We start from the raw sequence: 209,967 nt of genomic DNA, 5'->3' as shown, positions 1-209,967 counted from the left end.
ACCACTTTGAGATTCCTTAGGGTAGTGATAAAGTGGGATATCAAATCCAAACTCTTCTTTTCTTCTTCCATCGTAAACCTTTTGCAAAATATAGCTTCCCTCCCTTTTCCCTTATTTTTACACACACAGTTCTGTTTGATGTTATATTCCAAATTTATAATCCAATTTCTTCCATCCTCACTTGTACAAATATAATTTGAACTAGCATTCAGTGGAGGGTTGCCAAATCCTAATTGTAGAGAAGGAAACTTTAAATAAAGAAATCGTAGGCTCCCCTCCCCCCATCTTTTGCACCGAATGAAGTCTTATCTCAAATTCAAACCTTAAAGTCTGCACTTGGTTTGTTCTGCAGTTTGTGAACTCATCTCTTCTAGCATGCACCTGTAAGGTAAAGTAAAGGTAAAGGGACCCCTGACCCTTAGGTCCAGTCGTGACCGACTCTGGGGTTGCAGCGCTCATCTCGCTTTATTGGCCGAGGGAGCCGGCGTACAGCTTCCGAGTCATGTGGTCAGCATGACTAAGCCGCTTCTGCCGAACCAGAGCAGCGCACGGAAACGCCATTTACCTTCCTGCTGGAGTGGTACCTATTTATCTACTTGCACTTCAACGTGCTTTTGAACTGCTAGGTTGGCAGGAGCAGGGACCGAGCAATGGGAGCTCACCCCGTCGCGGGGATTCGAACCGCCAACCTTCTGATCGGCAAGTCCTAGGCTCTGTGGTTTAACCCACAGCGCCACCCGCGTCCCTACATGCACCTGTACTTTAGTCCAATTAAGCTCTCATTAGCAGGAGTAGCTCTGCTTCTTAATGGCAGCGTTGGAGTGTTTTTGCCAGGCAAAGGGCTTTTGCACTCAGCTCCTCCTTGCCCCCCGCATTCCATACCGGAGTGAGTGCCAGGTACCAAGACAAAATTCAAGTGAAGCCAGTTCCCACTGTCCCTGGGGGGGGGGGGAGGGATTTACAAGGATGGCTTACCCTCAATCATACTTGTTTTTCCTTTGCCTACGATCTCCCGCTGTCATGGGGGCTGCCTCCATTAAGGCAGCTCTGAACCAGAAGCCCCACTAAACATGAGTCTTGTCCCTTTTGGAATGTGGTCACTCTTAACTAGATGGGATATTCATTCAGCTACACCTTGCTTCAAAGTGTGACAATAGGGAGCATGAGAGGGAATTTTAGCAGATGCAGCTTTTCCTCAGCCCTGCATGATGTGCTGCTCTTGCCTCAGTTCTGTCTTCTACACTACTAAATCGGCAAGAGCCCTATTGCTTCCTAACGCCAGAGCTCGCTTCCTGCATTTTTACATAGAAGGTAAAAATCCCTGCCTGCTTCTTACATTCCTGCAGTCCTGGACGGGAAACATACTGGGCAAACCTTTCCCTTCTCTAGAAAGACAACATGGCAAAACCTGGCTCCTTGAAGGAGGCTGGGGTATGTCAGGCCCAGGGGCCACCTGCCCTCCTCTGAGCCTTACTCTCTGGCCCTTGGCACCTTCTGCAGGCCACATACTCTCAGCTCCCACTCCACGTCCTCTTGGGCTGCTTTTGCCTGACTAGACTTTGATGAGCGTAGATACACGAGAAGGGGGCTCTGCGTGTGGCCTTTTGTGCAAAGAAAAGCCACGTCCTTTTTTTTAAATAATTTTTTAAATTGATTTTCCAAACACATAATAAAAGACATACACATTACAAAACAAAAACATACGCAACATTAAACATATACCGACTTCCCCATACCTCCCTTTCGCTGCATCCTTATTCCGAAGTTCTTTAGCAACCCTTTAATCAGTTTATCTACTGTTTCCCTTTCACTAAATTTCTTTAAACTTAATAATTACCGCTGTATTTCTCTACTTCTTACCCCTTGTGCCGCCCGTGCCTTTTCCCCCTTGGAGCGTGGCTCATGGAAGGTTGTCCACAAGGGAGCGGGGCTCTTGGGCTGAAAAATGTTCCCCAAGATGCAAGGACGGAGAAGAGGCTCTTTTGCCCATGCAGTTCCCTTGACTCGCAGCAGATGGCAGGCACACCCCACCTCAGAGTCACTTCGCCTCTTGGCATCCCATGCGAACTTGGTGGGTGTTTTGAGGTTGCTGCCAGGATTATGCAACCACCAATGACGAATCCCTCCTGCCTCCTGGCTGAATCACACCTCCCCACACACATCAAGGCAGCCTCTCAGAGCCCTCCTCCTCATCCAAGTGCACAGCTGATCTCGGTGGCCCTTTGGTGCTGTGTGAGCGGGGATTGGGGGTTCTTGCCCCTGGAGATTCTGCTGCTGCAACCCAGAGAGAACTGAGAGGGATTATGTAGCACAGGAAGGAGGAGCAAGAGGAGGAAGACTTAGCGGGAGCCATCCAGGCCTCTTGCCATGGCTCCTTCCCTCCTCACCAGTGCTGCCAGCAGGACAGGGCTTGCAGTTTGGGGAGGGGGGAGATTTCCAGGGATCGAATGAGCAGCAGGGCTCCCAAACACACAGCAGGTCTAGCTCACCACACATAAGAAAACAAGGAGAGTCCTTCTGGATCAGGCCCATGGCCAATCTCCTAGCATCCTGTTCTCACAGGGTGCCAATGAGAAAGCCACAAACAGGACCCTGGCCACCTGCAATTCCTGGCCACTGGTATCTGTAGCTGCACCACTGTTCCTCTCCCTCTGCAGCGTTTTCATGGCGGGGGGGAGCTGGTGCCATGAGCAAATCTGGGGGCAGGGTTGGCAGTTAAGCAGAATGGGGGCAGGGACAAAACAGGTGGGCCTGCTCTGGTGCCTGTAGCAGCAGCATGATGCGCAACAATGAGCATGTGAAGCCTTTCCCTGCCCACAGCATGAAGGGTGAAGCATCACCATCACCTGCCACTAGCAGGCATGGCCAAACTTGGCCCTCCAGCTGTTTTGGGACTACAACTCCCATCACCCCTAGTTAACAGGACCAGTGGTCAGGGAGGATGGGAATTGTAGTTCCAAAACAGCTGGAGGGCCAAGTTTGGAGGGACGCCTGTGCCTTTAACAGTCCTGGGTCTTCCCCATGCGCAGAGTGCTTTTCTCCCTTGCATGAAAAGCTGCCTCTGCTGTGGTTTCCTTTTCTATGCCAACGTAGCCCTGTCCTCCTTTGAACCTGGCCACCCCACCTGTTCACACCTTCAGATAAAGTGGCCATTAAAGGAAAGGAGGGGGGGAGAGTTATAAAGCGGGCAACACTGCCTGTGCTGAAGTCCCTGTTATCATAAGTCTGTGGCACAGGCCCTATGCATTCTGACACATGAAAACCTTCCTTCCGACTCTCCAAAGCACGTGCCTGGTAAAGTAGCCAATGGTAAAAATGTAAAAATGGTCAAGTTTTTAAGGTGTCACATTGCGATGGTTGACTTTAGTCAGATATATTTTTCTCCTCCTTTGTGTGATTTCTGAAATGTTGAAGGTTCAAATTACGCACCTTTGTAAACAATGAAGTGTGTGTGTGTGTGTGTGTGTGTGTGTGTGTGTGTGTGTGTGTAGGAGTCTACCCTGCCTTATAAATATGAAACCCTGTCCAGCAGAATTATCCTATGAGCCTGTTTCATGTTGCCCCACCCTGTTTTTTGCCAGAGCTGAGAATGGCTTTCTTTCTTAGGAAGGGCAAGCGCTTCAGCGGAAGCTGCACTTCCCCTTCTCTCAAAGAAGGAAGCCAGATCTGGCTCCAAGATCAGGCTGGCAGGAAGGCCTGTTGGTCTGGGGCAAAAGCCATCATGAAAACAGAAACAGCATTTTTAGCGCAAGCGGTGGCATGTTTTGAGGATGATAATAGGTGGCACCAGAGGTGGGGGCATGGGGATATGCGCTCCCCGAGAGAGGAGCCTACCCTCCATTTCTGAACTTTTGTCATTCACACATGCTGTTATTTTTCTTTTTCGCCCACCTAGAAATATACTTTGCCTCCGCATAATTTTTTTAATGGTGCTGCCACTGAGAAGGATCCTTACTATGCTATGGTTTAGTACAGAGTTTTCTAAACTCTGTGCCGGCTGCAGTGTGTAGATGTGTCGCATGAACACTCCCTGCTCTCCTCTCAGGGCTGGAAAGGGGTTAGTTTAACCTCTGGTTGCTAGTAAAACTAAATTGCTGTGTTGCAAAATGATGCAAGTCTAAAAAGTGTGTCACCAACATGGTAAGCTTTGGTTTACTCTCTGCATGCCTTTCCTTTCAAGGGTTGAGGACAGGGCAGCAGTGTTGCGTAAGCTCACGGTGCCTGTGGCAGGCTTGTGGGGTGGGGCATGGAGGGTGAAGAAGCCCACCGGGGCACCCCAGCCCACATCGCCGACCCCACTGGAGCGACCCCACCCCAGAGCCAAGCAGGGCTGCGCTGTGCCACCTGCCCACCCTTGCAGGGGGGAGTCTGGCCAGATGATGTGGCACTTGGTGGGTGCCAACCAGGCATCTCCATGCTGGCTCCCCCAGCGTGGCCCAGCCCAGTGCTCCTCTACATGAGCAAAATCAAAGCTTTTGTGATAAGGAAAGTGACCTCAGCCACACTGTGCATTTAGCACATTCTTATACCCATTGAATAATCATAGTTTCTTCCAAAGAATCCTGGAGAATTGTAGTTTGTTGGAGTGTTGTTAGGAGACACCTCACAGAGCTACAGTTCCTAGTAACCTAAAAAAACTACAGTTTCCAGGATTCTTTGGGAGAAACAGTGACTGTTAAAGTGGTTGTAAGAGTGCTTGAAATGTATGGTCTGCATGTGACCAATGCAAAACCTCCGAGTGTCCCTATTTTCCAGGGACATCCCTGATTTAGAGAAGCTGTCCTGGTTTCTGATTTCATCCCGAGATGTCCTGCTTTTCCTTAGGATGTCTCAATTTTCATTGGAGAAATGTTGGAAGGTATGGAGTTACCCGACCCACGAGCAGTCTGAAGGTAATCCTGTATAGGGAAGTTTTTTAATATTTAATGTTTTGTTATGTTTTCATATATGTTTCATATATGTTGGAAGCTGCCCAGTCAGATGTGTGGGGTATAAATAGTAAAATTATCTTTATGGAATGGGATGTCCCTTTTTTCATTGGGGAAATGTTGGCGGGTATGCCAGTGATGTGAAAATGCATAGAAAAGTGTGGGATAGCACTTGCTTGATGATGTTGTATAACCTCCCCACAAACCAATCAGAATAAGTGCCTAAGAAACAACTGACGTCACTTAATGTCCCCACAAACTTCATGCAAACCATTCAGGATGAATGAGCTGCCCTGGTTTCAGTTTCTCTCTGAGTCATGAGACACATTGGGTGACCTTAGACCAGAGACAATAAAAGACACCATGCTGCCGCCCGGACTCCCACCCAACCTACTTCACAAGGTTGTTGTGAGGATAAAAAGTGCAGAGGCATCTTATTCCACCCTCTGTTCCTTGGAGGAAGAGGTTGGGATATGATTTGGTCCTTGGTTCGACCGTGGGCTCTCTAGTCCACAAAATCTTTTGCCACAATATGTTCTTTCATCGTTCTGGTGCCACAGATTATCTCTTGTCATTTTCCCACCCACAAAGCATTTAGCGTCCTGTCTTGTGGCGTTTTTTGTGTGTGGACACAATAAGGACTGTAAAGCACATAGCACAACACAATGAGGACAAGAATGACTGTTCAGGCGACAGCAATCTCCTCTGCATAGGAAGTTGCCCTTCCTGTCCTCTGACAGGAAGAAAACTGGGTGAAAATAATCCCTCGGAAACAGCTTGCAGGAAATGGCTGCAAACAGGGGAAGGGTGGTGGTGGGAACGGAAGCTCACAACCAGAGAACCAAAACTGCGCCTGTGGAAGAGAGACCAAGACACACCGGGGCAGCTATTCTCCCTATAGGACTGTGACATATCCCCCCTCCCGTCCCTTTAACACAATGACAGAACTGTTTCCTGGCATGGAGAAAGCATTTTTATTTAGCAATAACCTCTTGCTCCACCACAAGGTGTGGAGAACCTTTGCCTGTCCCTCTGATGCTGCTGAACTATAACTCCCATCACTCCCGGCCATTGCTGGGGCTGATGGGAGATGTAGTTCAGCAACCTCTGGCAAACCAATGGTTCCCCAGACCAGCCATACAAGAAGCGCAAAGTCACACATGTGGTTTTCTCCACACAACCCTTCATCCCTACAACAACTCTTTCAGGTAGATTAGGCCGAGAAAGAGAGAGAATGGCTGGCAAGAGAGAATGTCATATCTGAGTGGGAGCTTGAACCCAGCTCTCCAAGGAATAACATTATAACCCTTCCACCTCCATTCTCTTCTAAGGTAAACAAGGCTGAGAAAGAAATGAGTCGCTCCTCAAGACCAAACCAGGATGCAATCCATGTCCACTTACCTACTCTGACTTTTAAATGGAGTATTTTCCCTTTCTTGAATGCCTGCCTTTGGACAGCTTTTGAAGGCCCAGCCTATTGGGTGGTGTGGGGAGGATGAAAGCTGGATTAAAGTGGTAGAAAGAGTTTGTCACACGTGTATATATTTCTGTCTTCTCGTGTTGCAACCATTAATTTTTGTCCTCAGGTGCCTCCGTCCTTCAGGTCCAGAAACGATAGCAGGTCTGGGCCTCCCCACGGCTCAATCTGGCATTCGGATGATACCTGCCTGAGGGTGGGCCTGGTTGTGACGTCTAATTGGCAGGTTTCTCCCACACACTTTTCTTTTTAAAAATGGAATAAATTTGTCCCTCTAAAATCTGGTGCGACTGTCAGCAGTGTGACATTCCCAGGAACCCTCTTATGTTGTGGATGCCAGTGACACAGGCCACGCATGTATTGCAGTGTGCCACGCTGCCCCCTGGGGAAGTGAAAGTGTGTTTGTATGCACACACACACCACACACACCACACACACAGACAACTGGTGGAAGGGAAAGTCCAATATGGGCATCCCCCAGGATTACAGCTAGTTTCCCTCCCACTCCACCCTCTTCTCAGAACAGAAAAGAGGCTGGTTACCAGGCAACTGAATAGAAGAGTTTTTAAAAAACACAACGAAATGAAAAGACACAAAACAGACACAGATGGGAAGAGTGCAGAGAGCGCCAAGGGAGGAATCTTGTACTAAAGCTGAACCAGCCACCATGCTGAAAAAGGGAACCACAAATTATATTTGAAGCATGAAACAGGAACATGCAGCCCAGTACAAAAGGTCACGGATTTGCGGGTCAGCTGAAAAAAAGAAGTACCATTAGATGTGTGGAGATCTCCATCTGAGTTCTTTGCTGCCCATCATCAACACGGGCACCGCTGCCCTTTCTCTCATTCTAGCAAGGTGGCAGAAACTTCCTGGAGCAGCCAGGACCATCTTGGATGTGACCGAAAGAGGCTGCCATGTGAGGAAGCAAATGTTGAGGATGCCACTGAGACACTAGCATTTTCCTTCCAGGCTGTGGAGTGCAGCTAGGCTTGTCAGGTTGTTTTGGCCTGAAATTCACCCAGTTATAGAACTAGTTTACAGAAAACTACGTATCTGCTTATGAGCAGCGATTCCTGCCCCACAGAGCAACATCCAACTCTCCCCCTTTCGCTTGCTAGTCGTTTTCTTTTACATTTCTGAATTCTGAACCTATTTTTCATTCAGCTGCACTGCACTGCACTAAAATATTGACCAATGTCATCCTGTAATGGTTGGGTTATAGCTGGAGTTGTGGCAGTATCTAGGCGAGCCTGGTAAAACATGGCCAGGGATGACGGAAGGATTTTAGTCCAGAAACAGAAACAGAAGGAAGAGGACAGTGAGATGAGGAACAGGCACACATAAAAGGTTAGAATGAAATGTGGTTTAAATGCTTTGAGGGGTAAGTGACCTTAGGAGGACATTGTCCTAAAAGGCAGAATATAAGTATATAGGTATATTTGCAAGGCAATCATAAATAGCAATAGCAACTGTCTTTGGAACTGTGCATGTGCGGCCCCCAAATACATTGCGGGACATAAAAGGAAATGTGCGTGATGCAACACTTGGATGCTGTAAGTGGTTGTGGGTGGCACTGTGGTCCAAACCACTGAGCCTCTTGGGCTTGCCGTTCAGAAGGTTGGCAGTTCAAATCCGTACAATGGAGTGAGCTCCTGTTGCTCTGTCCCAGCTCCTGCCTACCTAGCAGCTCAAATGCACGCTAGTGTTTAAACAGATAAATAGGTATCACTATGGTGGGAAGGTAAACAGCGTTTCCGTGCGCTCTGGTTTCTGTCATGGTGTTCCGTTGCGCCAGAAGCGGTTTAGTCATGCTGGCCACATGACCCGGAAAGCTGTCTGTGGACAAATGCCAGCTCCCTTGGCCTAAAAGGGAGATGAGCGCTGCAACCCCATAGTCACCTTTGACTGGACTTAACCATCCAGGGGTCTTTTACCTGCTGTAAGTGGCCTAAAATATGAAACTCCTGGATTTGCCAGGTCTGGTTTAAATACTGTCAGGCTGGCCTACCAACCCTTCCTTCACTGGTCAATAGCATAGCCAAAGGGATGGGAACCTCCCAAACATTGCCGGACTATTACTCCCATCATCCATGGCCAGTGACCACACTGGCTGGGGCTGACAGGAGTTGGTTCCCCACCTCTGCCATAGCCCATCATCACAAACTGTTAACACCAGGCAATTTTGGTTACAATTAGTTTTGAAATACAGTGGTGCCTCGCAAGACGAAATTAATCCGTTCTGCGAGTCTCTTCATCTTGCAGTTTTTTTGTCTTGCGAAGCGCGGCTATTAGTGGCTTAGCGGCTATTAGCGGCTTTAAGAAAAAGGAAACAAACTCGCAAGACGAAACGTCTTGCGAAGCAAGCCCATAGGGAAATTCGTCTTGCGGAACGACTAAAAAAACGGAAAACTCTTTCGTCTTGCGCGCTTTTCGTCTTGCGAGGCATTCGTCTTGCGAGGTACCACTGTAGTTGCCACTCTAGGCTTCAGGTCTCTGTTAGTGCTTCCCAGAACTCAGTTCTGTCCACTCGCAGAGCAATTTGGTTCCTATCATTGTATTTGGCAAGTGCTGCAGATCTGAAGATCTTTCTTTGCTTATGATCTGCTTTCACTTACACACATCCTCTGGAAGAAAGAGTAGCTGTTAATCAAAGACCCTCTGCTCCTCTTATAGCCAGTAATTAACCACAACCATCCTGGGATGCAGGGGGGGGGGGCAGGAAAAGAGAAGTGTGTTGTACAGGGAAAACATGTTGCCTACATCCACAGCTCAGTGCCAGGCATCTCCAGCCCTGGAAATCCAGTCACGGTCAGTTCAGACCAGGAATGGGCAACCCTTTTCTCCTATGTAGGGGCAGATTGACTCAGGAGTAAATTGTGGGGACAGAACAGAAGCAGTGAGCAGAGACAGAGTTGAAGATGGGTGAAGTGAGAGACAATGTCCTGAATTAATCATCTAGAATAAAGACCCTCATGCTTCAGTCTTCCTCAGATTAGAATGCCAATCCTGTGCAGGTCTTCTCAGAAGGAAAACCTACTGGGTTTGATGGGGTTACTCTCACCTAAGTAGCGGGAGGGTTTTGTTGTTGGTGATGTAGTACAGCTGTTCTGCAAAGCAAGTGAAAGTAACTCCCAATTTTAGTGCCACACACTGAGAACAGGTGCCTACCTAATTATTCTCAGATAGCTGGCAGGTGGACACATTTTTCCAAGGCATAAAAGTGGGAGTTGGGGCGGAATCATGCAAAATACTGTACCAATTTTCCGGAACCTACACAAGAGGGAAGAAACTATTTTAAAAGCCTGGAAAATCGAGGAATTCAAGGAAACCTGGCAGCTAAGGAGGTGGAGGCTAAGGGGCTGCAGGTGTAGAGAATTCTGAGCGAGTGGTCTGACTCTGTGTAAGACAGCTCCTAAAATCACCTCATCTCAGGCTTCTTCTGCCTTCCTGGGAATATCTCTCCTCCCCTGAGCTGCAGTCAAAACCACAAATCTCTCCATTCCGCCTCCCAGCCCATCCAACCCTCCCATCCTAATCCATTTAACACAGATTACTCTGAAAGAGAAGCTGTTTGCTGACATTCTTTTTTTCTTACATTGGTTCCCCAGATGTTGTTGGACTACTAGGACCCCATCAGCCCCGAGCGCTGGCTAAGTAGCCTGGAGATGATGGGAGCTGCAGTCCATTGAAATTCCGGGACCCAAGACTGGCTCTGTGGTTCCTGCCACCACCCACCAGCTTTTGTTCTGACTTCTGATCAGCCACAGTGAAGGCCACTGGTGGAGAACAGCGCAGCTGGTTAGAGCATGGGGCGGATAATGCCAAGGTTGCAGGATTTCTCCCCATAAGGGACATCTGCACAGTCCTGCATTGCAGCGGGTTGGACGAAGGATCCTCAGGGTCTCCTCCAACTGATTCTGATTCTCTGTATCTAAGAAATGACAATATAAATGGTAAATTCTGCAGAGACCCACCTCTTTTGGTTCTCCCCACATACTTAGTGTCAGGGGAAGGTTAAACAGCAAGTTGTCTTCTACTCAAAACATGAATGAGTGAGGTTTTTATTTATTTCTGAGTATGTCTATACAGCCACATTTTAAATTATAAAGATGGCGTACACTATAAAACACCATTCTGTTTTTTATTTAAAAATCCAGATGATCTCAGTGATCACAGTCATTAGGGTTATGGCAGATGTGGGGAACCTTTTGCCCTCCAGATGTTGCTGAACTACAGCTCCCAACAGTCCCAGCAAGCTTGGCCAATAGCCAAGAAAGATGGGAGTTGTAGTTCAGCAAACAACTCCAGGGCCAGAGGTTCGTCACAGCTGGGTTAGTGGCTTTCTTTGGATTGGTCTTGCGCATGTGAAGTGGTTCACCATCAGCTGCTTTTCATCAGCATCAACACCAAACAAATCCACACTCCTTCGTATTGTTTAAAGGCCTGTTTTTATTGAAGTGACTGTGTTGCCCATGGCAATGACAGTCCTTGCCTGTCTCTCCAGTTGGCTCCGGAGCCATATACATTCATTTGAAAAACAAAGAGACCAGGATGCCAATCATTATTATTATTAATTATTATTATTCTTAAAAAATGACCATCCTAAGGCAGTTCTCTTAGCTGCCATGAAGAAAAGAGGAAAAGAGAAAATGACGGACCTGCATTTTTCACATACAGGTACACAGGACTGAAGTCTACAGCCAAATAAAATTAAAGGTTGTGTCCAGGCAGTCCAAATTCCCCCCTACCCAAAGCTGAAATCTGCAACCCACATGAATGGTACTAGATGAGCAAATTTGCGTAATTGCTTGTATTTTGCACAACCTAAGCTGCAGTCCTCTACACCAGTGTTTCCCAACCTTGGGCCTCCAGATGTTTTTGGCCTACAACTCCCATCATCCCTAGCTAGCAAGACCAGTGGTCAGGGATGATGGGAATTGTAGTTCAAAAACAGCTGGAGGCCCAAGGTTGGGAAACACTGCTCTACACCTTTACCTAGGAATAAGTCTCATTGGACATCATAGGACTTAATTCTATGCAGACACATGTAAGATTGCACTGTTACTCTGCAAATTTTTGCTTACAACTCTGCATCCTTTATCTTGCTTTTGCTAATCATAAGGAGGTCCACTATGCAGGACCCTGAAGCCCACCCGCTTTGACCCCTGGAGCCCCTCATTCTGCAGCTGCTCCAGATTATTTCAGCAAGCTTTGCCTGCAAGCACTTTTAAGCTTATCTTCATAGCCAAAAGGGCTTAAAAAGTTGCTTTTAAAAAGATCAAGAAAGAAAGGTGGGATCAGGAGAGAGCCAATCCTGCAAAAATACCAACTTATGGAATTGCAGCAGATCCACAGCCCAGCAGATCCACAGTGAAGAAACCTAGGGAACTTATCATTAAGCAGGGGGCACCAGAATGCCCTGGACATAGTTTAGAACATACAGGCACAATCTGTTATCTGACTACACTCACTTACAGGCAATGGTTAAGTTAATTCATTTTTTAAAGGAAGTGCTGAGTGCATGCCTACTTAGTACAAGTCACATCCTTTTACCCAAGAACTGTAGCCTATTGCAGGGGAGCAGTCTGTGGCCAGCAGTCTGCCCATTTACCTACTTCTTCTTTGATTGTTTTTCTGCCCATGCTCAGAGGTGCTCTCTTCTTTGTTACTACTTAACTTGTGCCTGGACGGAGCACCTGACACTGAAAGCAAGTTTCAGCCCTACGTTCTGGCCACAAATTAAGCCCTGCATGCAGGCTAAGCAGACGCTGTCTAGTACTCACATACACAGCTCTGGCTGCTTACAAGCAGGCATTAAGGCATACACACATTCAAACTTTGTACAAACACAGACATGAAATTCTGAGCTGCTCCACTTTCTCCACCTCTGTGCAGGAACTGATCACCATGCCCCCTACTATCTAGGTCTTCCAGCTGGCTCCCTGATGCAAATCTGCTCCAAAGCTTCGACCCCACACATTTTCCTTCTGCTTTTCCGAAATAGCTGGATTAATTCCAGAGTGGCTGGCCAGCCTGCTTTTGGGATGGGACGTTGTGGGGCAGATGATGGTTGAGGTATGATGAATGATACAGGCTTCTGAATCTGCATCCAAAGCTCGTAGGTTCTTGACCCAGAGATTCCTTAACTGTCCCAGTTCCAGAACTGCAGTTCTTGCATCAGGCATGATAGGATTAATTCCTAAAACCGGAGGCCAAAGGCTTAAAAGGGTGTAGATTCTTTTGTTTGGTGTCTTGTACCATTCCTGGCAGGGGCTCCTTAAGGCAATTCTAGAGTCTCAGACTATACATGCCCTGACACCATTTTGGATTCTGTGGTTCATGGTTCTAGAACCAAGAACAAGATAGATAGTTGGGGAACCTTTCACCTTTGAGATATAGGTTTCTAATCTGGATTATCCCTTTATTCATTACAGAACTGCCACAGGAGACTTGTTTCTCTCTTTCATACCCCCCCCCATTTCCCCCCTTAAACTGAATGATGTAGCTCTAGAACCAGAAGTCCTGGGGAGAGAGGATTCTCATGGGAGCCGAAGGTCTCCAACCTAACCAGTTTCTAGATTATGGCTGTAGAATGGGAAACGTCCTATATAAGATGGGCATTTTAGCAACCAGCAGGTTCCAGCCCTGAAAACGGCCCATTCCAAATCTTTTAAACTCTAACAGGGTGGTCTGGACCACACGGTCTGTGTGTCCAGAGGAAACACTCAACATTTGTCCAGGGATCTTGAGGGAATGGAGAGGCAGGTGGAAGGGTTGTGGGGGCAGGGAGGGTCTTTGGTTATGGATCTGGCCCCATCAGCTGAGCTGCATGTTTGGGAAGGTGTGCAGCATCCACAGCAACCAAGGCAGCTGTAAGAGGTGCCTTCCTCTCTGGCGTGAGGTATTCAGTTGGTCCCCAAAGGGACTCTGCCACCAGGGCAGGCAGGTAACACTGAAGAGGAGGAGGAGGCCAACGACGATGACAAGAAGAGAGGCCACCGCCCTGTTTTGGCCCTACGTGGGATCCAGCTCAAAGACGCTGTCGTCAGTTGGTGAGGTGAAGAAGCAGCTCTGGCCAGAGGGGGGGCGTCGGCTGGCCCTGTTGAGCCCCAGCGACTTCTCAAAGTCCAGCAGCTGTCCCATGAAGTTGAAGTTGGGCGAGATGTTGGACTTCTTCCGCTTCACCAGATCGTAGGCGTCATTGAGGGACAGGTTGAGCTTCTGCATGAGGTAGGCTACAGTGACGGTCACTGAGCGGCTGATCCCCGCCAAGCAGTGCACCAGAATGCCACAGTTCCGGGACAGGGCCTCATCTGGGACAGAGAGGGAACGAGAAAGGGAAAAGGGAAAGAACAGGTCGGGCAAGTGAATACGGCTACACTGGAAGAAAAAAAAGCAGAGACATCACCTTGCCAACAAAGGTCCGTATAGTTAAAGCTATGGTTTTACCAGTAGTGATGTGTGGAAGTGAGAGCTGGACCATACAGAAGGCTGATCACTGAAGAATGGATGCTTTTGAATTATGGTGCTGGAGGAGACTCTTGTGAGTCCCATTGACTGCAAGAAGATCAAACCTATCCATTCTTAAGAAATCAGCCCTGAGTGCTCACTGGAAGGACAGATCGTGAAGCTGAGGCTCCAATACTTTGGCCACCTCATGAGAAGAGAAGACTCCCTGGGAAAGACCCTGATGTTGGGAAAGATGGAGGGCACAAGGAGAAGGGGATGACAGACGACGAGATGGCTGGACAGTGTTCTCAAAGCTACCAGCCTGAGTTTGACCAAGCTGTGGGAGGCAGTGGAAGACAGGAGTGCCTGGCGTGCTCTGGTCCATGGGGTCACGAAGAGTTGGACATGACTAAACAACAACAAAACTGGGGCTGTAAGGGCTGGGGCAGAGAAAAATTGTGGGGATGAGGGAAGGGTGGCAGGACAAGGGAGGCAGGTGGGGAAGAACCCAAGGGTGTGTGTGTGTGTGAGAGAGAGAGAGAGAGAGTGAACGTTCAGGTAAAGAGCAGCACTGAGGATATCCTGCAACTTCACTAGTGAAGAACTCAGGTTCCTAAGGATCCTATAGTAACTATATATATATATATATATATATATATATATATATATATATATATATATGCAGGTTTTGGTGTCCTCGGGTGTCTTCCCGTGTAAAAGTTGGGGTGTCTAGGCGACGTTTCGACGAGGTCTCACTCGTCATCTTCAGGCTGGTGCTTTCGGCTTCTTGTTACTGGAACAGAGCAGGATCTCAGTGTTTGAGTTCCTATAAATACTGTTGAGGGGGTGTGGTGTATAGCCTCCAATGTTCTGGGCAGAGAGGAAGTTCCCAGGCTAGTGTGCCTTTTCTTCTTTTGTTCCTTAATTACTTGAGGGATATCTTGAGTGATTTCTTGAGTGATATCCTGAGTACCACTTAGGTGGGTCATTAGGTGTGGATTAGTTGCTAAAGTCTTTGTGTCTTGACCTCTTGAACTTTGTGAAACGTCGCCTAGACACCCCAACTTTTACACGGGAAGACACCCGAGGACACCAAAACCTGCATTCCTGTACCCGTGAAAATCTACGAAAGCATATATATATATATATATATATATATATATATATATATATATATGCAGGTTTTGGTGTCCTCGGGTGTCTTCCCGTGTAAAAGTTGGGGTGTCTAGGCGACGTTTCGACGAGGTCTCACTCGTCATCTTCAGGCTGGTGCTTTCGGCTTCTTGTTACTGGAACAGAGCAGGATCTCAGTGTTTGAGTTCCTATAAATACTGTTGAGGGGGTGTGGTGTATAGCCTCCAATGTTCTGGGCAGAGAGGAAGTTCCCAGGCTAGTGTGCCTTTTCTTCTTTTGTTCCTTAATTACTTGAGGGATATCTTGAGTGATTTCTTGAGTGATATCCTGAGTACCACTTAGGTGGGTCATTAGGTGTGGATTAGTTGCTAAAGTCTTTGTGTGAAAGCAAATATATATATATATATATATATATATATATATATCAACTTTCGTAGATTTTCACGGGTACAGGAATGCAGGTTTTGGTGTCCTCGGGTGTCTTCCCGTGTAAAAGTTGGGGTGTCTAGGCGACGTTTCGACGAGGTCTCACTCGTCATCTTCAGGCTGGTGCTTTCGGCTTCTTGTTACTGGAACAGAGCTCTGTTCCAGTAACAAGAAGCCGAAAGCACCAGCCTGAAGATGACGAGTGAGACCTCGTCGAAACGTCGCCTAGACACCCCAACTTTTACACGGGAAGACACCCGAGGACACCAAAACCTGCATATATATATCAAGTTTCTAGTCCTCAGGGCTGACTGTATATAGACATTGACTGCTGAGATTTCACTAGCCAGCGTGGGGCTGAGTAAAGCTCCCAGTGATTCAATAGGACTTAAGTGCCCCACATACTGCCATGTTCCTCCAACTATATGAAGCAATTAAGAAAGATGTAGATATGCTTGGTCACATAAATTACACATGTCACCGAACTGCTTTGCTCCCCCCCCCAATAAAAGTGATCTTGCTTTGACTTTTCACACAGACAGGCTTGCCTAAGGGCCACCGCAGCAGAGCAACGGCCCTTTACATCCTGCTAGGGAGAAGCCAGATGGAGACAACTTTGATAACAGGTCCTTGGTGGGCGTCATCTCTCCTAAACTGTCCCAGAGACTATTCTTCCATCACAATAATATTTTTTTTAAATGGAAGATTTGATGCTGAATTTTCCAAAGGAAAAGTCTGAGAATTCTATGTCCATGATTGCGTGCACTGCAACAGCATATTTCAAACTGTGCCAAAGAAACACAAATCTAGGTTTAGAAAAGAGTGTGCAAATTGTTCTCTTCTGGCTCCAGTTCCAGAAAGGCTTGCAAAGAATTTGGAAGTTTGGGGGCAAAAGGAAGTGGGCAGCAAAAGAGAGAATGAAACAATGAGGAAAAGGGCATTTGAGCTGACATTAGAGGATCAGGGCAGAAAGCTCAAAAAATAGTTGTGGCCCATGATAAGGGACAAAGGTAGGGAGTTTGGGGGAGGGGCAGGCACCCCCTTCCTAACCACTGGAAGGGAGGGGAAGTGGAATGGAGTTGCTGGAATCCTGAACAGCAGCACTCAACACTGCAACATTTTGTTGAAGGCTCCGCTTGCAAGAAGCACTTTGTGAAAATTTGAGTGGCCAAGCAAAGTGATTAGAATGAGGAATGCAAGTAAGTCAGTTTATGAGAATGCATTAACTCTGTTGAACAGAGAGAGAAGCGAAAATGCCTCTCTTTGAAGATGCAGTCTACATGCCACCAGTTCTGGAAATGTTTGGTTTAAAACTGTTAACTTTTAAAATAAGAATTCTCTGTTTTATCAGAGGCATCTGAACAAAATATATTAAAATGATTAATCTGGCAAATTCATCAATGAACCATTGCAGGCCTAGTTGGTGCCAAGGCATCATATTCTACAGATGATGCAGGAACAGAACCAATCTGAGGATGCACACACCACAGACCTCACTGTGTGCACACACTGAAGCTGCTTAATGAGAAAGAAAAGGGGGAGACTGGCCAACAGCAAAGAATCAGTTTGGGAGTGTATGCTCTCAGGAGGTAAAGGACTCCTACTCTCCAGCAGTACGAAATTCAAAACAGATCAGTATGGGGCTGCTTGAAAACTGTGCCTGCTGAGTGTCATGAGAACAAACCAGAATGGAATGGCACACCATCGTGTTGCCTTCTCCCCGGGATGCTGAATTACTGTACCTCACCACTAAAGATGTAGATCAACTGGGAGCCCCACAAGTTCTAAGGACTTTGCCTAGTAAGCTGCCTGAGGACCCATGGGCCTTATTCCTGTACAGCAGGTATAGGGAACTTTTGGCTCTGCAGATGTCACTGAACTACAACTCCCCTCAGTTCCAGCAAGCATGGCCAACGGCCAGGGATGATGGGAACTGTAGTGCAGCAACATCTTGTGGGTGGGGGTGGAGGGCAAAGGTTCATCCACAGCTGATGCACAGGAAGCTCTGGCCCCACTGACTTTGGGCGAGGCCTTTGGATCACCCAAGCCAGGGATGAATACTGGAAGCCTCCTGCCCTTCCTTGGTCCTACCTGACCTTAATTCAACCACCAGCAACTCACTATGGGGACCCTGGCTTGGAAAACCACCCACTTTCAAGTGTATCTACCTGCCCACTGGCCCCGAAAACTAGATGCACTAGTGCAGGCATCCCCAAACTCAGCCCTCCAGAGGTTTTGGGACTACAATTCCCATCATCCCTGACCGCTGGTCCTGTTAGCTAGGGATGATGGGAGTTGTAGTCCCAAAACCTCTGGAGGGCTTAGTTTGGGGATGCCTTCACTAGTGGGACAATCTCTGGGGTGTTGGTTCCAGCTCCTTACTCACTTGCAAGCCCCAGGGTACTGAAAGTTCCCAAGTGGTATGTTACAAAAAACTGTGGTAGACACAGTGTTTCTAGGTTCTCCGTCCCCCTTATGAATCAATCGTGAATCACAGAATTGCAGAGTTGGAAGGGACCCCGAAGGTTCATCAAGTCTGTCCCCCCCCCCCGCCCAACATGAAGACCCAAAGGTGAGTGACGGGGCCCAACTAGTAGTCAGTCAGCTGTGAGCTGCAGTGAGAGCCAGTCGCCTCTCAATGGACTCAGATGACTGTCTCAGGGACACAAGCCATATTCCCCCAAATGCTTTGCAGGGGTCGTGTGAATGGGTCCTCTGATGGCCAGCAGACAACAGCCACAGGAAAATGCAACCGGGAGGCCAAGGGTGGGGTTTTCTGCCTTTCTTTCCCTTCACTCACCAATGAACTCAATGGCCTCAGGGAAGAACTGAGAGAGGTTCTGGCTCCAGTGGTCCGAGATCGGGATCTGCTTGTAATGGAAGTCGCCGTTCTTCTCAAAGAGGTTGGGCAGGTTGGGGGTGACGTTGAGGATGTAGCGGATGCCCAGCTTGGCCAGGGTGTCCATGTTGGCAGAGTCACGGGCGCTGCCCAGGTAGAGGTTGGGTAGAATCTGCACGGGGAAGGAGGGGGGGCTCGCCCCTTCCGACTCCATCCCGCTGCTGAGGGGCCCCGACTCTGCATCGGAGCAGTCGGAGCTGAGGCTCAGGCCGCCCAGTCCCACCACAGGAGCTGCCGGGGGCACAGGTGAGCTACTGGCACTGGCTGTGTCCAGGTTGGTCTCACAGAGGTGCGGCCATTCAGCCTGAAATTTATGGAAGCCTCCTGCAAGGAAGGACAAAGCCAAGAGACGACTCAGCAGCAGCAGCAGCACAGCCACAGTTGTTACATGCAGAATTTAAGCACTGACACTGGAGGTTCCCCTGTCATATTGGGGACACCCTTTCCTATAATAATTATTAACAATAACATTTTTTATTTGTACCCTGTCCTGAGTTGCACCAGCCACTCTGGGCAGCTTCCAACAGAATATTAAAAACATAAGACATTAAACATTAAAAAAAATCAGTTCAGATGTCTCCTAAAGGTTATATAATTACTCATCTCCTTAAAATCTAATGGGAGGGCATTCCACAGGGTGGGCGCCATTACCAAGAAGGCCCTCTGCCTGATTCCCTGTAACCTCACTTCTTACAGCAAGGGAACTGCCAGAAGGCCCTCGGTGCTGGACAATGGGGGTGGAGATGCTCCTTCGGGTATACAGGACCGAGGCCGTTTAGGGCTTTAAAGGTCAGCACCAACACCTGGAATTGTGCTCAGAAACATACTGGGAGCCAGTGTAGGTCTTTCAGGACCGGTGTTATATGGTCCGGGCAGCCACTCCGAGTCGCCAGTCTATCTGCTGCATTCTGGATTAGTTGTTTCCGGGTCACCTTCAAAGGTAGCCCCATGTAGAGTGCGTTGCAGTAGTCCAAGTGGGAGATAACTAGAGCATGCACCACTCTGGTGAGACAGTCTGCATGCAGGCAGGGTCTCAGCCAATGTACCAGGTGGAACTGATAGACAGCTGCCCTGGACACAGAATTAACCTGGGCCTCTATGGGCAGCTGTGAGTGCTGCACATCTGGTCCTTTAGGGGCACAGTTACTCCATTCAGGACCAAGGAGTCCCCCACACCTGCCCCCCAGAAGCAGCACTTTTGCTCTACCCATATCCATGACTTTCTGTACTTGGCAGTACAGTTAAGAGGCAGTCAGGAGCTCCAAGTCCTGAATCCTTTCTATTGGAGCCCAGACCTCTTGCCCCCACTTTAACACGCCCCCCCATTTCCTTACAGAGGCTGCTGCAAAGTGTTGTGCCGGGAGATTGTTTGTTTACAGACTGTTGCCTTGGTAATATTACCTTTTGATTGCAGAAATCTACAGGGCATGTTTATCATAGATTACATAACAAAACGCTTTAACTGCTACCATTCCAGGCTTTTTACATTTTTTAAAAGAGCACAGAATCATAGAACTGCAGTGTTAAAGGGACCTTGAGGATCATCTAGCGCCAACCCCTTGCAATGCAGGAATGTGCAGCTGTCCTGAAACCTGCAATCCTGGCAGTCTTCAGTGTTGTGGGAGCCGGGGCAAGGAGAATTACGGAGACCTGGTGAAAAAGGGCTGTGCTCCTGCACTTTTAATAGTTGTGCACAAGAGAGAATTTCAGAGCAGCTTGCACTGTGTGGGGGGAAAACCTGTGTTTTCATCTTCCACTTAATCACTGTTTCCAAAGGACAAAGTGAGCAGCGAACTACATGTTAAATGCTGCTGGGTGTAGCTTTGCCTCAATATATTTTTAAGACCATCTCACATGAAAAGGTAGCTGCAGAGAGAGGTGCAATCTTGAGTGGAAGATCTGTGGGTGGGAAGGAGAAGCTTTGCCTACGTTGCTTTTGCGCTGAAAATCACTCACAACTACATTTCTCTCCATGGAGGGAAAAACACAGGTTCAAGAATATTTTCCCTGATGTGGAGAAAAACAGATGAAGGGGTGATTTTGAAGAGACAACCACCGCTGCTGGTGGAAAGCTTAAGCAGTCCCTCTACCCAACTCTGTTGAAAGGCTACAGTTCAAAAATAAATAAATAAAGAGTATCAGAGTTACACAGAACTGTGCACTGTGTGCAGTTTGGTCTTGAACGTTCAATAGGTGGACCTGGATTAAGGGTAGCCAACCTGGCGCCCTCAAAATGTTGTCGAACTACAACTCGCATCATCCCTGACCATGCTGACAGGGACTGATAGGCGTTGTAGTCCATAATCTGGAGGGTGCCCCGTGGTCTAGCTAAGGGGTAGCCAAGAGCTGAATCACAGCAAAGCTTCATGCACAAAGTGGGAGCTTCATATACCCTGCTGTAGGAACTAAAGTGGCATTCTCATAGTTTGGACTGCACTGGTGGCACACTTGCCAAAAGGCTTGCTGAGATTTAGAGTCGCAAACTGATTGGGGGGGGATGGGATTGGCAAGCTCTTTTGCATTTAGCAGCAGCATGTTTTGCAGAAATCTGCAAGTGAAGCTTTTCACAGCATGGCAGAGAATCACCATTTGCTAAGGGTCTGCAAATCAAACTTTTGTTAAAAGCACAGCTACAATGGCCAGTTGAAAAGCTGGCAGCCTTATTCACTACTGTTCTTCTATTCTGGCTCCCGGCCCGGTTGCTCTGATGGGTCAGGCCTAGGGTGACACTTAACAGGCTTGGGCAGCGGCCAGGGAAGTTTCCCAGGGCAGGCCTGGGCTGCGTTGCCATCCAACCCCCCCCCCACCCTGGCAGAGTCCCTCTTGTACATTTAAGAGCTGGGTGATAAAGAAGACCTTGAAAGCATGCAGATGTAGCCAAGGGGAAACACTTCACTTTCTGAGTTTCTGTACTTTAGGACTTCCTTTTTTAAAAGTCACAATAACAAACAAACACAGTACCTCATCAGTTTAAAAGGCCTGGGAGATGCTTTTGCCGGGCGCCTAAAGATATGTAATGAAGGCACCGGGCGAACCTCCCTAGGAAGAGACTTAACATCTCAGGCAGGTGTCAGGAACCAGTGGTACCTTCCAGATGTTCCTGGACTCCAGCTCCCACCATCCCTCAAGCCTTGGCCATGTTGGCTGGAGCCAATGGGAGTTGGAGTCCACAAGAGGGACCCAGGTTCCTCCATCTCTGATACAGGATAATATTCCTGGCTAGGAATATGGGATGTGTAACAAGACCAAGGCTGTGTCCACACCCCAATTTACTGTGTCCTCACTGCACTTCCAGGGCTGGGTTTGTAATCCATGTTCCCACAGTGTTATCCAAAATACATACGTATCCTGCACTTTGTCATCAGATGCTACCGTTTGAGGCGTTGTTTCTCAAACTAGTTTCACACTTGATTGGAGGCCTTAAGCCATTCTGAAATTCATCTCTAGCCAATGTGTTGCAGGGTGAAATCATCCGCTGCCTTGTCCCCCAACCCCCACCCACGAGTGTTCCCTGTGTGTTGCACAAACAAAAACAAACTGAACTCTATGGTGCTAATATGGACACACCCTTATGCCAAGTCAAACCCCCTGATGGCCAAGTTCTGCCTCGGCTGTCAGAGGCAGCAATTCTCCTGAGTTCCAGTTGCTGGAAACCTGCTCTGCCCTGTTGCCACAGCTGAAAAACTGCTGATTAGAACAGCTGGGGGGACGGGACATGGCAGTACAGGGATGGGTGCAATAGGTGCAAGCAATAGTGGTTATCTGCTCTCCTGATTCAGCAGCAAATTTAAAAACAGAGGAAATCTCTGGCTTGAAATCTGGCAACAATATTCCTGAATCTGCCTGGAGAATGGATTGGTTAGGAGAAGGGCCACAGCTCACAGGTAGAGCAACTGCTTTGCATGCAGAATGCCCCAGTTTCAATCCTCAGCATCTTTGGGAAGGGTTGGGAGAGGGCGCTGCCTCAAACCCTGATGAGAAGCTGCCAGTCAGTGCAGACAACACCAAGGTGGACCAATGGCCTGACTCAATATAAGGGAGCTTCCACATCTTTTAGGCAAGGGCCACAGCTCAAAGGTAGAACATCTGCTTTGCATGCAGAAGGTCCCAGGTCCAGTCACCAGTATTTTCAAGTAGGGCTGGGAATACCCGCCCCCCAAAACCCCAGAGAACCTTTGCCAGTCAGTGTGGCTTGTTCTGAGACTGATGAGATCGACTCAACATAGGAAAGCCCCCTAGGAAAGAGGTAAGTTTCCATATGTCGGGTGGCCCTGCCCCATGTCAAAGTTACCTCCCACCTTCACAAATCCTCAACACACCCACCTTGCAGGTAGTAGGCGGGGCAACCTTCCTCCCGCAGCTTCTGCAGAAGCGTCACCAGCACTGAGCCTTCGTCCTCCTCCTGGCTCCCTGATGGGGGCAGCTGGAGCGTTCCCTCGTCATATAGGAGCACCGTGCTATCCCTGAGGGCCTGGGGAGGCCCCGGCAGCAAGGACCCGACTGAAAGATTCCCCTTCCGGAGACGACGAAGCAGCAGCCCCGGGAGGGCCACGCTCAGGGCCCGCTCCACGTGGGACGAGTCGTACAGCTCCCGGCTGCGGCAGTCCAGGATGTGGAGGCACGGAGACGGGGAGGCCAGCTCAGCCCGCAGCCACGACGTGGACTTTCCCAGGTCTTCCATGTGGCTACAAGCCACGGTCTGGAAGATGAGAATCTTCACGGTCAAGACTGCCCAAGCCAACCCTGCCAAAATCTCTGAGCACCGCCTGGATTCTCCCCACTCGCAATGAAGCTTGCCACTTCCAGGACCTGAAAAAGGGAGTCTGCAGGGAAAGGTTTTGTCCAATTGGCAGATTGTTCCAAACTCAGGATCCAAAGTCCCAGGTGCCTTTGCCTGAAGGAATCGCTACATCATGTTGCCAGCACAGGTCTCACCCCATCCATCGCAATCCAAACAGCCTGGGCTAGCAAAGCAAGAGGAGGGTACAATGAGGGGTGCCTCCATGCGTGGAAATCATCCTTCAGTCTCTTTTTTCAGAGAGGGGAGAAGGGAAAGGAATGGTATGGTACCCAGCCTCTCAAGAGGTGAAAGTAGAAAAGGAGAGATGGGTCCCAGGGCTTTGTGACAGCCTGGAGAAGAGGCTACAGAGGATTCTCGCATAGGGGGGAGGGGAAAGTAGCTTCTTGGACACTCCGCTCAGGATCCTGACCTGCCTTACCGCTGTGGTTTCCCTAGTGCTGCCACGCAAGGGGAGATCTTCCAAATCAGGGTCAGCTGCAGCCAACCAAAATTAGGATCGCAAGTTGTGCCAGATTAGCCTCCCCTGTCTCTGCGTGTGAATCCAGCTAATATTGTTCCTCTGCCGTTGCTGCCCTGAGAGTTACCGGTAGATCTCTGCCAGTTGAGGAGAGCCACAACTTGTGTCCCAGCCTGAAGAAAAATCCCTTGATCCTCCTGCCAGCTGAAGTCTATCCAATGTCGCTGGAGAGGATGTGCTGAAGCAGAGGCCAGGGAGGCATGGGTCTGTGGTAAGCAGGCATCCAGGTAAGCCAGTGGGGGGGGGGGAGGTAGAAAATGAAGCAGGGAGAGAGGGAGGGAGAGAGAGAGATGCACGCTCTGGGTACCAAGAACAGCACCTCAGGCTTCCAGAGAAGAAGGGGATGCTAGCACAGATCCTGGAGGAACCTGCAGTGGGAAAGCAAAATGGGAGAGTGAGGCTGGGGAGTGCGGGAGAGGGAGCACACAGGCAGCAGGCTAAGGGAAACACGGGAAGTGCGTGTTCCCTTCCTGGCACCTTGCTGTCCCCTCCATCCTGGCCAGATGCTGACGAGAGACTTCCTGGCAACCAGAGGGAAGACAGCAGTAACTGCCAAGAGTCGGATGACAACATAGGCTGTGTACACACTGCAGGCACCCGGGGCTTTCATTCCTTAATTTCAAACCAGCCACATTTTGCACACCCAGGAAGCTTTTTGCTCTGAATCCCAGATGTGTGTGGGGTGACTAAAGGTACTCGGCGTGGGTGCAGGAGGGGAAGAGGCACTCCGCACGAGCTCAGAAGCGCCCTCTGCTAAGGACCATAGCTCCAGTGGTATGTGCCTGAGCAAAGGTCCCAGGTTCAACTCTTGGCTCGTCCACCTAATGGGGCTGGGAAAGGGCTCCGTCTGAGACACAGGACAGTTACTGCCAGTGCTGAGACAAAGGGACCCAGGCTGACCCAGGACAGCAGCTTCTTGCGTTCCTTATACTTTAGGGTTTCAAAAGGAGGAAGTTGACAATTTCCTTATTCATGTTTTCCAAAACTATTGTGCAAATCTCTATGTCCAGTTACAGATTATGAATCAGTGGCACATATAATTAATTTATTGTGGTTTAATCAATCCGGAATAATCACCACCCTTGGCTCCATAATGCTCAGTCGTATTTAGGGTTGTCAACACCTAACCCCACCCCTAAAAAACCCTGCCCCATAACCTGGCCTGCTCTTTTCCTTTTAAGAGGCGATTGATCTGCAGAAAAGCAGCAGAAAAAAAGCTTTTTGTGGCCTGGAAATAAACATCACAGGCTAATGCCCGCAGATCAAGTGCTTCTGCTAAACATGCAGGTGCAAGAGCTGGTTGAAAAGTTGGCCAACCTAGAGCTGAGAAAGATTAAAGCCTCCATTCAGCAAACAGAAAAGCACACATCTATTCTGAAATGCTTATATAATGAACGCAAGCAGGAGAAATTAATCAGCATTTTACAAGTTCCTAGTATTATTATTATTATTATTATTAGCAGCAGTAGTAGTAGTGGCATTTATTAAATTTATATACAGCCAGCAGTGTTTTAGGCACATCCGATATGTGCGTGACCATGCTGAACTTGGAAGTAACCTGAAAATGTCAGAAAAAAGGGAGGGATGGGGCCAGAACGGGGTGTTTGCAGGCTTTTTCAATGGTGTTTCAAATATACAATATTTCACTTAAACGTGCGGTGCCTTGGAATGTACCACCCATGTAAATTGGGAGTTGCCTATACTGCCCTTCATCTAAAAATCACAGGGAGGCTTACAGCATAAAAATACAAAATGAGAACACAAAAATACATAACACAAACAAACAAATCAATAACCCCTCTCCCACAAGCCCACTGAAAAGGCCACAGATCGTTTAAACAGTCAAAGGCTGGTTGTAGAGGAACATTTTCACCTGGCACCTAAAGACATATAATGAAGGCTCCAGGCAAGCTCTCCTGGGAAGAACATTTCCCAAGTGGGGAGCCACTGCAGAAAAGGCCCCTTCTCGTGTAGCCATCCTGAGGACCTCTCCTGGAGGAGGCACACAAAGAACCTCAGATAGTGTTAACAGACAACTCTTCCTCTTCTAAGATCTTGGATAAGTTTGGTGGGGCTTTCCTTTGAGTTAGGATGCATAGGTTTAGATCCCCCCAGGGCTTTTTTCTGCAGGTCTATTGTGCAACATGACATTCAGGCAATACTAGAGCACTTGTTGTGGATTTATAGTGGACCGTTTACACATCATTCTGCTTTATGAGCTGTTCTGTGATGGTTTCCCCATGTTGCCACATTACTGCCATCTGGATGGGCACCACTGCGCTATAGTCAACCCAAGCGGGACAAGACTCTTGTTCCAACAGGCTTTTGGGAATTGACTGCTTTTAATGAAAAGACTGGTGCTGTGCTTTTTATTGTAATTATTTGTATGTTTTAAACAAATTTTATATATGTACAGTCATACTTTGGGTTACAGACGCTTCAGGTTGCGTTTTTTTGGGTTGCGGGCCATTGAAACCCAGAAGTACCGCAATGGGTTACTTCTGGGTTTCGGTGGTTGCGCATGCGCAGACGTGCTAAACCATACTTTGCGCATGCACAAAAGCGCCGAATTGCAACCCGCGCATGCGCAGACGCGGGTTGCGAACATGCAACCCGAGCATCCACTGTATAGTTTTAATTCCATTAATGTTTAACTGGATTTAAAAGATTGTGGTCCCCGCCCCCCACGTTTTTAATGACTTGTTTTTATCTGTAAACTGCCTCGAGTCCCGTCAGGGAGGAAGATGGGGTATAAATAAATAAATAAAATAATAAAAAGCAACTGAAACATTTTATTCTGTAAAAACTTAGAGCGCTCCAGCCCCATGCTACATTATGGGGAATGTATCAACTGGAAAGAAAGCAGGATGCCCACCTCAAATCTTTAGCAAGCACAAACAGTATGGAAAGCAGGGTCCCATATAACCACCCCAATAGTCTCACAAGCACAAATCATCACAAAATCCCCTCCAAAAGGGTGTCTGGATGGGCGCCCAATGTGGAGAGCATGCTGAGCTTGCTGGAGCCATGTCAACAGTGGCTGGTGAGGTGGTACAAGTGGCTCTCCAACACCGCAGGTTGTTGCTGCTTTCAGAGAGGGTTGAGGTGCAGGGAGTATGGTGTGGCTTGCAGTGGCAAGAACACTGGATCAGCTGCACTGCCATGCGCCATCCCGCCTAGTTCCCTGTGCCTCTCTACCCTCCTTCCCAGTAACTCAGGAGAGCAAGGGAGTCCCACCCGCACCAGCCACAACTCAGACTAGTTACAGTTTATAATTTATTTGGAACATTTCATTCGGTAAGAATTTTGCAGGCTTCGTCTTCACAACACTGCTGCGAAGTAGGACACCGCAGAAACAGACAAAGTTCACATGCAGTTTGCCTATGGCAAGAGGTGACACAAGTCAAGGTTGCCTTAGATCAGGTGTGGGGAAACCTTGGGCCCTCCAAACATAACCAAACTACAACTCCCATCTACCCCAGCAAGCATGACTAATGGCCAGGGATGATGGGAGTTGTAGTTCAGCAACCTCTGGAGGGCAACAGGTTCCCCACACCTGCTTTAGATACAGTGAACTTTGGGAAGCATAAAAGGTAATGGAGTGGATGACTGGAGTTCTCCTGTGCAAGTCCTGGGCGGGGTGGGGAGATTGCGCCAGGTCAAGTACTGGGAGGGTAGTAGTGGTGATGGTGCCATTTGGCTGTTCTGCCTCAGGCCTGTCTTGGGCCTGCTCCATCTATCCCTTTCATCAGTGCTCTTCAATGCTGGGTTCTCAGATGTTGCTGAACTATAACTCCCACCAACTATAGCTCCCTGTGCTAAGGCAACCTCTTTCCTGCTGCAGCTGAAGCCAACCAAGACTAAACTTTTCATCAAAAAGTCTACTGTTTGAGTCTTGCCTCTGCCTCGATCCACTTCACAGACAAGCCTCCACTCTCTTGATCTCACGCTAGCAATGAAGATTTTAATAACGACCTTTCTTAAAGAGTGGAGGCAAGGATTGCAAGGTGTGTACAGAAAGGGCATTCTGAAGACCGCTAATATCCATCCCTAGGAGTGTCCAGTGGAATAACACCCTCCTCCTCAAAATAAAATAAAAATAATGATATTCTGCTTTGCCTAGTAGCCCTTCTCTTAACCTCTAATGTGCACGGGAAGGCTGCCCATGGTTCCTTAGTGATGGCACTTTACACATGCTCAAAAGCACCATTTACCTTGTACCGCTATGCAAGTTTACTCGGGGCCTGTAGCTAAAGCAAAAGTACTTTGCGCGTGCCCAGAAGCCCCGACTTCTCTTGAATCCGCCTCCCATCATCTCTGGGCTGGAGTCAACCTGCCCGCCCTCCTGAGTTCAACGAACGGGATCGGAGCTTCAGGCTGGTGTCTTTAGGATTTGGACTTCCCACGAACTTTGCGCACAGAAAAGCAGAGGTCCCGGGGCTGAGCCCTGGCCGCGTCAACGCTGCGTAAAAGCGGAGCCCAAGGCGCGCGTTCCTCTTACCCTGCGGCGCTCGCCGCGCTTGGCGGACGCCTCGCGGAGCGCGGCCATCCCGCCGGCGTCGGCGCCCAGGACGGGCCGCGGTTTTGGGAGCGAGCCCGACGCCGAGGCGCCCTCAGCGCGTCTCCTTCGGCCTCGGGAGAAGAGCGAAGCGGGCGGGGAGGACTCCTGCGCCAAGGCGGCTCTCGAGGCCAAGCGCTCCGCCGCCGCCAGCTCGGCTGCTTCGCTGGGCTTCGGCTCAGTCGCCTGACGCGGCTCCTGCGCTTCCGTCGCCGCCAGAAAGGCGACTCGCCGCTGCGGCAGCGGGAGGAGCGACGGAGTCCTCGGCCGCCTCCATCTGCAGGGCGGCGGGGCGCGCGCCCAGGGAGCGATGCTGCGCGCAAGTTCCGCGCGGGGCGGAGAGAGACCCTGGGGAGCCACTTCTTGGGGAAGATGCCCGAGGGAAACAGGTCGGCGGGAGGGGAAGCGCGGCCGGGCGAGGCACCGTCTCCAGCGCCGCGCGGCCGGCAGCCTCTCTCTCCGCCTCTCTCTGCCCGCTCGGCCAGGCGCGTCCCCACCCCGGCTCCACGTGGTGGCTGTGTACAGCCCGGGGCCCCGCCCCGCCGCCGCGCCATTGGCCGGAGGCGCCGCCCCGGGAAGGCGGAGCCGCTCATCAAGGCGGCCGGGCACGCGCGCGCACTTGCGCGTCCATCCAGCCGGACAAGGACGGGGTCAGGGGGGCGCCTTGGGCCGGGGCTCTGCTCCCTCGGCATTGCATGGCAGCCTGGCGTCACTGGGGTTTTAATACCCTTGGTCCCCTCCCTGTGCCAGAAAGGCGGCTGTGTGGGCTTTTGGCTGCGTCGGCATCATACTGTTACGGATATGAGGTAACAGAGCCTATTAGTGAATAGTAAGGAAAAGGTAAAGGGACCCCTGACCATTAGTTCCAATCGCAAACAACTCTGGGGTTGCGGCGCTCATCTCGCTTTACTGGCCGAGGGAGCCGGCGTACAGCTTCCTGGTCATGTGGCCAGCAGGACTAAGCCACTTCTGGCGAAGCAGAGCAGCACACGGAAACGGTGTTTACCTTCCTGCCGGAGTGGTACCTATTTATCTACTTGCACTTTGACGTGCTTTCGAACTGCTAGGTGGGCAGGAGCAGGGATCGAGCAACGGGAGCTCACCCCGTCGTGGGGATTCGAAACGCCGACCTTCTGATCGGCAAGCCCTAGGCTCTGTGGTTTAACCCACAACGCCACCCACGTCCTGCCTATTAGTGAATAGTAGAAGGTAATAGGGGACGCGGGTAGCGCTGTGGGTTAAAGCCTCAGCGCCTAGGGCTTGCCAATCGAAAGGTCAGCGGTTCGAATCCCCGCGGCGGGGTGCGCTCCCGCTGCTCGGTCCCAGCGCCTGCCAACCTAGCAGTTCGAAAGCACCCTCGGGTGCAAGTAGATAAATAGGGACCGCTTATAAGTGGGAAGGTAAACGGCGTTCCGTGTGCAGCTCTGGCTCACCAGAGCAGCGATGTCACACTGGCCACGTGACCCGGAAGTGTCTTCGGACAGCGCTGGCCCCTGGCCTCTTGAGTGAGATGGGCGCACAACCCCAGAGTCTGGCAAGACTGGCCCGTACGGGCAGGGGTACCTTTACCTTTACCTAGAAGGTAATAAATGGTAGGGTTTTGATTATCTGAGATATGAAGGGAAAATACCAGCTGCAGAGGGATTCCTTGGCTAGCCTAAGGAAGACGACCTGGCAAGGTACAGGGCCATTGAGGGCCTTTGGCAGTGCAGGAGAACTGTCCCCTGCCCTGAGATGTGAACAGAGACAGGGAATTCGGAAGGTTGCCAGGATAACGGGGTGAGTTGTCACAGGAAGAGTTGGGGGGCCTTTGGCCTTGGAGTAACTGATAACAAAGGGCAGAACCATCTTGGCAGGCTGGCTGAAGGCAGGCTGGGAGAGATGCCGTGGGCTCCAGTGCTGCACTGCTGTGGGGAACAAGCCCCTCTTGAGGTGACCATACTGGACTTCCTCTAACCGTAATTCTAAAAGGATGACAGTCTCTGCTGTGTCTTATTCTCACTGGAGCATAGACTGTGGGTGAGCACCTGGAACCCCCTGGAAACTTGACACAGCTTGGCAGAGATTGGGGGTGGCGTCCAGCTTTTGTAACAATGCATTTAAAACACAGCCCCCACCCCACCCCCAAATCCCGGGAACTGTAGCTTACCCAACTCTGAGCTACATTTTCCAGCACCTGTAACAAACTACAGTTCCCAGGATTCTTGTGGGGAGGGAGGGAGAGGTCCTTTAACTGTGGCGTATATGCTTTAACAGCCATAGTTCTGTGGCTGTGGCAGATTAGGATATTCTGTGAGATTCTGTATAATGGGGGTGGCAGCTTTGGCAAGAAGGGGTTTCCTTACAAACAGGAATGGGGAACTTGTGGCCTTCCGGGTGCTGCTGTGCTCTGACTCCCAGCATCCCTGACCTATGACTGTGCTGGCCAGGGCTGATAGGAGTTGGAGTCCAACAGCATCTGGAAGACTGCAAGTACCCCATGTCTGGTGTAAAAGCATGCACAAGTGCTTTATACAACTGTGTCATATTTCGGTGGAGACTGCAAAGGAGAATTCTCTCCAGGATAGTGCTCGTCTTTATTTAAAACATATTTGTACACCGCCTTTCATCAAAATTGAGTTCAAGATGCTATACAATATTTTTGTAAAAGTAGAAAATTATCATGTAGTAAACTGACAATAAAGAAACATTTGTCTGAGAGAGCTGTTTCAGTTTCTTGGGACAGGTATAATGTTATGTAATGCAGGTTATGGCATTGAAATAGAAAACAATTCAGTTGACATAGTCCTAATCCCTGCAGGAAAAACTCAAAAGTTTCATTGGCCATGACAGGTGCAGAGAGACATCACTCTGCACCTTGGTGAAAATTTATATAGCTTGCCTTGAAAGTTAGAATGAAAAACCAGTTTTCAATTTTAGGTCAGAGACAACAAGGATGATTTGTGGACTAGGGCCGCCTTTAAAGCAAAACAAAACAAAGTAAAAAGCACAAGAGGTGTGATAAGTGATGACCATGGATGAAATCTGTCTGCGCTAAGAATCTGAGGAACCCACTAGCAACAGAATCTGAGGAACCCACTAGCAACAGAAGCCCCCCCTCCTTGACTGCTGCCATGACTACCTTTCCACTGTGGTATTACAGATGGGGGTGAGCGGGCATTGGTAGGTGACTCAAGCAAGTGCGGCAGGTGCCACAAGGGTATCAGAGTCAGCCAGGATCCAGAGCTTCCTAATCTCCTCTTGAAGGGAGCTGCTGGAGCTGGAGGAAGAAAGTGGCAGTATTCTGCCCCCGTTCTCAAACCAGTCCCTGCAGAGTTATCCACCTCACCTCCCAGCCACCTTCCCAGCCATTTCAAAATAGCTAACCCATAAATAGTTCTAGTTTTTTACCTTAGCAGAAGCCAGATGCTGGCCTTGCTTGCATGGCCTATTATCTGTTTGTTTGCTTGTTTGTTTGTTTGTCACTTTATTTTGTGAGGTTTTTTTAAAGTCTCAAAGCAACTTAAGAAGATAAAATAGAAAACAGATAAAATCAGTTAGGAGCAATTTTTAAAAAAGTGTACAATACAGTGGTATCTCGGGTTACATAAGCTTCAGGTTACAGACTCTGCTAACCCAGAAATAGTACCTCGGGTTAAGAACTTTGCTTCAGGATGAAAACAGAAATCGTGCTATGGTGGCGCAGCAGCAGCAGGAGGCCCCATTAGCTAAAGTGGTGCTTCAGGTTAAGAACAGTTTCAGGTTAAGAACAGACCTCCAGAAAGAATTAAGTACTTAACCCGAGGTACCACTGTACAAAATTTCTAGAATACTCGGCAGATGAAGATGACAGACTACATGGGACTTGCAGAGATGACGGGCAGAATCCGAGACCAGGAGAAAGAGACAGTGGAAGAAGATTGGAAGAAATTTAAGGACTATCTTAACAATTATTATAAGATTAAAGAATGCTAGATTGACATGGATTTAAAAATATTGGTTTTCAGAGACATTAGAGTAAGAAAAGGAATGGAATTAATAAGAAACTTTTGGGAAATAAGGGAATGGAGTTGCTGATGGGATAATGAAACTAGAATACAAAACGGTGAGGTATGAGGAAGTCGGGGAAATAAGGTTGAGAAAATAAGTTTTGAGGGACTTCCGGGATAGCGCGATCCGGTAATGGCGGATTCCCTCCGAGCTCCGGAGGGAATCGGCCCCGCTGAGGACGGGTCTTGCCGTGCCGGCGACACGGGGACCCTTAAAAACCGCAGGCGCTGAAGCCTGCGGACCTGGTGACTCGGTGGGCACCTTAAACGCCCTCCCCGACCCGCGAAGAGCCTTTTTAAAGGCTGCGGAGTGGACTGGGGTGCGGCGCGGTGCTGAGAGTCCATCGCTACCTCGGCGGAGCGAAGCCGCGAGCCATGGCCGGAGAGCGCTGTCTTCCTTCCTGAAATTCGGACTGAAATAAAGAACCCGTGAGTAGAATGGAAATTTGATATCAAAATTTTACCTTGGATTGGAGTACGACCGGGGGATGTGCTAAAAGGAAGTCCACACTCCCCCCCCCCCACAAAAAGATTTAAGCAAGGAAAAGAGCACTGAGGTGGAAAGACTTTTGTGCTTAGAAAAACAACTTGCACGAATTGGATTAAAAAGCTATTGCGCTGGAGAGGAGAGAGGAACTTTATAAGTTTTTTGTGTAATTCCCCCCCCCCCCCCATTCTGGACCCGGGAGGGTCCTGTGTGTGAGCCCGAGGAAAAGGAGAAAGAAAGTTTGACAGCTGTCAAAAGAGCTGTCAAACGGGCAACTAAAGGCTGGAATTGAGAGACTTAGAAAATTTCTTTTGGATTAAAGGGGACATATTGTATCTGAACTGATTGGAAACAAAGTATTTGTGAATAACAAAATAACGAACTGTTGGAAAGGAATGATTGGGCTGGTAATCCCCCTAGAGGGAACAAAAGATTCTGCAATGGCTGCAGAAGGAAAATTACTGGCAGAGATTGAAAGGATGTTTTTTCTCGTGGGAATTCTACAAGAAAAGACTGCAGATATGAGTAAACAACTTGTGACCTTGAATCAGAAACTGTGTAACTCTGCTGATGACAATAAGCTGGAAAATAACCCGGCAGCCGGAACAGAAGAGATAGTTTTGGAAATAGGGGGAAAGGAAGAAGAAGAAGGAGAGGACGTTCAGATGGAAAGTACCAACCAAAAGCCTGCAGCTTCAGAAAATAAAGGACTTGATGAACAGGACCAGTGTACCGTAAATTTGCAAAAGGAGAGAAGGACAAAGGAAGAAGCCCCTGGAATATCTGAAATACTGGAATATAAAAGAATAAACAAGCATGATTGGGACTTCTTCCTCAAGTTTGAGTATGGGAGACTGGCAGACCCTTGGCAGCAATTGCTATGGACTGACTCGGTGGAAGGAAAGAACAAGTATGACTGGGACCTTTTCTTTGAGTTTGAACATGGGAGATTGGCAGATCCTTGGCAGCAACTGCTATTGACTTTGGTGGAAGGAAAAAAGATGGAGTTTGGGATACAACTCCTTCGAGAATTGAAGGCCAACAAGCAACAAAATAGACGGAGAGGGACTAACTGGGGCTTGAGGGCCTCGGATGTGAGAAACCCGGGCTGAAACTGATTTACAGAATAGAAATGTGGAAAGGGACAGAAACTGGGCCAGGGGGGGAGGGGGAGAGTAGAATAGTAAGAATTTTTGAGTTATGATTTTTTAATTTGGAAATGTTTTGTTTAAAATGGGAGGATTCGTGTGAGAGAAGAAAGTTCGACTTCAGAGAAAGGAATTAATGCGTAAAAATTTATAAGTAAAATTCGAGTTTAACAAGAGATGTTAAATATTAAGAACAGAGGATAACAATATAATAGAGAGAAGAGGAAATAACTTGCTGAATTAATTATTAAAATTGGAATGTGGGAAGGAGAGATGTGGGGAAGTCAAGGAAAGAGGGTAACGAAAATTATATATGCATTGTTTTTGTGTTTGGTGTTTGTGTGTGTCTGTTTATAAAAATTTGAAAACTTAATAAAAATTAATAAAAAAAAAAGAGAAAATAAGTTTTGAAATTATACTTGTTGTTTTTTGTTTGTGTTTGTTTTTATTGTAGTTGTTTTGTATTTGTATGTTCTTAATGGAAAATTTAATAAATATTACTTTAAAAAAACAAACAAAATTTCTAGAATACTCATCCAACAGCACAGTAGGAAGGACAGGGCCTAACCCAGCTCCCTAAAATGTGATCAGCACAGCAGAGTCCAGCTTCAATACATTTAAAGCACTTGCCTTCCGCCAGAGAATCCTGGGAACTGTAATTGACCTCTCACAGAACAACAATTCCCAGCCCCCTTAACAAGCTGCAGTTCCCAGGATTCTTTGGGGAAAGTCATGCACTTTAAATGCATGGTGTGCACACAGATTTCATCAGAGACTCTGACTCAGAATCAATTCTGTCTCTGGATTGGCCCTCTTGCGGATCTGTCCCATTTCTGCACTGTGACTCTTCTGGGACTTGCTCCTTCAAGTCTGGCTCTTTACAGCCTTGCACTGACCAAGGTGATGGGCATATTACCCTTGCTTGGTGGCCCATGGAACTATTGTGACATGGATGCAATAAGCAGATTTTAAAGAACAATGCTAGATGGACGTGCTTTGCATTTTTCTATCCCATCTTTCCTAGTGTTCCTATTGCCCTTACTGTGCAGGTGAAAACACATGCCTACAGCCCTGTTTCAGTCATGGAGAACTGGCTAAACACAGACCTAGGTAGAAGCTCTGTCAGTGATTCACAGTGAAGAAAGAATCTAGGCAAAGTAAATTTCCAAGAATAGTTTTATGAAACACACACACACACACACACACACACACACACACACACGTGTCTGTGTTCTCCCTCCTCCTCCAGTTCTAATCTCCTTAGCAACCTATCCATTTTCATCTTGTGGCGGGGGGGGCATGGGGGGAGCTAAAACAAAAATGGATTTTCCAGTTTCTATGCTATGAGTGGGTGATTTTCTCTATTAATAATGATCCGTAAGTCTTGGTACGTGGTAAGGTTTTTCTGTTCTTACATTAGCCAAGAGGGCTCATGGACACCACTTGATTTAACCCAAGCATTCCTAAAGCTTGCTTAAAAGCAAATGGCAGAGAAGGTTGATGGGGGAGGGGTGGGGAAGCCAGCAGGGACCCTGCTTTGAGTGCAACACCCTTTGAAAAACTGGTTGTTGGCCACTGTCCAAGAGAGGAACCTGGTGCTGTGAGGTGCAGAGAGGGTGGCTGCCCCCAAATCCATACCTGAGTAGGCACCAGCCTCAGAAACAGAAATCAGAGATTCCATACCTGGATTTTGGAATATTCACCAAAAAGCAGTAAGCAGAAGGTACTTCTCTGCCCCTGCCATATATAGTAGAGCTTTTAGTCCATTTAACAACTTTGCATCACTTTGCCTCCCTCCCTGTTCTTGATTACAATTCTTACTGCATTATAGAAAGCCTTATAGAAGTTGTTACCAGCACTTTGACAACCCAAGAGCCATGAATATGCCACCCACCATTCAAAACTGGTGGGCACTGCAGTGTGGTGAAGTTCCACTGGGTGGTTGTTTCTTCATTTGATATTGAGTCAGAGGCGCCATCTTCTTAACAGGGTTGAGGGGCCCCATGCACGATGCAAGGAGCCAGGGGGCAGAAACTCTCTTGGGCCTTGGAGTTGGTGCTCCTGTGCTGGTGCCTCTCCTCACCTGCTCACCCTTACTGGCGCCCAGTTGCCTTTCAGCAGCCTTTTGTGGGCGAGTGCAGAGTTCTGGCTGGCTGGCCACCTGGCAGCAGCAGCAGCCAAAAAAAGGCCACGGGGGATCCAGAGCTTCCCAGCCAGCCCCGCCTTGGATGCTCCTTGGAAGGTAGAGCTGCAGGTATGCAGCCCCACCAAGCCCCCACTGCACCTCACTCACCTCCCCGTTCAAATGGGCTCTGCTCCAGTCCTCCCCATCTGTGCTCCCAATTCTTGGCCCCAGGCTTGTGGAGCTCCCAGGAAAAGTGCCCTTGCAGTGCTGCAAGGAGTCTGGGGGCAGAACTGAATGCCCTTTGACTATTGGGGGGGGAGTCCTCCGCCCCCTCAAAAATACTGGGAAGGGGCAGAAACTGCCTTGTCTCTTAGGAGCTGGCACACCTGTATCAGGTGGTGCTCCTTAACCCTGCTGTAATGAACACTCTGGTTAGGGGAATGGCAAGAAAGCAGTCCCTAAAATGAAGGTAGCAAATAGGGGTGCTGGGCAGAGGTAGCCTTAGTCCATATTGTTCCATAGCTAAGCAACTGGTGGGTTTGTATCCATTGCCAAACTCTGCACAGATTACATAAAGGAAATCACTATATATTTCACGCATATGCACTTTCTAAATAATTAATCTTGCTTCCAAAAAGAGTGATGGAAAGCTTGTGGAGTCTGGGTGAAACTGATCAACAACAGCAGAAAATAATCACGGTCGTGGGAGAAAAATAATATTGTTTTTTAGGATACATTTTCAAGCTGCTCCTGGAAATCCTGAGGGCTAGGAAGTTAAGGACTCTGCTGATACAAAGGCTGGCACCAACCCAATCATAATTTCAGCAGGTTTGAAGGAGTCCCCTGCCCTAGCGATTGCCTCCCCTCGTTATGATTAAAACTGTAGAAAGGGTGCAAAGGCAAGCAGTTGTGTTGTATGGCAAATGCTTCCATCTGATTATTCCTGAAGCAAAGAGTGAAGGGCTGTTGGGAACTTTCCCTTAGGAAGTTTGTTCATTCCCAAAGGGCATTGTAGCATCAACCTCTCTTGACTCCCCTTGATGGCAATTCTCCCTCCTCAAATTACTCATTGTCTGCCTACACATCATCCCAACTGTCTCTTCCCTCGCACACAAGGAGCATTCCCATAGCCACACATACAATGCAGACTAAGCCTGCAGTCCTCACATACACTTACCTGGCAGCCAGCCCTGTGGAACTGAAGGCGAGTACACCCTCGCAGCCATACACACACTGCCATTTTCATTTTCATCCCACTAGTACATTTACCCCACAGATGTAAACAGCTGCAGCACTTGCCCTGTGGAGGGACAGACACACACAAAAAGGAATGCTGATTGCTCCCTCCCACGCACGCACACTTCAAAACACAACTGCAAGCGTGAACACAAACATCCTCTTTTCTCTCTCATGCAAATAAAGGCGTCCATTCATCCCACTTGTGAAGCCCAATCATACCACTCATGGACTGGAGAGCCGTTTCTTTGGCCAATATGTGGAATGAATCTAGGCCCTCCCACTGTCTCTGCATGAGCTGGATTGGCTAGCACACTCTGGCCTGAGACTGATTCTACTTCCCCTCTCATCAAGGCAGGGCTATGGGATTCCTCGTACAGGATTTGTTTTAATTTCTAAAATTTATGAGTGGCTTCTTTGCCAGGCACTTCAGGTGACGTGGGGCTGTTTAAAACCAAAACCCAGAGCGGATTTGCACACATTGCTAAGCCAAGCCATGATTTTCTTGTAGGTTGACATCATTATCATCCTTTGGTGCCAGCCAGGTTAAACTGTTTTCCTAGGCTTTTGGCAGATTATGACAAGGTGGTTGATGACCTATTGCAGTGGTTTTCAACCAGTGTGCCGTGGCACCCTGGGGTGCCTTGAATGATGGTCAGGGGTGCCGTGGGAAACACTGGCCTCTGTCCCTCTTTCCTTCCCTCCCTCCTCTGATGCCCTCTCATGTCTCTGCCTCCCCAAGGCTTGCATAGCTGTTCATTGCAGCAGCCCTGGCTACAAGCTTTGCAGGCAAATGGTGTGTCTGGGGCTGGCCAGGGGGAGCTTCCCAGGCCCCTGTGGGGCAGTGTGAGGAGGCATCTCTCTATAGGGTGGGGGGGCAACTCAGAGAGCAGGGGCGGCAGCAGTGGCTGCCCAGAGGACTCCCAAGGAGAGGGAAGAGAAGAGGCTGAGGGAACCCTCCACAAGGGAGAGTGTTCGAAAAGGGGTGAGGGGCTGCTATCTCTGCAGGCAAGGGGTGACATAACTGGGCTCCTGAGCCCCACAGGGGTGCTGCAGAAAGTGTGTAGTTGGCCAAGGGAGCCATGGACTCAAAAAGGTTCAATGTGCCTATTGAATGAAATGTCCTTGCTTTTTCTGCAGGGTTTGTTTACGGGTTATTGGAATGGTTTTGTTATTTTATATGGTGTACTTTTTTGGTCTGTCACCTTTCTGTAAGTGACTTAGAGACCTTTATTGGGGGGGGGGAAATAAGTCAAAATAATGGAAATGGTGATGTGTGCTCATTTCCCCCCACTAGTGGGACAAGCATCAGCTAAGTAGAGGACTGAATGCAATTGAGATTAGGAGAATAGCAGAGGGGAAAGGGTTAAGCACCCTTACTTCACTCTGCACCAGCCTAGATCCTCACTCAGTATTCACTTTAAGTGTAAATAAATCCCTACTGCTTGGATGCAGTACTAAGCCTTAACCATGGTAGCATCTGCAGCTTAAGGGCTCCCACTTGGTCCCTTTCTTCCTCCAGTAAGGAATCAACCATGCAGGAGTTGGCTTAGTGCTCTGCCCAAACTACTGATCATGGTTTGTTTTGCTTCGAGAGAAACAAGCTGATACGGAAGGGGGGGGGCATGTCTTCTTCACCTTCTTCTTCGCTACAATATATCAATTTATTTCCAATTGTCAATGTCAAAAGGGACTAAAATCTATAAAATTCATAGAAAATCAACGTGCCAGTTTGCTCTGATCAGCCTTTCCTCCAGGCAATGTCAGGTGCCAGACTATGCATATTTGAGACCATTGTTTTCTCATCCCCAGGAAGTGTTTATCTGTGCATATCTCCAGCTCTGCATATTCCCCCCTCCCTCCTCCTTATGTTAATCCGGTGTAGCTCTGCATATTCCCCCCCTCCCTCCTCCTTATGTTAATCCGGTGTAGCTCTGCATATTCCCCCCTCCCTCCTCCATATGTTAATCTGTGTAACCCAACCTCCCTTTAATATATTCATGATGTAATCTGTGTAACCAAACCTCTCTTTAATGTATTCATGACGTGTTTTGCACTGTATTCTGGGACATGGAGGGAGTTTCAAAAACTCATGTCACCCCTTTCTCACTGTTCAATCTCGCCTTGAACCTGTTGCGCAATAAACTTGGATCTTCTGCAGTTTGCTCCTGTCTCCGGCTGAGCTCATTTTCCTCCACTGGGACCCACGGACTAAAGTCCGATGAGCTGGGTGGCAGAGCAGCCTCGCACCCAGATTTTTGCCGTAACAGTTGGCTGCCCAATGTGGGGCATGCGGTTCTCCCGCGTTGCTGACCGGGGGCCCCGAAATCTTCAGCCGGCACCAGGCCATTTTGCCTGGGAAGATCCTTTGGACCCCCGGCCATCTTCCGGGCGGTAATCGAAAGCCCCAGGAGTTCAGCCGGGGAGCAAAGAGGGATCCAGCCGGCTTACTCATCAATCCCGGGATCATCATGGAAAACACGTGAGTATAAGAAAAAGGAAAAAACCCAGTGCACTGGTGGGAAAGGGGTGGAAATCTCCTGGCAACTGAATTCTCTGCCCTCCTCTCTATCGCTCCTTCTCGCCTGTCTCTTGGTCCAATTGGTGAGAGAGACCGTGGACTGCTGCTCGACCCAAAAGGGGGGTTCTGAGCTCTATCTCTTTCTCCTCTCAAACCTCTCCAGCCAGCCGCACCAATTGGGAGTCCGAACGTAAGACGGAGAGACCCGACTTGAAAAACAGCCGACTCTCCGCAATGGACGTCCCAGTTGAAAGCAAGGGGTTGGAGTTCTTCTTCCGAACTTCCCGAGCGTCCTTTCTAGGGGGCAGGAAGGGGTCTGGCTTTCTATCCAATCCCAGCCGCACTGGTCGGTGCCACGTAACACGTGTATCGTGCGTGAGCCCGCTTCCAAAAGCAAGGGGGATTTTCGGTTCGAAACTCTATCCAGGGATCACCCGATCTGGCACCGCACAGCGCGGGCGTTCAGTAGGGCCCCTTTTCCTGAGATTGACGATAGGTAGGAGGTTGCCAGGAGGGATAGCCCATGAGGAATTGGGCGGGATCGGCAGAGTGGAAAAGGACCCCAGGTTATTGAGTAAGGAAATAGGAAGGAAATACCGGATAGCTAGAGCTCTTTAAAAACCCTCTAAGGAAGTTGCCAAGCGACTAAAGACCCCTCTTTACTATAAATCCCGTATTAAGTATATCAATCTCCTAGATATACCAATCCTTACCGCCCTTTCTCTTCCCTCTTTCTGTCTAGACACGCGTAAAACATAAAATGGGTACCCAGGCTTCCAAACGCGAGCGGGCTCACTCTGGGAAGAAGGCTTCTAGAAAGCCATCTCAGTCCCAGAAGGACCTTGACTCTCCTCTCCAATTTGTCATCACGTATTGGAAGACGATTCCTGGCCACAAATTATTATCGAAGCAAAATTAGAGAACCTCTGTTCTGAAATCTGGCCCGCCAACACCGCCTCCGCCAAGCCCGAATTGCGTTGGCCAGCTGGTTAACTGGTGGTGTTTGAAGAGGCAAGGAGGCTCTTAAAACCATGTGGGACCTTCCTACTAATTTCACTTAATGAAGCTAAAGAAGCTAAAGGAAGCAGCCCAACTCCTTGCAATAACCAACTAAAGGATGAGAGTATATATGTTTACATGTTGTCTGTTATGTGTGTTGTGTGTTAATACATATTTGAGAATATGTGCGTTTACATGTTGTCTGTTATGTGTGTTGTCTGTTCCTTCTGTCTCTGACAGACTGCCTTTCTTAAGCGCGCATAGTTTAAACTGCAAGCTTGCTTCAAAATTGTAAATTTAAGGAAGCTATACTGGACCTTATCAGTCCTAAATAAGACAAAATGAGAATGAAGGGTGCAAATGTTTACCCCACCTCTTGCTTTGCCGCAACTTGTATTCCTTTTAAATCAAAACTATGGCTGTTTTAACTATGCTTTATAAGAGATCCTCTCCCTCTTAGGAAAAATGTTCACTTCAATCTTCCTTTAAAGATAATTTCTCTAGGAACTGGAAGGAAGCAAACTCACTCAAACTATCTCAAGATCTGCTAAAACTGTTCTGTGTAAAGTTGCCTACTTTTCTTTTCCTCTTCCTTAGTACATGATAGGAGCATAGATGTTTCCTTTCCCAGTTGAAAATCTGTACTTAAATGTATATGCCCTTTTGGTAGTGGAAATCTTGCTTTGAAATCTTGCTATGAACACTGTATTTAGGGTTGGACTAGATGACCCAAGGTCCCTTTTAGCTCTCCCAATTTGTGGCTGTGTGGAGGGCCATGTTGAAATTCAGCCCAACTTTACTCTTTGTTGTTGGGTTTTTTTTGGTGTTTTTTTTTTTAAAAAAGGTGAGAGGTAAAATCCGTGATCTTTTGAAGCAGAACTGGTGATATCAGGCATTTGAGTGATTACAGTGCTTATCATTTTGCCTATTACTTACAAAAATCAGACTTAAGAGTCTACACAAAGTTTAAGCACATACAAATTCATATAATCAAGTAGAATCGGCCTTGACATATAATTGAGTAGCCTTAACCATCCTGTAAATAAAGGGCAGGAAAATTTTGTCTGCAAATGGTAAGGCTGAAATGACTGAGAATGTTAAAAAATCTTATGAATTCTGACTCTCTGGCCATTTTTTTTCCCATATATAAGGGCGTGGCATTGTTCCGCGAATGGCCAGAGGGATATTAGCCCTTTCCTGTACATAAAGGAAGCAGTCGCTTTGCTTGGGCTGAAATTGCTAGCTTTTGTTGGTGAATACTTCAATTGCTGAGTTTCCCTTTTTGTTTTAAATCTAACCCTCTTTTAAAATCTACTCCTTACCCTTCCCTTATTCAAATTCTAATTTTGCCAAAAGATGCAACATTTCAATAGTATAAAAGATTTGCTGAGACATGAACTCCACACATGCACAGAGACTAGATCAGCAAAAAAAAAAAAGGATAGGAAAAGAAAAGAGAGAGAGAGGGGGGGGAAGGAGGGGGAACTGTGGGGGGGAGAGGAGGTTTATGTAAAACTTGGAACCATTGAGAGAAATCACCCTTAATGTGCCTCAAGTTTGAAATCTTAACATGCCAAATTCTTTTCACAGGTAAATATCAAAGCATTCCACCCCTCAATGGGATTTAAATCACAGACTTTGTTTGTGTGCATTTTAGGAACAGCATTTCCTGACAGATTTCTCACATGAAATAATTTTCCCTTTTAACAGGATATGCGAACCCCAATAACCAAGTGTTTGTCCCTTTTTCCTCCCACAACAACTTTCTTTCTGTGAAATCCCTGCTGTATTAGTTTATTTCCCTCTATCTCTTTGTGGCTTTGACACTTTAGGTTACAAATAATCTGTTTTCATTTATTTAATCAGTTTTTCCATGATGTCTAGGAAATTAATCAAAGCACAACCAAACATTGTTTGTGGAATGGTATTTGTTTACCTTTTTGCCTGAGTATTATTATTTTTGGTTCCTCATAGGTCATTTTGTGTGTGCGTGTGGGTCTGTGTGTGTTACTTTGGGGACATGTTCATCACATGTTGAAAGTCAGTTTCATGAAGTTCTTTTCTCAGATAGCACATGGTGAATTTTCCCCATTGTTTTCCCATTTTTTCAGTCCAGTAGTAATCTGTGTGGTTTTGATAATATCTTTGTATTTAATAATAATTCTTTTCTAAATCTGATGTCTTTGTGTCAAGTCTGTTTTCATCTGACTGATAATCTAATTTTTTGCTTTTTAATTTTTTTTTTGTATTTTTTACAGTTCTCTTTCTATACATGTGGAGTAATTTTTATTTAATAATATAAAAAAACAACAACAAAACCTAAATGAAGGAAAGCAAACAAACTTAGCAGATAAAAACAGTAATTATATGAAAATGTGATAATAATATTAAAATAAGTAAAATGCTTAACGTGCTAAGATAACTCAAGGAGATTTACTTGGGGAGGGGGCTTTTGATCCTTCCTTTTGTCTTTTAAGTCCCCCCAAAACCCTGCCCCCTTACAGGATATCACTTCTACAGATGTGCAATGATGAAAAAAGCAGCAACAACCCCTCAACTCAGTTCTTCGCCATCACAAGACCTGCAACAACAGTTTTCAAAATGCCCACAGCTATCTCTTTCAAACTATATAGACTGACGGAGGAGTGGGGCTGACAAAGAGGGGAAGAGTTGAATTGCAAGGACATTTTTTGACTTTTATATTCAACTGATATTTAATTAGTTTGTTGTGTATTATGTGTTATTATGTAGGAATGTTGAAATGTGTTTGACAGTGTTATTTCCACAAAGGGAGGAATTTTTGTGTGTGTGTGTGTGTAATTGTCTTATGTTTAATGTATACTGTCTTATTCCTTATACCCCAATGGAGGATTTTCATACATTTTATGCTTTCTAATGGATCAGGCTATTGTGTAGTTCAATGTTTAGATAACCACATTTCGCTGTCCCACCTGGCACACGGCCAACCTTCCCTACCCATTTTAAAATGTGTTAAAGCTCACTTTACCAAGGAGAAGCTTCAGGAAGGTGTATATGCCTTGATTTAGCAGGAATGATCCCTTACAGAGTTAAATTGACTTATTTGGACAAGTGCCCCTTTTAAGAATGGTTTTCTTTTAACAGATTAGTTTGAAGAGTTGAGAACCATGGGGAAAGATAAATTCAAATTGGACTCAGTTTGAATTGGGCAAGTGTATCCAGGCTGCAATTAGCTTTTGGTCCTTAAAGTGCAAGTGCGCAACTTCCCATGACTGCATGACCAATAATAAAACCCCCATAGGAAGCCAAGGCAAGGATATTTCCCTCAGGACGTGTCCAAACCTGTGGCAGCTGTGGTGAGTGCCAGGCAACATGGTTAATATGAAAGCCCTAAGTGGATTCACCAGGGATTGCCACTACTGTGAGACCACAGAAAAGCTACCTTGACACCTGAGAACACAAAAATGGCGGGAGACAAAGCAAACTGCATTTTTTTTTTCAGTCAGTAGTGGACCTTCCTGCTAAATGTAAAGCATACACCACTATTGAACAAAATACAACAGGTGTCCTTTTACTCACACGGCACCACTACCCTACCTTCACCGAGATTTAGGGTGCGGAGAAAGGATTTGCAAGTTCTTACAGAACTTTAATGCAAATCTATCTCCGAATGGGGGACTGATACGGAAGGGGGGGGGCATGTCTTCTTCACCTTCTTCTTCGCTACAATATATCAATTTATTTCCAATTGTCAATGTCAAAAGGGACTAAAATCTATAAAATTCATAGAAAATCAACGTGCCAGTTTGCTCTGATCAGCCTTTCCTCCAGGCAATGTCAGGTGCCAGACTATGCATATTTGAGACCATTGTTTTCTCATCCCCAGGAAGTGTTTATCTGTGCATATCTCCAGCTCTGCATATTCCCCCCTCCCTCCTCCTTATGTTAATCCGGTGTAGCTCTGCATATTCCCCCCTCCCTCCTCCTTATGTTAATCCGGTGTAGCTCTGCATATTCCCCCCTCCCTCCTCCATATGTTAATCTGTGTAACCCAACCTCCCTTTAATATATTCATGATGTAATCTGTGTAACCAAACCTCTCTTTAATGTATTCATGACGTGTTTTGCACTGTATTCTGGGACATGGAGGGAGTTTCAAAAACTCATGTCACCCCTTTCTCACTGTTCAATCTCGCCTTGAACCTGTTGCGCAATAAACTTGGATCTTCTGCAGTTTGCTCCTGTCTCCGGCTGAGCTCATTTTCCTCCACTGGGACCCACGGACTAAAGTCCGATGAGCTGGGTGGCAGAGCAGCCTCGCACCCAGATTTTTGCCGTAACAAAGCCATAAGCTTTGTTCAGGTGAAACATTAAAACCAGATATACATCTCATCCAGGATGTAAATTAAGGATAGGAGGCATATTATTGATGCCTTGTGTGGCAAAGCAGGGCCTCTCACACATTCCATTATTTCAGATAATTGGTTTTAGATTTGTTTCTGTTTGTGTTCACACCAGGAGTGCTGACCAGGTGTGTGCTCAATCTCTCTCTCTCTCTCTCTCTCTCTCTCTCTCTCTCTCTCTCTCTCTCTCTCTCTCTCTCTGTGTGTGTGTGTGTGTCTGTGTATGTGCCTTACAGGCAGCACAATCCTAAACATGTCTACTCAGAGTAAGTCCCATTGAATTAAAGCCTAATATTATGAAATGTAATAAAAAAATTCCTTCCAGTAGCACCTTAGAGGCCAACTAAGTTTGTTATTGGTATTAACTTTCGTGTGGTGTGCATGCACACAAAAGCTCATACCAATAACAAACTTAGTTGGTCTCTAAGGTGCTACTGGAAGGATTTTGTTTGTTTGTTTGTTTCAACTACGGCAGACCAACACAGCTACCTAACAGTAAGTAGAATTATGAAATATATGCTTTTAAAAATGTGTATATCACAAAATTCGTACAAATATGTGTATATTACGTGGAAATGTGCACCAAAATTCTGAGGAATTCTCATGAGGACTTTTTTTCAAAAGAACTCACAAACTGGTGTGAAAATGACCTGTGAACCAAACTTTAGATTGGAGAAATAGGAAACCAAGAGAAACTGAAATGGACTTATTTGCTGAGCTCACAGTGCTCACAGCAATACAGGAACAACCTACAGAACAAGAGAATAACCCGCATAACATCTTTATTAATGCCCTGTTTCCTTTTCTCTTTTACTTCCAAGATGCAGCAATAACTTATGAAATGCAGTGTGAAGGCCAAGGACTTGAGACAGTTTTAAAAGGGAATTATACAGATTCATGGAAGAAAAGGCTGTCAATGGCTCGTCATCACGATGGCTATGAATTTCAGCCAGAATGAGAGGCAGCATCTCTAAACACCAGTCGCTAAGGAACCACAGAAGGAGAAGAAGGGCGCTGCCCCCATGTCCTGCCTGCAGACGTCCGTTAGACATCTGGCTGACCACTCAAGGAAAGTGGATGCTGGACAAGGTAGGAAGTTGATCTGATCCAGCAGAGTTCTTATTACGTCTGCAACTCAACACAAACACCTTGCTGAATTGTCAGTGAGCCAGCCATGACTCCCCTGTTCCTCGCAGCTTTTACTTAGCTGAAATGCTGCTGGTCTCTTTGAGTGTATCTCTCAGATGGCACCATCTCTTTTGAAAGGGAGAGACATGCCAGGAGCACATCATCAGTCAGGCTCACACACAAAGGAGCAGAGAGACGGCAAGAATCATCCTGACAAACAAAGGGCTAGTTTCACAGGCCAGCGATCAGCCTTTAAAAGCCTCCCTCCCCTCCCCACTTTAATGGAAGAAGTAGTGAGTATAAACAGATGATCTCATCCCTTGGCTGGTTCATTCTGTTTCTCCATTACCCACTCAAGAGATGCCAGTGTGTGATTCCCGTACTCTCGGCAAAGCTGAGCCAGAGCAGAAAACAAAGCACAATTTATGATATGTGTCAGAGAAGTCGCATGTCCTTTATTAAATCTTTCTCTTTCTTTCTTTCTTTCTTTCTTTCTTTCTTTCTTTCTTTCGATCAGAAACAGTTGCCTAATGCTTCCCAGACTCTCATATAAAAAGCACCTTTATTTTCTTCCTCAATTAAAATTGGAGTAGCACTTCCCTCTTACTGGGAAGGATTACTTTTAACAGGTGAAAGACAGGCAGGCATTATGGAACAGGATGCGGAAACTGGTGGTTGTTTCTTTAAACAAACCTCAGCTGCGTTCTGATGAAGCACCTATATTCGGGACACAAATGTTTAACCCAGCCTTTGCCAGACAGGTGCCCTCCAGCCAGATGTTTTGGACTACAGTTCCCATCAGCCCCAGGCTGATGAAGGCTGGGATAGCCATTTCTTCTACTGCACTTTGCAATGCATGTCTAGCACTGGTCTGGTTCTCCCTGCACATGCACAGAGGGAGGGGTGGACTAAGGCTCTGTCCACACAACAGCCTGTTTAAGGGACCCTGATTGCATAGGCTCCTGAAGATGCTTAGAGAGTCAGGGCAGCATCCTTCTGGCCTGAAGATACTTTGCTTCTTCTGTCCATGGCCTCTTGCCTGATGTGTTCACTGCACTCTTGGGCTGAAGAAGTCTGGGAGGCCCTGAATTCCTAGGGCCCGAAGGAAGGTGCCTGTGAAGGTCCTGGCTCTGATTTTATGGGCCATGGTCCTGTGGGAGCCAGTTTAGTCTGCACCAGCCTGCCAGCATCATGTTCCCTGAGTCCCTGATCAGCGCCATCAGGACCAGAGCCAGGAACCTGGTCCCCCTCCTCAGCTTGTGGCACCATGGCTTCCGACTTGGAATCTTGGTTGCTGCTGGACCATGAGGCCATGCACAAAGAACTGGGATGGGCAGAGGGCAGCTCTCTTCAAGTCTGGATTAATGATACAGGACCATAAGGAAGGAGAACAGGAGCGGCTCATCAACAGTTAGTGTGGATAGCTGACTCAGCAGGCTGACAGGTCACTTGGTCACAAACTTCCTTACTTGAGTTGTACCAATTTCGAAAATGGCACCTAGGCATATAAATTAGCATAGGTTAATAAATATGTGTTGCCCTTCAAAGAGTGTGTGTGTGTGTGTGTGTGTGTGTGCATGCCTGCTGCATTTCCTTTTCTTTTTTGGATGATGCAGAAGTGGCCATCCCAAGATCGAAAATGTTGCGGGAAAGGGGACAATTTGACAACTCTTCGTGGGCTTGGATAGTTCAGTGGGGCTGGAGGAACAGATAATTCTATCCATTGATTTTTAAATAAGGTTTAGCTCCCATCATAGAATAGCAATGACATCATCTTAAATTCAGTGTTGCATGAGTCATTCAAGAGACTATACCAAGGTGAAGAAAAGAAAGATAACATGACATAATACGGTCTGTGGAGAAACAATTGGTTTGTTGTATAGGCCTCTTCATGGGGGAGTGTTCAATCATGGGGCCTTATCTATAGCTTTTGCTTAAGGCTGGATACAGCTGATATAGATAGATATAGATATAAATACAGATATAGATGATAGAGCTATAGCTATAGATATATGGATTCAACCTGCTGTGTGTTTTTCAGTCTCAGCATCCCTCGATACAACCTGAAAACATACATCCAGGAGAATCTTATCCAATTCAGGGCATTCCCAGGCTGTCTCTGTTTTTAGGTGGGTTTCAATCACATGCCAGCAAATTCAGGTTGCACAGTTATGATTAATTTCAAACTCTTGCCCAATAACCCCTCTCCCAAAGTGGGCTTTTTGCAATCTGGGAAGTGACAGAATAAGTGTAGGATAACATTTGCTTGATGTGGCATTGTCTAACCTCCCTGCAAACAAATCAGAATGAATGTTCATCTGGAAGTGACAAAGCTGTTTCTCAGAGGGTGCTTCAGACTGCTGCTATTTTCAGGTGGGATTCAGTCACATAGTCATAGTATGACTTTGCTTACATTGCATTCTGTAATTTCTAAAGGGCAAGCGGATGGTGCAGCAGAATTACAGGAGCGGTGTCCTTAAGCACATAGCCACAGGCCCACACCCAGCCATGCTGCTCCTGCTTGTCAGGATGCAATGATTTTAGCTTTGTATACTTGATTTTATAGTTTATACACTTAGCTGGAGTGCAGCCATCTTGGCTCTTGAGAGAACCTGTATGAATGTGGAGGTGGAACTGTCCATCTTATTTAAGATGATGGTGCTGATGGTGCCATCGTTGTGGCTGGTGCTCTTTCCCGCTGGCACTACAAGCTGTGCTCTCCTTGCACAGCCCAAGTCTCTTCCCGGCCCCCTCCCAGCTGTCTGCCTTCGTTGCCTCCTTTCTCAGCCCTCTTTCTGCTGGAGCCGGTGACCGCTGAAAGAGATTTGACACTGAGTGAGGCTGCTATAAATAGAAAAAGGAGAAAAATCAATAACTAAGAGGCCAGACATAATGCAATTGTAAACCACACTGTATCCCATCCCATAGTGCTTGCTCCCCCCCCCCCTTGTGTCTTGGCTACCTTGCTTATATTCCTCCCCCTCTGCTCCCAATTGACATTTTAACCAAGATGGTGCTCTTCTTGAATACAGCGTATTTTCAGTGACAGGAAATGTACTTAAGAACAGCTCAACGTAATCCCCCCCTTTAATTCTATATGCACAACAGTTTCTAATTTCATATTTGGAAAAGTTCTCTTTCTGTTCTCATTCTCACATAGCATGTCCCCAAATAACCTCCAAAAATAGGATAGGCAGGGATTTTCATTTAAAAGTCTCAGTACTTCTGAATCACAGATTATTAAATTTATTTTTCCTGGCAAGGGAAAGTCAATTCATAGTTTGAAAGCCTTTGAGGCTGGAAAAATTACATGTCATAATGGCTGTGTAGACTCCTGTCCAGTTTTCAAAGTGCTGAGATGTCCTGGCCTTGCAGTCCATTCACCCGGTCTGGTTTCCTTGGGAAAGAGGTCACTGTACCAGAAGCGGTTTGAGAATTGTGCGACCAGTTTGGCCACACTGGGGGCTGTGCTGCAGGGGGCGCCACTACAGCTCTGCACAGTGGAGCATGAGAGGCAAAGTCTGTCACTGGCTGAACAATTACTGACATTCTGTGGTATATGGTTTGTGTTTGCATACATTCACATACAGGTTGAGCAGATCTCCAAGCCATGCAAAAAAGAAAAGAAAAGGTCAAGCACATGTGAATCAGCATCCTATTGCAGAGCCAACTGCATTATTCAGTGGTTCTGTTGTGAAATAAAGATAGTACAGTCTCTAAAAGGCTGCACTTATACCCATTTACCCACTCTGAGGTAAGCCACATTGAACTCAGATGTGCCTAAGATGGTCCTGTAGACCTCTGGTCAACAACAAAATTTCCTGAAGGGTCATTTAGAAGGAGGGGGGCCACAGGCCAATACATCTGTCCTCTTCAGTGGCCTGTCAGAAAAGCTCCATTGCAAAGGAAGCCAATTTCTTCACACCTCCTTATCTTTTAAGAGCTAGGAACATCTCTCAGATTCAGCACCTCCAATAGTTGACCTCTATTCTAAACCATTTGGACTTGTATATTTGGATGGGCAGCTATCTGCAAGGTCCACCCAAGACATTGTGCTACCTGAGGTGAAAGACAAGGTGATATCTCCTCCCCATTCCAGACTGTGTTGGTGGTTGAATCTTGCTTCAACACTGGTGACTAGGCTGATGTCCTCCCTAGCACACAAGGGCAGCAGGCTAGCTTAAAAGTCACAGGGTAGACTGTGGCCCTCCACGCCTCTCTGTTTGGCCCTTGGAAGTGTCCCCAGGCCACACGTCCCACTTCCTGTGCTTCACAGCCCAAATATGTTGGTCTGACCAGAATGTATCCTTGCTTATTTGGATAAAGAAATGGATAGGAGCATGTGAGGGCGGCTGTGTACACATTCCTGCTTACTCTGCGTCCAGCACGCTCCCACTGCTGCCTTGTGAGGCCGCAGACACACAACGTTAGCCGCAATACACGTCTGTTTTGCAGTTCCCACCAAACCAGGTCCAATCTGATTTGAAACAGTAAGTCAAATGGACACCTACTTCCCCTCTCTACCCACTGGTGCAGTCAGACTGTGGGAAACTTGGAAATATATGCAACTATAAATGCTGCCCAAGGTGCTTTTCTCACTGTGCCTAATGGTAGGGATGGCCCTGCCTGGGTCAGGCAAGGAGAGCTCATCCATGGCCACCTGGACTGTTGTTTGACCCTGTTAAATTTGGACAAATGATCCTGAGAGGAGTACGTGGTGGTCTGAAAACATCTCTGCTTCCTTGCCTTCTCTTCCCCATGACCTGCAATGTCTTCTCTCTCCCTCCCCCCCCCCAAACCCAATTTGCAGTTAGCATTCTGCCCGCTTCCCTGATGATCAGCGGTGACTTCAAGGAGATGTGATACCTGAGACTTTTAAAAGGCTCGCTACTTGACATACTCCTAATGGGTCTGATTGATTCTTAGGCTGTTCCCTGCCCACCCCACCCCCATGAAGGCTGCTGGAAATCAGCATAGATCCTAGCTAAACAGTAGCAAATAATAAGTTGTTCTCTCCATGTTCCCCCAGCCCAGGGAAAAAAAGTTTCTAGTCACAAACTGATGGCTCACATGTGAATGGAAACCACGGTAACGGGAAGTGGGGGGAGACTGTTTTAGCTTACCTCCCTATGGTGGGAGTGGTTGTTGTGTGTGCACATACACACATAGCGCTGTGGTTCTTCAGACAGTGCATTATTTTGTGGCAAATGTAGCACATCAGAGAAAATGGCTTGGTAGCTTTAGCTGCAACGGCCAGATGGAATGAAGGTTGGGAATCATGAATGCAGAGTCTCACCAGGCTTAATACGTCTAGAATGGCTGCTGCCTACATCTCCTCTTACTGCTTCAGCTCTAGATGCCTTTTTGCATTTATAGACAGCTTCCGCAACAACATGGATGCGACCTTCTAGAGAACAAACACTAACAAGCTTTGGGATGCTACAATGCCAAACAGCTCCATGCACCTCAAAAGCTTGCTTTCTTTGATCAACCCAACATGGCTGACCATCCAAGGAGCTGTGACGCCACATGTGAGAGGGGCTGGATCCATGTGAAATATGGCAGGCGAGGGGATGCCTCACCAGCCTCTGTCCACAGGCCCCTTTTGTTCATTAGATTGCAAGCCCACCAACCTCGGCTTTACATGGGTTTCTCCCTCTGAATCTGCTCCACACTTGAACTGGGATAATTCGTCTTGCTTGCCTCAGAAAGACGCACATGCAGCAAACACTCTGGCTTCCATGGGATTGAAATGGAACCTGCAGTACGAAGGTGAGAGTCCCATCCATTGCTGCTGCCTTTCTTCCCTTTGGCCTTGGCTGCTACAGCAGTGTGGACCTCAGAAGGCTCTCCGTGAGGAAATGTGGCCTTTGGGCTGAAAAAGTTTCCTCACACTTGATATAAAGACGCAGTTCTGATACCGGCTGCTTTCTTCAGTAGCACACGGCTCAATGTCCCTGCAGGAAAGGTGATATACAAACGTAATAAGAAAACCTTAGGACTAGAAACCAGCCTTACAAGGTTCTTTCCTCGGGGCTCTTTGCAAAGCTCTGCAGAGAGGTGGTGAACATCTGGCCCACAGGCCAGTTTTGACCCTCTAGGCCTCCCCATTTCACCTGTAAGGTTGTTTCCCCTGCAGGCCCCGCCCTTGATGTCAAAGTGATGTCAGGCAAGGGGCTGGATCAGCTGCACCCCGTGGAAAACAGGATTGACCTTCCTGCGCATCAGCTGAGGGGCAGGGAGTTCAGTCTTTCTTTGTTCAGGTGCATGAGCAAGTTCCCTGTGGGAACTCAGATGATGTCAGATGACTGAGAGGTGGGATGGTTCTGTCTATCTGTCAAAGTTGGCTCACAGGGTAGGGGTTGATGAAGATCTGGCCCACTGGGCCAAAAAGGTTCCTCTTCAGTCAGCCATGCTCTTTTGGGGGGGGGGGGAATAAAAGTTAAAGGACTCCTGACAGTTAAGTCCAGTTGTGAATGACTCTGGGGTTGCGATGATCATCTCGCTTTACTGGCCAAGGGAGCCGACGTTTGTCCCCAGACAGTTTTTCCGGGTCATGTGGCCAGCATGACTAAGCCACTTCTGGTGAACCAGAGCAGCGCATGGAAACACCAATCATCTTTCCTCCAGAGCAGTATGTATTTATCTACTTGCACTTTGACGTGCTTTCGAACTGCTAGGTTGGCAGGAGCTGGGACCAGTGGCGTAGCGTGGGGGGTGCAGGGGGGGCCGGCCGCACCGGGCGCAACATCTGGGGGTTAGGGGGCGCAAATCCACGGGTTAGGGGGCGCAAATCCACGGGTTAGGGGGCGCAAATTACTTGCCTTGCCCCGGGTGCTGACAACCCACGCTACGCCACTGGCTGGGACAGAGCAACGGGAGCTCACCCTGTCGCGGGGATTCGAACCACCGACCTTCTGATCGGCAAGCCCTATGCCTAGTGGTTTAGACCACAGTGCCACCTGCATCCCTTTGGGGAAATACTACATTCCATTTCCCCCACAGCAGTCATTCAACGTTCTGTGACCACTAAGAATGCTCAGTCTTTGTTTTTTGGATTATTTTCTAAATATTTTGTTTCTATTTCCAGGAACTGTGGGTTTTGCATGGATGGTGCCCCTTTGACTATATGAGCATTGGCACTGAAATGATGAATTTGTGTGCGCGCTCTCTCTCTCTCTCTCTCTCTCTCTCTCTCTCTCTCTCTCTCTCATAACATTATTGATACGCTAAAAGCCCACCCCCCACCATCAGAGGGAAGGGGGTTGCCTTCTTCAGTAGCATGTGGCTCTGTTCCCCTCAATGAGTCATACAGATAATCTAGTAAAACAAATTCCTTGATCTGGTAATACATCTCTGTCGTAGAGTTAAAAGCCGAACCCCAGCTTTCTATTTTCAGCCTGTATTTAATTTAGAATAGTTTTGTTGCCACTTTATAATCCTGAGGGTCTCTCAAACTGCAAAAAAAATCTCAATAAAAATCACATCCAGGTCTAGTATGAGGGACATTAATGCCAGAGTGTCTCTGTGGTGCCAGGATTAGTCAGCAAGCATTTCCTGCCTTGGTCTTCCTTTTGGCTGCCATGTGGCTTCTGCCTAGTAGGTAGCAAAGCCTCCTTCTAGGCATAGGACGGGTGCTGGACAGCTGGACCTTGCTCAGCTCATGATGGAGGTGCATCTTCCCATTCCGGCAGTTGCCAGGCAACAGCTCCCTCTGAGGCAAGAGGGTAGGGCTGAGCATCTGGAACAATGTGGGAACCTCTGTTCAAAGGCAGCACTTAGGAAATTCATTGCCACATATGCCATGGCAACTCCCATTGCCACAACCTCAAGGAAAGTCCAAAATCCAGGGAGCTGTGTTGATCCAGGAGACATGAATTTACATCCCTGATCATCCATGAGGCCCAACTGTGGCTCTGTGCATAATTTCCTGGCAGTGAACTGCACTGAACTCAGTAGTGCTTACTTCTGACTGCATAGGTTCAACTTGCAAAGCACACTGAACTTTAAGGCAAGAACTAGGAACACCTTCAGCCAACTGATATACAACATGTAGCTTAGAAAAGCAAACAACTCTGCAAAGTGGTGTTATCATTTTAAATTGCGGGCATGAAGTAGGAACCCCAACAAAAGAAAGCCGTCTCCAGCCTCACCTTGTTTATTCCCCATCCTTCTCCGACTTCCTTTATGTAATTTACAAGAAACTTGAAATCTTCTTTACCACCTCATTCCATTGTCAAAGCAATGAAGGTTCATCAGCTACCCCCTGGTAAACAGATTTGGCAGATCGGATCTTGTTTCAAAAGCATGCAAAACTTGTTTGACCAGGGACTTGTTGTTGTTGGCATCCGCCTGTCTTAAGAGACAATGGAGTACTACACTTTGGCGTGTCTCTCTGTGTGTGAAGTAATACCACTGGAGAATCACAGCACCTGCTGTGGCTGCAGAGACCAGTAACTTGTAACTGCTACCTCCTGCATTGTTTTTGCTGTGATAGCAGCACTAAAGGAACCTCCCTGTGGTGCACGCTTGGGCAGAGTGTATGGGGGTCCTGGGCAGCCCAGACAACAAGACCCCCTCTCTCGGCCTCACTGATGTGGTCCAAAGGAAAGCAGAGCAATACATTTGGCACCAGCTTGGCTGCAAGAGTTTCCGGAAGGAGGCATACAAGAGACTACTGTGGAACAAAAGGCGTATGTGAGTAGCACACCACATGAGTGCAGTTCTCTCAAGTTTTAAAAAACTATTGTCTGTCACTGGCCTAGAATTAAATATATTTCTGCTAAAATGCAAAAGTAGCTCCCACTATGTTTATCCTGATTTCTCAGCACTCAGCAAAACCCTCACGATGCATCTCTCTGAAGGGTCAATTCATTCTGTTGCTTGTGGCAGCAGTCTCATGCCCAGAGTTTTCCCTGTGTTAAGTGCTCGTGCTGCTCTTTCTCACTGAATTCAGACGGAGCTCAGCCTGGGAGATGGCCGGCTTGCAAGCAACGCCTCCCTCTGCTCTTCTGACCCAGGTAGTAGCTGGAGATGATGTGTATGAAACATTTCTGTCAAGGTTGTAGCGTTCTGCACACCAGCAGTGCAAGCTGCCGAGTATCAATTACTGATGGGAGTACAACAGTATGGAACTGGGCAGGTGCCAACTCATGGCTCCTTCGCACCACACTGCAGCTTGGCATGATGTGGCTTCTGGCAAGGGTGCTAAAGAGAAGTTTTAATCCGCTCCCCGCCCCCCCCATGTTAATGAGATTCAAGCAGGATGTTCAAATGGGAGAGGGGAGGTAAAGGGGATTTAAAAGAAGTTCAGGTGCCCCACCCTTGACTCACCACCATTTCCCCTCTTCTAAAAGCAACCAAAGAAGCCGTCACAAAAGGCAAGGGGGACGGATCCTCTCTGCCCCCCCCCAATATATCAACACTGGTTTTCAGCTACTGCAAGTCTTAGATACTTAGAACACATAATCTAAGACACAAAGCACAGGTTTTAATATTTTAATATAGTGGAAGATTTCCACATTCTTTATTGGAATACCTCAGGTGAATATAAACTGTTAACCATCAGGGCTGTGTGATATTGAGGAAAACACAGGAAAACCTGAGAATATGTTAGCCTTGTTAGAATTCACCTTTAAGGAAGCTTCATTTACTATAAACTAAGCTAAGCTACTTTCTGCTCCTTGTGGTTTCAAAATTCTGTTCTGAGGTTCTAAACAACTTCAGCCTCTGAATGTTGTTGTTGTACTGCTGCTACTACTACTACTACTACTATACAGTACTGCCCTTCAACCACAGATCACAGGACAGTTCACAACATAAAAATACACAAGAATACATCACAAAGCAAAACGAAGAATAACAAGCCAATAAACCCTTTCCTTAATTTACACCATCATAATAACTTACGTACATTTCCCCCCCTAAATGACCTACAGATATTGAAAGATAATATGTAGGATTTGTGGCTGAGTTGGATTTTGAAACCAGGTTTCACAAGGCCAAGGCCACAGCATTATTTGCTGTGGCACACAGTATTCAAGCTCTGATGTTCCAGAAAATGTAGGTCATGTTTTGTTTGTGGCTTTTATCTTGCTATCTGAATGTGTTCCTTGCACTTCTGTTACCTTTAAATCTTGTTCACTGGGTTTTTTCTTCTGGTGTACCTCAGTGCCCAGTGTGCTCTTCCAATTTACTCTATGTATCTGGTGAAAGTTAGGTTAGGCTTAGTAAATTTGTATTTATATGTTAATAATTTGCACTTTGTGAAATCGACTCTTGACTATGGATTTGAAAGTGCACGTCACAATAAACTGCTTGATTTTTCAGATGCCGCAGGACTTTTTCACTGTGACAGAGACTTGAACCTTGGAGGCATGTTCCTCAACAGCCTTCTAACGAAAAGGATATCCTCCCAAATGTTGTTTCAGACCCCCAGTCACTGCAGTACAAATGCAGACATTGAAAATGTGCAACCAGCCATGAGTTGAGCAGTCTGCATGAATCCAGGACATTTCCTTTTTTCCAGGCTTCATTGGAGAACTCCATTGGAGGCTGGGTGGGGTTGGGGCTGGTGAGGCAGTCGTGGGCTCTCCCATCCATTTTTTTTCACCGGCTTCTATCATTTGTCTCAACTCCCAGCCCCCACCCTACCAACCTGCTTGGCGAAGAAGTGTGTGAATGGCAGCACCAGATAGAAGAGAGACAGGAAAAGCCCCATTCTCAGCTTTAAAGGGTTGCAAACTGACAACTGTGCTGAAACTGACCAGAGCCTTCCAATAGGGTAAACGCCATGTGTTTTCCTGTAGAAACACCATTGTGCACAACTGGATGCCCTCGTCTGCCCCAGCTGCAACAAAATAGGCCTCTCCTGCATTGGTCTCAACAGCCACAGCAGGAGCTGTAACTTTTCAACAGGTTGACTTTGCCCCCCAATGGCACACTCTTCCTGAGACAGACAGATGCCATCAAGAAAACCAAGATCAGCTGGCTCTGATGTATATTATGGTATAGAAAAAATAGGGGGTTTGGCTTTTGCTGCCCAACTTCCCAAGGGACTGAGTCCCCCTAAGTCCGTGATCAGTCAGAGATGAATGGACGGAGGCCAAGATCTATAGAAAGCAAGGCAGATCTTTATTTTTCTGTTGCAACAAACTTCCCTCCCCTCCTTGCAAGGAGGTGGGAGAGACCCAGAACAATGGTGCGCAAGCCCCTATAGACTTTTGAAATTGCCCACCCTGTAACCCAAGACCACCCCCAAAACATCATACCTACGTCACAGAAAGAGGCGGTCTCCAGCAGAAATAGGAGTGTGTTGCTTCTCTCCTGTCTGCCAGGATACCAGATAATGCCTTACCTGATTGATTGCATTTTCTGGGTAGTCTGGCCATTCTTTTGAGATGGTAAATACTTTAGTTACTGAACCTCTTACACATATTGATAGTTTGCTCAGCTTAACAGATACTTGCCAGACTGTTTTTGCAGGGAGGTGTAAGCCCCTACAGTCCAAAAACAATTGGAAAGCTTTACCCATTTCCTTCCTCCTTGCAGAGAAATACTTGAGGTCAATTTGGGAGAGTCAAAATGGCTTCAGGATTGCTCTCCTGTACTATTTCAGAGATGTGGTTTATATATGTTTGCCTTGTACATTTATGAACATTGATTCTGTATTTGAGACCTTAAACCTTAGAATTCTTATAACAATTGTCATCAATGTGCATGGTACTTTACAGTCTAATATTTACTTAGCTGTGATTCCTGCATTGCAGGGGTTGGACTTGATGACACTTTGTGTCCCTTCCAAGTGCAGAGTTCTATGAATCATAGAATTGTCGAGTTGGAAAGAACCATGAGGGTCATCTAGTCCTACCCCCTGCAGTGTAGGAATATTTTGTCCAATGTGGGGCTCAAACCTCAAACCCTGACATTAAGAGTCTCATACTCTACCAACTGGGCTGTGATTTGTATTATAAGATAAACAGGAAAGCAAGAGGGCGACTTCTTCTTTTCCCTATTTTTTATATATGTTGTGGTGTTGGTTATATATTTTTGGTAATGCACTACAGTGGTGCCTCACAAGACGAAATTAATTCGTTCCGCAAGTTCTTTCGTCTTGCGAGTTTTTCGTCTTGCGAAGCACGGTTTCCCATACGAATGCATTGAAAATCAATCAATGCGTTCCTATGGAAACCGCCTTCAGACCAGGTCCGGGGACAGTCTGTCCCCCGACCTCTTCTGAAGGCTGGGGGGGGGCGGACAAGGGCTTTTCTTCCCACCCCCAGCATTTTAAAAAAACCCTGGGACAGCAGAGGACTTCTTCGCTGTCCCGAGGTTTTTTAAAATGCTGGTGGGCAACAGCGCTGCCGCCCGCCAGCATTTTAAGATCGCACAGGACAGCCTCCACTGTCCCGGGGTTTTTTGAAATGCTGGCGGGCGGCAGCGAAGGCTTCGCTGCCGCCCGCCAGCATTTTAAAAAACCCCGGGACATTCTCCGCTGTCCCGGGGCGATTTAAAAGCCCCCGGGAAGGCAGGCAGGGGGGACAAAGACTTTTGCCCCCCGCCAGCCTTCAGAAGAGGTCCTGGACCTCTTCTGAAGGCTGGCAGGGGGCAAGGGTCTTTGCTCCCCCCTGCCTGCCTTCAAAAGCCGTCCGGGGGCTTTTAAATCGCCCAGGGACAGTTCCGGGGCGATTTAAAAGCCCCCGGGAAGGCAGGCAGGGGGGACAAAGACTTTTGCCCCCCACCCGCCTTCGGAAGAGGTCCTGGACCTCTTCTGAAGGCTGGCGGGGGGCAAAAGTCTTTGCTTCCCCCCGCCTGCCTTCAAAAGCCGTCGGGGAGAGCGGAGAATTGCAGCGCGTTTTTCCGCTCTCCCGGGAAGGCAGGCAGGGGGGAGCTTTTAAAATGCTGGCGGACCGCTTTTAAAAATCCCGGACCGCTTTTAAAATGCTGGCGGTGGGGAGCAAAGCCTTTCGGCCCCCGTCGGCCTTCCTGGACCTCTTCTGAAGTCCGGAGGGGGGGGGGAAAGGCTTTGCTCCCCACCGCCAGCATTTAAAAGAGGTCCCGCAAGAGGTCTTGCGAAGCAAGCCCATAGGGAAATTCGTCTAGCGAAGCGACGCAAAAACCGAAAAACCCTTTCGTCTTGCGGGTTTTTCGTCTTGCGAGGCATTCGTCTTGTGGGGCACCACTGTATACTGTTTTTTCTTATGCTGTCTTTTTTGTTTTTCTTTTTCTTCTTTGTGTTTTGTTTGGTCCATAAGTATTATAATTGTGGAAAATGTAATAATTTTTGGGGGGGGGAAAGGAAAACAAGAGGACGTGACTGGAGGCAGAGCAAACATGTTGCTTCAGTTGCATTGCTTAGGCTTAGGTCTAGTGTTCGCTGCTGCTTAGCTATTTACTCAGAAGTAAATCCCACTGTGCCCAATGGGAGGCTTCCTCCTTAGCGATGGGTAACTCCGGACTGCAGCCTCATCCATCCGCCAGGCCATTTGATTCCAGATTAATTTTCAACCGGCACCCTCTCGTGGGGAATCGTTGTAAAACACACGCCACGGCTCTTTTCAGGTACAGGTAACTCGCATCTTACACTTGCACGACCACAGGTTTATGCGGGTGGCGGGGAAATAAAGAAAGAAAGGGCGAGTTGGCTCTGCCCCGTTCCCGGAGCCCTCGCGAGTCCTTCCCGGAACCTGGAAGCTCCAAAAGCTCTTTCCGCGGTGTTTGTGTTTTCCTGCTGCTCACGGAACAACCTGCCCGGGCCAGAGCTTCAGGCCTCCGCTTCCCTTGCTTCCCCGAGCCCCGGAGGCGAGGCGGAGGGCGAGGTCGTGTTCCCCCGCGGAGCCCAGTCGGTGCGGCGCTGCGCCGAAGAAGCGCGCCCGGGGCAGCATCCGGCGAGGGCACCGCTGCGCCTGGAAGGGGCTCCGGCGCGTGGGAAGCCTCGGCGGGAAAGCAGTCTCCGCCCAGGCGAGGAAGGGAAGGCCGGCCGGGGGGCGGAGAGCAGGAAGAGCGCGCCGCGCCCGAGAGGACGTTTCCTGGCGCGCGCCTCCGGCCCGGCTCCGCTTGGGGGCGACGGGGCCAGGGAGCTGCGCGCCGGCTCGGCTGCCTTTGGTCCGCGCGGAGGCGCCACGCAGCGGCTGGAGCGCGCGGCCGGGCCGGGCTCCTCCTCCCCCCCCCGCGCGGCGGCGCCTGCTCCGCGGCCTCCCGCGCCGCCAGCTGCGCGCCTCGGCTCCCGCCAGTAGCAGGTCGGCGGAGGCGAGCGAGTGCCCGGGGTGGGTCGGGGCCCGGAGGGGGGCGAGGGCGAGGGGGGGCTCCTGCGCTCTCCTTTCCTTTGTGCAGATAGAAACCGGGGAGGCTCCGGGCCCGGCCGAGCCCCGGGCGGGGGGGTGGGCTCTGCAGGGCCGGCGCCATCCTTAGGGCAGCCGGGCAGCCGCCCAGGGCGCAGACCTCTCGAGGGGCGCAGTCTTATGCAGAAAGACCGTCGTTGTATCTTACAAAGTTCTGATCACATTTTACGTTTGTATTTTATATTTTGAAGGATGTTATAATTTGTACAAGACATGTTATTTTTTGACAAATCAAGGTGAGCAACCAAAAAAATTGGGTGGACATACTTCGCCTTCCTAGCGTGCAAAATAGATTGGCACCAGCTGGGCTGAACTTTGCAGACTCTGGGTGCTGCTGTGTAGGCCGCAGCACTGCAATGCCAGAGGGACTTTGCTTCCATGGTTCAGGGGCTGGGCATGGTGTGCCTTTCTTGCGCTCATCTTTCCTTCCACTCCACTTCCTTCACTGACTGGAGAACCCATTTTTGGAGATACCTTAAGAAGTGTTGCTGGATGCAACTCCCCTGATCTATTACTGTTGCTCAAATCGGCTGGGGCTTTGGGGTGTCCCAGCAGTACCACAGGTTCCTCCATCCCTGCCTTTAAACAGTCCTGGCATTAATGAATTGTGGGTTTCCCATTGGGGCATCTTGGTCAGTCAAGGTGAGAACAGGATGCTGGGTTGGAAAGGCCATTGACATGATCCGGCAGAGCTCTTCTTCCGTTCTGATTCACGGTTGTTGATTCTGAGTGTGTATACTTCCTCTAGAGTAGAAAAGATAGCTGGAGGAGGAGAGTGGCTGCCAATATATATATCCACATATATGTGTGCTTATATATGTGCATATATGCACATGCTCCCTCCCTTGCCTTCCAGAGCCATATTCTCTCGCAGGAGCTCCCCCACTTACATAGAAAGACACATCACCTGCCCCCCCCCCACGAAGATGTATCATCAGGATGGGGAGGGAGGGCAGGTTTAACGCCCTCCCCCTCCAAATCCCACGCACACTGCTCTTAGCTTTTCTTAACTCATTTTTATTGGATGGGGAAGTGAAGGCTTAAGACTCCCCCACCCCAGCAATCCTGAGGAACATCACCCATGAATCCCGCCTCTGCCGAACTGTGGGTGAGGTTTTCCCTGCTCTGACGTTGGAGGAGGAGGAGGAGGAGTGTGGCCTTGGCAGAGGTGCCATGGGCCTGATCCAGCCTGTAGCCTAGTGGTTCTTCCTCACTGGCCTATACAGATACTTTCACAATGTCCTGCTGGGAACTCCTCTGACTTGTTTGCAGTGGGAGGAATATCAGTGTCGCACTCTTCCAGTTCGGCTTGCATGGCAGATTCATCTTCCCTCCTCCTCCCTTGTGCTGTTCTGGGGGTTCTCCAACACCCCCTCCCACCCACACCGCTGATTCAGTGGAAGGAGGCCAGAGCTGCATCCCTTCTCTTAGTGTGTGCATATAAAGTGTTGCCTTACCATATGTTAGGAACAAGCACGATCTTGTAATGCGGCATCAAAGGAGTGCATTTTCTGGATGCCGTTTCCATTTAATCCTGTCCTCCTTGCACTACAACTTGCTATGAGCATGGGCGCTAGTATTAGGTGCTCCTCTTGACAGGAGTTATAAATAGTGCCCCCCCCAGCTGTTTTAGATAATGTTTTGCTTTTAGACGGAGATGGACTTCCCTCCATAAAAAGGTAAAGGTAAAGGACCCCTGACAGTTAAGTCCAGTCGCAAATGACTCTGAGGTTGCGGTGCTCATCTTTATTGGCCAAGGGAGCTGACATTTGTCTGCAGACAGTTTTTCCAGGTCATGTGGCCAGCATGACTAAGCCGCTTCTGGCGAAACTAGAGCAGCGCATGGAAACGCCGTTTACCTTCCCGCCGGAGCAGTACCTCTTTATCTACTTGCACTTTGACGCGCTTTTGAACTGCTAGGTTGGTAGAAGCTGGGACCGAACAACAGGAGCTCACCCTGTTGCAGGGATTTGAACCGCCAACCTTCCAACTGGCAAGCCCTAGGCTCTGTGATTTACACCACAGCGCCACCTGCGTCTCTTCCCTCCATATCTGTCCTTAATTCAGTGCAGCCTGAGCATGCAACTCTTGCTAGACTGCCATGGCCTTAGGGAGCGGGGCAGGTGGTAGCAGCTGACTGTCAGTCAAAGGAATGGGACTCAAAGAGCAGCATCCTACTGGGAGCAAGGGGCTTTGCCTAGGACGTTTCCCAGGGGCGTTTCCTAAGGCGGTTTTGGGTTCTTTTTGTTTCTGCAGACTCTTTGGAACACACCAACCTTCATGGATTCTGCTGGGTTGTCAGAGGCCGGTCAGGTATCTGCCGATGCCAGGAGACACTTCAAAGTCTGCAGGTTCATCATGGAGGCAGGTGAGAGGGGTGCTGGGCTCTGCATTTTGGAGCAGCTGAGGAACGCTTGGTTAGTAGTGCCCCAATCCCTGTGAGAAAGGAGGGTTATGTTGGAAGGGGAAAGGTGATTTGAGGAGACACAGGACCAGGTGTGGCAATCTTTGTGGCTTGGAGGGTAGAGGGTCCTGCCTGGTTGGGTTGGAGGCAAGCCTAGAGCTGTGAAATGGAGGAGTTGGCGGGCGGCATTGTAAGTCAACGAGAAACAGGAAACAATTCAAGCAGTATGCTCTTTTAAAATTAATGCTGTTTTCAGTTAACTGTAATAAATTGTTAAGCTCAATGACATTTTGTTTTTTAAAATAAATTGCATAGTGTCGCTACTTTTCCACTCACAGGAATACTGAAAGGTGGTGGAGGCAGGCTGGGGTAAAAACATTGTCTGAATAATTTGTCTTATATCTCCAAAAGGAAAAGGCTGGTTGCTTTATTTTAGAACGGAAGCTAAAACGTCAAGGAAAATCAAGAAATATTGTTTAGGAGGAAATCTGCCCTGATTGAGGGAAGGGGGAGCCCGTAGGCATATTGAGGGTGGAAGCGACATTTAGGTGCCTACAGGCAGAAAATCTGAAAGCCCCTTCCTCCCAATGGTTAAAATGGGATGTAATCCACTGGAAAAAAAATCTGAGTCTGCATCACTGAAAGGAATTGGATCTGCGCATGGTTTTGCACAGCTCCCATTCATTTTAGAGAGGTTTGCGCAGGAGAACTTCCCAGTGGATTTTCCCTCACCGCAACCTTGTTAGTTTGCCCTCTCCCTCTTCTGCCCTCTGCTTTGTGGCCAAGCCACCTGTGAGTCAAGGGGCCCTGCACTTTGCTTCCCCCCACAGTCCCTGATCCTCGCCTTGCTGATTCTCTTTTCCATTGACAGGTGTGAAACTGGGCTTGCGCTCTGTCCCTATTGCCACAGCATGCACCATTTACCACCGGTTCTTTATGGAGGTGCCTCTGGAACCTTATGATCCCTACTTGGTAGCTATGGCTGCCCTTTACCTAGCGGGGAAGGTAGAAGAGCAGCACCTGCGGACAAGGGACATCATCAATGTCAGCCACAGGTAATGGGGACCGAGTGTGAGTGCTGGACTTAGTTGTATTAGGAGTATCTACATGGATGCAGAATAAGGCATCTCTCACCCCCAACAGCCATTCCTTAGCCATTGGGCTTTTTGGAGGGAGTCCCTTCCTAATTTACTTTTTTTGTACTTCTGCAGACCTTGGGGTTTCCCCAAGCCTGCTGATTCCTCCTTCTTGTGCATGAATAGTGGTGTTGTACCTACATAAGGAGGCATACTTGGAGAACTGAGTTTGCTCTTAGGATATATGGTATGAGGGATTATACAGTTGTGCCCCTTCTCACTCATCTTGCCATTGTACCCTCCGCTTTCCACAGTGGGTGGGTGTGCTTGCAAGAGCAAGGAATAACAAAACCATCCCTCTTTTAATTTGGTTAAAGACATACACATCCCCACTTGCTTTTCTGAACTGCTTAAATCCAGTTATCCTCTTGACTGGCTTATGTCAAAGTTTATTCACAAGTGGCAGTGCAGACATTTGCCCCGTATAGTAAAATTTGTAGGTCAACCCCAATGTGAACAGCCCATGTGGCATAAACAAAAAAGGACCCCTTGCTGCAACCATCAGCCAGACTAAAGAGAAAACTGACTTAAAAAGTGAAATAAATGCTTTATCAATTAGGCTTTCTTCTTGTTGATTAAAAGTGTCCCCCCACCAATTAATCAACTAACAGCTGTAGTTGATAAATCTACTATTTATGGGGAACAAAGGCTGTAGCCCCATTCAGAATTCTAGGCAAGGGATTTGGCTTTCCACAAGATTTCCATAGAAGATTGTTCAGGCTTAGAAGGAACGCCTCCCTCTGTAAGACATTTGCATGCAGCTTTCTTTGGGTGTTCAGAGAAAGAGAAAAATCAGTTTAATTTGTCACCTGCAAGAAGGAACCCCATAAACCCCCAGAATTTTTCCTCTTCCCCACAGGTACTTGCACCCACGAAGTGACCCCCTGGAACTGGACATGCATTTCTGGGAGCTGAGAGACAGCATTGTCCAGTGTGAGCTCCTCATGCTGCGGGTGCTGTGTTTCCGTGTCTCCTTCCAGCACCCCCATAAGGTGCGGGCTGCTCAGTGTGGTGGCTCAGGGTGCAAACGGGGTGCATGACTTGCTTGGGAGGCAAAGGGCTACACCTTCACGACTCTCCTCCCACCTGGAGGAACTGTTCCTTGCACCCCAAGCCTCTGGGTTCTGCTTCCACCTTCCAGATGGGAACAGACTGCAGAGGGTTAGACTAGGAGGAACAGATCAGAAGTCACAGTTCTGGCCAGAGAAGGGAAGCCAGACATAGTAGCGGGGAGGAAAGATGGTACCCAGCGACACTCGTTCCCCAAGTGGTGGGAGAATGAACCCAGGCTGGCTGGGAGCCAGCACTCCTGACTTTGGAGCCCTTCTCCATGGTTGAGAGCAGGTGCAGTAGGATTGCACCCTGGGGCAGCAGGATGTAGGAATGCAAAAGCCAGTGTGGTGGCATGAATAAAGTACTGGGCTTGCAGGAGAGACCTGAGTTCAAATCCCTCACAAGTCATGAAGCTCACTGGGCAAATAGCTTGCCAGTTTCATCTGTTTTCCAGGGTTATTGTGAGAATAAAAGCAACACCTATTTTGCTTTGAAGAGTTGTGTAGAGATTTTTCCACTACCAAGTGGCCAGGTGGTCTTCAGTGGGGCTGGGGAAGCTGTGGCTTCCACCGTTCTCAATCATTAGTTGGGCTCAGGTTGTGCCTGAGGGCCACAGTGTCCCTGGTGTTCAGGAGTCATCCAGGTTTTTTTCCTAAACCATGGGGACCTCCATGCTGGAGAGCCACACACACGTGAGGACAAAGTGGGGAAAAGTTGTGAGATTGTGTTGTTAGCTCCAAGGGACTGAATCATGGGACCAGATGCCAGTGGGGCTGAAGCAAGGGACATGGCCTTCGAAGAGCATCTGCCATGGCTTTGCCACAAGCTCTGATCCCTTTTTGAAAGGAAGGGCTTTTGTGAGAGATGCTGCTCACAAGCGGAGCCCCTGGGTTTTCAGCCAGCGCTGACACTTGCTGTTCTCTTTCTGCAGTACCTTCTCCACTACTTGTTGTCCCTGAAGCACTGGATGAACCGGCACAGCTGGGATCGGACCCCAGTGGCTGTGGCAGCCTGGGCCTTGCTGCGGGACAGCTACCACGGGCCTCTGTGCCTGCAACACCCCCCTCAGCATATTGCTGCATCCATCCTTTACCTGGCCCTGCAGTGTTACGGGGTGGAGGTGCCTGCTGATGCTGAAGCGGAGAGGCCTTGGTGGCAGGTAAGGGCGCGGGAGTGAGAGGTGGGCAGGCCACTGGCGGGGCAAGCAGTCGGGTATCCCCTTTCAGCCCAACCTGGACCTGGACTCTTGTCTTGGAGCTGGCCCACGCAGCAGCCTTCTTCCTTCTTAATGGTCTGTTTTTATGCTGAATCAGAAGTACAGACAGTGCCACCCGTCGGCTGCTGCGCCTCTGCAGTCACATGAACTCCATGCTCCACACCAGCCACTTCCCTGCCTGTTATACAGTCATACCTTGTGTTGCGTTCCGCTCTTGTTGTGGACTTTCAGCTTACGAACATGGCAAACCCCCGGCAGTGTTTACTTCCGGGTTCGCCGCATGCACAGAAGTGATCTGCTAGCTTTGCACACATGCAGAAGCGCTTGATCGTGCCGCACACATGTGCAGAAGAGGCACTCTAGTTGCAGACTTTTCAGGGTGCGAATGGCACCCCGAAATGGATTACGTTTGCAGCTAGAGGTACCACTGTACAGGGATGTGCTAGGCCTGGGAACCAGCACAGGGGGAGGTTGCAGGCCTTCCCCTTCTGCTCATGAGACCCCCCTTCAATCCTCGGTATGCCCTTAAGGGACAACTTAGGATTCAGAGGCCAAATGATACAGGATGCAGGTGATCTGCAGGTGATCTGCAGTCCTCCCAGTTTTTTATGGGAAAAAGAAAAAAGGCAGATGCAGCCCCAGGGTCATTGCATTGGATCAGGACGGGGGCATTAGAGAGCTGCCGCCGCTGCTGCTGCTGCTTTGTTTAAAAACCCTTTCTAGGACCCTTGTACCTACGGGACCGCCTCTCCCGGTATGCCCCACGGAGGACCTTAAGGTCCATATATAGCAACACCCTAGAGGTCCTGGGCCCTAAGGAAGTTGGATTAGCTTCAACCAGAGCCAGGGCCTTTTCAACACTGGCTCCAGCCTGTTGGAACGCTCTGTCTCATGAGACCAGGGCCCTGCAGGATCTGATTTCTTTCCGCAGGGCCTGTAAGACAGAGTTGTTCCACCTGGCCTTTGTCTTAGAATCAGTTTGATTCCACCCCCCCTTTCTTTTTCCTTTCTCCTCCTGTGAAGAGGCTGCATCCTAATGTTTTAATGTTGTATTTTAATCTTTTTGTATTTTAATCAATTTGTTTTTATTATTCGTTGTTAGCCGTCCTGAGCCCGGTCTTGGCTGTGGAGGGCGGGGTATAAATAAAAAATTATTATTATTAGTTCCCATACTTTGTGTGCTTGGTTCAAAGGCGGGGTGGTGGTGGTGGCAGAGGAGGAAAGTCTCCCGCATGAAGCAGTGGAGAGTTTCAAGGCACTGGGGAGGCAAAGAGGTTGGAGACAGGGAACTCCAGCGAGTTCTTGGCTTCGCCAGCTTCAATGCTAATAAGGAAGTGGGAGCAGCTAGGTCTTGGAAGAGGGAGACAGGGGCGCCCACTTGGGTGCTGCCAAAACCAAAGCTGCCACCGCTTCTGCTGCCACTGGAGCAAACTGGGAGGGCAAAGCAGCCTGCCAGGAGCGGCGGCTTTGGACCTGGCAGGTCGGCCTCTCCAGGAGGCCCATCGTATTTTGACAGTGGAGCGGTCTCGCTCGCTTGGGAGGTGGTGACCGCTAATTCCTTGCAGGTTTTTAAGCAGAGGTTAGATGGCCATCTGTCATGGATGCTTCAGCTGAGATTCCTGCATTCCAGGGCATTGGACTGGATGATCCTTGGGGTCCCTTCCAACTCTACAATTCTATTCTGGTTTTCTCTCCTTCTAGGTGTTCAGCGAAGATCTCTCCAAGAATGTCATTGACCAGATTGTTTTGGGCTTGATCCAGATCTATACTCTGGATACAGAAATTTCTTAAGTACATGGGGCCGTAAGGAGAAGGCTTCAGCGCCCCAAGTTGACTGGTCACTTTAAGTGGGGTTGAGGTGATAGTGTTGCCCCCTGAAAACACACCAAATTTGTATCCTGTTTGTTTTGAGCGACCCAGTTGAACAGAACGGGCTGGATTGGTGTTTGTGCCTGGATAGACTCTGTTCTGTGGTGTCCCCGAATCCCTCTCCAGCCTGGAATTAGTCTGAAGCCTTTGATCCTCTACTCTCAACTTGGTGCCAGCTCAGAGTCCATGGGGAAAGAAGAACATGGAGAAGGAACCTGTTGCCTCCCTACTACAGGTGAAACATGTTGCCAGGATATTTCCCCCACCTGTTTCTGGAATGGATCCCCAAAGCTTCAACGTACCAGTCATAGATCTTGGATGAAGTACCATGACTCCATGACATCTGACAAAGACTCCACTGCTGTGAATGCCTTAATTCCAGAGTAAGAAAAATTCATGGATGAACTAGGGCTGCCAATTAATATAAAAAAATGGCACCACTCATTTCAAGCCTCATCATACCCCCTGCAGTTCTTTCCTCCCAGTGTTAAAAACTCAGACATATAAACTAGGAGCCAAAAAGCACCTTGAATCCAGGTTGCGGTTGCCCCAACGGTATGCCTCTTCACCCGAGTTCCATCTGTCAAGCTGAAATTTTGGCACTGATCGAACAGTCAGAAGTTCAATCCTTGAGTTCTTCCCTTTGCTCTTTCAAAACTCTAGAACTCGAGTTTTGTCCAGTTACACGGCAGTATCTTCAGGACATGCCAAAGTCTGTATGCTGATAGCACAAAATAATTAACGTGAGATTTATTGCCATGGAATGTGATGGCCTTTAAAAAGGATTAGGCAAATTTATAAAGCCTTGGTCTGTCACTGCTATTAGCCTTGGTAGCTACTGGATGCCTTACAGGGAGTAATTCATAAATAAAATTAATAATAATAAGTAACGTGTCCAAAGACAGTATACCTTTTGAGTGCCATTTCATTCTTGCACCTTTGCCTGTTCCACTTGGGGTGGGGGTCAGTTCTCCATGCTTCATAATGGCCAGATAGCAATTGTTAGCCGGTCCTAATGTGGCAGAGAAAGCTCAGGGAGGCTGCCTGCCTTTGACAACGAGACCAATGTGGGCCAACTTTCAAGGGCATGTTGCAAGTCAGGTCGAAATGATGAGCCGCTGCTGCTGCCATGTGCACTACAGTCACCCCACCCCCATTTGTGGTTTGGGGTGGTTTTGCCCCCATCCTTCTGTGAACAGCAGTACAGTACAGCAGGCAACAGTACAGCAGAGGCAGATGCCAGTAGAGCCCTTTCTAGGGCATAGCTCTTGCGCCACAGCCCCCTGCTGGCTGTGCCACTGAGGGCTGCCAGCTCACCACTTGCTAACCAGATCTATTCCAGATTGACCTCTCATTGCTGTACATTTGCAGCTCAGCTCCTGCATGTCTGCCATATTTCTACTTTAGTATATTTCTACTTTAGTATATTTCTACTTTAGTGACACACATCCTGAACTTGTAGGAATGACTCTTCAGTGGCCCATGGAAGCAAAAATGGCATTTTTTCATCTCTAGGGTGAATGCCCTTTATACTTCGTATTAGAAGTCAGAATGGAAAACCAGTTGCTTCTAGTCCCCCCCCCCCCACCTGTGGTGTGTCTTCCAAACCTGGCAGTACCCTTAGCCCGCATACTCTAAGAGACCATCTACAGAGAGTATTGTCAGGCATCAAGTGGAGAGGCTGCTGGAAGTGGAGTTGTAACAAAGGAAGCATCTGCTACTGGTTAGAACAAGTTGGACTAGTCACACGGGGTTGCAGAGAGATGTGCTCCAGCTCTTCGTTCTAGCAAGCCAGCCCCCCCTCTCCCCACCACTGTCAGTCGGCATCTTGTGTCCCACACTGCATACTTAGTTTTCATTGTTTTGGGACCCCCTTCTGCTTTTAGGGTTTTTTTCTACAGTTTTTGGGACAATGGATAGAGCTTACTATTAGTGTATACTCCTTAGGATGGAGGAGAGTGGGGAAAAAGGTTTACCAAACTTACGCAAACTGTAGGTCCCTTATGGATGGTCCCCAGTGTGGTCCACTTGACACTGATGATGGTAGCATCCAAAGAAAGGAAATAAACTCTACTATTTATTACAGCCCATTGCATTTTGAGAAAAAGTCCTTTATCAAAGGCACTGTAAATGTCCAAATAACAAGAAGGATAACTGGTACAAAATGCAATAGCTTATCATAAATGCATGTTAAAAATTATCCAATACCCAAGTTCGGTGGTTTATATATTACTTGTACATTTACAATGCTCTTGATATTTTTTTTTCCAAAACAAATTGGGCTTACAAACAATATTTTGTAGCACTTGTAGTTTATTTCTCCCCCATTTTTGCTTGAAAGTGTTGCTATCCTGGGACTATGGCTGGTTTTCTGCTTTCGCTTTGGGTAGCAGCCTGGTCTTGTTTTAATAATCAAGTCATTAAAGCAGTTTAGCTTTAAAGATCTAGGGGTCTTTTAGCCTGGTGGCTTTGTGATTTTTGGATAGCCTCTTCCATTTGGACAAATGTACAAGCGCTTTTTTTTTTTTTACTTATTATTATTATTTATTATTATTTTTAAAAAACCTCTCACCCTCTCCCCCTTTTTACTATGATTTAGGGAAAAAAAATACCCCCAATGAAACGCAATCCCCCCTCCCTTAGAAGGAATGCCCTTACCCTCCCGCCCTTGTGAAATAGCAGAAACTCACTGATAAACACCTGGCAAATTTGTACAGCAGCAAAGTGATCTCTTTTTTCTTCGGATGGTGTGTGTGTGTGCATATATAAGCCCAGACGGGGACGAAAGCTTTCCTTTGGTGGCCCATTCCGTTTACTTGAAAATTAAACACTTAAGATTTCCATTTTTATTTTTTTCCCCTTTAAACACTCAGATGAGGAAAAAGAAACTTTTTTTTGTTTTCATTGTTTTTCTTGGAAAGAAAAGATGACGACAAAAAGATTTACAGATGGGTTTGGCATTTGCCCTTCCGTGGAAGGGATGGCTTTTCTGACAGTGCTGCAGCTGGTATTTTCAAGCAGGTTTGCCCTGGGAAAACGCAGAGTATGTTCCACAGTTTCTAAATATTACAGACTTTTAGCTACGTGTTTTTTATACGCGGAGAAAGCTGGGGCTGCGAGGGGTTGAGGGCCACTCATCTTTGCAGCAAAAGACAAAACAGTCTGGTCAGGGACAGCACCCATGAATCCTGACTCCTTCCCCATCTCCCCCTGGCTGCTGTAGGTACAGCTCCTTTGTCACCGTGCGTGACAGAACTATGAATGCTTCTTTGGTGGCCTCTATGTAGCCCCATATTGCGGAACTGTATCAGTGCAGACCACGGCACCAGATACTTGTAAGAAACCCTCAGCATCATCAAAAGGGTGCTGGCCCTTCATTTAAGTTCAGTGGTTGCACTCTGCCCAGATCCGTGCTTGCTGCCATGGAGAGCCAGTGGCAGTTTGGAGCTTTTCGCAGGTTCGTTCTGGCAGGAATGTTGTATAACTGAGGTTAAGATAAGCTGGTTTGGTTTGAAAGAAGATGAACGCAAGCTTAACCTGGTGGAAGCCAGTATTCTCTCTGGGCGATAAAGACGTTTTTCTGACCTTATGACACCATGTGCTGCTGTGCCGTGAACCTCAACTTTTCTTTCTCTGCCCTCGCCTGCTAGACCAAAGGTTCTCTAAGCCAATGCAGTGCATCCATCCAATAGCGCGTCAAACAAGGGAAATCACACCCAGCCATGGAAGCTACTTGGTGGCCTCTGATACGGCATGAGATTCTTGATCTCAGGATCCTGGGTTTGATCCCACCTTGGGCAAAAGACTGCTGCAATTTTGGACTAGATGGTCCCTTTCAACCCTAGGATTCTATGAACTCATTCTCTAACTCTCTGTCCTGACAGGATTGTTGCAGGACTAACATAGAATAATGCGCTGTAGGCTACCCTGAACCGAGAGGAAGAGTGGGATATAAACGAGCAAAGGAAACATTACCTCCTCACCGCCACCTCACAGCACTTGTCTGTGCATAGGATCAAGGTAGCATGTGAGCCAGGAATACACACTGCTCAGCAGCAGGAATCTCTGCCACCTTCAAATGGTTGCCCTGTGATTTTGGCCTATGAGGCAGAAATGTGTACAAATGGTACGCATTCTCTACTGCTCACTAGTATGAGGCACAGCCCACCAGGCCATTCACCCAAACGGGCTGAACAGTAATGCATGGGAGCTGCAAGAAAAGGCAGCAGTGCTCTCTTTTCTCTGTGCGGCAGACCAGCTTCCCAGTGAGTTGGGCCTCATGGACCTGTCTCCCACCTTGTCACTCCTAAGGGCAACCCAGTCCTTGCTGCCGTGGTACCTTTGGGATCTTCTCTGATTGTGGGGATTGCAGAGGCTGAATTTGTGGGTTCATGGCTCCCATGGTAGACAACTGTGTGAAGGAAAAAATAGTGAAGTAGAATGGATATGCATGAAGTCTCCTTAAGGAAAAGTGGAATTCTCTTAATAACCTTGTTTCTCCCAGCCCAGCATTTGCAGGTACTGTCATCGGGTCTGGAGATATGCAGTCCTTGAAACCAGTGTAAAAGGAAAAGCATTGTAACATGACTAATCTCTGGAATAAAACTGGATGTAAATCAGCATTATTAAGTAAAAATGAGTGGAAGCCAGAACTACTTGTTGAGAAGTCATTAATTGCTGGCCACTAAGCCTGCATGCATTCAAATGTCTTTCCGCAACCATGAGGGCTAGAAACCTATTCCTTCATTTTGGGCACAAAATATAAGATTATCAGAAATACAACTTCTTTGCCAGTCTGATCAATGCTTTGAATGAGAAATTTCAAATATCAAGAAAGTTGTTGCTTTCTTTCTTGGTAGATTAAAAAAAAGTAGTTCAATCTTTATCTTTCCCCCTCTTCTAAACAGTCTCTTTTGCTCAGATATTTATTGGAAGCTGATCAAAATTACCAGCTTTAGGAAGCATTTGGATTGAGAGTACTTCCAGGGAGGGGGCTTGGGGGGCAGGGCACCATTTCAGGGAGGTCTGCTTTGGGTCAGGTTCTGGATAACTGCCTGAAAAGGCCCAAATTTGTGCCAGTGCAACTAGACCCTTAATTTCCGCCACTCTGCATCTGTGCAGGACCCAGCCCACCAGGGCTTCTGTTGCTGTACTCAGCAACTGCCTCACAGTCAATTCCCACTCCCAAGAGGAAATAATCAGTGTTCTTTCCCTGGCAAACCCTGATATAAAATACAAGCTACAGCAAGCAATGATCTTTTTTTTTAAAAAAAACAAAACAAAAACAGATTTGCCCCAGGCTGAAATTCCCTTGGGGGAGAGGGGAAAGGAGAAAAGAGGGTTTGATAACAGGCATGCGTTATGGTCAGAAGGTCCGTTAATACATCTGTTGGTTGGTATCATATATATATATTTAGGATAATAGATGTCTAGATTATTCCTCTTTTTTCCTTTTTCCTTTTTTTTTGTTCTTTTTCCGGTGCAAATATAGTTCCTTTTTTAAACTTTTTTTTGGGGGGGAGGGGAAACCTGAAAAGAGGTCCCAGAAATAAATCAAAGCAACCCCCAAACGGGGGATTATCGTGGGTTCGGTGAGTGTGTTTTGTGTCCAAAGAGAAACGAAGAACAGACTAGAGAAATGGGTGGTTGTTGTTTTTTTCCTGTACACCCTCCGGGACTCAGCCACAAACCCCTCATGGGTGATTCTGAAGAAAACTTTTCTCCCCCTTCACAGTTTGTCTATCGCTTTTCATTGCATCAATTCAGTTTCTCGTCTTCATTTGCCTGAGCCAACCAGTGGCAGAAACCGTGTCCATTTCCACCCCGTTAAGAGAAAAAACCTCCAGTGTCAAGAGGAGAAACACCATCTCCTGCCCGCTTTCTTTCCTGACTCACTCAGCTAGTCCTTGTCTCCCAGGAGGAACTGAGCACCCCTGCTGTGCACAAAGTCATTTTGACTGGTTGCATGGTGGGGTTGTGTTAGAGGGAAGTTTCCATGCTGTGGAGCGGGCTAACAGGGCTGGACGAGGAGGTAGGTGTCTTGCTGGCATCCGTGCTTAGGTAGATGCCGCTGTCAATGGCGTTGTTGTTCTTGTTGGGGGATGGTGGGGGACTGGCCCGGAAGCGCCGTCTCGGGGGACCCTCGCTCTCCTCCACGTCTGTATCATCAATGAGGGGGATGTTGTGGATGTAGTCGTTGATCAAGAACTCGGGCGTTGTCATGAAGTTATGGATGGAGGTCTTCGTATCTGGCTTCTCCAGCCCTTCGTAGAGGGAACTACGGAACGCTTTCACTACGCGGATCTGCAGGGAAGGCCAAGAGGAAAGAGAAGAGAGAGAATGAGAGCTTGTCTCTTGAGAGCCGGAACTGACGCCAGGCCACATTGGTGGGACTTGCTAACTTTGTCCTTTGCCAAGCTGGCTTGGTCAAGGAGAAGGCTGAGGAGAAGGGAGAGGACCTTGCAGTCCTAACACTTAACCTTTCTCCTCATTCCAGCCCATGTCAGTGCGGGCCAAGCATTGTCAGTGGTTCTCCAGGGTTTCATAAATATCTCAGGTGAATTTGTTTTCAGCCCTGCTAGCTAATTGAGGGCACCCCTATGCTACAAAACAGCATATATCAGCTTTATACCAGTTTAACTGTCAGGGCTTCCCTCAGCAAATTGTAGCACAGTGAGGGGGCTAAGAATTCTGTATGTCCCTAATTCCAATTAAAGAGTTACGATTTCATGGGAATGACTGTTAAGCCAGGATAAGTCTGTGATATTGTACATTTTAAGGTGATGGTAACTTGGACGTAAGCCATACACATTTTGTGTGCTGCATAAGCTCTGCTCTGACCCATCTTTCATAGGCTATAAGCAGAAGAAAAGAGGCCAAAGACAGGCTTGTGCAGCTTTATACAGCTTTATCCTGTTCTTGATATCACCTCCCGCTGCCCTACTTCATTTTCTTTGGCTTCTAAGTCCCAAGGCCTGACTCAAAGCTGGTGGAAAGAGCGGCCGCCCATGCGGACAACCAGTCCCTCTGCTTTCTTAACTATAGCCCAGTTTTCGTGTGTTTTGTTGTTCTTTATTTTCCATTTCCTCGCCATACCTGGGATATTGTTTATGATTCCTGGTGGACATTGATGGAAGGGGTGATTGGGGAGAAAGGTGAGGGGGACTAAAGGAGCCCTCATCAGCAGTGAAGAACTAAAAAAACTAAAAGGGATGAGAAGAAGAATCAATAGAAAAAATGGCAAGTGCGGATGGTTAGAAGAGGAATGGGGGAGGGTGTTATGTGGCCAACATTTTTTCATTGGGTGAAACAATCTAGTGGCTTTGTAAGGGACAGACAGTGGAGGGTGGAAATGAATTTAATCTAAAGAAAGTGAGAGAACGGAAAAGAAGTGTGTGTGTGTGTGTGTGTGTGTGTGTGTAAAATCCTCTACGCTCAGGAAAAATCCTGAACTTTTTGTTTTGGGGTACAGCATTTCATACCTGCTCTGTTTCTTTGCTGCTTGTTTCCCCCCATCTTCTCGCCCCTCAGTCTGGCAATTGACACAGGCGTTTAAAATTCAGTTGGGCTCCCCTTAATTTCCTCAGAGTTGAGAGCATAGCAGCTAATTTACCAAAGGTGACAGGGGAGTTGCATTTGATTTCCCAGCTTCAGAAAAAGCTTAAAATATTCTCAGCCTGTCTGGTTTCACAAACAAAACGAACCTGCTGCCTCTTTCAAGGAAGGGCTGGGGGGAAATGGCCCAAAAATAAACAAGCAGTGTGCTTACTGCCATGTCCATCTTAATCAGCCCTGCAGTGCTTTGTGGGTAAAAATCCTACACCATTCTGCTCCTAGCTCAAAATTTCTGGTGCGTTTTGGTGTGGGAGAAGGGGGAACACTTTTTCTCCCATGGGAGAGGAGTGGCTCATCTCGATTAGCGCTTAGGAAGCTGGTGGTGGACAAGAGACGCATAATGTGGACTAGTCTGCATGCCCAGTGAGCAAAAGAAGTAGGACAGAAGCACAACATTCCAGGGCAGCACATGCAGTTGGGTGCCACATCATGCCACATCATGCTTTAGGGGCCCAGAATCCAGTTCCTGTACCCAGGAGATGGGGTGGGAAGGATCAAGCTGAGGAAAAGGCCTAAAAGAGAAAGACAAAAAGCAACAAAGCAAAACCCAGAACAATTCGGAAGCATGCAGGAAAGGCAGAAATACTGGGTCATATACTGAAAGGTAGCTAAGCAAATAAGAATGGAGCTTAGAGAGAATATGGTATTTGAAGGTCTGAGGCTCCTAAATGCTCTTTCCTCCATTGGGAGCGGTGTCCGGCTATTATGTGAGAAGAGAACCATTTTAGGTTCTACAGTCAGCAATGAGAAAAATATGGTTCTGTTGCTGTTCATGATAAAGCAAGGAGTCCTACAACCAACTTTCAGCTTTGCGCAGAAAGTGAAAAACAAAACTAGAACCCAACATTTTAATGTGGCTGCTCGGAGTAAACTTTTAGTGAATACACATGATTTTTTGCTGGGTGGTAAGATACTAGATGGTGCACACAACCATTTGGTAAGCCCATTATTTCTATTGTTCTGCCAGGTTGTGAGGAAAATCTTCATACTTATCAGAAACCCAGGAAATAAGGGGAGAGGTAAAATTTGTGTTAGCACATGATAAAACCATGCTGGCTTAACAAGTGGTTACATGTACACTGGTAAATTACCATTTAGTAAATGGTCAGCTACATGAAGGGAAAGGGGGCAAGTTCCTATGCAATTGTGTAGTTATGAATGTAGCAGGTGCTACATTCTACGTACTTAGGCCTCTCTGGGACTAGGAGTGGAAAGATTTGTCTTAGCATCATATAATAAATCTAAAAGACAAGGAATATGTTCAGTTTACTCTGTTCCATGTTGGCAATGTCATTACTTTGCTCTTCAACCCTGGCCTCTGATTAGTCAAAGAAGGTAATTATATCACCCTGGGTTATATCATGTTTCAGTCCCAGGTATCTTGGTTGCTGCATTATCTGTTGAGCCTTTCCCCCCTCAGGGTAACACTGTGCCCCTGCCATGAGGTAAAGCGAGCTTGTTGCCTCAGGCAGATTTCGTGCACCATTAAGGGCAGCAGAGTTGGGGACCAATCCAATGCATGAAGCTCAATCCACTAGGATGTTCTCATACACAAGTCCCACTAAAATGAACAACTGCTTCATAATGATACAGTGGTTCATTTCAAAAGGGTGTACATATGAGACATTTTCAAGGTTAGCTAGCAGGAGGGAGGCCATGTTGTTTTTCCATCTCATTATGTCTTTGGTCAGCCCTGTCTACCTTAAACAGAGCTCTCCTTTTTGGTTTCCTGGCTCTTTCTTGCTCCCTGAACTGTTGGCAGTTGACTATCTCAGACCAGTGACCTCTCAGCATATCACCATCTACAGGGCAAGTTTTAAACGTTTCTGAGCACAGTTCAAAGTGTTGGTGCTGACCTTTAAAGCCCTAAACGGCCTCGGTCCAGTATACCTGAAGGAGCGTCTCCACCTCCATCTTTCTGCCTGGACACTGAGGTCCAGCGCCGAGGGCCTTCTGGCGGTTCCCTCCCTGCGAGATGCCAAGTTACAGGGAACCAGGTAGAGGGCCTTCTCCGTAGTGGCGCCTGCCCCGTGGAACGCCCTCCCACCAGATGTCAAAGAGAAAAACAACTACCAGACTTTTATAAGACATCTGAAGGCAGCCCTGTTTAGGGAAGCTTTTAATGTATAATAGGTTATTGTATTTTAGTGTTCTGTTGGAAGCTGCCCAGAGTGGCTGGGGAAAACCCAGCCAGATGGATGGGGTATAAATAATAAATTATTATTATTATTATTATTATTATTATTATTATTATTATTATTATTATTATTATTATATTGTTAGGGTTCCCCGTGTCAAAGAAGGTAGATTGCCAATCATCATACTGGAAAGACCTAAATCACTCTCAGAACTACATTTCTCACAAGAGGCAAAAAGCTTTTGGGGGGCTTTTGGGGGGTTCTTTTTAGTAGATAAAGACCTAAAGGGCAAAGGGTAAAAACCAAAAATAAAACAGCCCTCCATGCAGCATGTCTTCATGTGCAGTTTGTCTCTAAAACCTGAAGGTGGAGCAGGGGTGCATGACCTTTTCTCTGTCCGGTTCAAATTGTCATAAATGGGTATTGTAACCAGACTGTATGTAGCTCACAGGAGAGTTGAGAGGATGAATTAAATGAGACCTACATAATTTGTAATTCACCAAGCCAGCCCACAAGCTTCCTGTTTTTGGTATCTGCCTGTTGGTGTCAAGTATCTACCAACTGGTGGTATCTACACAGCTGGTGGGCTACATTCCATTTGCAGGGCCAAAGGCTGTGCAGAGCTGAATGAAATGGTCCCATAGTGCTTTTTCCCTCTTAAGAAGGGATGGAAACACAGGATTATTACTGGGGCAGGAAGGGAATCAACTAAAACAATTTGAGATTTGAAATAGGGATATTGGTCGGGGGTTTTTGTTTAAAGGAAGCTGGTGATGCCATCAGACCACATTCCTAACCAAGCCATGGACCCACTTGGAGTGCTGCCCTCTTAGGAAAAGGTCGCAGTGTTGTGCTGTGCAGATGGGAAAGCAAGGTGGTGGATGGTTTGCAGCTGCTGGTACATATAGCAACACGCCCCCCCCCAATGCACCACTGGGAGAGCGCAAGTTTTGGATGGAGGAAGTGGAGATGAGGAAGGAGGGGTTGCTTTCATGCTGCAAGAAAACCAGGGCAGAAAACCCCAAACTGTGACTTCAGAGAAGCAAAACAGCTCAGACAGACAGACAGACAGACAGTGAAAGATGCCTCCAATCACAGCCTCAGGACACGAAGTGAAGAAAGACCCATGCATTGCTGCAACAGTACGGTAAACTTTCGAGTATTGAGGCCCATCCTTGCTGTTTTGGGGAGGAGACAAGGGAAGGGAGGATTATGAGTTCATGCTGTGCCACTGGTGCCTCTGTCCATGCTCCACAGGCTGCCCTCTTGCCCCTGCCCCAAAGCGGATGGTAAGACACAGAAAAGAAAGATGAGCCAGCAGGTTGAGGGAAAGCAGCAGGTGAGGGGAGCAGGACAGAACCCTTTTGGAACATAAGGGCTCAAGACACTGGGCATATAGTGGAAATACATATGATTCAGCATTGGCTCTGCACTAGCAGTTCAGGAAAGGTTACAAAACCCACTGCTAACACTCCCCCCCCCCCGACATGTCTGAATTCCAGCCATAAATAAGTAGCAGTTCTGCTTCTGGGAAACTGCAGTTCTCTGACAGGAGCTATGCTTCTGTAATGGAGAATTCTCACCACCCTTACCAAACTACAATTCCCAGGGTTCCCAAGGGGAAACTGACCTGGGCCTGCCCCACTAACAGACTGAAGTTTCAAGTGTTCCAGATTTAATAGAATTTACTTTGTACTCTAGAACTCAGATGAAACCACTGATTCCTGAAATTGCCTGCCATCCCTTCGTCTCGGCACTTCTTCCTCAGCAGAGATTGCCTCGAGGTTCCATATTGTGGTCATGTTAGAGCAGGGGTGGAGAACCTGGTACTCTCCAAATGTTGTTGAGCTCCAGCTCCCATCAGTCCCAACCCAGCATACCCAGTGGTCAAGGATGATGGGAATTGCAACATTTGGAGGGCTACAGGTTCCCCCAGCCTGTGTGACATAACCACTGGCTTTTAAAAGATGAAATTTAGATGCCAGATCTAAACTCCAGCCCTCTTGTGTCTCCAACCTTAGCGAACTCATTCAGCCAGGGGAGGACTTCAGTCCTTCAAATTTCAGCAGCACCCTATGCAAGGCAAAAATTTGGCACCTGACCCTTGCCTTCCTTTCTGCTCAATTCACTACTTCATAGTTGTGGTGTCCTGTGCTCCCCCCCCCCCCCAGGCTGAATGCCTGGTGCAGTGGAAATGGTTCTGCTGCCCTAAACCGCCTCTTATTGAGCTACTGTAGGCATCCCTTGCAAGAGAGCCTTCTTATATTAATGGGGGCTGGACAAGTAGAAGCTCCTCCCCTCCAAGAATGAATGACACCACTCACATACATGGGTGAAAGTAAAGGCATGTACCGTATTCAGGAATACCACATGGATAGGTGAATCCAGTGGGTCTTCTTCCTCTCAACACTGGATTTTAGCATTTACTTTATTCTAACTTCTGATTGGGGATTTTCCAACTAGATCAATGTGGGGCCTCTGGATTTCAGATCTGCTTTCTCCTTCATTAAGAGGCCCAAATGCCTGGTGAGCCTCACTGTCAGCTTTCTAAAATGCCCTCTACACGGTCAGATAGAAACCGTATTCTAAAACTGATGTTGCTGGTTTAGCAGGCATCTCTCTCTTTGTTGATCCTAAAGAAGCAGCCACTATAGAAAATCTGGACCTTACATAGCTGAGGGTCATGCTAAAATAGCTGAGGGTCTTCCTATCCTTTTCATTCTTTCTTCTTTTGGTGAGGTGGCAAGGGTACCTGGGAAGGCAGGCTGCATCCTATACCTGCATGTGATGACCCAAGTCCCCATGAGAAAGCAGAAAGCAGCAGTGATGAGATGAAGGTGGCAGGTGAAGAGAAAACGAGGAAAGGGCGTTGGGGAGGGAGAAGGGAACACTTGGGCTGCTTTATTGTTTGGGGTTATTGTTTTTGTGTCTATTTTTTCTTTTTCTTTTTTTTTTACAAAAACATTACAGGAAATCCCCGGCTGATACTGAGGTGGTTCCATCCATGATATCTCGGCAGCTGCAAAGGCGAGAGAATAGGAAGGGAAAGTTTGTAAGGGAAAGGTGCAAGGGAGAAGGAAGAGGACAGGGGGTTCATGTCAGGCTCGTGAAAAGGGGTTCCAAAAAGAGGTTCCAATAAAGTCCAATGCAGCCTTCCCTCACCTGCTTCCATCCACCTATTTTGGATTACTGCTCCCATCAGCCTTAGCTACTGAGTTCTGAGGTTGATGGGAGATGTTATCCAAAACTCCTAGAGGGGACCAGGTTAGGGAAGTCTGGTCTAGTGAATATTGGGCAGCAGCCTGTGGGAGGCTGCAACCTTCTACTTAGGTATCCAATATATCTTAGACTTGGGTATCGAATATTGGGTTTTGTTTTATGTTGTTTTTGTCATGCATATTGTGCTTTGTGTATGTAATATGAACTCAGCCTCCCTGGGAAGGTGTTAGCGGAACTGGGAGTGTCTCCCTAGTACTTCCTATTGTTAACTACAACCAATTATACCTTGATAACGTTATAAGTACAGACTTCAACTACCACATTCTGGTTCCAGATTTACAAACATGAATCAGAGCCCAAGTCTTTACTAGCCCTTGTTATTACGATAGCAGGATGGCTATTAGTGGGCAACAAATTCTGTGTTGTCTTATACATGCTTATCTGGGAGCAAGTCCCATTGAATTCAGCTTATTTCTGAGCAGAGAGGTTTAGGCTTGCAGTGAAAGTTGCAAGTTGTGATTCTGATTATGCACTCCTAGGATGCCTCACGTCATGGCTGAGCTGGCAAATTGTGTACAGATTATAGCTTTCCAGATCCATGGAAGTGGTATTGTAGAGGTCATACAATGCTTATAATACATGTGCCCCATTTTGTGTGTATGTGCGACTGCTCTCACAGTATTGGCCAATTTGATTTTGCAATGTAACAAATTCCTGAATGTATGACCAGGACTGCTGTAGTAGATACTTTTACCTCAGCAGTGGAGCACTTGGGTAATTTTAGATTCTGACTAATGGTCTTATGTGTAAGAGATGTCTTTAGAATATTTGATTATTTCAATATGTAGCTAGCCAGTCCTTTTGAGTTTGGGGACTCTCCTGATCATTCTGCTGAGGACCTTGGACATCTGCCCCAGAATCCTGCCCTGACAGTGTCACTGCTGTTCATGATAAACACAGCTAATTTTGTCTTTCTAGCTTATGGTCAGGGAAAGTAACGCTATGATAAAAACATATAAGCAAACATTTAAATTGAATAAATTTTCTTAAAATAAATATTAAAACTCCATCCCACTCTTATTTAAACACTAGCCCCAGCAAATAATGAAATGTACACCCACATCCAGATATGATTCTTACGTAGGGTCTACAATACCTGGCACATCTTTAAGAGTACAGGTAACTCACAACTTACACACATTTAACTTGTGTGCATTCAGCTTTACATGCTTGGCAAAAAAATGTGCTTTGACTATACGCAGAATGTAAGCCAGTGTAAGTTGAGAGTCGCCTGTATATCAAAACAGATGAGCACTTAAGCAGTCAAAGTTTTTCCAAGCAGGCAGCTGCAGCCTTGAAGGAACTTTCACTTGTCACCAACTTGGATGTCGGAGTCTGCTATGAATGGCACAGAAGTCTTGCCAATAACTGCTCAGCTCATGTGTATGAAATATGATGTTAAGGGCTCGTCCGCACTTCCACTTGTTCCACTGCTTTTCCACCGGGGAAACCTGCTGTTTACCACTGAATCAGAACAAACCTGTTTTTCTGCAGATTGATGTTTGTCCTAATTCACAGCAGTGGGTTTTCCTAGGGGAAAGTGGTGGGACAAGCGGAAGTGTGGACAAGCCCTAAGCTACAAGGGGAATTGCAATTGACCTTCCTCGCTATCAAGAGGTATATGTGTAGTTTTCTGTGCAGGCATCCTGTTGTGTTCTATTCCAACCTGCTGTGGTTGAAGCAATCTGAAATTCATTCACTATAACCCATGCAGTGAGTGGCGTTTATGACACCACTTTAAAAAAAAAATCATTTTAAATTAGATCTGAAATGTTATTCCACCTTTATTTTCTTTAATGAAAGACAGTTATGCAACAGGAAAATGCTGTTAAGTGTCTTTCTGTATTAAGGTGTTATAGTGCTAAAACACTGTAAAATAATAATGCTAACTAGTAATTTGTTGCCCCCCTGCCACGGCCCTGTCTAGGTAAGCTGCAGCAATGCTGGTGTCAAATAGGGGTGTTGTTGGTTTTTTACAGCTCTGCCTACTACCAATGATAATTCTTTATTTAAAAAAGATGTAATAAACTTTTGGGATGACATCCATTTTATCAACATGGTTAACGGCAGTGACCAAAAAGGGTTCTTGGTGTATAGGACTATACGCCTCTTTAAGTAAATACATCTACATTTGTGGAAATTGTTTCACTATTCTGTTCATGTCAATTTCACCCTAATCATTTAGTGTAGAAGCACTCTTAACACAGAAGCATTTGTGCCACCATGATAAGAGGAGGAAGGTTACATTGGAATCTATCAGGCTTTATTCCAAGAGGTGAGGTGAGATAGCTGCCTGTGGCAGTGATTTTAGGTGTCATTAACAGTTGCAGGACACAATCCACCGGGACGTTCTTGTGCAGCTGCCACTTTGAAATGAACTGTTACATGGGTTTATTCATTTCATTATGACTTGATCAGGGGAGCTGCTCAGTATTTTGTGCCATGTGCTAATTAGGGGCAGGGAAGAGGGACGGTGGAAAGTGCAGTTTGGATTTTCTGTTTCATGCACCAAAATGTTTCAGGTGGTCCCTGTTTATTCTGTGAGCCTGAAATGACAAACTCCCCTTTGGAAAAATTAGGGTGGAGAAACCCATTTGCCATCCACAACATGGTTCCTAAAAAAGAAACATAATCATCATCAAAACAAAATAAACCAAAATAACTGACACAGCACTTCCAAGATGCAAGAGGTGGGGGAAAGACCAAAGGCCATTAATGGATATCAATTTCCCAAGGAGCAACAGCAGTTCGCTGGAAGGGAGGAAGAGAGTTTAATATAAAGGCAGCAATTAAAGAGAAAAAGAGAGAGAGAGAGAGAGAAACAACTGCTGAAATTGCAGCAAAGATTACGAGGCCATACTCGAAGGTTTACATGGTAGGGTGCACACCCTTTGAAAAGCAAGGCCAGTACATGTCATACCAAAAGGTACCATGAAACTGCCACACCACAGCCCTGGCATGACCACCAGCATGGCTTTGATTGGTTAAAAGAAAAGAAAAGAGACTGTTGAAATATTCTAAACAAACCAACTTGCTGAGAATACCTGAGACCTAATCCGAGAGCTGGAGTTCAGGGAGTGGACAGCTTACCTCTTTGGTTCTTTCATTGTCGTGCAAAAAATGAAAAATAAAGAGGGTTTTGTGCCCCCCCTCCAAGAAAGCATTGGCATAGCATAGTTTCTGAAGAGGGAAGGATAGGTGAGGCGCAGGAAAGAGACTGAGGAGGAAAAAAGGAGCAAGGGAACCACTTTTTTCATTAACATACGGAGGAACTGGTCCATGACACCCCTGTGGGTGCCTTCAATTCTCACCTTTTGCTTCTGAGCAAAGTGAAAGGCTCCCCTTTCCTGACACATCCCAGACCCCAGAGTTTCAGTCCTTTCCATAAACATGCTTTTCACTCTTGTAATGCCTTGAGCCTTCAGAGCAAGGATTGTTGTTTTCTCACACATTCTCTTTCAAAGTATTTGTTTATTCAGAGGCTTTCTATAATAAATTCACTTTGAGTGGGGTGTGAACAAGAGCTGCTATGACATCTTCTCTGGACCCCATATGCTGCCTACCATGCATATTTAAACCAGTTTCAAACCTGCTGCGCTGCTTTGGCTCCCAGTCTAGGAACCAAGACAGGGCTGATCTAACATACAAATAAATGTAGTTTGCTGAGGATGCTGAGAATTCCGTTCGAGATCCTTGCCCTGCTCCTCCACACAGAACTGCAGTTCCCAGGGTTCCCAAGGAAGAAGGAGGAACTGTTAAACGTGCCTGGAATCATAGATTTATGATAGCTATCTTACAAAAAAAGGGAAAAAAAGAAAAATACAAATCTACTCAACACCCGGGATTTTTGATGGGCAAGCCTGATACTAAACCTATCCACGCTGGTTTAAATGTGAAGTGTAGGTGGAAGATGATATTTGGAATCATGTAAGTGAAGATGTTTGCAGCTGCTGTTGAGCAAAGCCTCTTTATTCCAATGTGAATTGCACTACAGCTGTGATTATTAGTGGCCTGAATCAGCCTCATCTGGTGTTTAGAGGTAACAATAAGAGTCTGACCTGCCAGCTCATTCTAGTGTCCTCTCTAGTCAGGGGCATGAAGTCACGGTTAGAAGGAAGAACTTCTCCTGTGTTGGTTGACTGGTTCTATGCAAAAAAACTGCATTTCTTTTTCTTTTTGGTACTGACTTCCTACAGATTTAATCTACACCAGAATTGCCTTGATCCTCACTATGATCAGCAGATGACTTCATCTTTATCCCAGGAATGGTGATGCAATAAGCTGTTATTGTCCAAAAGTTTCATGTTGTGGGGTCTGGTACCCAATCTTTTGCTCTCCTCTATGCAACACCCACCCACCCCACCCCAGCAAAACTCTGACGTGCAACAGTGAGTGACACACACCAAACACCACAATAAACACCAATCACCATCAAGATGTGTGGCTAGGCAGAGAAACGAAGCTGGATCCCCAGCTGGTAGTGCTCTATGGTGCTTCAGTTCCTTGGACTGAAACACAACCCCCTGCCCATGCAGACCCCTCCCTCCCTGCCCGTGACCTCACCAGCTGGGGATCTGACTCCAGTCCATTAAAAACCAGCAGCCACTGATAGAGAAGGTGAAAGAGGTGAGCAAACGAAGGAGAAAAGGGGTGCAGGTGGCTAAAGAAGGAGGGGCAAAGCGCAGAAATTGTATGGCTTTATATAAGTTGTAAATCCGGCGTGACTGAGACCGGACAGAGAAAAAACTGAAATAAATAATATTGCAACAGTGATTGCAGCAACGAGGGGCCAAGGGGGTGGGTGGGTGGGGTGGATAGAAGAGAAGGGAGGGGATACTGGAGGAGGGCAGCAATAGGATGGGTTTTTTTTGTCTTTGTTTGGTTTGGTTTTTTTAAAAAAAATCACAAGCAGTAAGAGGAAATCAAGACTCACTCCCGGCACCGGCGCTGGCATTTGCGGCGGAGAGAATTACGTGAGTGGGGGTAGAAATATTGGTTACATCGTGCAGTTGGCTGAGGACGGAAGAGCGGCGTCGGACAGCCCCCTGAAAGGAGCCACTTCTCTTGAAGGTGCTAACTACCTCCATCTGCGGGAGAGAAAATGAGATAGAAAATTTGGATGGCAGCGGGCAGCGGCTGCAGTGGAACAGCGCATACCAGCCAGAATTGGCCATGCTGGGGGTTTGGCCTCCTGCCACAGTCTATGAAGCATTATGCACCAGAGGCCAGCTAGTGGGAGTTGGCACCACACTGATGTTCTTTTATGGAAAGAGCAAATTGCACCAGCAGAAGATCGAGGCAACTGGTCACACTTGAAGGCTCCATTTCTAAAGAGTTTACACAAAGTACAAACCCTTAGCAGCACATTATACCAGAATTGTTGGGGGGAAATCCAGCAAGACACAAATGGCTGTAGCCAATCCATTAAGAACAGAGTGCAAGGCACAACTGACCTGAGGAACTCGTTGCTACAAGATGTTTGTGAAGACCAGTGTTACAGCTTCATTGGGGAAATAATAAAATAATTAAAAGACAAGAATCATGGACAATAGGTTCATCATTAGCCATCACCAAGGGGCAAAGAGTACAGCCTCAAACAAGAGGATGGTCATAAAACATTTGCACATTTCAAATTGCTATACAGTGGTACCTCAGGTTATATAAGCTTCAGGTTACAGACTCCGCTAACCCAGAAATAGTACCTCAGGTTAAGAACTTTGCTTCAGGATGAGAACAGAAATTGTGCTCCGGCAGTGCGGCAGCAGCAGGAGGCCCCATTAGCTAAAGTGGTGCTTCAGGTTAAGAACAGTTTCAGGTTAAGAACAGAGCTCTGGACGAATTAAGTACTTAACCCGAGGTACCACTGTATAACTGAGCAGTAATACAATTCTCTCATTCAAGAAAAGTCTGTTCCTTCTCAACATATGGCCACATTCTAGCATGCCCAAGGAACTGAACCCAAGATAGGATTTTACACATGAAGGGGTGGGGTTTTGTAGAACAGCTGGCTGGATCCTTGAGGACTGGGGTGACCAGCGATAGGGAGTAGGGTTACTTCCACTTATAATTGTGTCCCAGTGTATACCGTTTCACTTCCTCTTGTGCATGTGAACAGCTGGCATTAATTCCTAAGGGAAAAAGAAAAGCACTGCCCTTGAGGTCACGGTTGCTGTCAAGGCAAAATCTGCTCCCTAGTGCCTGGCCTTCCTTGGCAGGATTCCGACAGAAGGAAGTGCAGTCTCTAAACGGTGCATTTTGCAGTTCCCCTGCTCTGAATCTTGGGGGATACTATGTATGTTTTGAGCAAGATTGTCCTGAACCCAAGCACAGTTGATTGCATGAGAAGCCGCTGTAAGAATATACCCAGCTCCATGAAACTTTCCATGTGTGTGGAAGCCCACCAGGAGCCACACACAACTGAAACATAGTTGTTGATCCCCTTATGTTATGTCAACCACTTTGAGATCTTCTTGTGGATAAGCAGCATATAAATATTTTCTAAATAAATCTGAGACAAATTATAAATATAAGGCTAATTCACACATTCATACAATGAGATTCTATTTCTACTGTTGAAGTTGCCAAAGAAAAGCGATTCTCCACTTCTGATTCGTTGAAACCACATGAACACAGTGGGCTTACTCAGAACAAAGTGCTATTTTGTTCTGTTGTTTTTATTTCCTGCTAATGCACTTAGAATTGCAGCCTAAATACTGTATACAAAAACCATCCCTCTTTATTGTTGAAGGTTGATTATGAGTAGCTTTTCATTCTGTAGCCTATCTCATTGTTGGAGGCTGGCTAGGAACTTATTTTGTTTTGTTTAATCTTAGTTATGCAAATAAAAATTGTTGGCAAAATTAAGTGTAAAATAAAATGTCTGGCAGCAGAGTGCTAGGGGTGTGGCTGGTTTGTGTGCACCGGGCGCAGAGCCACAGGGGATGTCAGAACTATACTTCAGAAGGGAGAGGGGGAAGGCACTGGATTTTGGCCCTGCACAGGGCGCCTGGGAAATTTGAGACCCCGAGGTCCCCCACTGCTGGCAGGGCTAGGGCAATATTAAGTCTGAGATGGAACAGCAAAGAAGCACCCCTGCCTTCCTGTTGCATACGCCTTATGGGAAAAAAAATTGAAGAGTGTGCTGTTGTGCAGCTAGCTAGATGAATGCTCCAGTGTTGGTCTGTATAGAAAGGGAACACACTGCTGCCCAAGAGATAAATAAAAGAACAAAAAGAACAGTAAATTATCATTAAATTGCTAGGTCGTGTGTGAGCGGAGATGTTTGCTACCTACATTTGCCACTTTTTTGCTTTAAAATTGAGCTGCCCTACATTGAAGTATGCCGTGCCATGCCATAGAAGTAATGAATCAAAGGACTAATATTAGAATATTACGGTGTAGAAAAGGCTGTCTACCTGAACAAAATAATCACAGAGCATCTACTTTCCAATCCTGCAAATTACCTTCCTTGAATTCTTCTTTGATATAGTTCACTACTATACCAGAGTGTGAAAGCAAACAGGCCAAGATGTATATCGAAGACTCAAGCAAGCAAGTCATAGTCACATGGTTAGGAAGACACCCCCTCCCCAGATTTAACGGGGGGGGGGCATTTCCCCTGCCCAAATATAGCAGTTGTATTTGGTACTTCTGAAACACACATAGCTAATTCATGCAGCAGGGTTATGGGCACCACTTTACACAGAATTGGGATGGATAGCGGTGTCATCCATTTCTGCAAATGCCTAAGTGAGTATGCATTGCTCACATATTTGTCCATTGAGAAAGAGGAGTGCAGGCATCCTAGGGACAAGCCTGCTCCCATAGGCATTTATGTTTGTAGACCCTGGTTCAAAGTTTTTGACAGAGGTAAAAACACACCTGACTGCATGTGTCACCTGCATGCCAGGGTTCTCTTTAAGCCAGCCCTTAGCCACTAATCATCTCATCTCCTTCCCACCCAAAAAAGCATAATGAGGTATTAAAGCTATTGATAGATTCAGCAGAATTAACCAGCGAAGCTTTTCCTAGCACTTTGGGGAAGGTTCCGCAGAAACAAACTTGCACAAGTAGAAAACTAGTATGTCAGGGAAAACATGCCTTGATATGCCATTTTTCTAAATGCAAGGATGTGTCGTTTATTTTTATTTTTATTGTAGGAGGAATCATTCCAGTATGTAAGCAACACCTGCAATAGGAAATGGTATAGTGATAGAAAGCCTTACCATTTGAATTGCACTGAATGTATGAAGAAGGTGTCTCCCATGCACCCGACTGAGAACTATGTCTAGGGGGCTCAGTGACGCCACAGGGGAAAGGATGGCAGGGAAGGGAAAGAGCCCTTCAGTGAACCATGCGTAAATAACTGAACCATAGAATATAGGAGTTGGAAGGGATCCCAAGGATCACCTAGTCCAACCCCCTGCAGTGCAGGAATCTCAACAAGAGCATCCATGACAGGTGGCCATCTGAAGTACCAGAATAAGAAACAAAAATCTGACTGCCATTAGCAGTTCTCAAATATAGGCAATTGTATGGAACATGTGATTAATTTCTTCTGTTGCAGAAATCACAATTCTCTCAATTCTCAGTCTTGTGGAGTATTTCAGTCACACTGCAAGCTCACCTTCATTGCACCTTCACTTATTCATGACTACCAGCAACATGTGAGCAGTGGCACAAAGCCAGTGTGGCTCTGCAGGGAAAATAAATTAAGTGTGAGAGTTTTAGCTCAGACATGGACTCACTGAGGTGGCCTTTGGCAAGTCACTCTCTTGGCTGCACTTCCCCCCAGTTATGCAAAGGGGAACTTGTCCTCACTAGGTTGCAGCAAAGGTTGTGTATATTGTTATAAAACCAAATGAACCCATCAGGGAATGGAGGGAAGGCCATGGACCAGTTGGGAATTCTTGATCTCCTGCTGGTGCAAATGGGATGAGCAGCTGGATGCAGGAGAGCCTCCATTGTTCTGAGGCCAGTCCTCTTTTTATGCAAGGCATATTCTGAGCCACAGGAAGCACCCTGCTCCCTTCTTCCTAGGCTGGCACCACAAAAAAAGCAAACGCATCAGCCAAAAAGGAGGACAAAGGAGGACACAGATTGCATACAATTTGTATATGCTAGATTATGTATAGGTGCAAGTTTAGAAATAATTACTTTAAGTCAAAATACAGCACATCTCACCATAGCAGGGAAGAAGACCATGATTAGCTGAGCTCTGTGTGTCTGCACAGTCCATATGCTAACTATTGATGGGCAACTTCAAGACAGGGCTCTTTAAACAGGGCCTGGACCAGACAGACGGCCCTTCAGGTACAGGATTATCCCCTGCAGAGCAAGACGCATGGTCATCCTACCTCTTTAACAGCTAGCCGACCTCTTGGGAAATGCTTCCACCTTGCAAGTTGATGCAGATTGGTATTAACACCAGGTTGCTGCCATGCTTTGCCACCATCTCACAGGATAAAGCCAGTTTAGCGGGCTGGGGATAAGGCACAGTGCTTAAAAGTGAAAGAGCTGGGGCTTGGGCCTGCCTGGAAGCCCTACACTCCATTCTGGAAGCCCTGCTCCTTCATTCCTGTAGGGGAACGTCTTGTGAAGTTTACTGTATGGAGCAAAACCAGGATCCCTGGGTTGCATTGCATTGCTGACACATGCTGCATATGAGTGTGTGTGGTTTTCTTCTTAGAAAAGGGAAACAAGAGGATGGGGACAGCTGAGCAGTCTCCCTCACTTTGGGATGCCTTGGAATCAGCCATATTTACATGGAATGGAGCTGGTGCAGGAGAAGAGTTGGGATTCCGGATTCATTTCATTTCATCCATTAAGCAACAACTTTGCTATGCAGCATGCCATTGGTCATTCCTCATCATGCTCCAGGCCTGAGAACTTCTGAGATCCCATGAGCATCAAGTCTTAAGGCAAGAACAAACCACCTTTTGTTTGACTTGCTAAAGGGAAAGAAAAATTGCCAGGCACATGTCCCACCCCCTCTTTAAGGCAGTTTGAGGAAGTGGGAAGGGAGGAGGGGGTGGGGAAGGGCTGCAATCAGAAAGCATGTTGTTAGAACATAGAAGCTAGACATGGTTGTCTTGAAATCGTTCCTCTCACATGGACCTAGTTTGAAGTATGTGGCACAGAAGCCCCACAATGGCTAGAGGTGGTACAACCTGCCCTCAGGTGGGTTTTGTGTCCGAGTATAATCTTGCATTCTTTTATTGCAGAGCTAAGACTGTGGTACTTGATCTTCAGTGCTGATGTCAGATACCAGATAATCCTAGATTTGATTTGCCTTTTAGAAGTAAGACACAAGTTTCTGGACCTCATGGCTGTTTACAAGCCTGATGAAGTAAAAGTGGTTGCCTGAGGGTGCTTCCAGACTGTAGGCTATTAGAACTACCCAGACATTGCTCTTCTGCTTTAAACAACATGTGAAACTGAAATGGACTTACCATACTTCACTCAGCATTGCACTTTTGGAGTATGTACATCTTACTCTGTTCTGTCCATACTAAAGGGCGTAACATAGCATTATAGGTAAGAAAGTAAGGCAGGTTATTGTGGACACTGGGCTTAGCCACACTTGCATTTTGCCCCACTCTTTAGTGTGGATAAGCCCACTGTTCTGCTCATGCTTCCAAGTTTTTCACAGCATCCACACAACAACAACATCATCAAACAGATGTCCCATACACCCCCCCCCATTTAATCCCTATTTATCATTTTCACAGGTTCCCTTTTGATGAAGACAACTTTGAGTGGGTGCTGCACAAAACTTGTATGTATGAGCAGCACCAAGGCTGCTACAATGAACTGCCACATGGAAGCGGTGTAAAAATGCATTTCAGCAGCATGTTCATTTTATTTGTTAATTTTAACATTTGCAGTAGAATACTCTTTCAGTGAAGTGTTAGTGTGCCGCTGCTTTTATTGTTTTGTATTAACAAATACATTTTAACACAAATCTAAAAGTAAAGCTTAAAAAAATCAGCACACTGTTAAAATGGAGCCAGATGGATAGGTAATAATGAGTGTTCTAAGGTGAAAAGGTGTGGCAGATTAGGGCTCAGTTGTCCCAAATGTCACTGCACACATCGAAACCACATTTCTTAAAAAGATAAAAAGGACAGAAGAGTAGAGTTAAGGTGCTTCTGCAGCAGTTCCATTCTATTCAAACAATGTTGGCATTTGTGGGCTCTCAAAAGAAGTTGAAAAAAGTACAGGGAAAATATAGCACAGCTGCAATTTGATGACAATGTCATGTAGATGTCCCTTAAAAGAGTAAGTGGACAAAGAATGGCAGTTCCAGAATAAACCCCTAGTGTGGAAGCAGCCTGAGACTTGAAGGAGAGTTGCAAGGTTTCCAGTATCTATGGAAGGAGTTCTTTTCTGTGTGTCATAGTGCCTATTTTCTGTGAATACCTCTTTTCCTTATAACTGGGATAATATCAGTGTCACTGGGTGGTATTCAACTAAGATTTACTCAGGATAGGCCTACTGAAATTAATGGATCTGACTTAGGGCTTATCCATACTTCCTGTTGTCCTGTTGCTTTTCCCTGGGGAAAACTGCTCTTTAGCGCTCTATCAGAGCAAACAGCTATCTGGTTTTCTGTAAATGGTCATTTGTTCAGATTTACAGCTAAAGAGGGGATTTTCCCTGGGAAAGGAGCAAGGCAAGGGGGGAACTGCTTGGACCCATGCCTAGAAAATGGGTTAAGCAGAAAACTGCTTTCTGGGCATGAGAAAAGTGGAAGTGTGGATGAGCCCTTAGTCATGTTCATTAACTTATACAGGCCTACTCTGAGAAAACATCCACTGTGTCACTGTTGTAGGTGCCAAATGAAACTTGTGTCTAATAAATCACATTTGAATGATTTATGGGTGTGGTAGAAAACTAACTACCCAGCCAATTAAGCACATTTGCAGAATTTGATATCCATAGTTTATTCTTATTGTGGCAAACTTGTAAAATCTGGCTATAAGGAAAGCAAGGTCTGTCTTACAGAGGTAACAAGGTGCATGTTCATACTTTGAGGCTCTAGATGCTACTCAGTGCAGTCGCCACCATATGGGGACTATAGACATCATTAATCTACAGGGAGGTATGTTCCTGCCACTAGTAAGATGAAGGGATATAAAACCCAAATGACCTGAAGGGCCAAATTCCTCATCACTCCACCACCGAAATGCCCATTCTCCTTCAATTTGACAAATATCATTTCCCCCAAACCTATATTCCATTTGTCCACCACCCACTGCAAGTGCTTCACTTTCTAAAATATATTCCAGGCAGGGAAGAAAAGAGGCTTTGAAAGAGGGTTCATAACAAAAGTCTGCTTCCTGCACCTCCCCAGTACAAGGAGGCACACAGACATCTGCAAGTATGTCTTAGGCACAGGTACCAATTTAATGTCAATAGCTTGGGCTATTTCAACAGTGGCTTGGTTTGAGAGTAAGTACACCAGCCTGGCTTTGTGGCCCTGCAAATGTTCAGATTGTGTAGACTATAGTAGGGTGAAAACACTGCAGGATCTTATGTTTGATGCCCCAGCTTTAATACCACACTGGGTTCCTGAAAAAACAGGAGCAATGGAGCATGGAGCATAACATCTTGGGTGATTCAGACAGTGCATGTTCTGCTGGCCTTACTATGGCTGCCTTCTGCCCTTCAAATGGGGCAAGAGCACAGAATATGGGCTCAGCTCAGGAAGCACGTGGCTTTGCAGGGATCCTCCAGGGATCAGAGAGGTCAGAACTGAGTCCATCTTTAGCTACAACCACACTGGATGGTCTTGGACAAGTCACCATCTCTTATCTTCCATTCCCTAAAAGTAATATGGGAATTCAAATGACCTGCCTGATAACTATAGAAAGGACTACTCTATGACTGCTGTTACTACTGCTACTTCCACCACCAACATTTCTGCTGCTACCATCTCAGCCATAGATTTTGTTCTCATTTTTCTGGGCATTTCCAAACCACCCAGCAACTCGTCATCCCATTTCTGCTTCTATAGGCTGCCTCTGTTCATGCATCCAAGCACTGCATTCATTAGTTCTTTCTGCTGAAACAAGGCAGCGGGGAAATGAAATGCTTAGACCAGCATTGGAGGTCTCTCTCTCTCTCCCCCAGGCATGAGCATCAGGTGTCTTGGGATGGGGTAGGAGATAACCAGATGAAAGGTTTATCGTCAAGTCACTGCTAAAGCAAAGGAAGGGTTGGGCAAGGGTGAGGGAAGCCCTGGCGGGAGGCGCCTCCCCATTATCTCATACCTGGGTCTGGATACGGTTGAGGCCACGGAACCAAAGGATCTGGCCACGACGGAGTTCCCGCTCAGCATGGTCAATTTCCTCCTCATCCTCCGCCATTTCCTCATCAGTGATCTCATCCTTCCCGGGGCCATGCCCTGCCTCCTTCAAGCATTTCAGGTGGCTGGTGGGGATGGTGGCAATGACCTACAGAAGGGAGCAGATGTCGGTTGCACATTCCAACATTTTCTCACTAGAATAGGAGCCCTTATGTGACCGCATAGCTTAAGCCAGGGGTCAGCAAAGTTTTTCAGCAGGTGGCCAGTCCACTGTCCCTCAGAGCTTGTGGAGGGCCAGACTATATTTTGAAAAAAAATTATGAATGAATTCCTATGCCCCACAAATAACCCAGAGATGCATTTTAAATAAAAGCAAACATTCTACTCATGTAAAAACATGCTGATTCCTGGACCGTCCACGGGCTGGATTTAGAAGGCAATTGTGCCAGATCCAGTCCCCAGGCCTTAGTTTGCCTACCCATGGCTTAAGCACACAAGAGCTGGATCTGGTCGGCTATTTACGTGTTACTTACGAATGCATGCCACTTGATCTCAATGCCATTTACTAAATTACATTAAATGAAAAAGCCACTTTAGGAGTGGGGAATTGGGAGAGAAGTATTAGCAGGGCAGAAAAGGGGCACTCAATCATTTCCCATGTGACTTCCATCCCTATCAAGATCCTCAGAATCTCCCAAACTCTCTAGCACCTCCAGAAGCAGCAAAAACAGTTTTTTTTACAAGTATAAATTTGCTTGATTGCATGTGTTTGTGTGCAATGTTTGGTTATAGTTCTCAAGATTCACAGCATTGGTTTTTTTTTTTTGTTTGTTTAACAAAAAGATTCTAGCTCTTCAGGTGAGGTCATGGGTTGCAGACAGTGGTGGATCACCTTGACCTCACAGCACTGGAGTTGCTGCAATTTACCCAGAGGATACGAGGGGCAAGGCCAGCATGCTGCAAACACATCGGTGGGAGCACTAGATAGACTCCCCAGCACTTTGCCCGTCTCTCAGTGACCCCTGCCAGAGGGGTCAGGTAAGAAGCCCCTCCACTCTGCTCCACCTACTGCCGACAGTAGGTAGGGCTCCATTGCCTTCTGGGGAGCCCATTGGGGATCATATGCCAGTGCCCCAAAAGTGAACACCCTACAGCTCTAGTATGTCCAGTTAATGAGTCAGCTCATTAACTGGACATACTAGAGCTAAACAAGGGTGTTGATTGGTGCTTCCCCAGTTCCAAGAGAACGTGGCATGCCTGCCTTTAGTATCTGACTATATGGTGCACTCTGACAACTCACAATAAAAGAAGAGGTATAAAAAACTCGATCTTCTAATCCTACACGGTTGTTGTGCCAGTGGGCAGGATTCAGTGGCTTGCAATTTCTCAGGACAGCAAGAAAGAAGTACCTGCATATGCTGCCTCTGTGCACAGTCCTTCCTAAACATTAGGAAGATCAGCATTTTGTTCCCAAGCCAGGGCCGGCCCACTCATAAGGCAGTTGCCTCAGGCAATGCACATGCCCAGCTGCCTGCCTCCTTTTACTCCTCAGGCTGCCTCAGGTGGCAGCACAGGCATGCAATGGCATTTTCCATTGCCCAGGGCAGCAAAACAACATAGGCCCAAGGTAGCCAAAATTCTGTGCATGGAAAAGCTAGAGTCTGTAACACATGTACATCATGCAAAGCAAGCATGTTTTTATATATTTGTGTTGAGTTCGCAAGATACATTCTGTTTCTCCAAGCCACAAAAAAGAGGTAGGATACAATCAGGACACTGAAACCATACTCATGGCTTCTGAGATTTTACTGTGCATTTTAATGCCATATTTGCAGCCACAAGGACTAGAAACTTGATATTTGTTTTAAAAAATGAAAACAAAGATTCTTAGGAAGCTGAGTTCGGCACTCTGCACCCAGAGGTTTTTCTGCACTTGTTTGGGATACTGCAGTGTTACAGAACGGCTGGGAAGTTTAAATGCCACACGAGTATGGGAAATAATCTTGAGCCAAAATAATATTTCAAGTTTTGCTAGATAATCAAAGGTTAAAAAACACATGGAGTTCCTCTGTAAATTCCCAGAGCGGACACTCTGTGAGGTCTCATCTCCTGCTTGCCCCGGTGGGAAGTAACAAAGGAAAAGAATCCTCACTACTTCCTCTCTCCTCAGAGTTCAGTCTCGTTTTGCCATGTAACTGGTGTTCTCCTGAGAGCAGATTTCATTTTTTATCTCAACCATACATTTTATAGCATAGAAGTACAGTATATTCTGCCTGTCTTGTTTTCACTGCTGTATCCAAGTTTGGAACTTTATGTAAGCAAACAATATTTTTATCCTGACATGGCTTCTGTGTGATTCTTTGTTTAGAGGGATGAAAAGGGGGAAGGCCCAGCCTGCTAAATTATTATCTGTCCTGGATAATTATTAACAAGGTTAAGCAACCTTGTCCCAGAAGTTTCTCCATTTTATGCTGTACTCTGCTAACCAGACACTAAACTCACACAAGTGAGGAAGAGGAAGGATTAATAATAAATAATATCCTATCCTCCACTCCAAAACCATCCAATGATGAGCACAAATGAAGACGTCAGAAGAAGGGTTTTCTTACCTGTCCCCAGACAAGCTCCCCAAAGCCCACAAAGAGACACCAGAGCCATTGCTGTGCATTCAGTGGCGAACAGCTGAACGGTTTCCCCCCAAACTGCACAATGACGATCTGTGGGGGGAAGAGAGGCAGAGTGAGAGAAACTCCTGTAGAGGGAAGCCCACCCTCCGTATCTGTACGCACTGTTGGGAAAGGGTGGGCTCATGGGAGCTGGTGGCCAGGTAGGACTGCATATAGACGAGAGGAAATGAAAGACTGGATCCAGGAAGATCAGAGTGGGCAATACTGACAATGGGAACGGAGAGCACACAACCAAGGGTGCTTAATACTCTCAATGGGTCATTGGCAACAAAGTTGTTGTCATTATATTGGATTTCCCCATAAAGGGCTAATCTAGATTAAGAGTCACCTTGGTTCCCAACTTGAGAGAAAGGTGGGATACAAATACATTAAATAAATAACTAAAAATATGGACTGGAATATTGATGACAATTGCACTGTGCGGACACTGCAAAAAAACTTGTATGCATGAGAACCAATCCCACAATAAAAACATGTCTGGAAGCACCCCAAGTTGAAGGAAAGAGTCACAGATGTAAGAGCAGGACAAGGAGAACCAGAGGTCTGAAGAGGACAACCACGAAGATACAAGGAGCCAGAGCTCGCTCTGAGGTGGAGCTGTGGAATTTGCTCTTCTTGTGTTCTTAACCAAACTGCCCACAGACTTGTCCTGACTTTTTGAAGGGCTGCTGGGATATGGGGCTAGAGCAACAGATGTTTATTCCAGCTGTGCCTCATTCCTCACCCCTCAAGAGAAAGTGAAGCCTAAATACATATATATGCGATTGTACACACCTGTCTCCTGTTAAGGATGCCTCCCCCTTTCCCTCCCTCTCTCATCTTCCTCACTTTCAACATTTATACAGCAAGCTCCTTGGGGCAGGGGCCTGTCTATTTCCCCTTTTGTTACTTGAGGCTGTGTATACACACCACACCTTTAAAGCATATTCAAAACACATACTATCCCTCAAAGATTTCTGGACACTTGTTTACCTTTCACGGAGTTACAATGTTCAGCAACCAGGGCTTTTTCCCCAGCTGGAACTCACCAGAGCTCAGTTCCGGCACTTCTCAGGTGGGTGCCCTTTCCATTCTAAGAGAACAAGGGAGGCATTGAGTCCTGACACCTCTTCTTCTAGAAAAATAGCACTGCTAGCAACCCTCAATAAATAACAGCGCCCAGAATTCTTTGAAATGGAAATGTGCTTCGGATATGCTTTAAAGGTTTAGTGTGTACACAACCTCAGTTAAGATGCCTGATATATTGATATAATAGCAACAACAGCCTATGGAGCCAGGGGCCTATGAAACCTTATAAGACATGAAGAGCACAAGCAACACTGTATGATAAAATTTATTATTAAACCAAGAGTGTATGAAAAGCCCAGTTTCTTAAAAAAAACAAAAACAACTAGCCAGCCAGCAAGCCATCCATGTATTCATCCATCCATCTTGTCTTTCCCACCCACCCCAGCTCAACTTGGTTCTTCACATCCATTTAGACCAGGCCTGTACCTGTATGCCAAAGGTTCCCAGCACAATACTGCAGAAAATGGGGTTGCCAAAAATGCCATCAAAGACATTGCGCTCGCCATGAATTTTGCGGGCGTTGATTTCATTGAAGAGTTGCATCATGACAAAGGTGTTGAAGATGATGGTGTAGTGCTCTGAGGGCGGAGAGTGCAGGGGCGCATTGCGGCCGCTGTCAATGTCAAAGAAAACCTCACCTGCGGGTGAGGAAGGTGGGGTGTAAAGCAGTGCACCACAGAGAAGACACTACACCCAGCAAACCAAGCCTCTCCCTCCTCCCTCTCCGAACCGTGGACCCAGACCACCCCTGCCCCTCCCAACTCCAGCTCAGTGTCCTAAGAACCCACCCACAAAGAGGAGGGTGAAGATGATAATAAGCTGGTAGACAGCATGGCCCAAAATATTCTTCATCATGGTGCGGGAAATGAGGGGTTTGTTCCGTCCGTACGGCTTGCGCAGCAGCAGGGCCTCTGTCGGGGGTTCGGTGGCCAGAGCCAGGGAAGCAAAAGTGTCCATAATCAGGTTAACCCACAGCATCTGAACTGCTTTGAGTGGAGAGTCCTGCAAGAAAAGTGGAGATGAAGGGGCATTGCGGCATTGGAACGTCAGGTATTTGATGGGCAGGGATGGCATTTTGATGGCAATGACATTGTACGGATGCTGTGAAAAAACATGCATACGTCAGTTCCACAGTAAATAAGCTCCTCTATCTGGAAGTATCCAGTGCCATCGGGCGAATGGGGTGGGAACTCCCATTTGTCTTGAAATAGGTAGTTCTGCCCTGAGGGTTTGGAGAGTCAGAGTAGTCATTGGCTCAGGAAGTCCTTAGACTAGACGGGCCAATGGTCTACAGGAGCCTCATATGCTTGCATTTATTTTGGTTCAATCCACTTTGCAAAGGTTTGTTAGGGCATGGTAAGCAATGAACTGGACCGGTATTAAATCATCTACAGGATTAGTTCAATCCAGAGAGAATTTACAGATCAAATTTGGAGATGTTTCTTCACACTGTTCCTGTCTGCTAAAAACACCCCTGTTAAGGATGCTGGGGGGTTTTATGTTTCTGAAATATTCCTGATTCAAAATCACAAAGCAGTGGTTCTGTTTACCTTTATCCTTCAAGACAAATGGGCCTTACCTCACAGATTATCTTTGGAGCCTGGTAAGCAACTATTCCTAAACGACCAATTTACTCAGCCCCAGAATTCTTCCCCACTTTCTCAACATTCTACTCAGAACATGGAGCTGGGCTTCAAATCTGCTTCCTGCCTGGTTCTCAAATATGTTCTTATAGGAGAACTTGACTTGATATTCTCCAAGAGCCATGTATAATAGAGCAACTGTATTCAGCATTTCTCTCATGTCAGCTTAACCTCGCTGCTCCTCAAACATTCATTTTCCATGCACCTTACCATGATTCTCCCCATACGGCTACTCTTTCTCAGAAAGGCTATGAGATACACCTACAACTCCCAAATGTGTAATTTTCTAATTTTCGGGTAACATTAGCTATGTTCAGCAGGCATTTGCTTAAACGTGCAGTTGAACAGGAATGGGAACATACATACAAGGGACATACAAGCACCCCACCCCCAATGTCCCAGGGCACACATGTCAGATCTCTATGCAGGTTGGTGAAGAGGGTTTACACCCCTCAGAAATGGTCCCCACAATCAGGAAGCCTGATATGGCTGGCTCCTACTTGTGGGGAAGTTTCTAAGCACATCGCATCAAACACGCTCAGAGATCCTCTCCCAGGGCTGGCTGAGGGCAGGCTGAGGTTGATGGGGCAAGTGTCCTCTTCCTCCTCATGGGCCAGCCTCCTCTAGGCTTTGCCACTACTGCACAGCAATGAAGCCTACCTGTGTGATGCAGGCGCCAGTGAAGGCCACAATGACTGCCACCACATTGACTGTGAGCTGGAACTGCAGGAATTTGGATATGCTGTCATAAACGTTGCGCCCCCACATCACTGCCTTCACAATGCTGGAGAAGTTGTCGTCAGTCAAGATGATGTCAGAGGCCTCCTTTGCCACATCAGTGCCTGCTATGCCCTGGGAATGGCACAAAATGAAGGGTACTTTATGACAAGAATCCTCAACCGTCTCTCTCCCTTGGGCCCAGTGGGTCAACTTTATAATAGCACTTTAGCCTCACTGATGCACAAGGACCAAGCCAGCAATTCAGAGAAGGACTTCTTCTGCAGGAGCTTGAATTGATTCTGCCTTCATCGTCTCTTGTTGGGAAAGATGTAACCTGTTAAGTTTTTCTACAAACAACACAACCACAAATTTTATGCCTTTCTCCACCACTTCCTTTCCTCTTGGATGTCAAGATTTACCTTGCCAGAAAACTCTGAACACTTGACTGCTGGGAATATAATACATTATGGGTGGTAACCAGGCAGGTAAATTACAGCGGTACCTCGGGATGCAAACGGGATCCGTTCTGGAGCCCCGTTCACATCCTGAATGGAACGTAAGACGCGACGGCACGTCTGCATGTGCGCGTGTCGCATTTCTCCGTTTCCACGCATGCGCGTGACATCATTTTGAGCGTCTGCCCATGCGCAAGCAGCGAAACCCGGAAGTAACACGCTCCATTACTTCCGGCTTGCCGTGGAGTGCAACCCAAAAGCACTCAACCTGAAGCACATTCAACTCCAGTTATGAGTGTAGTTGCATTTCCCCCAGGAAAATAAATGAGGCTTAAGATATGTCACACAACTAACTTCTTCAATTGATTTCAGTGGGATCTGTGTTCAACTCACAGGTTAGTCTGCATCCATCCCTTTGCAATTTGAAGCATGCAGTTTTATTGGCTTTACATAATTAATCGGATTGAGGTATTTGTGTTTCAAAGGTAGCTGCATTTTAATTGCATATTCAATATTAAGTCTTCATTTACATTTATCACACATCTGCAGAACATATCCGTAAACTGAAGGGATAGCAACGATGTTAACAAAGAATAACTGTTCACCTGGAGTTATGGGTGGGCAACATCTGCCACATGGCATGGCTGTGGTGGGTCCAGAAAAGCTGCCATCTTCTTCCGCGGCCAAGGGGAGGGGTTGGTCACCTGGTGCCACCCCACCTCCGGCTGCAACAGTCTTTCAGGTATGGGCAGGCAATGCCCAAAAGGCCAATCAGGGGCAAGGGCTTGGGGGCTGCACCTAGCCCACTCCTAGCCTATTTAAAGGAGTGGCAAGGGGCAGGCTGGATTTCCCCAGCCACCCACCCTGTCTGTTAGGGCCTGATCTAGTGGGGTGTATAGACCTTGCTATGGTTTACTCAGTTGCCATATTCAGGGCCAGGAAGGAATTTTCTCCTGGGCAAGCAAATTGGCTGGCTTGCAGGTTTTTGCCTACCTCATAGCAACCGTAACAACTTTGGCGGATAAGGCATTGGGCTGGATCCTTAGTCACTGGAGTACCCTGATAGAGGGGTCCAGGAGGTACCCCGATAGACTCTGTCCAGCAGTCCACAGGGGGCCCAATGGGCCAATACACTTTGCCCCATGGTGGCCTGTGTGGGGTCATGGCACCCAATCCATGTTGGGGGCAACTCCCCAACACAGGCCGACCCCACCAGGTTCCTATACATGCCCAATGCCTGAGCCAAACCTACTCTTTCCTGTAATCAAAGTTGTGGCCTAATTCAACACAATACCAGTTTCCACTATGCGCCTGCACTGGCAAAGAAATGTCTATGGAACATATTTTAACCTCTCCTTTCTCCTGCCTAACCTAGAATCATAGAATCATAGAATCATCGAGTTGGAAGAGACCACAAGGGCCATCGAGTCCAACCCCCTGCCAAGCAGGAAACACCATCAGAGCACTCCTGACATATGGTTGTCAAGCCTCTGCTTAAAGACCTCCAAAGAAGGAGACTCCACCACACTCCTTGGCAGCAAATTCCACTGTCAAACAGCTCTTACTGTCAGGAAGTTCTTCCTAATGTTTAGGTGGAATCTTCTTTCTTGTAGTTTGGATCCATTGCTCCGTGTCCGCTTCTCTGGAGCAGCAGAAAACAACCTTTCTCCCTCTCTCTAAGCTCAGGGTTTGCAGAGGTTTAAGCTGGTTGCTCAAGCTCAGACTGCACACCAAGCCACTTATAGTTTCTATACCAATAATTTAGAAATTTATACCCCTTTGTAACTAAGCCATGTTTTACTGCCTGTGCAACATTTTCTGAATGCTGTATGAATAAAGCACATGAATCTGATCATGGGAGACTTTATAAGTACACCATTTTTAACTTACCAAATGTGTGGTATTTTCTATGCTAGGGGAAGAGGGAAACTTTGGAACTCACTTTAATAGGGCACATCTTAAGGTTTTACAGTTTATATTTCCACACTTTACTTTGTTGCATGTTTTGTGCATGCAAAATCTCTACAGTATTGGGGTTCTCTCGCCAAAGAATACTTGCCCCAAATTTGGATCCAGGAATTCTCATTTGTATATACTGATTTTTTCCCCTCGCACTGACAAATGGAATACGAATGGAATGGAATTTAGTGAATTTTCAGAGAAATTGTTTGGCAGTTACACAAGTTCTTCCAGGACAGGCTTCTTGTGATTCACTCATTGTGCAAATTTCTGGGATATGACAAAATATTTGGCAAGTGTAAAGGTGAAATTGCTCACTGCACTGATAACCAACTTGTTATATAGAAATTATCCTCCAAAGGAACAATGACTGAAAATGTCCCACAACATGTGGACTAGAAGCAGCCATTCCATCAGGTTGCAGCAGCAGGAGAGATGAGACTACAGGGCCACTCCATCAGCTCTGCTGGGAGACCAGCTCCATGTGGTTCCTCTCAACTGTTTCCACCTCAGCTGGTCATCATGAGAACTTTGCAACTTTAAGAACTGGTGCCTGAGTTTGCTTGTTGTCCTCTTCATTCCTCATCCCTTTTTCCTTTTGCATCTTGTCTTTTAGATTGAGGACAGGGGCTGTCTTATCATTACTGAGTTTATGTAAGCTGCTCTGGGAGCCTTTTCAGCTGAAGAGCAGGGTAAGAAAGAGCTTCAAATAAATAATCAAAGAGTTGCCCCCAGCATTTTGCTTTTGTGTCTTCAGGAGAAACCTGCACTCGGGATTCACCTTTTTGTCAGTCTATATTGAGACCAGTAGGCTCTGAGACATCTTCTGCAGCACAAAAATGCACATGGCTATCTAGTGAGATTTCTTTGATATGTTTTTAGATTGGATACTTGGGTAGCCTGATTCCATATTTCAGGTCCTATAAAGTGAATTCAGCATCAGAGTTTAAAATTTCGTAAACTAATATTGTACCTTTATTCTGAATGTTTGCTGTTTTCAGGATCATACATATTTATGGAGCAGGTTCTTGGACCATAACGATTAAATAAAAGTTGTATCAATTGAATATATTGCCAGAATGCAAATATAGGGAATGCACATTTTTGTTGCAACTCCAGAAACAAAAGGATATTAGCTTCACGATTAATGTCATTGCACTGTTATACATACAGGATTCACAAACACAGGTTTTTGTAGAAATTCCTAGATCCTGAGATATTTCCATATTGGAGCTAGAATATGTATAACTGGGACTATTCCTCTTTGCCAGTTTAAAAATCACAGGAGTTTCAATGTGCAAGATAGATTCGTGCTTTGCAGACAGTGCTGCTGGCCCTTCAAGCAGGGCTGTTACCACTGATCCAAATCTTATTCACTTCCTGTACAATTTGATGGAGTCCATTTCATTGGCTTTCAAAGCACCCCTATACATGTCCACTCAGAAGGAAGAGATTGAATTCAATAGGACTTACAGCCTGTGCTGTATGATAAATTTAAAGATTAACAAGGTGAAAATTAGGGATGTGCTGAATTTTCATGTTTGAACATTTTTGATGTAAAAATAGTGTTTTTAAGGGCTTGAATAACCACCAGCCTGAATCCTCAAACTCAGTTTTCACTTTTGTTTGAGGTCTGTTCACTTTTCAATCAGCTGTTTTTTTCTGCATTATTTGCTTATTTTCAATAGTAGGGGCTGTGTTCAATGAACTTTGACTAACTAACTAACTAACTAACTAACTAACTAACTAACTTAAAACTATTGATTTCACCAGGTCTACTCTGAAGAAAGGTTAGTTGGATACAACACAAGGGCTTCTTTCTGGCTATGAGATTCCAACTAATTGGAGATCAAAGAACTAGCATGACAGTGACAAAACATCACCATGTAGCCAATGGGATCTGGCTATGTGATGCCAATTCAGAGCGAGGGCAGGCAAACTGTCCTCACTCTACATGGGCAAGCATTTCCCTCCCTGTCTGCAGACCCCACAGACAAAGGATATGTGACACGCTCTATTTTTATATTACATCCTGTTTCCCTGTGAAGGAAATGTCCCTGTGGACACAGGGAACTCAGTTCAGCATCTCTTACCATGGCAAAACCCACATCGGCCTTCTTGAGTGCTGGTCCATCATTCGTCCCATCACCAGTGACAGCAACCACCTGGCGCTGGTCCCCGATAGTGCTGTCGATTATGCCTTCAAGGGCAAGAATGTGGGTTAGCTAGTAGTGAGTGAGCTATGCATTCAAATAAATACCAGTGACTTTACAGAGAAGTTTGCATCCATATATGGGTAAGACTTGCATAGATAACCTGATCTGCATATCTGGAGTTCACCGGCAGAAAATGACAACCAGACCCCATGACAGTCCTGACTCCCACCACCCCATGTTGCTCTCTCCTGCATTGACTAAGGGCAAAGAGACAGGCAATCTCTTACCTTTCACCAAGGTGTGTTTGTCGGTAGGTGACGACCGAGCCAGAACCCTCAGTTTTGGCCAGATTTTATCAAGGCGTTCTTGTTCTATCTGCAGGGCAGAGAGGCAGAGACAAGTAAGATATGGTTACCAGATTTTTTTTCAATGAATCCGGGACACTTTTTTTTTTTTTTTGGAAGCCGAGTAGCAACAGGTAGTGGGGATAGTGAGGCAAAAGGCCCTGGGCCCAAGCACACATGCTCTTCTTTTGCACCCTATAAAACACAAATGCACAGTTTTTTAAAAACTGGGCAACGGCGTGCCGCCTGCCAGTACCTCCCAAGCCTTCCCTGATCTCCTGCCCCCTTCTCCCTTTGTTATGACAGAATGGGGGAGGCTTGGGAGTCGTGAGCGGCTGGCCATTGCCCAGTTTTTTAAAAACTCTGCAAATTTATGTTTCGCAGGGTGCAAAAGAAGGGCTTTGCATCTTGCCTGGCAGAGAAACCATGTGGCTTGCGCTCCTCCTGGGCAACGGCTGGGGGCCCGCAACTCCTGAGCCTCCCCCAATCTGTCAAAACAAAGGGGTAGGGGGCAGGAGATCTGTACCACTGGACGTCCCCGGTTCACCTTCGGCAGTGGCGGCGGCAGTGAGCAGCTCCTGAAGCCAGCCAGAGCCAACTGCGCTCCGGGCTGCTGAGGCTGCTGCTGCCACGTTTCCCGGGGACAGATTTGCAAATCTGGGGATGTCTGGTAACCCTAAAGTAAGAACTACTCACTAATAAAGTGAAATGAGCTGCCTTCTATTGAGTTTGGTATTGATTGGACCAGCTGGCAGTGACCCTCCAGGGTTTGAGACAGTGTCTTCCCAGTCCTACCTGGAGTCACTAAAGACTGAACCCAGAACCCTTTTCATGCAAAGCATGTGCTCTGCTGCTGAGACCCTGGACCTTCCCAGACACGGACCACACTTACACAGTTTCTCTGAAATACTTCAGGACTAGTTCAAACAGGCATGGTAATCCTTTGATGGCTGGCAGTGCAATCTGAACCTTGATGACTGACAGCACATTCAGAAAAGACTGGACGGCCATCCATCGTGGATGCTTTAGTTGAGATTCCTGCATTGCTGGGGGTTGGACTAGATGACCCTCGGGGTCCCTTTCAACTATGCAGTTCTAGATTCTATGAAAGTGGTGTTAGGACTGCAGCCTGGAATACACCTTCCCAGGCAGAACTTTCAATGCAGTCACTGCAACACTTGTTGCAGACTGAGGCAGAAATATGGCAGTAGACTGGGTTGCACTGTTGCATATTTTATTCATTAATAGAAGGATTTATACACCACCCTTAAGTATGACCTATCAGGGCAGCTAATAATATAACAAAACAATGTAAAAGTCTGTCAAATTCAGAAGAAGAATTCAGTTCTTTTAAATGTTCCTCCCTGGGGGGAAAGGAGGTGGCAGAGCTGGGGAAACTTCCCTGTGGTTTGTTCAAAACTGAAAAAAGAAGCTTTTCCTCTTCTGGTGTGCAAAAGAGGAGGAGAATAAAAGGAACACAGGAAGCTGCCTCACTAAGTCTGACCATTGGTTTAGCTCAGTGCTGTCTGCACCAGGGAATAGAAGCCTCAGGTCTGGAGCCCACCAAACGTCTGTACCTGACCCTCAAGACTCTCTCCAGGCCACATCCTTCACCAGCCCTCACTGAGTGTTTTTGCCTGGCTGCAGTGCGTCCCTGAACTCTGACAATGCTACTTGCTCACCTGGATGGAAGATAGTGAGGGGTGTGTGAGCATGAAGAAACTGGCCAGCTGTGCAAAAGTAAAAGTCACAGTTAATACTTGCCCGACTTTTGCCTCTGGCCCTGCCCACCACTGGCATGTGGCCCTCATAAGGTTGACCAGGAGAGAATGTGAAAAAGGTCCTAGGGATCTTAGTGAACCACAAGCTTAACATGAATCAACAGCAGCAAAGAAGAAGGAGAAGGAGAAGGAGAAGGAGAAGGAGAAGGAGAAGGAGAAGGAGAAGGAGAAGGAGAAGGAGAAGGAGAAGGAGAAGGAGAAGGAGAAGAAGAAGAAGAAGAAGAAGAAGAAGAAGAAGAAGAAGAAGAAGAAGAAGAAGAAATGCTATTCTAGGTGGCATCAACAGAAGTCTAGTGCAGTGTTTCCCAAACGTTTTTGGGCAACGGCACACCTGTTTACTGAAAAAAAATCTCGCGGCACACCACCATTAAAGCCCCGCCCCGTGACGTCAGCGCGCAGCGTCACGCCGGGAGGGACGCACAAAAGTGAAAGTTTTTTCCCTCCCCCTTGCTGGGGAACCTCCAAGCTTTGGGGGTGGGAGGAGGCAGCAGAGCGAGGGACTGAGGGACGGCGGCAACTGAGGCGGCGGCGGCTGAGGCAGAGCTGGGAAGGGGGTTTCCAGGGGACACGGCAGCTCCTCGAAAGGCTTCTCTCAGCTGCGCTCAATCCGCCTCGGAGAGGATTTCCCCTCCGGTCCCATGCGTTCATTTGGGGCATCGCTCCGGCTGCTCCCTCTCCCGCCGCGCAGGAGCGATGCCTCTCTCTGGCTCTCCCTCCGCGCAGGCTGAGGGAGGGAGGGAGGGGCGCGTGTGACCCGTCTCTGCTGGGAGACCAAACCCAGCGAGGCAGAGTCGCGCGGAGGCGCCCAGGCAGCGCTGCCGGCTGCGAGGAGGAGCGCCAGGCAGCAGCAGGAGGCGCGGCCTCTCCTCGCCGCCGCCGCCCCGCCTCTCACCGCCCGACTCGCCCGCCTCCCTCCAGGCATCTCGCGGCACACGAGGCAACGTCTCACGGCACACTCGTGTGCCGCGGAACACCGGTTGGGAAACACTGGTCTAGTGACCAGATCAAGGGAAATAATAGCACGATTGTATTCTGCCTTGGTCAGACTACACCTGGAATCTTTTATTGCGTGTTTTAAAGTTATGTTTTATTATCACATTTTTGTATTGTATTGCATTGGATTGTTATAAGGTGTACATTCTTTGTTTCTTCAGCTTGTAAACCGCCTTGGCTATTGTAAGTTAGAAAGATGGTATACAAAGTAAAAAGTGATGATGATGGAATACTGTGTCCAATTCTGGGCACCACAATTTAGGAAGGATGTTTACAAGCTGGAACATGTGCAGAGGAGGGCAATCAAATGATCAATGGTCTAGAAATGAAGGCTCAAATCTGCTATCACTTTGCACTGCTATTGATAATCATAGAATCATAGAATCCAAACACTTAAAATAATTTATTCAGTCACCTCTCCCTTTTCATTGCGGATCCGCCGGTTGAACTCCTTTCCTTCTAGGCACAAGAAGTCCTCCCCTGGCTGGATGATGCCACACTTGGCAGCAATGGCCCGGGCTGTGTTTATGTTGTCTCCTGTCACCATGCGAACTGTGATGCCGGCACGTTGGCATTTGCGAATGGCATCTGGCACCTGCAAAGGAGGCACAGGGCTCATGTTGATTTTCTGCAATTCAGCATGTTTGCTGAGTGAGCGCTTGCCCCCATATTGAAACTGCTAGCTGGCTTTGTTGTAATATACAGTTATTGACTCCCTCAAATGCATGAAAGGGTTAACCTGAGCCCTGAGCTCAAGTTACCAGAGAGGATCAGTCTCTCCCCCGCCCCGTTCTTAGTCTTTTCTCTTGGTGCTTCCTGGAACAAACATGAAGCCATGTTGAGCTAACTTCTATATATTACTCAAATGAAGGAAATGGGCACAATTTTTCTTACATATGCAAGTTATTCTGCTAATTTTGCTAATCATGGGAATTCCTTCTCCAACTACTGGAAATCAGTTAGCCATTTCTCTGGCTTCTAAAATTTTAGTAGGCATTGCTAGTTATGCCTTTGCTGCTATGAGAGCTAGAAACATGATGCCCATTTTGCCTAAAAATATAAAAGCAGAAATTCTTAGGACGCTGAATTCTGCAACAAATTCTGGGTTGTTGTTGGGCCATTCAGCAGAATTGCAGCATTCATGGAGCATTAGCAAAGTTCTCCCTGGGTCCAAGTCCAACATACTATCTACTGTATCATGCAGGTGGTTGAAATCCATATTTTTGTCCTTGTTATTAGCAGGGGTCCTGTCTGTCTGAGATCTTAGAACTGGAATCAATTCTCCTCACCCAGAAAACACTCAGGATGGGCTGTGAGTCCAAAGGGACAGACAGGGATTTGTTCACAGAAAAGGCACCCTAGTTTAGCTGTTACCTCAGGCCGCACGGGATCCTCAATTCCCACCACAGCAATGCACGTCAAGTCTATTACAATATCGTTCTCACTGTCCCATTCGGGCTCCTTCCCTGCTGGGAAATCGCGGTAGGCTATGCAGATAGTCCTCAGTCCATCACATGCCATGGGCTCTATCACCTTCTTCACCATTTCATCTCGGTCACGGGGCCGGAAGGTGCGCAACTCCCCATTACTGTTGAGAATGTTTGTACACCTGGAAAAGGGGTAAAGAGGAACAGTTTACAGAGGATTATTTTCTCTGGAATATGCAGCTTTGCCACACATGATATGCAGCGGCTTGGTCCACCAGGCTCCTTATTACTTGCGCCTGAAGGGGTGCCGCAGGGTTCTGTCCTAGGCCTGTTGTTGTTCAACATCTTAATACACCACTTGGATAGAGGAATTGAGGCAATGCTCCTCAAATTTGCAGATGACCTCCAACTGGGGGCGGGATAGCTAATGCCACCAAAGACAGCATCGGGATTCAAAACAACCTTAACAGACTGGAGAACTGGACCAAAACTAACAATATGAATTGCAATATAGGGCCAAATGTAAGGTTTTACACTTAGGCAGGAATAACCAGCTGCACAAATCTAAGATGGGGAACGCTTCCACTGTGATTACTTTTGTTGGCATCCATCTGTTGCAATAGACAATGGAGTGCACCTCCAGGAGTGAAGTCAAGCCGCTGGAGAATCACAGCACCTGCTGTGGCTGCAGAGACCAGGCTCTGACTTCTGGACATTTGCAATGGTCTCACTGCCTTCTGAAGTAAGGCAGCCTTCTCAGTACAGTACCGACATCCAGTAGTCCAAAAGTGCCCTGAAATTTCCTTTTCCCCATGTGAAGACCTTTTTATTTGCCTTACTTCTTAAAATATAATTTGACACTTTTTTATGTGTCCCCTAACATCACCGCCATTAGTGTTGTATACTTCTCTGCAGCTTTCTTGTTTTAGTGAAATTTGCTCTTTTCATTGGTTTTAAATTGTGAGCAACTCTGAAAGCATTTTTGGAGTTGAAGAGCAGGGCAGAGATGCTGCCAAAGGACTGCATGATTCTGTGCATACATTATCGTGTATTCTCAAGTGTTGTTGTTATGCTGGTGCAAATTTCAGAGCTAGAATGAGCACCCAGCAGTAGCAACAACTTGTTTGGGCATCATTTAAACTCATACAAGGGAGCGAAGACTCACTTTTTAAGGACGATTTCAGAAGCGCCTTTGCTGAAGAGGCGGTAGCCGCCATCAGGCATGCAGATGACGGTGCTCATGGATTTGCGGACAGAATTAAAGGTGTAAACCTTGTAGAGCTTCTCCTCAGGGATCTGTTCACGCACAGGCTGGTAGTCACGCCGCAGGTCAAGCACAAAGCCCAGCAGTGAACACTCCGTCTTGTTGCCGACCTGGCGTGGCAAGCCCCCTTCTTTCTCTGGAGGCTGAAGGAAGCAGAGAATAAGAAAGGAGAACCTCATTCTTCAGTTCTCCAAACCTCATCCGTTTCCTCCACCTATGGGCTGAACTAAAACTTTTGGGATCCCACAACCACAGCCCTGCAACAGGCCTTGAATCTGGAGGCATATCTACACTATACATTCATACTGTGGCTTCCTCTCCGCATGGATTTTTGGGAACTGTAGTGGATTACAACTTTCTGATCAAAAGTTCTTAGTGTCCTCAAACTACAATTCCCAGGGTTACTTGGGGAGCACAAAAACAGAAATACAGCTGTGTAACCAACGTAAGTATGCAGAACGCAGGTGAGGAGAGTTGAATCCTTCCCAAATCCTCTGTCTATCTTCCTTCCCAAATCCTCTGTCTATCTTCCTTATTATTTTATTTATGTTTATGATTATCATTGCATTTATTCATTGCTTACTACATAAAATATCTCAAAGTTACTTACAATTATGAAAGTGTGTATAATACAAAAATAAAAACACATCAGAAAGAGATCAAAGAGCATTATTGCTCATCCTGCAATAACATAAAAAAGAAAAATCCTCTGCCAATCTACTAGACACTTTTTATTCTAACTGGGTTTATATCCTGTACTGGAGCCTTGCTGGAGGAAAAAATGTTTGGGAAGCAGATTGCAAGGAAGTAAACCCAAGGAATCAGGAGGGTTCAGATCCTCTCTCACTCATGCCAGACCAGCTCTGAAAACTGATATTTCTCCCTTGCTTTATAAATGACAGAGGCAAAGTAACATTTACAGTGGATCAAGAGAATATGCCAGAGTCTTCCACAACATTTATGAGTTCCACCCCTCTGAGCTGCCCTAACATTCAAATGGCACCCAAAGGTAGTATTGCAGCATCGGCCTATCTAGCCTGAGGATGCAGTGGGGCACCCCTGGTCCCCACTCACTAGTATCTTGGTGGTGTAGGCACTGTTGATGGCGATGGCGTGCACAAGCAGATCCAGATTCTTGGGTGTAAGGTTGCTGGGGTCAGGGGTCTCCCTGTAGTGAGTGTCACCCATGTAGGACTGCACAACGGTCATGCGATTGGTGGTCAAGGTGCCTGTCTTGTCAGAGCAGATGGCGGTGGCATTGCCCATGGTCTCACAGGCATCCAGGTGTCGAACCAGGTTATTGTCCTTCATCATTTTCTGCAGTCAAAGAATGAGATCAGAAGTTTAGCTGCACCCTAGTGTCTTCCTCTAAGGTGCTGAGGGGTGTGTTGAACCAGGACCTCCCACAGTCAGCTACCATCTAGGCTGTCAGCTGACCCCACAGAAGACCCCACAGTCAGCTGACATCCCAAAATATGCAGAGGTAAAGTCATCTGAAAAATGCTTCCCTTCAGCCAGCAATGCAGACTCTCTCTTGCTTTGCCTAACATCATACTAGCCCTGAACCACCTCCCTTTACATCATATATCTAATGCAGTATTTGACCTCCAGCCTCTTCTGCTTCTGTGTTATGGTTCAGCCGACACAGACCTTGAACCTGATGAGGACCAAGGGGAGCAGGACCCTCCAACGATGTTCATACTACCAATGACCCCAACAAACAAACACATCTGGACATATTTGCCCCAGGACTGGAGATACCTCACACCAGTTGCCACTCTGCCCCTTATTTCTCACCCTAGGGTCAAGGAGCAATGGAGACAGAGAGCTGGGCAGGAACTTCAGAGATGCTGCTGAAATGCTTGCACATGAGGCTGTCCAGGGGACGGGGAAGTGCAGGGAGACAACTGCTTGGACCAGGGCCTGGTGGGCCTCCAGCTCCTACACAAGCTTACAGTATGATATGCTGCATTGCTGAAGCAACAAGACCCATCTAAGCTGCAGCCTTCCTGACCTGGGGAAATGGACACTCCTATTTTCCTGACCTGTAGCTTGTTCATGACTATGCCTCCTGTCTAGCATGTCTATAGCCTTATCAAGGTCAGGCCCGGATTCTTTGGCACCTGCTGTAAGCTAGGCCCCAGGCCTGGCACTCTTCTTGACTGAATCTAACAGACATTGTACTGAGGGCAGAGCAGAAACAAAACATAGAAGGATCTAAAACACCATGCATCTAACCCCCTTTGAAGTCTACAACATCAATGCTATACCTTAATTTGTAAGAGACGACTATCAGAGGGCACTACTTTTGCCAACCTGGTATTTCAGAGACAGTCTCTCACACGAGAAGGATACCAACCCTGTGATGTATGCCAGACACTGAAAATTTGATTCTTACCTTCACAGAATAGGCTAAGGAGATAGTGACGGCCAATGGGAGGCCTTCAGGGACGGCTACGACCAGGACAGTGACACCAATAATGAAGAACTTGACAAAGTATTGCACATAGACAGGAGTGCACTCAGCCAACCATGCCTTCCCATCGATTACAAATGTCTCAATAACAAAATACAGAACCAGGATGATGACAGTGATGGCTGACATCACCAGCCCTGGCAGGAGTAAGAGAAAGAAAGAGAAACGGACAATCAGGTGTGACAATTAGACCTAAGCCTGAGTACCTGTGATCACCCACCCAGCCCAGGTTCCACACTTTAAGAATATTCTGGCTCTAAAGCCAGAACACGAGGAATTGAAACTAAGGCTGTGTACACACAACATTATATTCAATGCTCACTGAGATCTTGTTTTTTCTATCTAGTCTACACACATTCAGGACATATTGCACATTTTATGCCCCTGAAAATAGCTTTTCACAATTCCAAAAATAAAGGCTCAATGCAAATTGATTTTGCAATACACCTCACCGCTCCCATGTCCATTTGAAAATGGACGGAGTCAGTCCCAGTAATGACGGTGTATCCACACCTGCCTAACAATGTTGTGGGCATAACAAGGTCACATTTACCAATTCTTCATTCACCTGGGGCCTGTGCAGGAAGGAAAAGGTGCGGATAACCTAACTGAGGGATTTCAAGCACATTATCAAGGAATCCCCCCTACCCTTGTGGGCAGCAGGATCATTCTAGAATTTAAGTTGAGGATTAGCATGAATGATTCCATATTCAAAAAAGCTACATTTTTGCCCTACAGATAGGAAGTGTGTCCACATCCTAAGTCTCCTTTGCAAGGCCCCTTTGCACATTACTCATTCAGTCCCCAAAGCCACGTCAGGTATTTTCTGCTAAGACAAGGGTTGATAGGAGCAGGCTATCTAGAAAGGCAAAGGAATTAAAATGTTCAGAATCTTGCAAGGTGATGGGGTGGAAGAGAAAGAGGATCTTTTATATTGTTTCATTTCTAAGTTGAGCAGTGAGAAATTGGGGGCAGCCTTCACAGGTCACAGATATTTTTGGAGAACTGAGCACTGGAGACTTGTTATTTACAAATATGCAAATTGATTTATGGAGGTGCCAGAGGAAGCAAACAGGTGATCAGTGCTGCCTCGCTGCAACAACTGAGTTTTTAACCACTTTTTTTGCTACCCAAATTCAAACTACCGTATTTTTCGCTGTATAACACGCACCCGACCATAACGCGCACATAGTTTTTAGAGGAGGAAAATCCGTAGGCATGCCACCCATAGGGATTCCCTCCATAACACGCACAGACATTTCCCCTTACTTTTTAGGAGGAAAAAAGTGAGTGTTATGGTGGAAAAAATACGGTAAACACTATTCAGTTCTCTTTGTTCACAAAGTTCTTTTGACCTTCCTCAAATCGGAAAAACCTGATTTCCCACCTTCACCTTAGCGAGTTAGGTGTGATTTCCATTCTAGACAATTGAGGCAGCCAAGTGCCCATTCTCTCCTCTCAATGACCAGACCAGGCAGATCTACTATGAAACTAATGAAGCTTAAGCTCCAGGGTCCCTAATCCCTGAGGGGCCCCAGAAGTGACTTTAGTCCAGATTGCTTTTTTAAAAATGGGTCTAGTACAACTCAAATCCCAAAGTTTGAGTCTATAGTATGGATGTTGCAAAGGTGGAGGATTGTGTTAAGTTGGCTGGTCTGCTGTGGTTAATGTAACTCTTTCCCCTTTTTAGCATAGGTCAAGTCCGCTGAGATGAATAACTGCTGAGTTCATGAAAGTACTTAAGCAGATACCAAAAATCACACTCACAGAAGATTTGTGGAGATCTGCCATGGAACAACCCCATTGAAGAAGATAGCAGTGGTTACCTTGTTGCTGGTTGTGAAGCCCCCCCCCAATAGCTCAAGCTTCAGGGCCCCCAAAATGTAGGTCCCACCACCACTGGACCAGACCATGTAAGGCTTAAGGAGAGACCCATTTCTCTGCAGAGCAAAGTGGGGACTCGGTCACACAACATTACTAATTGAAAGAGATCTCAAAAATGGGGCAGGTCAATGATGGGAAAAGGCTGCGTGTCAAATTCAGCTTCCTGAGAATCTCTGTTTCTAGTCCTTGTTATGGTTATGAGGATATGCCTCAAAGTGGTCACTGCCTGATGAAACCTCAGAAGACAGAGGGGAGGCTGAATATGGTTTTCATTGCTTCTGGTTGGGGCTCCAATAACCAAGACATTTCATTTCATTGTCCCTCCCAAACATTCATAAAACCTGAAGGAATGATCAAAAGTGTAAAAAGAGAGAAATAAATCATTCAAAATAAAAGGAAATAAATCCATGCAGAACTTTTGTTCTTCTTCTTTTGTTGGGGGGGGGAGGAGAAGAGGAATTCATTTATTTTTGTCATGAAGCACAAAGTTCTATCTACATCTTGTTTCTCATCCTCTAAGAAAGGCCACCCTCCTGCTATTTCTCAACATGGGTCGCTCTGCTTGGTCCTGTGAGACGGCATCCCAACATACCTGCTTTCCCGATCTGCACAGCCAGTTTGGTGAGCTTCCCTTGCAGGACAGATTTCTCTTTTTTGGGCACACTGGCTTTCTTCTTCTCTCGCTCTTCCATCTCACCACCTTCTGCACTTTTCAGGGGTTGCATCTCCATGGCAACTGCCCCATCCTGCTTTTTGGCTGCAGAGAGAGCAAAACACTGGTTCACCCATAAGGGAAGAATATCTGTCCCACCCTACTGTCATATTAATCCTACAGCTAGGATTGACACAAAACAAAACAAAAACAAACAAACAAAAAAGCCATCCTGCTCTTGTGCTGCTAAACAGCGTCCTGAGGCACTAGAAATAAGGCACTGAAGCAGGAGCTGGGCAGCCATCTGTCAGGGGTGCTGCCATTGCACGATTCATGCATTGAGCAGAGGGTTGGATAAGATGATACAGGAAGCTGCCTTCTACCTTTGGTCCATGTAGCTCAATATTGTCTACACTGGCTGGCAGCAGCTCTCCAGGATTTCAGGCTGGAGTCTCTCTCAGCCCTACCTGGAGATGCCAGCGGGGACTGAACCTGGGACCTTCTTGCATGCTCTATCACTGAGTTACAGCCCTTCCCTTAGAGTCCTCTAATGACTTCCAAGGCCCTTTCCAACTCTAAATTCTATAGCAGATGAGGTTTTCCACATATCTCCCCCCAACCACCCCCAAATCATCAGCTGAATTTCTGTGTCACATGCTGATGTCAAGAAGGGTCTGGGTCACAGAAAAAGTGGCAGCCCCATCCCCTGACTGCTCTAGTGGGGCTCCATCCCTGGTGCCATCAGGGATGGGGAAGCCTTCCCCTTCTGGGGCCGCATCCTGGTGATGATCGGGGCCAAAGACAAAACCCCATGGGGCAACAGGTGTGACTTTGTACAATATGCCACTTTCCAGCCATGCAAAAAAGAACAGCAACACCCACCCAGGAGTCCCTGCCTCTCTCTCATACCTCCCCCCAAGCAAGCAAGAGGCAAGCAGGAGTTCATGGACACATTCAAGCAGCCAAATGCACTTGAGGAGGGGGTGCAGTAGCGAGGAGTGTGGCCTGGGGAGAGTCCTGCTGAGGGCCAGACAGAGAGGAGTGGAATGCTAGATTTGGCCCCTGGCCTGATCTTCCATTCCCCTGTTCCAGACGCTTCCTTGGGGGAAATAGGAATTTGCCTCCTCCTACGGTAAAGTCAAGTGAGGAGCTGGTTTCTTAGAGGACCAGTTTCAGATCTGTCCGCAGAAGGCAGCACACACAGGCATCCACACTGTCGCTTGTTGCCTTTCACATTTTCTCTCAACCCACAATACACCCCAGCAGTGCAAAAATATATACAGCCACTCTTGTGCAGTCTTATCACGGGAATATCTCCCATGTAGAGAAAGTGGAACTAAATGTGGTTTAATTGTCATAGCTTCTCCCAGTGAACTCTGCGAATTGTGGTTCCCTGAATGAGATCTTTCTGACAAAAATTTCAGCACCTTCATACAAAACTACAATTTCTAGAGGTTTTTTTTTAGAGGAAAGTCCTTCTAGTGCACAATTCAGGTGAACAATTCTTTACATGGTAGGTTCAAAAAAGCTTGTGCTCAGATGGACAGCACTTTCTAATACTTACATACGTGGCTATTGAACCAAGAGAAACACAGGCGTGCATGTGTGCACACACATGCACACCACTCCTATCCCTTGTGATTCTAAATACCCAACACTGTCTGACATGCCAACATGTATTTTGATAACACTCTCCCACTAGCCTTTGTACAAGATGCTTATTTCCTATGAACATAGGAGTGTCAGGTCCAATACTGGAGTTCCAAAATCTCTAAGTTTAAATTCCAGCTCAATAACTGACAAATATATGCAATCTCTGCACTTTGGTACACCCCTGTCTGTAAACAGGGAATATTTTTATTCTTTTGTAACAACTACAGGAACTTTCCTGGTTGTGTTGGCTCTGCTTATTTTGAGCAGCACATGGCAGGCCAAGGACTCTCTTAGTGTGACCAGAGGCAGAAACCCTCTTGCTTTCATAATTGCACAGAAGGAAGAATGTGGAGAGGTGCAGCTTGGCATGGAAAGGTTGGAAAAATTGTACCCGCTTGCCAACTGACTAGGATAAATACAGCTTGGCTACCTTTTATGATTTATAGGCCAGTTGCCAGAAAAACAAGGGGCAAAATCACTCTACCACTCAATCAACATTCACATGTGTGTGTTTTAAACTGTACAGCTTAGGTGAATACAAAGATTTTGTGCTGGGTTACCATCTGAAGACCTCCAAATTCAGGAACCCACTGTGAAATTGTAAGAAAATAATGTATTACATGTGTCAGAACATTTTAACAGCACGTCATTTGAATATACCACGCTTGTAATGTACTACTGTAAATCAAAGTTGTTTTGTGCAGTTATGGTGCATGTCACAAATCAGTGAGGTTTCCTGTTTGCCTTGAAATGAGAAAGTCTCAACCGCTAGACTTGTTCAGAATGTATGGGCTCAGCCCACAACTTACCCAAACCTCACTGGGCTCTGCTCCTGTCTCCATTGCAGGCTGGCTCTGGGCTTTGCTCCCCAAGTTAGCAAGCTTAGTACCCAGCTCCACCTCTCATGTATTTCAAGAGATAACAACCCTAACAGGAGCTCTGCATGCTTTTGCCTCTGGTCACACAAGGTCTTGCTTTGCTTTGTTTAAACATGTCCGTTTTCTGAATGCAAATTACATATACGGCTAGGAAATCTAGAATCAGTCTGTTAAAGCCTAGTGATGACTAACTGTTTCCACTATGGATACTACTCTAGCTTAATGTAGAACTACACGGGAGGCATTCAAAATGTGTTGGGGGAGTGTCCCGGGATTTTTACCTTTGTTCTGATTATTCTCCACTGCCCCATCCTGCTGCTTTCCTACAACAGAAGAAGGGAACGCAAACACAGGACGCTTGAGAACAGACAACACGGCACCAGCACAGAACACACAGTATGGAGACAGCATGGGCATTGACAAACAAGACATTCCACCCCATCCCACTTCGCCCCATGGAAGAAGCTGGCTAGGTGGCTTTACAAGGACATATGGGCAGGCAGAGCATCTACTGAGAAAGAAAACGGACTTAATCTGGCAGGCTCCATTTCTGAGTCAGTTGGCAGATTTCCTGCTCCACCCACTACAAAACCACGCACGTAGCCCAGGCTGGAGATCTTATTGGTTGAAGAAGTGCAGAGGGTGGGAGCTGGTTAAGGCTAACCATGATGCAGGTTACTATTAGTGCACAGTGCTCAAGGTGAGAGAGAAAAGGAAGTGGGGCAGTTTAGTGTCTGGTTAGGCTGGACTTGAACTGCACCCATTGAAAAGAAATGGGATAGCTGCAGATCCCTCTGAAAAAGAGGGGGTAGCAACTGACTCTGTCTCAACCCATAGCAAGCCCTGGATGTACATGCAGAATACATGGATATAATGAAGTGTGCATTAATACAGCAACAGATATGCATATGTTTATTGGTTATTTAAAGTGAAATGCACTGAAAAACAGCATGTTTCCTACTATATAGGATGTTTCTTGGGGAAGCCCATTAATATTGCCCTATGAGGACCTTTAGAAAGCTGGTAAAATTTGACTTATTTTGTGAGAGAATGGGAATGTGCATATGTGAACTTTTGCTACTGGTTCTGTGGTTTGGCTGTTGGAGTTGGTGCTGTTTTTGTGTGACCCAGTGTTTCCATGGAGGCAGCCACAGTCCTCCCCCCCAATACAATTCCCTCAGAGAGTGACAGAAGGTCACCAGATACTGGTATTTTTAGGGGAACTTGCTTCGTTCCACTGAAAGCAGCAGCAGCAGCAGCAGCAAGAAGATCTGTCACATCAGCTGCTCCAGAATTCTTTGCAGCTTTCTAAAGATGGGAGGGGCTTTTGGCAGAGGACCAAGGCTGGCATTGCTGGGCCCTCAGACTGGTAGGATTGTGAGTTCTAAAGTGGGCTCCGTGATCTGGTCATGATGATCCTTGATGATCCATGATGATGGCTCCCATCAGGTGAGATCCAAGCACTGCTGCTTCCTCCTCCATCCCTGCCCATATATTATAAACTGCTGCGGCTTTGACAGCATCAACTACATTCCCCGGGCTCTCCTGCCAGGCTTTCCTTTTTGGTTTTAATGGTGCTGCTTTAAAAAGGATTGATTGTGCTGCTTTTGCAGCGAGCCACCCTGGTGTGCCTCCGGCAAGTTGGATGGCAGGTAATGAACAAGCAAGCAAGCAAATAACCTAAATGGCAGCAGTGTGGGTTGTCTGTGTTGCAATCACAGCTGACAGGAGTACCCCTTCAAGGGAGCTGTGGCCTAGTGTGTGCATCTCTATGTGTGTGGAGGAATTGCTGCCTTCTAAGAATGTGCAAGGATGAAGGGGAATGCTTAGAAATGCATGTTGTCAGTGTCACATAGTGAGGTGGCAGCAGCATGCCTCTGATTGACAGCTGCTAGGAGGGCAAAGAGGACGGTGATGTTAGGGATGCTGTCCTCATGCCCTGCTTGTGAGCTTCTGAGGGGCATCTGGCTGGACATTGAGAGGAACAAGGTTGCGGAAGTAGGTGGACCTCTGGCCTGAACCAGCCATGCTCTTCTAATGTTCTCGCTGGTGGGGACATATGCGTCATGGATGCATGTCTAGCATGCATGGTTGGTCTGTCTGGGAGCGTATTCATGTATTCTGGAGACACAGATATATGCCCTTCTGCACATACCCCCCTTGTTCTCAGTTTCGGAAGTCTCTGCATTAGCGTCTAGGGGAAATGAATGAAAGAAGGGACCATGGGAAAGAGGAGGTTGGAGTGCAAGAGGAGGGGAAGTGCAACAGGGGTCAGACGTGGTGGGGATCAGGGAAAAGAAAAACAAAACATTAATAAATAAATTTTCAGGGTGAACTGACAGAACGCAGCCACCAGGGGGCCAAAAGGCCCTCTCCCAATGCTCCTTTCTGGGCTTGGTCCTGAAGGCAGGTTCAGAACCAACGAAACACAGTGCTCCAAATTCCTCCTCCCCAGAGCTGATCCAGGAGGATATGAAGGCTGATGGTAGACCTGGGTGATATTTCAGTTCAATAACAGTCTGAAACTGGTATGAAGTTCAAATTGTGATACTGGCTTCAGAATTTTTGAGCTGGCAATACATTGTGGCTCCCTAGCTGCCACCAGCACAGGGCATTTTACTCCCTGTATGTTTGCCTTTGCCCGAGCAAGCTGGGTCGGTCAGGAGGAAAGAGGCAGCCTGCTCCGCTTGGCAAAGGCCAGCACACAGGCAGGCAGGCAGGCAGGCAGGTGGAGCACCTTCTCAGGCTCTCTCTGCTGAGGCTGGGTTGCAGAGGGAGGGAGGGAGCGCGGGGGCAGGATCTCCTTTGCCCAAGCAAGTGGGCAGCCTCCTTCCCTTCCTCCTGGTTGCTCCTCTCTCCCTCCACAGCCCAGCTGCTTTTTCAGCCTTTCCCTGTGTTATTTCAGACACTGTGTTATTTCACTATATTGCAATGGTTAGCTGGTGATATATCACAATGTTGAAAACCAGATATTGCCCAGCCCTTGTTGATGCCAACAAGAGATCTGGAAGCAGGAGCAAGGACACACTCCAGCTATCCTGCTCTCTGCAGAGGTCATCCATCTGACAAAGGCCAACTCAGTTCCATGAGCAGGCCTGAACCCAAATTGGAACGGATCTATATACTACTACAGCGATACCTTGGTTCTCGAACTTAATCCATTCCGGGAGTCTGTTCAACTCCTGAAACCATTTCAAAACCAAGGCATGGCTTCCAATTGGCTGGAGGAGCTTCCTGCACTCATGCAGAAGCAGCATCAGATGTTTGGCTTCCAAAAAACGTTTGCAAACCGGAACACTTGCGTGTGGGTTTGCGGCATTCGGGAGCCGATTTGTTCGAGCCACTAAGCCATTTGGGAACCAAGGTTCCACTGTACTAACAATAACAATAACAATGATGATTTTATTATGTGTATTTCGCCCATCTGACTGGATTGCCCCAGCCACTCTGGGCAGCGTCGAATAAAATACAAAAACACAATAAAATATCAAACATTAAAAACTTCCCTCTACAGGGCTGCTTCCAGATGTCTTTTAAAAGTCAGATAGTTGTTTACTTCCTTGACATCTGATGGGAGGGTGTTCCACACGGCGGGCGCCACTACTGATCAGACCTTCTGCCTGGTTCCCTGTAGCTTAACTTCTCACAGTGAGGGAACCATCAGAAGACCCTTGGTGCTGGATCTTAGCATTTGAGCTGAATGATGGGGGTGGAGATGCTTCTTCAGGTATACAGGGTTGAGGCCATTTAGGGCTTTAAAGGTTAGCACAAGCACTCTTAAACATACTGGGAGCCAATGTAGGTTTTTGGACCAGTGTTGTAGGTTCCCATCGGCCACTCCCAGTCACCAGTCTAACATCCGCATTCTGGATTAATTGTAGTTTCTGAGTCATCTTCAAAGGTAGTCCCACATAGAATGCATTGCAGTTCAAGTGGGAGATAACCAGAACATGAACCATTCTGGTGAGACAGTCCACAGGCAGGTAGGGTCTCAGCAGGCATATTAAAAGGAGCTGGTAAGCAGCTGTCCAGAATGCAGAATTAATCTGGCCTCCATGGACAGCTGTGAGTCCAAAATGACTCCCAGGCAGTACACCTGGTTCTTTAGGGACACAGTTACCTCATTTAGGACCAGGGAGTCCCCCACACCTACTCACCCCCTGTCCCCCATAAATAGTACTTTTCAGGATTCAACCTCAATACATTGACTGCCATCCATCTTCCAACTGCCTCCAGACAGGCACACAGGACATTCACTGCCTTCACTGGTTCCAATTTAACCAAGAGATAGAGCTGGGTATCATCCACATATTGATGAACACCCAGCCTCAGCCGCCTGATGATCTCTCCCAGTGGCTTTATATAAAAAGCACAGCAGAGTGGACGGAGTCCTGAGTCACCCCACAAGTAAGCACCCAGGGGTCCAAACACTCACCCCAACACTACTTTCTGGACATGGCCCAGGAAGAAGGAGCAGAACCACTGCATAACAGTGTCCCCAGCTCCCAACCCTTCCATGTTTTTTGGGAACGATAGACCAGCAGAGTTGTTTAGCTTTTTTGGGGGGGGGGCAACAAGGATCGACAAGGAATGGCCCGTGATCGACTGGTTGGACATTCCTGGATTAAGATATGTTTATAGAATTAGGCTGCCTGTTGGAAACAGCAGAAGGAGCAGACTGGGAGGAGTGAAAAGATTTCATCCTATAGAGCTACTTTCCTTGAAAACTGGAACCTTGTTGTGCTGGGAGTGATTGAGTGGAGTTACTTCAGTGTTTCTACACCTTATGTGGGTCTGAGGTAGTTAATGAGTTGAACCCTTCTTGTACTGAAGGCCCAACAATAAAGAGACAAACGCCGAAGGCTTTGAGTCATGACCAGTCTCTTTTCTGAATCAGACTCCAAAAATGATGAGCCATAATTCGGCAGATGAGTCAACAATGTTGAGCAAGAGTGCCGAGTCAAATGCAATTACACTGTGATGCCCTTTAGATGTTCTTCTGGCTGTGTGGGAGTCACTTATCCATGTGCAACTGAGAGAACATTTAAATGGCCCAATCACATGGGCCTTTCCCATGGAATCAGCAAACCCTCTCCTGCTCCAGGTGCAGCACCTTTTCTGTGCGAAGGACCCTCGTAGTTTACCTCTGTGCATGTGACTGGGCTATTTAAATGCTCCCAGTTGCATGAGGAGCTGCCTATGAATAAGCAGCTCCTATGTCGCTACAAGAACATTGAAAGGACGCTTGTGCCAAAGGACAGCTGGTTGGGACTGTTTTACGTCAGGGAAAAGAGGTGACCTGCACCTGCACCTGGATCTGGATCAATAGGGCAAAGGGATGATGGGAAAATGGAGAGGAGGGCTGGCAGTAGAGCTGGCTGGTCAAGCATTTCTGCTTCAATTTTTGATTTCCTTTTTTTAAAAAAAACGCAAGTTCTTGTGAAAGTTCATCAGTATTTTAGTGTGGATTTCTTCAAATATACACATTTTTGTGTATATTTTTGCCTAATATGTAGGAACTAGGTAAGCTGAAGAGAGGCGCAGACTGCCAAGAAGTGAAGGATGTTAGACAAAAGCAGGAATGATGAGCAAGGTCTGTAACAGCTGTGTCTGGTTTCACAGATGGAGAAGTCACAGGAAAAGGTAGTAGGGACTGAAAGAGGCAAGATCCAGTCCAGCTAGGGAAGGTGGTAAAGTGAGGGACAGAGCCAGAAAAGCTGGTGGGCCCAGGAGATTTAATGAGCCCAACAGAGGTGCAGTTCTGTCTCCGCCCTCAAGTTTGAGCCTGCTCTCCACCACTGTAAGAAACCCCCTAAAGTGCTATCCAGGAACAACAGGTCAACATCTACAGCCCGCAAAATACTTATTTGGTATCCAGTGCTACTGAGCCCATACCAATGATGCTGAGTTATAGTATGTGGCAAACATGTTTAATAGTTAAACAGCCGATTCAGGGAAAGATCTGGGTAGCAATATAGTACTGTGTGAGATACTGACTCTGTCCACATTCTACCTTTGCAGCACTTTAGAATCACATTATTTCCCTCAAATAATTCTGGGCATTGTAGTTTGTTAAGGGCTGGAAATTGTTTGTGAAAGGTAAACGACAGTGCCCAGAATTCTTTAGGGAAGGAATGCCTGAAGGCACAGAACTGCTTGTATAACCAAGGACAGCAGGATGATGCTAAACTTGAGGGCACTTGAATGAATTTGATGACCTTGAAGGCAATATCTAAGTAGTGAGGTCCTATTATGTTGTAACCATGATTGTGTGCATTGACTTAATACTACACAGATGAGAGACATTGTGGACAAAAGCTGGCCAATTTTGAAAACATTGTTGAAAGACGGACCCGAGAGAGACTGATCATGTCACTCTTGCATTGGTAAACAAATGGCTGACCTGAACATGAAGACTTGAAATGTGTCACAAAGGCTACAGATATGCACTGGGGAATGGCTTACCTACGCCAGAGGGAATACCTTACCTTTTTTGTCTTTCTTTTCCTCCTCTTCTCCACCAGCACCCAGCAAAGTGAAGATAATCCCAGTCTGTGAGTTGACCCCAACGGCTGTAACAACCATTCGCCCAGAGCCTTCCATGACGTGGGTGCCTGGGAAAACAAAGGGAGAGTCAGTAGGGTATCAGAAGAAAGTTGGAAACCAAGCCAGGAGCAGAAGGCTCAGATCACTTGGAGTCACTACAAGATCCCATAGTCCAGTGGCTATTCAACTGTGCCCTGGGGAACACTGTGGTTCCGTGGAAGCTTAACAGGAATTTCTTGATGAGAAGACCAATAAAGGCAAACAACTCCCCTGAAAGCTAATTTGCCAGCCACTAACAATTTTCCTTCATGATCTGCAGCCACAGGAAAGTACTGGGTGATTTTTAGGTACATGATGTTTATGTGGGACATTGGTGAGCCTGAAAGTTCTGGCCAACACTCTGCATATGCCCCCTAGACCACCCTCCAGGATCTTTTGTAAATGTTCACGGGTGTTTTGACAGACAAAATGAGGTGCAGAAGGTTTATGGAAGGTGGAAATTTTGAAATCCATGCGATGGTAGCCTACTAAGTGTTGCTCTGAGTAGACCAATTGAAATGAACAAACCTAACTTAGCAAGAGTCATTCATTTCAGTGGGTCTGTTCTGAGTAAAACTTAGTTGAATACCACCCCACAGTTGAGTAAATGATCACTTGAGTAGCCCCACTTCTCCCAGCTTCTGCCCAATGTTGTACAGGAATTATGGGACTTGGGTGCCAACTGTAGTAGATGGATGAGGAGGAAGATTGTCAGGGTCCTCAAGCAGTGTGAGGTGCCTCCAGCCCCATATTTCATGAAAGGAGGTGGCAAAAATGCAATTTAGTAGACTAGTAAACATAATGGGCCTTGGTGCTAGCTTGGTGCTTGCAAGGTGCTAGCTTGCAAGGGTGATTGGGGGCCCCTATGTCATGTGTGTGATGTTGTGATGTCCCAGTGTTGCACATGTGACGTCAAGATGTTGGGAGGAATCAGAGATGGGTGGGCTTTGGGAAGGTGGTGGGAGGGCTCTTGGACATTGTCGGAGAATGGCGCCTCCCTCCCTAAGCTGGGCAGAAGCTTCCGGGCTTTGGGAAGGGGGCGCCAGGCCTGTGACAGGATGCTGGAGCCCTCCTTCCTCCTTCCCAAAGCTCTGTGCTTTTGGGACTTCGGGGTGGGGATGGCAGTGGCTTCTTTCTCCTCCATGGCCATCTCTGGATGTGTCCTTCTCCCTCCCTTTCACTGTGCTAGGCTTTAGTCTCTCTGCTCTCTCTCCAAATTTCAACTCTCCATAGAATCTTCTCTAGCTCTCTCCCAGCCTCTTCAGAATCTCCTCCAAACCCTCCAGGCTCCTGTAGTAGCTCCTGCAACAGCTCCCAACATGCTTCAGATGTGCTACTGCAAGCTAAATGGTTTAGGATCAGCAGAGAGAGCCTTCTAAGCTACTGAATAGCAACAACAACAATTTATTTATTGGTACCCTGCCATCTGACTGGGTTGCTCCAACTACTCTGGGTGGCTTCCAACAAATATAAAAGCATAAGAAAACATCCCTTCTCACAGAGGTCCATACATCTGGCCCCTTCATTGTATAGCTTTTGCCATACGCTGAAGACCGCACCCTATTATTTCAATAATAAATTGTTTTAACTTATTTTAATATTGTGTTTTTCAATTGTTGTAACACACCCTTATGGTGAAGGCCGAGTAATAAATCTAATAAATAATAATAATAAGTTGCATTTTGCAGTTGCACTTTGTTTTAAAATATTGTTGCAAGGGTGACTGTCACACTTATTGTGAACGGAGTATGGTTTTGCAACAGGAGCTGGAACTGATGGCAGGCAATAGGAGAACTGGCCCAGTCGCCGAGGCAATGGGGGCGCACTTCTGCTCCTGACACCCATTCCGACATCCTTCGGCATATGCCAAAGTCACCATGGGTGCCATAGCAGCATTCGCAAGCTCTCCTACAGCAGAGGTTTTCAAGTTGTGCTCCAGGGAGCTCCGAGGGAAGTTTATCCGGGGCTTTGCAAGGAGAAGATCAGCAGTGGTGACAGCAGCTACAGGTGAAGTGGTGGGCGGTGCTTTAAGACTCAGCTCATGTGAGGCAAGTATGCCCCCCGCTCCTTAAACCAAAGTGGGCTCTATAGCAGCCACACTCGTTCCTTGCAGATGCACCACAGTGGAAAGGGTTTCGTGAAACCAGAGAATTTGGAGGCTACTGTCAGGGGCGGAGGAAGGGGTGTGTGGTGGGGGCGGTGTGCCCCAGGTGTCATCTCTGAGGGGGGGGGTGACATTTGGCGTGCCGCCTGCCTATGACTCCCAAGCCTACCCTGAGCTATCGGGGGAAGGGGTGGAGCTGGGCCACCTTGCCAGCGGCCTTTCTTCCTTCCTCCTTCATTTTGACAGCTTGGGGGAGGCTTGGGAGTCACGGGTGGGTGGCGTGCCATTGCCCCCCACTCCCGGGCTGCTTCCTGGGGGAGGGAAGCCTCCCCTGAGCTGTCAAAAGGAATGGGGAAGGGAGGAAGGCTACTGGCAAAGCAGCGTGGCTCCCCCCCCCAGGAAACAGTCGGCCATGGGTGGCTCACTCCGCCCCATGGGCGTCTCGCCCCCGGGACGCTGGCCCCGCCCCATGGGACAGGGGCAGCTAGTTCCACCTCTGGCTACTGTCAGTGCACAGCAACCAAATCAGCACATGATCCTTTTGGCTTTCCTAAACTGCATCCCTTTCTTTCTTGTACCGCTCACCTGACAGCAGCATGGGATCCTTTTCCACTGATTTGCGCACGTGATCTGACTCCCCCGTCAAGGAGCTCTCATCAATCTTGAGATCGTTCCCCTGGATAAGCACCCCATCTGCAGGAAGCAAGTCACCTGGAGAAAGAAGCAGGTCAGAGTCATGGTCTTAAAGAACAACTCTGCTTAGGCTGCAATCCTATAAACACTTACCTAAGAGGAGTAATTCCCACAGGACTCAGTGCATCTCAGGAGACATGCACAGGATAGTGCTGTTCATCTCCAAATACCACCTTCTGTTCCTTATCCCATCTCAGTTTCCTAGCGCTAGCAGGGGTGCCCATTTAATTACCCAATCCATATACTATGTTTGGAAAATGTGGTCTGCTAGAAGGATGTTCTCAATGTTTGTTCTACCACTGCAAAGCTTTCTGAACCTGGAATTATGAGGATACCTTCTCCCCCATGCGCCACATCTGCAAGGGAACCTCACATAGAGGTAGGCTCTTGGTAACTGCTCCACAGCTGTGAACCAGCCCCATCTGATGCCACAGGCACCCTTCATGCAGCAAGGATCTCAAGGATTCCTCAGCAGATGTTAGATCTCAGGACTGTCACAGATCAAATCCCAAAAGTTTATCTTGATATCATTACCCAGGCTCTCCCTGTAACAGTCACGCCTTCAGCAGGCCCCCAGTAATAAATCCAGCCCAGCCCGCCAGCCCCTTCCTTGTCCCTTACCATATTTGATTTGAGCAATGTCCCCGGCAACCAGTTCAGCCACAGGGATCTGGACCTGTTGCCCATTGCGGATGACGGCAAACTTCTGCTCCTGCTCTATGCGGCTCTGCAGACCTCGGAACTGCTTCTCCTTACTCCAGTCATTGAAGGCTGTGACCAACACTACACAGATCACCGAGAGCAGGATGGCAGCACCCTCAATCCAACCAGCTTCTGACTCACCCTCATCCTCTGCACTGGCTGCCACGTTCCCGCAGACTAGAAAAAAGGGGGAGAAAAAGAAGGTGTTGGAGAGGGAGGAGGCTCCTATCCTTATGAACACATCATTCTTCAGTCAGGGATGACGAACCAAGGTACCTCCAGAAGACACTGGATGACAACTCCCATCATTCTTAGCCACGGAGTGGGGATGGTGGGAGTTGGAGTACAACAGTCTCTAGAAGGCCACCATTTCCCCATACCTGCCTTAAGTCTTTGAGGTTTTTTCTTACAATCAAGTGGTGCAGAATTTTTATTAAAGGCAGAGGTCTGGGGCCCTGCTCAGCAGATCACTTTGCCATCTAAAGCAGGGGTGGGGGCTAGACATGAAGTCCAGAGTCTGAAATTACCTAAATCACATAGCCCTAGTCCTTATTCCAGATTGTCAGTTCCCATTCTGTGAATGAGGCAACTTAATTTTCTGGTGTGCATATGTCCTGAACATCTCACAACCTTCAAGTATGTTCCATAAATATAAATTTATCTTGGTGAATTTGCTTGTTGTTAACTACCAACCACAACTACATGGATCTGGATGATTGCCAAAGGCTACCCTAAATGGGTACGCTTGGAGTGTAAAGCCCATTTCAGACATGGACTTGTGCAGGAGGACTATGAGAATAGCAGTCCTCTACCTCAGAGGGTTGTTATGCAGCTGAAGGAAGTAGAGAATCACATAATACTCTTTGTACATTAAAAGTACTTCATAGGAACAGAAAAATGAATGAATCAGCAGGGTAGATAAATGGAGCAGTCAGTGGAAAGTGATGGAGAACTCGATAAATTTCAGAAGACTGGAAAGCAGAAATAGTTGTTGATTCGATGGATGTTTCAAGAAGGCACATTGATCTTCTGTTGAAAGACAGATCTTAGTTTTGACCTCAGCATCGTGAAGCCAAAGGCAGTCTGTGTGGGCCTGGGATCAGGCCTGGGATCCCCAACACATGAAGCTCACCTTGCTTCTACAAGATAGAAGGGCATTCAAGTCTGTTAGCACCTAGGCTGTGGGACACCTTGCCTTGTAATATTAAGCAAGCACTTCAGCACTTTGCTTCAAATACCTGCTTAAGACCTTATATTGTTGTTTAATGAATGCTAGCTGTCCCAGGCTCTTATCTTCAGGTGGGACATAAGGTGACCAGCTAGCTAGCTAATGGGGGAACCTATGGCCCTTCAGGTGTCGTTGGACTTCCAGCTCCCATCAGCCCAGGCCCTCACAGCCAATGGTCAAGGATGATGCAGTTCAACATCTTCTGGAGGGCCACAGGCTACCAGCCCTGCTGCAGGGTCTTATGGGAAAGGCAATATCCTAGATAGGTTGGCTCAGAGCCCGCCTTCTTCCTTTAATTCCAAGACTAGCAGGCCATGACCTCCTTGAGAAGGGAGTTCTGCTCTCCAGCAGATCTAATGACTCTATAAGGAGCACATCTCACCTTCGCTTTCTTCGCCTGGTGGAGCATAAAAAGACAACCCCAGGGAGATTATGGCAGCAATTTCAAGAATGATCAGTGTCACATCTTGGAGGGCCTCCCATACTAACTGCAGGAAGGTCTTAGGCTTCTTTGGGGGGATGAAGTTCTGTCCGTAGATCTGCCTTCTCTTTTCCAGGTCAGCTGCGTTGTCCGAGAGGCCTGCGGGGGTGGAGGGGGGAAGAAGAGAGAGCAGATGACATCAAGCTGTACAAGTTGCAATTCCAAAACTAGGTGATTTATGGAGGGCTGTTGCCTGCTCTTCCATACAAATGCTCCAAGTGGTGTGTAAAGTTCAAACGTACTAGGAAAAAATACATTAAAAAAGCAAAGAGTGGATTTACTGAATTGGTGAGGGGTTGGGTAGATGGCTTTTGAGGGCCCCTTCTATCTCTAGTGTCTCTTTGTGTAATTTCCAGTTCCCAACATTCTTTCTCCCTGTGGCCTAGGCTTAAATACATGTCCTTGATATGCTACTCTTCCATATGCAAGCTATTTTCTTTTAGCGTGGAGGAGCATCCAGTTATGTGAACCCATCCCCTTGTACTTTGAAATGGTATAGCCCAGACACAGGCTAACTATCCCAGTGAGAAATTCCTGACTCCAGGTGCCTAGACCTGGGATGGGGAACCTGATCTTTCCTGATCATTAGCCATGCTGACTGGGACTTGAGTCCAGCAGGTTCGCCACGCATGACCTAGACTATGAAATGTCATGGATGGAATCAGGAGTTCCCTGTTGCTGTTGTTTTGGTTTAAGAGAGACAGGGAGCACCTCCAGTCTATTGCCATTTTGGAGTGGGATTCAATCATATACAGTGGTACCTCGGGTTACAGACGCTTTGGGTTACAAATTCCATTAATCAGGAAGTGGTTGCTCCAGGTTAAGAACTTTGCCCCAGGATAAGAATGGAAATCGTGCGCCAACAGTGCAGCAGTAGGGAGGCCCCATTAGTGAAAGCGTGCCTCAGATTAAGAACCCTTTCAGGTTAAGAACGAACCTCTGGCACGAATTAAGTTCTTAACCCGAGGTACCACTGTACTGTACTGGCAAATTCAGGATATATGGTTATAGTTGATTGGGAGGTCTTCTGCAATAAATCCACTTCCCCCCAAAGTGAGGGAAAGTGAAATGCAGCAGAAAGCTTGGGGTACCCTTGCTTTGATGCAACATAATCTAACCTCACAAGCAAATCAGAACAAATGCTCATTATATATCCAACCTCCTCTAATCTCCCTGGAAACAACTCAGGATGAATGCTCAATAAACAGGCTGTCTGGTAGCAGCCAAAGAGAGGCCCAATAAAGTCATTGCCTGGCTTCCTGACTGGTGTGTCCTCTAAGCCAGGGATGGGGAATCTCTGGCCCTCTAGATGCTGTTAGACTCATCAGCCTCAGGCAGCAAAGGCAATGGTCAGGAATGATGGGAATTGTAGTCCAACAAATATCTTGAAGGCCACAGGTTCCCCAAACCCTGCCCTTAGCTTTCTACAACAACAGGATGCATTTCTTTGGGGGGGGGAAAGGGTGATGGAATGGAAGTTGTGCACTGGCATTTGGGTATTTCACCCAGAATAATAGAATCGTAGAATTGTAGAACCTGCTTCATCACAGCTTGGACTGGTCACATGAGGATCCACAAAGAGGAATTTGCTCATTCGGTTAAAGGTGCTCAAGGACTGTCTCTCCCCATATGAGCTGACCCAGACCCTGCAATACATGGGGCTGCCGATGAAGACCATTCACAAACTTCAGATGGTGTAGAATTCAGCGGCCAGGTTGCTCACCAGGGCATGACAGTTTGAGCATATAACACCAATCCTGACCCGACTGCACTGGCTGCCAATTAGTTTCCGGGCCCAATTCAAAGTGCTGGTTTTGACATATAAAGCCTTATGGCTCAGAACAGCAACACCTTAAGGACTGCTTCTCCTCAGATGAACCTTTCTGAACCCTGTAATCATCATCTGAGGCCCTTATTTGTGTGCCTCCTCCACGAGGGGCCTTGAGGGTGGAAACATAATAATGGGCCTTTTCTGCAGTGGCTCCTTGTTTGTGGAACATGCTCCCCAAGGAGGCCTGCTTGGTGCCTTTGTTACATATTTTTAGGCATCAGGGACAAGCATTCCTCTTCTCCCAGGCCTTTGGCTAATTAAACAATGGGGGGTGTTATTGTATTGTTTATTACTGTGGTGTGTATTTTTGTGTGTTTATATTGTAAACTGCCCTGAGATCCTCAGATGAAGGGCGGAATATAAATTAAATAAATAATTACAGAATTAAAAAATACCCCCAATACTCTCCAACCTTATCTGTTTAGTACTCCCTCTTCTTACACTGGTGGGGAACTATTAGGAGGATCAGCTGCATATCTGAGTGGGGGCAGATGCATCTGGACTGGGGTGCACATGGATGGCAACCAGTGTTAGAAACTCAGGTATAGAAGGTAAAGGTAAAGGTACCCCTGCCCGTACGGGCCAGTCTTGCCAGACTCTGGGGTTGTGCGCCCATCTCACTCAAGAGGCCAGGGGCCAGCGCTGTCCGGAGACACTCCGGGTCACATGGCCAGCGTGACATCGCTGCTCTGGCGAGCCAGAGCTGCACACGGAAACGCCGTTTACCTTCCCGCTGGTAAGCGGTCCCTATTTATCTACTTGCACCCGGAGGTGCTTTCGAACTGCTAAGTTGGCAGGCGCTGGGACCGAGCAGCGGGAGCGCACCCCGCAGCAGGGATTCGAACCGCCGACCTTTCGTTCGGCAAGTCCTAGGCACTGAGGCTTTAACCCACAGCGCCACCTGTGTCCCATCAGGTATAGAAAGCAGGCGCTAAATGCAACAAAGGTTGCAGTCACCAAAACAGGATGTCTAGTTGCCATTTTGGGGCAAGACGGCTCTAAAGTCTCATTTTCCAAATGATGGATTGACTGTGATTGATTCTCAGTTAAACATCTGGCTAGCTGAGATGACAACCTTGAGCTAGGCTAAGAACGTTGAGAAGAAGTTCTTCTCAAAACAGAAAAGTCCCTTGATCCAGGGACAGTCCACATACTGTATATATTGGCCTATTCCTCCTTCTTTTTCTTAATGGTGACTGCTCCTGCTCAGGCTGCACAGAAAAAGCCTTTTGGTTCCTGAAATTCATTCTGATTGTGTAGATAAAATATAACTAATAGAATTCTATAGGATGTGGTGTTAGTGTGTTAGTTAGTTACGTTTCCGAGCACAATTCAAAGTGCTGGTGTTGACCTTTAAAGCCCTAAACGGCCTCGGCCCAGTATACCTGAAGGAGCGTCTCCACCCCCATCGTTCTGCCCGGACGCTGAGGTCCAGCGCCGAGGGCCTTCTGGCGGTTCCCTCATTACGAGAAGCAAAGCTACAGGGAACCAGGCAGAGGGCCTTCTCGGTAGTGGCACCCGCCTTGTGGAACGCCCTCCAATCAGATGTCAAAGTGATAAATAACTACCTTACTTTCAGAAGACATCTTAAGGCAGCCCTGTTCAGGGAAGTTTTTAATCTGTGATATTTTAGTGTATTTCTGGTTTTTGTGGAAGCCGCCCAGAGTGGCTGGGGAAACCCAGCCAGATGGGCGGGGTACAAATAATAAATTATTATTATTATTATTATTATTATGAAAACAATCGAGATCCAATGGTCCCTATACATGCAGCTCCAGATGGTGGAGATCTCAGGTGCCAGCCTGGCATCCAGGCTTCTTCACTTGGCTGGAAGTGGTTGACAGCCAGGTGCAAAAAGCGCCTGGCTCCTGGTTGATTTCAAAAACTGATATTGGCCACTAAACACCAGTGTGGAGCAACCCTTGCTCTATACTCTCCTATACACAAAGGACAGAATGCTCTGAATGTGTTTGAACTCACAGCTGATCTCTCACCTGATCTGCTGTGATATCAAACATTCAGTGAAAACATTCTAAAGTACTACCACATTTTTCCATATATAAGATGCCCCCTATTTTTTTGAACCCTAAATTAAGAAATCAATATTTTAAACATCAAGCAGAACAACTTTGATATTTTATTAAATATTCAAAGCACCAGCACCGGTGTAACAACTCCTGCTGGTTCCTGGGGTGGTGGGGGTGCTCGCTCATGGGCACAGCCTGCCCCCCAACACCTGAGATTGCCCAAAGTTGCTGTGCTTTTCGGGGGGAGATCAGCCAAGCCAAGCACCTGGGAAGGTCAGTGGCAGCTTCTGGCAGCTTCTTCATGGCAGCTGCAGGAAGGTACCATAAGTAGTGTTTTGTTTTTTTAACCCCTGTGCATTCACCATCCGTGTATAAGACGACCCCCAAATTTTGTCTAAACCTTTTTAGCAAAAAGCATTGTCTTCTACAAGGAAAAATACAGTATTTTCTTTTGTTTCAAGTAAATGGTTATGGGCTGTATACACACCATACATTGAGAGCCACACTTCAAAGAATTCTGGAAACTGTAGTTTACCCCCCAGCGAGCTACAATTCGCAGCACCGTTAACAAATTACAGCTCCCAGGATTCTTGGGGGTGGGGAAATGTGCTTTAAATTCCTGGTGTGCATGCAGCCATGATGGCCAGTTTAACTTCATAGAGCAAGCAAGGAAGAGACTTTAGCAATGTGCAGTCAAGACAGTGATCCTTTCTCATGCTAATAAGAATTTATCACACAAGAGTGTTACTATTTTCAACTGCAAAATGCTGGAAAGCCTGGGCATCCCAAGTATTCTCAAGAAACAGACAACAATGCTGACAGCACTGTTGTCACGCAGCAAAATTTGTCCTAAACTGCTGTACACCTGTGTTATAGACATTTCAAAGAGTTAACACCTGTGGCGATGGAGGAGGCCTTCGCCCCAGGCCCGGATCCCACTCCTGTGAGATGAAAGAGCCCCAGGGTAGCACTGCAGTCATTCTCTCTTCCTTTGCTTAGCCTTGGACTCAGGGTGGGAGGGCTTTGTGAAATATTAAAAATGTCAGAGACCCAGGCAGCCAGCAGGAACCACAACTCAGGGTCTGTTGTCAGATCTCCTCCACAGCTGGCCATGAAAGAGACCGGCCAGCAGATCACAGAAACCCTGAGTCCCTCTGACTAGGTGTGACTACCTTCCCAAAGCCAGGGATTCAGATTCCACTGACACTGCCTCCCAATCTGCTCCTTCTCCCTCTGACCCAGGGGTGAAACAAGGCTTTATTTCACCCAGGTCAAAAACCCAGTTTGGCATCACCAGCACACAAACACACACACACACAGGCTGCAAGCCTCATTGGTGCCCCTCTGGAGGCTTCACCCAGGGCTACAGCTCTGCTCTGACCACTCATTGTCGTCCCACCACCAGTGGCGTAGCGTGGGGGGTGCAGGGGGGCCCGGCCGCACCGGGCGCAACATCTGGGGGGGCGCGCTCGCTCGCACTCGCAGCTCCCAGCCCCTACTAAAATCCACGGGTTAGGGGCGCAAATTACTTGCCTTGCCCTGGGTGCTGACAACCCATGCTACGCCACTGCCCACCACCAATCCTCTGACTCGGAGCCCGCTTCGCTGGGGTTTCCGGTCTGGTGCCTCCCACTGCTCCTCTGGGGAAAAGGTTAAACCTGCACCTCCCCCCCCCCACCTCAAACAAATCAGAATGAATGCTGAATAAACAGCCAACACCAGGAGCTTCCAGACAAGCTAGTTACTGAGCAATTCATCCTGATTTGCTGGCAGGGAGATTAGACAACACTGGCTATTTAATATGCATGTTTGTTCGTTTGTTTGCAGGGATATTAGATGCTGTTGCGTTCCAGTGCATTTTTCAACCTTTGGAGAATGTGGGCTTGTGAGAGGCTTCACAGCCGTGCCAGAATTTGCTGCTTTGTGATTGAATCCCATCAAAATATAGTGACAGTCAGGAAGCAGCCGTCATGTAACCTCTCCACAAACTTTGTGCAAACATATTGAGATGAACACTTAATAAACAGGTTGTCCAGAAATGACCCTCTGCCCACAGGTGGAAAACAAGGACCAGTCTTTTCCCCTTATATTAGAAAACAAAATGTCATAAACCTTGATGGTGCTACATAATAAATCTGCAATTCTAAATGCATTTGCTAAGGCGTAGGCTCTACTGAACACAGTGGGTCTTGTTTGGGTAAGCATGCAGGGGAACTGTGCCCAAAGTATTTTGGGGGTGATTGTAATAAAGAGAGTCTATAAAGATCAAGGAGAGAGTTGCTGTTTGATGGACAAGATGTCACAGATGCCTGAGAAGTTTGAGGCCAAGAAGGGATCTACTGACATTTTCCTGTCTCTGATGCTATTGCTTCTCTCCCTCTGAACATTCAACTTGGATTTTGTAGTGCTACAGGCAGACATGAGCCGCCATCACTCCCTCCAATCAAATTGTTTGCTCCCTCTCACACATTGAGAAACTCCAAGTACGGGATTGGGACTTCCCCCTAGTGAAAAAGGATGACTTTTTTCAGTTACACTTGATGCTTAGAGCAATCCTACCTTCAGCCCATATTATATTCCACTTGTGGCCGTGAACAGGGCTGGCCCTACTATTAGGCAGAGTGAGGAAACTATCTCACACAGCTGATTTTGAAAGCCACAGCAAGACAGCACCATGTGACTTTTAAATTTATTATTATTATTATTATTATTATTTTGCTCCCAGGGAGAAGCGCTTGTAAGATGTTGTGCCTCAGCTGCCAACAGCAATTGACCAGCCTAGGTATAAGGCACTTTGACTTGGGTTGCGTTTGCAGCAAAATGTCCGGAGCTGGTCCTGGCAGTGAGGCCTCTAACACAGAGTGGCTGAGCTGGGATGACACTTAACCACTTGGCTTTTGGGTCTCTTTTGACTTTGCTGTTCTGTTTAATCTGGAGGATTTTGTGTGTGCGCACACACAGTACTTTGATTTTCAACATGCAAAGTTTCCAAAGCACTGTACACACATTATTATCAGGAATTCTTAAACTAGCACCCTGTGATGTAGGACGGTATAGCACCTCTTATAAATGAGACTGAAGCCTCGTTTATAAAAACACCAATCAGAGGTGACATGCAATGATCACAAACAGTTCCCTGAACTGGACTCCTGCTTGCTCCCTGAAATCCAGCTTCAAGGGGTGGGCAAGTGACTTTGACTGGAGAAGCAGTTTGGGGAAGGAAGGAAAGAAGTGTGTGTGTGATTAGTGTGTGGGGTGTGTGTGTGTGTGTGTGTGTGTGTGTGTGTTTAACCCTTTCCCCTCAGACCATTTTCCTGACACCAATATCCCCCCTCCCTGAGCTGCACTCCTACCTCCTATTTTTTTCCCCTTGTGGAAACAGCAGCCTGGGTGTGTGTGGCTTTTGGTCAGAAAAACAGTGCAGTGGCCAGAGGCGGGGGTGGGGGCACTTCTAGAAGACCTGCTTGTTGAGTGTTCAGCCTGATTTGTCTGCAGGGAGATGAGATGGTGCTGACTATTTACTGACTGTTCATTCTGACTGGTTTGTGGGGAGGCAGGAAGACAGATGCATCAAGGCAAGTGTTGTCCCTCACTTCCCAGTGCATTTTCCCACCACTTTCCTCATGCAGGAAGCCTGATATTTTTTCCAGAAGTGGGTTTACTGAGCAAGTTTCCCCAATCAGCTGCAAATGCACATCCTGGGGGCTTATCCATACTCCCCTTTAGCCCTGCTCTTTCCAGGCACAGCTATAAAGCTCCATGTCTGAGCACCCTTTTTTTTTTTTTTGCCCCAGAGCTTTCCCTGTGAAAACCTGCTTTTTAAAGCTGACACACAACAAATGGCAATTTGGGTTTTCTGCTGGAGAACGCGGAGGAAATGTACGGTAAGTGTGGAGAAGTGCTGAATTTGCTAGTGTGTGATTGAATCCCACCCCAAAATAGTGACAGGCTGGAAGTGCCTAGAGACAGGACTCCTGTTATCAGTGATGGATGGAAGGAAGAGGAAATATCAGCAGGTGTGGCTTGCTGTGTGGGGTGGAGGGGGGGGAGTGACACCATCCAAATCTGGACCCATGAAGTAGAAGTGCAGGAGCCCTGGAGCCTTCTTTGCACCCCCTCATGCAGACAACCTGCCAGCAACCATTGCATTTGGAATGCTCCCTGGGTTCACCTGTTTCCTCCTCCCCACAGCCTTGCTCAGACAGCTCCCGCTCCCTCCCCTGCTCCTCCTCAGTTGCAGGCACCTGCTGCCCTCCTCATTTGCCTGATTCCTCCTTCCCTTCTCCTCTCTGTGTGATGGGGAAAGAAGCCTTTAGCTCCCTGCAGCAGAGAGACAGTACCGGCTGCTGCTGCCGCAACCTCAAGGACAATTCAAGGGGAAACCGGCAAAGAGAGAGATGCAGGCAGGCGGCTGGACCAGTCTGCCATGAATCTTCTGGCAGTTTCCGAAGGTCTCCTCGTCAGGCACCATTGCCCACAGAGGAAGGAGCCTTACAGGGGGCTAAGAGGGGACTGCCTGAGCAGAGCAAGCCCCCACTGCCTCCCCACACACAGACAAAGGGAAGAGGGATGCAAACATGGGCATGCCAAGATTTGAACCTATAGCCGATGCTGGCCGTTAACCATGGTCAGGGGCAGGTCTTTAAAAACAAACCACCCCCACTCCTTGGAGAAATGCCTTCGATAGACTGGATATCCTGCCCCTAAACCCAGAAGTGTGAGGGCTGTCTTTGGTCACTCACTAGCTGCTAAATGAAATATATTCTGCATGTGTTCTGAGGCACTCTTTCTTTTCACACCCTTCACTGTGCTGAGGGGCAGACCAACAGGCAGATTAAACACATGATTAAAGGCAAAGGTGAAGGGAACCCTGACAGTTAAGTCCAGCCGCAGATGAGTCTGGGGTTGCGGTGCTCATCTCGCTTTACAGGCTGAGGGAGCCAGTGTTTGTTCACAGACAGTTCTTCCGGGTCATGTGGCCAGCAATGGAACACCAAAACCACAGCAGCACACGGAAACGCCGTTTACCTTCCCTCTGGAGCACTACCTATTTATCTACTTGCACTTTTGGGCGTGCTTTCGAACTGCTAGGTTGGCAGGAGCTGGGACCAAGCAACAGAAGCTCACCCCGTCGCGGGGTGATCGACAAGCCCAAGAGGCTCAGTGGTTTAGTCCATAGCGCCACCCGCATCCCCAAGCACATGATTAGGGCATCAGTAAGGCAGAAGCAAAAAGCAAACCACCTAATTTTTAGGTTTTTTGTGGGGGGTAGATCTAAGTAGCCACCTGGAAAACCTAGAAAGAATCTATTTCCACTTCAGCATACCTGTAAATTTGGTGTCATTTTGAGAACTTTGCCCTGCAGCATCTTGCATTACCCTAGTGGGCTCAGCTTCCACATTAGAAAGGTAATGTGAGGAATGACCCATGATCTTTTATTCTCTTTTTTTAAGTACATCAGAGGTGAGGAATCTTTTCAGCCTGCAGGCTGCAGATTATTAAATGCATAGTCTGCATTTCTAGATTACTACCTAGGATTCCATTCAGAACACATACGGTGTAGCCTTCATTTCAAAACAGCTGCATTGGTCACCGCTCATCTTCAGGCCCAAAGTCCATTAGTGTTTAAAGTCCTAAATGCCCCATGCCCCAAATATCTGAGAGACCACTTCCTTCCCTACAGGCCCTCTCAGGAGTTAAGATCAGCTGGGGGGGGGCTGTCTTGGTAGTTCTGCTACTGTTAGAATCTGGGCGGAGGAGGGGGTGGCAGCAGCCCAAAAGGGGGTATTATCTGCAGCAGCCCCTAAATTGTGGAACTCCCTCATCAAAGAGCTGCACCACCAAGATGCGGTTTGGGATGCATGCTGAGGATGCACTTCTTCACCCCGGCCTTTAACTCTCCATTCTTTATTTCTGATTGCAATTTGTTTTAAATGTTGTGTTTTAAATTGTAACCTCCTCTGGGAACTCAGGACGAAGGGTGGGTAATAAATTAAAATAATAATGGTAGCAGACATCCACACCCACCCATACACAATTATACACATGCATTCATACATAGCTGTTAATTCAGACATACACTGGCCCATCCATTCACTCATCTGCTATCTTACTTACATCTGCTCAGGGTGATTTAAGTCACGACCCCACCCTCTTAGCTTTAACAATGCAGCTGGGCCATGTCTCCTTTGACTATTCTCTTCTTCCACCTCTCAGTGACCCGGGTTTTATGAAAATCTTCAACCCAGACAGAAATAGCCAGTGAATGAGTCACAAATGCCAAAGGTCCTAATAGCGTTAGAGCTGCCTATGTTGAGTCCATCTAGTCTAGTGCTCTATCTAGCAACTGGATGCATCTTGGAGAGTGTTCAAATGGGTTGTAGTAGGGAGAAAGGGGGCTTTTAATGAAATTGCGAATTATTTACCCCCATTGTTAGCCAAATCATGCCCCTTAATCTTCTCAGACAGGAGCCAAGTCGCTGTCTGAAAAGGTAGGGCACTGGCCTCTGTTTTCCCTCCCCACCCCCCATAAATTGAACACTGCTCTGGAAAACTCACAAATGAAGAAGACAGTCAGGGGCAATTCTTTGTTGTTTCCGCCCAACATTTGGTAACTGGAGGTACAGTTCCAAGGTGGGGTAGGAGGGGAACGCAATGTGGGGGTCTTCAGGTATAAGAGTCTTTTCAACCCACGCTCCAATTCTGCAGATCAGAATTGGTAGCTAAATCTTCCCTTCTGCCTCTGGAACCACACACACTGACCAACCCACATGGTCGCCCGTGTAAGTCACAGTGGTAAGGAGAGGGGAAGTGTGAACATGGGTCTGAAAACTTGTTGCAAAACAACTGTATGAGATGGGATCAGGGAGGAATCAGTGTCCTCAGGGAGCCCTGGCTAGTTCTTTGAGTACCATGGTTTTATTGAAGAGTGAGTGAAGTTTCTTTTCCACTTTCTCACCATAAACTTACTGTCAAGTCTTAGGAACATAGAATTCCATTTTATATGGAGTCAGGCCATTGGTCCACCTAGTCAGTATTGTCTACACTGGCTGGCAGCAGCTCTCAAGAGTTTCTGGCAGGGGTTTCCCCTGGGGCCTTCTGCATGCACAACAGATACTCTGCCCCTTCTCTCTTCCCTTGCCACAAAGTCAGAACTGAACAGATGATGAAGCAGGAGGGGATCCATTTCTGACACCAGAGCTTTTAAATGTCAATACTGAATGGCACAGAGGATCAAAAAGGAAAGGCAGAGCTCCCTTTCTCCCTTTGATGAACCGTGGCCTAGGCAAAGACACTGGTTTATGCAACCGTCGAAGAAGGATAGCAAGCTTTGGGTCAAGCTGCCCACAGGAGAGGTGAGCTACTTTCTTTTCATGGACTGCCAAATCAAACCCAGTTGGCTATTAGCGCCTATCTGTATTAACCTTTGGTGGCCAACTAGCCCAGTTCCCTTGCTGTGTCAAGGGAAGCAGAAGCTGGAAGCTAAAGGTAGCACAGCTCCACTTCTATCCATTTATACTGGGAGTGAAACTGCACAAGCTCTGCTCAGCCTTTGCCTTCACTCCCTTAACACATCCTAAACACATTTACTAGGAAGAAAGTCCCGTCTGCTCAAAAGCTTAAGGGGGTATGGACCATTCTGCTGCCTGGGGACGGGTCCTAGCTTAGCATGCAGAAGGTCCCAGGTCCAGTCCCTGACATCTCCAGGTAGGACTGGTTGATACTGAAGCAAGGTGGACCAATGATCTGACTCAGTGTAAGACAACTTTCTATGCTGCTATGTTTTCATGGCTCAGCTGATTCATCCTCACCTCATCCTTGTGTCCATAGACCAAACCTCAGATTGCATTCAACTGGACTTATTTCCAAGCGTTTGCAGAGGACGACTAATGCTTGCTTTTTAGCAGTACCTTGGCCCTGACCCTATTATCTCTGAAGGAAACAACACTTCCAAAGTCTGAATTGGAAGTCTGCAAAACACAAATCAATTTTTAGCGTTTATGCCTCCAGCAATCCATCAGCCAATTTTGCTTCTGAGTCGCAAACGCAGCAGCAGAATTGACTAAACAGATGAACATCGGTTAGATTATAAATAACAATAACAATAATAGTAATAGTAATCATGCCAAAATGATTCACTATACTTAAACCTAGAAATTGCCATGAAGATATGCCTGTCAGTCTAAGACTAAAACAAACTGTAATAAACAGCTGGTCTTGTTCCACAACTGAGAAGTAGCTGCATCTCAGCATCATAAGAAGAGGGATCAGACCAAAGGAGCCAACTGCATGTCTATGGGAAGCTCAGGCACATGAGGCCAATAGCCTTTTCCTGCTGGTGGTATTCATGAGGCAGACTGCCCCTGCGGTAATATAAAGCCATCATGGCAAAGAACCATAGAGGGCCTTGTCTTCCAAGTATCTGTCTAATTTCATTTCAAAGCGGAACCGCTGGCCATCACCACATCTCAGAACATTTTGTTGTTTTAACTATGGTGCAGAAGTCCTCTTTGCCTGCTCTAAACTTGTCATGGTTCAGCTTCATTGGGTGACCTGGGGATCAAGAACTGTGAGAGATGGAGAAAAAACCTCTCTCAATCCACTTCCCCCATGTCATGCAAGCTTTTTGCACTCCAAGGTGCAAGTGAACCTCATTCCATGCATATAGCATAGTTTTGGGGATTCCAAATCCCATCAGCGCCAGCCAGCAGGGACCAATGCCAGGGGGACAGGAAGTTGCATTCCAAAAACATCCAATGTTCCCCACCTTTAGACTATGGCACTCTAGGAGCCAGGATCATTGGCTCCTATTAATTCTGGGATAAAAATAAGATTTGACGTTGATAATAAAAAGTATCATCATCAACAACAACAACAACACCATTGTTATTAATAAATTAATTAAAGTAATATCCTTCTCTTCCACCCAAAGGAGCCCAGAGTAGCAAACACAAAAGGATCAAAAATAAAATAAAAGCACATTTAACACATGTAAAATTAGGTTGAGATGGGACAGACTGGACCCTTCCATTCCTCTAATGAAAGTATGATAATGAGAAATCAGCAAGTGGAGTTTTAAAAAGACACTGGAGGCAAATATCATCACCTGCTTGTTTGTCGCAGAGCTGCCACTAAAGGGTCAGAAGCAGGAGCATGTTAAAAAGCCGGCAGTCTCAAAAATTGGCAAGTTTAAGAGCCAGTGCTCCTGGGTCCTGTTCTCACAGAGCAGGACGATATGGAGGCTCTGAGGTTGTGTCCCCAGCTCTACAGATTGGGGGCAATTCGGGTGGAGAGATACAGGTTTCTTAACAAGTAAGAGAACTGACATTTTGCGTTCTGGGGTTTAAGTTTAAACTGCATGAGTCACAAAGCAAAGAAAGCTAAATGTGGGTAGCCCAATAACTGTAGTTTATCCCTACAAACCCCCATCACCCTTCACAAACTACAGTTCCCAGGATTGGGAGAAATCATGCACTTTAAATGCACTTTAAAGGCATGGGGTGTGTGCAGCTTAAATAAAAGGGCTAAAAGCAATAAATAAAACAAAACTACAAAGCCCAAAATTCAAGGAAGTGGCCTGCTGAAACATTCCGAATCGGGCCAGAAGTTTTCAAGCTCTCACTGTAGCTGCGGCTTTGGACTGGTGTGTAAGGGTTGTGTGAACAAATGTCATAAATGTCAGCGGTAGTAAAAAAGAAGAAGCAGAGACATCACCTTGCCGACAATGGTCCATATAGTTAAAGCTATGGTTTTCCCAGTGTGGAAGTGAGAGCTGGACCATAAAGAAGGCTGATTACTGAAGAATTAATGCTTTTGAACCATGGTGCCGGAGGAGTCTCTTGAGAGTCCCATGGACTGCAAGAAGATCAAACCTCTCCACTCTGAAGGAAATCAGCCCTGAGTGCTCACTGGAAGGACAGATCCTGAAGCTGAGGCTCCAAGACTTTGGCCAGCTCATGAGAAGAGAAGACTCCCTGGAAAAGCCCCTGATGTTGGGAAAGATGGAGGGCACAAGGAGAAGGGGACGACAGAGGATGAGATGGTGGGACAGTGTTCTCAAAGCTACCAGCATGAGTCTGACCAAACTGCGGGAGGCAGTGGAAGACAGGAGTGCCTGGCATGCTCTGGTCCAAGGGGTCACGAAGAGGCGGACACGACTAAACAACTAAACAACAACAACAGTAATGCTTCTGAATACCCATTCCTGGAAACCATAGAAAGGGTGAGGGCTCTTGTGCTTGGGTCCTGCTTGCCAGATTCCCACACGAATCTGGTTGGCCACTGAGAACAGGATCCTGAGAACAGGCTCTCTCCTTCTGTTCTTAAGCATGAGAGACTGTGGGGACTGCCTGCCTATTCTGCCCACCCAGCCCTGCCCAAAGCCTGGTACCTTCAGTGGGGGAGGTCTTGAGTCTCCTGCAGAGCCCATTGACATCAGTGTAGGTCTCCTGGACTTTCTGGATTGCCTCGGCGCCACGCAGCTCCATGAGGGAGCGCAACTCCGCCAGGGTGCAGCCGAAGCCGCCCGCATGGTTCAACTCTCGCCGTTGGCTTTTGGGGTAGAAATCCACGGAGCTGTTGGCCATGTCTCCCATGGTGGAGGTGAAGCTGCAGCTGAGCTGAGCTACGCTGGGCAAAGGTGTGGGGAAAGGGGGCAGGGGGTGAAGAGTTGCCTTGGGCTAGCTCAGCCTGGTAGACAGAAGGAGAAACCTGTGGGGATGGAACAGGAAAAGCCGTTCATTGGAGGAAAAGGAAGTAATTCCAGGAAATAACTTTGTCCCCCCCCATGCCCTGGATAGTATCCTGCTCAGCTTCCCTGCTTACCTGCTCAGTCACAGTGGTGTCCTCTGTTCATCCTACAGAGCCCCAGATGGAGGAGCCACAAAGTGTTATAGAGGCCAGCCAGGGGACCAAGCCATGGAAGAGGCGGAGGAGAAGTCCTTGTCAGAGTGTGGCACCACAGGTCTCCCCACTGCAGAAAGAGAACCTGTCAGAAAGGCAACATGGGTGTTAGCAGAAAATTAAAAAGACAACCTTGCCATATACATGCATCTGCGCAAACATAACCTGGATGTTTCTCTCCCCCACCCCCACAGCCCCTTTCATTTATTAATCCCTTGTTTGTTTGTTTGCTTATTTCCAGTATGGCCCTCTACATCCCAAGGTGTAGCGTCCTGGGTTCGAATCTCCCCATGACCATGAAGCTCATTGGACCAGTCACAGTCTCTCAGCCTGAAATACATCACAGAATTGTTGTGAGAATAAAACGGTGAGGAAGGGGACCATGCATGCCACTTTGGGCACCTTGGAGGAAAGGTGGGATAAAAATGTGATAAGTAATATACAAATAACAGTTTAATAAACAAAAGCTACTACTTGTTTATAGAAGGAATGGCCATCTTTAATATTTTCTCCCATTTCCTGTAATACACCTGAGATACTTTCTCTCTCTCTCATGCACTAATCTTGCTAGGTCAATTCATCACCAGTGGCCAGTAGTTGACAGTAGGTCACATCCATGTTCATAACAACTTATATTCATTTGAGTCGATTCTGTGATACTGTAACACACTTGCCTGCTATCTCTTGCTCTGCTTGGTAACACACACACACACACACACATTTTCTCCTTCTCTTTCCATTCATGATAAACCCATTCACTTAAAACAAAAAACAAAAAATTCCTTCCAGTAGCACCTTAAAGACCAACTAAGTTAGTTCTTGGTATGAGCTTTCGTGTGCATGCACACTTCTTCAGATACCACACTTATCTGAAGAAGTGTGCATGCACACGAAAGCTCATACCAAGAACTAACTTAGTTGGTCTTTAAGGTGCTACTGGAAGGAATTTTGTTTTGTTTTGACTATGGCAGACCAACACGGCTACCTATCTGTAACCATTCACTTAAGATTCACTTCATTCACTTCATGCATCTGACAAACTGAACTGTGGCCTACAAGGTTTCTGCCAGAAAAATTTAGTCTTTACAGTATTAAATAATACTATTCCTTCTAAAAATATTACAAAACTCTTTGTTCTAAAACCTTTCCCTTGATATGCTATTTCTCTGCATGCAGAGTGTTTTTTGAGGGCACACATAAACATGAACACACACCTGTAGCTGAAGTGATGTGCTCCAATGAAATTATCACTCATTTCCATTGAATGTGTGAACTTGCCCTCATTAGACCTCAAATGTAAACCAAACTGGCCCCAGAGAGTGTTCTTTCCCCATAAACAGGTGGGAACTACATGCTTATTCCTGATTCTGAGGGAGGATTCCTTTACATAGTGTTTAGAGCAGGATGGGGAACAACTGCCGGGGTCCAGGACACAACTTTGTCCCCAGCTCAGGCAGTAAGCCTCATGGAGAGTCTGTAGGTTTGCATAAGTGCTGCCTGGGGCTGATCAACAAGGGGATGTCTCCAGTCCGCCCCCCCATGCTTTAAGAAGTTAAGCACAATATTAAACTTTAATTGTTACGTATTGATTAAGGAATATACTGCATGAATGCTTGCTGAATGCATGTATGAATGCATATTTTAACAGCTGGGTAACTGACACTCCTAAATTAAAGCTTTTAGATATCAAACAATCAATGTACCCACCAGTGTCTAAGGCTATAAACAAGATGTACACTGTCTGGGGCCTCCCAATCCAATGCTGCTCGCAGGATGCGATAGCAAAATAAAATAAATCTGCATTTATTAATATATTTTACTTTATTTTCTTCGCCTCCAAGATCCTGAATGAGTATGGCACAATAAGCTGCTGGAAAGGATGAAGAGCTGTCCAGGGTCCTGAAGCAGGTTCCTCAGCCCAAAGCTGTGCTTGGTGCTGATGCGGAGGAATTTAGACAATCTTTTATGGTGACTGTACTAGTATTCCCACAATGGAACTTCTGTGTGACTATTACTTGTGTAAATATAGTAACATGTCACAGACTAGTGAAATCGCAGCTCATCTCCTCCTGAAATTCCTCTGAAATATGGGGTGTTTTGGACATATACTGCTTGCCTATTAATACATTGGTTAACCTCTGCTTTAAGAATGTTCTCTTTGAAAAAGTTTTGAGAACCCAGATCTAAAGCAAAGATCTATCTTTCTTTGTCTTAAACACTTTTATCACTTCAGTTTTTGTATGTGCAGGGAGTTCCCATCCTCACCCCAAGATAGGACCAAACATGCTATTTCTCACCTGTAAGATACAGTCCAGGAAATGTTTACCCCTGAATCTGCTGACACTATAAACTGTATCTCATCTGTCACTGTTCATAAACCTGGCATCTCCACTGGTTCTACCATTACTGCCTAGCCCTGTTTTCATGACCTTGTCTCATTGCATAATCTTGTCTCATTTTAGCAAGGAGAACCCCCTGAACTCAGCTATAATCTGTTAGAATGCTCTGCATGTGTTACCGTAATTTCTGTTCTGCAAGATCTCATAGAATCATAGAATCATAGAGTTGGAAGAGATCACAAGGGCCATCGAGTCCAACTCCCTGCCAAGCAGGAAACACCATCAGAGCACTCCTGACATATGGTTGTCAAGCCTCTGCTTAAAGACCTCCAAAGAAGGAGACTCCACCACACTCCTTGGCAGCAAATTCCACTGTCAAATAGCTCTTACTGTCAGGAAGTTCTTCCTAATGTTTAGGTGGAATCTTCTTTCTTGTAGTTTGGATCCATTGCTCCGTGTCCGCTTCTCTGGAGCAGCAGAAAACAACCTTTCTCCCTCCTCTATGTGACATCCTTTTATATATTTGAACATGGCTATCATATCACCCCTTAACCTCCTCTTCTCCAGGCTAAACATGCCCAGCTCCCTTAGCCGTTCCTCATAAGGCATCGTTTCCAGGCCTTTGACCATTTTGGTTGCCCTCCTCTGGACACGTTCCAGCTTGTCAGTGTCCTTCTTGAACTGTGGTGCCCAGAACTGGACACAGTACTCCAGGTGAGGTCTGACCAGAGCAGAATACAGTGGCACTATGACTTCCCTTGATCTAGATGCTATACTCCTATTGATGCAGCCCAGAATTGCATTGGCTTTGATCTGATGCATGAAGACGTTCCCTTTTGTAGGAGATGAGGAGTCAACAATGGCACTGTAACCATGCAAAATTATAAAATGCTCTGAAGACCATAAGACAAACCAATACTTCCTAAAATGAATTGTGTTTGAGGGAAGCATGTTGCTGAATGTCTTGTGCCAAGTGATTCAGGTGTGTGTGTTTCCCCAGAAGAGACACATTCCCATCCACCTGACCCCCCCCCCCCGTCGCCACTAGAATCAACCTTATCTCTGCTCTTGTAATTGTAATCAACAGCCAAGAGTTAAGTAACTGGGTGTTGTGTTATGCACACTCAACAGGGCTTTGGGCTTGGGCTTGTTGAACAAGCATTGCCATCAGCAGAATGCCACAAAGCAAACTGCTTAAAAACTGAAGGGAATTGTAAAAGCAGCTTGTGACATTGGACAGGAGGAAATCACCACTGTTCAAGGTGGGGGGAAGTGAAAACCCCCACATGGTATGCCCAAACACTCAAATTTACAAAAATATATAGCAATTACTTTGATCCAATACGTAAGCTGGGTAAACCTAATCCCTTCCTATTTCCCCAAAATTCGTGGAAACTGAGCTGTCTTCACATACTCAACCAGGCATGTGGGAGCTCATTTGTTAAGGTGTGCCCCCCTGCAGGTGTGCTATGTGTGCAAACTCCAGGAACCACTTGGGCAATGCCAGTCGCATGGGCTCCCTGCATGACTGGATGAGTGTCTGAAGGAGGCCTAATTCAGGGGACAGATTCCAAAGCCATGGCCAGGGCTGTAGGAACACTGCTATTCTGCATAATGAGAGGAACTGTGCAGAGCTGGCTATTGGATACCAACTGGAGCGGCTGATAGAGCTCTTTAGTGGTCAGTGGGTGGCGCTTCAGTCTCCTTTGCATATCTCTTTGTTCCTTCCCAGTAGCAGCCAGAGTGGTGGGGAGGGGCAACCCTCCTGCCATCAGCATTATCGCAGTTCACATGGGCAGGGCTGGGGCGGGGTGGCAGTGAGGTCGCAGCTGTGTGGGTGCACTGACAGGGATGCTGGTTTGGCTCTGCCGGTGCATCTGCACAGCCCAGACCTCACCACAATGCTGCTCCACCAGAGCCCCGTTCAGCGAAGCTGCACCGATGCTGGTGATGGGATGGCTGTTCTGTAGTCCTGTCCCACCACACAGGTTGCTATCACTCTTCCCCGTCACTTCCAGAAGTAGATATACAAATGACACAAAATAAAAGAAACCATGTAAAGGTGCTTAATTTACACAGATTGCAGATATCAGCTTTTCTTGGCACAGAACTGGGGTTACCTGGATGCAGAATTTTGCTTATTTTAGCACACACAGCCCTGGTCATGCTTGCACTTGGATCTCCTCCCTTCTCTTGCTTCTGGTTGGTGGAGTTGACTGAATGGGAATTCGAATCTTTAAACAAAGTCCTTTGCAGCTGCCTAGTAACTGGATGACATGCTCCTTAACCACTTCCAGATCAGCCCCAAATGGGTGGGAGTGCATCCTGCCGTTGCTAAGAAACCATACAAGGCTTCTCCCCTAGTGTTGCAGTTTCTGCCAGAGATAGAAAAACAGCAATTGCTCATTGGCATGTATGCATATCTCCTCATACCCTAGTAATGAGCCAAGGCTCAGTAACTAATCAACCAGGTCTCAAAAGATGCTTAAATTGGGAGCCTCTAGACCTGCACTGGACTACAATTCCCATAAACCCTGACCGTTGGCCATGCTGGCTAGGGATGATGGGAGTTGGAGTCCAACAACATCTGGAGGACCACAGATTTACCATCCCAACCAAAAGCATACACAGTGATCAGTTTGTAACGAATTTAGCATAAAGTCATCTACCTTACCATTACACGTACATCATTTTGTTAATTGCTTTCTATTTGTTATTGCTCAGGTTTTTTAAGAACCCAATTATATTATAAGGTGCATATTTTTTTTCTGAGAGTGGGTGATACACATTTCAGCTGCTGAGCTCCCAAAATACTACCAATAGATATAAAGGGATTAAACAGCTGGACATTTCTGTAATAATACCTAAGAAATTATTTCAGTAATACATCTTTAATACTGCAAATACTAATGAAACAGTCTTTTCCTTCATTACAACCTCAAAAGCTATGTAGCAATTTCTAGCATATTTTATTGATCTTATATGGGCTCAACCACTATTGATAATGGATTTCAAAGACACCTTTTTAAAAGCCCAAACAACTGATGAGGAACAATATTCCATTTGGTAGCCTGCCAAGGTGATTTAGAGAACAGGGTGCTGAATTCAGTACTGGGGGAAATTGTTTCCAAATCTTAACCAGGAATCTCACTCAGTGACTTTGGATCAGTCATTATCCTCTCCATCTACCCTGCCCTGAAGGATTGTTAAGAGCAACACAGCCAGCCCAACACATTTTTCTACCTGGGGCAGAACAGCAAACAGTACCTGCTCCTCAAGTCCAGGTGTATAGGACCCTAGACTGGCCAAGTTATTTTGGCACCCACGGCAGAAAGTCCCATAAGTGCCATTCATCCCATGGGAGTAAAAATAGAGCAATCAACGAAAAGGTAACATTGGCTAGTTTTTCATGGCACCCAGACTCTGCTGCCTAAGGGAATGAAATGGAGAAAATCGCGATCCAGCTGCCCTGAACTCCTTGGAGAAACAGATAAAAATGTGGTGAATGAATAAACAACACTACTATTCCATGTTCCATGTTCCAAAAGTAGGGGAACTTATGTAGAGAGTTGAGGAGAGCTTCCCCGCTTTTGTGGCTATCTTTCAGTCCCTAATGAAGGCTGGGCCATAAATGCCTAAAATAAAATACATCGGTATCAACTGAAGGTATGAATGGACTAGTAACTTTTTGCAAACCCATTTACAAGGCTGAGCTAAATAAAGAATGTGCAGTAGGCAGCTGGGAGCAATGAGGGATACAGGAATGTGGACTTTTAAGGCCTGCAGCTCATGCCGGAATCTGTTACAAGGACAAACATTAAATCCTAAAGTGCCCCCTGAAGGTACAGTATATAGAGATGTTCTCTCACTTCTGTTTGTTGAGTGCCCAACTGCTTCTGGATTCAGTCCCATCATATAACATTCACAAAGCATCCTCTTGAAAACAGCCACACCTGAATAATTCTGAATTTTTAGCATCCATTTACAAACAACTAAATTTTTGCTGCTGCACTAGTACCAGGAAATCCTGAATTCCTGGACAGGTGTAACTTGAATACAGAGCTAACTCATGCTCTGGCAATTTATGCACACACCTGCCCCCCACATTACTTGCTCTTTGTGGGGCTGCCCTTGAAAATGGCCTTGAAACTTCAACTGGTGCAGTAGGCGGCTGCCAGACTGCTAACCAGCTCTGGCAGCTGGAATCATTCTGGAATACTTGTACTGGTTATCTATACACTTCTAGGCCAAATTCAAGGTGTTAGTGATGACTTATAAAGCCCTGAATGACTCGGGACCTGGATAGCGAAAGGAGCGCCCCTCCCAGAACTAGATCTCCCGTGTTTAAGATCTTTATACTGTGGTGTGGGAAGGGGCCTTCTCTTTGGTGATGCCCTGTTTATGTCACACACTGAGGGACAGTTGTTGCTGACTCTGCCTTTGTTTGTTCTAACTTAAGCTGTAGCTGTATACCAAGGCTTTAAAAAGATGTTAGTTCAGACAGGATTACGGCAGAAGGAAGGAAATATTCTGCACAGCAAGGATGGGGAACCTTTGGCTCTCCAGATGTTGCAGGGCTACAATCCCCATAATCCCCACTGGCTGAGCTGATGGGAGTTTGAGTCCAGCAGCATCCCGAAGGCCACAGGATCCCCACTCCTGTCCTACAGTCTTAAAGGCAATAACTGCTGTTATTATTAATATTTTATCTGCTCTGCCATTCTGGGTAGTGCATTGTTGTTCGTATTAAACCTTTGTGGTTTTTAAAAAATCCAGTTTCAGTACATGTTAAACATAAATTTAAATTTTACCACAAAACAGGTATTGAAATGTGTAATTCGTGTCAATATTTGAATTTCCAAATGTGTTTTATGCTAAGCTAAATTATGTATCTTTTTAATGCATTTTGATCCATTATTTGAGATGGGAATTGTATATCACAAAATTCAGAGAAGTGCAAAATGTGAAAGGCAAATATGTTCCAGTCCATCATATGCAAATGGGCTCAGTTCATTTAAAATTCTCCCTTATTCCTGGACACAAAGAGGCTGCTACTTCCTAACCATGTTTGTAGCTAGGATATCCAGTCTAGATTTCTGTTTCACATGAGCTTCTGCTTTTCTGCTTAAGAGAAAACTCTTTGCCGTCACCAAGGGTCATTCTTACACTCGTGAAAATGGCCATATGCAGTCAGACCAGTGGCCTAGTTAACCCTGTTGTCTGTTGACAGGGACCACACAGAGATGACAGGCGGACTCTCAAGCAAGGCAAGGTTCTCAATTTGGACCCCTTCCCTGTTATTAGTCTCTGCCCCCTGGTATTCAGAGGCATACTATCTCTGAATACCTTTCATAAACCTATCTTCAATTTGTTTAAAAGCCATCACAATGCCATGTAGGCCTGAGTTCCTCAGGACAAATTAAGCACTGCATGACGAAGCATTTAGCCATCTTTGAAACGGTTGTTTTCACTGTGAAAAATGATGTGACATATATGTGCTATGAAATAATAACAAACTATTTAAAGTTTTACTAGTGGCAATCTGTTGGCTTTGCTAATAAAGTTTTGATTTGATTACTAGTGGCAATCATTTGTTCCTATTATTATTATTATCAGCAGCAGCAGCAACAGCAGTAAGGCAGATTAGAAGGCACCTCCATAAAGTGAATGCAGCGCGTCACGGCTCAGTGTCAAACTGCAGAGACACAGAACAGGTAACCTGATACCTTTTATTGGACCAACTTTCACACACATACACCAAAAGAAGTTTGTCCAGCAAATCTCTTTCCTCATCTCTTTCCTTGGAACCAATAGATCAATAATCTTTGCAACTTGCTGGGAGGAGGTAACAGGCAGCATTCCACTAGAATGGCACCATTTCGTAATGACTTGAGTGAAGGAAACTCATCTGGTCTTTCAGATAATTAAAACATATAAATGTTGCTAGTCGCAACGACTGCAGAGGATGTGATTTTAAATCTAAAATTATTTTGGTTTATTTGAACACCAGGCTGGAAGCAATAAAATTAAATTGAGCACATTCAAACCATTACATATGAGAAATAAAAAGAAAATGACCAACAGTTATCTTGGCTTAGGAGCTGCTGTGGAATATCATATGTAAGCTACAAGGAAATATGAGCACCATTTAGGGCTTAGCTGGACTATTGCATCTGTTTTGGTCAACATAATTTAAGGAGCAAACAAGCAAATTTGAGATTATTTGTGTTAGCAGCAAGGATTAGAAATGGTTTGAACATGAGAATAGTGAAATATTATTTATTTTATTTCATAAAATTTATATACCACTTGACTGTAAAAAACCCAAAAAACCCTAACCCTCAAAGCACTTTATAACAAGAAAAACAAACAATGACATTATCGGTAAAAACCATTAAAACAACTATTTTAAGCATTCAAATTTCCCCAACCCCATATTCAGGTGAATTGTTCTACAGGGTAGTCTGGTTGGCAAAGGTTGCTCTGGGGTTTCAGTGAGAAGGGGGGGGGGGAGATGCTGCTCAGGATGCAGGGCCGGCCCACCCATGAGACAAGGTGAGACAGCTGCTTCAGGTGACAGGATCCACAGGGGCAGCAGATCCCAATGCAGATCTTTCTTTCCCCTCTTGCTCCTGATGTAGACCTTCACTCCCCACTTCTTCTCTAGCAGGGAGAGCGGAGGCATTTTGTCGTTTGCCTCACGTGCCAAAATGTCTCAGAGAATGTTGGGCAAAGGGGTATTGAGAAGCTTTCGTTGGGGTGTTATTTTTGCTGTTATTTGAATTATGTTTTTGTATTGTTAAGGTTTGCTATGAATGATGAGAGATTTGTTTGATTTTATTATATGATTCTCAATGAGAATGTTTTCATTAACATATTATTTGAATATTTAAATGTTGCCATATTTTGTAATTGCAAATCATGTAATCCCCCCTCCCCTTGTTGTAAACCACCTTAAGCATGGGAAAGCAACATGCAAATAAATGGGGATGTTTCTTGGAGATGCTGGGGGTCAATCCTGGGACCTTTTGCATGCAACCTGCGATGCCCTGCCACTCAGCTGTGGCTCTTGCTGGGTTGCAGCCTGCAGGTTTTTTCTATAGAACAAAAGGTATGTAGGTATCTGCACAGGTGTGTATTGATGCGCAGGTGGGCATGCAATTGAATAGATTTGATACCGATCAATGTCTGCTTGAGGAGCCTTATGGCCAAAGAGCAGACCCAAAATGTTATAGATAAATAAATATTGTGTGGCCAGATCTTCTGGGCACCTCAGTGGAGGAATCTGGTCATTGGTGTGGGCTGTCACAGCAGCCCTGTGGGGCCCCCTCCCCTGTCAGGAAGGGGCGCTATTAGAGTGGAGCACCCAGAAGATGGAGAGAGTGGGCAAGAGTTGCAGGAGGAAGAAAAAGGGAGGGAGGGAGGGAGGGAGGCAGACAGATGGACCAATGGAGGAGGAGCAGCAGAGCAAACCTGACCCCAATGGCCACGTAAGAAGTCACTGGCAGAGTGTGAAAAGTGACAAAAAGCAAACTTTTTGAGTTTCTGGTCCATGGTCTCTCCCAGCTTTAGAGGCTCCAATACACCTCCTTGCCAAGGGCGCAAGGGAGCCCAATACACTTCTGTTGCTGTTTGATCCATCTGAGCGCTAAAGAGCAGTTTCCCTGGGGGAAACAGTGGGACGAGAGAAAATGTGAAAAAGCCCTAAGTCTAAGTCAGCTTCCCAGGCTCGTAATGGCATAAGAATTGGCCAGGCTGTTCTCTCCCTCACCCCCTTCTGGTCAACTGGCTACCCTATTTATATCCAGCAGCATTGATGGTGGTTCCCGTGGCCTCCCCTCCCCCTTTATAGCCACACAACAACCCTGCGAAGCAGATGAATCGGAGAGGTCGGGACTGCTCAGGCTTTATGGCGGAGCAGACGTGCATGAATCAGGGCCTCAGAGCTGACTCACTACCATACGCTACTCCACACTGGCTCAGAATTCACTGCTTCTGCTGGGGGCTTTTCAAAATTAAATCTGGCAATCTTAGCTAAATATGTCCATTATACTGCTTTCTGCCTGATTTCAATCCACATCAAGGTCTGAGTGACCACTCAGACTTCCTCCTGTTTCTGAAGTCCAGAGGTGAGAGTGTAGGTCCTTCACTGGGGTTGGCACCCAACCTGTGTAAGACAGAATTGTCCCTTATTCCAATGTAAAATGCTATGTCCTGTATTGATTCAATACAGGATGCAGTTTATATTTCCCCTACTTCCTCTGCACTCCCTCTTCCTCCCTCCCCTCCCCTCCCCCGCCCCCGCTCTCTCGCTTCTTTTCTTTTTTCTCCTTGCTCCCTCTCCTCATCCTGCAAGGAGGAGGGCAAGGCTTTCTTGTTGCCTCTTCTTGAGCAACAGGTTCTGAGTCTCTAGAAACAAACGGTTTTGTGTCACTGTAGCTCAAAAGCCCCAATTCTGAACGCGATCTGCATGATATTTGAGAGAGGAGGAGCGAGAAGTCACTCCCCACAAGGCATGTCCTCCCCCCCACCCTTAATGTTTTGGTTTTTTTGCTAAAGCGCCACAACTCACATGTTGGGAGGCTCCTCCAACTAGCCTGTCAGGGAGAAGGGAATATATTTGTATGAAAAAGCCCTCCATTGTGAGAACCTGCAGTCTGAAGTGACAAAAGTCCAGATGCAGGTACCGTATATCCTTCAACTATCATGAGGCAGCTGTTTCCAGAACGGGGACTTAGCTTGGCTTCCATGCCTTCTCCTTCCACACCACAGGGCTTGCACATCCAGCTCCCTTAGGCAACTGTCCATACCACTAGCAGAGCCATTAACAGGCCATTAACACTTTAAGGGATGCTTCTTCCACAAACCTTACAGGAGAGAAAGTAAACATGGTGCTCTCCAGCTGTCCTGGACTTCAGCTCCCATCATCCTTGACAGACTGGCCAAGCTGATGAGAGATATAGTTCAGCAACCTCTGCAGATCCCGGGTGAGGAGAAGCACCATATTCTTACAGTAACAACACCAGGTTTATTTAAGGATTCCAGTTACGGTAACTCCTGTTCTTATTCAAACTGCAATAGCTTATTCAATGCAATAGCTTAAATTGGACAGTACTAAATTGCATTCATGGGCATCATGTGAGTATGATTGCTAAACCATTCTGCTGTAAGGAATAGTTTTAGTGAAAGACACTGCAACCCCTAAACTGGTAAAGGGGTAGTTGGAAGGGCATAATGCCCTAGGAAGGCCTGTGAGCAATTTGGCAGGGTTCGCTCATGTCTCGCCCTCATTTATCCTCAGGTTTAGTTAACACAGTCAACTGAAAGAGGCAGAAAAACTTTTTCCAGAAGTCTACCAATTTAGATTATGGGTGAGGTGGGGTGGAGGATAAGAAGGATGTTAAATGTTTGAATGGCACTCTGCCATGGAGCAAAGCAGCACTGCTGCAGCTGGCAATGACTGACACCACCTCAGATTCCCAGAGAATGGCCTAGAATTGAATCCCATGGTGCAGCCTTCCAGCTCACTATTTCTCTCTCTGAGCCAAACTGCACATTGGCTCCACATTTTTCTGCCATCCCTGCTGCCTAGCTCAAGGGCTAAAGAGACAAACTCCAATGGGTGTTACATTCCAAAAACTGGAGAGAGGTTCTTAGTTATCAGGAACGCATCTCCTGCAGTTCGCTTTCACTGATGAAAAATGATCATTAGTAAGTAATAAAGGATGGTCAGCCAACATCCCCACAGCACCTTCCGGACTGCAAAAGTTGCCAGAGCTGGGATCTGTGTGAGCTCCCTGTTCACCCTGTGGTTGCTTCCTTTGTTCTCAGACCACAGCCAGGTACGGCCATCTGCCAGGCCAAATGTGGAGATATACTTTAGCTTGCTTAGCTTGCTCTGAACACCAGCTACACCTGGCGAATAAGAAGGTGTGCATTCACTAAGCTTTTAAAGTACTCCTGCAGGTTTAAGAACAACATATAGTTTATTTCCTCAGAGTGCTGCTAGTTCTGGAAACTCACTAGTTGTGCACACACTGACGCATGGGAACAATTAAATGGGCATATGCACTAGGCATGCATGCAAACAGAGGCATACCTGGACCCCCTTGGCAAGGAGCTGTATTGGTACCTCACCCCCATCCCTTGTGCCCTTGGCAAGGAGCAGCCTGGGAAGTGTGCAGATAGCATACTCCTAGCCCCTCTGGAGAGGTGCGATTTTTGCACCGGCTCTGGGCCTGCACCCTTGGCAGGTACCCCCCTGCATGCAAAAGACACATATCCCTCTTCTTGACTACAATGTACAAATAACATTGCTGCCTACCTATCTCCCTGTTTATCTGCCCAGCATCTACTGTATATATTAACACACTGCACACTGTTAAAATATTTTTTGCCATTTGTTCTTGAATATATACAAGAAAGGGCCTTTAAACTTGGTTGAAAATCTCACCACTGCTTTTAAAATCTCACCTTTGCTTACAAATGAAATCTAAAATGGCAGATTTGCAAGTAGGTATTCCAATGAAAGATGCTCACACAGTTATTTGGTAACCATGGTGAGCAGCCTGAAACAGAGTCAAAGGAAAGGCTGAAGGGGGGCGGGGGCGAGATTGAGAAAAAGCTGAAGCAAGCCAGCAAGTCAGGTAAGGCCCATCATTGATGGTGGACCACCAATGATTTGCAGCCCTGACTTTTAGCCTATTCTGTCAAGCATAGATTCCCCCACAACCCCGAGAGCTGTTTATACAACACACTCTCTTAGTCTCTGTTATTTATTTTAACTGTCCTTCTTAATAACTGTTAATATTGCTGTATTTGTCAGGTTTGATTTTTAGATTATTATAACCCATGGCTCTTCCAGACGGTTTTCAGGTGGGATACAATCACATAATGACAAATGCAGGTTGTACACTTGTATCTGACTGTGAACCCCCTTCCCCCAAAACCAGGACTTTTTGCAATCTGGAAAGTGACAGAGAAACTTGTTGGAAAGTGTGAGCTAAGACTGGCTTTGATGCAGCACCATTTAACCTTCTCACAAACAGATCAGAATGAACATTCATTAAATAACCAACATTGCCTGATCTCCCTGTACACAAATCAGGATAAAAGCTCATTAAACAGGTTGTCTGGAAGTGCCCCGTCCCAAATATGACATGATCTACAGCAAAATATGCCTCAGTGGGAATCACAAAATTACATATGCTTTGAGACTACAGATCCTGTGGCTGAGCATGACTTAGGGTGAAAAATATACGTATGTGAGGATATGCCGCCTCAAGAATACAACCCCATGTACATCACTACATTACGCATATAAGAGACTTATGTGGGAGGCAAAAAAACCCAAACAAATGATTGCAAGTGGAGAGCAAGAATTGCCTCCAGGGACCCTCGTTCTGTTTCTTTTAGACTATAGAACACCAGCAATGCTCACTGAAAGGAAATTCCAGGAGAGCCCTTTATAGTGTCCTTGGAAAGAAGAAGAGTGCTGCAGATTTCTAGTGCTTTTGCCACATCATCTGAAAAGCATGCTCAGCATTTTGTGACGTTTTAGTCAGTCCTAAAAAAGGCATAACACACTATAGATCTTGAAAGTTTTCTTATGGACCAACATGGCTGCTTTGATTCTTGTAACAACAACAACAACAACAACAACAACAACAACAACTCCTATTATTCAGTCAATAAAAAGTCTCCAAGTGACCCCCTATCTGGTTTACATTCTGGAAGAAGCAGGCAGAGAACAAGACAGAAAGTTATAGTTGTTAAAGGAACATCATCTCCCCAAAAGTAACACCACTTAAGAGACAGTACTGGTATTTAGCAGTATCTAAACATATGAAGATGAAAGAAAGAAAGAAAGAAAGAAAGAAAGAAAGAAAGAAAGAAAGAAAGAAAGAAAGAAAGAAAGAAAGAAAGAAAGAAAGAAAGAAAGAAAGAAAGAATATACACCATGCCTTCTCTCCTCTACCACCACTACACCAAACAACCTTGCTTGGTAGCCAGATGCTGTTCAACTACAACTTTGATCAGCCTCGGTCAGAATGGCCACTAGGCAGGGATTATGGAAGTTGTAGTCTGGCAACACCCGGAGGGCTACCCCTCATCTGACCTGGTGTAAATGTAAGCGCTTCTTCCAATCTCATTCGCCTGAGCGGCAAGATCTGCAGACAGTGGAGCCCTGTACAGCTTGCAATATTGTTTTGTGGCATTTTGGCTGGTCTAAGAAAGACAGTGTGTATATCTGTGTTGTGTATTATAATGTTTTAATTATAGGTGATATAATATGTTTTTTGGAGATCTGTCTGTTTTATGTTTGTTTTTGGCTATAACCTGTATTTGGTTGACAAATAAAATCTGATACTGATGAAATTGCCCTAATGCAGATTTCTTTTGGAATCTTTCTTCTGGGCCGAGGCCTTTACATTTGACTTCACACTTTACGGCTCTCCTAGATTCTGAGGCAGGGGGGTAAAGGTGTCCCTGGGAGGGCCATTGGCTAAATGGGCTTCAGATGAGGGCAGTGAGGGCACTTGGCACTCCATTCCCTGCTGGGGCCTCCTGTTCCACAACCCCTGTACTCCCAGGGAGCTCTTGCTATAATTAACTTCAGCCAGCTGGAAATTCCGCTCATCTGTTCCTATGAGCTCTATTTCCTTGGCCACCTTCTCAGAAGCTTGTAAAAATAATTATGCAAAGGGAAAAAACCTCAAGAATCAAGCAGTGGATAGAGGACTCCCAAGGGTGTGTGAATGCGAAAGTGTGTGTGTGTGTGGGGGGTTATTCTCTAGAATATTGCTTTTCTGAATTAAAAGGCTAGCTAGCACAAGTTTCCAAACAGGCACAGCTTGGAATTTGTCATGCTGGAATGTCACTACGACTCTGACCAGGAAGGATGCCATCATGTCAGAGATAGCTCAGCCGAGGAAGCCCTGAAACAAAGCAAGGGGAGGGGAGGAGAGGGGAGTGAAGTTGGGGGCACATTCGTTGATTTATTAAATTTAAATCCCAACTTTTCCTCCATGGAGATTAAGCGGGCAGACATGGTTCCTGCCTTCTGATCCTCTCAACAATCCTGTATAGCAGTAAGGAGGGTGAAACAAGGAATTATTCTGGAAATCCTTGTCAAGATTCTGTGGAACTGTAGTAAGCTCCCATTTGGATTTTATGAACATGCAAAGACATATGTGGAACAGAAACTAGCAAATATTTGGACTCTATGCATGAACTGATCTATTGGGACTTCTGTTTACTTTGTTGTACTTTATGTGTTTATGTGCGAGAGAAATATTTGATACTGTGATAAATACAGAAGAGCATTGTTTATGTGAATGCAAAACAAAACAAAACAATCCTGTATAGCGGGATGACCCATAGTCGCCTTTGACTGTACTTAACCATCCCAGGGTCCTTTGCCTTACCTTTAGGTTAGGCTGAGACTTAAGTCCCTGGCACATGGTCACCCAGTGAGCTTTGTAGCCAAGGGAGGACTGAATCCAGTCCTAGTCCAGCACTCTGCTCACTATACCAGAGATTAGGAACATGTGGCTATCTAGATATTGTTCAGTTCCAACTCCCATCAGCCTAAGCCAGGATGGTCAGTGATCGAGGATTCACGGGGAAAGCTTCACCTATGGGATTTCTACCTGGCAGGCAGGTATTTCTACCCATTAAACCGGGGTGCCTGACCTGTAGTCCTCTATATGTTGCTGAACTACAACTCCCATCCTCAGTGGCCATTGGCCATGCTGGCTGGGCTGATAGCCCAGCAACATTTGGAGGGCCACAGAATCTCTGCAAGAAATACAGGTGGCAACTTTACTGAGCCTTATCATTTGAAATAGGTTCTGGAGCTGAGATGTGGCAAGCTCTGGTTCAAGCAAGCATTGCTGCTCCGCCACCAGGGCCACAGCCTCCCATCTCTGCCCATTTGAGTCTCTGTGTTTGTTGCCTTGCCTTTCTTCCTAAAGTCCGTGGGCTGGGGGAGAGATGGAAATAACCCCGGGACAACGCTGTTCCCTGCCAAAGATGCCCCATCCCAAAGTACACTGTCCAATTGGATTAACGTAGGGAAATCAAGAGAGTGCACTGCTGTTGTGCCTTATTTTATTTACATGACTCATTCACATCAGATTTGGATTTCTCAGTACGTAGATGATTGAAGGGTTTTTATGCAAATAGTTATCACGACCAGATATATTTTAGCAAGTGTTCGAGAAATCTCTGAACATGTCTTTGACAGTTTTTCCGTAATAAAATATATTGTCGTGGGTGACCTTGGTCTCATAAACAAGGGCAATTCAGGTAACAGGGGTGGGGGTCCAGAACAAGCAACGCTGCATCATGCTGAATAATGTCTCAGCATCCCTGAGACAATCCTGGCACATAAAAGCTGAGCACATAAAACAGAGCAAGAATTCACTTGGAGAAGGCGCTCGGAGCAGAAATGACTGGACGTTTCTCCTGCAGCTCCCCCCGCCCTCCAGCGTTTGAAATAAATAGGGCATGCCGAAGATTCCTGTGCTGGTGCCACTCACCCTCTCCCTCCCCCACTCCACCCGCCGCCCCATATCTCTATATTTGCAGAAGGGTGTTTCCCAAAGTGGGACATCTGGCTTCCTATGACAAGTGGAGCAGCCCAGTAGGTAGGAGCAGATATCGACTCAGGGAAACTGCCGGTTGAGGAGTCTTTCCGCAGCACAGGGAGGCTGCGGGGTTGCAGAGGAGACCTGCTGGGATGGAAGACTGCAGAGCTTTGTCTGTCCTGTCTGGCAAGGCAAAGTCCCTGGCCAGGCAAAGGGGTGACTTTTCATTCCATGCCCTGGCGAATGGAAGCTGGTGGCAGGCTCACTTCCCAGACATTATGATCATGATTATTTCGATTTATAGCTTGCCCTTCCTCCCCAAGGAGCCCAGGGCAGCAGACACAGCAATAACAAACTTTGTTAAAAATTCTGAAAACAGTTAAAGGCATTTTGAAGAGAGTTTTAAAAACATTATAAGGACATTAAAAAAATTCTTTAATTTTCAGTTGCAAAAATACAAAGAACACTATAGCTTCATATTGTAAGTAAAACAGTTAATTCAGATTTGCCAGGAACAGCACCTTTTGGTAACCAATGCCTAGGTAAACAGGAACATTTAAAAATTTCTCCTGTCAATAGTGAAGGTGGCAGACACACCTCACTTTTGAAGGTCCCAAACTTGGAACCACTATCAGAAGGCCCTGTTACAAGTCAACACAAACCAGGCAGCCCTTAGTGAAGGCACCGCCAAGAAGGCTTGAGGTGGTTGATATTGGGGGAGGCCTGCTTTTAGATACTGGGTCCCAATATATGCTAGTGCTAGCACCCTGAATTTGGCCCAGTAGCTCCTTGTCAGCCAACACAGTACATTCCAGACCCAGGGTCCCACCAGGCAACAGTGCTTACTAGCACTCACATTCTGCACTAGCGGCAGCCTGCAGACTGTCTACAAGGGCAGCCCCACATGCAGTGCATGGGAGGAAGTCACCAGGGCATGGACAACGGAGACCACTCTATCCCAATATAGGAATGGCCATGGCTGGTGAACCAGTTTAGGCTGGGCATAAGCCCTCCTAGCCACATTTGACTCCTGTGACTAGTTGGAATCCAGACCATAAACCTGCTCCTTCAGCGGGAGGGCAGTTCCTCCCAGAAGAAGTGGTCACCTAATTCCCAGACATGGGAACCACCGACCAACAGCACTTCCGTCGGACTCAGTATTTGTTGGCTACCATCCAGTCCACCACTGCCTCTAGACACCTGCCCAACACCTTCACAGCTTCTCCTGATTCCAGAGACAAGGAGAGACCAATGTCCCTGTACTTCCAAAGCCCAGGGCTGGATCTAGACACATCAAAAAAAGCATTTCAAAAAAACTCGTTGCAAACCTCAAAGGGGGAAATCACGTTGGTGAAAGATGGAACTCCACAGCGCCATCTGGTGTCACGGTGTTATAACACATATTTATTTACTAATGCAGCTGAGTCCCAGGATGAGAGTTCCCAACATTTTCATATGGATATTAAATATCACACACTGCCCCCAAAGCCAAGGAACTGAGCAATGTTCTCCTAGTGCTACTTTCAGGTAGTGATTCTGCAAGTAGGAGTAGAACAACTGTAATACAGTCCTTCCAACTTCTATCTGAGAGGTTCCAGAACACCAATAGTGTCAAAAGCTGCTGAGAGGTCCATCTATCCATCCATCCATCCATCCACCCCCCCTTACATGCCTCTCCTGATGGCTCAGAGAATCAAGAGTATGCCCCCGCCTAGCCCCACACAGAGGTCAGATTAACCTTGTGCCTAATTTCCTTCGACCCACTCTGAGCCTCAGTCAGCCCAAACCAGCAGGCTTTACCATTCTTATGAAATTTCATCAAGGTTGGACTGAATCTGCAGTGGGAAGGAGTATCTCAAACAGAGAACAGCCACCACCAAGATCCAGTCTATTCCTGCTCTCTGAAGCTGGCAAGTGGTGTGTCCCATTAAGGCTCCAAGGGTGTAATCTTTTTCTCAGTTTTAAAAAGCAACTGTAAGGCAGCCTCAGGTGGAGAAAAACAACAGGAGAGGGTGGAAAATTCAAGAGGAAAAACACACAGCAGGTTAAGTACTCCTCTTACAGCTTCTGACCAGTCACTCCTCGCTCAAGATTGCAGCCTCTGAGGCCGCTTTGCATTAAGAAAATTAAAGTCAGAAGAATGTGACATGTATCTGTGAGTAATCTCTCTAGTCGTCTGATCTTTTGCAGATTTCAGAGCGCCATCATCATGTGCAGTTGGGACTTGATGGAAAGCTGTCTGTAAGGGAAGCTGTTTCTCCTGGGTTTTCCGGATTCAAATGACCCAGTTGCGTTTTCCAGGCCCTGCAGTTCGGTAGCCCTGGGCTCCTCAGTTTCCTTTACAGCTGGGACAAAGTGAGATGCTGAGAGAGAAGATGACACAGCTGACCTTTGTCTGACGGTGACAAAGCCAACTTTGACTGAGGTGCTTTTAATCTTGAACCATGCTATTATTAGCCAAACACCTTGTGATAGTGAAAGAGAATGAATGAACAGCATCTCCTTTCCCAGGAGAACATTCAGGTTGGCCATCAAACAAAATGGGGAGTGCAACAGGGAAGTTAGCAGTAGAAATAACCTTAACTCTGCCCCTGTGTTTCAGTCAGAGAATTGATTTGTCCCGTCCCCGCCCCGTCCCCCTGCCCCGTGAGACACAAGACTCGTTTTGATGCTGGGTGGTTTAGAAAAACAAAATGTTGCCGTGCTGCTGAGTACTCCTGTTCCACATTCCAGTGAGCCAGCCAGCCAAGCTCCCCTTCCAAGCTATACCATTGCATGTGGCTATACTTCAGGGTCTATTCCATTGCACCTCCCTCTTCCCTGCCCCCCTAACACAACAGTCAGCATTCTGTGGGCACTGAGCATGCCCAGTCCATGCTGGATTATATAGGGTTTTTATTTCCTTTTCTAAAGATACTTCAGCAAACAATGTAAACTCTCCTTGCCTGTTGATGACACTGTTTTGGCTGCATGACATGCAGACAAGAACTTGTAAATCTGTCTGTGCTTTGCTACCTAGAGCTTAAAGAGATGACCTTTCACACCCCTGCAGAAATGCATGCAGGCCAGGGCAAAATAAACAAATAAAGAGTGGGGGCATATTATGATGAAGGAACAAGCTTGTTCCACATATTAAATTTCTGAAGGAGAGAAAAAACTGACTTGCGAGGGGTCAGGAGAACCCTAAGAACTGCGTACAGGTGAAGGAGAAGGAGGGCGTCTGTCATGCTGCAGTGCTTGCGCAGGAAGAATGCTTGTCATAGCGTGACATTGAATCCCCCCAATATAATTAATCAGACCCTTCAACTGTCCCTATTTTCCAGGGACAGTCCTGGATTTACAGGAGCCGTCCTGGTTCTGAGTTGATCAGTGGAATGTCCCACTTTTCCTTAGGATGTCCCTGTTTTCATTGAAGAAATGTTGAAGGTTATGGAGCTATATGACCCCAGAGCCAAGGAGACAATCATTAGAAGACATCTGAAGGCAGCCCTGTATAGGGAAGTTTTTAATGTTTAATGTTTTATTCTGTTTTTATATATTTTGGAAGCCGCCCAGAGTGGCTGGGGCAACACAGTCAGATGAGTGGGGTATAATAATAATAATAATAATAATAATAATAATAATAATAATTGAATAGGACATCCCTATTTTCATCTGAAAAATGTTGGAGGGTATAAATTAATGGGATGAACAGACCTCCAGTAGAATGAACTTCTATAACCCAGGTTCAGTCAGCTGGTGGTTACAGAAGCATAGCATAATAGAATTGTACAGTTGGAAGGGACCCTGAGGATCATCTAGTCCAACCCCCTGCAATGCAGGAATATGCAGCTGTCCCATACAGGGATCGAACCTGCAACCTTGGCATTATCAGCACCATGCTATAACCACCTGAGCTATCCATCAGACCCAGCAAGCAATGGCCAACAGTCAGGGTGATGGGAATTGTTCAGCATCATCTTGGGGGCCTCAGGTTCTCCATCCCTGTCGTAAAGCAAGAGGAAATGGTCCTTCTCTTCCCAGAGCAAGAGAGGATGCTCAGGCGCAATGGGTCAGCAAACTTTTTCAGAAGGGGGCTGGTCCACTGATCCTCAGACCTTGTGGGGGGCCAGACTATATTTTGAAGAAAAAAAATGAACGAATTCCTATGCCCCACAAATAACCCAGAGATGCATTTTAAATAAAAGGACACATTCTACTCATGTAAAAACACGCTGATTCCCGGACCGTCTATGAGCTGGATTTAGAAGGTGATTGGGTCGGATCCGGCCCCCGTGCCTTAGTTTGCCTACCCATGGTGTACATCATCACTGCTCTAGTCCACTGAAATCCCTCAGTGTCATTCAGGCTCTGAGCCCTGCATTCTCTTTGCCGTGTTCCAAAATTTGCAGGATTTTTGGGGCTTCTGATTGTTCTGCACTCTCTCTCTCTCTCTCTCTCCTCCCCATCTAGTGCCAGGACTGGAGCAGTGAGTGGAAGCTGCAGTGATGCTGCCTGTGAAATATTAATGAGACTCTCTCTCTCTCTCTCTCTCTCTCTCCACCCCCAGCTAGTTCCAAAGCAGCAGCAACAACAACCCCACAAGTTAGGTGAGGGTGACTTGCCCGATGGGAGCGCCATAGCTGAGCAAGGATTTGGGTGACCCACGTCTCCTTGTTTCAAGTGTAGCCCGGCCCTGCTGGCAGTCCTGGCCCACCATCTCCATAAGCAGCAGAGTTATATGTAGTTAGGCCATCAAGCTGCACACTTCATGTGCTGTTGGCAGCAGGAGCTCCCCAGGGTTCCCAGGAAAAGGCCTTTCCCAGCTCTGTTACCTGATGGCTCTTAACTAGAAACAGCAGCAGCAGCAGCAACAACAACCACCACCTTTGAGGCTAATTACAGCAAAAACTTTCATGGACTAGAGAACGCTTTCACCAGTTGCAGATGGACCAGATTATGATGCCATAATCAATTTGCTAGTCTAGCCTTCAAGACCTGTGGTGCAGTAAGGCAATTTTAGCCTCTGTATTAGCTCACTGGCTTCACAATGCAGCAAGCCAATTCTGCTGCCTCGAGAGGCCCTCTTGCTCAGTGGGGCCTGGATTTGTCCCTCAAAGTCTCTCCCACCCACGTGGCATTTTGCTACAGCGGACCAGCACAGCGCAGCCTGTCCTCTAGTTAAAAGTAACAGTCAGGCGTGGACTGAAGCAGGAGCCTTCTGCCTCCAAAGTGTGCACTGCTGCACCACTGAGCATTGGTGCTTCCTCACAATCCTCTGACGGGTCAAAGGCCCTCATAGCGGAATGCAGCTATCCTTCAACGTTTGCGCTTCTCTGAACAAATGCATATATTAGGGAACAGCCACACCATGATGCATTGTATTAAAAGAAATCACTTGCAATAATGTGTGTATCACGTACAATTTGAAACCAAAATATGTACCTTGGGTTACAGATGCTTCAGGTTACAGACTCCGCTAACCCAGAAATAGTACCTCGGGTTAAGAACTTTGCCCCAGGATGAGAACAGAAATTGCATGCTGGTGGAGCGGCAGCAGCGGGAGGCCCCATTAGCTAAAGGTTAACCTCAGGTTAAGAACAGTTTCAGGTTAAGAACGGACCTCCAGAATGAATTAAGTTCTTAACCCGAGGTACCACTGTATATTAGAAGTGACCATGAAATGCGTACAAATTATTGCGTTGGTATTGGGGGGGGGGGGGAAGCAAGATTGCAAACTGATGTGGAAATGGGGTGAACTCAACTTGAAATTGCAAAAATAAGAAACAGAGGGCCATTGAAATTGACAGATTTCTTCACTCCTATTCTACATAAAATTGTAGAACTGGAAGGGACCCTCAGGGTCATCTAGTCCAACCCCCTGCAATGCAGGAATCTCAATTTAAAGCATGCATGGCAGATGGCCAGCCAACCTTGGCTTAAAACCCCCCAAGGAAGGAGAGTCCACCATCTTCCCAGAAAGGCTCTACTGTCAAACAGCTCTTACTGTAGAAGGAATGTCCTGGTTCTCAGGAAACTGTATGAAGAGATGCTAGATTTCTAAGCAATAGAAATCTTGCACTTGCTCTGCTCTGAGGTGATTTGATCTGATGGATAATTTTTTCCATATTGAAAACATCCCATATAGCTTTTTCCATGTTAGAAACAGCAGCACATGGCTCCTCCCACCTGCAGTCTGAAGTGGTACAGTCCAGAGTCCTACCAGCTCTTCCTCTATACACAATGTACCCACTGACTCTTAGCCTTTTGTGTAGGAGAAATGTTGTGTGCATAAGATGCAGCCCAGGCACCTATGGAAATGAAGGAGAGAAAGCAGAAGGGAAAGAGGCACAGACATGGTGGGCTGATTGTGCAGAGGGCCAGATATTTCTCCCAAGCAACCCAGCAAAGGAAAATTTAAATGCAGTGGAGGTGAAAACCTTCTTTCCCGAGGCAACAATCTCTGGGGGAAACAGCAAGTTCTGTCCATCTCAGCTCTGGCTGGTATTCTGATCTTGCCCACATCAGAACCCAAAACTTCTCACTCAGCCCACCAAGCCAAGTCCCCAATGAGATGTGATGCAGCTTCCAGGAGCAGCAATAGCAGGAGCCCTCTGGAAAGGGCATCCCTGCCCTGACTGAGGGAGACGAGGGCAGGACTGTGCAAGCAGGAGACAACTTCCAAATGTCTCCATTTCCTAGGGGCAGAGCCATGTTTTCTGGTGCTCGTCCTTGGCAAACCACTGCCCTGTTGTAGCTTTTGGAGAATACTTCTTTAAAAAGAGAGAGAGAATTTTGCGCTTCCTTCGCTTCTGCTGCACTAGTACAGCAGCCACAAACAGGAAACTGTGAGGCCTGGCTTTTTTTAACAAGCCGTGTGCCGGAAGCCAGTGCAAAAGGCAGACTACTTGCGGAGTAAAACGACTAACCTACACCTAGGATTGCCAACACTTCCTCCTGCGTGTTTAACAGCAGCTTGATCTGCAGCAGTGAGCAGGTGATGACATTTCTCTCCATGCTGCAAAAAGGCTTTTCCTGTTGCCAACCCGACTACACCTACAGCAGACAGAGCACGTGGGCCTTCAGCAATTTGCCATGACAGAAGAGGTGAATCATAGAACTGTAGGGTTGGAAGGAACCCTTGAGGATCATTCTAATCCAAGCCCCTGCAATGCAGGAATATGTAGCTGTCCCATACGGGGATCGAACCTGCAACCTTGGCGTTATCAGCACCAGCTGAGCTATCTAGGCTGAAGGGCCACTGCTCGGGGGGCAGGCACAGGCTCTGCATGCAGAAGGTCCAGGGTTCAATTCTCAGCATTTCCAGATAGGGCAGCCAGAGACTACTGCCTGAAACCCTGGATTGCTGCTGCCATTCAGTGTTTGCAGTACTGAGCTAGGTGAACAAGTGGCCTGGCAAAATGATACTGGGTGTGAGGGCGGGGTGGTAGAAGTACACTGTTGCAATGGCCCTGCTTTCAGCTGTGAGATGACCTTGCGCTGGGTCCATCCAGCCCAGTTGGCAGTCCCTCTCCAGTGGCATCTTTCTCGCCCCTAATACTCAGCATAAGAAGAGCCCTGCTGGGTCAGAGCAAGGGCACAGCAAGGTCCAACATCCCCTTCTCACAATGGCCCTGACAGTGGAGGAGGGACACAGCCATTGTGGCTAGCAGCCACCCGTAGCTTCTTGTGTTCTGTCGCTCTTGCCCTGCCCCTGTCTGCTTCTAACCACTGGCCCCTAATATTAGGAATCACTGCTCAACCTCTTTTCTCCCACTGGGGTCCCGTTCCTCTTGCCTGGCCCTTCCTTGCCCCATTGGCATAGTGCTGGACAATCTGCCTGCCTGCTGCCATCCCTGTGTAGCATCGAGGGCAGTGCCATGCTGGGGGAGGGGGAAACGCCTTTGATCTCCAGCTGCTGAGCAGGTGCTCCAGGTGTCTGCCTAGTGGCAGAGTTGTCCCTGCCTCTTGGTGCTGCAGTGCTCTGGCCTGCCAGTGCCAGGCAGCCTATTCCCCTTGAGGCCAGTCTCTCCACCGGCCTCTCATTTCCAAGCCACAGATCCCTCCTAGCTCATCCCACCAGCCACTCTCAGCCAATTACCACGTCAGAGCCGAGATATATACCGTTGCTATATTGACCGATGCAGCCGTCTCTGTGTCTGGCCAAGGGAGATTGAAGGGGTGAGGTCGGGGGAGTGACTCAAACTTCTCTTCCCCATTTAGGTCATTACTCAGGCCCTGAGCAGTTCCAGCAGGTGCTGGGAAGGACGATGTGAACTCCAGGCCCGGCTTCTAATGGAGCCATTAGCTGCTTGTTAGGAGGAGAGCAGATCTTTGGTGGAAGGCCAAAGCAGCTTAATGCACTGGCTCTGGTGCCCGAAAGAGGGTCCCCGAGGGCAAGGCAGGGTAGGGGAAGAGAGGGAGAAAGTGGGAAATGGTGGGTGAGACATTCAAATCCAGACCAAAGTCCTTGCTTTAACTCACTGGGATTGATCACTCTTTAAACTGGGCCCACTTATGCATCCGATCTTGTTATTGACACCCCCCCCTTGCCTGGCCCACTACTTGGGGTCAGGAAGGTCTCCTCAACCCCAGGTCAGATTGGCTAATAATTCTAAAGAGTGTTTTTCTTTTTTAGCTTTCCCTATTATATGTGATTTAAGACCTTTCTGAAATAATCTGAAAACAAGACTGTACATGGGGGGGGTGTATGCGGTGCAAGGGTAGGGGTCGTGTCTCTGGTGGGCTTGGGCCCCCAAAAGGCCACCAGTGCTGTTAACACAGTAGTTTGGCTTGCGCCTCAGGGAGGTCACTTCGGTGCTGCTAGGGCAGCAGTTTGACTTCACCCCCCCCCCCGAGGTGTACTCCATTGTCTCTCAAGGCAGACGGACGCCAACAAAAACAAAAACATACTTGGCACCAGTGGCGGCTGGTGCCAGTAGGGTCTGGTGGGGCCCAAGGCAGGGCACCCTGCCGTTGGTTGGAGCCAGAGCCAATGACGAGTGGAATGGACCGAGTCTAGTATTGCTCCATCGCCCTCCCTGCTAAGTTCCACAAGGAGCAACACTGAGACTAAGGAGGTGAAACCTGGCAGGCAGCACTCCATCCCCAACAGAATGGTTGGAAGGGAGAAGGCAGGCAGGTGGAGACTGGCTAAGGGCAGACTGGGGTTGTTGAGTCAGTGCCCCATTCCCCTAATGGACCAGCCTCCATTGCTCAGCACTAGATAGATAGATAGATAGATAGATAGATTCTTTATTGTCATTACACAAGTGCAACATTGCACAAGTGCAACGAAATTGGATGCCATCCCTTAAAAACAACAAAAGCAAAACAACAACAACAACCAAACAAACCACATTCCAGCCACACCCACACCCACACCCATCAAACTCCCAGGTCACACTATCGAGTTACAGCATTCAAAAAGGCCACAGCTCTTGGATAGAAACTATTTTTCAGTCTATTTGTCCTTGACTTGATGTTTCTATATCTCCTGCCAGAAGGCAGTAGTGCAAACAGACTGTATCCCGGGTGAGATGAATCCTGCAGGATGTTGTTTGCTTTCCTAAGACAACGGGAACCGTACAGTTCTTCCAAAGATGGGAGAGGATGACCAATAATCCTTTGGGCTGTGGTTATGACCTTCTGGAGCACCTTCCTCTCCCTAGCTGTACAACTGGAGAACCAAGCACAAATACAGTATGTGAGAATGCTCTCTATGGAGCCTCGGTAGAAGGACACCAGCAGTCTCTCACTCAGATTGTTCTTCTTTAAAAGTCTGAGGAAATAAATTCTCTGCTGGGCCTTCTTCACCAGAGCAGTGGTATTTGCGCTCCAAGTCATGCCCTGATCGATAGTCACTCCCAAAAACCTGAAAAACCTGATAAACTAATATTTATACAGGGCTGGATTCTGTAACCTATATAAAATTGTGCAAATTGAGCACATTTGCACATTTCTTTTTTCTTTCTTTGCATAATGCATTTTGCAATTTTGGTTACTATTTTTGCCAAAGTCTTGTTGCGCTAATCACAAGTGCGGGAGGCAGGGATGGCAAGGGAATGAGCTATGCAGAGTGCTGAAAACCTCCCCACCCCTCAGTCCTCTGAAAATCTATTTTGGCCACCCCTCTCACTTCCCAGATTTCAGCAAGTGTTTCACCCACACACTTTCAGGCACAGCTTCACAGCCATAAGGGCTAGAAACTAACTCTCTCTCTCTCTCTCTCTCTCTCTCTCTCTCTCTGTGTGTGTGTGTGTGTGTAGGCTGGGGTTCTCTGGAAACCACATTCATAGCTTAATAGCAATTTCTCCTCTTTTTCTGTACACCAGTGGAGATCTCAGCATGCATGCAGCCTTGTCTAAAGCTACCGGTTCTGCCAGCATTTGACTGCAGTACATCTGCATGCACACCACTGTTTCCAGTGTTCAGGCTGTGAGTGCCATGGATTAGGATGGCAAAACATAATGACCCATGCTGAAGAGGGAGATATCAAGAGGCTTTGGTGATGGTGAGGAGGGAGCAAATCCCAGGTATGCAGTGCTCTGGAACACAAGGTCTTGGCTACAGTTGTCTGCTAACCTATTGAATTATTGTGGGGACAGGGCACATTTTAGGAGACAGCATGTGGCTGGAGGCTGACCTAGCACCCAACTCTCCTCTGAGTAGGGCAGGGGGTGGGAGGATCATTCCTTGTTCAGCAGCATCACATCCCTTCTTGCACCAAATCAGCTCATTGGCCCATTTTAGCTCATTATAGTTTATGATGAAGGGCAGTGCTTCTGCAGGGTTTCAGACAGGTGGCTTTCTCAGCCCTACCTGAATTGGGGACTGAACCTGAGTCCGTCTGCATGCAAGGCTTTCAGGATACTTGTTCAGGTAGTGGGAAGACTGTGGCTTCCCCTTATGCCTAAACCAGGTTGAAGCCTCCAGTCACTTTGCACTCCTATCAGTGTATGTGTCTGTGTTTTTCAGGAGAACCTCTCCAAATCCTCCTAATGACTGCCCTCTGACCCTAGAAGAAGAAAAGCCACTAACTAGAATGGAATTTTTAAAGCAGCATTTCCAACAGCAGTCTCTCTTGGAGATGCCTGGGATTGAACCTGGGACCCTCTCCTTGCAAAGCAAGTGCTCTGCTCCTGAGCTACAGCCCTTCCCCAACTCTAGAAAAGGGGCTCCCTTGTGGGGCACTGGACACCTGGAAGAGAGAGTGCAAAATTCCAGGGAAAAGGTCTGGGCTTGAGCCTTCCAGCCCTTATCAGCCAAGCCCATGGTGGGAAGATCTGAAGTCAAAAAGTTTGAGAAACCCTGCATAACAGCATGCTGAGCTTGCCCCAAAGACTATCTCTTTGCCCCAGGCCTGTCACTGAGTGCCTGGTCCTGGTCCTCTAAGACTGCAGCATCAGAACAGCCAAATTCTTCCAAAGCCTGTGCTATTTTTACCATCTGTTGCCAAGCGATGGGAGGTGGAGCCGCCTGTTTCCAGCATTGCCACGTTCCCTAACTTGGCACAAGCCCATTGCAGGGAATAAGAGTTGGGAAGCCAATGGAAGGGAGCTTAGGGGCTGCGGTAAGTATTCCCAGGAACATCAGCATTGTCTTGCTGATCAGGCCAGCCTCACACAGCAGCTGGGCAGGGGCCACTGGAAGCACGGTGGAGATGGCCACCCCTGTTTTGCTCTAGCATTCCAAGGTATGCTGTCTTTGGACACAGAGGCTCAATTTTTAGATCTTTCCTTCATAATCCCCCATCTTTTTGGAAAGCCATATATGTGTGTGGCTGTAACACATCTTGAGGCAATTGTGCACTGCATGAAATATTTCCACCTTTGCCTCAATTCCACTTCATGATCTTGAGTTCAAAAGTTCTGAGAGTGGTTGGGAATGGAGAAGACACCTCTCTCCACAACACTCATAATTTTATAAATCTCCATCATGTTTTGCTCACATGCATCAAACCCACTCAGATTTTTCTCTTTCTAAACAGTTGCAACATTTAGAGCTTTGCTTTGCAAGGATGACTTCTTGGTAGTGGCACCCGCCCTGTGGAACACCCTCCCACCAGATGTCAAAGGAAAAAACAACTACCAGACTTTTAGAAGACATCAGAGGGCAGCCCTGTTTAGGGAAGCTTTTAATATCTGAAGGACTATTGCATTTTAATATTGTGTTGGAAGCTGTCCAGAGTGGCTGGGGAAACCCAGGCATATGGGTGGGGTATAAATAAATCGTTGTTGTTGTTATCATCATCATCATCTTCATCATCCCAGGGCTGGCCCACCCACAAAGTACATTGCGAGAACTTCCTCGGGCAGCAGGATCCACAAAGGCAGCAGATCACAATGCAGAACTTTATTTCCTCCTGCCTTGTTCCTGATATAGAACTTCACTCATCCCTTTTTCCCTTGAGGGAAGGGGGCCATTTTGTGGTCCACCTCAGCTGCCAGAATGCCTTGGGCTCACCCTGCTTTCTCCCATCTTTCGGCAACCCAGTGTCCTGATGTTTTGAGCTAAAACTCCTGTCTGCCCAGCTAGCTGGGACTGGCGATGTCTGCTCCATCCCTTTCCACACTGCTTCAGGTGCCTCTTCAACACCTTGGCTGTAAGATCCCCATTTTGAGGCGGCCTGAAGAGCATTGCCTACAGCATCCCAAACAGATTGATATAACAGCAGCATTTTGTTTTCAAAGCCTTGTTGGTGGAGAGGGAAGGTGGCGGAGGAAATTCAGGCTTCTGCTCCTAGTCCTGTCAGGGTCATTCAGTCCTGATCCACAAGCTAGCCCAACCTGGCACTGAGCTGGGCGCAGTCCCAATCCACATTCCTTCCATGAGTTCTGCTTAGGGCAGTCAGGAAGTGCTAGATTTGACTGAAGCCTGTAAGCAAGGGAAATGGGATCAATGGGTCATTGATTCAATGAAACCAAAGACTTCTGGTTCCCATTTGAAATTCAGGGCAACCAGTGGGTAGGAGCGAGTAGGAGATTTACAAAGCACCACAGTAGTTTCTCCCTTTTCCATGAGCTCCTTTCTTACAGATGACAGCTTTCAAACAGAAAATAGAAGGTAGGTACAACTCTTTTAATTTTTGGTATCTGTCTGTTGGCATTTCCTGTCCACAATGAGTCCTTTAGGGAGAGCCTGGATAGCTTACTTGGTTAGAGCATGGTGCTGATAAATGCTGCAACACAATGAGTGTTTACTTGAGAGTAAGCCCCACTGAAGCTTTCTCTCACTTTCTTGGCTGCATTTCTATGCATATTTGGAGTGCTGATAAATGCTGCAACACAATGAGTATTTACTTGAGAGTAAGCCCCACTGAAGCTTTCTCTCACTTTCTTGGCTGCATTTCTATGCATATTTGGAGTAATCCCCATTGGAATTTGTGGGGCTCACTTCTGAGAAAACATGCATAGAATCAGGCTGCACATTGGTTTAAATGAGTGGAATTCTTATATGTCTTGCTACTTTTGGAATGATTGAAATATTTGTCCATCCTAAATGACCAAGTGCATGTCTCATTTTTATCTTATAAAAAGGTGAATTGTGAAAAATTGTGAAAAATGCATTTAAAAATCGTGGTGATTGGAAGAACATTTAGTTGTTGAAAGGAGAATAACAAATGATGTCTCACCTCAGTGGACTACTTCCCACCTGAAAACTTGCCACTTGATAACCACAGCATCAAAGAGGGACTTGCTTGTGTGAAAGAGCCATCGTCACCATGGAGGGAATGTCCACCTTCTCTCAATGGCAGACAAGGCTTGTCAGTGGCTTCAGTTCACACATGAAGCATTGTGCAACCAAGTGAAGAGAAATCAAAGAGGCAGACAGAAGTATGTGTGAATCATCCTGTAGATTTCAGTCTCCATGTGAACTCAAATGGTAGCCTTAGAGAAAGACACAATCTTTTGCCTCCCCCATTGGCTAAGAGGACAAACAGATTCAAAATGTGAAATGGCCTGCATGTTGCTATGTGCTACCCACCCCTCGCCTAGTTGGTGTTGGATGGCCTGGTAATATGTTTTTGGAACTTGGGTCTCATGGGCTGGTCCATGCATGCATGTTACTATCAGTTACTGCCACATGAAGGGATTACCTTCATGTACGAATGGACTATTGCATATCTAGCACCACAGAAAGAAACAATGTAAATATATGTGTGAACTAGGCTTAGATGGAGGAGAATAGAAATAGGTGGAAAAGATGGGCTACAACTTCTGATTGGACCCAGTAATGGGAGGTAGATATAGAGATGGATGATGATAGATAGATAGATGATTAGATAGATAGATAGATAGATAGATAGATGATAGATAGATAGATAGATAGATAGATAGATAGATAGATAGATAGATGATAGATGATAGATAGATAGATGATAGATAGATAGATAGATGATAGATAGATGATAGATAGATGATAGATAGATGATAGATAGATAGATAGATAGATAGATAGATAGATAGATGATAGATGACAGATGATAGAGATAGATAGATAAATAGATGATAGATAGATGATAGATAGATGATAGATAGATAGATGATAGATAGATAGATAGATAGATAGATAGATAGATAGATAGATAGATATAGATAGATAGATAGATATAGATATAGATAGATGATAGATAGATAGATGATAGACAGATTGACAGAGGTGTGGGTGGGTGGGTGTATTTAGTAAGTATAAAGATAAGATAAAGACATGAAAATTAACCAGCAGTTCTGACTATCAGGCCTTCCACTGTTCCTTTTAAGGCTTCTAAGGAAGGCAGAACATCCAAGTTAATGGCTGGCAACCTTAGAAAATGAAGGAATTCAGATTCAGGCCTCAGCTGTGACCCACCTCCCTAGTCAGATGGGTAGCCAGATGGCAACCAGATGGCACATCCTTCAAAACCTGACATAGGAAAACAATTGCATTTATTTTATATATGAGAACATTTGGATTCAGCAAGCCAAATGAGTGTACCATTTTGTAGAGTGTGATCTTGGATGCCATGTCCTGCAAAAGCAACTGTGAAAAATAAAATTTGGGGTTTACATTTCCCTACGACTCGATAAACACATTTTCACTTTACGGTGTTATAAAATTGAAAGGGGACTTTAAAAAGAAAGTGTTTGTGTTCTACTGCAAACACACCTTCTTCTCCAAATGCTTAAATCTGCCAGAAATTTGGTGTGTTAGTAGAGTTGTGAAATTCAGTTTCCAAGTAACTCAGATGCTATTGTGCCAAACCACATTGAGGCAAATGGAATGATTGCGACAGCACATACTCCTTTCCAGTGAGGCTTACAGAGGGGGGGAAAGCCCCCAGTGAGATGCACCAATATGTAGAAGGGAGATTATTAATTTAAGAAAACTGACAGCATTTCAAGGGCATATAAGAGACTACAGAAGAATAGCAGAAAGCTGGGAACCAATAGTAACATATATCACAACTATAATATGATTCTTGTTGGGCTGTATGGAGTTTTAGGGGAGGGGTAGTACCTCCAGTGTAGGACATGTCATGCTTTTTCTGGGGTTGTTTGCCCACCTTTGGTCCCAACCCTGCACTCAGCTCTCACCTGTGGCTCCTAGAAGCTGTCAGCATGCGGCAGTGGCCACACCCTGGGAAATAGCTTCGACTGGCCAGATAAACCAGGTGAAGGGAGCTGATGGGTCTCAAGCCCTCGGTGAGTTAGAGACCACCTGCATGCAAAGGGGGGGGGGTGTAGTGATGTTGGGAAATCTTAGCAGGCTAAAACTTTGGCTCATGTTAAAGAAGAGCGTTGTGGGAGAGCCAGGTGCTGCAGAATCCTGGGAATGTGTATCTGTTTCTTTAAATGCAGACTTTCTGTCTTTAAGAGTGTGAGTAAGTTATCTTCTCCATCTGTAGGAAAGGGAGTTTCTAGCTGATTTGTGGTTCTTGACACCTGGCTGTCCTGGACAGACATGGATTCAGTGTGAACGGGCTATCGTGTTAATTTGCAACTCAAAGAATCTGGTTGTCTGTGGGAATGCTTTAATCTTCAAGGTCTTGGGACAAACAGGATTCAGCTGCCAATTCTGAACACCAGTTCTGAAAGACCTACATTGGCTCCCTGTACATTTCCAAGCACAATTCAAAGTGTTGGTGCTGACCTTTAAAGCCCTAAACGGCCTCAGTCCAATATATCTGAAGGTGCATCTCCACCCCCATCATTCTACCTGGACACTGAGGTCCAGCACCGAGGGCCTTCTGGCAGTTCCCTCACTGCGAGAAGCAAAGCTACAGGGAACCAGGCAGAGGGCCTTCTTGGTAGTGGCGCCTGCCCTGTGGAACGCCCTCCCATCAGATGTCAAAGAGATAAACAACTACCTGACATTTGGAAGACATCTGAAGGCAGCCCTATTTATGGAAGTTTTTAATGTGTGACATTTTAATGTATTTTTGATCTTTGTTGGAAGCCACCCAGAGTGGCTGGGGGTACAAATAAATTATTGTTGTTGTTGTTTCTTTGACTTTTGACAGCTGGAGCACAGAGTGGTGGTTGTTAAAACTGGAGGGACACATCATCCTCTGCATAACAACAACAACAACAACAACAATAACAACAACAACAACAACTACATATTCTTTCAATCAGTTTGTGGAACAATGGGTGGGTATCCTCCAGAAACTGGAGGGTAGCAGCCCAGTGCCTCGTGTCTCTGGAGTTTCCCACCCTGCTGTTTGCTTAGTCGCTTCAGGGTCCAGAGAGATGGAGCGGTGCTCTCTGGGCACCAGTGGTGCTTCTGGGGTTCCCCTGCACCTGTCAGGGGCTGGAGGCCGGGCTGCATCTCGGAATCCCAGAGTGTCCTTGCTGCTTTCTTCAAGATGATGTTAATGCCCAAAGACTGGCACCGAGGGAAGACTGTCAATAATGCAAAAGGACTCCCTACCCCCAGAACAGATGGCTGTATCCAACTTGATGACCTGACTTTTCAAGGTGCAAAAATCTGTGCCTCTGACGTTAACATCGGTGTGCGCCAACATACAGTTAGGGAATCAATGCTCCCAAGGTTCAGCACCTTGGACAGCGTCTCCATGCATTGCCTTTATTTGGAATAGGCATGTCATCTCGTTTGAGAGGCCACTACTACTACTTCTTACTTACTTCTCTCCATCACCACCCACTGTGGGAAATGCTAGAATATAAGAGCAAGGAAAATCATATCCACTGCAGCAAGTTCACAACATATTATTGATTAATTAGTGAAATTTATATCCTGCCGTCCTTCCATGGAATTCAAGGAGGCAAGCATCCTAAGTGATCTCCCATCCAGATACGGACCAGACCCGAACTTGCTCAGCTTCAATGAGATTGCTGCATAGAGTGCCTTCAGGCTAAAACAAAGCAAAATATCACAAAGGAGGAGGAAATCTACAACCTCAGCTTAACCACTAGAATCCTGCCTTAAGGCACCACCAGAGCTCTGCAAGGCAAATACTCTGCAAAATATCTGAGCTGCCATTAATCCAGAATCAAAGCCAACAGAATTCTAGTGCTCTCCAAAGACCTGGTCTGCTATCAAGTATTTTTGTAAAGAAATCAGAAATCAGAACATGCAATTAAATTATTGTTATTTGAGATAGCTTTCCTTACTTATGAGTAAGCTGCACTGGATGCAGAAATAATACAAGCATCACACTTCACTCTTAACTCTCATTATGTGTATAATAAAAAAGGTAAAAGTAAAGGACCCTTTGATGGTTAAGTCCAGCCAAAGGCAACTATAAGGTTGCGGTGCTCATCTCCCTTTCAGACCAAAGGAGCCAGCGTTTGTCCACAGACAGCTTTCCAGGTCATGTGGCCAGCATGACTAAACTGCTTCTGGCGCAAAGGAACACCTTTATGGAAACCAAAGGGCACAGAAATGTCGTTTCAATAATAGGAATAGGATAGGAATAGGAATAGGAATAGGAATAGGAATAGGAATAATAAGCTCCACTGAAAACACTGGGACTATATCAGAGGAAATATTCATAGGATCAGGCTGTTAACAATAAGAATATTTTTGTTTGTGTTACAATGGTATACCTCGGGTTAAGAACTTAATTCGTTCTGGAGGTCTGTTCTTAACCTGAAACTGTTCTTAACCTGAGGTACCACTTTAGCTAATGGGGCCTCCCGCTGCCGCCATGCCACCCCCTCATGATTTCTGTTCTCATCATGAAGCAAAGTTCTTAACCCGAGGTACTATTTCTGGGTTAGCAGAGTCTGTAACCCGAGGTGCCACTGTATTATCAAATACTATAGTGATGTTTTCTCTTGCAAAAGAAAATATACTGTATATTTCCATGTATAAGACTAGATTTTTTCCCAAAAAAATAATGTCAAAAATTAGGGGGTGTCATACATGGATATACCTCCCCCCATTTTCTTAAATCTGAGTCCCCCAAAATAGAGGGCATCTTATACACGGGGACGTCCTATAGATGGAAAAATACAGTATATCTTCTGCAGAACTGTGTTAAAATTCTGACTTTTCTCCAACTGAGTTAACAGCAGCACTTTATTTATTTTATTAATATTCCTGTTTATTTCAGCACCAAAGGTGTTTTCACACTCACTGCTAAAAGCCAAGTGTACAAACTGTTTTACATCTGGTTTAAAAATGACTCCTGTCAGCTTTCCATCATGCATTCACATTTGCATGTGAGCAAGAGTGTGCAAGGAGGGTTGGAATTCGTTTTGGTAGTGGTGGGCTTTGATTTTTGTTTTTTAAGTCCATACTCCCTCAGGATCCCAGATAATTACATGTCTCTCCAAAATCATGCCAAATACAAAAAGGGCAGGATAACCTTCCTGGGTTAACATTAGCAACCAACGCTGGTCCAAATGAAAAAGTGTCATAGCATTTCTGGGAAATGTTCAGATTCTGTCCATGCTTGGTGAAGTGCGCCATAATTGTGCAGCTGCTTCAGAGAATTATTACCTATAGCACCACATGGATTTGCCACATTGTGGGAGCAGTTAGAGGAGAGGAGCCTGCAGAGATTGTGATGGGGGCCTGGAACAAAAGGTAGCCTTCAATAGAGCAAACTGAGGGCTTCAGGAAACTCATCATCTTGAATTCTGCCCAGAAAGCAAGGGAAAGGCCCTGGAGCACTGGATTAATGTGCACCTGAAAATCTCCAGAGGAACATGAAACGTTGCCTTATAACCAGTTCAGGGCCCTTCCAGTCATCCTTTTATTGTGCCTTCATAATGATCTGTGCTCATGATGCTATCAGAGCAGTTATACACAAGGCCGCTTTCAATATTGTAAGTTTAGGGGTGGACATTCTGCTTCATTTCCAATCAGTCCATGCCCTGTAGCTTCCTGTTGACATATGGCAGCTGGTCATACCACAAGGCCCTGACTGATGCTCTTTGCATTAGATGCAGCAACGTTTGTCCTCCGCTTTCCTGGCCTGTATCTTGAGTGTTGTTGTTTTATTTTACCACATCACTTTCCCCAGAGAAACGTGCTTGTTACAGCTTAATCAGAGCAATGGGCAATTCAGCTGTTCTACGGATTGCCATTTGCTCCAATTTGGCGGTAAAGAGCAGGTTTTTGCAGAAAAAGCAGTGGAGAGGAAAAAACCATGCTTGGACATGGAGCTTTAAAGAATGGACCAGTGCCTGGAAAGAGTGTAGGCAAGCCCTTACATAACTTCAGTGTAAGAGCATTCTTGTATTTAGGTATTAGCTTCTCATTAAGATACAGATCCCACCCATTTCCTTTTGCAGTACTTGAAATGTGTGAAAAGGCAGCAGATCAGACAAGGAAAAGAACAGGCCACAACTATGCTCAAGGGAGGGAGTCAGATTACAAGTTGCCTCACATGGAATGAAAACCAAGATTCCACCTAGACCAGGCGTCTTATCCTGAGCCCTAGAGGGGCTGCCACTTTTCAAGGAGAACGAGGTGCATCTGGCACAGTTAACAGTTGTGCAGAAGACGTTCCACTCAAGAGGCTGAAATTCCTTCTACACAACCATTAAAAAGGCAGGAAGAGCCTGGTCCTCTTTTCCATCTGACCACTCCAATCCTGACTGCAAGTCTCAAGCTGGAGCCTCGCCCAAATTGCAAGTGCAGATTCTTGAAGTTAGGTTGCTATGGATAATTGGTGTGGGAGCACTTTCATCAGCCCCTCCACCTTTTATTTTTATTGAGCAAAGGTCCAGGGCTGGGATTCTGGACTTTTCTCAATAATGTTTTTTAAAAGTTAAATTAAATTAAATTAATTTTGGAAATGCAGTAAAATATTATAAAAAAAGGAATCACAGAAAGGGGGGAGTTGAAATGAGAGAGAGAGAGAGAGAGGTTGGTTTTTAGGGTTTTTTTCATGCTGTAAAACTAATTTTATAAATAAAAATTTAAAAAATGTTTTTAAAACCAGCACCCCAAAAACCCCTATTGCCAATACTCTTGCATAAGAACCTTCCTCACTGTCTTCTGTTTCAGCCACTCTCATTTAGCTATACTGCCTTCCATCTGCAACCCTGGTGCTATTTTAATGAAAGATGCTAAGCAAAGTAAAAAGTGCTACAGGCCAAACATGTCTGAACATGTGCAGCAAGGTACCTCTTATTTACCACTCAAGCAGCTTCCCCACCCTGAGCAGCCCACCTCCCAGATGCTGCTAGATGACAGTTTCCATCATCCCTGTCCATTGGGGCTGATGGGCATTCGGAGTCAAATATCTGGAGGGCGCCAGGTTGGGAAACGCTGCACAAAAGCAATTGCAGCCTGTCACCTGTTCACTTAGAGTTATTTATCAGACCTTCCTTCCAGGTCAAATGGCAGGGTTGCCATCTCTGCCTGAACCCTAATCTCGCTCTCTAAAAGAAATGAAACTGATATGACAATATGGACTTCAAATCAGTTTGCGATGATACATTGATGTATCACCCAGCCTTACTAATCAGCATGGCCAGAGGACAGGAATGATGGGTACTGTAGTCTGTTAACTTCCAGAGGAACATTACTGTTCTAGGTTATGTGCTCTCAAAACACTGCTAAATCTTATATCTGTGTACACCACCCTTGAGTTCTTTTTCACGCTATAAGTTTTTTCATATATGACTAAATCTTCAATCCAATGCCCATTTATCTTGAATAAACCCCATTAAACTCTGTGGTGTGCACTTGAAAATGTCAAGGCTGGTTGTGACAAAAGAAGTGTGTTGAGGGTATGCTGGACTGCTGGTCAACCAGAGCGTGTTGCCATGTATTATGGTGAATGGCTGGGTGCCTGTTCACATTTGCCACAGATTTCTTGCAGTGTGCCCCTGAATTTCTAGTCTACCTAACAGGGCAAGCGACAAACAGAAGGGGGGGGGGAATGCAACGTAAAATGAGTGCTCACAGCAGACCCCTCCGCTGTAGGATCAGCTCCAGCTTATTCCCACGTTCCTAACTGAAATGACAGACAGGCAAGTCCGCAGACCAAAATGATGGCTCAGTAGTGCTGTCCCTGTCACCCACTGAAACAAGTGGTTTCCCCTTTTATTTTCACAAGCACTACGTGAACATTCTTGCACTTATCTGTTAATTTGTTGTGTTATTAATTTTTTATTTTAAAGAAATCTAAGTCTTGTCATTGGAGTTTCCCCCCAAGCATTTCACTGATGTAAAGGCTGTGAGCCACTCAGCACCCTGAACCAGCCTCTGCCTCCAACCTTGCAGAACCAGTATCCCCCCCCCAGCAGCTTTGCATCCATCTTCACCCATAAATTCTTCCTGCAGTGTTTCTGAGGCAGGAGCTACACTCCATTGTCTGATTGAAATGGGTACTGGCTGCCTAAATAATGTATAAGCTGTTGATAGCAGAGAGGCCTGGCTGGCTGCGTTCGGCCAAAGGGGTAGGAGACCAAGGCTGATCAGTAATGCACTGACCCCTGGCAAGTGCCAAGCAGGAGAAGTGAGACACAGACACACACAGAGAGGCAGGCAGGCTTCAGTTGAAATGGATGGTTCACAGTGTTTTAAGGGAAGTATCTGTAAGGATGGATTGAGAAACCTGGATGAAAAGAGGAGGAAGGAGCTTGAGTAGGAGGTCAGCATCCACCTGCTGGGACTCAAACCAGGAGTCTCCTTGGTCTGTGGGCTAGTAGGGCCCCCATCCACTTGAGATCACAGAGGGGGAGAGGGAAAATGAATTCAATGTAAGTGAAACATAGCTCAGTTGGTAGAGCATGAGACTCTTAATCTCAGGTTCATGGGTTTGAGCCCCCATTGGCAGGGGCATAGGAAGGGTGTGTGTGGCCCACCCCGGGTGTCATCCTTGAGGGGGTGACAAAAGGGCACACTGCGGGGGTTGACACTTATTGCCTGTAGTGTGCCTGAGACACGCATCTCTCCTGGGAGTAACACAGTGGCTCAGGGCCGCGCGCTGCCCAAAATGGCAGCGTGGGGCTTGCGTCCACCAGGCGGACTCCTTGGGCAGCTTGCTGCACCACCCCCCTGGGTAGATCACCACAGCGCCCCCATGCATGGATTGCCGCAGCGCCCCCATGCAGCGCCCCCGTGCGTGGATCACTATGGCTTCCCTGTGGGTGGCTCGCCCGGTCCCTGCCGCTCCTGGTGCTGGAGCAGCTAACTACGCCCCTGCCCATTGGACAAAATATTCTCCATTGCAGGAGGTTGGACTAGATCAACTTCATGGTCCCTTCCAACTCCACACTTCTCTGATTCTATTCTCCCCGCCCTGCAACTCCAGGCTCAGCATAGCTCCATCAAAGGCAACCCCTTGCTCCCATCTAATCAGATCTGCATTTAAACACATTAGAATCTCTTCCTGACTTTGGCCTTGCTTCTATGGCTCACCAGATCTCTGCCTGCCTATTCTTCCCCATCTCCCTGCTGCTTGATTCTGGCCTTCATTTCAGCCCTCCTTCAGGTGAGCTTAGCAGAGCTCAAATCCTGGCATACCATTAGCTCAGCTTCCAGGTTGGCGGGCTTGTGGATCTGCTCCAGGATGCCAGCAAACTTTGGTCCTAATCCTGCCAGGGCTCCTACTTCAACTCCATGTCCTTCACTGCCTGTGGCCCAGTGCAGATGGTGGGTCACAGATGCGTTGGACAAAGGAGCCATCAAATTCAATGCATAATCATAAGATTATGACCACCATAATCTTGGTGAATCTCAAATGGAGAACACCATGCTACCAAGCAGAGCCATTTGCTATGATGAGGGCTGTACACATGTTGATTCTTTGAAAGTGAAGGAAGGTGAACCAATACTGGGCACAGTATTCAGTTTCCTTTAATGTATGAAAAGCAAGTTCCTTTACCTAATGGAAACAAAGCTATGTTGAGTGCTAAGTCTAGCAAATTTTTCTTGGAAATCAGAAAAACTGCTGAATCATCTTTCATTTGGGCAGATTTCTTAACCTTCTGGTTAAAGAAAAGCAGCAAAAATTATGCAAAATAATATTTTGCATATTTTATACAGGTAATTCTGCTGCTTGAGGATTTGAGATTTTTTGTCCCTGAACCCAGTGCTATTTTTCTAGAAAAAGAAGTGCTGGAACTCACCATGGACACCTCCCTTGTTATCTTAGAATGGTAATGGTGCCACCTGAGAGGCTGAGAGCTGAAAAAAGCCCTGCCTGAACCACAAATCATCATGTTCAGTTAAAAAAAAAATCCTTTCCCAAAAATAATCAGTCAGTCAAATCATGAGCACTCATGATAATAAGAGCCACATTCCAATGTATGCCAAAATTTTCTCATTTATATAATAATATACAGATAGTGGGCTACTAGTGGGTTTCTTGGCCTAGTAAAAATATTTGGCATCTTTGTGAGTTATTAATACAATTGTTTTCACTTATTGTTACAGACTGAAGGCCTTTCAAAACGCAATTTCTGCCAGGGACCAGGTTTGCGGGCCTCTCAATATCCCACCAGTGGATTAACGCACAGATGGATAGAAAACACGTAATCGGATGACAAGTGAAAGAGAATGAATGAGTAGCGGAAAATCAATGCATTATGGCAGTCTTGGGCACCCTGGCACTCTCCAGATGTTTTGGACAACCAGATCCAGCCAATTAAAGTCTGAAACACCTGGAGGGCGCCATGTTGGCAGAGGCTGGATTAGGGCCTGGATGGAGCTATGAGTGGAAGTGTCTGAAACCAAACCTGGCATTGATCTCTTGCCTGAAATGAACTTCCAAGGACAAGGAAAACTACTCATCAATTTCCCCCTGAAAAGGCCCCCTTCCCCCAGGCCATTGTACATTGTGTTCCCCCAGCCAGGTTCAGAAATAAGCTCATCTGGAGGAGGCAGGTGGGGGGGGGGACACGCTAGGAGAAATAAATTGAAGGCAGGGAATTAAACATCATTTTCTTCTATGCATTCTCCTCTGCAGTTGCCCCTACACACACACAGGAATTGTGCATTATCTTGGCAGACAAAGGTTTGGGGAAAAAACACACACTCAGTGGTTTTAGCAGGAGCCCCAGAGCTCACCTTCCTAGTATTTCCATCAGAAGTGGCCAATCCAGAGGCTTCATACTGCCTTCCAATCACAGCAGCTGGTGTTGTGCTATGCAATTCCCTGCTATGCCTGAAGTCCCTTTCCTAGGCTAGATCCCAAACTTGAACATTCATTAGGTTTTCAATTTAAGCATCTGATATCCTAATAAGGTACATTAAATATGTAACTGTAGAGATATTCCATAGAACATGTGGAAAGCCAAAGCAAGGTGCAGAAAATGCCCCAAGAAGAATTTCTGGGGTTGAATTACCCAAAAAATACTAGTGCACACATCTCTCTCCTCCACCCACAATTGTTTACATAATAGACTCTGGGCAGGACAGATCATACAGACCAAATAACAAATACAGACAAATAACATACTATACTAAATAAAGCTAGGAGAATTTGCTATCAATGGAGATACAACCATTCAATCAGAGGTGTCATTCATGAGCCAGGGCATCCTATTCTTCAAACTACAGGTGTTTATCGCCCTTATTACTTCTTATCTCCATGATAGAACTCTGCATATTGAAAGCCTGTTGTTACGAACATACAAATGGACTAATTTACATAGTATGCATACCAAAAGCACAAATCCCTTTACTTTTATTTTTAAAGGATAAATAACAACTTACAAATATTTTCTAAAAGTTTTAGAGATTAAAAGGCAGCACAGAAAGAAACCACAGAGAATGCTCTTGAAATGTCCCTTCCCACACTTCTGTTCTTTACAAAAGCAAGTGAAAAATATCACTCTTATTCCCAGCCCCCAAATCTGAAAATGACACCCCAGTTGTTGTTACAGAAAAGCTGTAGCCTTCTCTAAGGGGGGAGGGGAGAAGTTTGTCTGGCTGGTCTGGGACCAGAGATGGGGCAGGGTGGGGAGTGGCGGAGACATGACAAGGGCGACCTCAAGAAGGGGAAACACTTGAGTAGGTTACTTAATACAGGATTATATAAGCAGAGAAGGGGGGGGTGTAGGTGGATGCTTAGTTACTGGAGCTAACCATGGTTCTTGTGGAGAAAGCTAAAGAGAAAGCTAAATTATGGAGGAAGCTGAGGAGAAAACTAAATTTCCAAGGCTGGAAATTTCCTGGAGGACATTAATCTCTCCCTTAAAACAGTGTCCATGATAAGCAGAAGGTCTAACTAGAGAAGATAGATGCAGCACAGGTTTCCCCACATTTAGCTGTGAAGGGCTATGGGGTCCCTGCAGATCTGAAGGAGATTCCACACGCCATATAATTTGCTGTGTTGAAGATAGATGTGCGTAGAAAATAACAAGCATGAGGAACATTCAAGATGGCTGGATGAATGAGCCCAGGCACAGCTCTGTGGGCACCACAGACCCATGTGAGCAGGTGAGGGGAAAGAGATGGGTCGGCTAAGAGCTGTGTAAATATAATAGACTTGTGAAGTGTGGGTATGTGGTTGGATAAGCAGAATTTCTAAAAACAAGTTGTACACAGTGTCAATGTCAGAAGCAAAGAAGAATATATATATATATATATATATATATATATATATATATATATATAGTAAGGAGGAGAAAGGGAGCGAATAGAGCCTGACTTGCATGCTGACTGAACTGATGGAGGAGACTCCAGCCCACAAAAGCTGCTGCCACATTAAATTTCTCAGCCTCCCAGAGGCCATCTGACTCTCTGCTGTCTTTGCTGCAGCAAACTCAGTTACCTCTCTGGAAGTTGTCACTAGGAATGAAATTTGTGTGTGGCGTATTCATATGTCCCATTTGTTTGAGGGTGTTATTCGTGCATTGTGAGAGTTGGGTCTCCCCCTGGAACACCCAACATGTGTGGGGTCGAGGGGACCCTGCTCTTTCCCACCAGACAAGAAGGAATGCCTGCCTGGGAAGGGCATGAACCAAGGGAGAGGAAGGCAAGGCCCCTTTTAGGCCGCAGTGGACATCACCCTTCCAAAGTCCAGGTCTCACTTTTAAGCTGCGGCTTGGGATCCATGATTTTTATCTCACATAGTTAGGGTACCTTAACCGTTTACTTGCTCACTTTATCCAGGCCGGATATTTTCTCGCTTCCCTTCTTTTGTCCTATTTCTCTGCCAGGCTTTCTCCTTCTCTTGATCTCTGCTCTCTCTTTCCCTTTCTCTCTCAAGCTTTACTCTTTCCCTCCTCCCCTCCTGGTCTCCAAGAGATGCTTGCGGCACCATCTTGCCCAAGCCTCCTCTTTCCCACAGTGGCCATACAGACGCCTCGGGGACGCAGAGCACAGGCGACCCTTGGATCCTTCGCTGCTTGTTCTCACGACATATGGTACCCAAAGGTATTCTGCTTCTGAACGTGGAGGCTCCAGTCTGGCTACAAGCCACTGGGAGGCCTCTCGTCCCATGCCCTTCTGCAGCCAGGGCCCCAGACATCTGGTGCGGGCAGCGAATTCCACCAGTTCATTCTGCCCAGGGCGCAGAAGTGCCCGTCACTCCGTCCCACCGAGGGGTCGTGAAGTTCTGGCAGCAGCAGAGGCAGAGTGGGGGGGGGGGGGAGACAAATGGATGAACCTCAAAGGGAAGGGGTTCCCTCCCCACCCCGGGAAGGAAAGGCAAAGGCCGGGGGGCCTGCGGGGGGCCATCCCGGTCTTGCCAACCTTCCTGCCGCCCCCGCCCCCATTTGCCACCTGCTGCCGGGCCCAGAGATGCCTACGCTTCCGCCCCCCGCGTGGGAGCCCACAGGCCAGCCCCCTCCCCGCCAAGGCCCCCTCGCCCTGCCCGCCCCGCCTCCGCCAGACTCTTCCCCACCGCCCCCCCCACGCGCTGCCAATCAGGCCTGCTCGGCCAATCAGGAACAGAGAAAGCCAGCCCCGGCAGCCTGTGGAGCCCGCCCCCTCCCCTGCAGTTGCCTGGAAAAAAGCAAGCGCCGGAGCGCGCCCGCCCGCCCGCCCGCCTTGCCATCCCGAGCAATGCGCCAAAGGAGAGCGCGGAGAAGGCGCCCGCTCGCTCTCTCGCTCGGTGCCCTTGGCCAGCTGCCGGCGGACTCGGCGGCCGCGCAGGCAGGCTCTCCTCCCCCCGCCCTCGGCGCCGGCCGCCTGGTCTCCTCCACCGCCCCGTCTCCTTCCCAAGACGTCCTTCTCCGGAGCCGCCCGCCCTCGCAAGGAGCTGAGGTCGCCCTGAGGCCCGTTCGATGGCCCGGGGCGGAGCGGGCGGGGAGAAGGGAGCCTGCAGGACACGAAGCCGCGCATCTCGAGGGGAGAAACCCCCAAGGGAGGCTCACATCCCCTCGCCTCCTTCCAGCGCCGCTTTTGCGCTACCATGGGGCGTCTGGCTAGGCTAGCCTCTCCCGGGACCGAAGGGAGATTTGGAGCTGAGCGGGATCAGCCGGGCTCTGAGATGGAAGACCCCGCAGAATACCCCCCCCCCTTCATCCTCCTGCTGTCTCGGGCCTTTCTCGACCCATCTCCGCGTACTTCAGCCCTTTGCCCTCGGTTGTGTCTCTCGCCATCCCGCCAAGTGATACAGCGATCATTTCGTCTCCTTTCTTCTTTCGCAGTCTCCCTAGCCAATCCCTCGGCCCCTCCGTTTCCTTTCATTATCCAGCCCAAGCCACTGAAAGAAGCTGCCCCCAAAGGATCCCGAGAGATTCGTCCCCACATTCACATGTTCTTCCATCAGCCAAGACATTTTGGGGAGGGAGAAGGAGCAAGAGGAGGAGTGTTCCCCTCCCCCACCTACGACAGCAGGGATGGGGGAGGCTTGGAGCCGTCAGAAGCTTAAGTGGCTGCTGCCCCCTCCTCCTCCTCCTGCCCTCCGTTTAATGCAGGTACATCGCTGCAGTGGGTGGGTGGGTGGGTGGGAGATCCCTATTGGGCTTGAAGTACGCCCCCACCCACACCCCCTTTGCTGATCTGGCCAGGTACGTCACCGGCGCTGCCTCCTCTCTCGCGCTCCCTTTTCGCTCCGTGTGTGCGCGCGCGCAGCGCTCTCTCTCTCACGCACACACACACACACACACACACACGGTCACCACAGGAACATGTCGCTGTCACCTTGAGATGCGGGCAGGCATTGCAAGGTGCACCGGCCGAGAAATAGACGCCAAGGCGAAAATGATGGGAAGGGGCAGTAGAGGAGGTGGGAGCGGGGCCACGCGCGAGACGCGGGACGCTCTCCCCCCTCCCCTGCCCTCCCCATGCACATTTTGCCACTTCTCCCTCCCTAAAGCTGGAGCCGCTTTCGAATTCTGCCTCCTCCTCCTCCTCCAGGTCTTCTGCTCAACGCCTCTCCTCTCTTCCCTCTTCCCTAAATTAAAGGTTGCAGGGAAGGTCTAGTAAGGTTTTTTTTTTTAAAAAAAGAATCCCACCCGGCCCCCCAGCCTTCTTTTCTGCAGTGACTTGTCCGCACGCCATCCCGACCGCATTGCCCTCCCTCCCCGCGCACCCACCCCCAGCTCCGCGCATCTCTGCATTACAGATGACGGAGGCTGCCCGGATTCCCCTCCGCAAGAGGAGGAAGGGGGCGTCTTTCATCCATATCCCCCCTCCGGAAAAAAACCCCAGGCTCTTTTATTTTTATGTTTTGACCGACAGTCTTTTCCATCTCTCTTTATTCCCTCAACTCCCCTCCAAAATAGAAAGTCTCCTCAAGAGGAGCTACTTACCAGGCCATGCTAGAACCCAGGAGAGACTGAGGTGGGGAGGAGGGAGGCAGGTGAGGGAATCCGCTGCGGGGAGAAGATGAAGCGTGGGGTGGAACTGCGGGTCCCTCTCTCTCTCTCTCTCTCTCTTGGCCCGGATCCAGTCGAGAGGAGGAGAAGAAGGAGGGGGAGCTTCCTCGGCCTGATTTGCCCCCCTCAGGAGGGGATCGAGGGAAGGGGAGGGTCAGGGCAAGGGTGGGGGGAGCCGGTTGTCTACAGCCCCGGGGATGCTGCGGCTGGCATCGCAGCGGCTACATCCTGCAAGGATGGAGAGAGCTCGCTGAGCGCTGGTCCAGCTGCAAATCTCAGCAGAGCGGGGAGGGGGAGACGAGGGGAGGAGGGGAACTGTGGTGCAAGCGGGGGGGGGAGGGAGATGTGACTGGAGGCCGAGAACCAATCGCAGATCTCAGCCTCCTGCACCCCCTCCCCCACTTCACGCAGCCAGGTCCATCCCCCCAACTCCTCCTTGTTCTCCACACCTCCCCAAATCAAGAGACACCCATATATGTATTGCTGGAACTCACAGATGGCTGCTTCCTCCCCCCACTCCAGTCCCGGTGATGGTACGTTCCAAGCAGCCTCTCCGTCACTGATGGAAAGGATGCAGGGATGCCGCGATGGAAGGACCATCTGCTTGGTGCAGATCGTACCTGCCCCTGTAGCATCCCAGCCACAGCCACAGAGTCCTTGGCCAAGTGGGCAGCTCCGGATGCCTGAGTGGTGCTGCTGCTGGTGGTGGATGGGCTGAGAGGGAGTGCCTTTCCCAAGGCCATCCACGGAGCTTCATAGCCAAGTGGTGATTTGAACCTGGGCCCGCCCAGCCAAGCCTCAAACTCTTATCCATTGCATTCTAGCGACGCAGACACAGAGTGGCGGGACCCAGCTAAGGGTGCCACACACAACAGAAGAGAGGGCTTTTTCAGCCATTTCGGCAGGGTGCTGTGGAGAGTCAGGAAAACTGCCCTTGCCACCATGTCACCCAACACCACTACTATGATGGAGGGTAAAACGGAGGAGCCCTTTACCCTTTCCTCTACTCAGAGCCTATTGCACTTGCTCCTGGTGCTTATGCTGGATCCTGCAGCTATTGAACAGAAAGACACCTGGGTGAATTTGGATCAATCTAGCTGATCTCCTGTGCCTATCTTCTTTCTGTCCTCTTGTTTGTGCAGTGCTATAATCCTTGCCAGGTTTGGGGTCGTTACAACTGTCTGTGATCTCTCTTCCAGTCAACTATTCTCATTTTTTTCTCCTTCTGACTGCTGAAAACTTCATGAACAGGGCCACAATCCACCTCAGCGCTTGGTTACACATGTTCAATCCCATCTAAATAATGAAGTGGCTGAAAACAAACATTCCTGATGTTCAGCTACCTTTCCATACTGCCTGATGAAGCATTCTGTAATTTGAAGCTTGCATTCTCTGGTGACAGAATAAACTAGTCAGTCAGATTACACCTGTCACCAAAACTAATTTGTGTTAGAATTGAACACAAATGTATCAGAAGACTAATCCCATCCTTTTCCCGTCCCCTAAAAAAAGTAGGCCACTTTGCAGGATTGTTTCCAAATATTCTCCAGTCTGTGTGTGTGTGTGTGTGTGTGTGTGTGTGTGATGCCACTTCACCCTCCTCAATGCCCTGGAAGGACTCCAAGTCTGTGTATTGAGAAGGATGCAAAAGAGTGACCAGGTACACAGTTGCTGCTGTTGCCACTTGCAAGAGCTACAATAACTAATCACAGGGTTGGGGGGGGGGGGATAAAACTATGCTACTGTCACTGCTTGTAATAAGTCTCACCTCTGAGAAACTGCAAGAGAATTTCACCCCAACTAGGAAGAATTTAGTGAAATGGTCTTCAGCTTCCATCTCCAATTTCTTTGTCCACAAATAAGAGGTGATTCACTTAACCAGGCACACAGATTTGCCCCCAAAATTGACACTCTGAGCAGCTATCTTCTGCAAAACAGAAATCTAAGAGATCAGCATTTGCTACCATAGAAATATTATTGTCCTTCGTTTTGTACAGGTTTATGTTGCCACATCTAGCGTGCTATGACCCATCAGTGGCGTAGCGTGGGTTGTCAGCACCTGGGGCAAGGCAAGTAATTTGCGCTCCCTAACCCATGGATTTGCGCCCCCTAACCCGTGGATTTGCGCCCCCTAACCCTAACCCCCAGATGTTGCGCCCGGTGTGGCCGGCCCCCCCTGCACCCCCCACGCTACGACACTGTGACCCATTGAGATGAACACAGGTCTTCCAGATGCTTGAGAAACAGGTCCCTATCCTGTGTGTTGCTGTTACGATTTATGGAGCAGCTTGCAGTTCTAGGCTGGCAATGAAAACAGGAGGTTTGGTGGGTGTGGTGGTGTAAACATTGCACTTACCAAGGGTTGCTGTGGAGCTATTGATGAAGGCTGCAACTGATGCAATTCATAGTGGTCTGACAGAGGTTACCAAGTGCAGAGTGGATGCCCTGGTGTCACTGCTTTTTCATTGCCTACAATCAGTGCCATTAACTACGAACCCCAAAATATGGGGTCCCCTTCAAACCAGTTGATTTGCAGCATCTTGCAGAGATAACCAGTGCTTTTTTCTGGGGGTACACAGGGGTACGCATGCCCCTAAACATTTTGTGAATCTTTGTACTTTTGACCATTTACTGTATTTATTTTTCCGGATTTGAACTATAAAATGGTGATTTTCTTGAGTCAAAATGAGAGTACCCCAAACATTTTTTTTAAAAAAGCACTGGAGATAACCCTGCACCCCACAAACTGAGCAATTGATACACCAAACATGGGGTTTGTACTTAACATTAACTATGAACCCTAAAATTTGGGGTCCCCTCCAAACCTTCCTACAAACTGTTGTCTGATGATGGCGTTGGCATATAAATACCAAAAGAGCCCAGATCTTCATTTCTTTGAGACAACCAGTGGTCTCAGGCTGACATCACACCCAAGGAAAGTCCAAAAATGCAGGCAGATATGTTGATCTACGTATTTGGATCAGGTTCAAAATCTACCATACTCCAGAATCCTGTTCCCACTGTGACCAGCCAGATGCCAGTGGGAAGTTTGCAAGCAGACCAGAGTACAACAGCGCTCTTTCCACTTCTGCTACCCAGCAGCTGCTGTTCAGAGGTATGCTCAAACCCCTTCATCATCTTGGTTACTCTTTTCTTATCCCCCTCCCCCAGCTTTCTGAGAACCTTACTGAGATGAGGCACCCAGAACTGTACACAGTGCTCAGGTGCAGTCTCACCACAGATTTGTATTATAACATTATAATATTGACACTTTTATTTTCAATGCCTTTCCTAGGGATTCCTAACATGGAATTTGCTTTTTTCACAACTGCCACACACTGAGCCATAGCTGTCAATGTTTTTCCTTTTTAAAGGGAAATTTCCTTATTCCGAATAGGATTCCTCGCAAGAAAAGGGAAAAGTTGACAGCTATGCACTGAGCTGACACCTTCATCAGGGCCAAGGTCTCATTCCTGCTCAGTCACTGTCAGTTCAGACCCCTAGCCATGGGAAGTTACATTTTTTTGCCCTGATGTACTTCACTTTTAACTTGTTTACACTGGATTCCATCTGTCATATTACTGTCTATTTGCCCAATTTGGAGGAGATCCTTTTGGAGTTATTCGCAACCCCCCTTTGTTTTATCCACCCTGCAGAGGTTGGTATCATCTGCAAACTTTTCTATCTCACTGGTTACCTCCAAATCTAGATAATTAATGAACAACTTAAAAATTGCTGGTCCCTAGCACTGATCCTTGGTGGACTCTGCTTCCCACAACCCTTTGAAATACTGTCCATTTCTCCTCTCTGCTTCCTATTTCTTAACCAGGACCTCTCCTCTTCTCCCATGACTGTTAAGCTTAATCCGGAGTCTTCAGTGAGGTACTTTATTAAAAGTGTTTTGAAAGCTGAAGTACACATTGTCAGCTGGATTGGTTGTGTGGATGCCATTCAGACCCAGTAATTTGGCAATCTTCAATTCTCAACGAGGCCTAGAAATTCATCACTTGTCACTATTAGTCTCTATTATAATCAAGCAGCAGTACAGAGCACAGAACTCAATTTATTAGACCTAGCATTAGCACAATCGTAAGCACAGTTTCCTGGGAGTAACTGCATTGAACTCAGTGGTGTTCAGTGGTGCTTCCTTCAGACTACAAAGGTTCAACTTTCAAAGTATATAGCGCTTTCTTTACCGAAGGATCTTCAGTGAGCTGAAATGCAACCTTTTGCTTTTAATTCAAAAGGCAAGCAATCTCGTAAAGAAGTGTTACCTTTAAAATTGCCTCAAAGGAAAGGAAAGAAGTATCCAGCCTCTGCTTTATTTATTTTCCTGATTATCTGACTTCTTCTGTGCTAATCTTTTACAAACAAACTGGAAAGACTCATTATCCTCTCATTCAAGACTTGCAAGAGCCAAGAAAGGTTCGACAGTTATCCCTTCACTCTGCAAAGAAGTTGCCTTTCCCTCCCTCCCTCCCTCCCTCCCTCCCTCCCTCCCTCCCTCCCTCCCTCCCTCCCTCCCTTCCTTCCTCCCTTCCTTCCTTCCTTCCTTCCTTCCTCCTTCCCTCCCTCCACACCACTTAATAATTTTTCTGCAATGCCATTGTGATGCCTATGGGCTCTAACGCACAGTTAGCAAGGCCAAAGGAAGGTGCATTCCAGGTGCTATTTCCCCAAGCTAAAAAGCCCCCCGCTATGGAGATCCACCCAATGCCTGAGCCCCCTCCCCATCGGTAATGCAAATGTAATAAGAGCAAGTCACCCTGAGCATGGAAATTAAATTGTTATTTTGTCCTAAAAGGTGGCCTAAAAATGTCTAAATAAACGTATAATTAAAATAATATATTAATGTACATCCCATGTTTCAGCTTAAAAATTGCCCCGAAAGGTGACTAACAAATCACATGAACCATTAAAGTCCTTAGCCTGGATGATCAAGTAGACATTCATACCATGTGTCTGAAACACATTGAAAAAGCCAGGAAACTGTGTTTTCTTATGGGTGCTGGGAATTGTAGCTTTGTGAGGGGGTGAACTACAGTTCCCATGATTTTTTGGGTAGGTGCAATGCGCTTTAAATGTTGCATGTGTCTCACAGGGGAGGTCATTCTTTAACACAGCGGCCACCACAAGCAAACTTCCGCAAACTGTGGCACGCAAGTTGTTTGTTAGATGACTGTGGGGAAAGGCAATCTCTCTTTAAAAAAATCATAAACAAATTTATTACAAAGAAGAACTAGGAAACTAATCAGGAAGCAATAATTTAAAGAAAATGGACACTGTATTGAGAATATGGAAATAGCATTGATGAAATAGCATTGATACAGGCTTAGGTACGTAAATGGAAGAAGGCAACCAGCAGTCTCTAGCTTACCTGTGTGTCGTCTGATTTAAGCACCTGCCCTAACAAACAATATGTGCTAGATAGATAGATGATAGATAGATACTTTGGGCAGCTCCACACGCCCTCCCTCAAAGCAGGCTGGCAAATGTTCAAGCAGGAGTGCTTCCCCCAGTCCCCAAAGCATAATGATTTATTAATTTTTTTGCCTTGCCAAGCAGGTTGTTTTGAGCAAAGCTATCAGCTAATGGGCACTGCTGGCCAGCTGGCAAGGCAAGCATGATCCCCACTCCAAGAGCCCACTGTCAGCAGCACTTACTTGCACCATGAATTATGGATGCACCCTTGGTTTCCGCTCTTTGGCGTTCCCAACCGGCAGAGACCAGGCTTGTCTTCGCCAGCCTTCTCCAACCTGGTGCCCTCCAGATGTTTTGAACTGCAACTGCTGCCAGCCCCACCCGGCACAGCCAGCAGTTGGTGATGATGGGAGTTGTGCTCCAACAACGTTTGGGGGCACCACGTTGGGAAAGGCTTGACTCAGAATACTTTTCCAGCAGCAGAGCAGAGACGAAGCAGCTGAAGAGAGGGAAATGAGACTGTCAGCACTGGTGGTGGTGGTGGTGGGGCACTGTAATGGATGGGGGTATTTGCTGGAAGCTCAGAAAATGGCACTTTCTCATCTGTCAGCCAATGCCTCAGGATGGCACAAGGCAGGCCTATAGCTAAGTAGGGAGTGGGGTGGGTAACTGCCTTCCTGGGTACATTTAATTCCCACCCCCATGTAAAAATAAGGTGTTCATGATTCTGCTTGCTCACGTTTCTTAGTTTGAGGTTTTTGTGGTTGCGTGGAAACTCTCAAGGAGTAGTACAATGTCTGTCAAATATGTATCTTGCTTTTTCTTCGATTAAGGAAAAAAGCACTTTAGAAAAGCCTTTTGATTGAGTAGAGGTTTTTTTTTTAAATCCCAAGTGCCTATGAAGACAAATACAGTTGTGCCCCTTATTACCAGCCCGCTCTGCCTCCCCCTTGCTGATATCCTAGCAACGGCCCTGACACAAGTTACTGGTAGGGAGCAGTGTGGAACTTCAGTGTGAGATGTGTGTGTGTTTCAATTTAGTCTTGAAACATATACAAGAGCAGGCCTTTAACCGTTGCTGTGAAGCTCAGCCCCGAGATCACCTTTTCCTACCCCCCCCATAAATTGGACCATAAACTGGGTTGCTACCTGTGTGGTTTCACCTGCTCCAAATGGTTAAAATCTGGGAATTGCCTCATCACCAGGCACCTTCTCTAACACATAAACACAGCAAGTCCTGTGCTCTTGAGGGCCTGGGAGATGACAGAGAGGTGGCTCAGGAAGAAGGGAATAGATTGGTTTGGGTTCTCCCTGCCTCCTGCCATCAGTTGGCTAATTTTTATGCTGTTGCACATGGGAATTTAGATCACATCCACATCATACTCTTAAAGAGCACTTTAAAGAAACCTGGAAAACGTAGTTTTTGAGGGTGCTGTGAATTGTACAGTAGCTCTGTGGGTGGGTAAACTATATATCCAAGGGCTGTTTGGAGAGAGCCTTGCCTGTTAAGATGTGCGGTAGATGTGATCTTAGATCTGTTGAGAGCAAGGAAAAGATGAGCCATGCCAGCGCAAACCCTGTGACTCAAGTCACACCCACACCAAACATTTAAAGCACTCTTATGCTACTTTAACAGTCAAAGAATCCTGAGAACCGTAGTCTGCCAAGGATGCTGAGAGCTGGTGAGAGACTCCCCCACAGAGCTGCAGTTTCAGCACCCTTAACAAACTACAGTTCCCAGGATTCTTTGGGGGAAATCGTGACTCTTAAAGAGGTCTTTAAATAGCAAGTGACAACAGAGGAGGATGGAGCAGTGAGGGTGGGAAACACAGCAAAACACCTGCATTCCCCAGACAAGTCTATCTCTTCTCCAGGATTGGTGGAAGGTTAACAATAAGGAAATAAGGTGAGTCCTGCTGGGTCAGACCAAGGAGCCACCTAGACATGGGCGTAGCCAAGGGGGGGAGCTGCCCCCCATAATCAATAAAAAGCAATACAAATCTGATGTTCTGCTCCCCCAGCAAAAGCCTGCCCCCCTAACAAGAATCCTGGCTATGCCCATGCATTTTGGCCAGCACCCTGTTTCCTATAGCAACCAACCCAGTGCCTCTTGGAAGGCCACAAGCAGGCCCTGAAAGTTACAGCCCTCCCTGTTGATGGACCTGCCCTCTTTAACTGTGTCTAAGTCTTAAAATAAAAGCTTGTTGGATTGTTATGGATCCCTGAGCAAGTGAGCATCATGCCCCCTCCTTGCTATGCACAACCTTTGTCCAGAAGAAAGAACACCAGCACCCTCATCCCTGTGGGAATGTTCAGGGAGGCAGGAGAGGATATATTGTTTAATAATATCCTTCCCAACTTGTGGTAGCAAGTTCTATAATTTAGCAGAGTAACATTCCCTTTTAAACTTACACAGCGGATAACTTGTTGCCAGGCTTGCATAAGCCTCAAAAATAGGTTTCCTGATAATTCCCCTTTATTCCCTCCTGAAAAAGAATAGACACGACAAAAAGTATAAAATAGTTTACTCACACATTCTGGATCCCAGAAGGCAGACTTAAGTTACAAAATATATACACTTGGAATCTATCCCAAGTGGTACCTCAGGTTAAGTACTTAATTCGTTCCGGAGGTCGAAACTGTTCTTAACCTGAAGCACCACTTTAGCTAATGGGGCCTCCCGCTGCCGCTGCACCACCAGAGCACAATTTCTGTTCTCATCCTGAAGCAAAGTTCTTAACCCGAGGTACTACATATTTCTGGGTTAGTGGAGTCTGTAACCTGAAGCATATGTAACCCAAGGTACCACTGTAGTTCCTTTGTCCTCTCACGGGTTCTCAGGATTGTTCTGGTGTTTGGTGATGACATTGATGTGCTAAAAGCAGCAGAGACTCAGTACAAGTTGCATCCTGACAAGACTGGCAGTAACTTTCTTGAGCACGGAAGCCAGGATTACTTGGGGCAGCTTTCTCAAACACACACATAATATGTGTATACATTCAAATACAAATGCTATGGAACAAAGACTGTGAAATGACTGGGAAACTTGACATACATTTATTTATTTATTTATTTATTTATTTATTTATTTATTTATTTATTTGCTGGGTATTTTTTCCTCCAGATGACTGGAAGAAAATACCGGTAAATTGCGAGTGAAGGTATAGGAAGAAAGGTAGCTGGAAGGAAAATTGATTTCCAGGACAGGACAACTCCCTCCTCTGCCTCTCCATAGCACCCAGCTGTCACTCAGCATGCAGCTCCCATTCACCCAGCCTGTTTTCTGCTGGTCTCCTTGTGCTTGACCAAAGTTGTGCACTGAAGGGAGGAGGAGGGTGTCTTCCCACATTAGCTAATCCCATTGCTTTGCAACATTCTCCCTTCACCCACTGCCACCCCTTCACCCCTGGCTTCTGCACCCTGCTGCTACCCCTGGGAGAAGGGAGGGTGCCTCTTGAAATTGGTTCTGTAACTACACTTGTTTTTATTTTAAATGCACTACATCCCAGTCGACTCTGGGCATGCTTTTGAAAGGTCTTTGCATGTGACCAGTCGTGCCCTATATAACATGTGGATGGGGACCGACTTCTGGGATATGCATGCAGAAATGCATGTCCCATTTAAAAAATGCAGTGCAGGCATGCAGCATCTGCACTTGGGTGCACATCCAGGTTTTATGCTCATGGCTCCTGATCAAGCAGAAAGACCACTTAGATGCATTGATTGGGGTGGATGGCTGGGAAGGCCTGGCCACAAATACATGTACAGTGGTACCTCGGGTTACAAACGCTTCAGGTTACAGACTCCACTAACCCGGAAGTAGTACCTCGGGTTAAGAACAATTTCAGGTTAAGAACAGACCTCCAGAATGAATTAAGTTCTTAACCAGAGGTACCACTGTACATGCAGTGTTTGAAAAATATATGAATGTGTCATTACAGAGATTTAAGGTGGCACCCAAAAATGAAACTTATCTTGGGAGTGGGGAAGCTCCACTGCCGTTGCTGTTAAAATCGTTGAACCTGGTATGGTGCAGTTCTGTGTTCAAATCCATACACAACCACAAAGCTCCCTGGATAATGTGATCTTCGGCGACTCACAAGTCACTTGGGCTAATGTACCTCCCGGGGTTGTTCCAATAAAAAATGGGATAAACCCACATAAGTCCAGCAGGAGTTCCTTGGAGGAAGGTCAAGATAATAATAAAAAGTGATAAATAAATTATGATTATCAAGTGCTTAAAATGCTACTAAGTGTTGTACAGAGAATGAAACACAGACAGGTCCCTGCCAGGATGGGGGATGATTTAGGACCATTATTCTAATGGCAGTGAGACACATTTTGTGCTCTGTCTAAATAACTGTGCAATGTGAAGTATGCTTTTGTGCAGTTGACTATATGGGATTTAATAAAGAACTAGGTACATTCTAAAAAAGAAACAGATGAGAAATGATAAAAAGAAATAGAAAATGAAGATGAATACAACTTCATTTCTAAACTTCATAACCATTTATATTATGGGAATGATTACTTGATTAGTCAAATGCATTTATTGACATATATTGAACTCTACTTAAACAGTGTGTGTAAGTGTACAATTGTCACATATCAGTACGAAGAAACACAGAACAGACTATCGCACAGTTGTGCAATTGTGCCTCCTCTCACATCATGATGTGCACGTTCACATTTCTTCTACAGTGGTACCTCGGGTTAAGTACTTAATTCGTTCCAGAGGTCCATTCTTAACCTGAAACTGTTCTTAACCTGAAGACCACTTTAGCTAATGGAGCCTCCCGCTGCTGCCGTGCCGCCACCATGCGATTTCTGTTCTCATCCTGAAGCAAAGTTCTTAACCCGAGGGACTATTTCTGGGTTAACGAAGTCTGTAACCTGAAGCGTATGTAACCTGAAGAGTCTGTAACCCAAGGTACCACTGTATTTCAAAATGGTCAGATTGCCATCATCTGGGTCTGGGTGTTATGAGCAGTTTCGCTTGCAAGCCTTTGGAGGGGGGAACCCCTTAAACCACATCTGCTCTCTTAACTGTGTCTTTGGTTTTTGCTCTTGTGCTTTGTCATTTTTTAATTGAAACTTTTTAATATATTAAAACTTTTCAACATACAAGGCAATAAAAAAACAAAGAAATCAAAATAAAAAATAAGAAAAAAGAAAACAAAAGAGAAAGAGGAGGGGAAAAGAAGAGAAAAGAAAAAAATACAAAGCCCTCCATCAGAGGTAATCTTAACTCTTGTCTCACACAAAAGCGGTTAAACCTTCTCATCTCTCACCTGAGAGCTTCCCTTTCTTCTCCTAGCCTCCAACCCTGGAAGATCTTCCCTGCCTCTCACACAGGGTCCTTCAGCAACCATCCATCACCTTCCTGTGCTTACCCTCATTAAAGCAGAACAGAGAACATCAAAAAATCTTCAACCCCAGATATCTCAAGGCTTTTGTTCCTCTCCACACAAAAGGTCCAAAAGGGGCTCTTCAATTGTTATTATCACTATATGTCAAGAATAGTTTTTCTCTGGTCTGGTATAGCAACTTTATCTCCAAGGAATTCCAACATCCATTATTAGAATAATAATCCATAATGTTTACTTGGTGTGTATTCATTAATTCATACCCAGCTCCATATCTTATGATCCCATTTTCTGTTGGCCATGATTTTCCACCCTAATTTAGAAAGAAAGTTTCTTCCATTTCTGCTTCTTACAGTCTTTCCCCAGAAGAACCGCTAGGGGCTTGGTGGCTTTTCCCTCTGAATTCACTCCAACTTGTACACAGGATCATTTATCTCTCACCTCCATCTCTGCCATCTCAAAATGTTTCTTAATGTCTCTATCAGTGGTTTCCTTCCACTCCTCCAACATCACAGCTCCATTGTTTGTCTGTTTCACTCCTCCAGGCACCTGTGTGGAGGTCCTCTCCATTCCATCATCTGTTGCCTCCTGCTTTACCATTCCACTCTCATATTCAGGCAGATCTTGATGAGTATTTCCCCGCAAAGTTCCTGTGTATTCTTTGGTTTGATCTTTCTTTGATCCATTTTTATTCACCATTTTACGTATCTCAGTTCTGAGCTCTTTTAATTGCTCATCCAGTAATTGCTGCACTATACCAACAGTCAGTGGGAGTGTTCAGCAGCACCTTTGCCGTATTGGGTTCTGTTAGTCTCCCCCTTAACAGTCTCTGCCTTGAGTAAGTCTGTCCCTTTAAGAAAAAAGTTCATTCCTTTCCCATTTTCATTTTAAAGCCAGCACTTCACAAGCAGGCTGGAGAGTTAAAAGTAATATAAAATGAAGATTCTTTACAACCATAGCGCCCTTATCCATGTATAACCTTTCTTAATCACAAGAAATTAAGATACAATTTTTGCTTTATTCTTAGGTCTGTTAGTTAATGCTTCTTCTGATGCCAGCAGTCAATTTGCATTCTAGGTGAAAATTAATTGGCAGACAGAGCACATAAATTGTAATTCCTCCCAATCTTATAAGTAATTAAAATAAGGGAGGTTTAGCTGACCTGATGTCCTGAGGACAAACCTTCAGGGCTACTATGTGGGCATGATGGCAGTTCCTCACTCCAAGATTCCCCTCTGGCATGAAGAGCATTTGAGATTAATTCCTTGATCTTTCTGTCTTCAAAAAGAGAGTGTAACAACCAAGATTTACATCTTGGCTATCATTAATCACCACATAATTATCTCTGTTGATGGAGTTTCAGCAGGCAATGATTATCCAACCATCTTTCCTTCCAGAAGTTTTGTGCTCTCATTTTTTTAAAAAATCATTGATGCCTTAGAATTCTGTTCAATGCATGATGACACATAGTGATAGTTATATATGTATTTATTTTCTGAATCAACTTAGAGTCTGTTTCTGTTAACTGACTTCACGGTGATGCTTGTGCTGATGGGGCTTAGCTGCCAGAAGACAACCATACACTTTGGGACTTTTCTGTGAGCATCAGATAATGCAAGAAAGTAAACCAAAAGGGGTGATATCATTTTGTGAAGATCACTAATGTTGTCAAGCTGAAGTATCTCCCTGTTATCTCCCTCTGGCCTCTACTGGATCTCCAGACCAGGACCTGCCAGCAGCTGTGCTAGTAGGGCAAGGGCCAGGACCCTGGACAGGCAGGCAGCATTGGAAACACGTGCTGCCCAGCCAGGCATGCACCAGTTCCGGGGCAGCTCTATAAAGCCTGCCCGCCCTAAGGGTGGGATCTTCCCTTTGGGAGTGGTACTTTGGGGGTGGAACAAGGAGGTGGGCCATCCCCCCTTGTGCTAAAATTATGGTTTTAATGGGGATGGGATTTTAACTTGGGTGGGTGTTGCTTCTTTGTGAGGTGTGTGGGGTTGTTTTAAATTGTTCTTAAGTGTCATATGTCAATTTGTATTTTGTATTTGTATCCTCGGCTTTATAAGGCTGATTAATATTTTACAGCCTTTTAAATGTGTTGGTGGGAGGGAGTTATTGTTTTGTGGTTTTTGTTTTAACTATTTACTTGTATTTTTACCTTGTATTTTTATCCTGTGAACCACCCTGATATCTTGTGATGAAGTGCAGTATACAATTCTAATTGATAATAATAATTTAATATAATCTAGAGAAATCTCTGTCAGATCAAGGTCTGCATCTAGCACCTTGTGAACCTCTTCCAGGTTTACTGAAGTTTGCAAAGTGGCAAAAGGCTTCATGCTGAACAACAGTTCAGTCAACCATTTCATTCCAGGCAACGCCAACACCTCTCCTTTCAGATGCCTACAGGTGGTGTTCCTTGCATTAGTTTGTTTGGCTTCTCAGGAGCTGAATTCCTTGAAGCATTGAACATTTTCTCATGAACTTCATCCTTGAAAGCATTGATCCAGCAGCTGTTCTTTCAGTGCTGAGAGCTTTGATTTTACTAGTGTAGCTTCTCTGTGTCAAGGATGGTGATTCCATCTCCTTGCAGATGCTTCTGATACCTACTAAAGATCACATCATCCAGAAAAGACCAAAGTTCGAGATTTCTCTAATGCCTTTGACTGGACTTAACCGTCCAGGGATCCTTTACCTAATCAAGGACGAATGCAAGAAACCCACTTGCTACCTCCTCCTCAGACTTCTTTAAGAATGAGAAAATGCCCAGGCTCCAGTGCTGAACTCACTAAACAGAAGGAAACCTCCACCCACCTGACCTCAAAAAGCTTGGGGAATACAATGAGAGGGCAGTGGCTGGCTTCTGCAATGTCTTGACGGTCTCTGGAGCTCAGGGCTGATGTGCTCAGCCCTACAAGCTGCTGGAGCATGTACTCAGCTTCCCTGACTAAGTTATGTGTTCATCTCTATGTAAGATTCGATCTGTGGACTCCACATCAGATCATCAACGGGGGACAGAAAATTATTGATCATCACCCCTGATTTTGGAGTCGAAGATAACCCTCACCTGACTTTTCTCCCACATTGATGGATGCTCTGTCTGTGACCAAGCAGGATGCATGCATGAAGATAGGCCAGCTACTGCAGTTCCAGCTTTCTTGGTCGCCCCCAGTATTCATTTTGCACCATGGATGCAGGGTTCTTTGGCACATAGAAAGTACAGCTTCTCACCATCAGAGTTTGTGATGAATTTTGCCGTTACATAAATTGTATAATTTCTGGTTTGCTCCACACTATCACATCTCATGGACAATGCCAAAGTGCCAGCAATTAAGTGCACTGCATAAATTCTTTGTGGGCAGCTGGAGTCAAGTACTGAAAGTCCATCTTGGGCCCACAAACTGATTGTGTGCTGTTTAAAGAAAAATAATATGCTGCTTTATTCAAAACCACGATTGCAGGAAATGAGCAGGCACTCACAGTCTGCTTCTTTGCATCTGCATGCAGCAGGAGGCTGTGAACTTTGCACAGTTTTCATTTGCCTTGGATATTGCTTTTCCCATAGAAGAAGTCAGCAGTTTCCACAGTTTGTCAGTCAAAGTTCTCTAGTACTTTCCTAGCATCACAGAATCATAAAATTGCAATGTTGGAAGGGACTCCAAGAGTCCCTAGTCCAAGCCTCTGCAATGCAGGAATCTCAACTTAAAGTACTGTATTTCACCACATAATGGTCGCCACTGCATAATAGTTGCACCCCCTTTCTTTGATCCCTAAAATCAGCCCCAAAGCATTCACCACAAAGTAGTCGCAGGGAATTCTCGGTACCAGATGGATGGCCAGACAACCTCTGCTTAAAAACCGCCAAGGAAGGAGAGTCCACCACCTTCTGAGGGAATCCGTTCAACTGCAAACAGCTCTTGCCTTCAGAATGTTCTTTTCTGATGTTTAGTTGGAATCTCCTTTCTTGTAACTTGAAGCCATGGGTTCCAGTCCTACCTTCCAGAGCAGGAGAAAACAAGCTTGCTCCATTTCCCATGTGACAGCCACTTAGATATTGGAAGATGGCTATCATATCTCCTCTCAGTTAACTCCCTCAGTTGTTCTTCATCAGGCTTGGTTTCCAGACCCTTGATCATATTGGTTGCCCTGCTCTGCACATGTTTCAGCTTGTCAATATCCTTCTTAAATTGTGGTGCCCAGAACTGGACACAGTATTTCAGGTGTATAATAGAGTGGGACACTATACTAATGCTGATGTAACCTAGAACAGCTTTAGCATTTTTATCCCCTCCACCCCACATCACAATGTTGGCGCATGTTCAGCTTGTGGGCTACTAAGACCTATCTAGATCCTTTTCATATGTGCTAATGGCAAGCCAGATGTCCCCCCATCTTATATTTGTGCAGCTGCCTGTTCTTCCTGCCTATTTGCAGAATCTTACATTTGTCCTATGGAAATTCATTTTGTTCTCCAAAGCCAGTGTGGTGTAGTGGTTAAGAGTGGTAGACTAGTAATCTGGTGAACCGGGTTCACATCTCCTCTTCTCCACATGCAGCTGCTGGGTGACCTTGGGCTAGTCACACTTCTTTAAGTCTCTCAGCCCCACTCACCTTACAGAGTGTTTGTTGTGGGGGAGGAAGGGAAAGGAGAATGTTAGTCGCTTTGAGACTCCTTAGGGTAGTGATAAAGCAGGATATCAAATCCAAACTCTTAAGGTCATTTTGAATCCTGATTCTGTCTTCTGCAGCATTAGCTACCAGTCCCAGTTTGGTACCATCTGCAAAATTGATGAGCACCCCCTCAATACTTTCATCCAAGTCATTTATAAAGACATTGAACAACAACAGGCCCAGGACAGTACCTGATAGCACCCCACTTGTTACTTTTCCCCAGGATGACAAGGAACCAGCTACAAATACACCCAACAACTATCTCATCCAGCCCCTATTTCACCAGCTTCTCTACAACAATATAATGGGGGACTTCGTCAAAAGTCTTACTGAAATCAAGATACACTATGTCCACAGCATACACCTGATCCACCAAGCTTGTAATGCTATCAAAAAAAGAGATCAAAGTTTTCTAGCAAGACTTGTTTTTGAGAAACCTATGTAACCACATAGGTAACCACAGCATCCTTTTCTAAGTGCTCACAGACTGACTAAGTATCTGTTCTAGGACCTTTCCTGGTATCAATGTCAAGCTGAGTGGTTGGTAGTTGCCTGGATCTTCTCCCCCCCCCCTTGAAGTTGGAGACATCTGCCCACCTCCAGTCTGCAAGGACCTCACCTGTTCTTCAAGAATTCTCAAATATTATAGACAGAGGCTCTGAGTACATCCACAAGCTCCATTAGTCCCCTTGGGTGCAGCTCATCAGGCCCTGGAGATTTGAATTCATTTAAAGTAGCTAAGTGATCCTTTACCAACTCTTTTTCTATCTTGGGCTGCAGCTTGCTCCTTGCATCATTTATTCTATTATCACAAGGCTGGGCATTGAAGGCAGAGGCAAAGTAGATGTTGAGTAGTTCCCCCAATAGCACGTCTACAGTGAAAGGATTGCTCTAAATGCTTCTCATTTGGCTTTTCCCAGTAAATAGTTCTACGTTCTTTTGCCGTAGGGGGCACTTTAGTAATAGCTGAAAATATCCTGGAAACCTAAAACATGCTCTACGTTTAACATAGTGTCAGTCATTTTGATGAAAATGTTCTAAGTCATTGCCATTTGGGTCATGGTTTATGAACTTGAAAGAAACTTTCATAAAGTCCTTATGTCCTGATGTTCTACCAGATGTGATTGACTTGGACATAGTGTTTTCAGTGTCTTCAACTTCCTCCTGATTTCTGATGGGGGAAGACTCACATTTGATCATTAGTGGTGCAACAATAGTGTTACAGCAGTAGATTCTTTAGCAGGTGCAGATGATAACATAGCTGCCAATATTGTGTTGGCAGATAGTACATTATATACATTGGTGAGCACAACCACTGTAGGCGCTGGTAGTGAATTAATTAGAATCATAGAATCATAGAATTGTTGGATGCTACTAGCCAGTGCTGCAGGAGAGTTTGCAAAGTGAACTTTTAGGTTGAAATGATTTACAAAAGACACAGAGACACCAGCACTGGTGTACACAGTCCTTGCCTAGCCAGCCCGCTGGAAAGGAGTGTCTGTTTGCTCGCCCATTCTGAAGACTTTAGCCCAGGGGTAGGCAACCTAAGTCCCATGGGCTGGATGCAGCCCAATCGCCTTCTCAATCCAGCGGATGGTCCGGGAATCAGCGTGTTTTTCCATGAGTAGAATGTGTCCTTTTATTTAAAATGCATCTCTGGATTATTTATGGGGCACAGGAATTCGTTCATCCCCCCCCCCAAAATATAGTCCAGCCCACCACATGCTCTGAGGGACGGTGGACCGGCCCATGGCTGAAAAAGGTTGCTGACCCCTGCTTTAGCCACTTGCTGCACTAAATGCTGTGCCCAACCCATGCTTCAAAAGGAAGGTGCATAGAGGGAAGGCTTTGGTTCTTAACTGGTACCTAGCCATGCCTTTGACCTCTCATGTAACCGCTGATCCTTGCAACCTGTGACTTGCCTTATGTACAATTCCAGTCTGACAGACAATAAAAGCCTTTGGCAAAACTGGAGTCATGAGTTCTACTTCCTCACTGGACAGGGAGAGCCTGGACACGAAGGGATACAGAACCACGGGTGTACAACATGACCAGACATTTTAAGCTGTGTGGTGAAGGGTAGCATACTTCTTGTTAATGAATTGCCTCCCAGGAGAAATACGCATATGTCCGTGATGCTGTCCAGGAGTTCCTAATGTGTCAATTGCCTAACGTTGCACCACATTCCTTTGCCCACAGTTGTGACTTTGAAGGGCACTTGTGAGATGGCTCAGATTTAGCACTGTTTTAATTCTGCACCAATATCTGTGCACTCTGGGAGAGATCCTGTGAGCCAGGACCTCTATACTCTTTATTTTAGCATGTGTCAGCTTTGCTCAAGTTTTGAGTCTTGTTTCATTTGTGGGTGTGTGGGTGTGTAGAATTTGGGATATTGTTCTGCAAATAATGGGATGGTAACAGGAATGGCAATAGTGTCAAATGATGAGTAGTAGAGTTGTGTGCACTTGGATTCATATCCTGGGGCCACAAGGAAGAGGCTGGTAGTTATAGGGACCCATAAATGTCTCTGTCTGAACACTGAAGCCTTTTCTTGACACTATTAGCATTTTAGTTTTAAATGGCCTCCCCATCAAATAAGAGGGCCAGCAAGTTTATACCCCCCCCACTGGATATAAAATATGATACACATGCAATTTAAAGTCTGAAGAATCAATGTTTTGTACTAGGTATATTGTTCCACATGACTTGTGCACGAATTGCATTGCACACAGACTCACAGGTGAAGAGAAGGCCATTCTGTCCACATATCACTAGTGTGCAAGAGATGCCAATGGTCCAGAAAACAATAGCATGCCCTGCTCTTGTGCTTTTAGACAGCAGCGTGAAGTGCAGAAAGCAGCAAGCAACCCTTTTCACATCATGAAGAGGAACACCTCTTGCTAATGTCTGCAGCTTCTGTCAAAGGCCCAGTTACAGAAGAAACAGGGACATGGGAATGTGTCGTATTGCTTTATCGTTCCACCTTGCTCAGTGTTGCCTGCCACAGTGGTTGCCTCTCCAGGGTTTTGGGAGAGGGTCTTTCTCAGCCCTACCTAGAGATGCTGGGGATTGAACAGTGGACCTTTTCCCTGCAAAGCTGATGCTCTGCCCTTGAGCTACAGCTGTTCCTTCTCAGGGTAGTTGCCCTACCCCTCTCAGTAGCAAAGGCACATGCAGCCGCCCCAGCAGAACCCGGCCTCTCATCTTTGCTCTGCTTGCTGCGC

General features: G+C 46.7%; 3 protein-coding genes and 2 long non-coding RNA genes across 16 annotated transcripts; 3 read left to right on the top strand and 2 right to left on the bottom strand.

The window, feature by feature from the left end:
- The first annotated feature begins 12,876 nt into the window (after positions 1 to 12,876).
- On the top strand, positions 12,877 to 20,500 carry LOC309360356. Its single transcript, XR_014164034.1, has 3 exons — positions 12,877 to 12,962; positions 15,956 to 16,616; positions 20,295 to 20,500. It is a non-coding gene; the product is annotated as an uncharacterized lncRNA (long non-coding RNA).
- Positions 12,959 to 37,228, bottom strand: DUSP9 (dual specificity phosphatase 9). 3 transcript variants are annotated; one of them, XM_081894628.1, is made up of 4 exons: positions 37,158 to 37,228; positions 22,640 to 24,002; positions 18,218 to 18,640; positions 12,959 to 13,721 (listed from the first exon to the last, which is right to left on the bottom strand). In XM_081894628.1, exons 2-4 carry the CDS (start codon positions 22,995 to 22,997, stop codon positions 13,423 to 13,425), a joined length of 1,080 nt encoding a protein of 359 aa, XP_081750754.1. In that variant the 5' UTR covers positions 22,998 to 24,002; positions 37,158 to 37,228; the 3' UTR covers positions 12,959 to 13,422. The 3 variants fall into 3 exon arrangements, with proteins under 3 accessions (XP_081750754.1, XP_081750753.1, XP_081750752.1); XM_081894627.1 differs by lacking the exon at positions 37,158 to 37,228 and adding an exon at positions 28,136 to 28,567; XM_081894626.1 differs by lacking the exon at positions 37,158 to 37,228 and adding an exon at positions 27,849 to 28,070.
- Positions 37,229 to 45,942: 8,714 nt separating this feature from the next.
- On the top strand, positions 45,943 to 57,298 carry LOC309360470. The gene is made up of 3 exons (XR_014164180.1): positions 45,943 to 46,207; positions 54,744 to 54,943; positions 56,576 to 57,298. It is a non-coding gene; the product is annotated as an uncharacterized lncRNA (long non-coding RNA).
- A 3,071-nt stretch (positions 57,299 to 60,369) lies between these two features.
- On the top strand, positions 60,370 to 68,713 carry CCNQ (cyclin Q). Of its 2 annotated transcripts, none has more exons than XM_081894795.1 (6): positions 60,370 to 60,483; positions 62,842 to 62,953; positions 63,861 to 64,044; positions 64,985 to 65,117; positions 66,110 to 66,337; positions 68,096 to 68,713. In XM_081894795.1, exons 2-6 carry the CDS (start codon positions 62,866 to 62,868, stop codon positions 68,183 to 68,185), a joined length of 723 nt encoding a protein of 240 aa, XP_081750921.1. In that variant the 5' UTR covers positions 60,370 to 60,483; positions 62,842 to 62,865; the 3' UTR covers positions 68,186 to 68,713. The 2 variants fall into 2 exon arrangements, with proteins under 2 accessions (XP_081750921.1, XP_081750920.1); XM_081894794.1 differs by lacking the exon at positions 60,370 to 60,483 and adding an exon at positions 60,938 to 61,693.
- Positions 68,714 to 71,094: 2,381 nt separating this feature from the next.
- On the bottom strand, positions 71,095 to 191,575 carry ATP2B3 (ATPase plasma membrane Ca2+ transporting 3). Of its 9 annotated transcripts, none has more exons than XR_014163923.1 (24): positions 191,220 to 191,574; positions 145,119 to 145,281; positions 144,685 to 145,004; positions 130,338 to 130,535; positions 128,647 to 128,904; positions 127,918 to 128,043; positions 125,132 to 125,257; positions 120,799 to 120,837; positions 118,925 to 118,966; positions 116,053 to 116,217; positions 113,499 to 113,713; positions 112,175 to 112,417; positions 111,002 to 111,243; positions 109,784 to 110,018; positions 108,825 to 109,004; positions 105,579 to 105,666; positions 105,229 to 105,335; positions 100,662 to 100,853; positions 99,147 to 99,360; positions 98,785 to 98,996; positions 97,213 to 97,320; positions 94,569 to 94,751; positions 71,838 to 74,566; positions 71,095 to 71,794 (listed from the first exon to the last, which is right to left on the bottom strand). XR_014163923.1 is itself a non-coding variant. In XM_081893821.1 (24 exons), exons 3-24 carry the CDS (start codon positions 144,887 to 144,889, stop codon positions 74,243 to 74,245), a joined length of 3,789 nt encoding a protein of 1,262 aa, XP_081749947.1. In that variant the 5' UTR covers positions 144,890 to 145,004; positions 145,119 to 145,281; positions 191,220 to 191,575; the 3' UTR covers positions 71,095 to 74,242. The 9 variants fall into 9 exon arrangements, 8 of the variants coding, with proteins under 8 accessions (XP_081749947.1, XP_081749941.1, XP_081749940.1 ...); XM_081893821.1 differs by adding an exon at positions 86,295 to 86,381 and having other exon boundaries at positions 71,095 to 74,566; positions 191,220 to 191,575; XM_081893815.1 differs by adding an exon at positions 149,656 to 149,910 and having other exon boundaries at positions 71,095 to 74,566.
- Between the last annotated feature and the right edge of the window lie 18,392 nt (positions 191,576 to 209,967).

This window comes from Podarcis melisellensis (assembly GCF_964234715.1).
Source record: "Podarcis melisellensis genome assembly, chromosome: 17".
NCBI lineage: Eukaryota > Metazoa > Chordata > Lepidosauria > Squamata > Lacertidae > Podarcis > Podarcis melisellensis.
The sequence above is the reverse complement of the archived record's forward strand: the minus strand, read 5'-3'. Positions and strand labels throughout refer to the sequence as shown.

What these genes read in the sequence shown, in the direction of transcription:
- DUSP9 (XM_081894628.1), bottom strand. Translation starts at nt 22,997, where the DNA reads ATGGAAGACCTGGGAAAGTCCACGTCGTGGCTGCGGGCTGAGCTGGCC. An exon ending in CCCCGCCTACTACCTGCAAG is followed by an intron (nt 18,641 to 22,639) that starts GTGGGTGTGTTG and finishes CCTTCCTTGCAG; the next exon opens with GAGGCTTCCATAAATTTCAG. An exon ending in TGAGGCCATTGAGTTCATTG is followed by an intron (nt 13,722 to 18,217) that starts GTGAGTGAAGGG and finishes TCTCTGTCCCAG; the next exon opens with ATGAGGCCCTGTCCCGGAAC.
- CCNQ (XM_081894794.1), top strand. Translation starts at nt 61,667, where the DNA reads ATGAATCCCGCCTCTGCCGAACTGTGG. An exon ending in CCGCCTCTGCCGAACTGTGG is followed by an intron (nt 61,694 to 62,841) that starts GTGAGGTTTTCC and finishes TTGTTTCTGCAG; the next exon opens with ACTCTTTGGAACACACCAAC. An exon ending in CCTTCCAGCACCCCCATAAG is followed by an intron (nt 65,118 to 66,109) that starts GTGCGGGCTGCT and finishes CTCTTTCTGCAG; the next exon opens with TACCTTCTCCACTACTTGTT.
- ATP2B3 (XM_081893821.1), bottom strand. Translation starts at nt 144,889, where the DNA reads ATGGGAGACATGGCCAACAGCTCCGTGGATTTCTACCCCAAAAGCCAA. An exon ending in CATTGCTCAAATCAAATATG is followed by an intron (nt 128,044 to 128,646) that starts GTAAGGGACAAG and finishes TTCTTTCTCCAG; the next exon opens with GTGACTTGCTTCCTGCAGAT. An exon ending in TCTGAAATCGTCCTTAAAAA is followed by an intron (nt 110,019 to 111,001) that starts GTGAGTCTTCGC and finishes CCCCTTTTCCAG; the next exon opens with GTGTACAAACATTCTCAACA.